This window comes from Bos indicus, chromosome 1 (assembly GCF_029378745.1).
Source record: "Bos indicus isolate NIAB-ARS_2022 breed Sahiwal x Tharparkar chromosome 1, NIAB-ARS_B.indTharparkar_mat_pri_1.0, whole genome shotgun sequence".
NCBI lineage: Eukaryota > Metazoa > Chordata > Mammalia > Artiodactyla > Bovidae > Bos > Bos indicus.
This window is the reverse complement of record NC_091760.1, coordinates 131,053,067-131,341,424: the sequence shown is the minus strand read 5'-3', so window position 1 is coordinate 131,341,424 and position 288,358 is coordinate 131,053,067. Positions and strand designations below refer to the sequence as shown.

Sequence of the window (288,358 nt, the reverse complement as noted above, 5' to 3'; positions counted from 1 at the left end):
TAAGTCACTTCAGTCGTGTCCGACTCTGTGCAACCCCATAGACGGCAGCCCACCAGGCTCCACCTTCCCTGGGATTCTCCAGGCAAGAACACCGGAGTGGGTTGCCATTTCCTTCTCCAATGCAGGAAAGTGAAAGGTGAAAGTGAAGTCGCTCAGTCGTGTCCGACTCTTAGCGACCCCATGGACTGCAGCCTACCAGGCTCCTCCGTCCATGGGATTTTCCAAGCAAGAGTACTGGAGTGGGGTGCCATGGCTTTATGGTATGTTTTAATAACTGATGTGGCCAGGATATGTCCATTACTCTTTGAGAGGTGGGATTTTCCTGTCTATTTTAACTTTTTTTATCCATATGCACTTTAAAATCAACTTGTCCAGCTCCAGAAAAGCAAACAGAAAAGCATGTATTGATTTCTAACTAATGCTAAATTTATGTATTGAGAATTGGCATCTTTATAGTATTGAGTGTATCTATCCAAGAATAAGAGATGGTTTTGTATTCAAGTCAACTTTTGCATTTTGTGGGTACGTTTTAAGGATTTCGTTGTAGACTTTGCACATTTCTCATTATTTCTTTTTACTGTTTTGCTTATACCATGCCACTCATTGGTAATTTCGTATGTGAAAACCATTGATTTGCATGTTAATTTTATATCTTATTACTTTGCTGTACTGCTTTATTTATATATTACTTTAGTGATATTGATATATTAGGTTTAGTTTTGATATTCTGATGTTTTGCTATCCCATGGAAACATTCAGGTCATCCATATAAAGATGTTTATGCCTTTGCAATTCTGATCCCCCTCATAGTTTTATCTGATTGTTTTGCTCTTTTCACCTGTATTAAAATGTAATGGGGATAGTAGGTATCTTATTCCTTGATTTTGTACTTTCCTTTGATGGGAATGCTTATAGTATTTCCCTGTTAAACAAGATGCTAGATTTTACTTTTCAAAAAATCAGAGTGTTCACCTTTGTCAAAGGCCTTTCCATCATCCATGATCATATTTGTCCTTAGATCTATTAATATTACTGTGTAAACTCTATGAACAGACTTCCTAATATTGAACCATCTTTGTATCAGTCATGCTGTATCTTAAAAACGTGTTATAGATTCTGTTTATTAATATTTTATTTAGGACTTTACTTAGGATTCGATATTCATATGTAAGATTGGATTGTAGTATTTTTGTGCAATCTTTGTCAGATTTAGGTATCAATATTATATTAGCTTCATGAAAAGAAACTGAATTTTCCTTCATTTTCTATATTTTGGAACACTTTACATAATGTTAGGGATTACCTGGCCTTTAAAAGATTTGGTAGTTTCTCCTGAAACCATGTAACAAGTAGTCCCTTGATAACTATTCCTTCCCCAGAAATTATTTTCACTTTCTGCCTCTACTAGGATTTCAGTAAATTCTATTTTCCTACAAAATTAATCATTTACTTATCAAATTCACTTGTACCAAGCTGTGTAGAGTAATCCTATTAGTTTGCTTGAATATCCTGTTTTAGTGGCCATTTCTCCCTTTTATTTTTTTCGTATTTGTGCTTACTCTTTCTTGACTGGGTAAGCTAGGGATTATCTTTTTTTTCCCTTGAGAAAGACCACTTATCAACTCTATTATTTATTTTATATCTAATTACTTTCTGCTTTAAACTTTATTAAAAATTTCTAAAGAAGAATAATTGTCAGAGTTTATGGAAATTCAATCAAATCAGTGATGGGGAAAATCCATAGTTTTTAAATATTTTATATGAGAATTAAAATCAGTGAATTATTCAACACAAAAAAGAAAGTAAACAAGAAGATGGAAAGCAATAAAGATAAAACCCCCGAAGTCAAAGACATTTTTCAAGTCAGATGTTGACAAGACAGAAGCCAAGTGCCAGCACATTCTCCTAGATTAGCTCCTGAACTTCAACTGCTGTGGGAGGATGGAATCCTGGAATGGTCTTTGGGTTCCATGAGTTCTGACCCAAGTGCTGGGTTACAATCTCCTCTGGTGGCCCAGGCATTCTAACCAGAGACAGAACAGAATGCGGCTTCTCCACATGGATCTTTATACACTCTTTAATATTAGTAACCTGTTATGTAGCATGAGAGGCAGCACCAATGCAACTTGACCCCTACTAATAACTTTTGTCTTTTTAAAGGTGGTGTTAGAGCATACATTTTTTTATTTTTTTAATTCAAGTACAGTTGATTTACAATGTCATGTTAGTCTCAGGTGTACAACACAGTGATTCAGTTTTGCATATATATGCTTCCCTTGTGGCTCAGCTGGTAAAGAATCCGTCTGCAATGCAGGAGACCTGGGTTCGATCCCTGGGTTGGGAAGATCCCCTGGAGAAGGGAAAGGCTACCAACTCTAGTATTCTGGCCTGGAGAACTCCACGGACTGTATAGTCCATGGGGTCGCAGAGTTGGACACGACTGATTTTCACTTCACTTCATGTATGTACATACATATATATATATTCTATTTAAAATTCCTTTATAGGTTATTACAAAAATTTTTTCTAAGTAATTTTATTTTTGGCTGTGAGATCTTTGTTGGGCAGGTTTTTTTCTCTAGTTGTGGAGAGTGGGAGCTACTCTATAGTTACAGTGCAAGGGTTTCTCACTGTGGTGGCTTCTCTTGTTGCAGAGCACGGGCTCTAGGACACACAGGCTTCAGTAGTTGTGGCTCCCAGGCTCTACAGCATAAGCTCAATAGTTGTAGCGCATGAGCTTAGTTACATTAAAATTAAAGCTAAAGTTAAATATAATATGTAAATGTCAACAGGTTTATATTAATCTCAAATAAGTATACGATTTTATGTTTGCCAATGTTGAGTACTTATTTCCTGAAATCTTATCTACCCTCTTCAGTTTCAATTATATTTGACAGACATTGATGGGGAAACAGTGGAAGACTTTATTTTTGGGGGGCTCCAAAATCACTGCAGATGGTGACTGCAGCCATGAAATTAAAAGATGCTTACTCCTTGGAAGAAAAGTTATGACCAACCTAGACAGCATATTAAAAAGCAGAGACATTACTTTGCCAACAAAAGTCTGTCTAGTCAAAGTTATGGTTTTCCCAGTGGTCGTGTATGGATGTGAGAGTTGGACTATAAAGAAAACTGGGTGCCAATGAATTGATGCTTTTGAACTGTGGTATTGGAGAAGACTCTTGAGAGTCCCTTGGACTGCAAGGAGATCCAACCAGTTCATCCTTAAGCAAATCGGTCCTGGGTGTTCATTGGAAGGACTGATGTTGAAGCTGAAACTCTAATACTTTGGCCACCTGATGTGAAGAACTGACTGATTTGAAAAGACCCTGATGCTGGGAAAGACTGAAGGCAGGAAGAGAAGGGGACGACAGAGGATGAGATGGTTGGATGGCATCATCGACTCAATGGACACGAGTTTGAGTAAACTCCGGGAGTTGGTGATGGACAGGGAAGCCTGGCGTACTGCAGTCTATGGGGTCACAAAGAGTCAGACACGACTGAGTGACTGAACTAAACTGAAGAGCTGACCAGAGAAAATATTTATAACAAATGAAAAGAGAGCACATATAAGTATAGATACAATAATGACTTAACTCTGTAAAAAATATATATAAATATGCCATATTTTATACACCAAAATACTTATAGTGGTAGTAACTCTCTGAAGGCAAGAATCCTTGTCTTACTCATCCTTGTAGTGCCATCTTATAGAAGAATGACTGGTACTAAGTATGTGTTCAGTAAGTGCTTGCTGAAAAAAAATTAAAGTGAATTAAGTTCTCAGAAAAAGGGGTACTCAATCAAGTAAATATATGAAATTTTAATATCTTTTTCATCTGAAATATACAAAGTTCTAAAGATAAAATATATACCGAACTAAAATCTTCTTATGTAACTTCATTATTACAAACTTAAGTCTTGAGTCAAAGATCCAATTCTAAAAATATAGTCTTAAAAATCATGTATCTACATATAATACTAAGACAAGTAAACTGTCTCAGGCTGTATCATTATCATCCACTGCGGCATAGATGGCTTGATTCCTTCTCTTGATTTTCTTTCTTTGTTCAGGTTCATGTTCATCACTCAGCCTCTTCAGTGGCACCGTGGTTAAGTCCTTTCCATCCCCCAAGTCCACAGGATCACCAGAATTCCCCTCCTTGCACACTGGGGAACCCGATGTATCGTCAGAAGATACAGTCATGGAACTTGGCAAGATCCTGATGTCAGAGAAGCTTGCAGAAAAGTCAGAAGCTTGATCACAAGACGGTTCTACAGACGGTGTATTCATGTCACTGTGTGCACTTACCATACTATCATCATACTCCTCTTCTTCATCTAACATGATCTCATCTGGATTAATAGAGGACAGGGCAGATGTGTCTGTGTTATATTCACTAGGGTCTTCTCCAGAGTCATTACCCTCCGTGTCATCCTGCCCTTCATAGTCACCACACAAGTGCTGGTCTTCCTTGGCCTTCTGAAGCCTGACGTTAATGTCTGTGATGCCAAGTTGGGCACAAAATTCAGTCGTCTGAGGACTGATCCTATGAACCAACTGCATCTGTGTCTGTGGCTTGCTAGGGTCATAACAAGCAGCTGTTATACTAAAGTTATTTGGAACTTTGAGGTCATGATTCAATTTCTCCAGTACTTCGTTAATAGCTTCTTTTGTTGCACTGTAATCCCATCTAAAAAGTCAAAAACAATAGCTTTTTACATTTTATCGACCTCAGCAATAAATAATGAAATCTAAGTATGGACTGCAGGTGAAAGAATTAAAAAATTAACCACATTTCAAAATTAATAAAATTATAGTTAACTTAGCAAAGGGCCATTTTTGAAATTAAAACAATTTTTAGAAAAAGCTGTCCTTAACTCACGCCCTAAAACAAGTACAAATTATTTTAATGTGCAAACCAAATCTCCACCATCGTACAGTTTGATGCACTTATACACTTTTTAGAGCTGGTGCTCAGCAGTCCATTTTCTTGGATTTCTTAGATGGAAAACGTGCAGTTTTCATATCAGTCGGTAAACTCTGACTTGTTCTGACAGTCGTTTAACAATAACTCCTTTGATTAAAAAAATTATAACAAGGTGGAGGGGACAAAAACTGTGCATACAATGGAGAAAGCAAATCCTAAATAAGGCCAGACTTACCTTGTATGTAGGCCATTATTCTCAGGCATATTCCACAGGCGCTCAGTCACATTAATAAGATCATCAGTAGCCCTGAGAACAGTGAGCCATTCAGCATCATATTCCAAGTAATCAGGAGCACTGGGGTCATGTTCTACTTCTATTACCTACAGGAAGAAATCGGTAATTTTAAGAAATACATACCTGTTCTTATATTCTAGGAATGTCAATATAACAATACAGTTTAGGAATTTAATTTAGTAGCTTAAAAACATTAAAGTAACTTAAACATTCCCCAAGAAAACTCAGAATATATAAATTACAAAGAACAACAATAAATTCTGAAAGAATAGTTAGTAATTTCTTTTTTAATCATTGGAAGAGCAAACTACATGGCAAAGTTATTTCATTTTCTCTTTACCTGAAGAAAGTCTCTGTGTGGTAAGCACTTGTCCAAGGCTAGAAATTTGGTTGCTTTGGTTGACTGTCCTTTATCCACGGTCTAGAAAATATGAACTATGATTTAATAAAGAATGTTAAAACATCCTCGGGTGGGTGGGGTGGGGAGGGAGAGGTCATATGTATACCTATGGCTGATTCATGTTCATTATGGCAGAAACCAACACAACATTGTAAAGCAATTATCCTCCAATTAAAAATTAAAAAAAAAAAATCATCTCAGGCAAGTCATACATTGAATAGGATAGAAATAATCTTTATTACCCATACCTCTAAGTTGTGTGTTAAAGGAACAACTGTTACTTTTCCAAAACAAGTTAGCTCTATTTCTACTTGTACAATGGCAAGCAAGGCACTTAAATTCTCTGCATTTCAATTTCCTTACAAGGGGACTTCCCTGGTGGTCCAGTGATTAAGAGTCTGCCTGCCAGTGCCGGGGACACAGGTTTGATTCCTGGTCCAGGAAGATCTCACATGCCACAGAGCAGCTAAGCTGGGGTGCTACAATTACTGAGCCCACACACTGCAGCCACTGAAGCCCACACACCACAACTAGAGCTGTGCACTGCAATTAGAGAAGTCCAGGCAAAGCAACGAAGACCCAGCACAGACAAAAGAAAAGAAAAGTCCTTATAGTAGTCACAGCAGAAAGTAATGGTGGTAATGATAATGTTAAAGCAAATAAAACACAAAAACCAAAGTGTATAACACAAAGGTTAAAGAACAGACAAGAGAAGAGCTTAAAAGCAAACTGGCAGAGCTAAAACCATGAAACTTGTAGAAGAATTAATAGGAGAAAACTTTTGTAACCCTGGGTTAGGCAAAGATTCTTAGATATAACACCAAAGTAGATATTCACCAATAAAAATGAAAGCAATAGTGACACTTGCTACAAAAATGATCCTCAAAGCAAGTAAAAGAAAGAAAGCAGAAACCAAAGACTATTTATTTTATGATTCCACTTATACGAAATGTTCAGAAAAGGTACGTCCACAGAGATAAAAAGCAGTAGTTGGCTGGGGCTGAGGGCAGGAACACAGACTGACATCAAAGAGGCACACAGGATCTTTTGGGGTGATGGAAATGTTCTAAAATTGGATTATATATGATGTTTGCACAACTCCAGAAATTTACTAAGAATCACTGAATTCTACACTTAAAACAGGTGAATTTTTTGATATGGAAATAAAAATCCAATAAAGCTCTTTTTAAAAAGTGAACTGGCAGAAAGCAACATGGGGGGATCACAAACATGAAAGTCACACTGGAAGAAGTAAAAAGTGACTCACTAAGAACAGCAAGGAAGCAAGCTCTTCAACACCCTGCTGAGAGTTTTGACTCCGTGGTGGGGAGGGAGTGGCCGGTGGGAGGCACAGAGACCACGAGCAGATTCGGGAAGCACGGTGGTTCTGAGGAAAGGTGATCTCTGGTGTTGGTAAAGAGCTCAAACAGAAGACTGGTGAAGTCAGAGGTGCCAAGAAAAAGGGGATCAAACATAGCCTTAATTCAGAGACACAAGCTTCTGAGGTTGATACCAGAAGACTGAGTTGGGCAGGTGGGGGTGGGGGTGGAGTATCAAGTCAGGTGCTTCAGTAACAGTCCAAGAAAGTCACAAGCCCAGAAGAGATTAACAAGGACGCGGGGCAGGTGACTGACAAAAACAGAAGACTTGGAGATGAGGATAATCACATTGGCAATAGCCCAAAGGAAGATGAAAGAGGTCACCTTGCTTCCTTCCCCCAGTGAAGCTGGGGAGTGAGAATAAGAGAGGGCCCACAGGCATGTTTTCAGACAGAACCTTCCAGACTGTGTTTGAGGAGCATCACTGAAGTACACCTCTACCATAGAAAAGGATTTGGTCCAGTAAGTTCAGGAAGCACTGCATACCCCATCCCCGATCCTGGAGTAAGGTGATGCCCATTAGGACATTAAAGACTCTCAGGTTGACTTCCCAGGCGGTCCAGTGGTTAAAAAATCCACCTTCCAATGCAGGGGACACAGGGATTAGGGTTAGGGAAAAAAGATCCCACATGCATGGGGCAACTAAGCCCACACTGCAACCACTGAGCCTGAGAGCACGCTCTGGGGCCCATGCACCACAACTAGGGAGAACCCAAGTGCCACGTGCGATCCCACGAGTTGCAACTAAGACCCAATGCAGCCGAATAAATAATAAAGACGCTCAGAAATTCTAGAGAAGCTTCTGAGAAGGTATCTCTGTTAACCCAGTGTGTTCTAAACATTTTCCCTAGGGAATACTTTATGGGAAAGTCAGAATTAAGTCAGAATTGGAGGTGAAAGGAAGAACCATGTATTTCCATAAAAGCCTAGCTCTAAAGTCTATATTATGTACCTGCTATCAAGCACAATCAGCTATGCAGTTACCCAAGGAGCACTCCAGAAGTTTTCCTCCCTCTGTCACTAAATTCTGATGATTCTGCTTCCAAAATCTCTCTGGAGCCTGCTTCGTTCTGTGTTCCCTCTTTGCCATAGGTTAGAACCTCATCTTTTACTTACATAGCCTGCTCTGTCTCCCACTTTACATTACTCCAACCCACACACAAAACTGTTGCCAAACTAATCCTTCTGAAATGGAACTCTGATGTCACTATCTCCCAACTTTCCCAAACTGCAGAGAAGGGCTGGGAGGCAGCTATGATCTTGCTCCAGCTTTCTCTCCCTGTGCCTCAGCCCCAGAGACCAATTGCACTTCCCCAAAGACAGAGTGCCAAAGAATTGATGCCTTTGAACTGCGGTGTTGGAGAAGACTCTTGAGAGTCCCTTGGACTGCAAGGAGATCCAACCAGTCCATTCTGAAGGAGATCAGCCCTGGGTGTTCTTTGGAAGGAATGATGCTAAAGCTGAAACTCCAGTACTTTGGCCACCTCATGCGAAGAATTGACTCATTGGAAAAGACTCTGATGCTGGGAGGGATTGGAGGCAGGAGGAGAAGGGGACGACAGAGGATGAGATGGCTGGATGGCGTCACTGACTCAATGGACTGAGTTTGAATGAACTCCAGGAGTTGGTGATGGACAGGGAAGCCTGGCGTGCTGCAATTCATGGGGTCGCAAAGAGTCGGACACGACTAAGCGACTGAACAGAACTGAAAGACGCCACACTCTCAGACTTACAGCCTGTGCACACGCTGGTCCCTTGGCCTAGATTACCCTGATAAGCTGCTTCTTCCTGGCAACATCAATTCCTTTAGAAGACCTCCTCTATCCCTTCATCTCTCTGTCCACACCCCCCACCTTACCGTGGCCTGGTTCAGGTGCTCCCACAGTATCCTAGCACTTTTGTCACAGACCTACTACACTATTCTATAACTGACTGCTTGTCCCTTCTCCCAATTGGATGCTGAGTTACTCACAAAAGGAAACTTATCTTTGATTTCTTTCGCTAACTTCCCAACTGTGCCCATGGTGCCCATAGATGTTCAGTAAGCGTTTATTAAATCAAAGAATAAACATTTTGGTTCCTACCTGGTGCTGCATCAAGGCTGCAAACTTTACATGTAGGTGGGCGGAAAACCAGTAAGTAGGTTTTAAGTGCTCTAAAAGCTCGGAGGCAGCGGGACTTCCTAGTGTGTTATTTTCCACTTCTTGTCGGAAAAAAGATTTAGTCTTAAGAAGTTGCTTCTTGTTTCCATAATGATAGATACTTCTTGGCCAATCATGAGATAAGAATATGTCCATAGGCTGCTTCAGCTTTAAAAGAAAAAGAAAAGAAAGCAAGCTCTTAAAAAGAGATTAAACAAAAGGAATCCTCTGCCTTCCTTCCACTATCACACAACCACTTACCCACAGAGTTCTCTAGATTTCAGTGAATTCATCCTAGGGACACTTTATTTAATGAAATTACAGAAATACTGAGCTACTCACTCATCAAGGCAAAGAGAAATAACTTTCTCTTTACCTCATAAATGATCCTTATTTTCTATGGCAAGGCAGCTCAGTAGAGACACACTTTGATTAGACTGCCAGGCTCAGTTCAGCCTGGCAGACTCTACCACTGAACAGTGTGGGAAGTCTCCGGCAGGTGACTTTACCTAACTGAGCCTTGGCCTCTCACCCTTAGTGTGACAAAGTTGAGCAATATCTATCTCACAGAATCTGAGTGACATTTATATGAACTATCACAGATGAAAACTGCTAGCCCAGTTAAGCACTGAAAACTGAAAGTCACTCAGTCATGTCCAACTCTGTGACCCCCTGGGCTACACCGTCCATGGATTTCTCCAGGCCAGAATACTGGAGTGGGTAGCCTTTCCCTTCTCCAGGGGATCCTCCCAACCCAGGTCTCATGAATTGCAGGCAGATTCTTTGCCAGCTGAGCCACAAGGGAAGCCCAGGCACTAAATGGGATCACAAACAAAAACCTAGTCTCACCCACTCTCCAATTAAGCCAGTGTTTCAATATGACCTTCACGATTTTCCTATATCCTCTATTATCACTATTATTTTCTATTTAATATCACTATTTAAAATAAAAAAGTAATACTTTCTGTAAACTATCACTTTTTTCCAATATGTATTCATCAGCTTTACCTTAAGGAATAGTAGCTGAAATCATGGATCAAACATTTTATTATTAATCACTAAAATAAATGTATAGCCATTAAAAATTTATAAATGTTCATCTGTGAACCTCCTAAAAACAACTCAAGATCCAAATTTTAGAAATATAGAATTAAGCTCTTCTTGGAAGTAGTAGACTAAACTGATCAAAATACATTCTGGTACACAATTTCTTTACATTTTTTCAAGTCTGCCATAGTATAGTTTTTACATACCTGTTTTAATTTGTAGACTTCAATATTTCTCACATGATATATACTCCTTACTGTAGCTGCATTATAAGGGGGGCACTCAAAATGACCTTAAAGAAGAGAAGTTGTATTCAACTCCTTTAAATACTGAAAATATAAATACATACATATACTGCTCCAAAACTGATGTTTGTCATCAATACTTTTGGTTTTTAAAAATTTTATTTGAAAAACCCTGCTCTCTAAATGCTGGTATTTTCTAATAACTAATTACAAAGTATAAATCTAAATGACTAGAGGGGCTTCTGATTTTTAAAATTAAATTATATTTAATTTTAGAATACACTGCTTATTCACATAGTTTAAGATTTAAAAGGTGTACCATCTGATAGGTATAGGGGAAGGCGAAAGAAGAGTGAGGGAAGGATGGATGGGGAATTTGGCATATGGCATGTGGGATCTCAGTTCCCTGACCAGGGATTAAACCTAAGCCCCCTGCAGTGGAAGTTTGGAGTCTTAACCACTGGATTGCCAAAGAAGTCCCTATATCGTGATATACTTAACTAGTTCCCATCTTTTGCTATTACAAAGAAGACTGAAATAAATAAATTTGTTTATATCATTTTGTACTTGTGGACTATATCTGTAGATAAATTCCTAGAAGTAGAATACCTTAGTCAAAATACTTGTATAATTTCCACAGATATTACCAATTATCCTCCAAAGAGTGGTTCCTATTTGCATCTACACCTGCTACATATGAGATGGCCTATTTTTGTAGACCTGTTCCAACAGTTTACAACAGGGAGCAGGGCAGCAAGGAACAGACTTGAATTTAATAGCTATACTGAGGATATAAAAATTTTAGCTGCCAATTTAATTCATGAAAGTTTAAAATCAATGGGAATCCAAGCTATTTCTTTAAAATCAAGTTACGATTCATTCAGATTCAGTGTGGTATACTTATACAATGGAATACTATTCACAAATTAAAATGAATACAGTTACATGTATCAACATGGATTTCAAAAACATATAAACAAATGTTGCATAAAAATATATGTAAAATGATACACTTATAATGAAGTTTAAAGCACTCTATATAATACAATGTTTAAAGCTATTAACTGATATGGTAATGACATAAAATAATCAAGTGAATGATAAACACCAAATTCAGACTAGTGACTGCCTGGTGAAGTAAGAGAGGAAAAAAGGGGAGAGATGGGACTGAGGACAGACAAACAATGAATTTTTATTGTATCTGCACTCCTTTTTTTTTTCTTAAAAATCAAAACTAAAAATGGCAAAATACCAAATAAAACTAAATGGTGGATACACAGATGATACATTCTAATGTTCTGTATGTTTTCATATGTATATAATATTTTATAAATTTAACAAACCTATTCATAAAAGAAATTCAATGAAAAAGTCAAACTATATATTACGTTTAAGTTACTCTGTGGCATACAAGTTCTAAAGTTTAAAAACAATTCTCAGGGGACGACCCTAGTGGTCTGGTGGTTAAGAATCCACCTTCCAAAGCAGGAGACATAGAGTTGATCCCTGGCTGGGGAACTAAGACCTCACAGCCATGAGGCAACTAAGCCCACAAGCCACAACCAGAGAAGCCCCCACAATGAAATTAGAGACATCCTCCCACCACAACAAAGACTAGCGCCGCCAAAAATAAAATAAAAACTTTAAAATAATAATAAAAATAAATAATAAGAAATTAAAACAATTTTCAGAATAACAATACCCACTTTGTTGTACACCTGAAATTAATGTAACAACGTAAGTCAAGTTTACTTCAATTTTTAAAAAAAGAATGTAACTTTTTTTTTTTTTAAAGGATAATAATACCTTTTCGATAGTCATGAGATTTAAAGATACCAGAGATTCCACCAATTCTTACTCCTCGGTATTTTACTACTCCTGCCAAACCTGAAAAATTACACAATTAAATAAAATTACTATAGGATAAAGCAATCTCTTTACTAACTTAACGGTTTGGAGGCCAAGAATACCATTCAGTCCTAAAATTATGTGAAAATTAAGTATCATGATGAGGTTACCCTTTTACATAGAAATATGCCAACAATATATAAGGTGGACGAGGGAGAGGGGACTAGAAGCAAATCAGGCAAGAGACTGAGCGGAGAGGGAGGAACAAATGAGACAGGGTGTGTGAAGAGGGAAATTGTGGTTTTGTTGTGTAGTCAGTCACTCCAGTACTCTTGCCTGGAAAATCCCAAGGATGGAAGAGCCTGGCAGACTACAGTCCATGGGGTCTCGAAGAGTCGAACATTACTGAGTGACTTCACTTTCATGCATTGGAGAAGGAAATGGCAATCCACTTCAGTATTCTTGTCTGGAGAATCCCAGGGACAGAGCAGCCTGCTGGGCTGCCGTCTGTGGGGTCGCACAGAGTCGGACACAACTGAAGCAACTTAGCAGCAGCAGCAGTCATTAAGTCCTGTTCGACTGTTTTGTGACCCCATGGACTGTAGCCTGCCAGGCTCCTCTGTCCATATGATTTTCCAGGCAAGAATACTGGAGTGGGTTGCCATTTCCTTCTCCAAGGGGTCTTTCCCACCCAGGGATCAAACTCGTGTCTCCTGCATTGGCAGGCAGATTCTTTACCACTGAGTCACCTGGGAGGTTGGTACCTAATAGAATATGGGGAGGGGGTGGGGGAAATAGGGGAAAATGTTCTATGATGGATTTATATGTTATAAACCTAAAAGTCAAAGGTGTAAAGTATAAAGAACCTGCAGTTTCTATATTTCATTTCTGATTGATCATCTTCAATTTCACACTTTCAGAATACTACAATTGTCAAAAGAAGATCAATCAGTAAAAAAGAAGAAGAATGAAGTTTCTAAAGTTCAGAAACATCTGTAAACATTTAAATAAAGACATGAAAGGACTGTATAGTTCAAAAGAATTAAAAATGAACCTGAACCTAATCAGGACTATAAACCTAAATGCAAATTACAGGCAACACACAGGATAAAAGGAGTGCTAAACAACACGAGGGAATCCAGTCAGCTAAACCTAGAAAGCAGGAAAGTCTGTTACTGCCACATAAATTCCCCATTTTCTTCAACATAAATAGCATGAGGGGTAGGGAGGAAAGTGAAAAGGGACAGTTAATAAGATTCCAGAATCATGACAATCAAATAAAATGTGCAGACCTTGTTTGGATCCTATGTGAATAAGTCAACTGTAAAACAGACTTCTTTGTGATAATCAGGGAAATATGAACATAAACTAGGTAACAGATAATAATAGATAATTGGTATAATCCTGGTACTGTAGTAGTGGTATTTTAAAAAATCTTCATCACTTAAAAATACATGCTAAAGTATTTACAGGTGAAATAATCTGATGGCTAAGATTTGCTTTAAAATACTACAATCACCTCCTTCCACAAAAGAATTTAGTGGGGAGTGGGTTAAAAGAAGGAACACAGAATGATAATCGTTGTTACAGCTGGTTAATAGGTACAGAGATTCATTATACTATTCTCTATTTTATCAATGTTTAACAATTTCCATTATTAAAAGTTTATTTCTTTAATTTAATAAGAGGAATAGGAAAAAAATAAAGAGAATGCAAACAGTGTGGAAGCTCTTTGCAGTTACATTAAGTATTGCTTAAAGCACTAAATGATGCATGGGCATATTCTCAAGATTGCCTACTTATGTGAATTATTTTAGTTAAATTTTCATAATTAACTATTTAAATCAAGACAGTCCACAAACACCACACATCTCAAGATGCTGATCAACTGATATACAAATCCTGGCAGGCTCTTCCATGCCATCAGACCAAGAAATTACCCATAAACACATACCTAAATAATAAATGTTTGGTGCTACCCAGCCACCGTAGGGTAACTCTTGCAAATGATTTGAGGCTTCATGGTTTCCCCCAATGAAAATCGTGAGAACTGGGGCCTTCTTCTCCCCAGAGTAATACCTAGAACATAAGGTTAAAAGTTGTCAATTGGTATTGCAGAAATGAGACACAGAGAAACGCAAGTGGGCACGCCTATACAATTAGTCACAGCAGAAAAGCAAAATGATCTCAAGGAAAAAAATCTGAGCTCATCATAAAAACTTTAAAAGCTCTTCCTAAACGAATTCCCCATCCTTTTCCTTAAGAATGAAGAGCTGCCACTTTGGGTTTCAAGCCAAAGTATGTTCAGTGAGCTCAAAAACTTTTGTCAGTTCACTGCTAAAGCCTTAGTTTCTAGAATGAGGACTGCTTTGTGTGTGCTGTGTTTAGTCCTCAGTAGTGTCCGACTCTTTGTGACCCCATGGACTGTAGCCCGCCAGGATCCTCTGTCCATGGAATTCTCCAGGCAAGAATAATGGAGTGAATTGCCATGCCCTCCTCCAGGAGATCTTCCCAACCCAGGGATCGAACCCACGTCTCTTGCATTACGGGCGGATTCTTCATCTTCTGAGCCATCGGGCAAGCCCTGAACGAGGACTAGCACACAGCAAGGATCCAATAAAAACTCTTGGATCATTAAATGAACAAGTCCCAGAGTTTTATCAAGCATTAAGGTAGAGGAACCTGTCACTTTCTTTCTCCAGGTGTCCCTCTCAGGCTGAGATCCCTTTCGAAACAAATAGATGAATGGAAAGAAGAAAAGTGACTGACATTTACTAAACGCCAGTTCCTAGATACACAGCATGAACAAAGACGAGAAACGAGAACTAAGAGAGACAGCTGGTCAGTGGTAGGCACACGGGATTGGAACCCAGCCCCCTCCGCTGGCTGCCCCACACCTCGTACCGCGGGCCGGGCCGCGTCCCTCACCTGTAGAAGGTTTGCATGTGGCGGTACTTGGGCGGCACGGCCATGCAACGCAGGTCGGCCTCGTTGCGCACTGCCTGGAAGTCGCCGCAGCAGAGCAGAAGGTCTATCCGCCCCGGGCCGCGCCGCTCCGCCAGCGCCAGCGTCTCATAGATCTTGTCCAGCTCGCCGTGGCAACAGCCGGCCACAGCCACGCGCATCCCTGCCGGTCCGAAGAGGGGAGCGCTGCCCGCAACCCCTTAAGCCAGAACCAGCCCAGGACAGATAGCGAAGACCAGACTGAGTTCAGCAGCCGCCCGCCTTTCCTGACATGCCGCCTCCTGCAACCAAGTCTCCAGTAGTATAATTCACTTCCGCTTTCCAAATCTCGCGAGAAAGGGATCGGAAGGGCAGCATCCACTCAGCGATTGCAGGGAAAGTTCAAAGACTCGGATTTTGCCTGTCTTGGCGGGTTTTTGAGTCCGAACAGATTGACAGATGCTAGAAATTAAAACCAGAATAGTAAAATAAACATTCCCGAAAATAGTGTAGTTTGATAATATGAAACCAAACTTAGGGTGTATACCCCTCACGGCAAAGATAGTTGCCTGAAATTGATTAGAAATTAAAAGGTTTCTAAAAGACACTCCAAAATAAAAACAAATTTAAAATAAAATTGAAAAACCCACTGACGATTTTGAAATTATCTCTTCGAGGAGTTTCTAAAATTATCAGGGGTTTTTTTTTTGTTTGTTTGTTTTTTAAGGGGGCCGGGGACTCTTCATTTTCCTACTAGTCGTTTGTATAACTAGACAGCAAACTCAATGAAAGCGGAAGAATGTCTCGAAAACATCCAGGAGGGAAAAGGACCAGACTGACAGTTGATGAATTTGTGGCCAAGGCAGAAACAAACAAACAAATAAAACCCTTATGGCAAATTTAATCAAGAAAAGAATCGAACTTCTGGAGATCAAACCCAGGTTTCTTGCATTGCAGGCGGATTCTTTACCGTCTGAGCCACCAGGGAAGCCCAGGAATACTGATTCTGTTAGAGTAAAGACAGTATCTAGATAGAGGCACTCATTTTGTTTAGTTGCTAAGTCATGTCCATTCTTTTGTGACTCAATGGACTGTAGCCTACCAGGCTTCTCTGTTCATGGAATTTCCCAGGCAAGAATACTGGAGTGTTGCCATTTCCTTCTCCAGGCAATCTTCCTGACCCAAGGATTGAACCTGTGTCTCCTGCTTGGCAGGCAGATTCTTTGCCTCTGAGCCACCAGGGAAGCCAATACTCAATGATGGGCAAGATGAAAAAAGAAACCACATGTGAACTATGGAAACAGGCTAAAAAAAGCCTAATCTAGGGTAAAGCTGAACAGATATTAATTAAAACTTTGTAGCTACAACAAGACCTTTCTCCTCGAAATCAAGTCTGCTTGTTGAAGTGGTTGATTCCAAGGCAGAGAAAGTACAACATGAGCCTGGATCTTCTTGTACCAAAAAAAAAAGGTGTGCTCCTTGAAAATACGTGAGTTATTTTCAAATATCTTTTGATATTAATTTCTAACATAATTCCACAGTGATAAGAGAACAGACTCTAGGATTTCAATACCTTTAGACTATGAAAATTTTGCACCTTGTTTTATGTCCCTGGATATGTCCCCTATTTTATAGTCTGTGGTAACTGGAATAGAATTTGTATCCTACTGTTGTATGAAAATTGTATTTTCACCTAATTGTGCCTTTTAGGCCTACTATATGCTTCTACTTTTCTGTATATTCATTCTATTAGTTTTTAAGAGTTTGATAGTGAAATTCCAACTAAAAGTCTTAATTAATCTACTTAAAAAATAATTGTAATATACAGTGGAACTGTATGTAACTCTGTTCTGTATTTTCCAAGTCTCCTATAAATGTGTTATCATATTTTCATAATTTAAAAAATAAAAAAGAAAGACAAAAAGAAAATGAAAACAGGAAGTACTCAAAGAATCTGGAACATCAAAATGACATTGACTGAAGGCTTTCTTACAGGCCAAATCTGAAACAATTTCAGCATCAAAATGCATAATTGTAGTAACAGACATTAGCCCATTGAATAAAGTAAGAATACACTATTTCATTCTGGCAGAAGTAAGTGAATAAACAAGTAAATAGGAAAAGAGAGCTCACATTTACATAAGAATGCTGATTGATAAGTATAGAAGGAAAGTTGGAGTTAAAAATTACCATTTACCATCATCATCATCACTGTTCCAAGTAAGAATTTTCAATGAATGTTAAAACAACTAGGAAAAACTTTGAAGAGTAATAGGATATTTATAGGGCTTCCATGGTAACTCAGCGGTAAAGAATCCATCTGCAATACAGGAGACACAGGAGACCTGGGTTCAATCCCTAGGTCGGGAAGATCCCCTGGAGGAGGGCATGGCAACCCACTCCAGTATTCTTGCCTGGAGGATTCCATGGACAGAGGAGCCTGGGGAGCTACCGTCCATGAGGTCACAAAGACTCAGACACGACTGAAGCGACTGAGCACACGCGCACACACACACACACAGGATACTTATATAGTCTCAACGTATCTATTATTTGAAGCTATTTATATGATCTCAATTATTGGAGAAGGAAATAGCAACCCACTCATTTATTCTTGCCTGGAGAATTCCATTGACAGAGGAGCCTGACTGGCTGCAATCCATGGGGTCACAAAGAGTCAGACAGGACTGAGCGACTTGCACTTCACTTGTATGATCTCAAAGTTTCTTTCCAAAAGATACTTTTCTTTTTTTTTAACAAAGAGACATATAGGGATTTTATACTAGAGAAACCTTACAGACACCACTTAATAGAGTGATCAAAGTTAATCTCACTAGGAATGGACAAATCCACATCATGTGTCTCCTGAGATGACTTACATTATTTCTGTGGTATTCCTACAAAAAATGCATAACCTGAATCTAATCTTGAAAGACAGGAGATAAATTGAAATTGACAAAAAATATTAAACTACCTGGCCTGTCTTTTATTTTTAATATGATTGTTGTGAAATACAAGGACAGACTGAGAAAGATTAAAAACCAAAGGATACTGAAGATTTGTGAGAACTGAATGCTATGTGCTGCTATAAAAATACATTATTAAGATAATTGCAAAATCTGAATAAAATCGGTAAATTAGATAGCACTGTATCAGTGTTAATTTCCTGATCTTGATCATTTTACTATGGCTACATAAAGGATTCCCTTGTTTTTAGAAAACACACACTGAAATATTTAGAAACATATATATCTGCCCATTCATGTGGTGCAGGGGCTAGAAGCTAAGAAACTACATTTCTTAGAGTTCCTTGCCAGCTGAAGTCTGGATTAGGTTTTGCAAATGAGAAACATTTGTGTAAAGTTAGGAGGTAGAAGAAAAGTAAAAACCATTTCTTTTCTCTTCTGGCTCTGGCAACAGTTGTGGCAGCTCAGCACCCCGAGCTCATTTAGTGATGGTAAACTTCTTGCTGTTCCTGATCCGGAGTAAACTATTCCCTCCCTGTTTACCCAATAATTTTATAATCTTTTTGCTTAAAATACCTAAAATGGGTTCTGTATTCTTGTGTGTTATACCAGCTTAGATATCATTCAAGCAAAAGGCAAGAAGCAAGATATTTTCAGCCATGAAAGGCCTCCAAGGAGACAATACCCATGAGCCCCTCTTGAAAAAATATGACTTGACAATGAAATCCAGCCAAGTAAGAGTTGAATAAAAATAAATAACACAGGAAAGAACTGCATTTAAAAGATGGATGATTTAGAACGGAGTGAGGGAATCGGAAGTGCTGTGGTAGGGGTAGGGCACTTAATGAATGTAGGGTGGTTCTGCAAGACTATGTTGATAGGGTGACACTGAGCTTCACGAAATAAGGGAATGAGCTATGGAGCTATCTGGGCAGTGAGTTTTCTAGTCAGTTTATAAATAAAATGTTATAAACATCAAAATAAAACATCCATCCCTGCTATCTGTATCTTGTAATTGAACTAAGTGGTTGTGGCACTACCACACCTGATGCTGCTGCTGCTGCTAAGTCACTTCAGTCGTGTCCGACTCTGTGCGACCCCGTAGACAGCAGCCCACCAGGCTCCTCTGTCCATGGGATTCTCCAGGCAAGAACACTGGAGTGGGTTGCCATTTCCTCCTCCAATGCATGAAAGTCAAAGTGAAGTCGCTCAGTCGTGTCCAGCTCCTAGCGACCCCATGGACTGCAGCCCACCAGGCTCCTCCGTCCATGGGATTTTCCAGGCAAGAGTACTGGAGTGGGGTGCCATTGCCTTCTCCAGGCAGTACACTAATTGCAAGAAACAAGTGAGCAAGTCTGCCGTGGGAAAACTAGAGAGGCAAACATCACAGAGATATATTAATAAAAAGAGTTCTGCGGCGACTCTAGGCTCTGCATTTTTAACTTGTCAGACCTTCCATCAGACTTCCTAATTTCATCAGACTTTTTTATTTAAAGCTAGCAATATCTCTTGTTTATAGGTTTGGTGTCTTTTCAGATTCCATTCCTGTCTTGTAAATGGTGAAGATTGAATTTACTTTGCCTAACGTGTCACCTTTACATCTCCATTTTCAAACTCATTTGCCTACTATGGTCATTATTGCTTGGAGTGGGGATGTGGGTGTCTTTTCAGTTCAGTTCAGTCACTTAGTCATGTCCGACTCTTTGCGACCCCATGAACCTCAGCATGCCAGGCCTCCCTGTCCATCAGCAACTCCCAGAGTCCACCCAAACCCATGTCCGTTATGTTGGTGATGCCATCCAACCATCTCATCCTTTCTCGTCCCCTTTTCCTCCTGCCCTCTACTTTCTCAGCATCAGGGTCTTTTCAAATGAGTCAGCTCTCTGCATCAAGTGGCCAAAGTATTGGAGTTTCAGCTTCAACATCAGTCCCTCCAATGAACACCCAGGACTGATCTCCTTTAGGATGGACTGTTTGAATCTCCTTGCAGTCCAAGGGACTCTCAAGCGTCTTCTCCAACACCACAATTCAAAAGTATCAATTCTTCTGGGCTCAGCATTCTTTATAATCCAACTCTCACATCCATACATGACTACTGGAAAAACCATAGCCTTGACTAGACAGTCCTTTGTTGGCAAAGTAATGTCTCTGCTTTTGAATATGCTGTTTAGGTTGGTCATAATTTTCCTTACAAGGAGTAAGCGTCTTTTAATTTCATGGCTGCAATCACCATCCGCAGTATTTTGGAGTCCAGAAAAATAAAGTCAGCCACTGTTTCCCCATCTATTTGCCATGAAGTGATGGGACCGGATGCCATGATCTCAGTTTTCTGAATGTTGAGCTTTAAGCCAACTTTTTCTCTCTCTTCTTTCACTTTCATCAAGAGGCTCTTTAGTTCTTCACTTTCTGCCATAAGGGTGGTGTCATCTGCGTATCTGAGGTTATGGATATTTCTCCTGGCAATTTTGATTTCAGCTTGTGCTTCCTCCAGCCCAGCGTTTCTCATGATGTACACTGCATATAAGTTAAATAAGCAGCGTGACAAAATACAGCCTTGATGTACTCCTTTTCCTATTTGGAACCAGTCTGTTGTTCCATATCCAGTTCTAACTGTTACTTCCTGACCTGTATACAGGTTTCTCAAGAGGCAGGTCAGGTGATCTGGTATTCCTATCTCTTTCAGAATTTTCCACGGTTTATTGTGATCCACACGGTCAAAGGCTTGGCATAGTCAATAAAGCAGAAATACATGTTTTTCTGGAACTCTCTTGCTTTTTCCATGATCCAGTGGATGTTGGCAATTTGGTCTCTGGTTCCTCTGCCTTTTCTAAAACCAGCTTGAACATCTGGAAGTTCACGGTTTATGTATTGCTGAAGCCTGGCTTGGAGAATTTTGAGCATTACTTTACTAGCATGTGAAATAAGTGCAATTGTGCGGTAGTTTGAGCATTCTTTGGCATTGCCTTTCTTTGGGATTGGAATGAAAACTGACCTTTTCCAGTCCTGTGGCCACTGCTGAGTTTTCCAAATTTGCTGACATATTGAGTGCAGCACAGCATCATCCTTTAGGACTTTAAATAGCTCAACTGGTATTCTGTCACCTCCACTAGCTTTGTTCGTAGTGATACTTCCTAAGGCCCACTTGACTTCACATTCCAGGATGTCTGGCTCTAGGTGAGTGATCACACCATCATGATTATCTGGGTCGTGAAGATCTTTTTGGTATAGTTCTTCTGTGCCTATCTAGTCTTTCTTATTCTATTGTTTTCCTTTATTTCTTTGCATTGATTGCTAAGGTAGGCTTTCTTATCTCTCCTTGGTATTCTTTGGAACTCTGCATTCAAATGGGTGTGTCTTTCTTTTTCTCCTTTGCTTTTTGCTTCTCTTCTTTTCACAGCTATTTGTAAGGCCTCCTCACACAGCCATTTTGCTGTTTTGCATTTCTTTTTCTTGTGGATGGTCTTGCTCCCTGTCTCCTGTACAATGTCACGAACCTCTGTCCATAGTTCATCAGGCACTCTATCAGATCTAGTCCCTTAAATCTATTTCTCACTTCCACTGTGTAGTCACAAGGGATTTGATTTAGGTCATACCTGAATGGTCCAGTAGTTTCCCCACTTTCTTAAATTTAAGTCTGAATTTGGAGTCCCCAGTAATCCAGAAGATGGTAAGCCATCTGAAGCCCTGCTGGTTTTATAGTGTCTCTTTTCCTATAAATAATTGAGGTCCTTGTCCTAGCATTGATCTTGGAAGATCTGTCAGTGTTTCCACATCTAAATGCAGTGAAGTGGTGTCTTAATTGTTTCATTAGACAAATATTTATGGAAAAGCCACGCTCTGTGTGGAGCAGCACACAGAGCTTTGCCTGGTCTGTTTCTGTTGACCCTTTAGGTCAGAGCTTGGGAGCCACCTCTACCAAAAGGACTTCTTATGACTTTAGTCCTGATGAGGTTTCCTCGTAGACCCTCTCTTAGCCCCACACCCTTTCACTAGTCATCCTACATTCTAATGACTTGTCTCTCTTCTTCCCCACCCTCCCCCAGTGTCACAGGTGTGATATTAGTTCCCTAAGATTGAACTCATGTCCCCTGCAGTGGAAAGTGGAAGCAGAGTCCTAACCACTGGACTGCCAGGGAAGTTCCTCTCTTTTCTTTTTTGAAAGCTCTGTGATAACAGGGAATGTGCCTTTCTTGTTAATTGTATTAGCACCCCTGACCACAGTTCCTGGCACATAGTAGGTACCTAGTAAATACATTTTGTTGAGTGAATTAATTTCCAGGATCCTTGGTCTTCTGATTATTATTCTCTAAAGGAGTTCTTTTCTCATTATTAAAGGAAAAACAGTTGCTTAACCCACAGTGACTCCATTTTTACACTTTAATTCTTCACTCTGTGTTTTCTAAGAACAAAGATATTTTCTTATAACAGTACAGTTATCAAAATCAGTACATTAACAATACCTCATCCACAGAATTTGTTCCCACCTAGCCAGTGTTCCCATTTATGTGCTATGTAGCAAGAGGGGAATTTTATTTTTTTCAGGATTCAATCCTAGAACACAAATTGCATTTAGTAAGTGTCATGTCACTTTAGTTTCCTTTAACCTCTAACAGTTGTTCAGCTTTTCTTGTCTTTCATGCCAGTTTTGAAGGATGTAGATGTGTTATTTTATTGTATGTCCCTCAAGGTTTGTCTGATGTTGGCAGGAATACCACAGAACTGATGTTATATCCCTTTCAGTGAATAATACCATGGGATGTCTATTTATCCCACTAGTGGTATTATTAATTATAATCACTATAATAAAGTGGCATCTATCAAGTTTGAAAGTGAAGTTGATCAGTCATGTCCGACTCTTTGCAACCCCATGGACTGTAGCCTACCAGGCTCCTCAGTACATGGAATTTTCCAGGCAAGAGTACTGGAGTGGGTTGCTATTTCCTTCGCCAGGGGATCTTCCCAACCCAGGGATCGAACCCAGGTTTCCTGCACTGCAGGCAGATGCTTTACCATCTGAGCCACCAGGGAAGCCCATCTATCGTTTATCTACTGTCATTAGTAACTTGTGGGGAGGTTCTGTTTCTCATCATATTTCTCCCAATTAGTTTGAGCATTCATTGTTGATTCTTGCCTCAATTAGAACTCCTATGGTTGTCAAAAGAGTGGTTTTCAAATTCATCATTTCTTCTAAATTTGTAAGTTGAAATCCAGCCATAGCAGTTACCTAGTTATAAAAAGTGCATTTTGTGGACTTCCCTGATTGTCCAGTGGCTAAGACTGTGCTCCCAGTGTAGGGGGCCTGGGTTTAATCTGTGGCTAGGGAACAAGATCCCATGGGCCACACCTAAAAGGTTCCACATGCCACAACTAAGACCCAGCACAACCAAATAAATACATAAAAAACAAAAAGTGCACTTTCTACTTTACTGCTGTTTCTATTAAGAGACTTTTTTATTCAATTCTGCTTTATGTGTATACATATTTTACATCCTCCAAACACCTGAATTATGGATGCAGTATTTCTCATTGCAAAGCTCTTGTCGATTTTCTTTAATTGGTTGCTTGCTTAAGTGCTCTGTAATCCCATGTGGGAGAGTCCTATTGGGTCACAGAGGACTATGTATTAGAGAGCAAAGTATTGAACCTCTCAGAGACTCACTCTTTTCCTGTCTGCTTGAAGGCAGGAGCCACATCTTTATTCACTTTGAATCCCTAGGACAATGTGTGCCAAGTAAACCCACAGTTAGTGTCTGTTGAACCAAACTATATCTCCTCTGTACCACTGTTAGTCCATTTTTTTCTTTTTAATTGATTTAAGAAATCGCTTCTATTTTCAAATCTTTTAAAGGGTCCTCTAAATTCCTTTTGGGATCATTCCTTTTTTGTTTAGTTGCTAAGTCATGTCCAACTCTTGCAGCCCCATGGACTGTAGCCTGCCAGGCTCCTCTGTCCACGGGATTCTCCAGGCAAGAATACCGGAGTGGGTTGCCATTTCCTTCTCCAGGGGACCTTCCCAACCCAGGAATTGAACCCAGGTCTCCTGGATTACAGGCAGATTCTTTACCAGCTGAGCTATGAGGAAAGTTCTTTCTACACCATAAGCTTTCCTTATTATTTTTTTTTCTTTCACATTTTTTTTCTTTTCACATGCTTCTACTTTCAAAAATATGGCTTTATTTCTCTACCCTGGCAATTCCCTTTAGACGTTTATAAATACTTTTCAGATTTCTTTCCTGCTGTGTTGTTCTTAGTTACTCAGTCATGTCCAACTCTTTCTGACCCCATGGACTGTAGCCCACCAAGTTTCTCTGTCCCTGGGGGATTCTCCAGGCAAGAATACTGGAGTGGGTTGCCATGCCCTCCTCCAGGGTATCTTCCCAACCCAAAGATCAAACCGCATTGCGAGAAGATTCTTTACCATCTGAGTCACCTGGGAAACCCAAGAATACTGGAGTGGGTAGCCTATCCCTTCTCCAGGGGAACTTCCTGACCCAGGAATCGAACCAGGGTCTCCTGCATTGCAGGAGGATGCTTTACCAGCTGAGCCACCCTTATTTTCTGTTGTGTGTTCCTACTTTTTATTTATTAAACTCACACTTTGTTGTGATTTTTTTCATAAATTAATACTGCTTTGAGAAAGGGAAGGATGGGCTGAAATTTCATTCCTGTGTGTTGAGGAGTCTGTGTGGCTGTTCCCAAAGTTAACTGTTTTGTTGTTGCTGTTCCATGGAGGCTGAAACAAATTTTTTAAATTACCCCTCAATTTCTACTCATTATTTAGGTTTGAAGGATGTACTTATGATTCACTTCAGCTCAGTTCAATTGCTTAGTCATGTCTGACTATGGCCCCGTGGACTGCAGCATGCCAGGCTTTCCTGTCCATCACCAACTCCCAGAGCTTACTCAAACTCATGTCCATTGAGTTGGTGATGCCATCCAACCATCTCATCCTCTGTCATCCCCTTCTCCTCTCACTTAAGATTATTTATTAGCAAAATTTGGACTAGAAATGGGATGCCTGATCTCAGAGCTTAGGGCTTTGCTAATCAATACTTCCTTCCTGTAAAACAGTCGTGTCATATTCTGGAAATAAAACAGAAAAGCCTGGATGCTTTGATTTTAGCCACAGTTGTAATGAGGGTTCTATTGCAAGTTTAGATGTATGCTATCTAAATGCATGCATGCAGCTTCAGTCATGTCCAACTCTTTGTGACCCCATGGACTGTAACCCACCAGCCTCCTCTGACCATGGGATTCTCCAAGCAAGAATACTGGAGTGGGTTGTCAGGCCCTCCTCCAGAGGAACTCCCCGACCCAGGGATCAAACCTATGACTCCTTCATCTCCTGCACTGCAGGTGGATTCTTTACAGCTGACCCATTAGGGAAATGTTCTCTGCATTCTACCCTAAATGTGAGCCTTCACATTCTGCTTTTCTACATCAGGTTAGGGAAGCCCTCTCTGTTCTATGCAGAAGTACAATCCAGGAGGGTAGAGAATTAAAAGCTGTGGGAAACTCTTAGTACAGGATGGGAGTGGTGAATTAATGCTCCAACCTCACGATGGCTATCCAGGATTGGAGGCATGCTATAAGTTTTTCAGGGGTCCTTAAGGAATAAGCAGTGACTTCAACAATGGACCCTTACACCGACTTTTTCTTCTTTCTTGTCCCACTCTTGCTGATCCATCAATTCTGTTCCATGGAAACCCTTTCTAAATAAACTAGCTGCACCCAAATCATTGTCCCCAAGATCTACCTTTGGGAGTGCCCAAACTAAGCCACCTGGAGGAGGGCATGGTTTTCTTGCCTGAAGAATCCTGTGGACAGAGGAGCCTGGCAGCCTACAGTCCATAAAGTCGCACAGTTGGACACGACTGAAGTAGCTTAGCAGGCACGCTCTGTACAAGGGCTATGATCTGCTCTTTTGTGGTTTGTAGTGGTATATGATATGGTCCTAGGTGATACATGATGGACATTTAAACATTTTTGTAGTTATTATGTTAATGTGTACTAGACTAAAAATATACTTGACTTTTCAGAGCCTTATGGTTTAGGATGAGGCTAAAATTAATGAGTTGAAATTGGTTTTAAAGAAAAACATTGAGGGAATAATACCTGGGTGCAGATTGGCAAACATTGTGTGGGTGGTATGCAGGGTAATGAAATTTGGGGAATAGTGTTGCGGCAGGAAGAAAACCTAAAATGAAATCCCTGCTTTCTAGAAGGTCAACAGTGAGGGAACACTGGCCCACAAGCAAGAATGATTAGTACCACAATAAATTTGGAAACCAAATACAGGGATAAGATAGGAAAACAGTGAGGAGCAAAGTGAAAGCTACGCTAGAGCTACAACCTCCATGGGAAGGCTATTATCCTAGTCCAGGGGAGAGGTAATACCAGCCTGCGTTAGGGAGTGTCTTCAGCAATGGCATAAGGACGAGTAATATAATAGGTTCATTGCAATCATGCTGTGAAAACCTCGCTGGTTGCGAACAGCATGAAGTTGAAACCTGTTCAGCCAAATCCAGAGCAGCTTTGTCCACATATATACACAACCACACAAATGGAATGAGAGAGCTGAACTCGTCAGTCAGAAAATAGAATTAGAAGCATATTTTTATTTGGCTTCAACGATCAGAGCGGTAGTGTGAATTAGTCAGATTCTTGCCCCCATTTTTTTTTTTTTCCTACTTGACTCAGAGGCTCGAGAAACGCTAACACATATACAGCGCTTTCTATGTCTCAGGCATGTTATAAGAGCTTTACATTTTCCATTCTTCTAACCCTTTATTTGACACAGGAGGAAACTGAAGCATGGGAGATGCCCAGGTAATGCAGCTCTGTGAAACAGCAAGGAATAAATTCAGGCGTTCTGGCTCTAGAGTATCTATTCTTTACACTAGAATAAAGAGTCGGAAAATGCTGAAACAGCTCACCCTTCAGCGTCGGATCGTGAAATACTCTTACTGGTGGCAGAACACTTGGCTCTGGGATCACAGTTTCTCCTTCTGTAAGATGGAGATAATAACGACGCTAGGAGTTTGGTGCAAAGAAGGAGTGAGATAATGAATGCGAAAGTGAACTTCAAATTATGTAGGTGGCTCCACACACCAGTCTTTTGGAATAATGAGAACGGGAACTCAAGAAATTGTAACGAATCAATCTATGAGGCTCCCGACTCCGCCCCTGACGCTCCTCCCTCCGCGAGCCGCAGGTGGGGCGGCAGGTCTTCTTTGCGCATGCGGGAACTGCTGCCCATCTCTAACCCAGGCTGAGAGTAGCTGCCGTTTCTGAGAGGACGATTCGTAAGGAGGCCCCTGGCGCGGTTTCCCATTGCTCGTCCCTCTGCGGGCTTTGGCCATAGTTCAGCGGTGTCTAGAGGGTGGTCTGTTCTCGTTTACCTGCCTGACTTTCTGCAGAGGTACCTGTGGTTGGCCCAGTAGTAGGCTGTCGAAAGTGCCGGCCCCCGCGCCGGCGCCGGCTGCAGCCGGGTGGGAAGGCTCAAGATGGCGTGCCTGTTGGAGACCCCAATCCGCATGAGCGTCCTCTCGGTGAGTGACCCGCCGCAGCCGCTCGCTTGCCCGCGCGGGAGCTCGGGCCCAGCCCGCGCCATTCACCACCAACGCCGTCTGCCTCTTGGGCACCACCCCTTGGGGTGGCCTCTGGCTCAGCTCTGGGCCGGGGAGTGAGAGAGGGTGGGCGGGCGGGATAGACTGGATCCCAGCCGAGCTCGAGACGTCTCCAACTCCCGGAGCGCTCACCGGTGCCGGTTCTCAGGACGGCGTCCGGCGGGCGGGGTGGTTGGGCATACGGGCAGCTGGCCCAGCGGCGCGGCTTGGGCTTTGCCAGTTGTTTCACCGAGCCCTCCTCTTAGCGATGCCGGTTCCCCGGGGCCGAGCACTCTGCTCCGTGAGGCGCCGGGCTTGCCGCTGACCTGGAGATGAGTGCCCACTTAGCCACCCCTCCCCCCGGCCGCTGTGGCAAAAAGAGATAGAGGGTTCTTGGCCCCCACAGGCTTGGAGCTACCACGCCAGATCTGTGTGGCTTCTATCTCTTCCCAGCACCTGGTCACGGGCTGGAGCTGCTTGCTTCTTGGCAACGGGGATTTCATATCAGTTGCAACGTCTCCTAGTGTGTGTAGTTCTTTAAGCTCCCTTTCTCCGCTCTGCTGTGGAGGTCTCAGCCCTGTGAGTCTGAAGGAACCTGTGCCTGGCATTCCTTTTTCCTTCAAGGGGAGTCAAATGTTTAAAAAAAGGAATGTATTGACATACCAGAAAGCAAACCTAGTTTGCTTGTTGAAGTTTAAAAATAAAACCAGAACGCGACTTTCATCGTGTACTGTGTTGCTCTTGAGAGAACCAGGACCAGGGTTGAAAGTTACTAGAAGGTACCTTAGAAGGGTTTTGCAACAAATGAGAGCTGTGCAACTGAGAAAAGTCAGTTTACCAGAGGCCCATTTGTTGTAGTTGGAAACCAGCCGGCAAAGATTGGTTGACCATCTTTTAGATTTGTCGTGGAAGTCAATCCGATGTTGAGAGGGTGGCTGGATTGTAGATGACTTGTCAGGTTCCGTGAGTCTGTGGCTTCAACTGGTTTCTTTTCTCTTCGGTGACTTCTCCCATAAACACACTCACCTATCTTAGCAGTTAGCACGTTTGCAACAATTCGCTTTAGAGCATTGTTGCAGTTAGAACATTGTTGCAGTTAGAGCATTGTTGCAGTTAGAGCATTGTTGCAGTTACAGAATTGTGGTATATTCTACCTTGATAATTTTTTTGTAAGGAGGGAAGCCGTACAGAAATATTTTCTCTGATCCATTTTAGTAATCCCTTTTTAAAAATTTTTAACTGTGACTGGGGAAATAATGTTCACCTAAGCATTGAATTTAAATTCAGTTACCACACCTCTGACTGACACCTAGGAACATTTTATGGGCGAACAGGCCAATGACTTTTCCATCATTATGCTGTTGTTTTTAAGTCGCTTTTCTCAATTCCCTTTAATTATTCTCATTTATCCTTAACTTCACTTGAAGCGTCTTTATTTTTGTACGTTTTCAACTCATGTAGCGTACAGTTGAATTTTTTGTTTTGTTTTGTTTTCACTCCCTTAGTAATATTTCCTATTAAACTTTGTGCAAAAACTTCTTGAAGAGTGTTCTGTACTTCTAGTTGGGATTTGCTTTAGCCCCAGTCTCACTGGGCCTCTCTTCCCCTCCACCTCCAACCACCTGTTATTTTTGTTGTTGTTGTTATTGTTGTTGTTTTAAGGTTTTCAGAGTCTCAGGGTCTGGTCTTTCAGTTCATCAGTTCTGGAGCCTTGGGAAATCAGAGCTTTGGATAAATGATTTAAGCTGTCTAGCCTTATTGATAATAATAATTTCAACTGAAGCCTGGATCTTTCAAAGTTCTACCTAGGGCACCACTTTTTGAAATACAAAATGCAGATGGAACAGGAATTAATAATCAAAAATTATCTTGAAAATAATTGACCCCTTTAATAGGCTACTTATTTTGCACAAGCTGTGTACAACACTGTTTAATGTATGCTTTAGGGAATGCACGATTGAGCTCAGCTATACCCTCAGGGAACTCACTGGTCTGAATGACTCCATAGCTTGAAAAACATAATTCACACCAGGGGCAGATCAAATGGTTTAGAGAATTTCCCTTCAAGGCCCTTTATATCTTCTCCTCTCTGGTGGCTCAGATGGTAAAGAAATCTACTTGCAATGCATGAGACCTGGGTTCGATCCCTGGGTTGGGAAGATCCCCTGGAGAAGGGAATGGCAACCCACTCCAATATTCTTGCCTGGAGAATTCCATAGACAGTGGAGCCTGGTGGGATACAGTCCATGGGGTCACAAAGAGTCAGACATAACTGAGCGACTAACCACAACCTCTCTGAGAGATCTCATTCATTCTAAACGTTACCTGTAGTCAACTCACACATCTACATTGTCAGCCTTGACTGTCCTCCATCTGATCTCATGTGTTCAGTTGTGTGGATGTTAGCCATCACTTCCAACAAAGCACATTCCTTCTCCTAAGAGAACTTAGTCCTGACTTCCCATTTCTGTTAATGGTACTGTCTTTCATGGATCACTCACCATTAAACCGCTTGAATCATCTTTGACTCTTCCCTCTTTCATGCCCCTGAAGCTAATCAGTCCTTAAGTTCTTTTGGCTCTTCATTCTCAGTGTTTTGCACATCTGTCTGTTCCTGTGACCGTCTTCTCTTTCAGGACCTCATCATTTTATGCCTGCATTACCACAGTTCCTTGCCGTTTATTTTACTGCCTCTAATAGTTTTTACTGCCTCTAGTAGTCCAGTTCTCCACATTAATTTTCCTAGCACACAGGACACACAGTTTCCTTGTTTCAATTCTTCAGTGGATTCCTGTTGATGAAAGGATGCTATTCCTATTCAGCTTTGGATATAAGATTCTTTATCCTCTGCATGAACCTCCTATCCCATATAAAATGGCTTTCTCAAGTTAGAGTGATCTCGGATTCTTACAAACCTCAGTAGCCCTTGTCTGCCTGCCCATTTGCACACATGAATTCTAGCTTTATATGTAACATATTTTGAGCTTTTGTCATTTGCCGAGCATGGCATTGGGTTTGAGAATACAGTGGTGAACTGCACAGACTGTCTCTGCCTTCTTGGAGATGAGTCTAATGGGGGAGAGATGTCATAGATCAAAATGTCACAGAGGTCTTTGTGAACGATGATTAGTGTTATGAATGAAAAATACAGGATGCTGTACCAGCATGTAATAGAGGAATGTGTTCAAATATAGAGGTCAGTGAGCTAGGAAAGGTTTCCCTGAAGGAGTGACAATGAGCTAATAGTTCAAGGACAAGTAAGAACTAACTAGAAAAACAAGAGCATTCCAGGCAAGCTGGAATCCAGCTGAAATTAAGATTGAAATCAAGCTGGAATCAAGATTGCCAGGAGAAATATCAATAACCTCAGATATGCAGATGACATCACCTCCCTGATAGCTCAGTTGGTAAAGAATCCACCTGCAATGCAGGAGACCCGGGTTCAATTCCCGGGTTGGGAAGATCCACTGGAGAAGAGATAGGCTACCCACCCAGTATTCTTGGGCTTCCCTTGTGGCTCAGCTGGTAAAGAATCCGCCTGCAATGCTGGAGACCTGGGTTCGATCTCTGGGTTGGGAAGATCCCCTGGAGAAAGGAAAGGCTACCCACTCCAGTATTCTGGCCTGGAGAATTCTATGTCATGGGGTCATAAAGTGTCAGACATGACTGAGTGACTTTCACTTTATGGCAGAAAGCAAAGAAGAGCTAAAGAGGCTCTTGATGAAAGTGAAAGAGAGTGAAAGAGTTGGCTTAAAACTCAACATTCAAAAAACTAAGATTACTTTATGATGAATAGATGGGAAAACAATGGAAACAGTGACAAATTTTATTTTCTTGGGCTCCAGAATCACTGCAGATGGTGACAGCCATGAAATTAAAAGACACTTGTTTCTTTGAAGAAAAGCTATGACCAACCGAGACAGCATATTAAAAAGCAGAGACATTACTTTGCCAACAAAGGTTGTCTAGTCAAAACTATGGTTTTTCCAGTAGTCATGTATGGATGTGAGAGTTGGACTATAAAGAAAGCTGAGTGTTGAATAATTGATGCTTTTAAACTGTGGTATTGGAGAAACTCTTGAGAGTCCCTTGGACAGCAAGGAGATCAAACCAGTCAATTCTAAAGGAAATGAGTCCTGAATATTCGTTGGCAGGACTGATGCTGAAGCTGAAACTCCAGTACTTTGGCCACCTGATGCAAAGAACTGATCCATTAGAAAAGACCCTGATGCTGGGAAAGAGTGAAGGGAAGGGGGTGACAGAGGATGCGATGGTTGGATGGCATCACCGACTCGACGGACATGAGTTTGAGTAAGCTCCGGGAATTGGTGATGGACAGGGAGGCCTGGTGTGCTGCAGTCCACGGGGTCATAAAGAGTTGGACATGACTAAGCAACTGAACTGAACTGATTCCAGGCAAAGGAAACTTGTGTTGCAGAGGCCCTGAGGCTTTTAGTAATTATTCTGTTTTATCTTCTTAGAGAGTAAAGTAATTCAGAGGTAAATGTTGGACCTTTCCTTCTTTTTAATCTAGCTACTCTTTATAGATCTTCCCTGGTGTCTCAGACAGTGAAGAATCTGACGGCAATGCTGGACACCCAGGTTCGATCCCTGGGTGGGGAAGATCCCCTGGAGGAGGGCATGGCACTCCAGTATTCTTGCCTGGAGAACCTGCACAAAGGAACCTGGCAGGCTACAGTCAATGTGGTGGCAAAGAGTTGGACACAACTGAGCCACTAACACACTTTCACTCTTTATAACACTATGTTTTTTGTATGCTAGATTCTCAATAAATATTTGATTGAACTGTGTATTTGGAGGAATTGGAGGAAATCTCCAGGTGTCTTTCTTGGTCATAGCCATGATCACCCTATCCCTCTTTCGTTTGCATTTAGCATTACAGTGTCACTGTTTTCAACACATTTATACATTTTCCCAAACTTTGGGTGATTTTACATTGATTGCATTTTTTAAAAGTTTTTATTTTGAGATAGCTACAGATCCACAGGAAGTTGCAAAGAAAGTACAAAGAGATCGTTATGTATACTATGCCCAGTTCCCCCTTTTGGTCACATTTTATTTAACTATTATATAATATCAAAACCACATAACCATTATTGGTATAAATATGTATGTACCTCTCTATCATGTTATCACATGTGTATATTTGTGTAACAACATGGTTAAGATCTCCCTCATGCTACTTTTTTACAGTCACACCTTCCTACTCCCCCACACCCGGTATCTCTAACTCTGGGCAACAATTAATCTCTTCTCCATCTCTATGGTTTTGTCATTTTTCTATAGTGTTACATAAGTGGAGTCATATGGCATGTGACCTTTTGAGATTGGGTTTTGTCGTTCAGCATAATGCCCTGGAGATCCATCTAAGCTGTTGTAGCTGTGTCAATAGTTTCTTCCTTTTAATTGCTGAGTAGTATCCCATGATATGGATTTATGATATGGATGTCTGAAAGATAGTTTGCTTAACTGTTCTCCTATTAGAAATTTCGGTTGTTGCAGTTTTTGGCTGTTAAAGCCTGCAATGAACAAACAGGTACAGGCTTTTCCGTGGACATAACTTTTTGTATCTCTGAGATAAATGCCCAGTAGTGCAATTTTAGGTTCTGTGGTCAATGTATGTTTAGTTCTTAAACTGACAAACTTTTCCAGAGTGACTGTACCATTTTACATTCCCACCAGTAACATAGGAAAGACCCAGTTTCTTTGTATGATCACTAGCATTTGGCATTAGTTTTTATTTTAGCTGTTCTAATAGATGTATAGTGATATCTCATCATGGTCTTAATATACATTTTTAGTAATATTTTCATTACTTGCCATTTGTATTTTATTGAAATATGAATAAAATATTTTAGTGAAGTATTTTTTCATGTCCTTTTGCACACTTTCTAATTGGACTATTTGGTTTTTGACCGTAGGGTTTTGAAAGTTCTTTGTATATTCTAGATATGAGTACTTGGTCAGATAGATACTTCAAGAATATTTTCTCCCAGCGTGTAGCTTATCTTTTCATCCTCTTAAACATAGTTTAGAAAATGAACTTTGATCTCAATTTCACACTAGAAATTAATTCAAAATGGATCATAGATTTAATTGTAAAATATAAAATAAAACTTCTAGAATAAACAGAAAATTTCCAGAACCTTGGGTTTGGTAACAAATTCTTAGATATAACATCAAAAGCATGATCCGTTTTTTTTTTAATTGATAACTGGACTTAAAATGAAATTTTATGCTTTTTGAAAGACCCCGTTAAGAGGATGATTACACTTTGGTCACTTTGTAATGGTTTGAGAAACAAAATGATAAAATACCTTTGAATCATACTGTAGGCTGCAGAGACAGCTAAGACCTTCCTTACATTCTTTTTCCAGTGCCATTATGCCTATTTGACAAGCAGCTATTTGAACTGTATAGGATGTTCCAAGTCTGGATATTCCTTGATTTTGTTCTGTTCTTGACGATTATAAACATTAGTTGGTCTTAAAGTGCATAGTGATTTACTTTTTTACATGGACAACTGACAAGAGTTTTAAAAAGTTGTTCTTTTCTGTGAAGTTAAGCCCAACCATCCTATAAGTATGAATTTGGTCTCTCTTGGTTTTTAGTAGCAAATGCAAAGTAAAATCTCGTAAGCTCATTTTAAAGTTTTCTCTTTGTTTACTCTACAAAACACCTGTGAAGACAGGGTATGTCAGGAGTTGGTGCTAAAAGAAAATCAGTATGAACTTCCTAATCTTTAATGGGAATGTGTGAAGAACAGAAGATGCTCATTGTATGTTTCTGGACATCTTGCTATCTTTTTAAGGAAAGATTGCCACCTGAATTCAGACATCAAATGGTCAAGAAGTCATTTATGCTTTATCAAGAATTAGGTAGGGTCTTCCAGTTTCACTTGGAGATCTGGTCTTATTTCCTCCCATTCTTACCAAGAATTTTTAAAGTAGTGCCAAGAGCCAGGAATTTCAGTTACTTTGATTTTTATCTTTTTGATTTCGACAGTTGTTTTGCAGTGCTGTGTATCGTGTTGGCTTCTAAGTAAAGGTATGGAATTATTGACAAAGGAGGATTTCTGTTATTATCTGGAAATTGGAGAACACCTACCCTCACTGAGCAGTAGTGCTGTGATCCTTAGGACTGTTTAGATAGGAATGAAAAGTATTCCAAATAAGAGCTGTTTTGCAGAAACAGCTCCCACTTGTCACTTCGGTAAAAGAAAACTGTTTTGATCTCATTTCATAAACTCAGAAGAATAAAGAATTAGCTGCATTCTCTGGTATAGTCATAAAAAAGTTATTGGGGGAGGGGAATGATGAGACAGAGTTGTGCTTTCTATTAAAAATGAAAAGTTCAGATTCCAGCCTGTAGAATCTATTAATATTTGGAAGTCTTTACCACCTGCAAAATGATTACAGACTACACAATTCTTTTGTTTCAGGAAGAATTTATTAGGCTTTCAATAAGTTGTAAGACATGACTGATTGAATAAGGGGAATGAAGAAAAGGAGAGTCATAATCATGGTCAAGTATGATTGGCAAGATTTTTAGCTTTATATCTAGGTGGTATCCTCTACTGATATGGTGAGGATTAGAAGCAGAACATGTTAGACGAAAGTGAAAGTGAAACTCTCTCAGTCTCATCCGACTCTTTGCAACCCCATGGACTATACAGTCCATGGAAGCCAGAATACTGCAGTGAGTAGCTGTTCCCTTCTCCAGGGAATCTTCCCAACCCAGGGATCAAACCCAGGTCTCCCACATTACAGATGAATTCTTTGCCAGCTGAGTCACCGGGGAAGCCCAAGAATACTGGAATGGGTAGCCTATCCCTTTTCCAGCAGATCGTCCCAACCTAGGAATCGAACCAGGGTCTCCTGCACTGTAGGCAGATTCTTTACCAGCTGAGCTACCAGGGAAGCCTGTGTTAGAGGAATAAGGAAGAAAAATGAGTTTCATTTTGGACATGCTGCGTTTTCTGGAAATTCATTTAGAGGTGTCCAATAGGCAGTTGGATATTCTGGAATGTTTTCCACAGCACCAGGCAGTTTTCTCTAGTCCTCTGTGGATATCAGCTGGGTGCCCTACAGTTTAGCTCAGTTCTGATACTGTTTACTTGAAAATAGTATTTGATTCCACAGGTTAAGTCCTGTAAGACTGACCCTGCTTCAGACAGCAGTTGCAAGTCCACATTGTTATCCTGTCCTCTGACTGACCAGATATAATCAAGGGATTGTACTACTCCCTTCTTGGATTCAGTTATTTGTCAGAATGGTTCACAAAACTCAGCAAAACATTTACTTATGTTTACCAGTTTATTTTAAAGGATAGATGAATAGCCAGGTGAAGAGGTACATAGGTCAAGATCTAGAAAGGTCCCAAGTTCAGGAACTTCTGTCCCTGTGGAACTGGGGTACAAAATCTTCCTGGCCTGTGGATCCATTCACCTACCTGGAAACTCATCACATTTTATTTAGGAATGTTTATAGAGCTTTAATCTCCAGCCTCCCTCTCTTCCATTTCCCAGAGGTTGGTGGCTGGGACTGAAAGTTCCAGCCCTCTAATCACTTGGTCTTTCTGGTAACCAGTCCCAACTTGAGGCTGTCTAGGGCCCCAGCCTGATTATTTATTAGCATAAGCTCTTGAAAGGGATGCCTTATGAATAAGTAAAGATACTCATATAACGCAGGAAACTTTTCAAGACTTTCAGGAGCTTTGTGCCAGGAACTGGAAGAAAGACTGAATATACTAGGCTGACCAAAAAGTTCATTCAGGAATGGAAAACCTGAATGAACTTTTTGGTTAACCCATTCTTTATTAAACTACAGATATAAAGGTTTATGATTACAGCCATGAAATTAAAGGATGCTTACTCCTTGGAAGGAAAGTTATGACCAACCTAGATAACATATTCAAAAGCAGAGACATTACTTTGCCAACAAAAGTCTGTCTAGTCAAGGCTATGGTTTTTCCAGTAGTCACGTATAGATGTGAGAGTTGGACTGTGAAGAAAGCTGAGCGCTGAAGAATTGATGCTTTTTAACTGTGGTGTTGAAGAAGACTCTTGAGAGTGCCTTGGACTGCCAGGAGATCCAACCGTTAGTCCATTCTGAAGGAGATCAGCCCTGGGATTTCTTTGGAAGGAATGATGCTAAAGCTGAAACTCCAGTACTTTGGCCACCTCATGTGAAGAGTTGACTCATTGGTAAAGACTCTGATGCTGGGAGGGATTGGGGGCAGGAGGAGAAGGGAACGACAGAGGATGAGATGGCTGGATGGCATCACCTACTCGATGGACGTGAGTTTGAGTGAACTCCGGGAGTTGGTGATGGACAGGGAGGCCTGGCATGCTGCAGTTCATGGAGTCGCAAAGAGTTGGACATGACTGAGCGACGGAACTGAACTGATAAAGGTCTAATGGGCTTTCCAGGTGGCACAGTGGTAAAGAATCTGCCTCCCAATGCAGGCCATGCAGGAGACATGGGTTTGATCCCTGGGTTGGAAAGATTCCCTGGAGAAGAAAATGGCAACCAAGTCCAATATTCTTGCTGGGAAAATTCTGTGGACAGATGAGCTTGGCAGGCTACAGTTCATGCGGTCATGAAGAGTTGGACATGATTGAGTGATTGAACATACGTAAAGGTCTAGTGCTTATACCTGGGGAGATGATTATTATTGGGAATCATCAGTACATTGATCTGTGGATCCTAGCCTTTTAGGTTTAAGAGGCTCAACACCATCTTCCCCAGAAAAACATGCATCTGCCTAAAGAATCACATAATTTCAAGAGGCTCATGAATTCCCTGAAACCCACACAAAAATCTTGAGTTAACAGTTCCTATTCTTTATTCATTCCAGTCAGTCAGAAAAACATATCACAAAATTTAAAACTCATCTAAAATAATTTTAGAATGGTAACAAATTATAATACAAGGTTTTAAAAGTCATGTAAGGTACCATGTGGGAGACTTGGCTCTGAAGAACTATAATCTTTTTCCCAGAATATACCAGTGATCTTCCCCAAGGTGTACTGTATCTACAGAAAGGACTTTGTTGTAGCAGATGATGTAGCAGACCTGGGAGACAGAGCTAAGTGAGAAATTTCAGTAGGACAAAGTAAGGTCTGTTGCTGCTGCTGCTAAGTCACTTCAGTCGTGTCCGACTCTGTGCGACCCCGTAGACAGCAGCCCACCAGGCTCCCCCGTCCCTGGGATTCTCTAGGCATGAACACTGGAGTGAGTTGCCATTTCCTTCTCCAATGCATAAAAGTGAAAGTGAAGTCGCTCAGTCGTGTCCGACTCTTCACGACCCCATGGACTGCAGCCTACTAGGCTTCTCCGTCCATGGGATTTTCCAGGCAAGAGTACTGGAGTGGGGTGCCATCGCCTTCTCCGTAAGTAAGGCCTGGACACAGGCAAAGTGGAATAGATTGAAATTACAAGTGGCCCATGATATTGGCATAATAGTCACAGACCTCAATGTGGATGATGGTCAGGTAGATCCTGAGTGGTACTATGATCCAAAAGTTAACACACCAATTGCTGGAAGAGACAGACTGAGTATGGGTCAAGCACCATGGATAGCTCCAAGGCAAAGGTATTTACTGCCTCTAAAACTGAAACAAAGAAAGCCCTTTTTCCCCCCTTTTTTAAATAAGGAGACAGGTAGCCTGTCTGGACTGTGTCACTTCTGAGGTGTACCATGAAAGATGGTACCCTGGATCTCTACGTCATTACATGACTGTAGTCTTGAAGAATAATTCAAACTATTTTTATGGTCTAGGACAATATCACACCCATGTCTGAGTAGCCTCATTCTGTTATGTCAGGATTGAGAAGTCAGCATTTCAGTGCACCCTAGTGGATTTCCTGGGCTATCTTAACATTTTAGAAGGCATCTAAATAAACCTTTGCCAACCTAGAGAATGTCTCAATCTCTGTAAAACTCCTCACAACCCTTGTCACTCCAATGAGAAGGTTCTTGCTCCCTTGAACTTCAGATTCTCCTGTTTGGCACCATAAATCCTCACATGATTCATTTATTCTATCCAGAGGGATCTCTTTTTGGCCCTCAGTCTTCAGACATTTTTGTCTACATTGAAGAGTAAATGAATATAATTTAATAGTGAGAAGGAATCTTAAAAATCATCTAGACTCAAATATGTAAAGAAAGCTGAGTGCTGAAGAATTGATACTTTTGAACTGTGGTGTTGAAGAAGACTCTTGAGAGTCCCTTGGACTGCATGGAGATCCAACCAGTTCATCCTGAGGAAATCAGTCCTGAATATTCATTGGAAGGACTGATGCTGAAGCTGAAACTCCAGTACTTTGGCCACCTGGTACAAAGAACTGACTCACTAGAAAAGACCCTGATGCTGGGAAAGATTGAAGGCGGGAGGAGAAGGGGACAACAGAGGATGAGATGGTTGGGTGGCATCACCGACTCAATGGACATGAGTTTGAGTAAGCTCTGGGAGTTGGTGATGGGTAGGGAAGCCTGGTGTACTGGAGTCCATGGGGTCACAGAGTTGGACACGACTGAGCGACTGAACTGAACTGAGCTGTTCAAATAGCTGTTTGTGATTTGTACCATACTTTAAAAAGATAAACATTGCAGTATGCATGTTAAATTGCTTCCAGTTCTTCAGACCACCTATTACAGCAAGAGCTGTAATAATATTTTATTACATTAGAAACTCACTACAGAAAAAGTGGGCTTTTTTGGTAGCTCAGACGGTAAAGCGTCTGCCTACAATGCAGGAGAGAAGGAAATGGCACCCCACTCCAGTACTCTTGCCTGGAAAATCCCATGGATGGAGGAGCCTGGTAGGCTACAGTCCATGGGGTCACAAAGAGTCGGACACGACTAAGTGACTTCACTTTCACAGAAAAAGTAGAGGCTGTTCTTCATATTTCTTTTAAACTGTCATCTGATTTTCCTGTTGTGAAAAAGAATCCTCTTTGTGTGAGTAAAATTATGGAGTCTTGGTGTGAAAGAAGCTTGCAGACAGTCTTTAGTTTGTCCTAGTCACTTTCTTATCGGGAAAAACTGAGAACCAGAGAGGTTGACCTGTCCACTGTCATATACTATCATCTATAAAGTGTCAGAGTCAGGTTTCCAAATATGTAATTAGAAAAATATTTTTTGTGTGCACGACCTTACATTTTAGTATTTTATTTGCAGACTTTCTGTGAGTACTGACTTATTTGCTAATTATTTTAAAATAAGTTCTTTTAACATGTAAAATCTGATTTTCAGTCTTAATCATTTACTAAGAGGGAGCCTGGTTGGTTTCCATCTATGGGATGGCACAGAGTCGGACACAGCTGAAGCAACATAGCAGCAGCAGCAGCAGCAGGCTGCCTCTTATCCAAGTAGGTTAAGTTAACAATTACATATTTAAGTATTTTCATGATTGTGTTTATGAGATTGAAACAGATTAAATTCTAGGAATTTTGGTTGTCATAAGTACGTTATATTCTATGCAGATGGGATCTGGCCAGACTCAAGTGCCATTTTATAAACTTTGAAAGTTGCTAGAGACTGCAGAAAAGAAGGGCTTTGGTGAATTTTGGGAGGGAGGATGCTTCAAACTTCTAGAATCACCAAAGAATGAATCCCATGATTTTTTAAAAAGTAAAGATAAAAGTAGTTTAAAAAATACTATGTGATAGGTCTGCAAAAATTGAATGAGAACCTGATTGAGTCTAATCAGGCTAAAAGTTTACTAGAATACAGAAAAGTAAAAGAAAAACCAAAATATGTACGAAATTTTGAGTTTACTTAGGCATTTTCTTCTAATTTTTCTTCCTTTTGGAGGCAGGTGGGAATTTTTTAATACACAGGAGGGTATGATAGCTGCAAGGAAAAGGTCAGTCTTTGTTGATTGGAGCTGAAACTCCAATACTTTGGCCACCTGATTCGAAGAACTGACTTATTTGAAAAGACCCTGATACTGGGACAGATTGAAGGCGGGAGGAGAAGGGGACGACAGAGGATGAGATGGTTGGATGGCATCACCTACTCGATGGACGTGAGTTTGAGTAAACTCTGGGAGTTGGTGAAAGACAGGGAGGCCTGGTGTGCTGCAGTTCATGCGGTCGCAAAGAGTCGGGCGCCACTGAGCAACTGAACTGAACTGAACTGTTGATATTATCCTTTTTTGTCCTGTTTCAGAGGGAGGTAAATTTTACCCCATCAATATTAGGGGAAAAAATTCTCCAGCAGTTAGTTTTCTTTAATGGTGAAATTATGGCAGAGAAATACAGTGTCACTAGAACTCTTCAAGCAGCAATGAGGCAGTATTTAGGATATTGTGACTTTATCTCACCAGAACACAGTCAAAACATGGGGAAGGGGTGACATATGATTTGATAGTAAAGCACAGTTGAGTAAAATTTCAAAGTACCAGATTTCTGATGTTCTGGATTGTGACAGCCCGGATCTCTTTAGTGATACTATACAAACACATCAGGGACTTCCCAGGTGGTGCTAATGGTAAAGAACTCACCTGCCAATGCAGGAGACCTAAGAGACACTGGTTCGATCCCTGGGGTCGGGAAGATCCCCTGGGGAAGGGCATGGCAACCCACTCCAGGATTCTTCCCTGGAGAATCCCATGGACAGACGAGCCTGGCCGGCTACAGTCCATAGGGTCGCAAAGAGTCGGACACGAGTGAAGGGGCTTAGCACACATGCGTGCACAAACACATCAAGTTTTCTTGGACTTTAAAATGAATAATTGTGAATCTGTGACTGATCTAAGCAGTACAGTTATTTGGGAGTTCAGAAAATTGGGAAGCATTTGTTTGGACTGAGAGTTTTGGAGGCATCAGAAAATCAAATCTTGGTTTTAAATTGGGATGGAGAAGAGGATCTGAAGCTCGCAGTTGACTGGAATTTTAAGAACTGTTTCATTTAGTGATTCTCAACTCTACCAGACTCCACACCCTCTTCTTAAAACATATTTAGAAGCACCTCTTTGGCTCTCCTGAAGTGAAATTCATTAGTAACTGTTCTCACATGTAAATTTTTAAGGGTTGGCATGATGCCCCAGCTGTGTTAAGGGAGAAAGAGTAGGAAACTATGCCATTTAAATGAGTAAATACTCAGGTAATGGGAAGAAGTAATAAAGTAGTGCTGTGCTGTGCTAAGTCATGTCCTACTCTTGAGACCCCATGGACTGTAGCCCACCAGGCTCTTCTGTCCATGGGGATTCTCCAAGCAAGAATACTAGAGTGGGTGGCCATGTCCTCCTTCGGGGGATCTTCCCAACCCAGGGATCGAATGCAGGTCTTCCGCATTGCAGTCAGATTCTTTACTGTCTGAAACACCAGGGAAGCCCAAGAATACTGGAGTGGGCAGCCTATCCCTTCTCCAGAAGAACTTCCTGACCCGGAAATCTAGCTGGGGTCTCCTGCATTGCAGGTGGATTCTTTATGAGCTGAGCTACCCAGGAAGCCAAATAAAGAGGTGATGTATTTGCAAGTAAGGTTAGTTTAGCTATAAATATGACTGTTGTATGACAGATTGATATAGGTATGATGTGATGGTTACCTAAATACAATAAATGATATTAATTTTAATGTGACTTTCTGAAACAAAAGGTACTTTTGGTAAAGTACCTAACAAGACAAAGTTCAAGTCCAACCTTTTCTATATTCTTTTGGGAATTGCATTTTTTGAAAATGTTATAATAAAAAGATGCTGAACATATATTGTGTTTGTATGTAAAATGGAGTTAGAGTCTAGGCTCAGGATATTAAAATAAAGTTTATTTTGCGACATGACTCTATAATGGAAAGTCTTTTGGAATGTGGGCCTGTTGTCCCTCTCACAGGACATGTAGCATCCTTGGTCCTTGCCCATTAGATATTAGTAGCATACACTGTCGTTCTGACAGTCGCAAATCACTTCCATAGATTTACAGAACGCATTTTAGGCAGTAGTGCTGTCCGTGTTGAGAACAGTTCTCTGGTGATGTGTGTGTATTAGTATGCCTTCCTCTTTCTCCTCTGCACTCCTCCCTTCCCCCAGCCTGTGAAGTGTATAGTATGAGATGGAAATAAAATGTGCTGTTAAATGTTTCCCCCCATAGCATGTATAGCCCTCTAATATCCGGCATCATTTATTTACTATGTTTATTGCTTTTTATCATACTCCCCTTGCTGAAATGTCAGTTCTGCAAAGGTGGGCTTTTTTTGGTCATTGCCTAGGCTGTGTAGTTGTTTAACTGTTGACTGAATTAAAGAGTACAACTTTAGCTTTCTTTTGTAGTCCCGAGTGTATGTTATAATCACAGTAGTACTAAACTGCATTTCTCAAACACACCACATTGCTTCAGAACTCTTGCGTGTGCTGTGGTCTCTACCTCAAGTCCTTGTCTTTTTTTCTTCCCTTTTCACCTAACAATAATATTAGTCTTTCAGATTAATCATCCTGCTGCTTAGATACCATCTCCCATTCCACCTCTAACTTCTGTACTTCAGTTAATTATATCTTCAACTTTCTTTTTATTTTGTGTTCATTTTTATGGTTATACTTATCCTCTGGTAGAAATAACAACTGTAACTTACTTACCTGTTTCCTTTCTGTGTTGAATGCCTTGAGGGTAAGGGACTGTAGCTTATCTCTGTTACCAGCACCTAGTAAATTAAAGATATTCACATGTTGAATTTCAGCATGAAATAGGTTTTAAATGAATCTTTGTAGAGCTCAGACATTCTGTTTTTGGGGTTGTATTCCTTTCATCTCTCCCCTAAACTAAGGTTTTCCTTGACAATGCTGAATGATCAACATTATGAATAATTTTATCTTGAAGTTCCTAGTAGTTTGTGGAATAATTGACATACTAAAGTTTGATTGGCAATAACCAGTTTAAAATTCATTTCTTAGGGGTCAGAATTCCCCATTGAGAATTAGAATATTTTAGTTTCTAAAGAACACATGAATTAAATGAGAAAATAGATATGAAAGTGCTTTGTAAACTATAACTTGCTAAACAAGTATCAGGTATTACAAAAATATTTATATTCTGTCTACCTTTTCTTTCTGGGTTGGTTGTATGGGAACGAGAACACTAGAGATGACTACTCCTTGGAACTTCCCCAGTGGTTAAGACTCTGCACTGCACTGCAGTGCGTGCGGGTTTGATTTCTCTTTGGAGAACTAAGATCCTGTGTGCTGTGCACTGTGGCCAAAAAAAAAAAGAAAGATTACTCCTTGACCTATGTATTGCTATTCTTAACTGTGATCAAATATTTTCTGAGTCTGTTGTTATACCTGCAGTTATAATGAAAGTTAGTAATAAAAAGTGCACTAATGATTGCTTTTAATGATTCTTTTCTACATTTTAAAGTTTTTTAAAAATCTCAAGTAATGAAAGGTTAGAGTTTTAAGTTCAGCACTCAAATGCATACTTACTTCTTGCTAAGTGCTTAGTTTGCTCTGAGAATAAGGCTGTTATCAGGTGAGGACAGGTATCTTTCTGAATGTGCTATGCTTGGTCACTCAGTCATGTCTCACTCTTTGAGACCCTAGGGATCTCAAAGAGATCCTGCTACGCTCCTCTGTCCATGGGGATTCTCCAGGCAAGAATACTGGAGTGGGTTACCATGCCCTCCTGCAGAGGATTTTCCCAACCCAGGAATTGAACCCAGGTCTCCCACTTTGCAGACAGATTCTTTACCATCTGAGCCACCAGGGAAGCCATCTGTCTGAATAATAAAGCTTTAACCATGAATATGAGTATCAATACCCAAGAAGAGCATTTGTTACACTTCAAAAAAATATTTTTTTTAATTCAAAAATAGAATTTTCCTGAAATCAGTATTTGTATGGATCATACATACAAAACAGGAGTTTCTCCTGTAATACATGCAAATGTATTATCTCATTTGCTCCATACTCTGAACTATGCGGTGACATCACCATTTTATACTTGAAGACAACAGTCTCAAAATTTTGTTTTTGCCCTGAGTCGTCAAGTAGTAGAACTAGGTTTCAAACCCATCTTCTAATGCCGGATCATGTTTTCTATTCTACCACTCAGTGCCTGAATATGGTAGAAATAAAGAACATACTATTTTAATGAATATACATAGAGCAAGATTTTAATGAAATGAAATTGATATTTTCTTATTAACATTTAAGAAATGTTAATGAAGACAATGAGTTCACTGTTCATTGTCTAATAAACCCATTGTTTCATTTCAGGTTTTAAAACTTCAGTTGAACACATTTACTTCTAATCTTTGAGTTAAATCCCATTCAAGTCTAGGACTTAGTAATTTAGTATTCAAGACCTTCCCCAAAGAATTTTTTTCCCCCCTAAAGTTAGGGTTTTATTCACCCCAGCCATGGGTAGTTTATTCAGAAGGGCAAGTAGATAATGTTCTAGTGTGCCTTTTCAGCATGTCTGACCAGTTTTCTGAGCTATCATTTTTTCCTCTTTTGTGCTACCAAAGAGGAATAAAAGGTAGGGTGAGCATATAGCCTGGTTTGTCTCCAACACTCTGCATTTATGCGTATTATCTGTGACAAGTATTAATAGTGCTGTCTTTCAGTCCTAAAAGTATCCTGGTTTGGATGGTAAATTTGAATGTCTGTTCATTGTCTGTTTATTGTTATGTAACAAATTACCCCAAAACTTATCTGCTTAAAACATTTGTTATCTCAGTTTCTGTAGGTCAGGATTCAGATGTGGCTTAGCTAGTGCCTCTGCCCCAGAGTTCCTTGTGAGGTTGCAGTCAGGGTATCAACAGGAGCACCTCTTCTCACCCGAAGACTGAATTGAGGGGCCCTACACTTCCAAGCTCACTCACAGGGTTTTTGGCAGGATTTAGTTCCACATGGGCTGTTGACCTGAGGGCCTCAGTTCCTTACTGGCTCTTGGCCAGGTGCTCCCCTTAGTTCCATGCCATGTGGACCTCTCCATGGGGCAGCTTGCAACAAGGCAGCTGGCTTTTGACAGAGGGAGGGACAGACAGACACAGACATGGACACACACAGAGGGAGAGCTCTGCAATGACATTATATCACTTCCGCTGCTTTCTTGCTAGAATCAAGTCACTATGACCAGTCTTCACTCAAGGGGAGACATCACACAGGACTTGAATTTGAGAAAGTGGGATCACTGGGGCTATCTCAGAGACTGCCTGTCACCTAATAAAAGGGAAATTGCTTCCACATAATAGTTCTCCACAGTGGAATACAACTTGTTTCTGTCTTCCTTCAAAAAGAAATTTGTTTCAAGCGTCTCATCTTTCTTTAATGTTTAATACCTGTTCATACATGTGTACATTCAGCTCTACTTAGAATTAACACTAGTTCACAGATTTGGCATATATAAACTTTCCGCTTGAAGGGATCTGTGTACATATTCCCATAATTTGGAGGGGTGCTATTAAGCACAGAAATGGAACAGGTTTTTAATACATTTGCGGTGGCTTCTGAAGCTTTGAATGGGTAAAAGGAGTTTAGAGCTAGGTTTTGAGGGCTTACTAGGCCTTTTGTTTGAAGCCTTGTGCCAAAAGGCAGAGGTCATAGTGTGACCCTGGCTAGCATTGCTCTCCTTCATGGGCACAGACTGTACCCTGAGCTTCAGCTGGCTCCCTGGCACATCTGCTCTCTTGGTGGGGAGGATGGAGCATCACTGTGTACAATCCCTTCCAGCTCCTGAAAGCTATAACTACAGTTGAAAGGGTATTGGTGTTTTGAAGTGAGGGTGAAGCCACTTCTTGAAAGGACAGATCATTGGAAACTCTAGCCTTTTGGCCTCTGTGGGAAGGAGGGAGGAAGGAACTCTAGTGCTTTTCATATTTCAGGAGTAAGTACGTGCCCAGATGAAACTGTCCCTCACCAAAATCCACACTGTTGCTGGCAAGAATGAAAGAGCCCCCAGGTTCTCTTCACCCCTGCCGACCCCAGTATCACAGCCACACTCATCCTTCCCTCCAGCTCATCAAGATTAAACTCTTATTCTCTGTTTACATTAACCTCCACAAGAAGCCCAGGACTCTAGGGTCCTTCCTCTTGCCCATGTATCTCCATTTACTTTTCTAGCCAGATTCCTTGCCTCTCTCCTTCTTTCACGGGATTTCCCTTGTCCTCAGCCTCTTCTCCAAACATTTCCCTCATCCTTCTGTTTCGACTGAAACTGAGCTTTTCACTTGTTGACATCCCTTTCCTCAGTTTTCTCCTGCAGTCTTCTCAGCTGGTGGCTCTTTTCCTTCCCATGTCCCTCATATCTCCAGGAGGTACAGGAGAGAATTGTTCTCATGGATCTTTTCAGACCCCTCTCTTCCCTTTTTCTGAATGTTCCAGCTCTGCATCTCACCAGACTCTACCTTGTTGTAGTCATCGATAGATCCTCTGGCTTCCCAGGTGGCACAGTGCTAAAGAATCCTCCTGCCCATGTAGGAGACACAGGAGATGTGGGTTTTATCCCTGGGTTGGGAAGATCCCCTGGAGAAGGGAATGGCTACCCCATCCAGTACTCTTGCCTGGAAAATTCCATGGACAGAGGAGCCTGGTGGGCTACAGGTCATGGGGTTGCAAAGAGTCAGACACAACTGAGTGACTGAGTATGAGCATAGATCTTCTGGATCAGTCCCCCTCATTTCTTTTAAGATTTGAGCTCCTAGCTCGTGATCACTTTTTCCCTAGCACTATTTCTGTGCTAATTTATGCAAATTTCACTAACTATATAGATAATTTTTCTAAAATTCTAGACTTCTCCAGTGATCATATCCTCTGTCCTACCTTGAGGTATTTGTCCTCATGGTTTTTTCCTAGACCTTGACGTTGATGTAATAACTAAATCCCTTCGCTAACTAAAATCCCTTCATAATCTCAATTTTTCACATCCTGGCCACCACCTTCTGTCCTCCCTAACCATTCCTCCTACTACCCGAACACCTGCAACCCTTCTCAGTTCCCTTGTTACCTGCATTGTATTAATTCTACCACTCTTTCACTGGTCTTCAGGAGGCCTGTCATAATCACAATCTTGCATATACTCTCAACTCAGCTGACCTCTTCCTCTGGCTTTGTCATCCTTGCCTGGTGAAATTCCAGCTCTGATTAAACCCAGCTCTCTTATTCATGCCTACTTCTGTATATTTAAATGTAGTTGGAGAAAAACACAGCCATGCTGACTGGTCTCACTTTAAATTCATAATCATGAGCTTCAGGAAGGTTAAGTGCTGCCTGGCAGCCCTGATATATTTTCTGGCCCATACAGTGTCTTATTCTCGTCTTTTTCTTCACCCACCCTCCCATCCATCCCCACCATTTTAACTTTAAAAAAATAGAAATAATCGGAGAGAATGTCCACAAGCTTTCACCACCATATCCACTTGATTAATTGCCTCTGGCTATTGTGGGGGCAGGAATCCTTCAGAAGAAATGGAGTAGCCATCATGGTCAACAAAAGAGTCCGAAATGCAGTACTTGGATGCAATCTCAAAAATGACAGAATGATCTCTGTTCGTTTCCAAGGCAAACCAATCAATATCACAGTGATCCAAGTCTATGCCCCAACCAGTAATGCTGAAGAAGCTGAAGTTGAACGGTTCTATGAAGACCTAGAAGACCTTTTAGAACTAACACCCAAAAAAGATGTCCTTTTCATTATAGGGGACTGGAATGCAAAAGTAGGAAGTCAAGAAACACCTGGAGTAACAGGCAAATTTGGCCTTGGAATACGGAATGAAGCAGGGCAAAGACTAATAGAGTTTTGCCAAGAAAATGCACTGGTCATAGCAAACACCTTGTTCCAACAACACAAGAGAAGACTCTATTCATGGACATCACCAGATGGTCAACACCGAAATCAGATTGATTATATTCTTTGCAGCCAAAGATGGAGAAGCTCTATACAGTCAGCAAAAACAAGACCGGGAGCTGACTGTGGCTCAGATCATGAACTCCTTATTGCCAAATTCAGACTTAAATTGAAGAAAGTAGGGAAAACCACTAGACCATTCAGGTATGACCTAAATCAAATCCCTTATGATTATACAGTGGAAGTGAGAAATAGATTTAAGGGCCTAGATCTGATAGATAGAGTGCCTGATGAACTATGGAATGAGGTTCGTGACATCGCACAGGAGACAGAGATCAAGACCATCCCCATGGTAAAGAAATGCAGAAAAGCAAAATGGCTGTCTGGGGAGGCCTTACAAATAGCTGTGAAAAGAAGAGAAGTGAAAAGCAAAGGAGAAAAGGAAAGATATAAGTATCTGAATGCAGAGTTCCAAAGAATAGTAAGAAGAGGTAAGAAAGCCTTCCTCAGCAATCAATGCAAAGAAATAGAGGAAAACAACAGAATGGGAAAGACTAGAGATCTCTTCAAGAAAATTAGAGATACCAAGGGAACATTTCATGCAAAGATGGGCTCAATAAAGGACAGAAATCCTATGGACTTAACAGAAGCAGAAGATATTAAGAAGAGGTGGCAAGAATACACAGAAGAACTGTACAAAAAAGATTTTCATGACTCAGATAATCACCATGGTGTGATCACTGACCTAGAGCCAGACATCCTGGAATGTGAAGTCAAGTGGGCCTTAGAAAGCATCACTATGAACAAAGCTAGTGGAGGTGATGGAATTCCAATTGAGCTATTTCAAATCCTAAAAGATGATGCTGTGAAAGTGTTGCACTCAGTATGCCAGCAAATTTGGAAAACTCAGCAGTGGCCACAGGACTGGAAAGGTCATTCCAATCTCAAAGAAAGGCAATGCCAAAGAATGCTCAAACTACTGCACAATTGCACTCATCTCACACGCTAGTAAAATAATGCTCAAAATTCTCCGAGCCAGGCTTCAGCAATACATGAACCGTGAACTTCCTGATGTTCAAGCTGGTTTTAAAAAAGGCAGAGGAACCAGAGATCAAATTGCCAACATCTGCTGGATCATGGAAAAAGCAAGAGAATTCCCGAAAAACATCTATTTCTGCTTGATTGACTATGCCAAAGCCTTTGACTGTGTGGATCACAATAAACTGTGGAAAATTCTGAAAGAGATGGGAATACCAGATTACCTGACCTGCCTCTTGAGAAATCTGTATGCAGGTCAGGAAGCAACAGTTAGAACTGGACATGGAACAATAGACTGGTTCCAAATAGGAAAAGGAGTACGTCAAGGCTGTATATTGTCACCCTGCTTATTTAACTTATATGCAGAGTACATCATGAGAAACGCTGGACTGGAAGAAACACAAGCTGGAATCAAGATTGCTGGGAGAAATATCAGTAACCTCAGATATGCAGATGACACCACCCTTATGGCAGAAAGTGAAGAGGAACTAAAGAGCCTCTTGATGAAAGTGAAAGAGGAGAGTGAAAAAGTTGGCTTAAAGCTCAACATTCAGAAAACTGAGATCATGGCATCTGGTCCCATCACTTCATGGGAAATAGATGGGGAAACAGTGTCAGACTTTATTTTTTGGGGCTCCAAAATCACTGCAGATGGTGACTTCAGCCATGAAATTAAAAGACGCTTACTCCTTGGAAGGAAAGTTATGACCAACCTAGATAGCATATTCAAAAGCAGAGACATTTCTTTGCCAACAAAGGTCCATCTAGTCAAGGCTATGGTTTTTCCTGTGGTCATGTATGGATGTGAGAGTTGGAGTGTGAAGAAGGCTGAGCGCTGAAGACTTGATGCTTTTGAACTGTGGTGTTGGAGAAGACTCTTGAGAGTCCCTTGGACTGCAAGGATATCCAACCAGTCCATTCTGAAAGTAATCAGCCCTGGGTTTTCTTTGGAGGGAATGATGCTGAAGCTGAAACTCCAGTACTTTGGCCACCTCATGCGAAGAGTTGACTCATTGGAAAAGACTCTGATGCTGGGAGGGATTGGGGGCAGAAGGAGAAGGGGACGACAGAGGATGAGATGGCTGGATGGCATCACTGACTCGATGGACGTGAGTCTGAGTGAACTCCGGGAGTTGGTGATAGACAGGGAGGCCTGGCGTGCTGCGATTCATGGAGTCGCAAAGAGTCGGACACGACTGAGTGACTGAACTGAAGTGAACTGATTGTACTTTCCATGCTTTTCTTCGTCAGTAAATCCACTTTCTTCTCAATTATTCATGAACATTGTTCCAGAAGTTCTTCCCCTACCCCAATGCAGCATGTTTTTCTTTATATAAAAAAAATTCCCTCAATGAATAAATATGCTTTAATGTATTCCTTCTTAAAAAAAAAAAAAGCTTCTCCTGACTTCACCTTTCTAACTACTTCTCTCTTCTCTCTCCTTTACAGTGAAACTCCTTGAAAGAGTTGTCTGTATTTACTTTCTCTAATTCCTCTTTACCCATTCTCTCTTAACCCTCCCCAAGCAAGCTTTGGCCCCACCACTCTGCACACACTGTTATTGTCAAGATCATTGATGATCTCCATGTTCCTGAATCCAACTTTTGTTATTGTTGTTCAGTTGCCCAGTCGTGTCTGACTCTTTGGTACCCCATGGACTGCAGCACGCCAGGTTTCCCTGTCTCTCACCATTTCCCGAAGTTTGCCCAAGTTCATGTCCATTGCATCATTGATGCCATCCAGGCATCTCATCCTCTGACGCCCTCTTCTTCTTCTCAACCTTTCCCAGCATCAGAGACTTTACCAGTGAGTCAGCTGTTTGCATCAGGTGACCAGAATACTGGAGCTTCAGCTCCAGCATCAGTCCTTCCAATGAATATTCAGGGTTGATTTCCCTTAAGATTGACTGGTTTGATCTCCTTCTTGTCCAGACTCTCAAGAGTCTTCTCCAGCACCAGAGTTTGAATTCATCGATTCTTTGGCGCTCTGGCCTTCTTCACAGTCCAGTTCTCAGAACCGTGTGTGACCACTGGGAAGACCATAGCCTTGATTATACGGACCTTTGTCGGCAGAATAATGTCTCTTTTTTCCAATACACTGTCTAGGTTTGTCATAACTTTCCTGCCGAGAAGCAATCATCTCTAATTTCATGGCTGCAGTCACCATCTGCAGTGATTTTAGAGCCCAAAAGAGGAAATCTTTCACCGCTTTCTACCTTTTCCCCTTCTATTTGCCATGAAGTAATGGGGCCAGGTGCCATGATCTTAGTTTTTTTAATGTTTAGTTTTAAGCAGACTCTTTCACTCTCCTCCTTCACCCTCACCAAGAGGCTCTTAAGTTCCTCTTCGCTTTCTGCCATTTAGAGTGGTATCATCTGCATATCTGAGGTTATTGATGTTTCTCCTACGTATCTCTATTCCCAGCTTGTAACTCATCCAGCCTGGCATGTCTCATGATGTATTCAGCATATAGGTTAAATAAACAGGGTGACAGCAGACAGCCTTGTTGTACTTCTTTTTCAGTCCTGAACCAATCAGTTGTTCTATTCAGAGTTCTAACTGGTGCTTCTTGACGCACTTACAGGTTTCTCAGGAGACAGGTAAGATGGTCTGGTAGTCCCATCTCTTTAAGAGATTTCTGAAGTTGTTATGATCCACACGGTCAAAGGCTTTAGCATCATTAATGAAACAGGTAGATGTTTTTCTGGAATTCCTTAGCTTTCTCTATGATCCAGTGAATGTTGGCAATTGATCTCTGCTTCCTCTTCCTTTTCTAAACCCAGTTTGGACATCTGGAAGTTCTTGGTTCACATAGTGCTGAAGCCTAGTATGCAGGATTTTCAGCATGGCCTTACTAGCATGGGAGATGAGTGCAATTGTTTGATGGTTAGCACATTCTTTAGTACTACTCTTCTTGGGAATTTGGACTTTTCCAGTCCTGTGACCACTGTTGGGTCTTCCAGATTTGCTGACATATTGAGTGCAATGCTTTGATAGCATCATCCTTTAGGATTTTGAATAGCTCTATTGGAATTCCATCACATCCACTAGCTTTATTAACAGCAGTGCTTCCTAAGGCCCATTTGACTTCACACTTCTGGATGTCTGGCTCTGGGTGACTAACCACACCATCATAGTTATCTGGTTCAGTAAGATTATTTTTTATACAGTTCTGTGTATTCTTACCATCTCTTCTTGATCTCCTCAGCATCTACTAGATCTCTACTGTTTCTGTCCTTCATCGTGCCCATCTCTGGGCAAAATGTTCCCTTGGTATCTCCAGTTTTCCTGAAGAGACCTCTAGTCTCTCCCCTTCTGTTGTTTTCCTCTGTTTTTGTGCACTGTTCGTTGAAGAAGCCCTTCTTGTCTCTCATTGCTGTTCTTTGGAACTCTGCGTTTAGTTGGGTGTACCTTTCCCTTTTTCCCTTGCTCTTTGCTTCTCCTCTTTCTTCAGCTATTTGTAAAGCCTCCTCAGATGACCACTTTGCCTTCTTGCTTTTCTTTTTCTTTGGGATGGTTTTGTTCACTGCCTCCTATACAATATTATGGACCTCCATCCATAGTTCTTCAGGCACACTGTGTACCAGATCTAATCCCTTGAATCTATTTGTCTCCTCCCCTGCATATGCATAGGGGATTTGATTTAAGTTGTATCTGACTGGCCTAGTGGTTTTCCCCACTCTCTTTAGTTTAAGCCTGAGTCTTGCTATGAGAAGCTGATGATCTGAGCCATAGTCAGCTCATCAACCCAACGTTTAGGTCTTAGTTATTATCTTATGCTACACATCCATAGCATTTGGCATAATTGATTACTCCCTTCTTAAAACATTACCTTTATCTGGCTTCTTAGACTTCTTCCCATCACACTGGCTGCTTGTTCAGGTGCTTCAGAGTTCAGTCTTCTGGCTCTGCTTTATCCTAAGTGAACTTATCCTGTTGATACTACTTCTGTTTATACTCATCTCCCTAAATTGTATCTCCCACTCAATAGGTCTCTCCTAACCTCTTGACATATATTCAACTGTAACTTGACATTCTCACTTGGAAGGCTAATAAAATTTTCAGTTCTAACAAAAACTGACCTTTTGATCTTCTCACTCAGAGTTGCATCTCCCACAGTCTTTCCCGTCTCAGTAACTGGCAGCTCAGTCTTTCTGGATGCTCAGGTAGAAACTTTAAGTATTATCCTTGGCTCCTCTATTCTTTGACGTCCCTCATCTATTCCACCAGCATATCCAATTTGATAGTCATTTCAACTTTAACATTTATCTGGAATCTGAGTGACTCTTACTACCTCCAAAACTCTTGCCCTAGTCCAGACTTCCTTTATCTCTCTGAAATAATAGCATTTCTGATTATTGAAACAGCCTCTTACCTAGTCTCTCTGCTTTGTTCCCTAGCCCAGCCCACATATTTGTCTGTTTCTATAGTTGCAACTAGAGCAGTCCTTTTAAAGCAAGTCAGTTCATGTCTAATGGCTTCCCAAATCACACCATAAAAATAAAAATTCTTAAAATGACCAACAAGACTCTATACCAATGTTGTCCAGTGGAAAAATAATGCAAGCCACGTACATAATTTAACATTTTCTAGCAACCATGCTGTAAAAATAAAAAGAAAACAGATGAAGTTAATTTTAATGTTAAATCTAATTTAAACCTATATACAGAATATTATTTGAACATACAGTTAATGTAGGAAATTGTTAATGAAATTGTTTTACTTTTTTATATCAAGTCTTCAAAAATCTGGTATGTATTTTACATAATTTTGATGCCAAATTTTGGTTGGAAATACTTGATTGGTATTTAGGTTTTGTGAAATTTAGTTGAAAGTAGATTTACATACCCAAGTAACAGTCTTAAAAGTTTTCTAATAATTGAATCCAGCATTGGTTTTTACATTTTTAATTTTAATTAATTAAAATTTAAAATTTTTAAATTCAACTTCTAGCCACATTTAAAATGTCCAATAGCCATATGAGGCTAGTGGCTATCATATTGGACACCGCAGCTCTTTACCATCTGGCCCCTCTTCTCTGAACTCATCTCCTACTGTTTTCTCCTTTGCTCATTCTGCTCCAGCTGTCACAGCCTCCTGTTCTTTGATCCCCTCAGACACTTCCCGTTTCAGAGCCTTTGCATTTGTTGTTCTCTTTGCTTAACAAGCTTTGCTCCCAGATAGCTGCATGACTTACTCCTTGACCTTTTTCAACTCTTTGCTCAAGTGTCACTTTTTCTCTGAGCACCTATTTAGTATCTGTACCAATTGCCTTCTCTCTCAAAGTCTTTTATTTTCAGGCTGCCTTTTTTTTTTAATATTTATTTTTATTTATTTATTTGGCTGTGCACGGTCTTAGTTGTGGCATGTGGGATCTAGTTCCCCAATCAGGGATCAAACTCAGGGTCCTAGCATTGAGAGAGCTTAAGAGTCTTAGCCACTGGACCACCAGGGGAGTCCCTCCAGGCTGCCTTTTGAAAGACAAGAGAAGAGGGCTGAAAGTGGAGAGATGGCTTGATCTACAAAGGAAAGCAGTGAAATATGAGAAATGTCCTGTACAAACAACTAAATGAATATGTTAAGCAGAAGCATAGAGTAAAGTCACTTTGAACAACGGACTATATCCTCTCAGCTTGCTACTATGTAGGCAGCTCAAAGGATCCATTTTTGTACATATGACCAACCCCTTTATAGGTGTAAGCTCTATACAATTCTGCCTTAGCTTCCTCTTGTATCTCTTTGGCACCTAGCATAGAACTTTGACCCAAAGGCAGTGTAACATTTCACTTATTGGCTACGTATTGATTGACCTTCTGTGCTTTATAGTCTGCAGTTACCTTTCTACCCTCTCCCCTTCTTTTTCAGTGCCGCCAACTGGTATCCTTGCTGATGGTATTTGGGTGTTGGCTTCACTCGCCTTATGGCTGTGGTTGTGACCCTGATTCTTTCCTTATCTATTCTTGTGCACTCTTACTCATCTTCTAAAACCAACTCCTCTAAGAAGTCTTCACTGATTCTCTCAGTTTATTAATACTCTCCTAAGTGCTACTACTGCACAATTACACTCATCTCACACGCTAGTAAAGTAATGCTCAAAATTCTCCAAGCCAGACTTCAGCAATATGTGAACCGTGAACTTCCTGATGTTCAAGCTGGTTTTAGAAAAGGCAGAGGAACCAGAGATCAAATTGCCAACATCCGCTGGATCATGGAAGAAGCAAGAGAGTTCCAGAAAAACATCTATTTCTGCTTGATTGACTATGCCAAAGCCTTTGACTGTGTGGATCACAATAAACTGTGGAAAATTCTGAAAGAGATGGGAATACCAGACCACCTGACCTGCCTCTTGAGAAATCTGTATGCAGGTCAGGAAGCAACAGTTAGAACTGGACATGGAACAATAGACTGGTTCCAAATAGGAAAAGGAGTACGTCAAGGCTGTATATTGTCACCCTGCTTATTTAACTTATATGCAGAGTACATCATGAGAAACGCTGGACTGGAAGAAACACAAGCTGGAATCAAGATTGCTGGGAGAAATATCAGTAACCTCAGATATGCAGATGACACCACCCTTATGGCAGAAAGGGAAGAGGAACTAAAAAGCCTCCTGATGAAAGTGAAGGAGGAGAGTGAAAAAGTTGGCTTAAAGCTCAACATTCAGAAAACGAAGATCATGGCATCCGGTCCCATTACTTCATGGAAGTGCAGTGGAAACAGTGTCAGACTTTATTTTTTGGGGCTCCAAAATCACTGCAGATGGTGACTTCAGCCATGAAATTAAAAGACGCTTACTCCTTGGAAGGAAAGTTATGACCAACCTAGATAGCATATTCAAAAGCAGAGACATTTCTTTGCCAACAAAGGTCCGTCTAGTCAAGGCTATGGTTTTTCCTGTGGTCATGTATGGATGTGAGAGTTGGACTGTGAAGAAGGCTGAGCGCCGAAGACTTGATGCTTTTGAAGTGTGGTGTTGGAGAAGACTCTTGAGAGTCCTTTGGACTGCAAGGAGATCCAGCCAGTCCATTCTGAAGGAGATCAGCTCTGGGATTTCTTTGGAAGGACTGATGCTGAAGCTGAAACTCCAGTACTTTGGCCACCTCATGCGAAGAGTTGACTCATTGGAAAAGACTCTGATGCTGGGAGGGATTGGGGACAGGAGGAGAAGGGGACAACAGAGGATGAGATGGCTGGATGGCACCACTGACTTGATGGACATGAATCTCAGTGAACTCCGGGAGTTGGTGATGGACAGGGAGGCCTGGCATGCTGCGATTCATGGGGTCGCAAAGAGTTAGACACGACTGAGCAACTGAACTGAACTAAGTGCTACCTTTATTTGTGTATACTTCTGTTTTATATTCTAATAGGGAATATAAACATGTAAACATAGTTACAATAGAATATGAATTTTTGAGGGGAGAGACCGTGCCTTTTTTTTTTTTTAACTTTAATGCTTTCCTCTGTACCTTGCATATCTTATTAATAGATAGGCAGTGCTTATTAAATGAATGTACAGAGAAGTAGACTTGTTGTTAATGGGAGAAATGTGTTATTTAAAATATAGGTTTAAACCCAAGTACCTTTTTAAAAACCACATTGAGAGGCAAGAGATATAGAGCTGTGGAGACAAACAGTAAAATCAAAGATCAGTCCTTACATAGCAGGGAATCTTGAGAGTCTGAAGTTCTCAGACGGACTTAGCATTGTTGGAAAGCCAGGAAAGCACATGTGCTCAGATGAAGTGAGAAGACATATCTGTATTATGGGAATGCTGTTTTCAGTTTTATCCTGGATTTTGCTCTTGGGTATATTATTTTGAGGAAACCAGACCCATTAGCAAGTACTTTATGTTACCTGTTAGGCATAGGAATTTTCATCAGTGTGTCTTTATTTGCTGCCAGTTTGTTCTTTATAAATGGAATATGTATTAAAAATAGGTATTTGTGTTGCCTACAAGGATATTTTTGTTGCAGACCCATAATATGAACATACACTTTGATTTTTAGCTTAACTATATTGTCTGAAATTTTTTCCAGAGTTATTTTCAGAGACTCAGAATTTTAAGCTGACACTGTGTCTTGGCAGTTAACTCTTTTCTGATCAGGGATTCTGGGTAAACTGGAAAAGTATTTCTTCCTCTCTATAAAAATTTATTGCTAATGGTTGATAGTATATGAGCAGCATATTCCAGCAGGCATCAGAAAGAAATAGCAAGGGATAAAAGTTCTTTCTTTCTGGTTCTTAAACATATGTTATTTGTTTTAAATAATGTTAAGCATTGAAAATTAAATATAAAAATAAGTATACCCCCCAAATAAGTATTACAGGAAATAACATAATAGAGCAAACCCCAAAATACAAATAAAAGGAGGTAAGTGTCTCCCTTGTTCTTCATATTCTAATTCCTCCCCCTTCTGGTCAGCTTTAGCCAATTCAGACTGGGTAACTCTTTTGGACCTGATAAATCACCCTAATTTTTAATTTTTTTTTTTCTCACAGAAAGTGTGACAACAACTCCTTTATATTAGTTTTTATTTTTTACATATGTCTGCTTCTTAGCAATAGAGCTCCTCTGTGTCACTCTGAGGGTCTTCCTCTTGCACCAAGACTACCCTTCATAAACTGTTCATGAAGTCCTTTCCCATTTTTCCTTGATGAGATCAGATTTTCCCTCCCTTTAGTAGATATAAACAGAAACAACATTCCTATCTTTTTTTCGTATGTAGGTGACATCCAGCACTTAATTAAGAAACTTAGCTTGCTTGCTTCTTAATACTTAGGCTCAGTTCTGTTGGCAAAGCTTGCAGTGCTCACTACAAAGGTTTCACTGTCTAGTTATGCTAGTAAGAACCGGGTATCTCTTTCTTGCTCATCTTATTTTTTATCTTGTCACAAGATTTTCTCAGATTGATTTAATATGATAAGTATATATAAAAATTTGAATGCTTCTGCTTTAAGTTAGATTATATAGCTATTTGATGTTATAGGTGATACTGTGAATTTGTGATTTGCGTGGCTTCAGATGTCATAATTTTTCCCCCCACTTTCTAGGAAGTAACAGCTAGCAGTCGCCACTATGTTGACAGGCTATTTGACCCTGATCCCCAGAAAGTTCTACAAGGTGTCATGTAAGTAGTATGTATTTAAGAGTCTATCAAAAAATCTTGTTTGTTTTATGTTTGAATCTGTTAAGTATTATAATTCTGAAAATGCAGGGTTATAACTTTTCTGTTTTGGAAAGACCCCTTGACATTCATGACTTTAATATGATACTGGAAAGAATTGTCTGTTGGGTAGTTAACTGACATGGTTAGCTTCATTTTTTTTTGTAGAATACTTGCTTTACATTTTTTAAAATGTTTAGTTTGGAGAAGGTTTTTGTTACTTTAATATTCAGCAAAAGCAAGAGAGTAAAATTGGTGATCTTTTATCATTTGAAAAGGCCTGGAGAATAGGTCATTGGGGTTAGAGGTGGTTTTGTTTTGTTTTTGGTTAACTCATTGATGGTCTCTATAAAGTTTGGATTTCCTAGTGATGTTTTAAATATCAGGATTTAGAAAGCAGTCATTAGAAAATTTAAATAAACTCTTGATAACCTTAATGTCCATCTTTTCTCCAGAATTGCCTCATGTTTAATGAGAGGAAATGTTTTTAAGCAACATATCTGAGGTGATTATACTTAAAAATAATTAGGTGGTACGAGTGCAGTAAGATTGCAAATGATTGAAAGAATTCTTTCTCCTAAGAGCAGGTTTTTATGCTCTTATCACACCACTTCTAAGAAAGAAAAAGGTGAAAATGAAAGTTGCTCAGTCGTGTCTGACTCTTTGCGACCCCATGGACTATATAGTCCATGGAATTCTCCAGGCCAGAATACTGAAGTGGGTAGCCTTTCCCTTCTCCAGAGATTCTTCCCAACCCAGGGATCAAACCCAGGTCTCTTGCATTGAAGGTCTAGCCTAAGACAACTCATTGGGTTGGGAAACACAGAGCACCCATAGCAGTGAGCTGTGTCCTGGGAAAGGAGGACCCCAGAAGTAACAGGATGAGATACATGTGGGATAGCAGTGAGGCACTCACTTGTCCTTTCTTCTTCTTACCCTGTTAGTGTTATCAGCAAGAGAGCATCTTTAGCTTAACTCTTGCTCAACCTTGGCACAGCTAGGATGCTTTGTTTATGGAAGTTTCTACTGACTGTTCATTCTTATTCGATGTTCACCCCCCACTTTCCAAAAAAAAAGGGGGGGGGCTATATATAAGGGATGTCTTGGAGGGAGTGGTTTATTTCTAAAGTAGAGGCAAGATAAACAAGCAAGGCTGCTTAACTATTCAAACTGAGCTAGAAGGAAAGGTGAGGAGGAGCTGAATGGAGACCCACGTGGGATACTTAACACCTTCTTTTCATCTCTTCTCAGTTTACAGAGACAGGAGATGGTATTTCTTGTTTTCTCATTATGTTAACTTTGCCTTTATCTTTTTAACTAGGCTAGACTTTATAATGATTTAATCAACCCCTGTAAGTCTAGTTTGATTAATACCAGGGTAAGTGGTATTAAATCCATCTGTTAAATCTGGAGAAGGAAATGGCAGCCCACTCCAGTATTCTGGCCTGGAAAATCCCATGAACAGCAGAGCCTGGTAGGCTACTGTCCATGGGGTCGCAAAGAGTAGGACACGACTGAGCGACTTCACTTCACTTTACTTCACACACACATATTAGTTGAAGGGATAGGTCAAATTGATATATGCTTTCTTAGACAAGCAGACACTCCCCCCATACAAAGCCAATTGACAATCCTGGATATCACTTAAGATTCCTCAATAAACAGTTCAGTTGGAAATGTCAAACTCATTAAGTGTTCAGTAAATGATAGAAGATGTTATTGTTGTTGTTGTTTTAATTATTTCTGCTACTGTGGTTGTTTAGGAGAAAAGCTAAATTTCTCAGTTAAGGATTCATCATGAAAGACTTGTATCTTGAGTTGTGTCTCATATATGTAGCTAATTCAAGTGTTAATTGTCACTGTTAGAAATTTCTTATTTACCCAAAGATATCATAGCTTCTTGAAAGGTGATAAAATATCAAATAAAGCATAAAAAACACTGGGAAGACTGTATTATTACAAACCAACTAACATATAGTTTGATAAACTTAATGCCTCTTAAGAAATTGTCAAGTCTCAGACACTTAGCTGTCAGCTAAGAAGATAAGAAAGGTTTTGGGGGAGGGAGGGGTAGTAGAGTGGAAAGAATATGGGCTTTCAAGCTGGACAACTGTAAGTTAAATACCTGCCTCTGATATTTCCTAGTACAGTCCTTTCCTAGTGTAATGCTTGGGCAAGTTATCTCATTTCCTTGAGCCTCAACTTTATCATCTGTAAAGGGAGAGTAATACTGCCCATCTTGCCAAGTTGTTAAGGATTAAGTCAGAAATATAAAATTTAGTACCTGGTATGTTGTGGATACCCACAAATTGGCACTTCAGTGGTTAGTAGTTATCAGCCCTAATTTAAAACAACTTCAAAAGTAAGATGATTCTTTTCAAAGAAGAGAAAGAGATATCATTATCTCTTGATATTAAATATCATATTAAATATCATATCTCATGATATTAAATATCAAAGAGATAAAACAATTCCCACCGAAAGAAGAGGGAGAGGAGCTAGAAATTTTTGATTCAGATAAGAAAATGTGAGTGATAACATTTTCCAGTAAATCTGATTGCTACCTATAGTTTTAAAATCTATTTTTAGCTTGAAATGGACCGATCAACCCAAGTCCTTTCACTTTATGGCCTTCTAGAGGTGTGTGTAGTATGATTTGATAAAGCTTTCTTTACCCCAGAGAGAAAAAATTATTTTTCTGACTTAATTCTTGCCTGAACTTTGTTACTGCCTGAAAATTAATTGTGCATAGTCAAGAGAATGAAAAGTGAATCACATTTTTAACATTGTATTCATTTTTAAGTAACCTTATCTAATATAAGAATAATACAGTATTGATAGACAAAAAGAGGGAACCAAAATGATGTTTAGGAATAGAGAGTTGACCAGTTCTTTTTTTTTAATACACATTACACAGCCACTGTTGAGTCATTCATACAGAGACCATTACTAGACCAAAATAAGCAGGTAGAAGGGAGGTGGCCACAGATCATAAACAACCAAAGGTAGATTTCTAATTTTAGAGAAGGAAAAGAACAGAGGCTGAAGTAATCTGCTTTGAATCTAAAATACCCAGTGAGAAAGGCATAAAAGAATTGACTAGCTTTAGCTATAAGAGTTCTATCATTTTTCTAGCAATATTTATCTGATTTTTCACTAGTGGGAAGAACAAAATTGAAGAGATTAAAGATGAATTATAACTTTTCATCATGACCAGTAGCTAATTTACTCAGTTGAGTTAGAGCCATAGCCCTACCTGTAAACAGAGGGAACTTTGTAGATAACCTGTGTTGTGAAGGACCATTTTACCTAGTTAGTGATGATTGAGGATTTATCGTAGAACAACTTTTTTTTGTTAATAATGCAGTATTTAGCATACATTTGAATGGTCCTATTATATTAAAGGTTGAGAGCACCGTATCTTAACCACTAGACCACCAACGAGGGTATATTAAAGCTTTGAAAACAGAATTAGGTCCTGAAAAGCGAGGTTTCAAATGCAGAACTGAGTAGTTTGGAGTCAGATAGGAGTCAGAGAGAACAGGGAGGTCAGCTGTGTAGGTCATAAATGTATAGCCTCTGCATCTACAACAGAGAGTAGGTACATCAGATAAGCTACATTGTATTGCAGATTTTGAGCTTCCTCTAGTGTGGTGATCTGTGTGTGACTTAAAACAGTTACAGATATTTTTGGTGCAGTTACTCTGGTGTTAGCTCAACCATGTTAAATCTCATAGCTGCAGAAGAATAGCTGTTGAAATATTTTTGTAGATCTTAGGTCAAAGCTGCTTAAACATTGTGCTTTTTGACATACCTAAGTTAGAGCACCTGAATCTAGTTTTTACTTTAGTGATTCTCCATGAAAAAAATAGGTATCCCTATGCGGCCTTATGTTGATGATATTCCCTATGTTGAAAGGCAAAAGATAGTATAAGCAAATGTGGCTAGCTTTATAGTTTCAAAGTTGAATCAAAGTAGAGAACTAGATAACTAGGTAATCAAACTCTTTCTGATAAACTAAGGCAGGCATTTGTGGATACTGTAGAATTGTGTGGTTTTCATCAAGTATCTGTTTTTAAAAAGTGTCTTCTGAAGTGTTTTAATGTACTGCTGAAATCATTTGGTAATGATTTTTCTGTACATCATTTTCTGGTTTCAGGGAAATATATACCTCTGGTTTCAGTAGAATATAGACACTTTCCATTTTCTTGCATGAGCTAAAAATATGAGCTGCCATAAAAATGAAGCCTCTGGTTTTTGGAAATTTCAAGTTAAAGGATAAGTTTTAGGATAATTCAAAAGAAATATCCTGTTAGTTAATTTTAACAGTTAAAAGTTAACTTTGAACTTTTAAAGGTGTTACAGGTAAACACGAGTGAAGATGACCTTAATACCAAATGCAACGGAGTGATTCCTGAGAGTTACTTGTTTAAAACTTTGTATCCTGAGACAGTTTAGTCTGGTTAAAAGAGTAGCAAGATTTTCAGACATTATGAGAACAAATTGACATAGTTTTGTGTCCAGATATTTAAGCTGTTTGTATATGTATGTTATATTAACTTTGAACATTAAAAAATAGTGGAATATTTGTACGCATATGTGTATATAAATCTTTTCATATTTATAAGCCACTTAACTGTATGCTTGCATATTCATAATGTTCTAACACATTTTTTATGTTCTTTGGCATGATTACATATATTAAAAATATTTATTAATGTACTATAAAAATATTTTGGCATTTATTAGTACAGTTATTACATTGCACTTTTCATTTTTGGAGAATGTAAGGTGATTTGTGACCATATATTGACAAGACAGAGTTAAATACAGCTCTTAATTTCTGAACTAGTGTTTATACAAATCAAAACTGTAGCTGATACTCCTTACATTCCAAAAATATACACCTCAGAGTAATTTGTTTATAAGAATGAATTAAATTACTGTCAGTTCTTAATTTTGTTCAGTTTATACATATAGTAGAGAGAAGGCAGTGGCAACCCACTCCAGTCATGGACCGAGGGGCCTGGTAGTCTGAAGTCCATGGGGTCGCTGGGAGTCGGACACAACTGAGCAACTTCACTTTCACTTTTCACTTTCCTGCATTGGAGAAGGAAATGGCAGCCCACTCCAGTATTCTTCCTTGGAGAACCCCAGGGACGGGGGAGCCTGGTGGGCTGCCGTCTCTGGAGTCGCACAGAGTCGGACATGACTGAAGCGACTTAGCAGCAGCAGCAGCAGCAGTTGCATAATAAATGCCTTGAGTTGAAGTTCACTATAAGTCTCAAGTGACTGCTGAATCAAAGCCTTATATTAAAAATAACTTTAGTTTGAATAATAGATCATCATTATCTAATCCTTTTAAAATTGACAGTTTACATGCGGTAATGGTTATTCTAATTGGAATATGAAGACTTTCATTCCTTAACCATGTTGGTTATTAGAATGCTTCTTGTACTTGGATATTTGGATGTTACATTCTCCAGAAAGAACATCATAGCAATTATTATTACAGGGTCAGAACAGTGAGTATGTTTGTAATTTTCCAAGTCCAAATAATTTTGTTAGGGTGTTTATCCTGTTACCTTATTGTAGCTACCCATAAATATGTATTTTTTTCCTTATGTCTTGTAAAAAGTTAGTTTTCATAAATTGGTCAGACTTTATACTGAGATTGTAGTTTTCCATATCTACTGTACTTTTTGGCTACTGCTGCTGCTAAGTGGCTTCAGTCATGTCCGACTCTGTGTGACCCACCAGGCTCCCCTGTCCCTGGGATTCTCCAGGCAAGAACACTGGAGTGGGTTGCCATTTCCTTCTCCAATGCATGAAAGTGAAAAGTGAAAGGGAAGTCGCTCAGTCGTGTCTGACTCTTAGAGACCCCATGGACTGCAGCCTACCAGGCTCCTCCGCCCATGGAATTTTCCAGGCAAGAGTACTGGAGTGGGGTGCCATTGCCTTCTCCCACTTTTTGGCTATTTCACACTGATTAGATCAAGAATGAATGTACATATTCCAAATAAGAGCTGCTTTCAGGTAAGTGAAAAGTCATACTGGTTCAGAATGAAAATGACATCATTGATCTTTAGTTTTTGGCTCTAGCCTTCAATGATTTTAAATATAATTTTCTATTTTTAGATGCTAATTAGGTTTTCAGTTAAAATTTATGCTATTTTGACTTTTTAGGAATAAATATGCTCGTACTTGATTGACTTAGACTTTGTTTTTCCAATGGGTCTAGATTCCAATTATTATTATTTTGCTTTTTCTACTATTTAAATGGCAACATGTGGTTTTATTTTCTCTCTTGGTTTTGATCACATATCATAATACTCTGGTTTACATGTATGCTATATTAAGTATTATATATGTTGCTTTCATATTCAAGATCTTTTTCTCTACCATGCTAAAAATTATTCACCGAAAGAGCAAAGAAAGGAATTTGAAAGATTAGCCTCCATGTAAAAGTGGCCACATTTTGAGTCTACTTATTAATGGTCAGGTTTAAGATTTAAGCTAGATGTTAGCTGAAAATGTTCCCTGACAAATGTATTTCTATAACATCTTAATATTGGCTCCTTTTCTCCCATCCTCAAAGAGTAAACTGTCCCCAAGGCTTACATTTTAGCTTTTCTATCTGGATATTCTTATCTTCAAAGATAATTCAGTATGTATAAAGTCAAGATAGATCCTTGTCTTGCTAAGGGAATTATTCTCCAAGCTTTCTGTGTTCCCTGCACCCAGGCACCCAGACTTGAAGTAGTCATTTAAGACATGTCATATGTCACTTTCTCTCTGCTTATAAAATCATCTTATTAACTGCTTCCTTAAGATGTCCTCTCTATTAATGATTCCTGTGGCTGCTACTTAGTCAGTCTCATATAACCAGATACCTGGGTGGAGTAATTTCTGTAACAAACCCTGAGTGCCAATCAGGTGCTAGGTAGGTGTTGTGCATTGTGCACGTGGTCACTGCTCTGGGGAATGTCTAATGCAGGAACCAGATAGCTAAAGAGCTAGTTCACTACAGTCTGATTAGTGAATGTTGTGATAATGATAAGCACAGGGGGTCTTGGGGCCACAAAGGAAGGGCATCAGCCATTTAATTGCTACTCTTGACTCTAGAATTATTGTATTCCAATCTGTTCCACATTCAGCTTATCCTCCTTTGTCATTGCTTCCTTCATGTCCTTTTTCTGATCAAGAACATGATTTCTCTTAAATTCATCTCCCTTTAGTTTGTCTCTTCCCCCTGTCACTTTTCTAACTTTGTTCCAGGCTTAATGTTCCCACCTTAAAAGGAATGTTCTTTTCAGTCCTGGCTCCTAGTACTGCCCCAGAAATATGCCATATTCCATTTCCAATATGATCCCCTTTGTCCTCCTTATCCACTTACCTAAATCCTAGCCATTTCCTAAGCTAGTTCATCTTAGTTCCTACCATTGCCTTGAAACCTGTTAAGCTTGTCCTATCTCCTTTTCTCAACCCTCTAAGCACACTGTTTATAAAATGTCACTGCCTTAGTGATTAGTTGTTAGTGTTACTTTTGTCTCCTCAAGAAGATTGTAAACTCTTCAGGTCAGGCATCTCTTTATGTGATGCTTTTGTATCCTTCATAGAGCCTTGCACAGTGCTGAGCCAAAAAAAAAATAAAAATCATTGAATTTCAGTAGTGTATAAGCAGGACATTCCCCTCCCACCATCAGTATTAAAGACTGGTGGACATGAGATTATATTTTTTTGATCTACTAGGAAAAGGATGTCTTTGACTAAAAGACAGGCTTTTATTTTATATAAATTGAAAGACAGGAGAAAAAAGAAATACATTTACTGAGTTCTTTTGTCTTTTCAGTCAGTTTGTTCTGAATGCCTGATATGCTGGAGATGATGGAAAAAAACACTTGGCATAAAAGACATGGGTTGAGAATGGCTCTATTATTTATTATGGGGCTCTGAGAAGTGCCCCAAACCTGAGTCTTAGCTTCCTCATCTGTAAAATGGGGTTAATATTACTTAAGGTTGTGATGAAGATTAAATAATAGGTATGGAATGCTTTGTAAACTTCAGAGCAATGTATAAATCTTGCATAGTTTTGTTGTGCTCCCATCTTTATAATTGTGAGTTTCTCATTTACAAAAATATGGATTTCTGTATGGTATGTTTTGTGATCCATTGATAGTAATTTCTCTGATATTTCCAGATCATACTGGTTTCTTGCCTCTGAAGAGGAAAAAAGTAATGAGTGTGCTATGATAAAGAGCACTAGGAAGGATACTTACCCAGACCTGGGAGTTGTCAGGGCATGCTTCCTGGAGGATGACACTGACATATAAGCTCAGACCTGAAAGATGAGTAAAGGTAGCCAAGGAATGATACAGGGAGGGGATGATAAGGAAATGAGAGAGAGAGTAGCTACACTCTGGAAACTGAAAGAAGCTTCATTTGGCTGGCTCTGAAATTGAATCTAACACTGTACTTAGGTCTGCTAAAAATGAATATATGTGTTGATTATTGTCTCTTGCAGTTTTTAACTCTTTCATAGAAATGATCTTCTGGTATCCTTTTATATTAATGACTAAATATAATTGATTTGCAGGGCATTAACATCTCTTCTTTAGTATAGATAATATTTACTTATTAGAGCTAGAGCAAGAATTGTTTTCTTTAGACATTGGTCCATTTAATTATTTTTAAATTTATTTATTTATTCATTTTTTGGCTATGCTGAGTCTTCACTGTTGCACTCGGGCTTTCCCTAGTTGTGGCGAGCGGGGACTACTCTTCGTCACAGTGCGTGGGCTGCTCATTGCAGTGGCCTCTGTTGCTGATCACAGGCTCTAGGTGCAGAGGCTTCCGTCGTGGTAGCACGCAGGCTCAGTAGTTGTGGCACATGGCCTTGGTTGCCCCATGGCATGCAGGATCTTCCCAAACCAGGGGTCGAACCCATGTCTGCGGTATTAGCTTACGGAGTCTCAACCACTGGACCGCCAGAAAAGGCCCATTGGTACATTTTAATTGTGTTCTCTTTAGTCTGCATTTACTCTATAACTACCAGCTGCCTCCTTCATGTCCATTTTTCAAACTAGTAAGGAAATTGGAAAATTGGTTTTGGAGGAGTTTTGTTTGCTTTTGTCTATAAAAACATTTACTCTGGCATGGTTTCAGATATTTGGGTTGTATTTATAAGGTTAGGGACACTCATTTCTGCTCAGTTTAGGAAGAATGGGGAGAAATCTGGGAAAATGTTAGAATTAGAAATTCCATAATAGAAAGCCTCTAGAATGGCACCTGGCAAAAATAAACTTTCAGTAAGCTACCGGATGCATGAATGTGCTGCGTTAGTATAGGCAGAACACATTAAGAGAAGAGAAGAAGAAAGAAAATGACAGACTGCTAGGTTAGCGTCTATAAGCTGACAACTGGGAAGTAAGTTTCTAAGAAAACGGCAGGCATCTATAAGGAGGCAGGAGCCTAGATGTGCAGTCTCTCATTAACTATATTTTGCTCAGTGAAGCTTCGATATCACATGAATTTTAAAATCATATATCAGAGCTTGGTTAAAACCATAGTAAGCTTCATTCAATTTAGTCCTCATGAGCAAACAAACTAACAAAATACTCCTGCTTATCTGCTATAAATCATATGGAAGATCTGAGGGATATTCTAGAGAGAGAGAGAGAGAGAGAGAGAGAAGGCCCTCAAGCACTGAGCTATAGGAAGAAGCCTAACAAGTACAGCGTTTGGCTCAAGACTTGTGAAAATGCTATTCAAAGCCTTACGGGGAGGATCAGCTTTCAGCAGACCACCACATCATAACAGCACTTTCCTGTAATAATAAAAAAAGATAATTAAGGAGAGGGGTATTATCGTTACCAGGGTTTTTAATGCTGATGAAATTGGTTGGTATTGGAAACACAAGCTGACAATAACATGAAGTCATTGATTTTAATAACTCCCTCTCCACCCCCACCCCCCAACCCTACCCCCTGGTTTTCTATCCTGTTTTTCTTTAAGATCATAGTTTGCCAATTACAGGACTTTTTTAGGAGTATAACTTTAATGGTTGACAAAAAGTTTCTATATGTTGTAGAGCTCTGCCACCTAAAAGAGAAGTTAGGAGAGATGCTCAGCAAGTATTTTGGCATACGAAAGAAAGATAACTTATAATGTTTCAATATGTTAGTGCTTAAGCATGATCATGTTAGAAAACTCAGTGAGGTATGAAAGCAAGAGCTGTAACTGTGGACTAATATTGGTATGGTATTGATGACCCCATCTACCATGAGTGCCACTTATTTGATTTTCAAAATGAAGTAACTTTTAATAAAAAGTTTAATCTCCCTTTTATTTACAAGGCAGGTACAATACTGAAAAGTACAGTTTTCTTGAAGATTTTGCAAAAACTGCTTTCTGTTTTAAAACTATGGCCAGAAATTTCCAGACACCTTCATAAACTTCTGAAGTGTCCCTGGGAGGCTCTGATGCCTTCTTCCACAAGAAGAAGAAGGTTTGAGAACCATAGTGTTTTTATATTAAGATAGCACTACTGACCAATTACCTTAAGTTTTTTTTTTTGTTTTTGTTAAACATTTTATTAGTATTGGGCTTGCTGCTGCTGCTAAGTCCTTCAGTCATGTCTGACTCTGTGCGACCCAATAGACGGCAGCCCACCAGGCTCCTCCGTCCCTGGGATTCTCCAGCAAGAATACTGGAGTGGGTTGCCATTTCCTTCTCCAATGAATGCATGCATGCTCAGTCGCTGCAGTCGTGTCCGACTGTGTGCGACCCTATGGACAGCAGCCCACCAGGCTCCTCCATCCACAGGATTCTCTAGGCAAGAATAGTGGAGTGGGTTGCCATTTCCTTCTCCAAGTACTGGGCTTATTTTGAGCTGTTTATTTTTTCTCTGCCTGTCCTTTGAGAAGAACCATGTGTTTGTGAACCAACTGATCATTGACAGAGATACTCTTATTGTGAAAAAGAGTTTCACTCCCAGAGAAATGGAGATCTGAGTGTAGCAAGAGTAAAAAATACTGGTGAATAAATGGGAAATATAAAAGATATTTTCTGGGACTTCCCTGGTGGTCCAGTGGCTAAGACTCTGTGCTCCCAATGCAGGGGGCTGCAGTTCAATACCTGTTCAGGGAACTTGATCTCACATGCCACAACTAAGACCTGGTGCAGCCAAACAAGTAAATATCTTTAAATAAAAGATGTTTTCGTATTTTTTAATCTCCTTAAAAGTGACTGTTTAAGCAAAAATTGTACAATATAGAAAATTCCCTGGCTGTCCAGTGGTTAGGACTCTGTACTTTCACTGCAGGGGTCCAATCCCTGGTGGGGAAACTAAAATCCCTCAAACCTCATGATGCAGCCAAAAAAAATAGTACAATATATCATGTTGTTTCTAACTAGTTTAAAGATGTATAACAGCAGGTCAAAGAATGAATGGGAAGATGGAAGTATGTTTGCAAGGCTCTTATAGTTCACATGAAGTAGGACACTATCCCTTGAAGACTGTGATAAGTTAAAAGGTACATATTGTAAACTGTAAATCTACCACTACAAAACAACAAAACAAAACCCAAAGAGGTACAGCTAGTCAGACAATAAAGGAGATAAAATGGAATCACGGAAATATTCAGTCCAAGGAAGTCAGAAAAAGAGGAAAGTAAAATCATGGTCCCTGAAACAAGGTCAGGTCCATTCCTTGGGCTGGCTGCTTTTACTGCCTACTGCCAGAGCTATACATGAGAAGATGGCCTGTGTTTCTTTTTATTCAAAAGATTGGTGGCCTTTTTTTTTTAAGAACTCGGCTTTCTTTGTATTGAAAGTCTTTTGCTGATTCGCAAGCTGTCTCTTACTCCCCCTCCACTGCCCTCCTGTTTCATAGCCCCAGGTTTGCACAGCCCTGTCTCTGTCCTGGTTAGCACTCCAAGTGGAGAAGCGTCAGGGTTTTACTTTGTCACTAACATCTGTACTTGACAATCCAAGATGCTGTAAAATAAAGATAAACTAGTACCTCAACACATCTTACCCTTTTCTCTTTTCCTTGAATTCAGAGACATGAAAAATGCTGTAATTGGAAACAACAAGCAGAAAGCCAACCTCATTGTTTTAGGAGCTGTTCCAAGGTAAGTTTGCTACCATCCCCTTTTCTGCTGTTCATATGAAGTTTCAGATGTGTTCTCATTCTCAATCATAAGACTCATCTTTTTTCTGTATTGTCTGTCCTACTTTTTTTTTTTTTTAAATAAATGCTTTGAAGTATATGAAGCATCTCTTAAAAAAAAAAAATAAGGTACCAGGGAATGGAATATATGAATACCTTTTAGAGGTTTGGGAAGATCATTGACCCTGCCATAAAAGGACACGTTGGGTAGATAAGCAGTGTACATCAACGTGATTCTTCCTTGTCTCCTCAGAGCTCTGGCAACTTTTATATGATTGGATAATAATTTCTTAGGATTCTCAAAACCCTTTTTAAAATTAAAAAAAAAATTTTTTTTTTGACCCTGCTTTTCTAGTTTTAGAATTTGCTGGCATTTAAATTTACATAGAAAGTTTCATGTCTTCTGATGAAGCTATTAAGCTTCTTTTTGGCAGACAGTGACAATTGTTTAACTGCTTCTTTGCCTTTGCTACCCAGAATTAAGTTTTATGTGCAGTTATAAATTTTTCATTCTGAATTTTTAAATGTTTTGGTTTTCTCTCTTCTCTTTTTTCTTTCCTGTCTTTTAATGTAGGATTATTTAATGGTTTTGTTGTTTATATTATAATCAACCATTGGTAACTGTAAAGCTGTCAGCAGCCTTTCTTAGGGGACTAGTGCTCAGTATATATGAATACGCTTTAGGGAGCATGAAGGATGTACCTTAGAACATAAAGGAGATAGTCATATGTTGTAGACAATTGGAATTTGGGGAGTAGTTTTTTGACAGGCTAGCCTAGAATATAAGAAGATCTTTTGATGCCCCAAATAGGAGAAGTAGAGAAAGAAGAGAACGTCCCTTGTTTGAAGAACTGCACAACAACTCTGAGTATTCCCTCTAGGCTAGACGTCTGTGATCTCTGAACTGTAGTAGTGGATATTCAGGGTCCTTAAGATCCACCAGCACTTGGCTTTGGGTGTCTTCATATCTTGGAGTGGCAGATAATGTAGACTGTCATGCTGGCTGTTTCCATAGACATCACTTGTGGACAACTCTCAGATTTGAAGTTCTGATACACTAAGATTATATGATAATTCTGTTGTTCAAAAAGAAGAAAATCTCTTTTGGTTCTCCGCCCTGCTGATATTCCTTTATTAAATTAACAGCTTATGTAAAGATATGACCATTTCCTAGCAGCCTGTAAACTCACCTACCATATTTTCAGTGTGTAGGATGTATTGGTAGCCTTTTTCTGTAACATTACTTTTAGCTAATGTTTACTTTTAAGTTTTTTAGTCTCTTCTGTTTATCAAGTTCTTTCTTTTTAGATTATTGTACTTGCTTCAGCAAGAAACCTCAAGCACAGAATTGAAAACTGAATGTGCAGTGGTATTGGGAAGTCTTGCTATGGGTACTGAAAACAATGTTAAGTCTCTACTAGATTGCCATATTATCCCTGCCTTACTGCAAGGTATGTAAGGAAGTCATTTTTATACAGGTAAAAAGTAGAATCAGTTTGCAGCGTTTTAAATATGAGTTGAAAGCATGAGTCTCAAATCTGTTTTCTCTTAACAGGACTACTGTCCCCAGACCTGAAGTTCATTGAAGCTTGCCTCAGATGCCTGCGCACCATCTTCACCAGTCCCGTCACTCCAGAGGAACTACTGTATACAGTGAGTTTTAGATGTTTTTCAATCATCAAGTTACATTTTTACTAACAGCATACTTTTGATTTACTTAGCATCTCATAACTGATCTCAGCTGTGATAATTATGTTATAGAAAAGTCTCAAGAAGTATTTGAATTGCTAATTTGCAAATATCAAATGTTCTAGGCTTTGTAAAGCAGTGAAAGATAGTCCCAGACCTTGAGAAATTTATAAGCTTGGGTTTTTTTGTTGTTTTTTGTTTTGTAAAGACCCTTCTTAATTTCTTAATATGTACACATAAAGGAAACACATTTAATGCACTCACTATAGGTTAAATCTGGTAGAAGAAGCTTTATGGAGAAGGTAGAATTTGACCTGGTCTTGAATAATGGATAAGATTTCAAAAAGTGTAGAGAAAAGAAGCTGTTCTAGGACATATCTTTGAAAAAGAGAATATGCAGGACAGTGGACAGAACAGTTTAATGCAGGAAGGGAATCATTGTTCATTTCAGCTGGAGAGGTGAACCAGAAGCACTTGTTAGAGGCTTACTTACCAGGCTAGGATCAGAGAATACATGTGAGAGAATCTAAAGATCTTCAGAGTCATTCATTGATTTTTAAAAACTTCAGGGATTATTAGGGTGTATTTTTATCTGTTGCTTATCTGGGGCTTTCTTAATAAAATTATCACGGCTAGTATTTTTTAAACTCCCTTATCCACAATTCACAGTAAGAATTATATTTTCCACTGCTACACTGTGTGTGGGGGGTGGGAGGTGGGGGCGCAGAGTGGTGGTGGGAGTATCTTGAGATAGTCTTCACAAAACAATTGCATAAATGTGGTGCCTTCTGACTTCTATTTTATTCTTTTTCATTTTAAAAAATGCTGGTTGTGATTCTCTGAGCTGAGATGTAGAATCATAGTTTCAAAGTGGACACATATGTATCAGAGATCTTGTCCAGGGTCATGTTTTACAAATACTTCAAGAATATAAGTAGTCAGGAGGCACAGGCAAAGCAAGCAGGGAGAGGGACATGTCACGTGCCTTCAGAGTTTGTTTTTCCTGCATTAGACACTTGCTCCTCTGGCCTGTAATGATGCCTAAGGTCTGTAAATGAGGCTTGTGGGTCATCTCACACAGCAGGAAGCTAAATTATGAAGCATCTCGAATTTGCACCTCAAGGATTTGTGTAACATTCTTTGGGGAGCCATGCCTCATAAATCCAGACCATTTACTACAGTGGTTCTCAAACTTGAGCAGGCACCAAAATTACCTGGAGAGCTTATTAAACACAGAATCCTGGACCCTACCTCCCGAGTTTCTGATTCAGTCAGTGTGGGATGGGGCCTGAGAATATGCATTTCCAATAAGTTGACTGAACTGGACTGAATAAGTTTACCAATAACTGGTAAACTTTAGTATCTGGTAAACCAGATGCTACTGGTCCGTGAACCTGTCTTTGAGAACCACTGGTTTACCGTAAGCACTTCTAAATTGAGGAAGCATTCTCACAGCATTCTATATAGAACTCTCCATCTGAATATGAGTCTGTTTACTTAAGGATTTCCGATTGTCATTTTTACAAAGAAATTAAGCCAATCATTCATCTTCTTTACCCTAGAAGTTTTTCCCCCAACCCTCAGCCCAGTAATGGGGAAGGAATTGACCCTGGTCAACTTACTCAGCTCCTTCCTTCTCTCTCTCTAAATTGATTTCATGATCTACTAATGGATTGTGGTGCATAATTTGGAGAATGCTGTTATATACCAACTTAGCTTCTTTTTGCAAGAAAAATTAAGACACAGGGACTTAAGGGACTTTCGTAGGATACCTAAATTATGAAACAATTTTATGCCTCAGAGACGGTGGAGACTGAAAAATGTTGGGTGGGATAATGACAGAGAGTAGTATTTCAGTGTAACTAACTGACATCTGTGGGTAGGATTGTATAGAGACCAGCTGCCATAGCAACTCAGGCACTAAACTAACGAGCACACAATCCTGTTGAAGAGGGCAGAATGTCTAGTTTTAAATTGTTTATAAGATGAGTGACTTTGGGGGAAATTATGTAACTGTTCTTTGCCTTGTTTAATCAACCAGAAACTGCAGATATGTAACCAGCAGCTTGCAGTATCTTAGTTCCCTGGCCAGGGATTGAACGTTGGGCCCACAGTAGTGAACACCCTGAGTCATAACTGCTGGACTGCCAGGAAGTTCCCTCATTTTGTGTTTAAACTGTTTATGACAACACAGGGTTATAACAAGCAAGGGGAAAAGATTCTATTTGTAGGCATCTTCTACAAAAATAGCCTACTGTTTTCCTACTTAGCTTTTATGTGTCTTGGGCATTCTTTTCGTACTGAGGGAAACCCCACAAACCCTGTTTATCCCAACAGTGGTATTCTTTTACGTTTCCTTCCTTGCTCTCTGTTGTCTTTTGTCAAAGTGTGGTCTGTGGACCAGCAACATCAACCATTAGTTGGGAGTTTGATAGAATGCGAAATCATAAGTAGTACTTCAGACCTACAGAATCAGTCTATACATACAAAATATCCCCTGAGAACATACATGCAATGTGCGTTCATATCTGAAAAGCATTGCTGCAGGACCTACAACAGCACTGACTAGGGCACTCGAGCTACGTCTCCTTTTCCATCTGTGGTTTGGGCCAAATATCCTCTCAATGTTTAAATCATGAAAGAGCAGATTTTTTGAGAGCCCTGAGGCAGATTGGGTGGATTCTTCTTTCTTCTGTACCATCATGTATGTTGTGAAGTGTCAGTAGTAGGCAGAGAGTGGGCTGTAAGTGAGAAGCTGCTATTATATAAACTGTCTTGTCTTGTGAAGACAGAAATTAGCTCACTACAGTTATTAGAAGTGTTAATCTGTTACTGATACTTACCATAACATCTCAGACTTCAAAATTGTGAACTTTTATTTTAATACAGTAATTCCTCCTTATAAGCTATGTAATAAGTATTTATCTTATTAATTATGTCACATTTTGGTTTTGGAATAGATTATGTCAAGTCTTATTGAAATGATTTTGTTTTATTGTGGGGATGTTTATGGGAGAGAGATTGAGAATTTCTTGTTCTTGTATTTTATTATCAAGCATGAAAATTGAAGCCCCTTTCCTTGTCCTTTGCCTAGACAGTTTTGATTACATGTTGCTTTTGTGTTGCTATGTTCCTTAAACAGACTTGATTTACTGTCATTAAGATAAGAGGCTTACATGTGTACCTGTCCTTGGAAATCAGTGTTAAAGACACTCACCGAGTCTGAGTTCCCTGTTGCTCTGCTCTGCTTCCCTTTCACTGCAGGATGCCACGGTGATACCGCACCTCATGGCGCTGCTTAGCAGGTCCCGCTACACCCAGGAGTACATCTGTCAGATCTTCTCACACTGCTGTAAAGTAAGAACCAGGATAACTGTTCTCTATAATGTAAACACTTGTATGCCCTCAGGAGATGTGCCTTCTTGGTATGTCCTCCTGGAGCTAATCTATACACATATAAGCAGACCTATGTATATAATTTCCCCTCTTTTTTTTTTTTTGACACAAATAGTAACAGACCATACATACTGTTCTGTACCTTGCATTTTTTACTTAACATTTTGAGGGATATTCCATATCAGTACATAAGGAGCTTCCTCTTTCTTTTTTAAAAAACAGATGAATAGTATTTTATTGTATAGATGTACAATAATTTATTCAACTTTTTTTCTACCATTGGGCATTTAGCTTGTTTCCAGTCTTGTGCAGTCAGTGCTGCAACAAATACCCTGTATGCAAGACATTTTTATAATTTACAAGCACCCTCATGCCACTAACAGAACTCAGCTTTCTTTTAGCCTGATAAGTAACATTTGCTAGCTCTGCTCAGGATTATCCATCAGTTTAAATAGTTAAATATAACTAGACTTCAGGAAACATTGTAGCATGTATAAACCCATGGAGCAGTGACAATAGTAATAGCCTAAAATGCAATATTGATTTCCCTACTGATACACTAACAACATGTGTCTTTGAAAACAACTGATCTGATGATCTCTGTATTGTCATTAATTATAAAAATTTTTTATTTTTGTATTGTTTACATACAAGCCTGAAGTTATAAGATTTGTAATAGCATTTTAAGACTGATCTACAAATTTGCATATACTAGTATCAATATGAAATAAATTTACATACTTTGGTCAGGGGAGATAAAGAGGTTTCTAAAACATTTGTTTTCTAAGCTAATCATCATTAAAGTTTTGAAATTCTCTCCTTGATTTATTAAGAAGCAAAAGAAGGCTAGTAAGAATATTGATTGAAACCCTAACTTCTAAGTTGTTGCCACTTCCTAAGCAGTTATTCAGATTTTGAGACCAATTATTTGGTGTTTAGTTTAGGAACATGAGGGCTTATGTACTTCCTACCTTGAGGAGACTGCTTCACTAACTCCAGGTTCATGCAGGTTGATTTGGAGAGATTCAAGAGAGACTTAATAAGAATAGAACAATAGTTCCTCCTCTTTAGTTGGCTCAGCTACTCATTCCTTCATTGTAATTGTTTTTACACAATCCTGTCTACAACCACAGAAGGAAGAGGTTCTTTTGTAACATATTTGCTGCAATTTGGACAAAGGATGTGAGGAATTAAAAGGTACAATGTCTTGTAAGCGATGGAGAACAGTATGTACAGAGAATTGCTTTGTGTTTCACCATAATTTCTAAACATAACTCCAAGACTGAAAACAATCTAAATGTCTAACTATCTGTGTATATATGTAGTATTTATATGGGGCCTCCCTGGTGGCTCAGTGGTAAAGAATCCACCTGCCAATGTAGACATCACGGGTTCAGTCTCTGGGTTGAGAAGGTCCCCTGGAGAAGGAAACTGGCAACCATTCCAGTTTTCTTGCCTGGGAAATCCCATGGACAGAGGAGTCTGGCAGGCTACAGTCCATGGGGTCACAAAAGAATCAGATACAACTTAGCAACTATACAACAAGTATTTATATATAGTATTTTTTATATATAAATATATAGTATTAGTTTACCATTTGTGTTAAAATGGGGGAAAGAATATACTTGGGTATTTGTTTGTATATATGTGAAATGTCTTGAAGAGTATAAAATAATCTATTAGTATTAGGTCACCTGAAAGTGGGGACAGATTGGCTGAATACAATGGGAGAGCAGTGAAGTACAGGGAGTAAAGGCAGCCCCCTGCCCACTTAGCTGTTCTGCTGAACATTACCTGTATATAAGTCAGCATGTTAAAATTTGTAAGCCAAGGCTAACTGAGGCTTATCTTCATAATTTATTCTAGTAATGTATTTATTAATAGGTAAGAAAAAAATGGATCAGATTCTTAGAAGACCCTTCTTTTCTTTGGCTTCCCCATCATAATCTCCACCACTACCCTTATAATGAATAAGCCAGAGACTCATGTTTCAAATGAGTCAATTCAAATAGAGCATTTAGAGCAGGCCCCACAGGTAGCAGATACCCAATAAGGAGTGCCTGTAATTGTAACTGCAGATGCATGGGTGAGAATAGGAAAAGAATACACTTCAAGCCTGTGCCCTGGGAATGTCAGTATTTTCAGTTATTATAAAAGCAAGTTTGTACTGTTCTGAGTGGATATATACTGATAAATAATATCAAGAAGTTGTAGCCCTGGGAATGTCAGTATTTTCAGTTATTATAAAAGTAAGTTTGTACTGTTCTGAGTGGATATATACTGATAAATAATATCAAGAAGTTGTACTCTGGGAATTTGTCCTCATACCCTAAGAATCTGCACTGAGATGCAGCTTTACTAATATTCAACAAAACATTGTTTATAATAGTGAGACATTAGAAACTACTTAAAATATGTAATGGGGGTTTGCATGAGTAAACTGTGGAATATTATGTGGTGATTAGAAGTTAGAAAATGTATAGGATCAATTAAACTTCAATTTTTTAAATGTGTGAAAATTAAGACAGAAATTGCTGTTTGTTTGTTTTTTTTAAGTACTCTTAATAATAGATACGGAGAAGGCAATGGCACCCCACTCAAGTACTCTTGCCTGGAAGATCCCATGGATGGAGGAGCCTGGAAGGCTGCAGTCCATGAGGTCGCTGAGGGTCGGACACGACTGAGCAATTTCCCTTTCACTTTTCACTTTCATGCATTGGAGAAGGAAATGGCAACCCACTCCAGTGTTCTTGCCTGGAGAATCCCAGGGATGGGGGAGCCTGGTGGGCTGCTGTCTATGGGGTCGCAGAGATTTGGACACGACTGAAGTGACTTAGCAGTAGCAGCAGCAGCAATAATAGATAAAATGTTTAGGAGCCTATAAAATAGAATATGGCTCTTTTACTACTCAGAGGTAATAAAATGCTAATCTTTCCACTTCAAATGATGGATATTTTGGTCTAAGAAAGAATGAGCATCTGTAAGATCGTTATTAGCTAAACAGTGAATTAGAGAAGCTAGTTTAAGAGCTCTTTTTCTACACTAGGAACTGGTTTCTTCTGTTGAATCCAGACAGATAGCCTACTTTTTGATGCTACACTTTTATGTCCTAAATAATGATAAACATGAAATACCATCCTTGTTTGGCTTTAATTGACTTTTCATTATTTGAGTGGATGGGTGGGATATAAAAGAAATGAATTAAGTACTGGGAAAATTGAAGCCTTGCATTAACCTTTAGTCACTTTGAAGATCTTCAATGAATTGATTAGTAGAAAACAGAGTCAGTAAAGAATAAAATACCTGAATTTTCCTATTTCTTCACCTACTAACTCTAAGAAGTAGTAATTTTAAAAGAAATGAGAGAGAAAGAGAACTAAAACATGTTTACTTCCCAGTTACAGAGTGTTGTTTCCCACCAGCCACTGCTCAGACCTCCCTGATGTGTGGAGGTAGCTTGGGCTCTGGTCCAGTTTCTCTTGCAGCTGATTAGTTTTAGACTTCCTCTGACTAAGTCATCAGTCTTAAGTTATAAGAATGACTACACTGTCTCCTTGGGCATAGGAGATAAGGGTGTGCAAGTGAAATGCAAAATTTGGAGTGCTTCTATTGCTGTAATGATGAGGGCCAACGTCAGAATATTCTGTGCCCCCTTCCTTATTCTGGGGAGGTAAGGGGCCAGCGAGCCGTTCTAGAGAACTGAGATGAGAGGTAAACTGTGACGGCCCTTTGCAGGACTAAAAACAGTGTCTACCCTGCTCTTTGGGAATGGGTTTATACAAATGTAGAACTGAAAATCCTACATTGCAATGAATGTGGTTTTCCCCTTTTAAGTAAATGTATTATTGGAATGAATTATTACTCTTCTTAATGTATTTTCTCTTTTCTTACAGGGTCCAGATCATCAAACAATTTTATTTAACCATGGTGCAGTTCAGAATATTGCTCACCTACTAACCTCAGTATCTTACAAAGTAAGATGTTAAAAATTATGGCCTGATTTTTATGTTTTATTTTTAGTTTTTAGAGTCTTGGTCTGGAAAGAGGCCCACATATTTTGTTGTTTCTTTGGTAGATATTGTGATCAAGAATCGTATTTTACCACTAAAATGTTGTGAGGCATTGTTTTTCCTACAGAATGCTTTTAAAAGCAATCTACCTTGCCTTTCCTTTTTTTTTTTTTCTTTTTTTAGGATATGGTTGTGGTATAAATTGCTACTGAGTTTTACTTGTGATCATTAGTAATCTCTTCTGGTATGGTGTCAGTGCCAAAGTTGCATGTACCTTGAAGTATGTAGGAGCACTGGCTCACTTGCTAGATTAGGAAAGACTTTGGATTGATTTCCTATTTGAAATCTTTATTTAACCACATTGACTCAAACTTCCAGCATGGTGGTGGTAGTTTAATTGCTAAGTCATGTCCAACTCTTGCAACCCCATGGACTGTGGCCTGCCAGGCTCCTCTATCTGTGGGATTTCCCAGGCAGGCATACCGAAGTGGGTTGCTGTTTCCTTCTCCAAAACTTATAGCATATACCCACATATACATTGACATTTAAAATGTGTTCTATTTTTTATTTTGAGTTAAAAAAAATCAAGGGTTTTCAGATGTGTTAATTTAATTTCTTTACTATCTTTTATATACAGGTAAGCAGTATCATGATACTCTGTCAGGCATTTAGTTAAAACTTTGATCGTTTCATTATTGTCCCATTGGTAAGTTGTAGCAAATATTGGGACATTGTCTTTCTTGTGTCACATTAGAACTAAGTATGGTAGGAATTTCTTTTAGAGCAGAGAAGCAGTCATTCTTGTTTTCTATCCATTTATGCTGATCCTAGTCTGCTGTTGTGGTCCTTAGCTTTATTGAAGGTATGGCCTGCTAATATGTATGTTTTCCCTACCCCAGACATCCAGAGTTATTAATAGATCTTGGTGAAGATCTCGGAAGGATAGGAATGGGGACTGGAGCCAGCTTGAAACTAGCTAGAGGCAAGGGGAAGAAGTATATGCTAGAACTGCTTCCTCTGCTCTACACAGAGCATTATAGGCTGAGACCAGTCAGCACTTATACATCAACAAACAGTTGCTGGGGTGGTGATCTACTGCTCTTCTTTTCCATCCTCTAGCTTCATTAATTCCCCTAGTTCTTCCTCCATTTCTTTCTTTTCTTTTCCACACTAGACTTCCTTATCTACTATGACAAGTTACAGGTTGTGGAAGGAAAAAGGTTTTGATAACTACTCTTGCCAAGGTTTGCTCCACTGACAAAGTGTCATGAACATATTCTAGGTTCCACCTGTGGGCTTGTGCTTGTGCTGCAGAGCATCACCCAAGTGAGGGACAGGGCTTCCTCACATCCCAGCTACCTATCCTGCCACTCTCAGGCTCCACAGAAGAACCTTAGTCAGACTTAGAAGTAAGGATTAGGTCATTTGGTGAAAACTGAACAGAAAAAAGGAAAACTAACAACTTAATAAACTGTGTCGTGTATGGTCAAAAATTTGAGCCTAGGTGTCATCCCAGACCAGTTACCTAGTTTTGAGGTATAGTAGCATAATTCATGGAGAAGGCAATGGCATCCCACTCCAGTACTCTTGCCTGGAAAATCCCATGGATGGAGGAGCCTGGTGGGCTGCAGTCCATGGGATCGCTAAGAGTCGGACACGACTGAGTGACTTCACTTTCACGCATTGGAGAAGGAAATGGCAACCCACTCCAGTGTTCTTGCCTGGAGAATCCCAGGGACGGGGAGCCTGGTGGGCTGCTGTCTCTGGGGTCGCACAGAGTCAGACATGACTGAAGCGACTTAGCAGCAGCAGCAGCAGCAGCATAATTCATACAGGCTTCCCTGATGGCTCAGTGGTAAAGAATCCACCTGCTAATGCAGAAGATACAGGTTTGATCCCTGAGTTGGGAAGATCCCCTGGAGAAGGAAATGGCAACCCATTCCAGTATTCTTATCTGGGAAATCCCATGGACAGAGGAGCCTGTCAGGCTACTGTCCATGGGGTCGCAAAGAGTCGAACATGACTTAGCAACCAAACAAAAACAACAAAACGCAATTCATAAGTATTTCGAAAGTTGAATTAGTCCTCTTTTGAACTTTTTTATAACTTTCTTTCCTGTTCTCTTCCCTCACTTCAAACTATAAGAGTACTTTTTTTGGTCTTCTCTTCAGTTCTCTGGTTTGCAATTTGGGAATAAGAAATGTCTCACTTGAAAAGCAATTAGTTATTATTGTTATTAAGTTCCTTTTGCCTTATCAACATTGTATTTTTTACAGCATTCTTTTTAAATTTGATTGGGATTTATCTAATTCAGTTTTAGTTGCTACTTCTTTCCTGTTCTTTCTTTTCCATTATTTCAAAATTAATTTTAACTTTTTATAATTAATTTTAATTTACTGTACTCTTCAGGTATACAAGTCTTATTTTTATTCCCTCAAACCCTTCCTTTAGTACTCCAAGCAGATTTAAATAGTTATTTCTTCAGAAGACTTTAGAATCTGAGAGATTAAAATTCGTATTTGCAAAATTAAAATAAATACTTTGTTTATTTTTATAGGTTCGAATGCAAGCACTGAAATGCTTCTCAGTTTTAGCTTTTGAAAACCCCCAGGTATCGATGACCCTGGTAAATGGTAGGCTGGAACTTTCAGTGGCACCTACATGATTTAATTTATGAACTTTGTAGATGTAAAAAATTCCTTACTCCTTGTTACTTGTTTTATTTCTAGTTTTGGTTGATGGAGAGTTGTTACCACAGATTTTTGTGAAGATGTTACAGAGGGATAAGCCCATTGAGATGCAGCTGACATCGGCAAAATGGTAAAAGTGAAGATGGTGTGGGAGAACGATCCAGCTTCACCTGTCTACTGTGGGGAGAGAGACAGCGCTTTTCCTGTCTACCGTGGACGGCCTAGTCAGCTCACTCTCAATCCCCATCTTGTTTGGGGATTTTGAAGTTTGACAGTCATGGGATTATGTCATCTTCTTAAATCGTTATGAGTTTTGTACTCAGTTTGCATGCAGAACAAGAACTCTCATAACATCTAAGACTGCCTACAGGAAATTACTTCAGTACATTCCCTTCTCCTTGTATTTCAGTTGAAATAAGACAGAATTAGATCAGATTTAACCAACACAGATTATGCTAAGTATTGTCAGGAGAATATAAAGAAACAGAATTAGTTGAAGTTGATAACCAAGGCATGATTTCAGAGAATGTGACTTCTTCCTCTTTAGAAAAACAAAACAAAGATTCTCATAGAGACCATTTATAAAATAGTTTTTTAAAGTTCTTATTAGCACAGTTCCTGGCTCATGTAAGCATTCAATACATGTTAATTCTGTAATTATCAATTCATTACCAGATAGAGTTAATACCTGTTGTGTAGGGTTCTGTGCTAAGTGAATGGTTTAGTTCCAATATTTAAGAAGCTATGGCTCTAATATTTTGGCCCAGATGAGGAATTTTCAGTGAATCATCCTTGCATCATGAATTTTCTGTTTTCTGTTTATTTATGTGGTTTGTGTTTTTTGTTCATCTGCTTTTTGTCTTCAAAGCAGCATTTGCCTTTTTGTTAGTAAGGTAATGGTCTCATGGAACTGGCTTCAAACAACAATGCAGTAACAAATCTTAAGATAATGATAACAGTAATAAAGAATTTAACTCCTACAATATAAGTAAGGAATTTTACTGATTTGTTTAAAGCTTTCCCTCAAAGCCATAACATGGGATATTTTATTTTATTTTTTTCCCTCCTGAAAAGGAATCTAATTCAAAATGGACATTCATTAATTTAAGTGCTTAATGTTCAGTACTTGCTTAGAGAGGAGAAAGTAATTTTATTCTTATTCAAAGTCAGATATAATTGTGAAGGTAAATTGTTTTTCAAAAGAAGCAAATCATTAACTAATTCTCAAAGCCACTACTGTTAACATCTGACTAGTTAGTTAGTATCTTAGGGATAGCTGTAAGTATTACAAGTTAAATGCTTCTTCTGTGATAATTCTACTGTTATTAAATTTGAAATATCCCAATTTAACCTCATTTAAACTTAGATACTTTGTTGACTTTATATTTTACTTAAAAATTTTTTCCTTATTGTTATGGAAAATTTCAAACATAAGAAGTATAGAGAAAGGTATAAAGGACTCAAGTGTGCCCAACACCTCGCTTTAATGTTTATCCACTCATTTGGCCATTTAGTTTTGAAACAATTTTGTAGGTATTTTAAAAATATCTGGCTTACTGTCTGCATATATCAGATAGTTTTGTTTAATTAACAGAATCTCAGGTAAGAAAGTGTCAAAACCTTCTCCCTCACAATAACTAAGAGTAGTTGTCTTTTTTCTCCTCTATAATATCTTAAAAGCAAGTAGAGTTTTTTTGTTTTTTTTTAAATTTTAAAATACTAGCAAAAACTTACTTTCTGCCATCTTATTCCAGTTTAACTTACATGTGTAGAGCTGGAGCAATTCGGACAGATGACAACTGTATTGTATTAAAGGTGAGCTAATTAATTCTTTCTAAAAACGTGAAAATTACCCAGCTATTTAAGCGTTGGCTGTAAATATTGATATTCCTTTTTCCTTTTACATATTTATCACTACGGCATTTGAACACAGCAAGAAATAATATTAAAACATAATGCTCTTCAACGGGATAACTTGTAGTTTTTAAAAATTGGTTTTAGATGTGTTTTGAAAGTCAAAGTAAATCTTTATGTGTCAAATTTTTCACTTTTATGGTAATTAGAAGGATGTAAATACTATAAAAATATGTAAGATTCAAGTTAAATAGAAAATATATTTTAATACTTGATTTTCATTGTTTTCAACACAGTTTTGTAGGTAAAGCAGTTTGCTAACTCTTCAGATGAAGACTTAATTTCACCCTCATGGCAGACAATAAAAAGGCATAATGAGAAAGAATAAGAAAATAACACTTGAAAGCAATCATCATTATTGTGGTGTGTCAGATGCAACTAGAACTCAGAAAAGCCCAGATGAAAGACTAGCCCTAAAAGTCCTAAGACCTGGATTCTGGTTTTAGCACTTCCACCAGTGACTGGGTTGGTAGCCTTGGGCACATCCCTTATTCTTTTGGTGCCTCTGAGTCCTAATTATGAAAATGGGAGCAATAATTCCTGCTTATCTATCCCATAGGGTTGAGAATAATAATAATACATTAAATGCAGTAAACTTCTTATTAACTCTAAAGAACAGAATAGCTGTAAATAGTGTGTCATTTTGTGAGTGTGAAATCTCTCATTATCTGTGTTCAAAATGAACCCAAGGATAAAAGACCATTAAGAAGATTAATGTTTCCTTTAGTCTTTGGTGAAGCAGACAGTTGATGTAATGAGATCTGAGGACCCCTAAGTAGGTAGCCCTGCATAGAGCACTGAGGGCTTCCACATCCTTACTTAACTGCTCTATCCCTACTTTTCTTTCTCATTGATAAACTTGTTTAATAGTATCTTCTTTGGATAGTAGTTGTGAGTATTAAATTCAATAATCCATGAATTTATGGTATTGAAAATGTTGGTAACTATTCAAAGGAAAATAAGAATAAGGCTTTCTTCTTGGAAGCCTAGGGTTATATCTTAAAGATGGAATCAACCTGATAAGAGATCAATAGTGAACAATGAAGTGCTGAACTCTGTGGTAAAGCTATGATAGGAACTTAGAACAAAACATAGTTGACTGTGGCTGTAGAGGAAAGCTTCATGTAATTCTAACGTTTCAGTTTCTATTTCCATATCAACCTTTAAAGTTAATTCTTCAGCCTTAGAAATATAAACATGGGATATTTTTAGTGAGAACCTAATGTAGGGCTTCCCACGTAGCTCAGTCAGTAAAGCATCTGCCTGCAATGTGGGAGACCTGGGTTCAATTCCTGCATCAGGAAGTTCCCATGGAGAAGGAAATGGCAACCTACTCCAGTATTCTTGCCTGGAGAATCCCATGGACAGAGGAGCCTGGCAGGCTACAGTTCCTGGGATTGCCAGAGTTGGACATGACTTAGCGCTATCTTTATCTTTATCTTAAGGTAGGTTAATTACCAAGCCAAGATTTTCAAAGGACCTCAGAAGTAAAACTGATATCACAGTCATTCCAGGGAGTTCTTTGGAGAACCAAGGAACTGTGATTGGTACAGTTCACTTGGATTAGAGGAGAACTGGTAGAATCTGAGCAATTGGGAAGATCACTGAATTTTTAAAGCTGTATTTTGTCTTTGTAATCTCTAAACAAAAAATTGAAAGTCATCCCAGCCATATCACACTCATTAAGGAAAAGATTCTGGAGTAGGAAATGGCAACCTATTCCAGTATTCTTGCCCAGAAAATTCCATGGAGAGAGGAGCCTGGCAGACTGCAGTCCATGGGGTCACAAAGAGTCGGACACGACTGAACACAAGGAAAAGATAGCATGCTTTTTCTATGGCAAAATTTTTCCTAATTAAACTGCTGAATTATTTTAGGTAAATAAATACATAGGGCAGAAGCATCAGCAGTGATATATTAGGGATTCTTGAATGTCTTTTGTAAGGTTGTATGATAAAGCTTCAGTCTCATCAATCACAAAAGCCTAAAATATATGTGAGTTTAGTGTGCCAGTGTAAATGATTAATGCACACTGAATTTTGTTTTTACATTCCAAAACAAATCCTTTTATTCTCTGAAAGTCTTTATTGAAATATTTGATTACCAACATGACTCCCAGTAAAAACCATTGGGTTGATTTAGTTACTGTATGATCTCCATCATGCTTTTTCCCTTTACCAAAAAAGCAAATAATTAATTTCACTCCTTCCAGACATTGCCTTGTTTGGTTCGAATGTGCAGTAAGGAGAGGTTACTAGAGGAGAGAGTTGAAGGAGCTGAGACACTCGCCTATCTGATTGAACCAGATGTTGAGCTGCAGAGAATTGCTAGCATTACTGATCACCTCATTGCCATGCTTGCTGATTACTTCAAGTATCCCAGCTCTGTGAGTGCCATCACTGATATTAAAAGGGTATGTTCTCTTTTCCTTTTCAGCAGCTCGAGAGAGGGATTTTTAAAAAGATTTTCTTACTGTTCACTACTTTGAACCACTTGATAAATTACAGTTCAAAGCCCTTATAAATAAAGAAATCTTTTACTTTTGGTAAGAAAGATGATGTTGCTTTATGAGTTTTTGAATTCATCTGTTAAGTTTTTTAGTAAGGAGGTAATCAAGAAATTTAATCCCTGATTCCCACCTAACCCCAAAATAGTAGGGTCTCTAAGCTAGGGTTATTGACATTATATCAACATCCTCATCCTTTTCAAGGTTCCAGAATCATCTCTGTTGCTATATTCTCGTTCTTTAGAACAAAGATAATCTTCTGTTCCAGAAGACTGAGTGGCTTTATTTTACTCTCTGCCACTGTTTTTTCCTATCTTTTCTAATTTTTGCCATCTCCTCTTTCTTTTCTGCAGTTTCATACTGTGTTTTGGGCCTGGTAGTTGACAGTAAAGCACCACCTAACCTGTAGTTTGACAGCATCAAGGACCAAATTGTGCTAACTTTTTCTCAAACTATCAGTGCCTTAGAATGGTAGATATTCTTTTTGGCTTTGTTTTTCTCAACCTGTTTGTCATATGCACTTCTCTAAGCATGAGAGATAAACATTCTGTTAGAGAAAGTTTATTTAAGGAGGTCATAGTAGAGAGAGCATTGCCTCTTAAATGGTAACCAGTACTGTTTCACATATGTGACTGTGTTTTTAATGCCACTGGTCCCAATGGTAAATTTTTAAAACTGTTCTTTTGACCTCTCCCCTGCCCTTGGGTTTCAAAAAACTTCATCTGGTAGGCAACTGTTCTTTTGGCATTTAACACTAAAAATAAAACAAAACTATTAAGGGTATACCTTTCTCTGTCTCAGAAAGAGCCTAGAATAACTTTCATTGATATTTGTATTTATGTACTCTGCCCTTTATACATTAAAGTTTTGTGCCTACCCTTCCTTCAGTATAGCTCAGTTGATAAAGAATTCACCTGGAATGCAGGCGACCCCAGTTCAATTCCTGGGTCAGGAAGATCCTCTGGAAAAGGGATAGGCTACCCACTCCAGTATTCTTGGGCTTCCCTCGTGGCTCAGCTGGTAAAGAATCCACCTGCAATATGGCAGACCTGGGTTCTATCCCTGGGTTGGGATGATCCCCTGGAGAAGGGAAAGGCTACCCACTTGAAGTATTCTGGCCTAGAGAATTCTATGGACTGTATAATCCATGGGGTCTCAAAGAATCGGACACGACTAAGCCGCTTTCACTTTCATTTCCCTCAATAGTATTGTTTTTCTGGCAGAAGTGGTAGATTATATTGAGCCATCTTGCCTTGTCTGTTTTCCCTCTGACCACTTGCTCAAACTGACACAGTACTTCTCAGTACAAACATATATGAGCAAGTCCTAACTATAGCCTCATGAACCCCTTTAGTTGACCATCCCAGCAAGGCAAATAGAACACTTTGATGGATACGAGAGTGAACAAACAGTTATAAGAACTTCTAGCCTACATATGTGCAAAACTAACTGGTATATAGATTATCCCTTCTCCTAGGGTTTTTCCATCACAATAAAACTGGAATAATAATGGCTTTTAAAAATCTCCTAAACCTAAGTATTAGTTTGTTTTGTCATCTTTATTTTTGATACAGTGGTTTCTGACATAGAAGTGTGGATACTAGACCGAAAAGGGACTTTTTGCATATTAATAAATGTGTGATTTTCACGATACTTTATTTAAGTCCAAGTCAGTATTCTAGTGAGTTATGACTGGAAAGTAGTTAAGACATAAGAACACATATTTTAGAACTTACACATCAAAATGAATATTGTATATTGGGAGATTCCTCCCATAAACCATCTGTGCCTGCTTTGATCAAGATATTTTTGGAGCTACGTTAAGAATTGCCTTTAGAACCACCCCATCTGAGTTTCAGTTTTTTTTTACTGTGGAGTTTTTGTTGTAGTTGCTACTCTAAATGACATTACCCAGCTGGGTTTCTCCAACTTCACACACAATGACAATTAAAACTCTCTTAGTTGATGAAAATATGTTATTGTCAAGATTTGCTTGCTTGTATGCCATTCAGTTCTTTAGGAATTTTCAAAAGAGGGTCTCAGAATATTATGAACAACACCTACATCTTTGCATAAGGCTGAAGTTTTCCAAGGCAACTTATTTGGGAAAAGTTGCCGTCATTTGGATGAATAAGTTATATCTCTTAGTTGTGAAATTATTTATTGATATGCCTTATAAATTTACTGGTTCGTATTTAGTCACTGAAAGTGTCCTAAGAACATACTTCTTTTTTATCTTTTTGGTAGTTTGGTGATAAATCAGGTATTTGGAAGAACTGATAACTGAGAAAGCCAGTTATGCATGTGAAAGACAGCATTAATTATTTCTTACCAGTAATTTTAATAAATGTATCCCAAAAAAGTCTCCTGAAAACAACTCTCAGATAGCTGTAATAGACAGATGGTAATGATTACCATTTTCTGTTGTTTATTAAGTATTTTTACAAAGATTTTCCTGCTTCTAAAAAGCTTTTTAAATGCTGACATTTGGCTAGCACTATTAATGTTTGGGAAAACCTTCTCAAAGATTGCAGCAGCACTCAAGTTATCAGCTGTATTCTAGGTCTGGAAAGGCCTAAGTATGCCATGTTGGTGAGAGCATTTCAAAGAGCTGGTGGGGAATTCTCTGGTTGTCCAGTGGTTAGAACTCCACGCTTCCATTGCTGGGGGCACAGAGTCAATCTCTGGTTGGGGAACTAAGATTCCACATGCCATGGCCAAAAAAAAAACCAACTGGTGCAAGCAAGCATCGGTGCCACTAAAGAAACTGAATTTTTAGGGCTCAAAGATCACAAAGGTTTTTCATATACTAGTGTTATCACATTTTAGACAGAAGCAAACTGCAAGAATTCCAGGTCTTCCTGACACAGACCCAGTAAGGTCTTAGTCATATGTGAGCCAAACGCCAAAATAACCAGCACTAATATGTTAGTAGCTGTTAAGCATTATTTTTTCTTCAACTCTATTAGTTTTATTGAAAATTTAATTTGTGGACTGGGTTGGAACACATCTTTTTTTCCTCCTGTAGCTTGATCATGACTTAAAGCATGCTCATGAACTTCGCCAGGCTGCATTCAAGCTCTATGCCTCTCTTGGAGCAAACGATGAAGACATCCGGAAGAAGGTGAGTCTGGGAGAGGGGCGTCCCCCAGTCCTGACAGCCAGCAGGCAGGGAGTGACGTCAACCTGAAAGTCGTGGTGAAGAGCACTAACAGTGACTGTTTGAATATAATAAAACAGAGTGACTAAAGGCATAATTGAAGAATGAATGGGACCCGGATTTGGGGGGTTGTTTGTTTTTTTAGAACATAGAGTGGCATGGCCGTGCTGGAATGACAAATAACCGGCGTGCTTTTTTGTGTCATTAATATGGATTATTATGTTGCACATTTTTGCATGTGTTCTGATAAAAACCAATTCTAGCACTGTGAAGCTTCAGATACCTTGAAAGACCTAACACTAGAATTGTAAATGTTATTTATGGAAATCCTTTCCAATGCCATTGAGAAATTCATATCTCTATTGTATATTGTTCTTTGATATGTGGCTTAGTTATGTTTTGATTTTTTTTGCTACTGTGCAAGTTTGATGTGAATAAAATCTTTGTGGAATAATGATTTTATGTTTAGTGAGTGGTCATCTGAATTTTCCAGCTCCCAAAAAATGTATCACTGGTATAGCACCTTATGTTATTGCAGTCTAGTCCAACACTGAGCTCATGTTCTTCATGAGAATAGTTCTAAGCAGGGAGTAAAGTATTGTAAGCTCTGATCTGGCTCCCTCTACAGACCAAAATGCTGGAGCTTACTACACACAAAAATGTATAATCTAATAAATTATACACAAGACTTTAGGAACATCAGTAAATTAATTCATATGTTCTGTCTTGATGAACCATAGCAGAAAGCAAAATGTGGCAGTTTACTAAATCTTCCCATCCTGTGTATTGGTATTTTAAGGAGCCCTGAGAGAGAAATCACAAGTGTTGGGACTTTAACATGATTTAGAGAGGTAATTTGGGCTTGTAGAGAGAGAAGTATGTAATTAACTATAGGTTTATTAAAATAAATTGGACCACTGTTGGAGATAATTGAAATTAATAGCAGTAAGATTAGATATGTAAGTAGCTTTGATTTAAAATCTGTGCAGAAAACACAACTAAGCTGAATGTTTTCCATGTACCTCAATTTAGTTCAGTTAACAAGATGTTTTTGACTTGATATATTTTAGTAAATATCTATGAAAATCCTTTTCAACACCTCTAAGCTTTAATTTGTAAACTGTTACTTCAAGGCAGACATACTAGTGGTATGATATTCCCTCTGTCTAAGCATGATTTATGGATATTGATGTTCATATGTTTCATTCAGTTTAGGAACATGGTATGTTGCCAAGGGGAGAGGCTTCTATGGCAATTCATATAGATAAAACATTTTAAAAATTGACGTGGACTATGTAACTTAAATACATAATGATTTGTTTGGGGATGGTTTAGTAGGGCCCAATGGAAAGAGAAGTATTTTACCCATTCTTTTAGCTCAAGAAGGCCATGCCATGGACTGAAAGGGAGATAGATAGATGGACCATAATGAGGGGAAATAGGATGTCCATTTGTACTTCTTTGTACTTTTTTGTTAATAAACTATTGTTTTGGAATTAATGACTTTAATTTGTGATATCGTGTTCTAGAAATACAACATAACAGTCTGGTGATTAGTAGTCTAAACTTGTATTTATAATGTGTATAATTTCCTGGTAAGGCTAAATCCTGATAATTGCTGTAGAAAGATGACAAATAAAGAATAAGTTATAATTATTATAGTTTTTTTTGTGTGTGCTGAAGAAAAGATACTGTGGTATGCTGATGTGATGGGGATTCTATAGAGTTTTTAGGAAGATATTTAACTTCTGGGGAATTAAGTGAATAATTTACAGTTCATAGCAACTACTGAAGAGAGAAATTGTAAACTGAAAAATATAAAATAATTTTGTGATAAAATCTGCATGAAAACAGTTCCTAGTGGAGAATTCTTATTTTCAGTGTATAAAAAATGATAAATGATAACTCTTCCTTTGAATGCATTTATTTCTATTCTATTTTTTGTTGAAATAATTATTTGGATAGATTTTTATTTACTTTCTCTATGAAATATTTATTTACTTTTTGCACTTATGCCTTAATGAACTTTGATTGTATTTCATTTTTTGGTGTAGATTCTTGAAGTACAATGTTTATTATTGTTTTATTTTTGATGCAATTTTCATACATGCCAAGATGGAATTTTAGTTTACTGAGTTAATGAGTGGGTAATCTCTGAAAGAGATTTCAAGGACTGTAGACCTATTTCCACCCCCTCCTTTTCCCTCACCCCAAATAAAAGCAACAAAAAGGCTTTATGTTTGCTCCAGGATACAAATAAGAGGTGTTCAATTGGTCTGCCCTTTAAATTGAAGATAGGAATGCGATTCAATAAATATAGGAAGTAACATATATCCCATTGCCTTTTTATGACCAGTTAAGGAAATGAGGCAGAATGAAGAAGAGAAAACTAGACCAGAGAACTAGAGACAGTGAGAGGTATACACAGAAGTAAAGGAGAAAGATACAGGCCTCCTCTCTTCATGGAATTATGGCTCTTTCTATCTTACTGCTTCTAAAGACCTCTTAAGGCCTGCTGTGATTTCATTTCTTGATACCTTCTCTCTGGGCCACACAGAATTAAGCTGAAGACTGAATATGACCTATAGGTCAGAGATGTACCAGTCCTGCTTTGAAGCAGTGTTGGTGTGTTCCCATTAAAAGTAACTGTGTAACAGTCCCAGAACCTCATAAGCACTCAATGAATATTGTTGAATGAATATATATAGAGAGAAATATAGAAATGAAAATGCAGAAATCATATGCAGAGTGACATTTCCTTTAATACCTCTGGATCTTTTGGTATCCTGTGCAGAACAAAGTCGGTATCCTTATTCCTAGCTTGGCATCCTTTATCACTCTGTGGCATACCTACAAATTTCCTGATTTCCTGTGGTGTCCTGTCAGTGAAAGAGGGTGGAAAGTGTCCTGCGGTGAAAGTCGAAACCATTACCATTAGCTGTGACATGAAGAGGGAGAAGAAGCCCAAGAAAAGATGAAGGACCGCTCAGCTTGACAGCAGATGTGGACTGGCCATATTAAACTTAGATAATTCATGATTTTGCTTAGAGAAAGCAAGGGCAGAGTAGGAATTGAGAGCTCGGTGAAAGAAGGGTCCAGAGCACAATAGCAGTGCCTGCACTGACAACTATGCCAGGTAAAAATTAAGTAAAATGCCAGGTAATCTTTGCCATGGGGAAAGTCTAGTTTCTAATGATAACCTTTACCACATGCTGCTGCTGCTAAGTCGCTTCAGTCATGTCCGACTCTGTGGGACCCCAGAGACGACAGCCCACCAGGCTCCCCCGTCCCTGGGATTCTCCAGGCAAGAACACTGGAGTGGGTTGTCATTTCCTTCTCCAATGCATGAAAGTGAAAAGTGAAAGTGAAGTCGCTCAGTCGTGTCCGACTCCCAGCGACCCCATGGACTGCAGCCTACCAGGCTCCTCCGTCCATGGGATTTTCCGGGCAAGAGTACTGGAGTGGGATGCCATTGCCTTCTCCTTTACCACATAGTAATGCTGACTAAGAAGTGTAAGTTCGGTTAATGGGATGGTAACAAACAAGTTAGAAAACTAACAAATTATTTCAAGTACTGGTATCCCAATCAAAACCCCAGTCAGTTGGTTAAGTCATGCAGAAGCAGCAGTGGCAAACAGTCCTGTAATTGTGAAGTCCATTGTTTTATAACAAAGAACTGCTTTTTTGAAGACCATCTCTTGATTGGTATCTATTGATCATCAATTAGGTTGGAAATTTAAAAGGATTGTCTCTCTTACTTTCTTCAAGGAGGTTATAGAATTTATCAGAAATAGCTAGGAAGTGTAAATTGAGGAAAATTAGGAGTATATTAAATATGAATAAATTAAAATTTAAGGAAATTAATAAACTTAACTAGATGTTATTTTTATTTTTGATAAAACACGTTACAAATGTTAATGTAGTACTTATTGTAGCCTTTGCTCCTTTGAGATATCAGACTAATGGAGCCTTTCAGAAAGCTTTCCTCTTGGATTTTGAGTACTTTTATTTTAGCTGGAGATCTCCTTTATGGAACTAGACTGTAAGCCCCACGAGGGCAGGGATTTTTTAAAATATTTTGTTCCTGACTGTAGTCCCAGCATCTACAATACTATTGAGTGCATAGTTGACACTTAACTAGTATTTGAAGAATAAATGGATGAATGGGAAAAAAAAAAAAACCAAGCAGATAATTGAACCATATTGCAAAATTGGATTGTTAAGCACTGTTAATTGTATTATAAATGGACCTCTCTGCATTAAGAACTTTCATAACTTTTGTAGCAATTCTACGGGTATGTGAAGAGAGGAGATTTAAAATAGAGAAAACCTACATCTGATCATACAGGCAAGGGGTTTCACTATACTTAGCATAGAGGGGGTATAGGAATTTTCTATTTTCAAGAGGCAAACAATTCCAAGGGCATGTCTTGTACTTACTTTGATACAGATCAAAGAGAACATGTTTTATGATATGGTACTTGTTTAATTTTGAAATAATTTTTTACCATTTCTTAGTTTTTTCCTTTCTAAATGTGTGATTTTTAAAGATATATAGCACTCACAAATGTGAATCTGCACAGTTTTTTCCCCTAGGGATAAAAGTATGATTTGATTTATAGAAATTAGCCCAACTCTTAGAAATCAGCCTATTCTGTAAAGTGATATACAACTGGATAAAATAATTCCCAATTAATGAATGTCAGATTTTTATGAAAATCATAATTAATGAAGGTCAGTAATTTAATTCTACATAGATTGATTGAACTGCCTACATTGTATAAATAATGTTAGATGGGTGGAGAGAGGGGGGAAAACAGAAGGTGTGATAAAGAGAAGTAAAGACATAGCCCTAATATTCAGAATTTATAATAAAACCTTAGTAAGTCAGAGAAAAGTAAGGAAATGCCAGTAAGAATTTGCAAGGGGCTCAAAGAATTATTTGGAACCAATTAAAGTGGATATGGTGATATCAGTGGACCTATCCTTGAATCAATTTGGAAATGAATAATTTAATATTTTGATGTTTTCTAAATGCCTGTTCTATCTTCAAGAATCAAAAACACGAAATCTTAAGTTTCTGTTCTTTGTAAGGGGAAAAAGACTAGTCACAGTGGTTTTTACATAACACATGTGAAGAAGGTAGCCAAGGGTGAGATATATTTTCTTTTTAAATAGCAATTTTTTTTCTTAGACAGTTTTTTTGAGAAGTATAGGCAGAGAAAAATGAGGAAAGCAAAAAGAAGATTGAGACTTTGTCTTATACCCTCTTTTTCCTAGCAGAGGAACTTTTATCTGCAGGGACATTTTAGTTTGAGATACAATGTATTTGAAATATCTAGCATGGTGCATGTAGGTGCTCAATAAATGGAAGCATTTGTTAGAATACCTTCCATGAATAATTTTATTGGAAGATTAAAGATAAATATATTTTTAAGTGTATTAGGGAAAAAAATTGAATGATATTGGGGCATAAATAAAAAGGTTTATAGTGAAGACTGCTTTTGTGCTATAAATTTCCAAGACTATTAGTTATTTGTTTTAGTAAAAAGAATATAATTCAGAAGCATAGGTCTTTCCTTAGTTTATCTTTTATTAATAAGTTGTCTTCCTACTCTTATATTTTAAAATATATTTAAAATACTCATTTTCAAAACCTTTTTGTTGCTATTCCGTGCCCTCTGAAGCACAAAAACACTTTTGTTTTTCTTGGAGTGAAATAGAATTTACAATATAAATCAATAATTGGTTAAAATCATAGGTAGTAGATGTCTTGAGCAAAGTAAAGAGACCAAATTCTATCTAACTTTATCTAAGTATTAATTATTACTGTCTATGATTACCATAGATGTCATTTCTCCAAAGAATCATCATTCTTCAGAAACCATATCCCAAATGCACATGTTCAAATTTTGAACAAATGTAAATCTTCTGTGTTTTTGAAGTTATATGATTTTAAAGTGTATTTGTAAATTTAGGCCAGTTTTTCTTACTATCTTTTTAATATCTCAAAAATTTAATAAGCACTTCACTTTGAACTTTTTTAATCATTTGTTGTAGCTTTATTTTATTTTATAATTGGTCTTCTGTGTAACAGTATAATTGTACCATGAGTTTATATTTTTAAATATTTTGTGAAGTTCAGTAATTCTAAATGGTTATCTAAAAGGTATACTGTCAAAATTCTGTATTTGTCTCTGCCATGAAATCAGGCAGATGCAGAGAATTCTTTCTAAGCATTAGTCTACATGTTGAAACAAATGCCTTGAACATTTTGAAGGTTTTCGACGGTATCACAGAAATAGCACCCTTCAGGACTTGGTTCTGCTACTGAATAACAACAATTCATTCAGAATTCAGAATTACTTGATTTAATCTGTGGTTAAATTGTTAGTTATCATCTGAAAGCTAATCTACTAAAGAATTTTAAATGAACTCTGCAACACTGATTCATGATGGTAAGTATTTTTTAAAGAGTTCACCATGACAGGACCAGGTTTTGCCACTTGTCCACAGTATTAAGACCCTTGGCCTTCAACATACTGAAAGAAGCAAACCTGGGAGCGATAATGCTATATACATAATAGAGGTATTTATACAATCAAGCAATGAGTTTAGACTTTCATTAAATGGAGACATAAAATTGAGAGTTATACTGTTTTTGTGGTATTGTAGTTACATAAATCATTGAATGACAGTTCTTGTTCTTTTTTTCCATAAGAAGTACAAACTGGTTGTTTCATTAGTTGTTTATAATATAATTAAGACAGATGTCTAATAAACCAAGAAATTGGCTAAAATATGGTATATATTAAAGACCATATTACATTATGGTCTATGTAGAGCTAAAATTAGTGACTTGGTTGGATTTTCAAGAATGTTCTATCTAGAAATGAATTAATTAATTGGGATGATAAAATATTTGTGCAGAAGTAGACCTTGAGAAGATTGAGTTTGTGATGAAGAACCAGAATCAGTGCTGCATACTTCGCTATATTGATACTAGCACAGGAGTTGGCAAACTATATCCTGTGGGTACTTATCACCTGTGTAATAATCACCTGTGTAGCCTGTGAGCTAAAAATGGTTTTTGCAGTTTTAAATGGTTGGAAGAAGAAAACCAAAAGAAGAGTAATATTTCCTGACATGAAAAGTAAATTAAATTCTAATTTGTGTCCATAAAGTTTTTCTTCCTCTGTATCTCTTTTCAGCTTTATTGAGGTATAATTGATGAAATATCTATCAAGTTTTATTGGAATATAGCCATGTTGACTTGTTTATGCATTACCTGTGGCTATTTTGCACAATCACATGGCCCAGAAAACCTTAAAGTTTACTATTTGGCCCTTTGCAGAAAAACTTTGCTCACCCTGTGCTAAAACTGCATAGCTAAATAGAAACACCCATAAACCAGTTTGATGAAAAACTGTATTTCTCATTCTCTTCTTCATACTGGACTGTAGAAAGAAATGGGGCCCTACCAAAACCAGAGGGGAGGCGGGGAGGTGGCGGGGGGTGACTTGGAGATCAGTTGTCTGACTTCCTGAAAGAGCGGCATTGTCAAGTGTTGACAGTATGACATTGCCACTGGATGCTGTCCTACGTGCTGTTTCCCTTGTTTGAATGATTTTGGCATGTGACAGATCCCAGACAAATTGGATGGTAATTACGGCTTTTGGTTATGATAGGAAACCTTAGATTCTGTATATTGATTAGCAGAATTGTCAGAATAAGATTTTTCACCTTGTCAAAGAGAAAAATTAAGATCCATCCAGTTCCATTATTAAGTAAATATCTATTTAGCCTTTACTACATATGAAACATTGTGTTAGGCGTTGTTGGTCAGTCACCTAGTCGTGTCTGACTCTGCGACACCATAGACTGCAGCACCGTGGTATGGGGCATGTAAAAATCATGTAATTCAGATATTTACATCAAGAGATCATCTGTTTGGGAAACCAAACTTAGCAGAACTACCATTTATTGAGCACTTAGTGTGTGCTGGGCACTGTGCTGATAAAGGTGCATTAGCACATTATCTCCCTTAAACCTTATACAACCTTGTAAGGTAAGCTGTTGCAGATCAGGAAACAAATGGTTTGACCAAGACCATCCACCAATAAGTGGTAGCCCCTAAATTGTGTTCCAGTCTCTCTCACTCCAAAGCCTGTGCTGTTAACCACTTCATTACTTTACTCATCTAAAATTAAATGCCCACTAGAGCCAAATTATGAAATGGCAAGAAATTCCACTGGGAGATATGTGATAGTCTGAAAAAAAAGTGCTCTGAATTCAGAAAACTTAATCATCTGTATTAAGTGGTTGCAAAGTATAAGATTCAGAAAATGTGTTTTTTCTCTCACATAGTTTTTGGTACAGAGTGAATAATGAGATGCATTAGTCACATCCATTTATTCATGTGGCATTTATGGTATACCTCCTCCTGTATTCCAAGAATAAAGTACTAGACTTGTATGTAGCTTGTGGGAGCCTACAACTTAAAGCAGTTAAGGAACGAGACACTAAATTGCTGTGTAGTAATTCTAGCGCCTCATGTGTGTGTAAAATGTCTCATCTACATTGAAAGCCAGTTTTGCTTTGATCTACCTAGATATGATTAAAATAAGGCTGTAGTTGAAGTCCATTTATATATTATAAAGAAGTTTACTTAAAAGCATTCTCATCCTTTCCTTCTAAGATATTAAGAAATAAAAGATCTCCATATCTGTTTTCCTTCTACATCCACTGAAGATTTAGTTTCTAAGGCCACTATCTTGATATGACTACACTATAAATTAATATTCTGGAAAGGAAGCATCCAGAGTTAATGATATCATCTCAGAATTTTATTTTATAGACGGCTTCCTTATGGAATAGATTTGAACTTGAGGCAGCATTTTGAAATCTTTTAGTAGTTATCTCTTATCAAGCTATAATGTTCATAACTAGAATGTAAGCTCCATAAATGCAGTACTTGATAGATAACTGTGCTTGTATTTATTGAGTAAATTGTGTATGTCTGGGCATCAGAAGTCAGCCAGCCAACCTGTAGGATATTTAAGACTGTTGCGTGCACAGCTTTGTGCTGAGGAACAGGGACTGAGCAAGCCATTGTGTTGCATGGTTCTTGGGGCAGCACGTCATTCAGACCCCTGAAAAACAGTAGGAGATGGAGGGGAAGTTTCTAGTTCTGTTGTTTGAATACTCACTTATAATGGTTTTGTCTATATGCTAAAATAAAAGTGTAATTCAGCAGCTGTTTAGGTTTTGTTCTGCCATAAAGCTAGTGGTTGAACTTTTAAAATTGAACTCTTATGTGTAGAGAAGTATGTTTTTGACTGAGGAAGTGTTGATCGATTTTTAGATGTTATAAGTATTTCTCACATGCTGTATTTATATTTTTAGTTTCAAGAGAAGGACAGTTTGGGCCAAGAGAGTTCTCCTATTTTTTTCTCTACATTGTAGAAAAGTTTAGAACTTTGGAGTGTTTCTCTTAAACACTTAACATAAATGAAGTTTCACAGCTGTTAAGAATCTGCCTGCAATGCAAGAGACCCTGGTTCAATTGCTGGGTCGGGAAGATTGCCCGGAGAAGGGATAGGCTATCCATTCCAGTATTCTTGGGTTTCACTGGTGGCTCAGACGATAAAGAATCTGCCTGCAGTATGGGAGATGTGGGTTCAGTCCCTGGGTTGGGAAGATTCCTTAGAGAAGGGAACAGCTACCCACTTCAGTATTCTTGCCTGGAGAATTCCATGGACACTGGAGCCTTGTGGGCTACAATCTATGGGGTCACAAAGAGTTGGACATGACTGAGCTACTTTCACTTTAAGAAGATAAAAAGGTCCAGAGGTAGAAATGACAAAATGCCACTTAAAGAGGCTTAAAAGCAAGAATGAAATACAGAAGGCCCACCCTAAGAACCCCTCCTCTTTGTCCTCCACTCCTAAAGCAGTGATACTGCTCCCAGGCTTGGACCTGCAGGAGAGCTTAGATGTTAATTTAGTTCAATGCCTTCAAGAGAAAGGACCAAAAGGAGGCCCTGCAGACCAACTCTTATGATGTTTGGTTTTTCAGTTTCTCTGGCTGAGAGGACGTATACTATTTCCCCCAACCCTGTCTCCCAAGACTGGGGTTAGAGAAGTTTGGTATGAATGTGGAAATGAAGAGCCATGGAAGACTGAGAGAAGGGAAGAAATGCCTTGTAAAATGTTTACTGAGACTCCAGGATATAGTTTTGATCAGTAATCTGTCTTTAGAGAAAGTGAAAGTAAAGTCGCTCAGTCGTGTCCGACTCTTTGCGACCCCATGGACTGTAGCCTACCAGGCTCCTCAGTCCGTGGGATTTTCCAGGCAAGAATACTGGAGTCAGTTGCCATTTCCTTCTCCAGGGGATCTTCCCGACCCAGGGATCGAACCCAGGTCTCCCACATTGTAGGCAGACGCTTTACCGTCTGAGCTGAAACTGTGTATATTTTAGAGAAAAAAAAAGTCTCTGGTAAAAAATTACCCTTTTTTCTTTAAATATTTGCTAGAGGAAAATGTCAGAAAATCTTGTATGGAGCAGTGGCAAAAATATGACAGAATAGGCTGTAGTTGGGGAAAACCTGCAGGTCTCATCCAGAGCACGTAGGGCTTGCAGCCTGAGAACAGTAGAATATTAGTCTGTTTAGTTGGTATCTGCTGAAGCTGGGTCCTGCTTCTAGAATGGAGAGCAGATTATAAGGGAATTGAATTTCACAGTCAGTACAACTCACTCTTGTGGTTTCTTCAGTGTTCTCTTAACTTTTCTTCATTGACTTGCAACCTCTCTGATCCTTGGCATTTATACTCCCAACCCAGGCTGAATGATTTGTCATTTTTCTTTCATGTAGGTGTTGTGAATTAGACCTTTTCTGTTATCTTTGTCTAGCTTATTAGCAATGCCCTTTCTTGCCTTGTGTAGTATATATTAATCTTTATTGGCCTAGGATGTCAATAGGTAATCTGTAGTTCCTACAACCCTGAAAACTTTTAAGTTCTCTTCATTCCTAATTTTCAAACTCAGGCCTCAGCCTCATAACTGAGGCTAAGCAAATATCTCATCCTTAAGCACAGTGAGCAGAAAGGCCCTCAAACTAGAAGCCAGAAAATCAGGTGGAATTGTCTTGCCCCAAATTTGCCTTTTGCCTAGAGAACCTGAATCAGTGACTTAATCTTTCTGAACTTCAAAGACCTCATTGTCAATAAAGAAGTTTATTTCTAAGACCTCTGTAGATTTTTAAACCTTTACAGAGTTTATTTCCAAAACCTGTGTAGATTTGAACATTATTCAAGTAAAAATTAACAGCCATAAGTTCATTTAGTTCTTTCAGAGAGTTATGTCTGCTGCCATTAATGCCACGAGAATTCAGTAAGAGGGTTGGGTTTCCAGTTGAACCTGTTTAAGAGCTAGCATTGCAGCTGTCCTTGCTTGATTCATGGAAGGCCATGTGCTTTGGGGGATTTAGTTTGTTTTGCTTTGTTTTAATAAAGGAGTAATGGCATGAGGATGTACTCAGGAGTTATAAATATTAAGTGCTCGAGCATTTCCATGATATGCATGGCAGCATATCCTTTAGTTAAAGTATTCTGTGGCAAAATCAGTATGCTCACATCCTAAAACCTAGGAAAAGTTTGATTTTCTACTTGTAGGAACAGATCCCTCCCCAGTCCGCTGCAAATGCTACTCAGTCTACCAGATCAGCTGGCTGTACTTACCTCACTCCAGTGTTTACTTCGTTATCTCTTAACCCCTCTTCATCCTCCTAGCCTTTACCTCATTTCCAAAGCCAGCCAACTCCACTGTCATCTGATCTTGTGTTCACAGGGCTCATCTTTTAAAAAGATAACTTAGATGAGGGGCTGGACCTTATGTAAATGGCTCCAAGTAGGAAGACCCAAGTGTGTGCCCTGAGACTGACACTTGTGACACTGAAGTGTTGACATAGCAGGTTCAGGGCTCTTGTAGATCCTTTTTCCTTGCCAGACCTACTTTTTCTCCCTGACCTCCTTGTGCTACAGTCTGCTTGACTGCTTGGTCCTTGCTGCTTTAACTAGACTTTCTGGATTTGATACTTTATCATCTTAGATGGCAGTGTCTTCTGACTTAAAAGTTTGATTCCAAGTCTTCACTCTTTCTGGACAGTTCTGTTTTGTTATCCTCTGTTGGAACTCTTTCTAGGAACCTTTCACGGAAGCCCATTTGGAATTGTGTTTATCTGGCCATTGTGCACATTAGCATAAATAACTGAGCCCACCTGCTTTGAATTGTCTAAGAAGTTTGGTGACGCCGCTAAGAATCTGCCAGGTTTCCATTTCCACATCTTCATCTAATTTCATCAAGTTCAAAGTCCACTCTGAAGTTTGCAGTACTTGGAAAATGTTTCATCCTGGATCGTGCTGGAAGAGTAGCTGTGTCTTGTTTTGTTTTTGTTTTGTTTTTAGCTCTCTGACCCTTCAGTTCTTCAGTTTTCTGAGAAAGAGGTGGTTTATGACTTGGCCACAACTAAGTCATAGATCCACTAGAGCTCATGGAGGGCTGGGGAATTCCCTTGTAAGCCAAGGCCACATAGGGTTGCAAAGAGTCTGACATGACTGAGCGACTTTTACTTTCACCTTTAACTTGGTAATATTCCCATGTATGCCATGCACTTCTGCCTTAGGATAACCTGGGTTCCACATTTTCCCCCTGACCCTCTAGGCTGACCCCTTCTCTCCCCCAGGCCATAGGGATCTCCTGTCCCAAAACAGGGGCCTCACATGCTATTCCAGTAGATCTTCATCTGCCCCTATGAGAGCTCCAATGTCAGAGACAAAAAGCTTATCAAAAGCATGTAGTGATGAAGACACCAGCAGAGGGTACATAGCACCTAGCCCACTGACCTCAAATGTGGTCAGTTTGGGGTACAGCATTTTTTATATGCTTTAATTCTGTAGTTAAAGGTACAAACCAGTCCCCTTGAAGAGCAGGGAAAGAGAGATGACTCCACTCTGAGAATTCAGTCCGTTACTAATATTCCTCCTGGCCAGACGCAATGTCTGTGTATCTTTCTCTCAGAGCAGATTCAACAAGCTATGCCACAGGGCATATTTGCTGAGCTATGGTGAGGAATCTCCAAGAACCATGAGGTAGAACAACTTCAGACCCCACTTGTCATTGCTCTTATACCTGGAAAGACGTAAAGATCCTTTGCAGGGACTAGGACTGGCTGTCCATCATTATTAACTCTACAGCACAGTACTAGGGTTGTTGAAAGACACCTTGGAGAATGTGTTTTATTGTATTTGGCTTTCCAGCCCCACATCTGAGAAGCTATCCAGTGCTTTGTTAGACTTCACGTGGGTCAGAGAGCTACTGTGGCAGTGGCCACTGCCAACTCCTTCCCAGGTGACCTGAAAATTGTTTCTCTGGATTTGATTCCAAACTTTTTCCTACCTCCAAGAAGCAACAGTTAGACCCAGACATGGAACAACAGACTGGCTCCAAACTGGAAAAGGAGTATGTCAAGGCTGTATATTGTCACCCTGCTTATTTAACTTATATGCAGAGTACATCATGAAAAATGCCAGGCTGGATGAAGCACAAGCTGGAATCAAGATTCCTGGGAGAAATATCAATAACCTCAAATACAGAGATGACACCACCCTTACGGCAGAAAGTGAATAAGAACTAAAGAGCCTCTTGATGAAAGTGAAAGAGGAGAGTGAAAAAGCTGGCTTAAAACTCAACATTCAGAAAACAAAGATCATGGCATCCGGTCCCATCACTTCATGGCAAATAGATGGGGAAGCAATGGAAACAGTGACAGACTTTATTTTCTTGGGCTCCAAAATCACTGCAGATCGTGACTGCAGCCATGAAATTAAAACACTTAACTCTTTGGAAGAAAAGCTATGACCAACCTAGACAGCGTATTAAAAAGCAGAGACTACTTTGCCAACAAAGGTCCGTCTAGTGAAAGCTATGGTTTTTCCAGTAGAGTTGGACTATAAAGAAAGCTGAGCACTAAAGAATTGTTGCTTTTGAACTGTGGTGTTGGAGAAGACTCTTGAGAGTCCCTTGGACAGCAAGGAGATCCAACCAGTCAATTCTGAAGGAAACGAATCCTGAATATTCATTGGAAGGACTGATGCTGAAGCTGAAACTCCAATACTTTGGCCACCTGATGCGAAGAACTGACTCACTGGAAAAGACCCTGATGCTGGGAAAGATTGAAGGTGGGAGGAGAAGGAGGTGACAGAGGTTGAGATGGTTGTATGGCATCACCGATTCAATGGACATGAGTTTGAGCAAGCTCCAGGAGTTGGTGATGGACAGGGAGGCCTGGTGTGCCACAGTCCATGGGGTTGCAGAGTCGGACACAACTGAGCAACTGAACTGAACAGAATCACATTTTAATCCTCATTTTGGTTAGTGTATTCACTACAGTGCTCCTTTTATCCCTGCATAGATGTCTCAGTATGCTCAAGGCTACAATTGCAGTTAGATTCTTTTGCTCATTCATGTAGCCTCTCAGGGCACTCTTTGGAGTTTGAAACCTAAATTCATTCACATTCTGACTTTGCATCATTTTTACCCACTTGCTCCCCGACTGATACCTTAATGGAAAAGGTAGATCAGACACTTAAGTAGTGTGCTCTCTGGAACCCTAGGAGGGTTCCGCTATGATGAATTTAGTTACAAATCTGGGCCTCCTACTGCAGACATGTTGATAGACTGTGACCAATAGTCTGAAGGGAATATACTTCCAGATAGTTCTACTACTTGATATCCTAAATCAGGAGCGAGGTTTTCCATCTACCTTAAAGCTCCCCTCTATCCCCGAAGTGTTAGCCATCACACCCCCCAGGAAACTTGAAAGAAAGTTCAAAGCTCCACTCTATGTCTCAGTGACTGACCACTAGCACAGTTCTCCAGTGTTCTCTGGTCTGAGCCAGAACATTTTCTGCTCGAATTAATGTCCACTTCCCAGTTGATAATAGAACTCCCACTCTTAAGAATGGGCGTTTTTCCTACTTACCTTTTGTACTTATTTCACTCTGTTTGCCTTAGACCTATGACTTGTGTCATTCCTAAAGTGCTCTTACTGACATAGATTCAAGTGCCATAGCACTCATTAAATAGTTGATTGCACTTGCTTATTCAACACTATAAGTTTATTGGGAACAAGGGCTCTCTCTCCTCCATCACTGTATCTTCAAGTTTTAAAACCATGCCTAGCACTCAGGGGGCACGCAGATATTTGCTGAATAGATAAATGCGGGCATGTAAATAGGAGCTGTGTCCTGTTTGCCCTTCCTTGCCTGCTCCCTGATTTTGTCCCCCTGTGCTGCACTATCTCCATTCTCTTCTAACCAACCTGGCTCCCCATGTCATTTCTGAACATCACTGCAGTTTTGCCCAGACAGACTTATACGATTTTTATTTCCCTAACTTCAAAGAATTGGAAGTAAAATAATTATTGTTGCATCCCCTCATTTTCCTGAAGGCCCAGAGAGGTCAAGCGAGTTGCTCAGACGCAGGAATGGATCTGTATGTCTACATGACTACTACACCTGTCCTGTGCCTTGGCAGATTTCCATCTTTGGTGGGATGTGGCCAATAAATATTGTCCAGGAGCCTCTAACACGTCTGTATTTACTGTGCCCAGGTTTCTTAAGCAGCAGAGCCAGTCTAATAGTATTTCTCGGGTCTTGGAGCGTAATCAGGTGTCCCTGCCCCTGCGCCTTTCCCAGCCCTCAACACTTTATTTTCTGGTAATGTGATTACACTCAATACAGGGAACTGTTTCTCCCAAGTTATCCCTTATTCTTAAGTAGGAATTACTTCCCAAGTCATGGAGGAGCTTTCGGACTTCTGCATCTAGCTGTTCAGTGCCCAGAGTTTTGCCCCAACTTCTAATTTCCTTCCCGTGCCAAAGGCCCGTGGTTTGGCCTTGCCTTTGTCAAGAACAGTGGCTAGTGCCTGATTGAAGGGACCTGTCAGTCAAGCAGTCTTTGACAGCTGCTGTAGCACAGAAGATGAGATAACTTGGGAAAGGCTGTAATCCCAAAGAAATACTAATAAGGTCCTAATAAGTTTTTTGGAGTGAGATCAGTAAGAGAATGAATAAAAGGTGTAGAGTGCAAAATCACTTGATTGGGTGTTCAGGAAGAGATGAAATCAGAATTAACAAATGTAGCGCCTGGGTGATGGGGAGAATAATAACACCTTTAACAGAGTGACAGAGACAGACATGAGGAACGAGCACATTTAGGAGGGAAGATAACTCAGTGTGGGACATAATGGGTTAGATTTCATGGAAACTAAGTTTGCATTGAGCAGGCAGTTAGGAATATGAAGCTAAAGTTCAGGAAAAGCAAGTATCCATATCAAGCTGATTTCAAAGTCACAGCCTTTTCATTTATGTAGAGTGAGGATGAACAGAGCTTTGGGATGCATGTCCATTTAAGGAAGGGAAGGGGTGAAAAGTCTAAAGTTTGGGCACTTACGTCTTTTAAATAGAAGTGGGAATGGGCAGTGGGGCAGACGTAGGAAGGGGACTCAGTGGGGTAGAGCAGAGTAAAGATAGAAGAAGAGGAGTGGAGAAGCGAGAAGGGCTTTGAGCTGGAAGTACCCAGCCTCAACAGGAGTGAAGAAAAGTATGGAGACATGTTAATGAGAAGAAGGAAGTTGAGGCAACTTGTGTCCCAGAAAGAAAGCAGTGTCCCTGGAGAATGAGGTGAGCACAGAAGGACTGAGGGTATGAGGGAGAATAGAAGCACTAGAAGGAGGAGATAAACATTGTGAGAAAAACGGTGTCTCCTGCATCGGAGTGCGAGGCTCGTGGGCCCACCGTGAGCCAGGGTGGCATGCCCTGGGACCAGGCAGGCAGGGTTGGTGGGTTTTTTATTCTAATATCAGCAGGGTTTTTTGTTTGTTTATTTTTAATTGGAGGAAAATTGCTTTACAATGTTCTTGGTTTCTGCCATACAACAACAAGAATCAGCCATTAAGTATACATAAGTTGCCTCCCTCCTGAGCCTCTCTCTCCTCCCCGCATTCCACCCCTCTCAGCCATCACAGAGTGCCAGGCTGGGGTCCCTGTGCTATACAGCAGCTTCCCACTAGTAATCTGTTTTACACATAATAGAATGTATATGTCATTGTTACTTTTTCCATTCGTCCCACCCACTCCTTTCCTTGCTGTGTCTGCAAGTCTGTTCTCTACATCTGCATCTCCACTGCTTCCCTGCAAATAGTTTTCATCAGTACCATTTTTCTAGATTCCATATTTATGTGTTAATATACAGTATTTGTTTTTGTCTTTCTGATTTCACTCTGTATAACAGGCTCTAGGCTCATCCACCTCACTACCACTGACTCAAATTTGTTCCTTTTTATGGCTGAGTAATATTCTCTTGTATATATGTACCATATCTTCTTTATCCATTCATCTTTCTGTGAATATCTAAGTTGCTTCCATGTCCTAGCTATTGTAAATAGTCAGCATTTTGGGATCTGCAACAGAACTGAGTGGTGGGAGGACAGTGGAAAGGAGTCTAATTAATATGTGGAGTATCTGAGCATGACATCCAGGTCAAAGAGAAGATATATGAGGGTCAGGTTGATAGACAGTGAGAAGGGTGGTGTTCAGGGGCTGGAGATGACAGGGAGGACACAAAGGTAAGGATGAGATGAGGTCTGATCTAGGCTGAGAAATAGATCAACATGTAAGTTTTCATCAGCCACTTTGGAACCTGCAAATCATTACCTTTTTTTTCTTTTTTAAAATGAGCATTCCTCCTGCCCTATGACTGCAGTGTGGTTGCCTGTTCTTAATAGTCGATGGTCTTTCTCCCAGGCACCGTTCATTTCAATTCTTCTCTTCCCGTTTGGCTTGAACATCCTGAGATTTCCCCCAGGCACCGTTCATTTCAATTCTTCTCGTCCCGTTTGGCTTGAACATCCTGAGATTTCCCATCCTGTCCTGTTCTGAGGGCAGGCTTCTAACGCCTCTCATTTTAGCCTAGGTCAGTGGCGCTCAACCTTGCTGCACACTGGACTCTGAGGAGCTTTCTAAAAACATACGGGTGCCTGGGCCCAGCACAGAGAATCCGATTTAATTGGCCTGGGAATTTGTTAAACTCCACAGGTGATCTTTGTACGTGTTTGCCCAACCGGGTGTTCTCCCGGGTGAAAATAATGACTCCAGTTGTGTTGCCCGCACTGGGAGCTACCTGATGAGCACAGACCCACCCCTTCTCTAACCATGGCAGTATTACAAGTGTGGCTGCGCATGAGGACTCCAGAGTCTGATGCCTGGATTCCTATCTCAGCTCTGTGATGCTAGGCAAACTCTCAGTTATCTAGAATCCTCAATTTCCTAATGTGCTGATGGGGAATAATAATGCCTACAAAAGGCTTAATTCTCAGAATGTAACATACTTACTAGCACAATGCCTGCCACATAGAAGTGCTCAACAAATAGTAGTTGTTTTTGTTAATATTTGTGTTGTGATTGCATTAGCTTTTTTTCTAATATGCTGTTTTTTCATAGGACCACACAAATTAATTTCTTCCACATACTATTTTGTGCCTCTACATTGGAAAATCATAGGCTTTCTTTTTCCTAAATTTAAAAAATAATAAAGCTTCATGACTGTAATGATTACAAGTAGCAGGACTTAGTGCTACAATGAAAGTTGGCAAAGATTACTTTTCTAAATATTTAGCTTAGTTTCAGTTTGCTTGGTAAGAGAGTGGCCACAGGATGGCTCTGTCAGAAACCCACAGATTTCTTAAGGACTGAGTGTGGACCATGATTTTTCGAGAAATTCACTCTGGCAGGAACCTGCCCAATGGTAGTTCAGTTATATCTTGCTTTTTCTCAAAACTATTTATGCAACACCACCACAATATTTATCACATGTAATTATTGTTTTAAGTGTCTTTAAAAATAAAGAAAACATAATCTGCCCTTTACGCCTACCATTCCGCCTGGCAGTTCCTTGGTGGGGTAGTCACACCTTTCTGATCAGCTGTCTGCCCCCACTGCAAAGTGATTGTTCCAGAGGCCAAAACTCTTGCTAAAAACAGCATTAAGCGTAAAATGGACATTAACATACTTGCATTTACAAGCAGTGAAGTTTGTCATCTTCGTGTTGTTATTTATGCAGCATTAACCTTTTTCTCCAGATCATTGACACTGAAAATATGATGGACCGAATTGTGACTGGCTTGTCTGAGTCTAGTGTCAAGGTGCGGTTAGCTGCCGTCAGGTATGAGCTTTAAATGGCCTGAATAAAAATCCTTTGCCATGTGTTTAACCTTTTTCCTTTCCGGACCTTCACCGAGTAAGCACAGAATCCAAATGTTACTTGACAGTATTCTCAGGTGAATTCATACAGTGTGTAACACTATTTAACAGAGAAACTAGCTTGAAAAGCCCATGAAGTCCTGAAGTAGTTGAATTAACGCTGTGTGTAGATAAACTTGAAATGTATATTAGTAATTGTGCAATGCCCAGCAGTGTGTTTTAAAAGGAAAAGTTTTGGCTTCTTGTGAAGCTAATTTTGATTATTCTTTGTAGATGTTTGCACAGTTTATCTAGATCTGTGCAGCAGCTTCGAACCAGTTTCCAGGATCATGCCGTGTGGAAACCTTTAATGAAGGTAAGAAGAAAACATCAAGTCCACACCTATTCCCGCAGAGCCATTAGTGGGCAAGGTAGCTGACAGCTCTCCCTGACCTAGGAGTGTGTCTGATTTTTATGTTAAAGCGTTGTGAACATTTACCTCCTCCGATCTATGTTCTAAGCCTCTTTAGAACAGGCGGACTGTGTTTCTGAGGTCAGCATCTCGTGTGACAAGGGAAGTCCACACCTGGCTTTCTTGCATTAAATAAAACTTCAGTTATTCATCGGATCTTCCTCCGTGACTAGTATTACACTTTAGACTTAGATCCAGAGTCGTCTTTGTGATTTTTAGTTGTTAAAAAAGAAAGGAATCAGCCATTTACAGATATAACCTGTTCTTAGTCTTTTGGCACTCCCTTAATATTTTTAAAAAGTTGTTACTTCCTGCCTCTCCATTCCAGAAAGACTTCTTTGTTAAGACCTAAAGGTCTTTCCTTTGAGGGTACACACACAAAAAAGGGTGGTTTAGGTGAAAGAATTATCTGAATTGAGACTTAGAATATGCATCAGGTTTCTGCTAATAATGTTATCCCTCATACATTACAGAACCACAGGTCACTGTGGTCTCACCATCTTTTTTCTTTTTTTTTAAGCAACTGTATACTTTGCGTTTGATCTGCAGATTTTTTTTGTCTAAGTTTTTTGCTTTTTGTTTTGCTTTTTAGTACCTACTGTGAAAGCCTCTGGGCACAGTAAGTCTACCAAAAATTTGTACTACAGAGCTCTTGCCCTCACCTTAAAGCCTCAGTTACAGTAGAGGCTTCTGTGTGGTAGACTTAGTCAGAATAGTCGGGGGAGGCTTCTGTCAGATTATAAAGTGACTTTGAAGGCAGAAGGAAGGCAGGAGGATTTCCTAGAGAGGAATAGCCTGAAGAGCAGAAACATTACGTGTGGTGTGTGAAGGAGGACTGAGCCGCCTTCAGGACTGTGGTGGAGGGTGCGCCGTGGGCACCGGGTGGAAGCTGGGCACCAGCTGGAAGGGTTGGGCCAGTGCCTTCCCCAGGAAAGGGAGTTTACTGTTGCCACTCTTTCTTGTTCTTAGATTTCACCTTTTTTGTAGCAGCTTCATCTTAGTTTATTGATTCTGTCCATTCAAGATTTTTTTTTAAGTGCTCTACTATTTCCCAAAATAGCTTCCAGATATTTTCTCTGGAGCCATTGCTCATTGCTCATTCTGATTGCTCAGCTTAGTACCCCTCTATCATATGAATCAGAAGTGGTTTCTGACTAGTTCTGCCTGGGCACAAGTTGGGTGAGCAGTCTAAAAGGATTTGTGCACTTGGGTACATGTGGGTATAATTACCATCAAACTATTACTGTTTTGCACATTTAAAGTATAGTATTAAATCCCTGAAAGTAAATGAGTGATTTATTTCAGGTACTTTTAGGTTTTTTTTAGTTCAGAGATTGCTTGCATGTCTATTGATTCTTTTCCCCCTTTTTCTTGTCTGTTGTTTTTAAATGTTGATTAGCAAACTATAGAAGAGTAGGCATTCAGTTTTAACTAAAACTTTCATTTATGGATTATTTTTTGTTCTTATTTTGGTGAAATTCTATTTGGTCAGTGTTGGATGTCAGCTTCTAAATTTCGTAAGTTATATCTGATACTGCTTTCAAGAATTTCTTGAATTTTTCTAGCATGTCTTCTGTTTTATCATTTAGTGTTATCTAATTTGAGAATAAAACTTGGTAAAAGCACATGAATCTCTGTAAAACAAATAATATTTTTTTAAATGAATCATAAAAGTAAAGCAACTTTGTGAAACAAGTAGTAACTATTTATTAATGGTTCTTTTTTACAAAATACACATTTTGAAAGTCATTTTTTTTTTCTTAACAAGACACAGAACGTCCCTTCCTCCCAAAATACACTACCCTGAATTCATATTATTGTAAATTCCTGAACACATAGACAAGAAACAAAGCAACTTTTTAAAGCCTTGTTTGGCATTCACTTATTTCAACCAATGATTCTAAGTAGTATAATTTTGGAAAATCATTATTTCTCTTAATTCATAAGCGTTCTTTGAGTGCCCACTTTGTGCAGTGCCACTTAGGCCTGGATAAATTAAACTATAGATATTATTATAGATTATTCTTTCAAAAAGCTTTAGTTTGTAAGTAGGAAAGGAGATTGGCAGGGCTGCACAAAGAATTTGAATAGTGGACAGTAATACGGGCCCTAAGAGAGGTCACAGACAATAGCAGTGGACTCAGGAAGATAGAATGACTTCTTTTTGGAAGGGCTTCTGGAAGAAGATGACTTTAAAGCATGGATAGAGATGTAGGAAGGACATGGCAAGGGAAGGGAAGGGTGAACAGAGTCTTAGAGTAGATTATGGCGAACACAGAGATTGGCCAGCATAGTATATGAGATTTGATCTTTATCACCCAGCTAACAATTCACAGGAGACTTAAAACACAGTATTTTAGGAGAATTGCTTCGATTTTGTAATTCTTGTTTATTCTTAACATGGGAACTTCAGACTTGATTTAGCTGAAGAAAGCAGATAATCATTTAACTCTCCAAATTTTTTCTTTTTTTTAATGATCCATTTTCATTTTGTGTAACTAGAACTCCTAGGATTCCTTTTGGGGTCATAAGCCTGATCCTGGTCTGATTCCAAGTGCAAAGGATTTCTTTGAAGTGGATATGGCATATAACTGGTGGTGCTTATGAAGCCTTCTCTCTTTGAATCTAGAAGGAAGGGGTTCTGATAATAGCTAACAGCAATTAACCTTTGTCATCATGCTGTGTTGTTTTCTCTAAGTTCAGCAAGAGTCCATGATAGTTTGCTGTATAACTTGTATGAGTCTGATATTGTGTCTGATAGCAATTATGGCAAGGAGTTACCTTCTTTAAAACCTTATTTTTATGTAGCCATTACTGTGTGATAGTTTCTGCTCTAAAATCTTTTTATGTATTAATTTTCATACAAATCCCTGAAGCAGACTCTGTTATTATCCTCATTTTACAGGCAAGGAATTCAGAAACTTATTACGTAATTGAACTGAAATTTGCATTCAGGCATTCTGCGTTCTTACGTCCATGCTATGCCACTTCCCTTATTCAGCAAATGACATTTAATCTTAAATATTCCCATCAAGGAAGTGTTGCGAAGTCTCAGACAGGTTAAGAAATGTGTTTATGTTCACGTGTCTAATAAGTGGAGGAGTGACGGTCAGGACCATGTGATTCCAGTCCTGAGAACCAATTCTTCACCTTGCTCTTCCTGTGTCATAGTTTGATCCATCCACATTCCTGTTCAGACAGGTCCTTCCAGAAGCAATGGAAAGGCTCAGGCCCTCGGGCAGTTCTGTGGTTTCCTAAGTGCCTGATGTGGTGGAATCAACTGGGTTAACTTGCCTCAGAGCAGTTCTCTGGTCTTCAAACCAGAGCACCCCATCCTAACTCGTGTCTGTCTCCTTTTCCATGTAGCAGTGAGCTGTAGTTCTCCAGCAAGACAGACCTGAGGGCCTTGGTCAGTCATCATGACAGCACTAGGTGAAGTCTCACTCAGTGTCAGGTGGATCTTTCCTCTCTCTCCAAGATGAGAAATCAGATTAAAAGATAAATTGTTTTTGTTCTCATTTATTCTGATGATCTCACCTGCACGATTGCAAACTATTAATAGTATCCTTTTTTTTTAAATTCCATAGGTTTTACAAAATGCACCAGATGAAATCCTAGTAGTAGCATCGTCCATGCTATGTAATCTCCTTCTTGAATTTTCTCCAAGCAAAGAGGTTAGTGTTGATTTTCTCTTCCTAGATGACTTCTGCCCAGTCTAGAGCTTAGTTAAATAATTTTCACAGTAGTTGACATTAAAATTTGAGGCTCGGGGTTTAACACTACTTCTGAATTGTTTGGATGTTTAGATGTTGGGGGGCATTAAATTAATTTTAAAATATAGCTGTCATTCCCTGTTAGCCCTTCTCTGCCTGGCATATGCAGCTTATTTCAAAGATATTATAGCTTATAGTCAATCTGAACTGTCTAAAATTGTAAATATAGAAAATAATTACACAAGTAATAGACTATTTTCAAATTATATTTACTAAAGAATAAATTAAGACCCAATTTTGTAAACCAAGATTACATGGCATTGCAAGGAGATAACTGCTGGCACTGAAAAGTAATCTTTTTTTTTTTTAAGCTTTATTTTGAAAAGTAATCTTTTTAATGTTAATGGTACTTATTTAGGGAGGGTTTACATTTGGGATTTTTTTTCCCCCTTATATGCATTTTATACATTGTTTGTGCATGCATTGTTTTTATGATAGAGAAAATGGAAATAAATTTTAATAAAGGGAAGAGGTTACCTGATAGAATTAGTTTTACAGTGTTGAAATGTCTCTGGTCTGCCTAGTCACGAGCTAGGTTTGGACACCATGCGTTACTAAGTGCATTTAGTGTCCCATTTTGGTGAATTTCTTTCCTGCACTGTAATACTTCAGACTTTTGACTGGTGTTTAGGAAGACATTAGTAATGAGGTGGTGGTTCAGAGACCGTCATTCAGCAAGCGGAAATCTTGGGACAAAGTGGGAGAGACTGGTAGTTGTTCTGAAAGAAGGGGAGGCAGGATAGGACACCAGAGCACCTATCTCTGCTGAGGATGATGTGGTTGCAGTCAGTGTGACACTTTTAATCATCCTGAACAGCTACCTTCAGAATATTTAGCTAGAAAGGAAGGTAGATGGGCTCTGGTGTAGAGTCATTAACATGATTGATTTTTTAGTATTAAAAGTAAACTGGATTCTTAACTGGAAGGGAAGGAAATGGTATAAGCATTTATTGGGCTAGTTGACACAACTGGAATATGGACTAGTTTTAATAAAAGTATTGTTTTACTATCAGTTTTTCTGAATTTGGTAACTGTTCTATGGTTATCTAAGAGAATATCCTTGATCTTAGGAAATACTCATTGAGGTATTCAGGGTAAAGTGGCATGATGTTTTCATTCTACTTTTAAATGGTTCATAAAAAGGGTAAATAATGTGGATATGGGTGTGTAGAATGCAAGATATGATGATAAGTATGGCAGCATGTTAAAAATTGGTGAGTCTGGAAAAAGAATATATGGAAGTTCCTTAAATTGGTCTTGCTACCTTGTAAGTTTAAACTTATTTTAAAATAAAAAGTTTTTTTTCAACTGTACAGTTTGTACTAGTAAAGTGTATTTTTCTTCAAATATGTCATCTTGAAAGGCACTGACCTTTGTCTTAGTATGCAAGTCTGAATTGCTTAAGACATTTCTAGAACCCACTTCAAAAATAGACCTTTCAAGCATTCGCTGGTGATGGTAAATCAGTCCTCTAAGGTTTGAATTTTTTAGAAACTATCAAAACCTATTTTCAGCCAAATACCATAAATAAAGCAAGTCGTCAGACTAACACATGCTATTTTAGGTATAAAATGTATCACATTTAATACCTAAAATATTTGACTAAATATTTATACCTATACTTGACTATAAAAGTACAAGACTATTTTGCTTGTATAATTGATAGGTAGTCCTGAAAGTAGTTCCAAAAGCTGAATTCTGCAGCACATTGATGAATAAGGTTAACAATTTGGAAGGAAGTTAGTTCTGTTCTAAACCAACCATGTCACTTCGTAGTCACAGTTTGTGAAGAACACTGGCACACATGCTGCCGCAGAGCAGGGAGTGGCTGTCTCAGAGGAGGGCAGGGAGCGTGTGGAACTAGGTAACAGATCACAAGGGCAAGAGTCAACGTACACAGAAGTGGGCTATCTCCTGAGTCTTTCAGGACTACAGGGAAAAAGGAGACAACAGGCTTTACTTTGGCTTTTGGATCTGTGACAGAGTCATTGTCCCTACACTTGCCCTTCTCAAGGTGATTTTTGTAGCCACCTCACTCCCTGCCTTGTGAAGGTTGCTTGGAATTGGTAACAGGAGGAAAGAAATCGTAGGCAGAGTGCCAGGCTGTGTATATTATATACACTTCATTTACAAACCTGTCTTTAAAACTGTTTTTTCTCCTTTCCAATCACAGCCAATTTTAGAATCAGGAGCTGTAGAGCTACTTTGTGGACTAACCCAAAGTGAAAATCCTGCTTTACGAGTGAATGGAATTTGGGCTTTAATGGTATGTTTCACAAAGAGGAGAAAGCAGTTACTGAAGTTAAAACTAAAGAATGTTTTATTTGGAGTGTCTGAAATTTTCTTTTTTAAAATCTTAACTCTTTTGGCTCAGTTTTATGAAGACCTAGGACCTAAAAGATTTCATTCACCTTTCAGATTTGAATATAAGCAAGTTTCATGGCCACTGTGTTCCTTGGTTCTCCTATTTATTAAGAAAAGTAGAATTTGGGGGAAAAAGTTTTCTTCATCATGAACTCATTGATATCTGTGTAGAGCTACGTACTTTGCAGGGTGGTTTTGTGTCTCCTTTAAAACGTCTTTGTGAAGTAAGCTAGAGTATACGTATTTTACAGATGAGAAAACTAAGCACAGAGTGGTTGAACAGCTTGCCCAAGGTAAGAGAGTTAGGTATACATGCTCAATAATTTCTTAGCAGTTTCTAGTGAATAACTTGTAATAATCTGAATTCTAAAACTGTGTAACTATGAAGTCAGAAAACCATTTTTCCTTAAAATTTTTTCAAATAAAATCTATTGAAATTGAAAATCATAATTCTACATGAGTTTTTTAAACATAATTATAGCAGTTAATAATTCAATCCAATATGCCAGAAACTAAGCTAAGAGTTTATATTTTCTATCTGTAATTTTTATTTTACATTATATTGGTATTGATTCACCTTGCAATTGAGAAAATGGAATTTAGAGGGTAAATGAATCATCTAAGGCCTCACAGCTAATATATGCTAGAAACGGGTTCTGGGCCTGTCCCCGGCCCATGTTCATCCTCTGGTACTGTGCTGTGTCTGCTGTCTTTTCACCCAAATTTTGGGATGGAAATAATCGTCTTTCAGGAAAGCACTGAGTGTATCAGATTCAGTTATTTTTCTTCTTAACTTAACAGCTTTTGGACTTCTCTTTCTTGAAACTCTTTCCCAGGAATTTTTTTCCCCCTCACTTTGTACTCAGCCTCCTTTTCAAGCTTTTTCTCGAGACACTCCCCCAAATTTCGTTTCCCAGTTTCCACTTCCCTTTACACTATAGTTTCAGGGACTTCATCTGCGCTCATGGTTTCAGCTCCCGTCACAGAAGAGGTTGCTTTGGAATATGCATATCCAGGTAGACTTGTTCCCTGTTTCCCAGATTGTCACTTCAGTGGCTAATGGGACTTCATTTGAGGGCTCTCTGACAAGTACAGTTTTAATGCTGAAAACTAAACTTAGCCCACTCTTCAAATTCATATTAACTGTCTTCTCATCAGTCTCCTTATTACCAGCTGTTATGTTCTGATTCACAGAGTATAAAACCTTGGAATTCTCTTTGGCCTGGGTTTCTTGACACCCAACCCAGTACTCTTTTTGCTCTGACATGTTGCCTATATTCGGAATTTCATCTTTCATATGTCTTGGATCCTTCATTTCAAAAAGTTCCTGGAGGGCAATAACCACATATTATATTAAGTCTCTAGTTTACAAGAGATTTTTAAACCAGAAGTTGATTTATGAATTATTTGGAATTTGCCTTTTTTTTTTCCCTTCAGACATGTTGTTATAGCTTCAGGTTAAGCTAGGGTAATCTATAATATGTCCAGAAAGGAGAAAAAGGAGCAAAATAGCTCCTGGCCATCTGGGGCTGCTGGTCTTGGGTACATCTCTCCCCTCCGCCCCCGAGAACCTCCTGCATGGTTTGGCCAGCCATATCAGCAGTACCAGAGAACTGTGAATGCAGTAGGTGGTTTGTGCCAGTAAAGTTAACAAAACCCGCTGTTTATTTCATGCATAATAGAGGAGTAGCTTTAAGTCTTTCTCAAAGTACTTGTCACAGTATAGTTGTTAGCAGTCATTTTGTTATTGAAGTACACGGAAAGCAACTTGATAGCCAGAAGGGTATTCTCGAAAATAATAACCAAGCTCATAGATACAGAGAACAGATTGGTGGTTCCAGAGGTGGGGGTGGGGGTGGGAGAAATGGGTGAACTGTTTTGTTTTTGTAGTTTAAATAAATTGAACTAAATAAATGAAAATTTAAAAATTATAATAGTAGGTTTTGTATTTATTTGAGAAGTCTTAAGACATGAAGATGCCATGTCAGAAAGTGGTCATATTTCTCATTGAGGAGTATGTATAGGAGTGACAGTTAACTTTTCTCTTGACAGACAGAATTATAGGTGATTAACAGGAATTATAAAAATAATGTGGCTTATCCTTAAGGATTTTCTGCAGATTCTGTTTATACTTGAAAATTATTAGAATTACTATTAAAATATAATTTAATAAAGCAAATGTAGATGTGATTCTTGAAACTTCTTTAATCCTTCCAGAATATGGCATTTCAGGCTGAACAAAAAATAAAAGCAGATATTTTGCGAAGCTTGAGTACTGAACAGCTCTTCCGGTTATTATCAGATTCAGATTTGAATGTGCTGATGAAGACATTGGGACTTCTTAGAAACCTACTCTCTACTCGCCCTGTAAGTAAAATCACCCGAGTTTCCAGATTAACTAGCCTGGCATATACATTACAGAGCACTGCCCTGCCTCTCTGCTCCCATCAACATCTGCCCAGAAGTTATGATCCAAGGCATGCCCCTTGCCAAAGAAGCCAGGAGTTGATATTTAGACCTGGCACCTTCCTAGATGTTCTGGAGCTGCTTCACCATGTGGCCTCCACTCCTGCATGCCTGTCCTGTCTCCCCCTCTTGGTCCTACATGCTAGATGGGAGCCTGCCTTTGTTGCTTTATTCTGACTTGGTTTGCCAGCCAGAATGGGTTTTCTCATCTGCCTAAATCTCTTATCTCTGGGGCCTGAGCTTCTGTCCCTTGGTAGACTCCTCAGTGCCATCTCCTTGCCCACATTGACTGGACTGACCTCTAGAGGTGTCAGCCTGGAGAGCAGTGGGCATATGTCAGAGCAGGAGAGGCTGAGCCTTGTTGTGGGGTCTTTCTTGCTGTTCTCTAATGTTCCCCAAACAGCAGGGTCAGTGGCCTTCAGGCAGATAAACATGGGTGGTTCCCTTCTGTGTGCATCACTTTTGTTCTGAGTCCTTTCTGTACATTTGTGCCCCAAAAGCGTATTAGTAAATCTACACCATATTTTCCAGGTCCCTGGCTTCTCCTCCTCCCCAATCCACTTTTTAGCTTCCTTACTATTTAGTATCTTTGGGCTCAAGAATCCTCAGTGATTGCAGTTCTATATTCTGTCAGGCCAAGTGTCTGCTATCTTCATCTTGAAGTCATCAACAGCAAAAAATTGAAGGCAAAATATAGCTTCACAACATAATACAGGCACACCTTGGAGATACTGCTGGTTTTGGTTTCCAGACCACTGCAGTAAAACAAGTCACAAGAATTTTTTTGATTTCCCAGTGCATGTAAAAGTTATATTTACACTGTGCTATAGTCTGTTAAGCATTATGTCTTAAGAAGAAAATGTATTGTTAACATGCCCTAATTAAAAAATAATGCTGTTGGAAAAATGGCACCAATAGACTTGCTCCACACGGTTACCACAAACCTTCAATTTTTTTTTTATTAAAAAAAAAAACAAAACAATATATCGTCAGCATGCAATAAATTGACTTGAATTTGAGCAAACTCTGGGAGATAACGGAGGACAGAGAAGCCTGGACTGCTGCCGTCCATGAGGTTGCAAAGAGTTGGACACAACGACTGAACAGCAACAACATACTTGTAAACAGGGTTCTGTGGCCTCTGGTCCTATACTCATGGTGTTCTCTATGAAGCAATTGTGTACTGCCCTGTAATGTTTAACTTTTGGAAGCCTTCTGTTCTTTCCTATTGTCTTTTTCTTTGTTCTCCAGATGATAATTGTGGATTTCCCATTGTTTTGCAGCACATAGATAAAATAATGAGCACTCACGGAAAGCAAATTATGCAAGCCGTCACTCTTATTTTGGAAGGGGAGCATAACATTGAAGTCAAAGAGCAGGTATGTGTTCCCCCTTGTTTTTTTGAGGAATATCTTTTGAGTGTGAGTACCAAGAGGAATAGTAGTTAGGAACCTCCTGAGTCACTCTGTTGCAAAAGACGGTGCTGAGTTCAGAAGTGCTGTAGACACAGGAAGGGTCTGAAGGAAAAGACCCTCCACCATCCCTGAAACTCTTTTCAAGAATTCTTCCTCCTGGAATGGAAGAAGACACGAGCAGAGTCTATAGTTTTACCCTGTGTCATGCACTATATACAGTGTCTGTCACTATGGGGATGGACGCCTCTGACCATCTTAGAGTGAATCCTTTTCCCAGGATTCACATTTCTAGCCCTCTGTATCACTATGCTCTGAACCAAATTCCTGCAACTTCCTAATGAAAACCCCCTTATGCTGAAGACATCTTTTATTTCTTTACTCTCATACATCCTTCTTCCTTATTTCTATCTCATACCCCTTCTTTCTGTTGTGTTTCAATAGGGCAAGTTTAGGATAGACATAAAAGTACAGAGGCTGTATGTTCATTAGGGAACAGTTTGGGAATTACTTTTCTCTAGTTCCTGGGGTTTATTACAAGAATTTTAACATAGTATATACGACATTTTGTCGTAAAAGAAAAAGTCACCTGCACACATATTTTTAACTCAAGATCTGAGATAATGGTAATGTTCAACTTGCCGACTTAAATGTTGGCTCTGTGGGTGTGTTCATTTCACAGTTCATTGAGCTGTACACTTACATGTATGGAAGAAACTTGCCCAAGATCATCTGTGGAGAGTTGGGCCCACTTCCTTACCCTCTGTGTTCCTGAGTTAAAGCAATTCATCAGGCTTCAGAAGAGCAGTCCAGGAGGCAAGAGTAGTAGGACTGGGGAGCTCTGTTGGAATTTGTGAGCAAAGAAGGTGATAGATTTGACAAAGTGATTTTAGACAGACATTTTAGGTGATTCTTATTGAAATTCAGTAACGAACAACTATGTTTTGTGATGAACAAAATTTGAACACAGAAAAACTATGAATTTGTAGGCATCACTGAAGTTAGGGTAAATGAGATTCATTTCTAGAACACAATAAAGACACAGTGGTCAAAATAAGCTATTCTACATGGAGAGCATAGAAATTTGTCTGTGAAGAAGCTCACCTAGATGGAATTCCACTAACTTGAAAAGTGAAGCAAGGTAGAAAGGTGAGGCAAGATTCGGATGGGGGCAAAAGAAAAGACCAACAACAATAAGGTGTTTTGGTAGAATCCAGTGATACCTACTCACACAGGTTTGGGTAATGGGAAGTGTGGGTGACTATGGGGAGGCTTAAACTGTCTGCTTTTTAGCTAGATGTTTAATTCTTCTCAAAAGAATCAAAGATACATTCTCTTTTTATATTTTATTGAGGTATATGAATATATAATAAGGTACATATATTTAAAGCATACAGTGTGATAAGTTGACATATGTATATGCCATGAAACAATCACTGTGATCAAGATAGTGAACATATCTGACCTTAAAACAGGAACACAAGAAGTGTTCCATTCTAACCTCTCCTATTGAGCATCATACTAAAACTGCATTATCCATTTCAGGGGTTTAGCACACTTGTTTCTACAAAGGGCAAGGTAAATATTTTAAGTTGGCAGGCTATACAGTCTCTGTAGCAACTTCTTAACTGCGATGTTGTAACCTGAATTCAGGTATAAACATTATGTAAGCAAGTAGATGTGGCTGTCTTCCAGTAAAACTTTATTTACCAAAACAGGTATTGGGTTGCTTTGGATTCAGCCTACAGGCCATAATTTGCCGATTACTACTCTGTATCATTGATTTCCAGTTGTTCACATGAAAGCTTGGATGTGTGTATGTGTTGCTTTTATCTCTGCTCCCTAGCTCATGTGTTAAATAGGCTTGGCCCAAGAACTAACTTAGTCTCTTTAAGATTTGGTTTCTTGTCTCCATCAGAATACTCACAGTAGGAGTGTGTGGGCTTGAGAGCAGAACTGTAGCTCACTCTGCCATGCTGGACAAGCCTGAGGATGCATGGGTGTATTCTTACCTGCAAGAAGGGGAATCACTTACCTATCTTGCTGGCCTAGTCTATTCTGAGGGCTGTTTCCTGAAATCCTCCCTTCTATCCCTTGTCCTAGTAGGTAAGAGAGAGGTAGTTCTTCCCTAGGTGAGTCTAAATTCTTGTCCATAGTTAAGAGTCCAATCCTGTTTTTCCTCTTTGCTGTCTCCTCAGTCCTGAAAAATTCAAGGGTGTTGTGCCTGTCAACACTTCTGACAGACACACCATGTACCAGATTTCAGGTCACTGAAATCTGACATCTTCCTCAGGTCATCTCTCTCCCACTTGTGGGGCATATCAGGGTCTCCTCATTATGATCTAAGCACCCTGGAATAATAGTCCCCCAATGCCTTGGATCATAAATGGTCTATTTTCTGTTTCCTGTATCCTAGGGACAACCTCAGTACTCACTCCTTAACAGTCTAATCACTGTGGTGTTGTTAACCCAGGAAAAATAAGACCATATACCCTTTAAGATATTTGAGGGTTTGGGCCATAGGAAGAAAACATCCTCTTCAATTAGCTATAACCTGTAAGCTTAACAAACTGAAGTCTAGCAAAGAAAAAGGTTAAAATTGGAGAAAATGTTTTTGAATTCAGATCCCATCCCCGCCTCTGGTCCCTTTTCTTTGAGAGATTCCTCACTGTGCTCGTGGACTTGGTGCCACTTCCTCCAAGAAACCTTCCCTGGCCCTTCCCTGCCCTTGTGTTGTCACACGGATGGACTTGGTGCTTTCTCAGTTCTGCTTTCACCTCAGTTGCACCACAGTGAAATGTAACTGTGTGTTTGCCTTTGGAGTTAGGGAGTTTGTCCTGTTCCTCTCTCAGCCTGTTGCCCAGTGGAGTGGGCGGAGTTCAGGCACATTACAGGTGCTCGGCCAGTGTTTGTGGAATTGCTGGGGCTGGCACTGGCTCAATATCCCTGCCACAGGCCCTTCACCTTTACCTTAATCCCTGCTACCTGCTGGTTTGGCTGTGAGGATGTAACAGCTGACAAGAGTAGGCTCTTCTTCCAGTACCAAGGTGGGCACCGTCCTCAAGAGTGCCAGCTGGCACAGGCTCCCTCCACCCTGCACATTAGGCCAACCTGGACCAGCTCCTGCACACATTTTTCTTCCCTTTCTGTTCCTCTGGTAGGGTTCCAAAAAGTCAAGAGGTCCTCATCTCATGAGGCTAATGGACAGGGTCAGGTCTCTATCTAGAAGGTCATGGGCTTGGAAACAAGTAGCATCTAGAAGGAGGAGTAGGAGGAGTTATAGCACCTACAAAGCTTCTACTCAAGAGACTACTGCTTTGAAGAAACCTTGTGGGTTAGTAGTAAGAGTGCCTTTTAAAAATGAGAATTTCAAGAAAATAATAATAAATTACATTTTCCCTTTGATTTATGTGATAACATGACCATGGCTGCCTTTGCCTAGCAGTGATGGTTTATGCCTAGAAAGAAGCCTCTGAAGCATTTGGGTTTTCGTCTACCTAAGGCAGACTTTTTTAGGTGTGGTTACTTTTCTGGGCAGTGACGTTAGGGGATAAGAAATCAGGGCATTCAGAGGGGAACATGTGAGAATCAGGAACATGTACTGCAGGTGGGAAATTGCCCAGGTTCTTGAAAGAGCTTGAGTCTGGGGACTTCAGAACTTTCCTGACCTCCTCCCGCCCTTTGTTCTTTTCCAGACACTGTGCATCTTAGCCAACATAGCAGATGGGACAACAGCAAAAGAACTTATTATGACCAATGATGACATCCTGCAGAAAATCAAGTATTATATGGTAGGCCTTTGTCCCTTGCATGACTCTACCCTAGCTGCACATTAGAAGGCGAGGACAGGTAGCGCTGCTAGCTTGAAATAAATTGTGCAGAAATTAAACAAAGGATACAGTCCTCTGTAACCAATCCCAGAAATCCTCTTCCATCCTGAAAACTGAAACACCACCAAGCCCTTGAGGCTTGTACCACTGGGCAGTGTTCCCACTCATCACCCCATTTTTCACCCTGTCACCTGATTGCAGCCTTCTTACACAGTGAAGAACTTGGGCCCTTGGCCTTCTCTCAGCGCCCCTAATCCTGTCTTCCCTCTCAAAGTTTCAATCCTGTGCAGATGAACCCTCTAGTCTCTGGTACCTCTGGCTCTTATTCTTTGACCAGTTTGTTTTCAATCATAATCTGCTACCTACCTGTAGACACCTCAGCTATGTACTGCCAAAGCCTTACTGGGATCTTGTCATCACCAGAAACTGCCCCTTGCCAAAATCTGGAAGTTAGACATGCTTCCTCTCTTCATTCTGTCAGTGTCTCCTGCTGCTGCTGCTGCTAAGTCGCTTCAGTCGTGTCTGACTCTGTGCGACCCCATAGACGGTAGCCCATCAGGCTCCCCCGTCCCTGGGATTCTCCAGGCAAGAACACTGGAGTGGGTTGCCATTTCCTTCTCCAATGCATGAAAGTGGAAAGTGAAAGTGAAGTCACTCAGTCGTGTCCGACTCTTAGCGACCCCGTGGACTGCAGCCTACCAGGCTCCTCTGTCCATGGGATTTTCCAGGCAAGAGTACTGGAATGGGGTGCTGTTGCCTTCTCCGCAGTGTCTCCTAGGGAAACCCTAACTGTGGATGAACCTGTCTTCTCTTTGTCTGCATGGTGGAGTTAACAACTATAGAGAAAGGCACAAAACCAGACGGACTGGTTTCTTGTTAAATGCACACCCACGTGTGCACTCAGCACTGCTTAGTGTCCCCTCTGCTTCTCCAGCATGCTGGCACCTCCATCCTCCACAAGAACAGGCTCTTACCTTCTCATTGTTTAGACCTCACCTTCTCTTTCCCTCATCACTCCTAGGGGCGACCTCACCTTTTTTTTTATGAGGGAAATAGAAGCCAAAGTCTTCAGTGGTTGCCTATTACACCTTGAATAAAATCCATCCTCCCCCCACCTTTTGCTGCCTGTGAAGTCCTGCATGACCTGGCTCATCTGTGCCCCCAGCTCCTTTCTTTCCCCTCATACCTTTGTTCACTAGTGTGGCCTCCTTTTGTTCTTCAGAGAGGCCGTGCAAGTTCTTTCCTGCCTCAGGACCATCACACATGCCCGCCCTTTTGCCTGGAGCACTCTGCTCTCCATTCCTTCATGGGGTTCCTTCTCGCCTGTTGGATCTTAGCTCAGCTGACACTTCCTTCTGGACTCTTGTCTGCGCAGGTTATTCTTTGTTACTGCATCCTATTCCCTTCTTCAGAGCACTTAGCTCAATTATCACCCCTTATAGTTGTTTGTTAGTGAACCTACTGAGCATAAGCTTCACGAGGGCAATGATTGTGTCAGTTCTGTGTATAATTGTATATCTATCACCTGTAGAGTGCCTAGCCTTTAAGTATATGCTTGGTGTTTGATGAATAGAAAAGTACAACTTCAACCAGGAACTCCACTACCTTTCCAATACCAGATCCATGTAGGATCGCCATAATCTTTTAAAGGTTTCTCTGGACTTCCCACGCCCATCGAGGACACCTGTCTCTCTGCTGCTGTTCAGAGCCAGACTTCTCCAGAGCATCTTCTGAATGTGCTCCCTCCTTCCTCACCTCTAAATTCACTCCCAAGCCCACTTCATCTGGCCTCTGCCCCCATTGCTCAACTCAAATTGTTCTGGTTAACGCCACCATTGATTCCATGATGCCAAGTCCAAGGGCTAGTTTTCTTTCCTCATCTTACCTCATTCACAGCAGATTTCAACTCAGCTGGCTGTTTCCTCCTCCTGGAAACATTTTTTTCCCCTGGCTTCCATGACATTATGCCTCCCTTCTTAGCCCTGGACCCTCTTCTCTTTTCTTCCTTGTATGGTCCTGAGATTGATGGTTCAGTGCCTCTGTTGCATAGCGGAGGGAGCTTGCAAAGACTGTTGTTTGGCCCCTTTTCTCACGAGATTCTGATTTAATAGTTCTGGGGTGTAGCCTGGGCATCAGTGTTTTTTTTAACCAACTCCCAGGTGGTTCTTACGTTTGACCAGAGTTGAGAACCATTGGTTTAGGGAACCTTATCCACTCCCATGGCTTTGACTGTCATCTCTGTTCTTTGTTTGGTTTCTGGGCTCCAGTTCAGTAGTCAGTTCTGATAGATTAGTCATTATAGTTTTTACACTGTCATTATAGTATTACAGTCATTATAGTATTTACATTGATACCAAGCAATGCAAAACACAACATGGCCTTCAAAAGCCTTGACAAGAAGCTACTCCGATGGTGTCTACAGTTTTACAAATGCCGGTTCTTTCTTCATGAGGGGAGCAAGATCCAAGGGCCACATGGAGGGTATACCTCCAGCCTAGACCTCTCGTCAGAGCTCAGGACTCACATATCCTCCTGCCTCCTCCGCATCTCCATGTGGCTGTCTGAAGCCTCTTGACATTGATGCTTAAAAATCAGTTCTTAAGTATCTCCCCTAAACCTGAATTTCCCTCTCCTGACCGTTTCTATCTCGGTACAGTGGCACTGCCATCTACCCTGTTGCTCACCTCTAGGAGTCAATTTTGATTTCTCCAGCTCCTTCACCTCATTAATCCGGTTTGTCAGTAGGTCCTGTTAGCCTTCCCCAAGACCGATCTGTATGCTGTTGACTTTTTTCTGTCACCACAACCCTCACCCTTCAGGCCACAGCTACTCGTGCCCTGTGGACCATGATAGCCTCCTAGACACCTCTGCACTGTCATTCCAATCCCTTCAGCCTGGATGATCTTCTAAAAATGTAAATCAGATGTTGTCCCTCCACTGCTTAAATCCTTCAGGGCTTCCTGTCAACTCAGTGAAATCCATCCTTACTCTGGCCTACAGGGGCCCACAGTTAGCCATGCCTGCTTCTCCACATTTTACTCTGCTTTTCCTTCTCAATATGCACAGCTTTACAATTTCTTCTTACCGCAAACCCTTTCAGGAACTTTTCCTTCTTCTTGGTGCCTCTTGATCTTTGTATACCTGGCACCTTCCTATTTTTTATTCTTCCTCTGCATAAGTATTGCCTCCTTTAAAGAGATCTTTTCTGTACGTTTCACTTAAAATTAGTGAAAACTTCACCCTTCAGTTTTCTCTATCAAGCAATTTGTTTTCTCAAAAAAAAATTCATTGAGTGAATGCTGGATGTAAATACTTAGTGTTGCAATATAAATAAGTTTGTTTATTCAACAAATACTCATTCATGGCCTGATGCTGGGAGTAGATGGTGCATTTTATTCTGTTTTGTCTTAGTGGAGCCCAAACTGGACAGCTCTGTAAAAGCCTTGGCAGGTAGGAGGGAAAAAGAATCACCAGCCGTAGAATTCTAATGAAGGAAACCATATCCTTTATCTCTGCTTAGTTCAGATACAGTTTTACGTGGCAAGAAGAGTCTGTCCCAGCCTTCAAGAAACTGTTGAGCATATATTATGTCATGGTATTTCCCAGATATGCATGAGTTATTTAAGTGTACTGAGAACTTTATTTTTTTAATTGACCAATTGAAAAATCACCTGTATGAATTTCCCTGGCGGTCCAGTGGTTACCAGTGGTTAGGACTCCATGTGTTCAATGCAGGTTGCAGATCTGACCTCCGGTCAGGGAACTAACATCCCACATACCACATGGTGCAGCCAAAAACATCATCTGTAAAGATGTTTAGGGTCCTCTTTCATTTAAGAAAAAGCACTCTATCTGGATAAATAATAACAAGCAAAAATGGTTGTACTTTCAGTACATTATTAAGAGAAATAAATGAGACTGCGTTTAGAAGAATAAGGAGACTCCTTAATAATAGTAGAGACTCAGTCAAGTTTTTTATGCTGTTCCTAAAGAAGCAAGCAATTTGAATCAGATAATCAGTAGCCAAAGGGATAAATATTAAGTGCACATCCATCCAGTTTATTGGCCCTGAACGCTTCCTTATGTAGACAGAGAATAGTCAAAAGCATAGACTTGTCCTAAGCCAGTGTTCCTGTGTGTATGGGTTGAGTTTTGCAGACTGCACCTGTGGCCCTTGAGGTGTTTTGCTTGGCCAGCCCGAGGGTCTCTAAAATTTGAGTATGGAGTCCTGGCAGCCTTCACTCCCCAGTGTACCAGATTTCCCACCACTCTCTGTTGTCTTTAGCCCAACCTGTTCACCCATTAGCACTAACTTTGTACCCCTTGAGACATTTGGATTTGAGGCCCCTGCTTCAGACTTTTAGGCTATTGGAATTGTCTGTGGTATGTTACAAAAAATTACCTCAAATGAGAGTACCTCCTTTTTTTTTTCTGTTTCTGCATCAAATAGGGTCATTCACATGTCAAATTGCAGCTTGCCGCAATGTTTTGTATATCAAACCTCGTATGGAATGAAGAGGAAGGTAAGAGATTGGTGAGATTTGTTCTAAAAAAAAATTATGGAGAAGAAGGTGTCAAACAGGAATGGCATCAACTGCCTCAAAATCCTGGGTAGAGGCACCACTCATTGGGCCCCAAGCACCCAACAAAGTCTCCTAGGTATGAATGAGAATCTGCTGGCCTAGCTAACATGGAGTCCCCACCTTGGAGTCAGCACTGTTCCGGAGTACTGAGCGTGGGGATTGGAGGAGACCCTAGAGAAGTGACAGCCCTTGCCCTTGAGAGCTGAGGAGGAGGATGGTGAGATGCACTTGAAGAAGATGAGAGGTGAGGGTGGGCGGGAGGGCTGACCTTTCACTGTGTGCAGGGGGAGCACACGGAAGGACCACAGGCAGGTAAGCTCGGGGGAGAAGAGGGTGGCTGGTGAGAAGGGAGAACTGCACCGTGCCTGGTGAGGCGGTGAGTGTGAGCAGGCCTCTATAGCGCTCCACCTTGACTGTGCATTCGCATCAGCCAGTTAAGTCAGAATCCCTGGGGTGGGCTCCAGGCATAAGTGGTTTTTTAAATTCCCCATGTGATTCCAGTAAACAGCCAAGGTAGTGAGGAGTGCAGTGGGCCTCAGTGTTGGATTGGCTGCATGAGCACCACCTGAGGGACTTTGTAAAATGTAAAATGCAGATTTCTGCGCACCACCCCTGGAGATTCTGGTTCACTGAGTCTCAAGGAGGTCAGTGCATGAGTGAGTCACTGTGGGCGCCTCAGTGAGGAGAGAATCTGGAGGAATTACACTTTGCAGTGGGTCCAGAACAAAGCAGAAAGAGGAGGAGCTGGGTTCAATGCATGGGCCAAGAGACCACTTGCCGGCCTAGGTGCCAGGGAAACAAGCTGCCCTCAAGGAGGTCCTAATCTAGTTGGAAGATGGGACAAAGCAATGTGGAGTTGGAGGTGCCATGGTCTGAGAGGCAGCAGGAAGTGCTGGGAAATCAGAGGAGAGTGGGTGGGAATAGAGGGGGTGGGAAACGAGACTGGTTTGGAGTAGGAAGAACCTGGCTAAGTCTGTCCAGAAAAAAAATGATGAAAATGAGGCCTGATGGCAGGACCTTGTGCCCAGCTGAAGACTCTGGCCTTGACCCTGTGGTCTGTGGAGAAACTGATCCAGCAGCAGAACCCAGGGAGCAGGGTCCAAGAGGCCAAGAGACCAGTTAGAACACTGTTAGAGAATCCCAGCACAAGGAGATTGGGTTACACTGGGGGAGCTGGTTTGGGGGGGATGGAGGGGGCAAGAACACTGGTAAGGCTCCAGACTGTTGGCTGTACATTAAAGAGAGCAATGGCCTGGGTAATATTCCCAGTAACCTGCTAGCTTTCATCTCTCAGGCTCACAAGAACGCCAGGATAAATTACGAGACATGGGCATCGTAGATATTCTACACAAACTGAGTCAGTCACCAGATTCAAATCTTTGTGACAAGTGAGTATCAAAGTTAAAGGTCCTTGCTTTGGGGTGTTGAATTCTTTGTTAAAAGAGTTTAAATTGCTTAGTAAGCCACAGGGTCAAACTCAAAAGTCTTTTAGATTCTTGGCTTCCCTTTTTAGTAATCTGTGAGCCAACTGTGTGACATCTGAGTCAGAGATAAACCAATAATTGGCAGATTATTACAGATTTTCATCTCACTGTGAATGAATGTGAGCCTGGACCACCATCATGGGAATCTAGAAAGGATCCTGAGGCCATTCCCTTTCAGTCTCTTGATCTTTAGAATAGAAAAGCATGTGGCCTTTTGGAGAGCAGAAATGAGGGCCAATTATAAAAGCATTCATTAGCTCAGAACCTCACTAAGTGCCTGCCTTGTGCCAGCCCAGCCTGGCTGCTGGGGCTGCAGCTGTGACCAGGAGGGAGTCCCTGTCCTTAGTGAGCTCACCATTTACTAGAGGAGGCGAGAGTACAGTCTGAGACCCCTCTAACCTCTGGATAGCCAAGAATGTTTTTTCTGGCTGTGAACACTTATAATACAGCCTCCACGTTCCAGCTCACTTTCATCCTGCAGACTCTTGGGCAGGTCTCAGAGTGCTCCGTGGTCTGGCCCTGCCTTCCTCATGCCCCCCTGCCCCCATGCCTCCTCTGTGCTGCAGCCACACCTGCCCTCTTATAGGATCACACCTTCGTGTGTTTACACATTCTGTTCCACCAGATTTGCCATCCCAGGCCTCTCTCCTCTGACTTCCCATTCATTCAACAAGTACTTTTTTTTTTTTAATACTGACCTCTTCCAAGCATTGCTTCAGGCATCAAAGATATAAGGGTGAATAAAATTGATGAAGTCCTTGCCCTCGTGGAACTAACGTTCTAGTACAGAAGACAGACGATAAGCAAGTGAATATGTAATGTGATCACAGATAGTGAGAGGTACTGAAGGTATAACCAAGATGAAGGGATGGAAAGTAAGAAAGTTTCTTGTCATATAGATTAGTCAGTAAAAGCTTCTCTGAAGATGTGACATTATTTGATCTAAGACCTCGGTGAAATGAGAGGGTCTGCCTAGCAGATGTTTAGAAGAATAGTATTCCAGACAGAGGGGACAGGAGGTTCAAGGTCCTGAGGCAGGAGTGAGCTCGAGCATTCAAGAAACAGCAAGAAGACCAGTGGAATGCGGAAAAATAAATGGGCGGGAGAGTGAGAAGAAGTAGACGCAGGGAGGCAGTAAGAGCCTTGTAGCCTGTAGCATGAACTTTGGCTTTTATGCAGTTTAATAGGAGGTCATTGGAGGGTTTTGAATGGAAGAGATAGTATCTGATGTGAATTTTTAGAAGCTGGTTCTGGTGGCTCCGTGGAGAATGGTTCGCAGTAGGGCAGGAATGGAAGCGGGGAGACCAGTCAAGGCTGTTGCAGTTGTGTTAGGTGAGAAGGGAGGGAGGTAGTGGTGGGAGTATTGAGAAGTGGTTGGATTCAAGATTTAATATAAAGGCAGAGCCAACAGATTTGCTCATGGATTCGATGTAGGATATTAAAGAGAGGAAAGGAAAATGCCTAGAGTTTTAGCCTGAGCAACTGAAGAGAGGTCTACCAAGATGGTCATTTGCCAAGATGCCAAGAAAAAGAGAAGAGAAGGATAATCAAGTCTTGGAGAATCAAGAGTTGTCATTTGGTGTGCCAGCTTTTGGATGCTATTAGCCGTCCAAGGGACTCAGAGGAGAGGGGCTGAAGATATGAATTGGGATAGTATATCAACCATGGAGCTGCCTGGAGTCACCTAGGGAGAATAAACAAGAGGAGAGAAGACAGAAGGGCTAAGGACTATGGACTGGGATACCCCACCTCCACCCCAGCATTTAGAAGAGAATGAAAAATGTCCAGCAAAAGGTCAGAAAGAACAACCACTGGGAGACGCAGAGACCTGGGCAATAGGTGTCCTAAAAGCAAAGGCAGAGAACGCTTGGACAGTGACCATCCGTCCTTCAAATCAGGTTATCACCTCTGTGGAAGTCTTGTCAGATCCATTCTCCACCCTGGCCCCCAGACTTTGCTATGGACCCCTCTGTGCTCCCATAGCACCCAGAGGACACACCACACTGTGTCATGGCTGTCAGATTGCTTATCTGCTCCAGGGAAGGAACTTGTTTAACAGCTCCTCGAGTAAATGGCTGGGCCAGATAGAGCACACAGAGCTGGGCTCCTGCCTTCCTGAAGCTTGCTATCCAGTGGGTTAAAGAAAACAGATCCCCAAGCTGCTGCTCAGATGAGTGTGCCATCGAAGGCACATTGAAGTCAGGGCGGCGCATGCTGAAGGCGGGATTTGAGCTCCACCTTGAGAGCAGGAACCTCCGCCTCCACAGCAGCAGTAACAGACTCTGTCAGCCCATCTCTTCTGGCCAAGAGCCAGGCTGTTCCCAGGGTTTTTTCTTGTGTTTGTTCAGAAATTAAAATAGTTCTGCTTAAAACCCTCTCTGGAACGACCTGAAGAGACCTCACCAGCATGAAGTGAGGTAGGTTTAAGTTCTGGCCTAACATTACTTGGAGAAGGAAATGGCAACCCACTCCAGTATTCTTGCCTGGAGAATCCCAGGGACGGGGGAGTCTGGTGGGCTGCCATCTCTGGGGTCACACAGAATCGGACAAGACTGAAGTGACTTAGCAGTAGCAGCAGCAGCAGTATTGTTTCCCAAAACCTGCATGGCACATATGTTTTCAGCATTTCTTAAACCCCATGAAAAGAATCAAGGTCCAAGCTACTCTACCTCAGTCCATTTAAGGAAAGGTGACCTTGCCTTAAAGCCATCCATTGGAAAGACTCCTGAGATAGTAATAGGTAGCAGAAAGATCACGGGGGCACAGTCTCTGAGGTCCAATATAGCCAAACCCTTAGAAAGATCCGCAAGGAGTCTGACTTGGCAGTTTTAAAGAGTAATGCAGAATTTTGATCAAGACCCTCAGGTAGACATTCCCACCATGGCACAGTCTGTGACCTAACAGCAACATCTCTAAGTTTCTTTCTGTATTCAAGGCTGTGTGACCTTTTGACTTTCAGACACTTAACAGATGTGGAGTTATTGCCAACTAGACCTCTCCACCCCAGGCTCAGAGGGCCTCGGGTTTGTGAAGTTATGGCCAATGAGAGGTAGCCTATGGCATTATTCAGAAACTGTTTCCTAGGAAAACGACCTCATAGAACCCAACTCGCTCATAACTTGGAACGGTTTTTATGGAGCTTTCTGTTCTAATGGATTGGACTGCTTGCAACGATCATCTTTATAGAGTCTTAAATAATTGCAGGAGTATCCCTGAGCTGATTCCTTTTAAGACTATAGATTGTATCCATTACACCACCAAAGAAACTGTGCTTGAGTCCAGCTTTTTGCATGCCCTGTCTGCTTTGGTATATAGCTAATAGTAACAGAAAATTTTAGCCTTTTCTTCCCATAACTTAGAAGGGGAAAGAGACCATTGCTAAAACTTGACTTCCACAGTTGCAGCTTTCACCAAGCGCATGATGGGAGAGTAAAGGAGGCCTTCTCAGTCCCAGGTCAAAGGAAGGCACTTCTTTGGGACAGGTTAAGGCATGGCCTACATTGCACACACAGTTTCCTCTTCAACTAGCTACCTTCCCCAGTCACCATAACAACCCACATCAGTCAGTGTCATCAGGCATGATGTGAAGGACAGGATAAAATCATAACCTACCTCCCACAGTTTTGAGCCATGCAACAGACTCATCCCATGAGCTCTTGGCCCCTCCCATGCACTTTCTAATCAGCACCTACTCACCCCTGCCTAGGTCAGGTTTGACAGAGGAGAACTATAGAATGTCCGTGAGTTGCAGCAGCTGTAAGGACAAGAGCAGGACTACAGGAAGGGGATGTAGCCAGCATGAGTTTGCAGTGTGTGCTGACCACAGATCTTTGTCCCTTATATAGTAGGCACTCCGCTGGGCTCACCCCAGTTCCCTTGGGGGAACCTATTTTTTTACTTTCCCAGCTGCCATCTTTGAGCCTTGATTACACTTCTGAGATGATGGCTAACAGGAACTCTGTGATTCCAGGGCAAAGACGGCGCTGCAGCAGTACCTGGCGTGATGAGAACACCCCGGGCACCTGCGGGCATCCCACATCCTTGATAAAGGAAGTACAGGAACTAGCCTCATTTGATTCCTTCTATTTGCACAAGTCACCTTGGACTGCAGGGAGCTGTTTTGCAAAAGCAATTTGGTAGGCTTAGATCTCAAATTCATCTTGAGAACATTTTTTTGAGGTAGTAATTTCCTCAGAGGACTATTGTGTTTTGTTTTGTTTCTTTCTGAGCTACCTGGACTCTTTATTAGAACAATCAATTATTTTCCTTTGGACCTACAGTTTTTTGCATATGCTGCAGCCACTTTGTGAGTGAGAATGGATGTATGTCTGCACACACACGGATGTGTGTGTGTTTGTGTATGTGTGTGGATGAAGGTCAGAATGAATGAATATGTGTGTGTGAGGGATACCTCAGAGTTTTCTTTTCTTATTTTGTGTGAAAATCTCTTTTCTACAGATTTTCCAGGGTTTAAGCATTGCTTGCTGTATTAAAAAAAAAAAAAATTTACTGAATTATATACAGTTTGAATGAAATGTTATTTTAAAAACAAAACAATTGTTAAGTGTTCCATAAAGGTTATGTTGAACTTTGGTCAGATGAATATTTGTAAGTAAAAAAATATATGCATTTCTGAACCTCAACTTACATAGATTTTCTTTATAAAAAAAAACAAAAAACAAAAAAAAGAAAAAAAAAAGAAAAGGTTGGCTATAGTTGGCCTGAGTAACAGGCATGATATATGGTGCTGTGCAAAATAGTAAGCTAGCATCTTACTGCCGTCAATATCAGCAGGTACAGAGCCTCTTTTCAGACTAATTCAATAAGCTCTCAGGCTTCCAAGTCAGATGGACAGGTTGGAGTGGAGTGAGGCGACAAATACAGACATCAAAGGGAAATGTAACTACTGATAGTGGAAACCCAGCCACGACTGGTGGACTCCGCTCGGCAGGAACTGGGCACCAGGAGCCTCCCAGCTGCCCTAAACCCTGTCACTGGTGTAGCAATAGATGGCAGGATTTAGATCCAGTCATGGAAACTTGTGCTCCAGCGAAAGTAGGTCACCACTTCCTGGAAACGAAGTCCAATCACCTTGTGCTTCCTGAAACAGCATATATCACTGTGAAACTAAAGAATGTCCTACAGATGCATCTGTAGGAAGAAGCAGAGAACAGAATAGTTTAGAAAGCTGTTTTTCTCTTGGCTGTACTCAGCAAATTCTATATACTTGTCACTCAGGACTGCTATTCAGTGTGCTTTCGTAAAGTGAGATGGAAATTTTAGTAAATGATGTGGCTAAGATCTTTTCTTGCATGAAGCCCAAAGCACTGAAGTTTGAGAGAAGGGAAGGGGGTCCCCTTGGGAGGACCGAAGATGACAGCTTTTTCCAGTCAGGACTGCTTTGCCCTTTGGCAGCCCTTAGCTTGGTACCTGCTCCAACTTCTGGGTCAGCTTCAAGGTGAACTCAACATGATTACTCCTGACTGTTTGAAGGTACAACCAACCTTCCTTTTCCCTTGGCTATAAGAAGTTCAGAGGCATCGTGGCCAGGAAGCAGGGTCTATGCTCAGAAGCTTGCCCTGAGTTTGTGCACCCGATGGGCTCCCAAACCTGCCTGCCATTCCTGACGGAGCTGCCGGTGGTGCAGCCACTCCATCACCAACCTGCTCCTTCCTTGGAAGATTTAAATATGTTTGATTGCAAATGAATGTTTTTAAAATGTATTTAATGCCATTTTTTTTTTTCTGTTCTCAACATGACCACCCAAGATTCAAACACAGAGATTTCCAAGTTGTATTTTTTCTTTCAGAACATTAATGATTTTAAAATCTGTCCCAACAGGGACTTGGGTTTTGTGCAACCATCAGAGTGCTAATGTGCAGAAGCCAGTTTAAAGAAAATGGAGTGTTCTGGGGGTAAAAGCCTTATTTAGGCCCACTCACTGACATTTCTAGTACTGAGAAAATATCCTTGGTTGGCATTTGTAACACAAAACACTATAGAGTTGGTATTTTTAAGTACCAGGTAAATATAAATAAACCAGTAACGAATTGCTGAGACAATCTTGAACCCAGATAGCATTAGAAAGCTGAAAGCCCAATGAAATGACACTTTGACACTTAAACTCTGTGGATAAATCTTGCCTGTGGCTATAAACAGATGGTCAGAGGAAAAGTGCTTTATGATAATTAACTTTTCTGATTTGAATGAAGGAAAATGTATTTATTAAAACAAAGCTGTTTGCTGCTTTATGCAGATGCAGTGTTCTGTCTGCAAGGAAGTGGGGGGAATGGAACGTGGGCTTGTGTCTCCACCCAAGTTCTTAACTAAGCTTCTCGCTCTCTCTAATACTGCATTCTGTTTCTCCTTTTGTGCCCTGATTGTAACCCAAAATTTATGAACTAGAAAAGAATGTCCGATTTAATAAGTTGCATTTTTTTTCCTTAAGCACTTTATGCAGAACAATACATGTTCTTCTGGTAGTGTTTGGATAATGATTTTTAACACATGCTAATAAAAGCCAAGAAAAAAGCATGCAACTTCTAAAAAGGAGTCTGTTTTCCAAATATCTAGAACAGTAGGAAACATTAGAAGATGATGTGGACTGACTTTCAAAACCCGGGATTCTTGATGATTTAGAGGCTGGGAAGTGACTGCATTTCAGAGACAGAGCTAGTACCCTAGGATAACTGTGGCTTCCAGGAGCCTCTGCAGCTGTCTGCAGCCCCCTTTCCCACTGACAGGTGCACACTCCCAGGGCTCCCCCTCCGTCCTCTCCTCTTCTCTTTCTGTGTGCCACTCCCCCGCCAGCACCCGCTGGACTCAAGCCCGGAGCTTAGCAGATGACCTGTATTTCCAGCGCGCCACCTTCTTCCCCTCCTCCCCCATGTCTGAAACGTAGGGACACGCCACCTGTCTCTTGGCCTCACTAGAAATCTGAGGGAAAGCCAAGGATGCCTGCCCTAGAGCGTGAGGGGAAGATGGTGAGGTGGTTGGTGGGGGAGGCGATTCCCCTGCCACAGGAGGAGCTTGGAGGCGAGGCTTGGAAAAGCAGGGACTGACCACTGATCCTGCTGGAGAGCTGACAGAGAAGTCCCAGGACCTTGCCACCTGTGGTGGGGCTAGTGCTGCCCTGGACCTGCCCCTGGCACTGACCTCCCTGGGTGCTGGGCAGGAGGCATGTGTCCATTCCCAGCCTGAGGAGGGTTTTGGTCCTGACCTGGCTTCAGGGCAAGCTGAGGGAGCCATGCTATGGCCCCCCAAGTGCCTTCCTCCCTCTATCCCTTCAGCTCCCAGCCTTGGCCTTGGCTCTGCTGGACGGTCAACCCCCTGGCTGAGTGGAGGGCCTGAGACAGTCAGGCCACCTTGTTGACTTAGTGGGACTAGGCCTGCCCTCCACCCTCTCGGGTGCTCACACCTGGGAGAAGCCGTAAGGCCTAAAACGGTGCCCATCCCGCAGGCCCAGGGTGTCTACCAAGGAGTTCCCTCCTCTGTTGGTGAGCAGACATTTCCATCCCTTTCAGGAGCTTCTCTTCCTCTCTCTTCACCCCACCCTCATTCCTTCTGCCAGGAACCTTCTGGACTCTGAGAAAAGAAGCACCCTTGCAATAGAAGGAAGGGGTGTGTCACCACACCTCCTACCCCAGCCATGTCACCTATGTCCTCCTGCTTTCCCCTTCCCAGCCCTGCCATCCCAGCCACATCCTGGGAAAGCTGAAAGGTCATCACAAACACCTACACACACAGGCCAGTCCCTCCACCTGCTCTTCTCTCCCCTGCTTTCAGAGGCCTTGGTCACTCCATTTCTCACCTAACCTCTCTCCAGGAATGGAAGCTTGGCATCCCAGCTTCTGGGAAGACCAGATAGCTGTGAACTAGATGTACCCCCAAGCAATTCATTCAAAGCCAAACAACACCCATGGTGTGGAAGACCAAGTGTGGGGCTCTGGAGCCAGCTCAGAGGTGAGCCCAGACTGACAGAGCCGCCCCATCTTGAGACCACTCACAAAGGTCAGAACACAGCCCCTTGGTGGGCTCTGTATCTGGGGGGGAGGGGGGGTTGTCCTGCCTTGGTGGAGTCAACTTTCCTGACAAGAGTCTGTCAGGGAGGGCTCCACTGAGTGTTCTCACGGGGCCTGTGCTGATGGTGCTGAGTACAACGGGCAGGCAACTTTCCATCCAGAGGTGACCCAAGGTCGTGGGAAATACCAAGACTATGCGTGTACATCACCAGATGGTCAATATCAAAATCAGATTGATTATATTCTTTGCAGCCAAAGATGGAGAAGCTCTATATAGTCAGCAAAAACAAGACTGGGAGCTGACTGTGCCTCAGATCATGAACTCCTTATTGCCAAATGCAGACTTAAGTTGAAGAAAGTAGGGAAAACTACCAGACCATTCAGGTATGACCTAAATCAAATCCCTTACGATTGTACAGTGGAAGTGATAAATAGATTCAAGGCATTAGATCTGATAGAGTGCCTAAAGAACTATGGATGGAGGTTTGTGACATTGTACAGGAGGCAGTGATCAAGACCATCCCCAAGAAAAAGAAATGTAAAAAGGCAAAATGGTTGTCTGAGGAGGCCTTACATATAGCTGAGAAAAGAAGAGAAGCTAAAGGCAAAGGAGAAAAGGAAAGATATTCCCATCTGAATGCAGAGTTCCAAAGAATAGCAAGGAGAGATAAGAAAGCCTTCCTCAGCAATCAATGCAAAGAAATAGAGGAAAACAATAGAATAGGAAAGACTAGAGAGCTTTTCAAGAAAATTAGAGATACCAAGGGAACATTTCATGTAAAGATGTGCACAATAAAGGACAGAAATGATATGGACCTAACAGAAGCAGAAGATATTAAGAAGAGGTGGCAAGAATACACAGAACTATACAAAAAAGATCTTCATGACCCAGATAACTATGATGGTGTGCTCACCTAGAGCCAGACATCCTGAAATGTGAAGTCAAGTGGGCCTTATGAAACATCACTATGAACAAAGCTAGTGGAGGTGATGGAGTTCCAGTTGAGCTGTTTCAAATCCTGAAAGATGATGCTGTGAAAGTGCTGCACTCAATATGCCAGCAAATTTGGGAAACTCAGCAGTGGCCACAGGACTGGAAAAGGTCAGTTTTCATTCCAGTCCCAAAGAAAGGCAAGGCCAAAGAATGTTCAAACTACTGCAAAATTGCACTCATCTCACACGCTAGTAAAGTAATGCTCAAAATTCTCCAAGCCAGGCTTCAACAGTATGTGAACCAAGAACTTCCAGAAGTTCAAGCTGGATTTAGAAAATGCAGAGAAACCAGAGATCAAATTGCCAACATCCATTGGATCATCGAAAAAGCAAGAGAGTTCCAGAAAAACATCTGCTTTACTGATTATGCCAAAATCTTTCACTGTGTGAATCACAACAAACTGTGGAAAATTCTTCAAGAGATGGGAATACCAGACCACCTTACCTGCCTCCTGAGAAATCTGTATGCAGGTCAAGAAGCAACAGTCAGAACTGGACATGGAACAGCAGACTGGTTCCAAATTGGGAAAGAAGTACATCAAGGCTGTATATTATCACCCATGCAAAATGCTGGGCTGGATGAAGCACAAGCTGGAATCAAGATTGCTGGGAGAAATAGATACTCAGATGACACCACCTTTATGGAAGAAAGCAAAGAAAACTAAAGAGCCTCTTGATGAAAGTGAAAGAGGAGAGTGAAAAAGTTGGTTTAAAGCTCAACATTCAGAAAACAAAGATCATGGCATCGGGTCCCATCACTTCATGGCAAATAGATGGAGAAACAGGAAACAATGGCAGACTTTATTTTGGGGGGGCTCCAAAATCACTGCAGATGGTAACTGCAGCCATGAAATTAAAAGACACTTGCTCATTGGAAGAAAAGCTATGATCAACCTAGACAGCATATTATAAAGCAGAGATGTTACTTTGCCGACAAAGGTCCATCTTGTCAAAGCTATGGTTTTTCCAGTAGTCATGTATGGATGTGAGAGTTGGACTATAAAGAAAGCTGAGTACTGAAGAATTGATGCTTTTGAACTCTGATGTTGGAGAAAACTCTGGAGAGTCTCTCGAACTGCAGTGAGATCCAACCAGTCTATCCTAAAGGAAATCAGTCCTGAATATTCATTGGAAGAACTGATGTTGAAGTTGAAACTCCAATACTTTGGCCACCTGATGCGAAGAACTGACTCACTAGAAGAGACCCTGATGCTAGGAAAGATTGAAGGTGGGAGGAGGAGATGACAGAGGATGAGATGGTTGGATGGCATCACTGACTCAATGGACATGAGTTTGACTAAACTCTGGGAGTTGGTGATGGACAATGAAGCCTGGCATGCTGCAGTCCACGGGGTCACAAAGAGTCAGACACGACTGAGCAGCTGAACTGAATTCAACCCAGTGTCACAGGCCTTGATCCCAGCCTTCTACAGCCTGACTCTTCCTTGTGTCCCTGGCCCCAGCCCCGAAGGGCTCATGTTACAGACTGGAGGACAGAGTAGTGTGCCCAAAAAAGACAGTTTGTGGACACAAACTGTCCATTTAGAGAGTTTCTTCAGGTCATAAGCACAGAGTCACCTCATGAGAAAACCAGCCATCTGCCTCATGGTGTAGAAGAACACAGCCTTTTCCCAAGTCAGAGAGGAAAGAGTACGCCCAGGCTCAGTGCATTTACAATAAAGCAAAGAACAAACCGGTAAGAAGGGGTAGCTGGCGTGTTACTACTCACAGGAGTAGTGACAGTTACTGAACAGCTCCTGCGACCCATGAAGGAACAACTAAACCAGGCAATTGAGTGAAAGCTGGTGCCACCATGAGGAGCTCTCAGGTTTTAAAATTAGGCTTGGTGATTCCCTGGTGGCCCTATGGATTTGGAGCTTTCACTGCTGGGGTTTGATCCCTTGTTGGGAGCCAAGATCCTACAAGCCCATGGTACGGCCAAACAAAATTTTTTTTAAATACAATTCAGCTTTAGCCAAAATCAGAAACCCAAGAAATGAGGAGAGAGGGGCATTAAGAAAATTAGTTGAACCCTGGTTCCAAATGTAACCCCCACGCACTGTTTTCTGAATGTGTTCTGATTCATGGAGAACCACAGATGGTGAATCAGCTTATTCCAGGACTGCCCGTTGTAGCCAGGGCGCATGGCCTGAATTAAAGCTGATTTATATCTGCCCCCATAAGCCCTGAAGTGTCACGTCCAGTCCTGTTGCACTGATTTCAAGTTCACTGTTACCAAGTTAAGCTCTAACATTGTTTCATCCATGGGACTTCCCTGGTGGTCCAGGCTAAGACTTCACTCCCAATGCAGGGCGCCTGGATTCAATCCCTGCTTAGGGAACTAGATCCTGTGTGCTGCAACTAAGAACTGCAGTTAAAGATGCTGCGTGGCACAGTGAAGACTGAAGCTCCCAGGTGCTGCAAAGAAGACCCGGCGCAGCAAATAAGTATTTTTAAAAAATTTTGTCTAAAAAATAAAATCATTTCATCCATAATGTAGATTTATTCCTGGGGAAACACTGTCCTCTAGCTCAGTAAGTATCCCCTGAGATGACATCGTGTCACAGCAGAGTTCAATAAACTGATGTCCATTTATTTTCTAAAAATGTCAAAGATGGCCCCCCAAAAGTACATATTCCACATTCATACTGTTTAGTAAGGCAGGAAAGTGGATACCATTATTTTTATTCATGAAGGCTAGCTAAATCAAGATAGTATCGGTGCTCAAGAGAGGAAGTTCCAGTTCTGGAAGTTTCCTTATGTGCAGCAGATATAAACGTTCCGACTTCAGCTTGTGGCCTCACCCTGGTCACGGGCTGCCTCATCCACATCCTCCGGGGAGCACAGCATTTTGTTGGGGCCCTCCGCTCCTTCAGCCTCATGGCCTGTGGGATGACAGGCATTTTGTAGGATTCTTACAGCAGGCCAGTCCTGTTCCCCCACCCACAGACTGTCCACCACAGAACAGCAGAAAGATAGACAGTGAAGCTAGGGGTCAGGGTGAACAAAGCAGCAAAGAGGTCTTAGTATGTGGGTCAGGGACTAGGGGAGAATTAGGAAAGGAAGTGACTCTGGCTGAGCATTTGTGTCAGGGCCCCAGGCTATGAGTGTCACAAGAACCCTCTGAGAAAGATGATGATTATGGGGCTATAACGGGTCTCATCATCTCTCACAGATGAGACAACCGAGGTCCAAAAGAGTAACTTTCCTGAGGTTATTCTGCTAATAAATAGCAGAGGCAGGATTCAGACCCAGGACTCTGTCTCCAGGGCCCAGAAAAAGTGCTGAGTACACAGAAAGCACACTCTGCTCCTGATGGCTGAGAAGGTGCAGCACATACATCAGAAAAGGGCAGAACACTCGCACCCCAACCAGGCTACTTCCGGGTCATCCCCACGGGAAGCTGTGCACTTACACCCAGGTGTGATCCAGGCCCAGACCCTTCAGCTCCTCATCACGGGAGGTCAGGCTCACACTCTCCCAGCTCTCCCCAGTGAGTGTTCCCCAGCCAGTTCCCTCTCCTCCTTCCCCAGAGTCATACCTACCTGTTCCAGTCACTACCCCAAACGGATGAGGAGGTCCCCTGACACACATGGTGGGCTGTCTGTGAGGGCAGGTCCCTAGAGGCAAGCTGGTCTTCCCAGTACTGCCCGCACCAGGGCGAGAGTTCCTCCCTAAACTCCATCTCACTCCCAGTTGTCCCTCAGCCAGCAGTAGGCCGCACCAGGATTAAACAAGGGCCAGCAGGGGTCAGATCTCACCCTTCCCTTCCTTGCCTTCGGACCACTTATTCTTACTTGGCTGGTTGTGGATCTTGAGGAGACCATGATGAACATAAACATTTAGGGAAGTATTTGGGTGAAAACCCCTAACATGGAGGCATACAGAGGTTATTACCGTTTCAGATCTGCAGGCAGCCCTCTCCAAAAAAGGCCACCTTCACATCCTTTGCTTTTCCCAGGATGTTCACTCCTGGCCCCTTCCACCTCACCTGAGGCTCAAACAGAGATGTGCAACTCGGCAGGGGCAGCACAGGCCTTGTTCTCCCACTCATGGAGTGGGGCGGGTCACATGTGCTCTGAGCCCCATGGGTTTCTCACCCAGATTTGGAAGGGGTACCTCCAAAAAAGCCCAGCACACTTTTCCCAAATGGGGCTGAGGGATACGAGCGGAGAAGGCAATGGCAACCCACTCCAGTACTCTTGCCTGGAAAATCCCATGGACGGAGGGGCCTGGTGGGCTGGGCAGTCCATGGGGTCGCTAGGAGTCGGACATGACTGAGCGACTTCACTTTCACTTTTCACTTTCATGCATTGGAGAAGGAAATGGCAACCCACTCCAGTGTTCTTGCCTGGAGAATCCCAGGGATGGGGGACCCTGGTGGGCTGCCGTCTATGGGGTTGCACAGAGTCAGACACAACTGAAGCGACTTAGCAGCAGCAGAGGGATACGAGAGCCACAGCAGCTCCAGGCAGAGGGTACTTCTGTATAACCCTCTATTTCTCGGCAACACCATCAAAGGCTTGGTGGGGCCTGCGGAGCTCAGAGGAAGTGACCAAGCGACTGTCTGGCCTCTGCCTTGGAAATTGGCTTCTGGAAAGTTAGTTACATTTTCCTGTGGTTTCCAGGGGCCAATGCAAAGTAACTTTGCAACAAGAGTTTGGCTTCAAAGTGAAATATGCAGCAAAAAATGTAATGAGATATTAAAAAGCAACACTGTTACTCTGAAAATAAAACAGCAGGACAGTTGCTAAAGTTTCCTAAGGGGCCCAGTTTTTCCTAAAGGTGGTTACCACATAGTTACTATCAGTAACCAACGCCCCCTCCCCAAACCACACACACACACAGACACACACCATCCCCACTGGGGATTAAATACAGACCAGATCTGCCTGGATGACTTACCCAGAGGGGCGGATTCTGGAATCTGGTCTGAAAACTGAAAACCGGGGAAGAGCAGGGCCAGTTCCCGACGGGCGTCTTCTGAGTCCCAGCTTCCATGGACTGCATTAAAGGGCATTTCTGTGCCATACTGAGCCCGGAGACTAGCAGTGTCCAAAATGTACAAGAAAGAACGGTCTCATTTGAAAAGAAATGTTTTGATCTCTGGCAACACAGCTACCCATCAACAGGCAGCATTTCTGTGACGTGGCTTTCTCTGCTGGAAATGCCAGGAACGGCATCAAGGGTTATGGTAACCAGCGGTGTTCTGACCTTGTTTCATTTGTGCAGCAACCCTGTGAGGGAGACTAGGGAGACCGTCATGTCCCCAAGTTTAAATATGCATGAGTCAGGACTTCCCTGGTGGTCCACTGGTGAAGAACCCGCCTTGCAATGCAGGGAGTGCGGGTTTGACCCCTGATTTTGGAACTAAGATCCCACACACCATGGAGCAACTAATCCCGTGTGCCACAACTACTGAAGCCCTTGTGCTCCGGAGCCTACCTGTGGCAACTAAGACCTGATGCAGCCAAATAAATATTTTTAAAAGGGAGTAAATATGCATGAGTCATGGTGTGAGCCCAGGAGCTGTCATTCTGTAGCTGTTACTACTGGGGGCTAGGCAAGCACCCTGCTGAGGGCTTGCTACAAATTGGCATAGTTAATCCCTCAAGGTTCCCTAAAATAATACTAATACTGATAAGATTTCCTTTATCTCAAACAGTGTTCCAAGTTCCCTCTTTCTCTCTCTTAATCTGAGGCAGGTCCTTTCCCGTTGTAGTTCCCATTTTCCAGATGAGGACATTAAGACAGAGGGATTAAAGCACAGATGACCCAAGACCACAAAGTTAGCAAGAGGAAGAAGAGAGATTCTAACCACAGCGCTCTAACAGCCTCCCAAGATAGGTGCTCACAACCCCATTTTATAGATGAGAGAACCGAGGCTCAGAAAACCTAAGATCTGAACTCTGGGCTCTTTCATCAGCCCCGGCTGCCCCAAACATGAATGCTCCCAGCTCCCTACAACTATAAAGTACAACTGCAGTTAGTCTCTTGCTAATGTCTTTCTTGTTGGCAGGGCCTCCCTCAGCTTCTTCAAAGGCAAGACAGTGGATTTGGCAGTGGTGGTGTCAGGCTAAACAATCACATGGAGCCAGGGAGCCGACCAAGGCAGCCTAGCGCTGTGTGCAGAACAGGGTGCTCAGACTCTAAGGGACCTCAGGACACCTTGGGTATGGAGTAGGGGGTAAGAGATCAGGGGGCTGAGTCTACACAGCCGACTCCTAGGCCCCACTCAGTCTCTGACTCAGCAGGCCTGGGTGTAGCCCTGGAATCTGTACTTCTGGGTCAGGGTTTCAGATGGCTCTGGGACCACAAACCCTCTGCTACAGAGAGAACAGTGAGGACTGGACCCACAGCAGCCTTCAGAAGAGGGCAAGAGGCAGCAAGGAGGCATCCTCTGAAGGGCTGGGGTGGGATCAGAGGGGGAGGATGTCAGGGTCTCCTCAAATACATAACAAAGGGCAGGGACTCCCCAGCATATAACAAACAGGGAGCTTCATGGCCATCAGAGTGCCTTCTGTGTTACCCACAATTGGCTGAGCCCCTAGCAGGGCTCTCAGCTTCCTCGGATGCAGGTGTTGAGATGCATGAAAGGACCATTGCTGCTGACATTACCTGTCAGGCTGCTCCCTCCTTGCCACATGAGGGTCACAGGGCCCCATGAGGGTTCGCCAGGCAGTGACCACGTCCTCGGTGCCCTCAGTCCTGGCAAGGATCAGGAGGTGGCTTGGTCCACTGCACATGTGATGTACCAGCTTCTCAAATGTGTCCTAGCACAGGGAGGGAAGGGAGTGAATCAGGCCAGGGGCCCCAGAGGCCCATCCCACCCACAGGATGGGAGAGGGTCCTTGAGCTGCCTCACCACCAGCCAGCATGCCCTGGAAGAGCCCAGGGAGGGGAAGTGGTACCCAAAGACACAGAGAACCCAGATATGAGGCTCTGAAATGACATGTTTGGGGTTGAGCATGAAATTATAAGAAGTTGGATAGCATTTAGAAGACCACACACATGGAAACCAGGGGATACAGCTGAGACTTCTTTGCAGCATCTTGCAACCTTTCCCCCTTCTTCAAGTAGCAGCACTCAAGCTTCCTTTGGGGAACGGCCCTTCCCTGTTTCACTCAGTCCTAGTCTGGCCGACAACCACAATGCCTATCCACCCCTCCCCACACACCCTCCTCACCTGAGAGGTGGGGCCCAGGCTAGGAGACCCTGTCTCCCAGGTGGGTGGGTCAGAAGCAGAAACAGATGAAAAGTGGTTGAATCTGTCACCCAACAGGAGCACCTGAAGTGACTGCCCGTGAGGTTTTGTTTCAGAAATCCACACCCCTGCCTTGGTTCTTCTTATCCCCACACCTTCTCATGCAACTCCTTCAGCCTTCTTTCTTCAGTTCTGGGAGTCACAGAGAGTCCCCCCAGTAATTCCTATTTCATTACTTAAGTTAGAGTCGAACTCTAATCTTTGGGAGCATGCCAAGCAACGTCTCCCTGACGCAGCCTGTAATCATTATGCTGAGAGTAATTTCATGGCCCACTTGCTGTTCATAATCTTGTTCTTCATAATAGTCTAGTTTCTCCCAAACTAATATCAATTTACAAACATAATGTTGGAGAAAGAGAAAGAAATGCAAGCATGTTGGATACATGGAAACTGAAAAACTGACCTCTCCAGCTCTGTGTTGGTAGAAAAGTCGCATTTCTGCTTCTGTCATGGTTCTCTCTTCATTCGTTAAAATGTCAAACCCAGCTTCCTGGATCTGTAGGAGATATACACACATATATATGGTAAAGAGCCAGACATCCTGGAATGTGAAGTCCTATGGGCCTTAGAAAGTATCACTATGAACAAAGCTAGTGGAGGTGATGAAATTTCAGTTGAGCTATTTCAAATCCTAAAAGATGATTCTGTGAAAGTGCTGCATTCAATATGCCAGCAAATTTGGAAAACTCAGCAGTGGCCACAGGACTGGAAAAGGTCAGTTTTCATTCCAATCCCAAAGAAAGGCAATGCCAAAGAATGCTCAAACTACTGCACAATTGTACTCATTTCACATGCTAGCAAAGTAATGCTCAAAATTCTCCAAGTCAGGCTTCAATAGTACATGAACCATGAACTTCCAGATGTTCAAGCTGGAAAACACAGAGGAACCAGAGATCAAATTGACAACATCCACTGGATCATCGAAAAAGCAAGAGAGTTCCCAAAAAACATCTGCTTTACTGACTATGCCAAAGCCTTTGACTGTGTGGATCACAATAAACTGTGGAAAATTCCTCAAGAGATGGGAATACCAGACCACCTTACCTGCCTCCTGAGAAATCTGTATGCAGGTCAAGAAGCAACAGTCAGAACTGGACATGGAACAACAGACTGGTCCCAAATAGGAAAAGGAGTACATCAAGCTTGTATATGGTCACCCTGCTTATTTAGCTTATATGCAGAGTACATCATGTGAAATGCCAGGCTGGATGAAGCACAAGCTGGAGTCAAGATTGCCGGGAGAAATATCAATAACCTCAGATATGCAGATGACACCACCCTTATGGCAGAAAGCGAAGAAGAACTAAAGAACCTCTTGATGAAAGTGAAAGAGGAGAGTGGAAAAGTTGGCTTAAAACTCAACATTCAGAAAACTAAGATCATGGCATCCAATCCCATTACTTCATGGCAAATAGATGGGGAAACAATGGAAACAGTGACAGACTTTATTTTGGGGGGCTCCAAAATCACTGCAGATGGTGACTGCAGCCATGAAATTAAACAATGCTTGCTCCTTGGAAGAAAAGCTATGACCAACCTAGACAGCATATTAAAAAGCAGAGACATTACTTTGCCAACAAAGGTGCATCTAGTCAAAGCTATTGTTTTCCCAGTGGTCATGTATGGATGTGAGAGTTGGACTATAAAGAAAGCTGAGCGCCAAAGAATTGATGCTTTTGAACTGTGGTGTTGGAGAAGACTCTTGAGAATAACTTGGACTGCAAGGAGATCAAACCAGTCAATCCTAAAGAAAATCAGTCCTGAATATTCATTGGAAGGTCTGATGCTGAAGTTGAAACTCCAATACTTTGGCCACCTGATGTGAAGAACTGACTCATTTGAAAAGACCCTGATAGTGGGAAAGATTGAAGGCAAGAGGAGAAGGGGACGACAGAGGATGAGATGGTTGTATGGCATCACTGACTCAATGGACATGAGTTTGAACAAGCTTTGGGAGTTGGTAATGGACAGGGAAGCCTGGCATGCTACAGTCCATGGGGTCAAAAAGAGTTGGACATGACTGAGCAACTGAACTGAACTGAAAGCAAGCACAAATTCACATTTCAATGTGTTGAAAGTAAAAGATGATGGAAAAACAATATTAAAAGCAGCAGAGACCTTCATTCTCATCATATCCGACCTTATTTAATTTAAAAATTGTAATTTAGGACTTTCCTGGTGGTCCAGTGTTTAAGAAATCCACCTGCCAATGCATGGATACAAGTTCGATCCCTGGTCTGGGAGGGTCCCACATGGCACAGGGCAACCAAATGCATGCACCACAAGTACTGAGCCTGTGCTCCACAACAAGAGAAGCCACCCCAATGAGAAACCCGTGCACGGCAACAAAGAATAGCCCCCACGTGCCACAACGAGAGAAAAGCCCTCACACAGAAACAGAGACCCAGCACAGCCAAAAATAAATATTGTGATTTACCTCATTGGAATTTTAATTAAACTCCTTAAATGCCTCTTCCCCCTAGGACATTGCTACACTATGCCCCAGCCCTGTTTTCCACCAGAGAAGACACAAGTATAGTCTGTAAGGAATATGTTGTCTCTCTTGCTGCTGGGCTAGGTCTTTCCGTCATGTCCAACTCTGTGCGACCCCATGAACTGTAGCCCACCAGGCTCCTCTGTCCATGGGGATTCTCCAGGCAAGAATAATGGAGTGGGTTGCCATGCCCTCCTCCAGGGATCTTCCCAACTCAGAAGTCTCCCGTTGTCTCTCTTACCTTCATGATAATCTCATCTGTCTTCCCATGGACCACCGCGTCTGGTTTAATGATGGCCAAGGTGCAGGCCTTCTCTGATGACACTGCAACAAGCCAGGGATGGTGCTGTCAGACCCTGGACTCACAGGAGGCTCTCAGGATGCTCTCCACAGGGACTGTGCAGCTCCACACAGCCCCCGCCTCCCTCCCCCAGCCTCTTGGCTGAGCTTCTGCTGACCTGGACTCTAGTGGATGCAGGGGTCTGGCTCCAGACCCCAACCCCAGCCTGGCTGCAAGGGACACGAACTGGGAGGGAGAGTGTGGGGAGGGAGGAGAGGATGGGAGGTGGAGAAGGAAATCAAAGATGACTCAGGAGCAAAACCCAGAAACAACCAAGTCAGCCTGGAGAGGGGACAGAGCTGGAACAGAGGCGAAGCAGGCCAGGACACTCTGGTCCCTTCCTGTCCCCACCTCATGATTCTTGGCCTCTAACTGCAATCTACTGTGTTCTTGTCTCGGGGCATCTTTCTGACTTTCTAGCATGTGGTCAGTGGTGGCTGCCCCAGGCTCCAAGTCCACTCAGGGCTGACACGTACTACCAAACTCCTCTGTCTCTGTCCCGTTCTCCTGAGAATCAGCCTCTTTGTTGTTTGGAGCCCAGGCACCAGACAGAGCTCACTGGCCAGGCTACTGGGTGGCTGTGTCCACAGGTCAAGTAGCTGTGGTGATGAGGGAGATGCCACACGGCTGCCGTCCACTGCTCAGGCCCACAGACGCCTCGGGGGAACCCACATCTGTGCACAAACCCATCCCTGTCGGATTCCGGTTTGTATGGACTTGGCCTTGGTGAGCTCTGCACGCTGTCCACAGACTATATCCCCCACGGCCTATTTTCTCTTTTCAACTTTCACATCAGTTGTGTTGACTCTGAAAATCTAAAAAATGTGGGCTAAAAAAGTGTGGATCATGTTAAGCAGCCAATCGGTTCATTCTTCCCTGAGCACTATTTCTAACATCCTATGAATCCTTGGAGTTTAAATCCCCTCAGAAAGTGACCAGTTAAAGAGACCACACAGAGGTATAAGGTGAGAAGAGGAGATGCCAGAGCAGGAGCCCAAGAACTCCAGTCTGAAGAGAGAGCAAAAGAAAAGAAGCCAAGGAAGGGGAGGCTGTGGACAGGCCAGAGAAAATGAGAAGGAAAATGAGAAAGGTTGAGATGCATCAGACATCAGACAAGAAGAGGAATACTTTGGTTTTTGTGGGGTTTTTATGTGGACCATTTTTAAAGTCTTTGTTGAATTTGTTACAATATTGCTTCTGTTTTGGGCCACAAGGAATGTGGGATCTTAGGGCTTCCCAGGTGACGCTGGTGGTAAAGAACACGCCTGCCAGCACAGGAGACATAAGAGATGCGGGTTCAACCCCTGGGTTTGGAAGATTCCCTGGAGGAGGCAGCCCACTCCACTCTTCTTGCCTGAAGAGTCTCATGGACAGAGGAGCCCGGCGAGCTACAGTCCATAAGGTCACAAAGATTTGGACATGACAGAAGTGACTTAGCACATGTGGGATCTTAGTTCCCCAACCAGGGACTGAACTCATCCCCCTTGCATTAGAAGGTGAAACCTTCACCACTGGACCACCAGGGAAGTCTCAAGAAGAGGGTTTTGAGTAGGAAGACACTGTGGACGGCAGCCAAGCCTGCAGCAGGATACCATAAGCTCTGACTGGTAACTGCCTGCTGGATTTGGCCCCAGGAAGGTCACTGGAGCCCTGGGAGCAGCAGAGGGGCAGTGACAGAGGAGAGGGCGGCCCAAGGAGTGTGGACCAGGAAGCTGAGCTGGGAGGAGTGGAAGGCTAAGGGCAAGGGCAGGCGTTGTGTAGTTTCCTAAGTGGAGAGACTGGATTTAGGAGAAAATACTGGGAAAGAGAAGAAGAGATAATCCATAAACGAGACAACGAATGTTTCCTGTGGAAGCCAAATCGCTGACTTCTCTTTCACACTTGAAGTTTCTTGCTCTCCTAAACTGCACCACATCGCTTATTAGAATCCATTTCAGACAGTCCTTGTTATCGACACATAAATAGCAGTTTTTCTCGTTCAGGCAGTAATCAGAACTTCCTCCTCTCTCCTATTTGGCTCCTGAGCCACATCCTGGTTTCCTCTGGTGGCTCAGGGACCATCAGGAGCCACCTTGCCAGGAACAACTTCTCTAACTTCTAGCTTCTCTTCCCACTGCCAGGTCAAGATGTTCGCACAGTAAAGGCTCAGGAAGAACAGTGATGCTCAGGAGTGTAAAATCCATGAGTTGATACTTGGGGACTAAGAGGAAGAAGGTACAAGGCTGTGGGGAGGGGAGGGGTTCAGTACAGCTGACTTTCTCACATTTGAGAAAAATGGTTAAAGAAACTCAAGTTCTTAACTCAAATAAGGACTAAGGAAACCCTAGCACCTCATTTACCTTATTAGTATCATTCCCCTCCACTTTATTAAGAAAGCCTTTCCTGATGCTCAGTAATTGTCATGAAAGTCACACTTGTTATAGTTGAACATGATCAGAAAGACACTCAAGATGCCATTAAAGCAGAGGGAGATTAACACAGTATGTTTGAAGTCAGGTGATTGGAGATTAAATGTTTTATGGGTTATTTCCCCAGAGTTCAGATTATTCAGTAAACTTACTACTCATTTATTTTTTTTAAAAACACATCAAGTCCGAGTCTGCACTGCCTTTTGCTTGCTTGTTGGTTCTGTACTCACCCAGGTCCTCATCATCACCATTGTTCTTTTCATGAGAAAAGCATTCATCTTCATCAGAAAGAGCTTCATCTTTAATCTAGTACAAATTGGTCATGGACAGAAAGTAGATAGCTGATTAAAATTCCACAAAGACCTTCAACAACCAACAGAAGCCAAGTAAAGGTTCCAAATGCAGAGCAAAAGAAGAGGGTCAAGATTATCAGTCTTGGAAACTTTTCAAGGTCCTTTTGAGTAACTGGACGGTAGTAGAGGGTGAGAGCAACTGAACACAAGGAAATCCACGCTGATCTTCAGGTTTAGAGCCTGCCTGTTTCCATGAGCATCAAGTAGAAACTAAGGAAGAAGAAAGATGAAATAGAGAGTTGACAAGCAGACAAAGAACTGAAATACAAATAGATAGAAAGCAACTGGCTACACTATGTGGGGAAGTAGTAAAGACAGATCATTTATCTGTGGAGGAGGCACAAGTGTTTTCTTTCTTGGGGAAAATTTGCCAGTTTTCTGGGGGGAAATGTATGATTTGATTCCAATCCATTCTATGAGAACAGTGCTTTGCTCTTTGGAATTGAGTGTGAAAACTTGAACACTGGACACTGCACAGCATTAAGGCTCCTGTGGCAGCTGCTCAGAGCACCAGGAAATACTTCTTTCTAACTAAGGGGTGTCAGTTTTCAAAGGCTGCTGATTCTTTATGAAAAACTCACAGCCCGTGTTATCCTGAAAATGTTGTACCTAAATCACAAGTAGTGCTTTCTGATCCTATTTCTCAAAGTAATGACCCCTTTCTAGTTACAGAAATGAACCCCCTGGGGTCACAAATAAAACCCAGGAATGAAAGGGGAGGGCAGGTCACCAGGAGAGATGTCCCCCTGAGGCTGACTCCTCCAACCCACTCCTGGATCCATAACTTCATTTTCATTTCTGAATTCACTGTCAGGGTTACAGAAGCCCCTGTTGGGAGATGAAGTGGGGATGAGCGAGAAATAGGTGAGACACTGAAGTGTTCTGGATGAAGAGGATGACTTCCTCAAAGACTTCCCAGTGGGCCTTGCACCTCCCCTGAGGTGGGCATTTACTGAAGCTTTTCAGGAACAGGGAGGACACTGGCGGGGCAGGGGAGGGACCTGCTGGCCTGGCCACTTACCACCCTCCGTTCTCTGCCTTCAGCCAGCACCCTCTTTTCTGCCTCCAGCTGCTCGCGGATGGTTTTCTCCAGCAGTGGGGCATTCGCTCCTCTCACCACCGCCACCAGCTCTCCTCCCTGGAACACAGCACAGAGGTCCTACTCAGATCACATGACAGCAACCTCTTTCAAGAGCTAGCAAGTGTCCAAGGGCTTTGGGAGTGTGCCCAAGGTCAAGGTCCATGGACCCCACGCCCACGGCTTCCAGTCACTTCTCTGCCCCCTACCCCATGCCCCCCTCCCTTCAAAACTTCCTTCAGGGCAGCGGGGAGTTAGGTGGGGGAGGACCAGGGCCATAGGTTGTGAGTCACTAAGTGTGGCCTCTCTGTGGCTCCTTCATCCAACAAGTATCAACTGAGCACTTACTATGCCCAACACCAAGACAGAGGCACAGAACATAAACCCAAAACATGGAAAGACACAGACACCGCCCTCAGTGAGTGGGTGTGGAGTGGGGAGGGAGATGGTGGTGTCAGAGAAACAACTACAACAGGATAAGGCCATTGCATTAATAGGGGTGCTTGGGATCTGGGGCAAGAATCAATTCCCAACCCATATGGGGTGATGAGGGAGAACCTCACAGTGGAGGTGCTGTTTGCAGTGAACTGGAGGTTCCCATCTTTGATTCTTCAGAAGTCTCCATGCCCGTCACTCACAGACCATCATATACACTGGGTCCTCCTTCTGTGTCCATCCCACCCTCAGGGGACCTCCACTGCGTGACGACAGTGACCAGCTGCCACATGTCCCCACATGGCCATTATAACTGACGCTTTAATCCACGTGTTCCAGGCTCAGGCAAGCAAACCACTGCGGTAATGATGCCTTTTCTGCCACTGAGCTCTGATGCCATGTGGCTGGGGGCATGTCCATCTCAGCATCTCCCACTCCCCCTCCCTCCCCCACCAGGTTCCATCAAATAACTTCAATCTCCCTCCTGAAGGCCAAAGCTCAAATGATGTTTCACCAGAAGCTTCCAACTTGTGAGACTTGCTGCCGAGGGCAGGAGCCCGAAGGTTTCCAAGCTAAACAACCCCAGCCCTGGTGAGCAGACCCCAGTTTCCCTGACTGTGTGACAGAGCACTGTACTGAGTCAGGAGGAGAAAATCAACCCGTTGTCTTCAGGGCCTGGCAGGTGACCTAAAGCCAAGAGCCAGATGTGAGATGACGGGCCCTCGGGGGCTGGGAGCCCCGCGTGATGTCACAGCTGAAGACAACCAGGTAGTCTTGCAAATGCTGAACCACTGGTTGTCATCCATCGACCTTCTCATTTCCAACTTTATGTCAGCATATCTTCATATTTAATGATGAAGCAAAGGTAAATACAGGAGCGTTCATGTTGTGGAGCATTCATGTTCCCTCTATGGAGCACAGTGGGATTCGCCAAACTCTGTGCTGGGAGTGAGACTTCAGTCAAGAGTGCTCATGAGCTAGAAGGTGCACAGGTGTCTGAGGGGATCGTCCTCTGTCCCGAGTCCAGCGCTCAGGAGGCCTGCAGCCCAGAGTGATTCCTCAGGGTTCTGCCCGCGAGCAGTGCCGTGATTGAGGGCATTGGTCCTTGGCCAAACAATAAAGTCAGGAGAAGCCAGCACCTCTTGCTGGGAATAGTGTGGGCTCTTGGTGAGAGGCGTCCTTCTGAACACTCAGGGGTGCAGCCGTGGGACCACCCCCGACTGAAAAGGTACTCACGGCATAAAACAGAAAGGTTGGCTCGCACTTCCCTCGGTATCTTTCGAGCACATCAAGACAGTCTGCCTCTGCCTAAAGGAGAGACAGATGGTCAGCAGGCTGATGGGAGAGCCGCATGGGACACACATTTCACATACGCATCTCACACACACACACCCTTCATCCCCCACGTCACATACCACATACGCACACACAGACACCACAAATACACATACCCCTCATCACACACAACACACACACACCACACCCCCTCACACACCACACACACCACACACACACCTCATCCCCATACCACATACACACACACAGACACCACAAACACACATACCCCTCATCACACACAACACACACACACCACACCCCCTCACACACCACACACACACACCACACCCCTTCACACACCACACACACATACACACCACACCCCCTCACATACCACACACACACATATACCCCTTATCCCCATACAACATACACAGACACACAACTATACCTCATCCCCACACCACATACCACATACACACACAACACACTCACCACACACAGACATCACATACACACATACCCCTCATCCCACACAACACACACACACCACACACCCTCACATACCACACACACACACACACACACACACCACACAGACATCACATACATACATACTCCTCAACCTGCAAAACACACACACACCACATCCCCCCTACATATGACACACATACACTTCATCCCCATCCCACGCACACACACACACACACACACTACACCACACCACAGCCCCCAATACTAAACACCATATACCACATACACACACAGCATACACATCCATTACACGTAACACACACCACACAACGTGCACACACACGTTATACACCCGCACACACCATACCCCACACATACATTACACACCACACCACACACAGTACACATAACACACAGATCACATCACACACATTGCACATAAGTCACATACTATACTACACACATAGATTACACATAACACACACCATACACACATCACACATATATATTACACAGAACACACACACTACATAACACACATATGTTACACACCACACACACCACATACATACATGACACATCTCACACACACACATGAGTGATGCCCTCCCCAGGTGGAGCCCTGGCTTTTCTCTCTCATGCTGCTCCTTCTAATGTCTTTTCATCAGAACCTTAACAAGTGTCCTGTCAACATATGGGTAAAAAGTTTTTTGTAGTTTTTTGAGGAATAAAATAAGGAGGAAATGACAGCTTCTCCTGCTCCGGATCAAGGGAGCTCCTCCGCTACCATCCCACGTCTGCTCCTAGTGGCTGGGACACGGGAGGGTCCTTGAGCTCTGCCTCCAGGTCGGATAAAGCCCGCCATTCAGGCCCCTCCTGCTCTCCTCCAGTGAAGCCTCACAACCGGCTCCCCGGAGGAGGGCAAGCCCCGGAAGCCCCGCTTCTCCAGAGTTATCGCGAGCGAGCGTCGCTCCCGTGTGTACTGGCTGAGCCTCACCCCTGGCAGCTCATCCCGCGTCTCCTACGCGCGTCTCCGGAAGTGATTCCCATCTCCATCCACTGACCCAAGGAAACTTTTGCTGAAAGTCCCCTTTAAGGAGTAAGGATAGAGATCTTAAACCCTGTGCTCTGGAAGTGAGACTCCAGGCTTCACGGTGTCCAGGAGACAAGAAGGAGGAGCACTGGCCTCAGAGTGGCCAAGCAGTCCCTGTTCCAGAGCCAGGGGTGGCCGAGGCCACCGGGACTGCGGGAGGCGGGGAAGGCAGGAAACCTCCTCCCCCGAGAAACTGGCATCAGCAGAAACTCCACAATGAATACTCTCTCCATGATCTGCAAAAGGCCCCTCAGGCTTCCTGTTCCTGTTTTTCAGTGTTTAAGTTTTTTTTGCAACCGTTGTTCGACATTCTGCTGAGAGAGGATCTTACTGATGCAAAATGCAGAAGGTCCGGGCCAACCTCCACCCTCATCTTCTGGAAGAGGCTCACCACGGGCTTGCAGGGGCCACACCAGCCTTGGTAGACGTCAACAACTGCGGGGAACCAAGAAACCGGAGCGCCCGGCCACGTCAGGCAAAATCGATACCAGCACATTCCCACCCGCTCCGATGGCCATCTTTATTTGCTATGGTGGTTTAGTGGTTTAGTGGTTAAGTCATGTCCAACTCTTGCGACCTCATGGACCGTAGCCCTCCAGGCTCCTCTGTCTATGGGATTTCCCAGGCAAGAATAATGGAGTGGGTTGCCATTTCCTTCTCCTGGGTATATTCCCAACCTAGGGATTGAACACAGGTCTCTTATATTGCAGACAGATTCTTTACCAACTGAGCTACAAGGGAAGCCCCATTTGCTGGTTAAGAGGATTTATTCTCCCAGCAGAGCATGAGCGAGAGTGGAAACACAGCATTCCCTTATGAACTCAGTGTTCCAAATTCTAAACTCAATGAAGTGAGTAGAGTGAAAACCACTTACTTAACATGCATCCTTTACCACAAGGAATTTTCAGGCCTAGCACAGAGAGGCCCTCTGTAACTATTTGAATTGGACTGAAAGTATCTTTTTTGAAAGGAATAGTAGGTGACCTGTCAGCATACAATCAACTCTTAGCTAATAAACACAGCATTACCCTTTCCTCCTGACAAGTTAAAAGCCACCTGCTTTGGGTAAAGGGGAATTTTACCTACTCTATCAAATCAACATTGTTCTCCCAGAAAGTGAACCTAAGAGAGACCTAGGTGGAAACTGGGGAGCCTGTTTCTGCCTTGGTCCTGGTCTCTGGAGTGTGGCAGGAACTGGATACGAGGGACCCTCTTGTCTGATGGCACTAGACCTCGAGGCCTGCAAGAAGCTAAGCAACAAAGCCAACACGTGTGCAGCAGACACACACAGGACCCACTCAGCCCAATCAGACACCACGAGTAAGTGCTAGATGGTGACGTCCTGATGGTCACATTGTGGAGAAAGGATGTCTTCATGAAGACCTCAGCAGTCAGAGTTCATGCCTGATCCACACAGCAGGGCATTTCTGTTCAGCAGCAGGAGTGCATAGTCATGGGGAGGGAGTGTGGACACTGCTTATAAACTCTCAGCTCTGCCAGTTTTAATAGCATGCGATTTGTGATTTTACTTTTTGAAGGTTCACATTTCAATTTTTCACATCGTATGAGAACATTTATTAATAAAACATGGTATAAATTATCTTTTTTTCCTTTTTTTTTGGGCTGTGCCATATGGCTTATGGGATCTTAATTCCCTGACCAGAGGTTGAACCCAGGTCCTTGGCAGTGAAAGCACCGAGTTCTAGCCACTGGACTGCCAAGGAATTACCTAAATTATCATGACTGAAGTTAGCATAGACTGGCAGCACTAACACTGTACCGTAAGAATTAGGAAGAGGATACCCAGTGGAGGGGTGACTTGCATTGGACACTGTGGAAATGCCAGGCTTGGATGGGCAGAGAGGGAGCCCATGGTGGGAAGCATGGGGTGTACAGGGGCCACTGGGGTTGGGCTGTGGGAAGTGGTGACAGAGACCACTGGACAAGCAAGGAATGCGGGTTTGAGGAGCTCCATCCTGATTTACTAGGCAATGAGGACTCACAGTAGGTTTTTAGAAAGGAGAGTTAATATTTACTAAGCTATCTGCACTTGGCTTTTCTCTCCAAAAAATCCAGCAACATTGGTATTTTTATTCTACCATAGAAATAGAAAAGAGATAACCAACCCAAGGTAAAACAAAATAAAAATTCTCAAGGAGTAGAACCAAGTTTTAGACTGAGGTTTGTCTGATGCCATAGTTCATGCTTTTTCAAGGACTCTAGGAATGAAGATGCACAATTTCAAGAGTATGAGTCAGTTCAGCCAAGCTACATAGTTTTGCAGAGATAGAATCAGACTGGGTTTGGGAGGGATCGGGAAGCCAGACACAGGGGTGGCAGTGTCAAGGGAGGGATGGAAGGAATGGAAGAATCCCTGAGACTTTGAAAAGGAAGTGGGAAGACTAGGGGGGTGACAGTCCTGCAGGTGTGAAGAAGACCCACCATTGAGCCCAGCAGAGAAAAAGAACCGAGTGAAGACAGGGAGAGAGTGTTTGGGGAGGGAGGAAAGTGCACTAGATTCTAGATGTGCTGCGTTTCCAGTACCAACCAGAGAGTCTAAGCCAAATGGTCCCAAAGGCAGTTAAGACACCAGCAGTGGCAAGAGAGAGGGATTTGGTCCTTAGCATCCAGGCAGAGGTGGATGAAGCTCTGGGCTTCCTTAAGGACAACAGCTTCACAGTTGAGCAATTTCAGTAGACCCCAGTAATGGGAGAGAAAGGCATTTGGGTCATACTGGGGAAAAGTCCTGGAAGACTCAGACGACCCTGTATCCAAGCCTACCAAGGAGAACAGGTTCAAGCTCTGGCAGGTAAAAAACAACAACAACTGGGACACAGTTAGCTACCAATCTCTATGCAGGGTTTCCACTGATAAGTCAGCCCAGTCATTTGTACCAACTTCCCATCTCCTCTTGCACTCCCTGGCTCTCCGAGGAGTGGTGGGGACAAAGGCACACTTGCCATGGTTAAGGGGGAGAAGGGACTGGGGACTGGGGAGAAACTATATGAAGAGATTGAATGGCAGGAAGCAAACAGAGAAGGAAGGGAAGAAATGGCAGAGAAATGAAAAGGGAGGTGTGTGTGTGTGTGTGTGCAAACCTGAAAAGACTTTTGCATGTTTGAAGGCAGATGCAAGTGAGCCAACCAGAGTTCCAAGATGGTGGTTGACTTTGGGCACAAATCTCTGCTAGCTCTAGAAAGATTCATGTCTTCCTGAGACTGCCTGATGAACGAGGCAGATGAGCCCCTGCTGCCTCCAGTCTGCACAATTCCCTGTGTTGCGCTTAGTGCTGGGCTCAACAATTCCACACTCCGTAGATGGCAGCTATGATCACATAGGGTGCCTGGAACATGGCAGATCCTCACAACACGATGAGTTTGTGGTTTTCTTACTTATGAGTAGTAAGAAACTCACTTTCTTATGAGTTTGTTATTAAAGATACAGAAGTTTTACCCAGGAGCTGTGTTCTGATTGCATAGACAAACCATATGGACAAAATAGTTAAGACCTGGCACCATCAACAAAGCTTTGTAGCCCCTCAAGTAATAGGGTATGGCCAGACTCACACCCCATCCTGGATCAATGCGACCGCATTTATTAAGTACCCACTCAGCCCAGGCCTGGACACGTGTGCTCCAGATAGAGATGAAAAGACATTGGCCCTGTGTCTAGAGGCTGGGTGCAGGCACGGAATGCCCAACCACACAGGGGCCACACAAGGCTGGCCGTGTGCTGGAAGGTTGAGACAGAGTCCCACCCCAGATGCCCTAGAGACACCAGGTAGAAGTGACCACACAGAAGTTCAGGAAAGATTTCATTCAAGGAGGCTGCTTTAGAGCTGCCTGAGAAGGAGAAAGATTTCTACAGTCTGTTGGGGTCCATGATACTCCAGGTAGTAGGAACAACACGGATACGAGTGAGGAAGTGGGGAAACTAGTGGCATGTGCTGGAAGGCTAGAGGCCAGGACACACCCCAGAGTACAGTGGGTGACAGGGCTGCAGAGACAAATTGAGTCTTGAGAGAGGCCTGGAGGAGGGGGATTTGAGTGCTAAAGTCATGGTGTGGGGGGCAGTGAAGGAGAGAGATGAGAGCAGATACAAGTTGACAGAGCAGGTGCATTGATAGAGAGAACTGACCAGACACAAAAATAGAGCCCTTCTAGAAGAAAAGAAGTAGAGAAAGGAAGAGTGGGGAGCAGCTGTGATGGGCATCCTCTAAGATGCTGTCAGTGGGCCCTGTCTCCCAGGATTCACACCTTTGTGTGGGCCTCTGCCCTTGAGTGCAGGCTGGACCCAGAGCTTCTAACAAATAAAGAGGACAAACGCGATGGGATGTTACTTTTGAGATTAGGTTACACGAAGACTGTGACTTTCATCTACCTCTCTTGTGTACTTGCTCACTCGCTCTTTTCCTCTCTCCCTGAACCCGCTTTGGGTGGAAGGGCTGGGGGGAAGAAGCTACCATGTTGTGAGTAGCCTTATGGAGAAACTGATGGCAAGAAATGGATGTCTCTGGCCAACAGCCAGTAAGGACCTATATCGTGCCAATGGTCACAGGAATGGACTTGGAAATGACCTTTGAAGATCTGCCAAAGCCACATGACCAAGTTTGGAAATAAGTTAAACTCTAAGTTGAGCCTTGACATTCTTGGTCTGACTCCTTAGCTGCAGCCTGGTGAGAGACCCCAAGCCAAAGGCACCCACTTAAGCAACCCCTGGATTCTGGGTCCACAGAAACTGTGGGATAATAAATGTTGAGTGCTGTAGACTGCTAAGTTTTAGGGTAAATTGTTACTCAGCAATAGATATTGATACAAGGAGGGTAGGGGACCAGGAGGCTGTGCTGTTTCCTAGTGACTATGCAGCCCCTGGTTCCACTCTCTTGGGCTACCTGGCTCTCATTCCAGCCCTCGAGTTCCCTATTCCTTTCAATACCTTCCCCTTTTGTGCCTCAAGTAATTTTAACACTAAATATGCCCTGAGCATGACAATCAGCTCTAAAACAAGGGAACCCTGCTATCCAGCAGTACTGACTAGTTTCCTGAATTGGACTAACAGATGTTGAAATCATATATGTACATATTCACAAAAGAATTACCTTCTTTTTTATTTATGAAGCTCAAGGTTATAGGGAAATGATACTGTTTGCAGGTTTTCTCTCCATGGTTCAATATGTCATTTAGGAATTTTGAAAAGAATGGGTCTAAAAAATCATCTTAAATTACCAGTTAGTCCTTTGGAACTGAGCATCTCCTCCCAAAGTTCTTGGGTGCTGACGTTGACCTAGCATCAGAGGGGAACAGACGCTGTATTACTGCGAGTGCCCATGGGGAGGCAATTTGGTGCGTTTGCTCTAGGTTATCTACTAATATCTATCAGTCAGGTCTCTCTCTTCCCTCTCCGTCTCTTTCTCAATGAAATACTTACAAATACAGCTCAAGCTGCCCTCTTTGCCCAGTCTTCTTTTCTCCTCTCTCTCCTTCTGCCTCCAACCCCAAGAATAACCACTATCCTAAGAAAAATCTCATTTTAAAAATTGTTGGGACTTCCTTGGTGGTCCAATAGTTAAGAATTCGCCTTCCACTGCAGGAGACATGGCTTTGATCCCTGGTCAGGAAACTAAGATCCCACATGCCTCAGAGCAATTAAGCCCAGGCAGCACAACTAGAGAAGCCCATGTGAGGCAACCGCTGAGACCGTGAGCTCTAGAGGCCATGCTCTGTAATTGGAGAGGCCTCCCATGGGCAGCAACTAGAGAAACCCTGCATGCCACAACGAAGACCCAGCGCAGCCAAAAATTAAAAAAAATTTTTTTTAATTAAAAAATCATTTTTACTTTTTACTTTGCCAAAACTATTATAAAATTGTTTTATGTACATAAATAGGCATAAACAGTATTATATTGAAGATCTCCTTTTGCAATTTGTGTTTTTACTCAACATTAAATTTTGACATTTATCTGAACTCATGTACAGGGAGGTACTAATTTGTTTTTGCTTTTTTGTCTTTTTATACATTGTATGGAGGTATGAATTATACATGGTGAGACATACAGAACTAAACTGTTACACAGGAGTGAGTTTTAACAAATGCACGTACCCAGGTAACCACACTTCTATCACAATGCAGAACATTCCTCTCCCCAGAAAGTTCCCTCTGGTCTCCTCCCGCTCACTCCCTACTCCTCTCCCCAGGTAAACACTAACCTGATTTCTGCCATAACAAATTAATTTTACTGATTCTAAAACTTCATATAAGTGAAATAGTACAGCATGTCTTTTTTTGTGCTGGTCTCTTTTGCTCAGCGTATTTGGGGTGTTCATCTGTGTAATTGTATCTCAGTAGTTTGTTCACTTTTATTCCTGAGCACGTTCCATTGTATGACAACATCACATTCTGCGTGATGGATGATTTGGGGCTCTTATAAATAAAGACTTAGGAACATTGTTGTTAAATCTTTTGCATTCACCCTTTCATTTGTCTTCAGTAAGTAAATACCTGGGAGTTATATTGCTGGGATATTGGGTCAACTGAGGAACCCTAAATAGTCTTACCTAAGGAGAGGACAGGGTTCCTGGTTGGCAGACCCTAGAACACTGTTTTCAAGGAGTTGACCTGGTAGAGAAGCAATGCTTACACAGAGGCCTCCGTGCATAGGGACCCCCCCACTCCCTGCCTCAGCAAAAGGGAGCACTTCCTTTGAGCACCACAATGAACTCAGAGCTCTGGGGAATATGCATGAAAAAAATTGATAACAAATGTTATTACTCTCCAAGGGAATATCAGACATAGACACATGAAGAGACAATCATATGGAGCAAAACGCTTAGAGCCGCAAGCCTGGACATATCTAAAGGAGTCTCATCACCACAGTGCTGCCAGGTATGTATCATCCCTCCTGTTTACACAAAGAACAAGGAGGCTCAGAGAGGTTGAGGACATTGTTCACAGCAATAATTGATAGGACCAGGTGCTTAGAATTGATTTACAGACACAGAAAAAGTCTCATAACTCTAGAGTACTAAAATCTCCGTGTTGGAAGGCCCTTAGGGATAATTCACCCAACATGCTCCTTCCACAGATGGGTAAGCTCCAGCCCAGAGCAGTTATGTGATTTATCCGAAGTCCCAAAACAGTCAAGAACTGCATCAAATCTTTGACTTCCAGACCAAAACTCTTCCCTTCCCTGCCCATCCAGCCCCCTGCACACTATCCTTAGCCTGATACTGCTTTCTTCTTTTTTTAAAAATCACATGCAAATTCACATGTAAAGTGCTGATGCCACAGAGAACAATAAAGGAGAAATCAGATGCCTGGAGACCACTGCCCATCTACTGAGAGGTGCCTAGAGCCTGACCATGAAAAAATTTTAAAGTTTACTTTAAAAGGCACCCACGTTACATTATGATATTAAAGCCTTCCATCCCACATCCATCCGCTTCCATGCCTGCTTTTTTTTTTTTTAACCATCACTTTAGAATCAACCACTACTTATTGTCCAGGGCCAGGACAATAAGTAGTTATTGTCTTATTAATTCACTTGTCACAGGTGCAAACAAAGTAAAACACTCTATAAGGAAAGCATAGTGCATAAAATATCAAAACATTCTTTGAATAAGCAAATGATTTCAAGAAGGCAGTGATGGGAGAAGTGGGTCTTCAGAAAGGGCACAGTTACAGACATATGCCCAGACTCTAAGAACTTATATTCTCTCAGCAAGTCATAATTATACCTCAACAAAATATATGTCAGATCGAATTATACTGATTCATATTTTCTTGCTATTTTTTGTTTTAATTCATGTTTCAGTTTCATGGTTGCATAAGCATTATAAACATAAGCAGCTTTTATCCAAGTTTGTGATTATATGTTTATATTTGCATGCATGCTAAGTTGCTTCAGTAGTGTCCGACTCTGTGCAATCCTAGGGACTGTAGCCCGCCAAGCTCCTGTGTCCATGGGATTCTCCAGGCAAGAATACTGGAGTGGGTTGCCATGCCCTCCTCATGTTTATATTTAAGTGCACACACAAAAAATTGTCATCATTAGAGGTCAAGATAAGCTTTTATTCCTTTAAGGCAGAAGGGTACAATATTCAAATTTGTGAACATTGTTATATGCCACATTTTAATAGTACATTTTAATTTTAATTTTTTGCTCACACTGTGCGGCTTATGAGATCTTAGTTTCCACACCAGGGATAGAACCTGTACCCCCTGCAATGGAAGCACAGAGTCTTGACCACTGGACCACCAGGGAAGTCATTTTTATACTGCACTTTCCATTGCAGACCATCCTCCCGGCCCCCTATTCCACCCCAATCAAATGCTGGAAGCCAACTTCGCCTTGAGACTTACCTGCAGGGCAATTTCCTTTTTCTTGCTGCCCATGGCTCTACAAAGAAGACAGAAGCTCTGTTATTGAAGGTTCCGGCCATTCTGGCCGCAACCTCACGACAAAACATTGAGTAGATCTGCAAGCCTAGAGCCTCCTTCAGATAAAGCGCCCACCTCCCCAACTCCGCTCCTTCAAGTTAATTATGAATGGCAGCAAATAAACGCAGTGATCCAAAGTGAACACCCGACGGAGAAAGCTGAGCTTAAGCCCGAGGGCTCTTCGCTCGCCAGAAGGTTTTCTGTGGACATGCGGAGTCCCTTCCCCACCGGGAGCTGGAGGAGGGGCGCGCGCGGGGGCCCGAGTAGGGGCGCCGGGCCACGCAGCCCATGAGGCCCCGAAATGCCTGCCAAGGAATTTGGACGGAAAAAGCCTACAGAACCCTGCCATCCCTTCTGTTCCCATTTATTCCTGGGAAACTGAGCCCCTGCAAACAGGTACCCGGTCCTCAACCTGCAGCGAGAGTTTCCCACACAGTTTGCTGCGACCCAGCCACGGTCGTCATGGCAACACTGCGCGGGCGGGGTGGGGGGAGTACTAAGACGGCCAAGAAATGAATCCGAGTACACATAAGCCACGCCCACTCTGGGCTAGCGCAAAGGCAGGAGGGTGTCCCGCCTCTTGCTGTCAGGACTGGACTGTAGAAACACTCATTGGCTGAAGAGTTTGTCCTCTTGGGGTCTTTTGCACCCACCAAGCACAGATCTGGTGCATCACGTACTGTAGAGCTACATCCTCCATTCCTGCATCCCTTCTGTCCCACCAGGACTGGCATGCAGCTTTTCTATTGCTACTGAATACATACTGGGCAGGGGTGGCTCCCAGGTTTTGACAGATCTGAAGAGGTTTCCTTCAAGATAAAGAATACAAAATTACAAATTCAAAATGAAGTATGAAAGTCAAGTGGAGAAAATAGAAGCAGTTATAAACATGGTGTGAATGATCTACACCAATTAAAAGAAATTGCCAGGAGATTAAAAAGCAAGGCCCAATATATGTTATCTTCAAGAAATCAACTTTAAATATAAAGCACAGGTTTAAAAGGCTTTTTTTTTTTTTTTTTTGCTTGTTTGTTTTTAAAGACAGAAGTAAAAGGGTGGAGAAACTATGGCATGCTAGAGTAATCAATAGAAAGCTGGAGTCACTATACTAATTTCAGGCAAAGCAGATTTCAGAGCAAGGAAATTTATCGGGGATAAAGAGAAGGTATTACATAATGCTAAAGGGATCAATTCTCCAGGAAGACATAACAATACTTGTGTATGCACCTAACAGCAAAGCATTCAAACACCTGAGGCAAAAACTGACTAAACTGCAAAGAAAAAATAGACAAACCCAAATTGAATGCTTCCCTTGTAACTCAGTTGGTAAAGAATCCGCCTTCAATGCAGGAGACCTGGGTTTAATTCCTGGGTTGGGAAGATCCCCTGGAGAAGGAAATGGCAACCCATTCTAGCATTCTTACCTGGAGAATCCCATGGACTGTGGCCTTCCAGGTTCCTCTCTCCATGGGGTCGCAAGAGTTGGACATGACTTAGCAACTAAACCACCACCACTATTATAATTGAAGACTTTAACACCACATCTTTAGGAATGAACAGATCCAGCAGGCAGTTGAGAATGAATATAGTAACAGCATGTCAGTTCAATTCAGTTACTCAATCGTGTCCAACTCTTTGCAACCCCATGGACTGCAGTATGCCAGGCTTCCCTGTCCATCACCTCCTGGAGTTTACTCAAACTCATGTCCATTGAGTCAGTGATGGCATCCAACCATCTCATCCTCTGTCGTCCCCTTCTCCTCCTGCCTTCAATCTTTCCCAGGATCAGGGTCTTTTCCAGTGAGTCAGCTTTTCACGTCAGGTGGCCAAAGTTTTGGAGTTTCAACTTCAGCCTCAGTCCTTCCAATGAATATTCAGGACTCATTTCCTTTAGGATGGACTTGTTGGATCTCCTTGCAGTCCAAGTTACTCTCAAGAGTCTTCTCCAACACCACAGTTCAAAAGCATCAGTTCTTCAGTGCTCAGCTTTCTTTATAGTCCAACTCTCACATCCATACATGACTACTGGAAAAACCATAGCTTTGACTAGAGGAACCTTTGTTGGCAAAGTAATGTCTCTGTTTTTTAATATGCTGTCTGGATAGGATGTTTGTGGATAGGAAGAATCAATATTGTTGAGATCTGACCTATGGATTAAACACAATTCCAATCAAAACATCAGCAAGCTATTTTGTGGATATCAACAAACTGGTTCTAGAGTTTATATGAAAAGATAAGAGATCCAAATAGTCAACACAACAATGAAGATTAACAAAGTTGGAGAACTGATACAACAAGACTACAAGACTTACCATTAAGTCACAATAAGTAAGACAATATTTTAGTGAAAGGATAGATACATACATCAATGGAATAAAATAAAAAGTGTAGAAATAGACCTATACAAATGTAGTCAACCAATCTTGGACAAGGGAGCAAAGGAAAGTCAATGTAGAAAGATAAGTCTTTTAAAAAACTGGTGCTGGAATAATCGGACATCCATTTGCAAAAAAAAAAAAAAATTGGACATAGACTTTACATTTTTCACAAAAAATGACTCAAAATTAATCATAGACATAAAATGGAAAATCATAAAATTTCTAGAAGAACACATAGGCAAAATCTAGGTGGTCTTGGTCAGGCAATAACTTTAGACACAACATGAAAAGAATGAGCCACAAAAGAAAAAATAGACTCACGTCCATCGAGTCAGTGATGCCATCCAGCCATCTCATCCTCTGTCGTCCCCCTCTCTTCCTGCCCCCAATCCCTCCCAGCATCAGAGTCTTTTCCAATGAGTCGACTCTTCGCGTGAGGTGGCCAAAGTACTGGAGTTTCAGCTTTAGCATCATTCCCTCCAAAGAAATCCCAGGGCTGATCTCCTTCAGAATGGACTGGTTGGATCTCCTTGCAGTCCAAGGGACTCTCAAGAGTCTTCTCCAACACCACAGTTCAAAAGCATCAATTCTTCGGTGCTCAGCTTTCTTCAGAGTCCAACTCTCACATCCATACATGACCACAGGAAAAACCATAGCCTTGACTAGATGAACCTTTGTTGGCAAAGTAATGTCTCTGCTTTTGAATATGCTATCTAGGTTAGTCATAACTTTCCTTCCAAGGAGTAAGCATCTTTTAATTTCATGGCTGCAGTCACCATCTGTAGTGATTTTGGAGCCCAGAAAAATAAAGTCTGACACTGTTTCCTTTGTTTCCCCATCTATTTGTCATGAAGTGATGGGACCGGATGCCATGATCTTCGTTTTCTGAATGTTGAGCTTTAAGCCAACTTTTTCACTCTCCTCTTTCACTTTCATCAAGAGGCTTTTGAGTTCCTCTTCACTTTCTGCCATAAGGGTGGCATCATCTGCATATCTGAGGATATTGATATTTCTCCCGGCAATCTTGATTCCAGCTTGTGTGTCTTCCCGTCCAGCGTTTCTCATGATGTACTCTGCATATAAGTTAAATAAACAGGGTGACAATATACAGCCTTGACGACCTCCTTTTCCTATTTGGAACCAGTCTGTTGTTCCATGTCCAGTTCTAACTGTTGCTTCCTGACCTGCATACAAATTTCTCAAGAGGCAGATCAGGTGGTCTGGTATTCCCATCTCTTTCAGAATTTTCCACAGTTTATTGTGATCCACACAGTCAAAGGCTTTGGCATAGTCAATAAAGCAATGGTATCTGTAAAACACAACATTACAAACTGGGTTTACTAGGTGCAAGTAAGTGATGACTTGTGTGCTGTGGGGTTTTTTTTTTGGCTACATGGTGGTGGTTACTCAAACTCTCTACTAGTTTGAAATCTCCCTTAGATCTTAGTTCCAAAAATAAAATTCAGATCAGTTATGAAACTCCTCCTGCCAGCACACTGAGAGAGAAAGACTTTTTATTCACTTTAAAAGGGTTAGATTTCTTACCACATAGCCTCTATAAAATGTAGTCACAACTTTGCCAGGCTAAACCACACAAACAATTTAGGGGAGCCACATGTCTTCACACCCTGACCTTATACCTGCTGTCCTCTGTAATTATTAATAGCAGCCCCTTTCACTTTCAAAAGTGTACAGTTCAGACAATATGGAACCTCTTCAGTTTTTTCTCCGAATGGATCACCCCAACTTTTAGTATCTTGTTTTAAAGAAATTTCCATCTTTGTCATATTTTATAACATGGGTCAGTGATTTGATTGCTTTGCTCAAAAGCTATCTTTTTCACTGATATCTATTTTATTTAAGCCTCTCCTAAGGAAGGTACTTTTCTGGCTTGTTTGTTTTGTTTAATGCAAACATTACCAACTTCAGGGGTTACCACTGCGTTTGGGAGTATGAAAGATAGGAAACAAGCAACAGAAACCTTTCTTGGTCCTGTAAGTTAAACTCATTGCCACAAGGTGGTGGTTTCCTCAAGGGAAACCCTTTCTGTGATCCCAATTGAATACCAGGAGTGCTTTCTCTATTAAAACATTTCAGAACTGTGATGTGACTGTGTAAAAGAAGAATGAACCTACTTGCTTTAAGAGCAAATCACAAACCACAGCAAAATTTTTCCCCAGACAACTTCCAGTTTTCCATGTTAGACAAGAACGTACATTTTTTTGTCTAGGCTGACAAATATCTCTGCTCCCAGATATCGTTTTCTTTCTCCATGAGTACCAGCATGTCCTTACTGTAAGTTGCTCTGAGGAAGGCAGCCAGACGTCTTCGAACTGGGAACTTTCGAGTCTCATAGGCTTTTGGGCCCTGAACCTGACACCTACTGCCCGCATGATCTTGGGTAAGTCACTTCAACTTTCTCAGCCTTGGTTTCCTTGTCTTTATTTTTTTTTTTTTTAATTTAATATATTCCTTACAAATTTAAGAACCCCTCCTGAACCCTCCTCCCTCCTCCCTCCCCAAAAAGAAAGAGTATAACACCTCCCATTCGGGGATGTTGTGAAGAGAGACAATGTCCTTTAAAATTTCTTGACAGCAGAGCCATTTTTGGTACTGTTGTTAAAGTATCACCTTCTAAAGGCAGTTTCCCAGTCAAGGATCACAGTGGCTACTCCCTCCCCTAGCCCTAGATGCAGCTCTCTGATTAATTTTCCTCAATCAGCCTGGTAACTTTGCAACCTAAGTGATGAAGTATCGGGTGTAGAATTCTCCAGACTCTGACCCTAGCTACCAGATTGATGCTGTTACCAGGTTGGATTTAATGACCATAAATTTTAAATTTTTGAGGAGATTTAAGACTTTTTAATTGTTTATTGTTTTCTTTGCCCTAAGAGTCTAGGAGGACTAGGAATCTGCCTAGTCCCATGAAGTTATTTTTTAATTATAATAAAAGGAGTTATTTAAAATTTACATGTAGGCTTATGAGCCATCTCAAACTCACTTTTTCACTGAAATTTTTGTTGAGATAACTGTAGATTCATACAGTTGTAAAAACCACCCTGAGAAAATCTTTGTATATTGTGACAAGTTTACCCCGATGGTAATATTTTGTATAATTATAATATCACAACCAGGATATTGACATCAATACAATCCACGCATCTTACTCAGGTTTCCCTAGTTTTAGTTGTACTCATTTATGTGTGTATGTGTGTATTAGGTTCTTTGTGTGTGTGTGTGTGTGTGTGTATTAGGTTCGCTAAAATGTTTTCATATTTAGGTTCATGTATCTACCACCAAGGGCACTTTTCAGGTGGCACTAATGGTAAAACAAACAAACAAAAAAACCCGCCTGCCAGTGCAGATAGACATAAGAGACGTGAGTTCAATCCCTGGGTCAGGAAGATCCCCTGAGGGAGGGCACAGCAACCCACTCCAGTATTCTCCCATGGACAGAGAAGTCTGGCAGGTTGCAGTCCATGGGGTAGCAAAAAATCAGACACAACTGAAGCAACTTAGCATGCACTCACACCCACTGCCATAGTCAAGATTCTGAATGCAAGGATCCTTTGTGTTACCCTTTATAACCACACCCACCTCCCTTCTGGATCTCTCCTCCTAGTCCCTAACCTTTGGCAATCAGTATTCTGCCTTCCATTTCTAAAATTTTGTCATTTAAAAATTATCTGGGAACCCCGCTCAGTACTCTGTAATAATCTAAATGGCAAAATAATCTGAAAAAGAATGGATTACATGCATAACTGAATCACTTTGCTGTGCACCTGAAATGAACACAATATTGTTCATCAACGATATCCCAATAAAAAATAAAAGTTTTTATGCTATCTAAGTCATATCGCATGGTATGTAGCTTTTGAGATTGGCCTTTTGTCACTCAGCATAGTTTCCTACAGCTGTTGCATGTGTCAATATTTTGTTCCTTTTTAATTGCTCCATTCCACAGTACGGTTGTACCACTGTGTGAAGTACATTTTTGTGGGGGATGTGAGGTACAGGTCATGTCCTTTTTCCCATACAGACCTCTGATTGTGTGAGCACCATTTGTTGAAAAACTTTACTCCATTTGGTACCTTTGTCAAATATCAATTGGTGGTTAAGTGTGAGTTTCAGGCTCTCTAGTCTATTCCACTATATATTTGTGTCTCCTGATGTTAATAGGATCATAGACAAAACAAAGGAATTCCAGAAAAGCATTTACTTCTGCTTCATTGACTATGTTAAAGCCTTTGACTGTGTGGATCACAACAAATTGTGAAAAATTCTCAAAGAAATGGGAATACCAGACCACCTTACCTGTCTCCTGAGAAACCTGTATGCAGGTCAAAAAGCAACAGTTAGAACCAGACATGGAACAACAGACTGGTTCAAAATTGGGGAAAGGAGTACGTCAAGACTGTATATTGTAACCCCGCTCATTTAACTTATATGTGGAGTACATCATGTGAAATGACAGGCTGGATGAATCATAAGCTGGGATCAAGATTGCCGGGAGAGACATCAACAGCCTCAGATATGCAGATGTCACCACTCTAATGGCAAAAAATGAAAAGGAACTAAAGAGTCCCTTGATAAGGGTAAAAGAGGAGAGTGAAAAAGCTGGCTTAAAACTCAACATTCATGGCATCCAGTCCCATCACTTCATGGCAAATAGAAGGAGAAAAAGTGAAAGTAATGCCAGATTTTATTTTCTAGTACTTCAAAATCACTGCAGATGGTGACTGCAGCCATGAAATTAAAAGATGCTTTTGGAAGAAAAACTATGACCAACCTAGACAGCATATTAAAAAGCAGAAATATCACTTTGCCAACAAATGGCCATATAGTCAAAGCTATGGATTTTCCAGTAGTCATGTATGGATGTGAAAGTTGGACCATAAAGAAAGCTAAGCGCCGAAGAATTGATGCTTTTGAACTGTGGTGTTGGAGAAGTCTCTTGAGAGTCCCTTGGACTGCAAAGAGATCAAACCAATCAATGCTAAAGGTAATCAACTTTGAATATTCACTGAAGGACTGATGCTGGAGCTAAAGCTCCAATATTTTGGCTACCTGATGTGAAAAGCCAACTCATTGGAAAAGACCCTGATGCTGGGAAAGATTGAAGGGCAGAAGGAGAAGGGAGCCACAGAGAATGAGATGATTAGATATAATCACCAACTCAATGGATATGAATTTGAGCAAACTCCAGGAGATAGTGAAGGGCAGGGAAGCTTGGTGTGCTTGGGGTCACAAAGAGTCAGACATGACTTACTGACTCAATAACAAGAACAACACCAGTACTTCTCTGACTTGATTGTTATATTTGTATAGTATTATGGACTGAATTTTTGTGTCCCCTCAAAAGAAGAGAAGCAAAAAGCAAAGAAAAAAAGGAAAGATATACCCATCTGTATGCAGAGTTCCAAAGAATAGCAAGGAGAGATAAGAAAGCCTTCCTCAGCAATCAATGCAAAGAAATAGAGGAAAACAATAGAATGGGAAAGACTAGAGAGCTTTTCAAGAGAATTAGAGATACCAAGGGAACATTTCATGTAAAGATGGGCACAATAAAGGACAGAAATGGTAGGGATCTAACAGAAGCAGAAGATAATTAAGAAGAGGTGGCAAGAATACACAGAACTGTACAAAAAAGATCTTCACGACCCAGATAATCACGATGGTGTGATCACTTACCTAGAGCCAGACATCCTGGAATGTGAAGTCAAGTGGGCCTTAGAAAGCATCACTACGAACAAAGCTAGTGGAGGTGATGGAATTCCAGTTGAGCTATTTCAAATCCTGAAAGATGATGTGAACGTGCTGCACTCAATATGCCAGCATATTTGGAAAACTCAGCAGTGGCCACAGGACTGGAAAAGGTCAGTTTTCATTTCAATCCCAAAGAAAGGCAATGCCAAAGAATGCTCAAACTACCGCACAATTGCACTCATCTCACGTGCTAGTAAAGTGATGCTTAAAATTCTCCAAGTCAGGCTTCAGCAATACATGAACTGTGAACTTCCAGATGTTCAAGCTGGTTTTAGAAAAGGCAGAGGAACCAGAGACCAAATTGCCAACATCTGCTGGATCATCAAAAAAGCAAGAGAGTTCCAGAAAAAACATCTATTTCTGCTTTATTGACTATGTCAAAGCCTTTGTGTGGATCACAATAAACTGTGGAAAATTCTTCAAGAGATGGGAATATCAGACCACCTGACCTGCCTCTTGAGAAATCTGTATGCAGGTCAGGAAGCAACAGTTAGAACTGGACATGGAACAACAGACTGGTTCCAAATATATTGTCACCCTGCTTATTTAACTTATATGCATTGTACATCATGAGAAACGCTGGGCTGGAGGAAGCACAAGCTGGAATTAAGATTGCCAGGAGAAATATCAATAACCTTAGATACGCAGATGACACCACCCGTATGGCAGAAAGTGAAGAAGAACTAAAGAGCCTCTTGATGAAAGTGAAAGAGGAGAGTGAAAAAGTTGGCTTAAAGCTCAACATTCAGAAAACTAAGATCATGGTATCCGGTCCCATCACTTAATGGCAAATAGATGGGGAAACAATGGAAACAGTGGCTGACTTTATTTTTCTGGGCTCCAAAATCACTGCAGATGGTTATTGCAGCCATGAAATTAAAAGACACTTACTCCTTGGAAGGAAAGTTATGATCAACCTAGATAGCATATTAAAAAGCAGAGACATTACTTTGTCAACAAAGGTCCGTTTAGTCAAGGCTTGGTTTTTCCAGTAGTCATGTATAGATGTGAGAGTTGGACTGTGAAGAAAGCTGAGTGCCAAAGAATTGATGCTTTTGAACCGTGGTGTTGGAGAAGACTCTTGAGAGTCCCTTGGTCTCCAAGGAGATCCAACCAGTCCATCCTAAAGGAGATCAGTCCTGGGTGTTCATTGGAAGGACTGATGTTGAAGCTGAAACTCCAATACTTTGGCCACCTGATGCGAAGAGCTGACTCATTGGAAAAGACCCTGATGCTGGGAAAGATTGAGGGCAGGAGGAGAAGGAAACGACAGAGGATGAGGTGGTTGGATGGCATCACCAACTCAATGAACATGGGTTTGGGTGCACTCCGGGAGTTGGTGATGGACAGGGAGGCCTGGCGTGCTTCGATTCATGGGATCACAAAGAGTTGGACACGACTGAGTGACTGAACTGACTGACTGACTGACTGACTGACAAAATGCATATGTTGAAATCCTAATCCTAATGGGATGGTATTTGAAGGTGAGGCTTTAGGAGGTAATTAGGTTATGAGGGTGATGCCTTCCTGAATGGGATTACTCCCCTTATAAGTAGAGGCCAGAGAGCTAGCTAGCTCTCTTTCTGCTGTGTGCCATTCTAAAATATGTGTGTTGGACTTCCCAGTGGTTGGGACTCTGCGCTTCCAAAGGAGGGGACATGGGTTCAATCCCTGGTTGGGGAGTTAAGATCCCACATGCCTCAGGGCCGAAAAATAATGATAAAAATTGTGTGAACATCTGAAGTCCTAATTCTAAATGGCCTCTGAATTCTCTAAACTTTGCAAATATTTATCTCAAAGATTGTGTATTTGGGGATGCTATCATATCCATATTTATTTTAATATAAAAGTGTTTCAAAATCTTAACCATCAGAGATCTAAAATTCTTCTTTGTTGACAGGGGGTGATGCTATTGGATTTCAGAAAATTTGGCTAAATTGAAATAAGCCAATCTTGTATTTTCAGTTTCAAAATCAGGGCAATTTCCCCTTTTCTGACTTGGTGTACTTCAAATCCTAAGGATACTTCAAATCCTAAGACATGAGAACATGCAGCTACAAATTATGATCATTTACCTACCATTTTACAAGCTGGGGCTGGGAATTATTTAGAAGTGGTGCTCGGGATGCTGGTCCTAGGCTCTGAACTGCAGAATGACATCGGGGTTGACACCTGTTGAGAAGCTGGTGACATTGTTCACATGGCAGAGAATGGCTTTCACTCAAGCTCAGCTTCTAATCAGCTGCCAGGAAATGTTCATCAAAGGCTTTTTTCAATCTCTGATGCTTAAAATTTTATTTTTTACTCTTCTGTCAGCAATGCAACTATGATGAGCCTACCTGTAGTTTTCTTTGCACTTAACTACATGAATTCCTTTTGGGAATTACATAAGTAATTCCTACATAAGTACATAAGTACGTTTTTACTAAAAGAAAGAAATCCATAGAGGGGTTTTCACTTTTAAGGAAAAAGGCAAAAAATTGAAAATAGCGTTCAGCATTTGTTTTCAGGGAGCTGTTACATAGGCAAAAATGGCAATGCCAAGCTCCTTTCCCAGGAACTACACCCAACATCCCAGCATCAAGACACCATAGCTTTGAACAGTGTCTATGAGCATCTCTGCTTTATCTCAGTTTATTTGGGCATCCATTAGCACCAAAGTAACTGATATTTCGCTTCATAGCATTTCAGCTTATGAAAGGGTTCATAGGAATGCTCTACTTTCAGATAGTGGGGAAACCCATATTGCTTCTGTTCCATTTTCTCTCTCTCATCTGGAAACTCGGGTGATAGGAATGTTAGACATGTGAATATGCCCCACATATCTTTCTGATGCTAGTTTCTCTTTTTCTCTCCATTTTCCCCCCTGTGCTTTAGCGTCAATGTATTCTTTTGACTTGTCTTCAAGTTCATTCATTTTGTGCTCAACAGTGTTCAATCTACTGTTAAACTTATCCAATGAGTTCTTGGTTTCAGTTCTTATACTTTTTAAGTTCTAGAGAGTTCATTTGATTTTTATTACTTTGGATTCTTTTTTTTTTTTTTTTTGGTAGATTCCACTTATCTGGTGGCATTTTTATCCATCTATTTTATTAATAACTTTTCCTCCACATTACTCAATATATTAATCTAAGGGCAATATTATGAGTTTTTTAAAGTATAGTTTACACTTGAAAGGCATGGATTTGAACTATACTGGTCTACTTATACATGAATTATTTTCAATAAATATACAGTTGGCCCTCGGTAGCTGTGGGTTCTGCATCTACAGGTTCAACCTACTGTGAATTTCAGACTTAACACATACGCAGAAGTTCGTTAAATCCACGGATGTGGAACCAACAGATGTTAGAGGGCCGACCATGGAGCTTGGATTATCCATGGATTTGCGTATCTGTATCAAGTCCTAGAACCAATCCCCTGTGTATACTGGGGGATGACTGTGTAACACACATACAGTGAAATGTGAAAAGTGTTGTTATTGTTCAGTCACAAGTTGTGCCTGACTCTTCACGATCCCCGTGGACTGAAGCACACAAGGCCCCTCTATCCTTCACTATCTCCCAGAGTTTGTGAAAAGTGTACTAATCATTAATGCTCAGCTTGTTGAACTTTCACGTTAGTGTATATCCTTGTAACCACCACCCAGATCGAGATACATAACATTTCCAGCTCTTCTTTCCCACCCACGCAGTTCTCATTCCTCTCCCCCAAGAGAAAACCACTATTCTGATTCCAATCACCATTGATTAGTTTTACTTTTTACTGGACTTAGTATATGTTATCTTTTGCATCTGACTTCTTTCACTTAATAAAATGTCTGTGAGATTCATTTCTGTTTGTGTATCATTCTTAGTTATTGCAGTAGAATATTCCATTATATGAATAAACTATGATTTATTTATTCATCCTGTAGTTAATAAACATTTGGATTGTCTCCACTTTGGGGGCTATTATGACTAAAACTGCTATAAATATTCTTAAATGTGTCTTTTGGTGAATATACTAATTTGTCTTTAGATATATACCTAGGAGTATTAATAAAAAATTTGAGTCCAAAGGTAGCTGTATGTTTAGTTTTAGGAGAGTCTACTAAATAGTTTTGCAAAGCCAATTTTGTCAGTTATCAGTTTATTACCTCCAGGCCCGTTCTCAGTTACCTGCCCTGTTCTAACGGAGCTGGGCCCTGCCAGCATTTCTCCCTTGCCATCCAGTACAGTGTCAAGGTTTGTCAGTAGGGAGCAATGGCAGCCACCGTAGGAGAAAGAGGCTTCTCTTCTGGTTCTGATGTCTTCCTCGGCAGGTTCCTGCAGCATGTGGCAGTCAGAAACACAAAGCATATCTCCATGTGCAGCTTCCTCCAAAACCTCAGAGGTTGACTTTCCAATGTATTATTCCTGTGGGAAAATTTCCAGCTGTTTCCACAGTGTGACTCCCTTCCATGGATGACTTCCCTCAGCACCAAGAGGAAAATGCTTTCCAGTAAATTCCATCTGCATGGACCTTGAACAAAGGGCCTGCCTTGTCTTTGAGACTGGCCGTTCTTCATCATCCCGTGGGTCATGGCTACATAATCTCCAACAATGGAGATTCTCAGCCCTGGGGTAGAAGGTGAGGACTGGGACTCATTCAGCTTTGTTCCTCCTTTGGGTTCTCTGCCTCAGCCCTAGAGTCTACTCCTGACATCTGCTATAACTATATTCTTTAGGGTTATCTTTTCTCCTTACTAGGCAGTCTCCTCTTATCCTTAATAATTCTTTATATTAAAATGTATTATTTATTTTGGGGGCTGTGCTGGGTCTTCGTTGCTGTGAAGGCTTTTTCTAGATGTGGAGAGCGGGAGCTGCTCTCTCTCTAGTTGCAGTTCATGGGCTTCTCAGTGCAGTGGCTTATCTTGTTGCGGAACACAGGCTCAAGGCACACAGGCATCAGTAGATGTAGCACGTGGCCTCATAGTTGCAGCTTCTGGGCTCTAGAGCACAGGCTCAAAAGTCGTGGTGCAGGGGCTTAGTTGCACTGCAGCATGTGGGATCTTCCCCCATCAGGGATCGAACCTGTGTCTCCTGCATTGGCAGGCAGATTCTTCACTGCTGAGCCACCAAGGAAGCCCCTTAATAATTCTTCACAGTAAAATTTCCTGTCCAAAGTACTGTGTAGTTTTTGTATCCTTAGTGTGCTCTGGCAGATACATGGATTTTACACTTCCACCAGCAGTGCATGAGAGTTCCAGTTCTTCCACTCATTATTATAAAGTTCCGTCTACTGATTCCAATAGCTGAATGATTTGTGTGTCTGTTGTCTATTTTTTTTTCTGTTGTTTATCAATTATATATTCATGCTTCTTCACAGGACTAGTTATGTTTTCCTATGGAAAAAAAAAGTGAAAGTTGATCGCTCAGTCATGTCCAACTCTTTGCAATCCCACAGACTGTAGCCTACCCGGCTCCTCTGTCCATGGAATTCTCTGTGCAAGAATACTGGAGTGGGTTGCCATTTCCTTCTCCAGGGGATCTTCCCTACCAGGGATCGAACCTGGGTCTCCAGCACTGCAGGCAGATTCTTTTTTTTACCAACTGAGGAAGCCCCCAGTTTTCCTATACACAGACTCTTATTGCACGTAAGAGGTAAAGAGACCCCAGATTAGGTCATTGGTCCCACAGAGCCTACCCTCTTTCCTCTCTTAAGCAGGTGAGGTTGAGGCGTGATCATCTCAATCCACTGAAGGATCGAGCTAGGTTGCAACTGGGTTTTAGTTTTTGCAAGACTCACCCTATCTCTGGTTTACCCCTATTTCCCATGTGTGGTTTTTGATTGAGAGCCTTGAAGATCTGTCTCCTAAGACGGAAGGCTGTAAAGAGTCAGCTCCGCCCTTCAGAAGTTCCCAACCCTGGAACTTGCCTGGTGGTCCCATGGTGAAGCATCTGTCTTGCAGTGCAGGAGGTACGGGTTTGATTCCTGGTTGGGTAACTGGGATCCCACATGCTCTGGGACAACTAAGCCTGTGCCACAACCACAGAGCCTGTGCACCCGGCAAAAGCCCCTCGTGCCACAACTAAGACCTGATGCAGCCAAACAAATAAATAAATACATTTTTTAAAAAAGACATTCTCTTAAGGAAAAAAAAAATTCCCAACCCAGCTGTCTGGATGCTGTCCCCATGGAGTTTCAAAATCTGGCAAATCTCAGGAGGAGGCAGGAACTGGGCTTGGTTTTGAGGCAGGCCGTTCCTTCTTGGGAAAGCTTTATTTTCTAAGCCCTGCGGTACTTTGGAAGATTTCAGTCTTTTAGATGCATTTTCAGGCCCAGAACTCAGCCAACGTCATGTGGAGAAAATTGGTCACTTTTTTAAGGCCCCCTGTTTCCAGTTTCTCATTCTAATACCAAGTAGCCCCTAAAAACTTTACTGGTTTCTCTTTATTCCATTAGAAGTCTTCCTTCTGGGCAAAGACTGATCATCAGCCGGTGCCCCCAATTAGCAAATGTCCTTCGGGAGGGGAGAGGGCACAGCTGGAGAGCCTCATCTCATTTTGTTGCTGAAGAACTGGCCTGCCACAACCTACACATCCTACCTAGAAGAGGAAATCACCTGAGGGCGATACCTTCCTCCATGGGGTTATCCCTCTTACAAGTAGAGGCCGGAGAGCTAGCTAGCTCTCTTTCTGCCACGTGCCATTCTAAAATTTGTGTGTTGGACTTCTCTGGTGGTCCAGTGGTTGGGACCCTGTGCTTCCAAAGCAGAAACTCAGAACCCTTTTCAGATTATTTTCCCCAGCATGTGTTTCAAAATCTTGGTGTAGAATTTTCTTTTTTGACTAACTTTTATCATGTTACTACCCTGAGGCTCCAGGAGTCAAAATATGGTTCAATGGTTTTCAAACCGTAGGTCACAACCCATTTGTGGAGCATGAAATCAATTCAGTAGCTCTTGCTAGCATTTGCTCACCAAACAGAATGGAATAGATCAGAGTGCATGGCACATAGTAATAGTAAGTACTGTTTCACAAAATTTTTGTTTCATGTGTGTGTGTCTGTTCTGGTTTGCAATGTCAAACCTCTTTGTTCCTATGGGTTGCAGGCCAAAATGTTTAAAAATCGCTAGACTTTAAGTAGAGGAAGCACCAAGGGAAGAAAAATAAATGATCAGAGTGTGGACAACTTTGGGGAGAAGTTTGGCCTTGAGTGGGAAGTTGACTGATCACAAGCTGCTCTTCTGGCTCCAGAAAACAAGAGGGACCCCATGTGAAGGATGGACAACAAGCATCAGTAAGCATAAGCATCAAAGAAGAAAGTCTTGGGAGGCCTCCCCAAATGCGGCTGAGGCAGGTGTGGTCGGTGCAGAGCAGGTAGCAGAGAGAGGTAAAGATGAGAGATGGCTGAACCTGGGCTGGGAAAGACCGTGGCAACCCTGAGAGAAGACTCTGTGTAGCTCTTGGCGTCAGATCATGGGCGGCCCAGGGGAAGAAAGGCCTTGTACTTGGCAGAGAAGAAAGGTCAGCTAAGGGGAAGAACAGGCCTGGGGGTGGGGTGAAGCCCTTCTACTAAGCCATGATTGGCACTCCAGGGTCAGCAAGAGATTAATTTGGGCCACAGGCCTGAAGGGACTAGGGCTGGGATGAGTGCTAGTGTTTTCTTCACCTCTGCCCTGCTTTCCAAACACACATACACACACGCACGCACACACACACACACACACACACACCTGACCAATTGACCTGCCACCAAGGCCACCAGACACCAGAGAAAGAGTGGAGGCTCTGTGGGCGGAAGGCCCTGACACTTGGTCCACTGACTGGGTGGGATTGGGCTTGTGGTCTTCTTATGTCTAAAGCAGGGCAGGTAAGGCCTTCTGCCCTGGGCCCTGGGAGGCGTGAAAGTCATCTCTGTGCCTGTGTGAGGCACTCTGTGTGCTCCAGAGCCCGGTGCTGCTGGAACCCCCAGGGGCTGCTCTGGGCAGAGTTCTGGAGGAAGGTTGTGCCACAGTGACTTACTTGGCTGGTTCCAGGTCCTGAAGTCTGCAGCCCTCCTCCTCCAGGTTTGCTTTCTGAACCCCAAGACACCAGCTTGGGTCTGCTGTGAGACCTGGCGCTCAGCAAGGCTCAGGCAGAGGCAGACACAGGACGCGCTGTGGCCCATCAGGCATGTTTGCTCTTGTCGCTGAGCAGGGAAGTTCTACTCTGGGTCACAGCTCTGATCTCTGTCCTATTTCAGGAACTATCTCCTGGCCCCATGGCTGGCCTTAGACCTCAGTGCCTGAAACTTGGGCTTGAGCCCTGCCTGGGTTCTTGGACAGGAGCCTAGCCTTCTATCATGCCCCAACCACACTTGATTGGCCATAAGGTTCTGCTGGAGTTTGGGCAAAGACTTCAACTCAGACATACCTCAGTCTATAAGGTTTTCTCCCTCCCTTCTCAGCCTAGCTGATTGGTCTTTGTCCATCAAGCCCGGGTTTCGTCATCACCTCTCACAGAAAATCTGCCCTGGGTGCTTGCCCCTCCTCTGGGCTCCGTCAGCCGCAACGCCTCTCAATTCCATAACATCTCCCCCTCTGCTGGCAATTGGAGGTAGGATTATGCATTGCATTGGCACATAGTAGGTGCTATGCTGTGCAGTGCTTAGTCGCTCAGTCATGTCTGACTCTTTGTGACCCCATGGACTGTAGCCTGTAGGGCTCCTCTGTCCATAGGGATTCTCTAGGCAAGAATACTGAAGTGGATTGCCATGCCCTCCCCCAGAGGATCTTCCCAAGCCAGGGATCAAACCCAGGTCTCCCACATTGCAGGAGACATGCCTGAGCCACCAGGGAAGCCCACATAGTAGGTATACTGACAGTATTTACTGAATGAATGAACCGTCAACCCCAGGCCTCACTTTTCTGCTCAGTGACCTTATTCTTTAAAGCTCCTATTTGCTAGCAGCTGTTTGCTTTATTTCAGGGCTCAAAAAGCAGAGGAGGCAGCCCAAGAGGGACAAGTGCCCTGTTGTAAGACTCCAGTGTCAACCTGTAGTGTCTAATCTCACGCTTACAGAAACCCAGGTACTTGTGTGTTAGTACTAACTGGTTAGGTTCCATTTTAAAGGGAAACAGGTTATTAAATATTTGTGTATGAAAGTGGTACAAAGACAAACCTTTGAGGGACTTTCCTGGTGGTCCAGTGGCTAAGACTCCACATTCCCATTGCAGGGGCCCCAGGTTTGATCCCTGGTCAGGGAACTAGATCCCACACGCTGCAACTAGAAGTTCTCCTGCCTCAACTAGGAATTCTCCTGCCTCAACTAGGAATTCTCCTGCCTCAACAAAGATCAAAGATCCCACGTGCTGTGACTAAGACCTGGTGCAACCAAATAAAGAAATACAAATAAAATAAATATTTAAATATAAAAAATTTTTAAAAAGACAAACCTTTGACTCCTTTGCAAACCAGGACACACAGACCCTTGCCTTCTCCCCCAAGGCCTGTGGTATATGGAAGGGGCAGGGGAAGAGGCAGGTCCCAGAGCAAGACTAGACTGTCAAGACGAACAGCTGTCCCTCAAGCCCCCTCCTCAATCGGGTCTTTCATTCCCTCCCAAGACGCAATAGTCTGGATGGGATTCAAACCCTCCCCCACTGCCATGGAGAGTCAGGGGATCCGCAGGGCCTTCAGGACAGCAGGTGGGGGTGGGTGCAGGGGACACAACAGCTCTCACCAAATGATGGCTTGGGTACCTGGGTGCCAACTGAAACCTGTGTCAGACCCTGTGCCACAGTACCGCATGAAGGACTCAGGGTAGCGAAGGCCTGGGGTGGTGAGTGAAGCTTTGAAAATAATAAGAGGATGGGTTCCAGATGGGTTTATCAGATGTGTAAAGCTGGTTCCAAATTATCATTAAGGTCTGTCTACAAAAAGAACATCCTCAAAAATGATATTGATAGGAGACTTCACTGGTGGTCCAGGGGTTAAGACTTCACCTTCCAATGCAGATGGTGTGGGTTCGATCCCTGGTTGGGGAGCTAAGATCTCACATGCCTCAAGAACAAAAATAGAATAAAAACATAAAACAGAAGCAGTATGGTAACAAATTCAATAAAGACTTTAAAAACGGTCCACATTAAAAAAAATCTTTTAATAAAGGACACTGGTAATCGAAACTACAGTGAGATACCACTCCCCCATCCCCACTACTAGGATGACTATAATCAAAAAGACAGATGATAACAATTGCTGGTGAGGCTGTGAAGATGTGGAACACTCATACATGGTTGGTCGAATGTAAAATAGCAGCTGCTTTGGAAACCAGTTTGGGGGTTCCTCAAAATGTCAAATGTAGCATATGATCCACAATTCTACTCCTAGGTATATACTCAAGAGAAATGAAAACATAAGTTCATACAAAGACTTGTACATGAATGTTCATAGCAGTTTTATTCATAATAGCCCCAAAGTACAAACCGTCTAACTGTCCATCAGCTGATCAAAGATAAAATGTAGTGTGTCCACACAACCCAATGCTATTCAATCACAAAAGGGAATGAAGCATTGCTACATGCTGCAACGTTGATGAACCTTGAAAAAATCCTGTGAAGTGAAGGAAGCTGGGTCACAAAAGACCACATGTATGATTCCACTTTCATGAAATGTCCTGAGTAGGCAAATCCATAGAGACAGAAAGTAGATTAGTGGTTTCCAGCGGCCGGTAGGAGGAGGGAATGGGGAGTAACTGTAAATGGGTTCTTTTCTTCTTCTACTTTTTTTTTTTTTTTAAAGGGGAGGTGGTGTTATGAAAATGATCTGGAACTAGGTAATGGTGATGGTTGCACAACTTTGTGAATAAATTAAAAACTACTGTATTGACCACTTTAAAAGCTGGGATTTTTTGGTGTGTGAATTATATCTCAGTTTTTAAAATCAGGGGAAAATGACGCCGATGGAGAGGAGTCAGCGGAACTGAAAAAATGAAATGGATCGCGAGTGTCGCCTGTCCCCGTCCGTCGCCTCCGTCTGAACGAACTTTAGGCTCAAGAACCGGCACCGAGAGGGCCTTCGGGAAACGACGCTGGAGACTGGATCTAGGAAGAAACATGGCCCAGGATTCGAAGGGCATGCAGTTAAGGTGGCGGCCTGGGATCGCCTAGGACAGGGGAGGGGTCTGTAGGCTCCGAAGTTGGCCGGGCGGGAGCGGAGATTTAAAGGCTGGAGCGCGGAGGCTCTTAAAGAGGCCCGGGCGAATTCCCACTCGGCGTCCACCTTAAAGCCAGCTCCCAGGAGCCAGTGGTCGGACCCCGGTAAGTGCGCGGGGCCGCGGGGGAGGCCCGGTACGCGCGCCCTGCTGGGTCCCGGGAGCTCGGGGCAGGTGGCACAAACCTCGTGAGCCGTGCTTCCTGGGAGTCTGGGGCCCGCGGGGGTGGCAGGGTCGCGGCGCCGGGCCCGGCCCCCCCAGCGCCCACTGAGGCGGCGCTCTATTTTTAGCAGGCGCTGTTGCAATATAAGGAATGCGCGGCTCGCCAGGCGGTAGGCTGGGGCGCGCGCGGGCTGCGCGGTCGCTTTAAGGAGGCGCCGGGGCGGGGACCGGCCGAAGCGGCCGGCAGGCCGCGGGCCCAAAGCCGTCAGTCCGGCCGCCGCGGGGCCCGGAGGGCGCGGCGCTGTCTTCTGGTTGGCGCGGGCATGGAGGAGGTGGCCTGAGGCAGGAGCCAAGCTGGGCTGGAGTGCGCGGTGAGAGGTCGGGGCTGGCTGGGAGGGAGGGGACCGGCCGGGCGCTTTGTTCCGGGCGGGAGGTGTGGCCGCCCCGGGCCGGGCCGGAGGACGGCGCTTGGGGACTGGCCTTTTTCCCCCATCGCAGGCTCCAGCGTAACGGTGTGCGATCGAGAAGTCGGCGAAGATCGGGACCCCAGTGAGATGGGCCTGCTCACCACCTAAAAAGCCCCTTTCATGGTAACCGGCCTTGGGTTGCTTTTTCCTCTGGCGAGAACCCGCGGGGAGTGGGCGGCGGGTCTCGAGTGGGATGGGGAAGGGTTGGTGGTGGCTCTTTATATTTTTAGAAGGGCGTTAACGAGGGCAGGGATCTGCCGAAAGAGTTGTCAAATTAGTCTGAATGATAAAAAGCAGGCTGCTGCATTAACAGTCTTTTGCGGCGCCACGGGGCTTGGGGCTCTGGTCACTACCAGGGGCCCCGGCTCATTCATTGAATGGGACCTGCAGGGGCGCCCACTGAGTGTGGGGCACAGTGCCAGATCCTGTGCCGCGGGGAAGGTAGGGGTGCAAAGTGAACCCTGTGTGTCGGTTCTGGGATCAGGGGAGCACAGGGGCTGTGGGAACAGACAGCGTGGAGGGTCAGGGAAGGCCTCCTAAAGGAGGTGATGCATGGCGGAGCATGGGCACTGGACACCCAGATAGACTCTGTGGCTGGAGCTGAGGTCTGTGCTGGCTGGGGCCAGAGGCCAGTCTGGAGAGGCAGACAAGGGCCACTTCATGCGGGCCCTGATCCCTGAGCTCTAGGATTGTCCCTCCTTACCGCCCCGACCCCCACCCTCACCCCCACCCCAAGCCCCTACTCCTAGTAAACCTCTTTGGGCTAGAATGGTTCTTGCCCCTCCAAGACTCACACTGTGTGCTGGACCTGACCAGAGAGTGTAACTGACAAGGCTCAGAACTGTAGCCTCAAAAGAGTGATCTTCCTCACAGCAGGAATGATGAAGAAATCTGACCAAAAAGCCCTGAAGCTCCACTGTAATAATAGCTGCCAGCAGGGCTTTCACAGACCAGGCACTTGACGTGTATATGCTTGCTCATCATTTGACGAGACTCCAGAAGGGTCTTCTTATTACCCCCATGCAGATGGGGAACAGGGGCTAGAAAGAGTCAGTAACTTGCCCAAGATCCTATCTAGGGTCCATGTTGACCCTCAGCTCTCCAGCTCCTCTGGGGAGGGTCTGGCTGCCCTGGCTTCATGGCTCCAGGTGCAGCCTGTGTTAGGCTTTGACTCGGTTGCCTTTCACTGCTTGGTTCAAGTGTGGGGTGGTGAGCTGCTGGTATTAATAACTGACATGTGTCAGGGGCTTTGCAGCAAACAAAGCATTTTCACCATGACAATTCTTAGAGTTGCTCCTACTTCTCTTCCCGGGAAAGAAACTTGAGCTGGCCAACATTTTTGAAAATCTCCCAATTTCCTATAAATCTCATTTCCCTGCTGACTAGGGGACTGAAAATGTTTTGGGTCATGATTTTGACCCTCAGTCTCTTCTCATTCCTAGCAGCTAGTTAGCTTCTCTGTCTGTGGATTAGGGTGTAGTTTGTCCTTTCTCTGCTAGGTCAGGAGGTTTGAAGCTTTGATGCTCTGGAGTTTTGCAAGCTACAGGGTCTGCCAGCCTCTATGGGGGTGGGGTGGGTGTTGTGTAAGCCAGGAGCTCTAGCAGAAACCGCCCCTTACCCCTCTACTTCAGTGTTTCCTTATGGGAGGGGGGCGGTCAAGGCCCTCTGCTGAACACTGGTGAGGCAAGTGACAGTTGTTGGGCTGCCAGCTCCGTGTGTATTTGCCACTACTTATGTTTTCACTTGCCTAAGATATCTTTGTGACAGGTATAACTTTCATTAGCTCTAACCACAGGTATTTCACACTTTCGGTTGATCTGAGTTGTTTAGAGAGAGACAAGTCCATTATCCCTGGGGTTGGCTCCTGAGCTTGAGTGATCACGTGGAACCAGGGAAGACTTCTGGGCTCTGATGGACTGAACCAGTTCCTGGAGTGTCTGGGTTTAATATCAGCGCGATTCACAAGTTGACCAGCCTGCTGGATCAAGTAACTTCTTGGGGAAATATGACCTCCATTTTATATTTCACATCTGGTGTCATCACTGTCTCCCAATGAAATGCCCCAAAAGGAGCATGCCTCCCTGGAAGCACTTGGAAACATACCTGCTCATGAATATCATGTAGTTTTCACAAAACACACGCGTGTGAACTATATGGGAACACATTCTTGTGCAAAGTTGGGATGTTCTTAAGTGTCCAAAAAAGTGTGCATTGAGTTCCAGAGGCTCCACACCTGCCAGGCCTGGGGCAGGTATCTAACTGGCTAGAAGGTATAGTTACCTTTGTATGGGGATGGGAGAAAAGAAGGATGCTTCTGCCTGCAAAGAGCAAAACCCAAGTAATACTGGATTAAGCAGAGTTTAGATCTCCCAAAGATGCTCTCAACCCTGGTGTTGTCTCTGTACAGGGATGGGATATTAGTGCCATTTCCAGCAAGTTCTTGCATAGCACAGGCAGCCAAGAAGGCTGAGTGTTCAGAGCAATGGTTTTTACCTTCTTGGGCCACTACCTCTTTAATATGCCAGTGAGACACCCAGAGAAACGTTGCTTGGATGTATGAAGTTAGGCATACAGTTTGGGAGATTTGTGGATCTCTGAAAATGAGCCCTGGATCCCAGGCTAGATCCCCTGCTTCACTACTGTTCACTGAGGACCTGCTCTGAGGCTCTGACCTCCCAGCCAGGCCAGCAGGCTGTCGTGGCGGAGCCGGACGGGCATAATTCTCAGCCATGAGAGGAAGTCCATGCCCTCAGCCAGCAGATCTGTCTTGTGGAACTCTGAGAGCGTAGTGCTGCCATCCCCTCTTCAGACAACAGAGGACGTTGTTAAGGCCAGGGGGACATCCACACTGCACTCCTTGGCGTCTGCTGTGCATCCCTTGGTGCCCATCTCTAGTCTTCCAGGTAGCATTCTTGCTGCCATAATGAGGCTGGTGCTGCATGTTCCACCTCCCCACCCCGGCCATCTACTGAGCCTCACCACTGAGCCCAGGGTCTGTTGCCTGCTGGCATGACAGTTTTCTGCAGCCATCCGCATTGTAAGGGCCATGAAGTAGCAGTGTGTATTTAGCTTTTAAATGTCCCTATCATTGTCCTTTCGTGTTTTTTAAAATATTTATTTATTTGGCCATTTTGGGTCTTCGCTGTGGCATGCAGGATCTTTAGTTGCGGTGTATGAACTCAGTTGCGGCATGTGAGATCTAGTTCCCTGACCAGGGAATGAACTTGGGTCCCCTGCGTTGGAAGGGCGGAGTCTCAGCCACTGGACCACCTCCTTTAGTATTTTTGATAGCTTTAGTCAGTGGAAACTGCTGATGGCCAGGTGGCCAAATGACAATGTGGGTTACCATTGGTTATGAGGTGACTTGCTCAGAGGGGCACATTTTCATCTACAGAGCTGGCATCTGGCCACCTAGATGGATAAAACATCGTGGTTTGGATGTGGGTTATGTTGCTAATAAGATTTTGGAGAATACAGGAAGGGATTTGGCTGTTCAGCATGTGGTAATAGAAGGAGGTGGCAGGGGATGGGAGTCCTGAGCTCTGATTCGGGCCCTCTCTGACCCTATCCACAGGGCCTTGGGAGCGTCCTGTGCTGCAGGGGCTCAGGCTCCATCTGTGACTTCTCTAGCCCGCCCTCAGGGTTGTCATGGGGATTAGATGAAATACACAGATGAGAACATGCTTGGGAGACCAGAAAGGGCGATAAGAACTAAGAGCATTATCAGTATTCAGGCAGCCTTTAGATAACAGAATCACAGACCAGGAAGGGGCCCCTGGAGCATATTTAGTCTCAATTCAGATCTAGGAGAGCATATTTCTCATAGTGGTGAGGTAAATGGTTTTTAGGCAGGACATATTTTAATAGTTACATATATACTTATTTATGTGTATTTTAAAAATAAAGGTATGACATCAAACCTATTTTTTTTAATGGCTATTTTGCTCAGATTAAGGCTAAATAAGGATTTTAAGTTAAAAACTATGCTAATTTTTAAGGTAAAGATTAAGCCAGTAATAGTTCAGTAGTAGACATTTTGGCCCAAATGGGCCCTTGAGTAGAGGCTGGGAAAATTTGTGTAGCCTTTGAGGAGCAGATCTTAGCTGGGCCCTTCTAGAGACAGGGAGGTTGCTGCCCCTCAAATCAGTTTACCCACTGGGGATTCACTCGTCCTTGCAAAGTTCTTTCCTTTCTCACCTTAACCTGTCCCACTGGATCTGTGCCATATGAACCTTGACAGTCATGCTTTTCTCCAGCACGAGCAGCCCTGCATTCTCCAACTGCTCCTCAGATGACGTGGCTTGAAGATAGTCTCTCTGGATGTCCACCCCCACTCCGGGCTGCACTGGACTAGAGGCTCTGCACTGGCCATCTCTAAGCCTCACAACAGTTTTGCTGTTTGCCCTTTACAGATGTGGAAACAGGGACTCAGAGTGGTAATCACCCCCATGGTCATGGCCTGAGAGGAGCAGAGCTTGGAAGGAGTCTCACCAAGGTCTGTTTGGTCCCGGAGGGCATGCTCCACCTCTTACACAGTGCTGCTCCCAGGACTGATAGATAACTTTGGTCATTCTGATGACACCTCCCTTCTCTCTCAGCGCTCATGGGGCATGGCTCATGGGGGTCTGGCCAGATATAGTCAGTGCTGTAGTGGAGTGGAGGCCTCATGGGGAGAGGGGACAGAGCAGTTCACACACAGGGATGCTGTGAAGCGACAGCAACCATGGAGGTGCAGGTACGGCTGGTTGACAAGAGAGGCAGAGGGACCCTAGATGGTGGCAGTTTTCCCCTAATTTCCATTAATCCTCTGGTCAACCAGGAAGCCCTCCATCATTTGCACACTTGACATATTATGTAATTTTCAAAGATATAAAAATACAAAGGATGATATATAACAAACACCATGTATCCAAAACCCAATTGAGCAGATGGGACCCTTCTGTCTGCCCTTGATCCCTTCCATGCTAGAGGGCTTCAGCACGTCCCTGCTCAGGAGACCTGGCTGGCTGGGCCTGCCCTCAGCCTCCGACTGACTTTCAGAGCCCCTCTCCCAAGTTTCCACGTCTTGGCTCTCTTAGCTCCATGTCCCCAACAAATTCAATGAATAACCACCTGGGTCTCCATCGAGGTTGTCAGTAGATATTTTTGCTGCCTGAACTCACACTGGGGAGAGATAAGTGTACGTCTTGGGATTTAACCTCTTTCAAAAAGTTCCTCCACCCACATACACACCTGCCTTGACCATCGTGGTTTCAGGCCAGACTGTGGCACATCATGTAGTCATAGCTGCCCAAACCAAACTGTGATTCAGATAGTAAATGTAAATATTTGGAAAAGAGAGGAAAAAAACAATTTTCTTATTCTAATTAGATGAAACAAACTTAACAGTTTGTTAAGCTGCTCATCTTCAAAACCTTGAGCAAAATGCATTTTATGTTCTAAAGTGCAGGACTGCTTTGAAGGAAGGAAGGTGGAGTCTGATATGGTACCTTTCTAACCCCTGACATGGCCTTGGGAAAAGAGCCTGATGCTGGGAAAGATTGAAGGCAGGAGGAGAAGGGGGCAACAGAGAATGAGATAGTTGGATGGTATCACAGACTCAGCGGACATGAGTTTGAGCAAACTCAGGGAGGTAGTGAAGGACAGGAAGCCTGGCGTGTTGCAGTTCATGGGGTCACGAAGAGTCAGACGTGAATAAGCGACTGAACAACATCACCGCCGCCTTGCCGCTCTCCCTTTCCTGGAAACAAGGCTCCCGTGTGCCTGGTCCTGGGTCCTCCTCTCTGCCAAGCGTCCCAGCTGCAGAGGGGGCAGCTCTCCATGACGACAGGAGATGGTTTCTCACCCAGCTCTGCAGGCTCCTTCTTCCATCCCAGCTGACTGAGCTGGAACCTGTAGCTTAGGCTTGAGTGACTTCCCTGATGGCTCAGATGGTAAAGCGTCTGTCTACAATGCGGGAGACCTGGGCTCAATCCCTGTGTCGGGAAGATGCCCTGGAGAAGGAAATGGCAACCCACTCCAGTACCCTTGCCTAGAAAATCCCATGGACAGAGGAGCCTGGTGTCCATGGGGTCGCAAAGAGTTGGACACGACTGAGCGACTTCACTTTCACTTAGGCTTGAGTTAAGAGAGTTAGCAAAGCACCACTTGTAAAGCTGTGCAGAAAAGATTTTAAAACCTTCTGGAAAAGCCCTGCATTCCCCAAGCAGATTGGCTTTTCAAGGAGTCACCACTGGGGACAGATTTCAATTAGTTTTGTGATAGAACACAGGGACCTGAGGTGGTCCCCAGGTTTTCTTTACTAAGTGGTGAGAATGAGTTGAAATGTTTTCTGTCCCTGAGTTGCCAACAATGGATAACACTGTCTGCATCCTTTCCCTTGACTTGATGGAGATGCTGCAGAAGCTGGCAAAGGCTAGGACCCCAAAGACCTCAGAAGGATCTGCTTTGTTGGGGTTTCTCTTGCAATAGAAATGGTCAGAAGCTGTGCCAATGAAGGCAGTTAAGTATATTCTAAAGCTGATAACTATTTGTTTATGCAAGAATACACATACATATGTTGATGGCCTACTTTTTAAAGAAAAGTTTTGGTTTAAAAAGAATCTGCTAAGTAATATTGCATTATATATATGTACCACAGCTTCTTTATCCATTCATCTGTTGATGGCCCTCTGGGTTGCTTCCGTGTTCTAGCTATTGTAAAAAGTGCTGCAATGAACATTGGGATACATGCATCTTTTTCAGTTATGGTCTTCTCATGGTATGTTACTCAGCCATAAAAAGGAATGCATTTGAGTCAGTTCTAATGAATGAGGTAGATGAAGTTAGAGCCTAAGAAGTAAGTCAGAAAGAGAAAAACAAATATGATGTTAATGCATGTATGTGGAATCTAAGAAGACGGTACTGATGAACCTATTTGCAGGGCAGCAATGGAGACTCAGACATAGAAAACAGACTTGTAGACCCAGTGGGGGGAAGAGAGAGTGGGACGAAGGGAAAGAGTAGCATGGAAACATATACATTACCATATGTTAATAGATAGGCACTGGGAATGTGCTGTATGATGCAGGTAACTTACACTAGTGCTCTGAGACAACGTAGAGGGATGGGATGGGGTGGGAGGTGGGAGGGAGGTTCTCGAGGGAGGGTCATATGTATACCTATGGCTGATTCATGTTGATGTATGGCAGAAACTGTAAGTTAAAAAAAAAATTCTTTTTTTAAGAATCTGCTATACATACTCTATGTTAGGATGTCCCTTGAATCCTAAGTACCCAGATTAAAAGTAAAAGTATTTGTAAGCACGTGGTGCTGTGTGGAGATAGCCGAAGATGTGCTGGAGCTGGGGAGACCCATCTTCCCCTTACAGCTGACCATTCTGGGGGGACCTGGGGACAGGTTCTTGCCTCCCCAAAGCATTATATTTTCATTTCAAGGGCAAAATGTGTTTTAATTCAGTTCTGTTTGTTTTTTCTTCTTTTTTAGCCTTTAGAACTTTTAACACACCTTGAAAATTCCCCCTTTTAGATGACCCCAAGCTCACTCCTTTGTATTTTAATTCCACTGGGAATGCAGTTCCCAAGGGAGAGGCAGAGGCAAAGGCATCTTTTTTGGGGAGTACCATTCTCTCACAAGGAGGCTCAGCAGCCCAAAATAGCGTCCATCATGTTCTTCCTTCAATGCCTGCTTTATTGTAACCGGAGATGATGGAAAAGGGTGGAACCACAGTCCCAAAGCCTTGGGGGCATATGTTTAAAAAAAAGTAACTTCTATGAGATATGTCTTCTGCATGGTCCCTCCCCACCCACATTCCTCAGGTTGAGATTCCCCTGGCGTCAGAGTCAGGAAGGCCTAGGCTCCGCACACAGGCTCACTCACACCCATTCTCTTCTGGAAGAGGAAGTCAGCCCCCGCCACCCCCTTGCCCTGCTGGTGCTCCTGGGGTGCTAAGACTTGGTGACCCGCGCCCCGCCCGCCCACGGGGCTCCTTTCCGCTTATCTGGGGCTGGGTGGGTGTTTCCTGCATGTTTGAGATTTTAAAGAGGAAATCAAAATAAAGAAACAAAGCCTTTGTTTTACTTCTGGGCTCAAACTGAGGGCGGCTGGAGGGATGGAAAGGGGGGAGCGGGAGCAGGTCACTTGGCGCTTCCACAAAATAACCATTCTCATAAGCACTTAACGGGGGCTTTTTTTCTATCTGGGGCTGGTATGTGTGGATAGGAGAGCAGGGTGGAGGGTGAGAGAGCCCCTGTGTGGAAGGAAGGAGGAGAGGGCCCAGGCAGGGTCTGGGGCCACCAGCAACTGGCCTCAGGCGGGGCTCAAGGCTCCTCAGTCCCTACTCCCTTCCTCAGAGGAGCCACAGGAGAGTGGGGAGGATCCTGGGCCACAGCCCCCCCTGCTGACTCTCTGTCCCCTCCCTGTCCTCTGTGTGACCTTGGGCAAGTCCCCACCTGCTTGGCCCTCCTTTGCCGTATCTGTAACAGGGACAGGGCTGCTGCAACTTACATGTCCTGGTCACACCGCCCTCCTTTCTTGTTTAATCCAGTTAGGCTGGGCAAGCTCTCATCCCACAGATGTGGAAGTGGGGAGATGCTCTCCCCAATAGTTCTTCGTTTTCCACAAAGCTTTTCTCCCTGTGGAAGCTCTCTGAGAGTATCATTTATTTTTCTTTGAAGATTACCTGTTCATCTGCAGTATTTCTGGGGATTGCAGGGTGGGGACCAGGCCCGCTGGCCATCTGGGCTCCAGAGTCAGCCGCCACGCTTTGCGTGGGTGCCCTAGGTGTGGCTTCCTCATTCCCTGAGCCCCACTGCGCCAAGGCTGTTGTGTGTAACAGGCGGTCGCTGAGGGCTTATGAGAAAGGGCCCCTCGCTCAGAATGGAGCAGAAGTTAAAACAGCGCCAGACCTCTTCCCCTGCCTGCTCACCTCCTTGGCTCTCTGTCTCCTCAAGCCTAGTTGACTGCCATTTTCCAGGGACCACTTTTCCTGGACACTTTCCTCCAGAACTTCTGAAAACTCCCAACTTCCATTATTTTTTTTATATATAAATGTATTTATTTTTAATTGTAGGATACTTGCTTTGCAATGTTGTGTTGGTTTCTGCCATTCATGAACATGAATCAGCCATAGGTATACACATGTCCTCTCCATCTTGAACCTCCCTCCCACCTCTCACTCCATCCCACCCCTCTAGGTTGTCACAGAGCACCAGGCTGAGTTCCCTGCACTATATAGCAACTTCGCATTAGCTATTTATTTTACACATCAGCCAGTTCAGTTCAGTCACTCAGTTGTGTCTTACTCTTTGTGACCCCATGGACTACAGCACGCCAGGCTTACTGTCCTTCACCAACTCCCACAGCCTGCTCAAACTCATGTCCATCAAGTCAGTGATGCCATCTAACCATCTCATCCTCTGTTATCCCCTTCTCCTCCTGCCTTCCATCTTTCCCAGCATCAAGCTCTTTTCCAATGAGTCAGTTTTTCACATCAGGTGGTCAAAGTATTGGAGCTTCAGCTTCAGCATCAGTCCTTCCAATGAATATTCAGGGTTGATTTCCTTTAGGATTGACTGGTTTCATCTCCTTGCAGTCCAAGGGACTCTCAAGAGTCTTCTCCAGCACCACAGTTTAAAAGCATCAATTTTACACATGGTAATGTATATGTTTCAATGCTACTCTCTCAATTCTTCCCACTCTCTCCTTGCCCTGTTGTATCCATAAGTCTGTTCTCTATGTTTGAGAAATAGATTCATCAGTACCATTTTTCTAGATTCCATGAAAAGTGAAAGTAAAGTCACTCAGTCATGTCTGACTCTTTGCGACCCCATGGACTGTAGTCTCCCTGGCTCCTCCCTCCATGGGATTCTCCAGGCAAGAGTACTGGAGTGGGGTGCCATTGCCTTCTCCAGGGGATCTTCCCGACCCAGGGATTGAACCCGGGTCTCCTGTATTCCAGGCAGACGCTTTAACCTCTGAGCCCCCAGGGAAGCCCCTGAGAAGTAGGTTCATCAGTACCATTTTTCTAGATTCCATATAGATGCATTAATATATGGTATTTGTTTTTCTCCTTCTGACTTACTTCACTCTGTATAACAGGTTCTAGGTTCATCCACCTCACTAGAACTAACTCAAATTTGTTCCTTTAAAAAAATTTTTTGTTCCTTTTTATGGCTGCATAATATTCCATTGTATATATAGACCACAACTTCTTTATCCATTCATCTGTCAATGGACATCTAGGTTGCTTCCATATTCTAGCTATTGTAAATAGTGCTGCAGTGAACACTGGGATACATGTATCTTTTTCAATTATGGGTATATGCCCAGTAGTGGGATTGCTAGGTCATATGGTAGTTTTATTTCTAAGAGTAAAACTCCTAAGAAGTCTCCATACTGTTCTCCATGGTGGCTGTATCAATTTACATTCCCACCAACAGTGCTGGAGGGTTCCCTTTTCTCCACATCCTCTCAAGCATTTATTGTTTGTACATTTTTTTTGATGATCGCCGTTGTGACAGGTATGAGGTGATACCTAGTTATAGTTTTGATTTACATTTGTCTAACGATGAGTGATGTGTATTTTTTCACATGTTTACTAGCCATCTGGATGTCTTCTTTAGAGAAATGTCTGTTTAGGTCTTCTGCCCATTTTTTTGATTGGGTTGTTTGTTTTTCTGATGTTGAGCTGCATGAACTGCTTGTATATTTTAGAGATTAATCCTTTGCCAGTTGCTTCATTTGAAATTGTTTTCTCCCATTCTAAGAGTTGTCTTTTCATCTTGTTTATAGTTTCCTTTGCTGTGCAAAAGCTTTTAAGTTTAATTAGGTCCCATTTGTTTGTTTTTATTTTTATTTCCATTACTCTAGGAAGTGGATCATAGAGGATCTTTCTGTGATTTATGTCAAAAGGTTTCTGTCTATGTTTTCCTCTAAGAGTTTTATAGTTTCTGGGTTTAGCATTTAGGTTTTTAATCCATTTTGAGTTTATCTTTGTGTATGGTGTTAGGAAGTTCTAATTTCATTCTTTTACACATGGCTGTTCAGTTTTCCCAGGTATCTTTTCTCCATTGTATAGTCTTACCTCCTCTGTCAAAGATAAGGTGCCCATAGGTGTGTGGGTTTATCTTTGGGCTTTCTGTTATATTCCATTGGTCTATATTTCTGTTTTTGTGCCAATATCATACTGTCTTGATGACTGTAGCTTTGTAGTATGGACTGAAATCAGGACTGTTGATTCCTCCAGCTCCATTCTTCTTTCTCAAGATTGCTGTGGCTTATCGGGGTCTTTTGCATTTCCGTACCATTATTCTTAACTACAGAGAAATGATGACATGGAGACTAGGCTGGGAGCCTACCCTTTTACTTGTGAAAAGAGCCATTAAAGAGCTTGTTCGAGCAAGAGGTATGCACCTGCACCCCAGACCAACACCGCGACCTTCTGCAGAACCACAGCAGGAGCTGTGGGATTGTTGTCGTCACTGTTCTGAACCTGGTCAAAGTCTACAGCCAGGCTTTCTTTCCCAATGACCAGAGCAAACACAAATGTTAATCTTTTTTCTTTGTGTTAGAACAGTGTGCACTGTTTAACTGTTCTATTAGTAGCTGTGAGGATTAGAACTGAGGTAGGTCAATGTATTTATTGAGCATCTTCTCAGTGTAACATATGTGCTGGGCTCCAGAGATACAATGGAGGATAAAACGGAGCATGGGCCCTGTCCTCCTGGAGCTGACAGTCTAGTGGGGAATATACACTGCATCATAAACAATTAAGCCACGAGTGCAGCATGCAGAGTGCTGTCAAGACAGACAACTGGGTGTCTTGGGAGGCAGAGCAGTGACCTCACCTAGTCTGAGGTGCTGGTCAGGGAAGGTAGGTGAGTGCTTAGCACTTGGTCAGGACGTGATGAACAGCCCTGGCCACAGGACTCAGCCTGATTCTGCTCCCTCTGGTTACTGCTACCCATCCAACAGTGATAGTTTTGCACAGAGAGGTTTATACATTAATTTGTCAAGGGTCACACAGCTAGAGGGTGGCACAACCAGAATTCCAAACTGGGCCTGTTGGACTCATTCCCGTGTTTCTAACATCTGCTCTGCCTCCAGTTTTACCTCCTGGGCTCATCCTTGTCAGATGGGATGAGGCTCTGCAGTTTCTGCCTTTCTCTGCACCCCAAAATAAGCCACCTACGGGTTGTGGGTGGTGCTCATTCCTTGGGTCATCAGGAATAAAATGTGCTTCCTTGTTGAGCCCTGGCATGCCTTCACAGCAGGAGTGGTGGTCTTGCATCCCACTGGGTGGCCGGGGTCTCGCTATAGTCTCCCTACTGATCACCTCGCAGGCCAATGGAGGTGATCCAAAGGCAGCCCCTTCGTTCCCTTCCAGCCCCATCCTGAGTGCTTCAGGGCAGCCTGGAGAGCAGCCCTGAATGGCCCCAGGCACCCTTCTCCGCAATTCGGTGGAGGGGACCCTGGCAAGAGTTCCCACAACATAGTGATGACAACGATGATGATGACAGTAATAAACACCTCACGTGCCAGGCGCTGTTCTAAGCACTCGTGTATATTGGCTCATTCCATCCTCAGAACAACCCTGTGAGGTGGATACTGTTGTTAACAGGTGAGAAAGCTGAGGCGCACGTGGGTGGAGCGATTTGCCTACGGTCACACACGAAGCGGGGCTTCCTAGTGGTAAAGAACCACCTGCCAGTGCAGGAGGCATAAGAGATGTGGGTTTGGTCCCTGAGCTGGGAAAATCCCCTGGAGAAGGAAATGGTAGCGCACTCCAGTATTCTTGCCCGGAGAATCCCATGGACAGAGGAGCCTGGCAGGCTCCAGTCCATAGGGTCGCAAAGAGTCAGACACAACTGAAGTGAGTTCGCACCAGCCAAATTCGCACATGTAGCCAAGGGGGCAGATGCTTTGACTCACAGCTTTTTATAAACGTGCCATATGTAGAAGAAAGAGAGGTAGGCAGCCAGCCCCCCCGACCCCCCAGCCAATGGAAGCTTCTAGGTGGCTCCTGCTGCTTGGGAACTGAGTGGGCCTGCCCACTCTGCCCTTTGCTCTCTGTCCATCCCGGGCTTGAGGTCCAGCCTGGCCAGGAGGACAGGGAAGATGCAGCTGCTCTTTAGGTCTGGGGAAAGAGATTGAAAAGTGGTCTCCTGCCCTTTCAGAGTTTGGCAGGGTCCTTGAGAAGTCCGCCTTCCTCACCTCCAGCCAAGTTCAGGCCTTCAGACCCAGGGAGCTGGACCCTCCCCCGGTCCTGCCTCCCTGGCCTTTCCCTTTGCCCAGGAACACCACCCCCCGCCGCCTCCCCAGGGCGCTCATTGCCATGCCCGCCTCGCGTTCAGGAAGTCTCCCCTTTGTTTTGCTCCAGCCCTTCTCTCTACAGTCTGCTCACTCGTCTAGAATGGGGGTTGGATCACCTCTCCTCACCTCAGGGATGTGCCTCAGTCCTGTTTCTTTCTCATTTTTGGTTGAACATAAAATTTTTCACGTTTTTCATTTATGGTGTTTAACATTTTGTATATACATGATGGAAAGAAATCAAAGCAATAGTCAATTTTGAATGTGCCTCTCTGCCCTCCTCCACCTCAGGCTCTGCCAAGCTTTGGGGTGGTTGCATGTGCCACCCCTCTGCCCTTCCCAGCTAAAGATGGCCAGACTGGAGAGTCTCCGAGCTGAGCACTCCCTACTGCTGCTCCTTGGTGTGATGGTCACTTCCTTTAATCTGTGCTTAGTCACTCAGTCCTATCCAACTCTTTGCAACCCCATGACCTGTAGCCCCCACCAGGCTCCTCTGTCTGTGGGAATTCTGCAGCCAAGAATACTGGAGTGGGTTGCCATGTACTCCTTCAGGGGATCTTCACAACCCAGGGGTTGAACCCAGGTCTCTCTCATTGAAGGCGTATTCTTTACCATCTGAGCCACAAGGGAAGCCCAAGAATACTGGTGTGGGTACCCTGTCCCTTCTCCAGGGAATCTTCCCCATCCAGGAATAGAACCGGAATCTCCTGCATTGAGGGCGGATTCTTAACCAGCTGAACTACCAGGGAAGCCCTTCCTTTAACCTCACACCAAAGTCAAGACCAAAAGCCAGGCCAGGCCAAGGCAGTGCAAAAGGTTATCTGCCTTGGAGCGGCCACACCACTCAGTGCTGGCCTGCTCAGGGTGGCCAGGGTAGCAGCAGGTGCCCTTATGGGCTGGGGTCCCCCAGGAGGGTGATTTGTTTGTCTTGTACAGTGTATACAACTTTTTAATTGGTGCATGTGTGCTAAGTCACTTCAGTCATTGTCCAGCTCTTTGCAACCCTTTGGACTGTAGCCTGCCAGTCTCCTCTGTCCATGAGATTCTCCAGGCCAGATACTGGAGTGGGTTGCTATTTCCTCCGCCTGGGGATCTTCCTGAAGTAAGTGAGTAAGTAAAGTCGCTCAGTTGTGTCCGGCTCTTTGTGACCCCATGGACTGTAGCCTACAAGGCTCCTCTGTCCATGGGATTTTCCAGGCAATAGTACTGGAGTGGATAGTAATCAAATCCTCATCACTCTCTTACGTCTCCTGCATTAGGAGGTGGGTTCTTTACCACTAGCACCACCTGGGAAGCCAACATTTAAAAAAAATGAGTTTACATAAAAATTCAGATATCTGGCTACTCTTAAAAAATTTGGACTCTCTGGTAACCCTGTTGCAGACATGCTCCTGTCATGACAGTCAGCTGGTGGAGGCTGCCAGAGGTCTCCTGTTTACCCCGGGCCCCACTGCTCCCCATTGCCTGTCTCTGCCCCCTTCTCCCATTTATCCACCTTGCCTCTGCCTACATGTGAGTTTGGGGTATCCATTTGTCTCCCGAGCTCCTCTTTCTGCTACTGCGGGATAAAGCAGTTCAGATGGTGGGTCAGCCAGGATGTGGGAGGGTGGGGTTTAACAACTCAGCCCTGACAAGGAGCATCCATCTCAGAGGCAAGGGGCTGCTGACACAAAGGGAGGCCTGCTCCCCGCACCCAGGCCTTCCCTTTGCTGTCACTGTGCCTGCCCTTCTCCTGGGCCACTCGCCTCCTGGGCTGGTGGGAGGCCCTGGGTTCTGTGAGGCAGCAGCTCTAGGCTGGGTCATCCCTGAGGGATGGCCTGTGAAGTTGTGCCCCAGTTAGCACACACTCCACTCAAGAGAAAGATAGTGACCTTGAGATAAGGAATATGAGGTCCAGCCTATAGCTCCCCAGCCCCGCTCTAGTGGGGAAAATATGATAATAAAACAACTCCTGGCTTGTTGATTTGAAGGGAGAAGAGTGAGTGTGGCCGTGTAGCTGAGAAGGGAGCTCTTGGTCACTTGCAGATGGAGATGCATGGCCTAGACAACCTCGGGGACCTCAGGGGCTAAACAGAGCCCTGTCAGTGAGGTGGCCATGATGAGTCAAATGGAATAGTGGCCGCAAAGCCCTCTGGCTGCCACCTGGCCAGCACTCCAGGTTGTCACAGGCAAGGTGGCTCAGTGGAAGGTGACCTGGGGAGTAAGAGAGGCCAGGGAGGAAGGGGTGGCTTTGGGAGGCTGGGAGACAGGGTGGCTGTTCCTCAGAGGGAATGTTTTCACAGGCAGGGAAAGTAAAAAGGCAGTACAGGCAGATAGCATTCATTTGCAGACTCCCTGACAGGTTAGCACTGCCTCTGTCCCTAAGGACGCAGATACTGGGGCAGTTCAGGTGGGCCTGTGGGAAGAGCTTCCAGCTCCCATGGCGGGTTTTCTAGGAGCACCGTGCCCGGGATTGGGTGAGGGATGACAGCACTGGAGTCGGCGGGTGACAGCGCTGGAGTTGGGGAGGCCAGCACTGGTGGAGGGCAGGCGACAAGGCAGAGCCAGCCACTGAGGGGGACGTGCCACCAGGCCTTGGCCTGAGATTCAAGCAAGGTAAAGGGATGTTGGAGCGGATGGGGGAGGCAGAGGACAGAGGGCCAGGGCAGAGGGCGGGAGAAGGGGCCTGTGGGGGTTGAGCCGGACCAGCCCAGGAGGAGATGTGAAGATGCGGGGGGCTCACAGGAGCCCTTGCTCCAGACGTGGCCTGAGAGGGCAGCTGAATCAGAATGGGGAGCAACCTGCCAGGCTTTGGGGAGTCTGAGGGCCTCGCTTTGGGAGCCCAGAAGTTAGCTCTCTGCAGTGGGGTGATAGCCAGCCTGACTTTCCCAGTGCCCACACAGATGCCTCTCTAAGGTTGAGAAACTCGCCTCCTCAGCTGTCAGTGGAACTGCCCTGCACTAGCGAAATGGAGAGAACTCCGGGACTGAGAATAAGAACAACAACAACAACAAGTATTTCTTCCTTTCTTTGGCTGCATCGGGTCTTAGTTCTAGCATGCAGGATCTTTCATCGCAGAACACGGACTCGCTAGTTGTAGTCTGTGGGCTTAGTTGTTCCATGGCATGAGATCTGTTACCTGACCAAGGATCGAACCCATGTCCCCTGCATTGCAAGTTGGATTCTTAACCACTGGGCCACCAAGGAAGTCCCTGAGAATAAGAATTTAAATTCCTCTCTGCCTCTTGCGGTAGGGCAGCAGCCCTGGCCCTCACCCCTGGACTGGGTTCAGTCCACCCTCCCTGTGGTGGTAGGATGTGGGGACAGAAGGGACGGGGATTTGGTGGGACCCCAACCCATGAGGACGTGGGTCTGTGAGGGCCAAGTGGCTGGTGACAGCACCCCGTGACCCAGGGGTGCTAACGGAGCATGTGGTTCTGAAGGGCAGTGTGGACCTGAGACCCTGAAGCCCTCGTTAATCCCTCGGTCCTGAGAGTCTCTTAGACCACCCACCCCTGGAGTAGCTGGGTGGGGAGTGGGGCAGAATTTTAGTTTTTAGTTGTCAGTCTCAGTGCCAAATCCCAGCGTGGCCCTCTTCCAGCTGTGCCCAAGGGCACATGCCTTGGTATCCCTGATGCTGCTCCTGGCTGCTAACCGGGAAGACCAAATGCCACCCCTTGCAGCTCTGCCTTGGGACCTTTGTGGCCATGCCAGCTCTTCCTATGTGACCTTCCTGCTCCCACCTGACCCTGCAGCCCCTTCCATCTATTGCCCTGCTCCTCTGAGCCTCTGGAGCCCTTAGTTCTCACACAACTTATCCAGTCTCCACTGGGCTTTTCTGCTGGGTGAACATCACTGTGGTCATCAGAAAGGGCTGTGGGCCCACCAGACTGGGCAGCCTTCCAGAGACCCTACGTGGCACCCTGTGGGGAGGGGAGAGTCCCAGGGCCTCCGGGCGCCCTGTGCTCCTCCCACCTCGCCCCACAGCCCCGCACTTGTTCCTTCATCATTCAGTGCTGATGGGCAGCCACCACATGCCAGATTCTGTGCTTAGTGCTCAGGATACAAAGACCGACATCCCTGGTTGTCAGGGAGTAGCAAGTGGTCCTCACCGCCTGCTTCCCACCTCACCCCCACCCCACCCCCACCCTACCGCCATGGCACACGGGACGCATCCTGCAGTCCAGTCACAGCGTGTTGTTTGCAGAGCTTGGCACCTGTTTGGTTTTTCACACCTCTGTGCTTTACTCCTTTGCACCTTCTGGTCCTCACCTAGCATATGCTTGTCTCCATCACTCAGCTTAGCTGATACCTACTTGGCCTACAAGACCCCATTTTTGGCATTGCTTCTACCAGGAAGCCTTCTGCAGTGCCCACAGGCTGGGCATGATACCCTCCTGCTCTCCCTGTGTGCTTACTTATTAGCCTCTTGTATTGTAACCCTCTGTCTGCCCCTCCCCTCCACACCCCTTGAACCCTGAGGCCAGGGGTGGGGGCTCATTCATCTCAGGCTCCCCAGTTCCCAGGACCAGGCACACTGGTGGTGCTCTGGGAGCACTGACTGGACATGCATGCCTCCCAGATCCAAGCCTCTGTGCGCTGGTGGTCTGTCCACTTTACTCCTCCTGGCTCATTCTCCTCTGGGCCCTTTCTCATGTCATGTGTCCCTAATAGGCTTTTCTTTCCAAGGATAAACCCGCCAAGCCAGTAGTAACCCAGAGCAGGACTAGGTTTTATGATGGAGAGCACCTCTGGATTTAAAGAAGGAGAAACTGTGTCTCATGCTGAGTTCCCAGTAATTTGATATTTGCTGCAGTCTCTTCAGTGAACAAGCATCTCCTGAATATTTGGGAAATGTCTTTGAGGAGCTTAAATCTCCAATGTTGGGTCAGCAGCATGTGGGGGCTTGATGTCTTACAGCATCACTACAGGAGACTGCCCCCTCCCCCTCACAAGGAGAATGGGGTGTTGAGACCAGCTGGCAGATGGGTGTGAGAGTGCCCCAAGGAGCGACTGGTGAGAGGCTGAGTTCTGACAAGTTGTCATCTGTGGAACCAGCTGGTTGGCAGGGCATGAGCTCAGGAAGGACTCTGGGGAGGCAGGAGGGCTTCCTGCAGGAAGAGGGACTTGGGATGAACTTTGAAGGATGCTAAAGACGCTTACTACTTGGAAGGAAAGTTATGACCAACCTAGACAGCATATTGAAAAGCAGAGACATTACTTTGCCAACAAAGGTCCATCTAGTCAAGGCTATGGTTTTTCCAGTGGTCATGTATGGATGTGAGAGTTGGACTATGAAGAAAGCTGAGTGCCAAAGAATTTATGCTTTTGAACTGTGGTGTTGGACAAGACTCTTGAGAGTCCCTTGGACTGCAAGGAGATCCAACCAGTCCATTCTGAAGGAGATCAGCCCTGGGATTTCTTTGGAAGGAATGATGCTAAAGCTGAAACTCCAGTACTTTGGCCACCTCATGCGAAGAGTCGACTCAATGGAAAAGACTCTGATGCTGGGAGGGATTGGGGGCAGGCGGAGGAGGGGACGACAGAGGATGAGATGGCTGGATAGCATCACTAACTTGATGGACGTGAGTCTGAGTGAACTCTGGGAGTTGGTAATGGACAGGGAGGCCTAGCGTGCTGCGATTCATGGGGTTGCAAAGAGTCGGACATGACTGAGCGACTGAACTGAACTGAATGATGGTAACTTTGTTGTTGCTGTTCAATAGCCCAGCCATGTGTGACTCATTGCAACCTCGTGGACTGTAGCACGCCAGGCCTCCCTCTCCCTCACCATCTCCTGGACTTTGCCCAAGTTCACATTCATTGCATCATCCAGCCATCTCATCCTCTGATGCCCCCTTCTCCTTCTGCCCTCAATCTTCCCCAAATCCCAGCATCAGGGACTTTTCCAATGAGTCGTCTATTCTCATCAGACCAGAATACTGGAGCTGCAGCTTCAGTCCTTCCAGTGAATATTCAGGGTTGATCTCCCTTAAGATTGCTTGGTTTGATCTCCTTGCTGTCCAAGGGACTTTCAGGAGTCTTCTCCAGCAGCACAGTTTGAAGGCATCAGTTCTTTGGTATTCTGGTAGAGAAATGATGGTAACTACCTGATGTTTATTGAACACTGTCTGTGAGCCAGACCCCCACAAGTCCAACGCTGCCGTCTCCACTTTTACAGAAGAGAAAACCGAGGTACAGAATGTAACTTGTCGAAGTTTGCAAATGTGTGATTCCTAGCTCAGGCTCCTTGGTGAGGGGTTTTAAGTGAGGCACAGCCCCAAGCTGGGCAAGGAGCTACCGGTGTGTAAGACCACAAGGGGATGGACTGAGGCAGGGACAAGCACAGTGGAGAGGGTCCCAACCAGGGTGCCAGAAAATGAGGTCTCAGGGCCCTGGTGCTCCCATGACGCTGAGCAGCCACCTGATCCCTCAGCTTCCTGTCTGATCCTCAAAACAGGAATACCTGTCAGTCCCAGCCCTGTGTCCTGCTTGGTCACAGTCAGGATAGGGAACAGGGGGGATGGCGTGTCTGTTCCCAGAGACTAGCATTTGCCCTGATGACTCGGGTGCTGACCTGCTCAGCTGCTCCTCTGGGGGCAGCCGTCTGGTCATGGAGGTCGCCCAGACTCTTAACACCACCTCCCCGGCTCACTGCTGACCTCTTCCCAGCACTTCTGGATCTTCTCTCTCTGGCCTGGCCTGACTCTGCCCCTGCAATATCCTGCCTATCACGAGAGGATGCCTAGCCTGATGGGCTGGCTTCAGGCTCTGGAGCCATGATGCGTGGTTTCAGATCCTGTCACTGTTGCTTTCTAGCTGATGACCTGAAAGAAGTTTGGGAATTTCCTGACAGTCCAGTGGTTAGGACTCCGCATTCTCACTGCTGAGGGCCCCGGGTTCAATCCCCAGTCAGGGAACTAAGATCCCACAAGCCACGGGGCATGGCAAAAAAAGAGAGAGAGAGAGATGTTATTTCACTTCTTTGTGTCTCAGTTTCTTCAACTGTAAAACGGGGACAATTCAGTTATACCTCATAGGGTTGTTAGGAGAATTAAATAAGTTAATTTAGTAGAATCTTCCAATAGTGTCAGACATATTGCTTACGTTAATTAAGGGTTCCTATTATTTTTAACAGGGCCACTGTTGTAATTATTACAGCAGGTCGTTTCCGCACACCTACTCTGGGACTCATAGTGCTGGTTGTAAATGGCTAAGCTCTCAGGCTCAGTCAGGAGGCACCCACAGACTAGCAAGTAAGGACCAAGTGTTAATGCTGTGCTGTAAGGAAGCACATCGTACTTGGGGTTCATGAGGAAGGTCAAGGGCATTGTTTTCCTCAGCTGACTTACTTCAAGCAGTGGCCTTGCCTGGATCTCTGGACTTCCGTCTGGTATTTCTGCTCTGCTGCTGCAGTCCAGGTGTGATCCTGGCAGAGGAACTCGGATTTGATGGGGTAGAAAAGCAGGGGCTGATCCATTAGCGGAGTTCTCCAGAGGTAGCCAGGCAGGTTCCCCCTAAAGGTCCTGAGCCCCTCCCATGGAACAGGATGGCCAGTACGTGGGATGTTTTGGAGGGAACCTGAAGAGTAGTGGGGCTTCCCTGGTGGCTCAGACAGTAAAGAATCTGCCTGCAATGTGAGAACCTGGGTTTGATCCCTGGGTTGGGAAGATCCCCTGAAGAAGGAAAAATCTACCCACTTGAGTATTCTGGCCTGGAGAATTCCATGGGTAGAGTAGCCTGGCAGGCTACAGTCCATGGGGTCGCAGAGTTGGACACGACTGGGTTCCATCTGGGATGGCAAACAAGTTTCATCTCTGGACCAATCGTCTGGTTCTGGCTGCCAAGGGTGCTGCACTGAAAAGGGCTGTAAGACTGAGCAGGAAAGAGGAGCACAATGGACTTCGATATCTGCCTTGGCTCTGGGAAGGAGGGGCACCCATGCCATACACTCGCCATCTAGACCTGATGATATTTAAGGTCCTGTCCAGCATAAAATAACACACACAGTTGGGTTGGTGGTCATCTTTTTTTTTTTTCCCTAAACTTGTTTATTTTTAATTGGAGGATACTTTCTGTACAATATTATAGTGTTGGTTTCTGCCATATATCAACATAAATCAGCCATAGGCGGTTAAGTCTTAATGATTAAGTGGACTGAATGCACCAGTAGCTTCCTGGAGGGCCTGAGTGATGCAGTGACAGTGCTGGCCTGGGAATAGCCAAGGTGGGAGACAAAGGGTGAAGCAAAGTCTCCTCGAGGTGAGAATGGAGCCTTAGGGATGCCAAGTGGCCCAGACCCCTGGCAGGTCTGCACATCAGTTATGCACTGCCTGCAAATCAGCAGCCCCCGGGGAGGCTGCCCGTTTCTGGGAATTGTGCAGAAGGGAAGGGCAGCTCCTGGAATGCAGAGCCGTTTCCTCCACATGGGTTGGGTCCTCCCCCCGCAGTGTGTGCTCATCCCCCTGCACTGGGCACACCCAGACATCACAGAGATGAGATTAACTTCCCCGGGCTGATTCCACTCAATGTGAATGAGAGTCCGTTCACTCTCCCAAGAGCTGCATTAATAATGAATGTGTCCCCCTCTTCCAGCTTTATTTACCAGACAACTTGCAGTTCAACTGATCAGTTTAGGAAGGAATCTTTAAAATGATTCGTCTAGAAACAGAGAAGCAAAAAGCAGTGAAACTAAACCTTCAATTAAGTTGGTAGCGTCTTTGGGGGAGGCTCTGGGATGACCACTACCACGGTTTCTGTGGTCAGGGAGGATGAACAGTGCCCTTTGGGTTATGAATCACAAAGACAGTCCAAGAAAGGTACTGTGATGCTGCAAAAATAACCAGAATTCTAGGCAGTGTGGCATGGTGGCGCCAAGCCTGACCTTTGGTGTCTGATCCATACACAGCCGATGCCTTCTAAATGGTGGGGGGTGTTACTGCTTGGCGCTTCTCCTGGGCACCTCTTCTTCTGGCCAGGACTACATGACACTGCTTTGGAGGTGGTGCTGGTGGGGTGGGGTGCATGGAGAGGCTAGGAAGCCCAATGAGCCCCTTGACGGTGTCTGCGGCCAAAGTCTTCTTTTACCATGTGACCACTTGTAAAAATGGGCAGTGTTCTGGACTATTCTTTTGGGAAATAAGCTCTGTAGAAGCCCTAGAAACTGGGAACTTAGGGAGAAGGGGGCAGATTTGGTGAGGGATAGTAACCAGTGGGCACTGCTGTTTTGAGGGGCTGCTGGGGCCCACCGCTGTCCTAGGCATTCATTACTGTGTTGGGTCCTCCAGCAGCCCTCTGCGGTACGGGCGCCTTCAGGACGGGGTGGGCAAGGTCCAGATCACTGGGGCCTACCACACTGGAGGGAGCCCAGGGGCCCAGGTACTTGCCACATCAGTGCAAATATGCCCTTACTCAGGGACCTCCACCGTCAGTTTTCTTCCACTGGGACTGTAATTATGCATTCTCGAGGGTTCTGTTCTATTTTATAGATGGGGAAACTGAGGCTCCTGGAAATTAAGAAACTTGTTCCCGGTCACACAGGCAGTCCATATCAGAGACACTGAGTGAAACTCAGGCTGCCTGGCTGAACAGTCCAAGGCTATGACTGAGACCCCCTCCAATTCCCCCTTCTCCCAAGAACAGAGTCTTGGCCCAAGACTTCCCAGGAGGTGTCAGGAACCACCCCCCACTTCCAAGCACACTTTGAAAATTGCTGGGTGAAAAGGTTATTCAGGGGTCCTGTGTCCACCTAAGCCCACGCCACCCACCCACACACACACGTCCTAGGGCCACGAGGCTGCCCCTATCAGAAGACCGGGTATCTTGCCCTGCTTCTTGATCCAGGGGAGGGCAGACTGGGTGGAAGGCTGGACTGGGCAGTACTGAGTAGTCAAATACACTCTAAGGGCTATACATGTGTTGGGCCCTGCCTGGCCGCTTGAGTAGCAAACGATTGAGGAGACGTGGCTGTTGTCCACATGGAGCTCCCCAGTTGCTGGGGAGGTGAATCTGCCATTCAGGAAATAACTTCAACCCATGCAGGATGGTGCTAATTCTGGGGAGAGAAAAGGAGCAAAAGACAGCCAGCAGAAAAGCTTATTTCTCAGCTGACAGATGCCTGAAGTTTTCATATACACGTCACTAAAATCGTCTAGGCAGTGATACTGCCTTTTAGGAAGAAGTTTCCAATATGAGGTGGAATTTGGGTTGCCCGTGCACTGGGAGGGGCTCTGGGAGCGGTGGTTGCCATGGCAGCCAGCATTCAGCCACCTCCTCTGCCCTGTGGCTGCTGTTCCAAAAGTTGGTTTCTGAGTGGAGCGGGCTGCCTGGAACCTCAGAGCCATTTCCCATGGAAACAATGTTCTAAATGACGGGTGACGTTGCCACACAAGCCTATTTAATCCGACTGCAAGGGAGCTGAGGTGGCACTGGGGCCTCTGATGGGGCGGGGGAGGAGGCTGGGAATTGCCGAGCCCCAAGAGTGGAGGGAGGGAGTCTGTGGGACTGTCTTCTGGGAACAAAGTAAACAAGGCAAGAGAACAGACATTTGAGCACCTCCTCTAAGCTGGGCTCCTCTCATACATTTTAATTTCATGCTTAGAGCGATCCTGCAAAAGATGGTTCTCTAGCCAACCCCATCTTACAAGTATTAAAAACTGAGGCTGCGAAAGGTTAACTCGCCCAAGGTCACTCAGCTGGTGGGTTGGGAGAGTATAAGCCATGGAAAATCGGTGGGGAGACTTTAAAGGCAGCCCCAGACCCACCTTATTTCACACTCCCACCTCCAAGGGGCCATCTATGACCCCCAAATGGTGAAGAACCAGTGTTCTAGAAGAATGTCCAAGACACTGTCTAGTTGGACAGGCCGGAGAGGAGAGGGATGTTGTAAATGGAAGCAGTTTGCTACTTAACCACCAACCAACCTTTTACCCTGTGGTGACTTTCAAAAATCTTTCTCCACACCACGTGAGATCAGCCGACTTTGTAGGAGGGTGATACACACCCCTTGGCATTTTGACTGCCTTCCCTGTTTACAAAGACATCCTTTGAGTCAGGGATTATTTCAGGGGACGTTCTGCCCAAGAGACCTTATGGACTAGGGAGTTTTCTGGACTCCAGTCCCACCCTTGCAAACCTTCTTTTCCTCCCAGGCTCACACTTGGTTCCAGGAGGGTCTTATCTGTGTGACCAGTTGTGCTTGGGAGGGGAGGGAGACAGTCCCAACCTGTGGCTGAGTGAGCCACCGCTGAGCCCTCTGTGTGGAGAGGCTGGCACCGTGTGGTAGGTCGTCTAATGGTTGTTCGGACTTCCCTGGTGGCCCAGTGGCTAAGACTCCTTGCTCCCAAAGCAGGGGACCCAAGTTCAGTCCCTGGTCAAGGCACTAAGATCCCACATGCCACAACTAAGACCTGGTGCAGCCAGATAAATTAAAAAAAAAAAAAAAAGCCATCGATGGGCCCTGGTACCTCTAGGTAACATCTGTCCTTGATGCTGTGCCAGGCCAGGTGATGGAGGGATGAGATGCAGCCCTCCCCTGTTACGTGCAGTAAGTGTAGAGGACTTCCAGTCCTCTATAAGTAGTGGGGGCCCTGCACCAGGAGCTGCAGGGCATGGGTCAGAGGGGGCACCACCCACGGGAGGTGATTCCTGGGCCTGGGCTCTTTCCCCAGGGCCCCAGTGTGGGTGGGGTGGGCAAAGGGCACCGCATGACCTCAGGGTTCACTGGAAAACACAGTTGCTTGGGAGAGAGCAGTGTGAGAGGTCAGCCATGAATGTCCAGTGAATCCCCATCTGCTATGGGAAGCGCTGAAGGGTTTTCCCCTACGAGGGACCAGTCCAGTGTTTGTGTTAACCATGCATTCTAACCCTGTTCCACTGAGTCTGGGTTTGGAGGGAGCTCTGAATTGCCCCCCGCCCTGTGATCTCTTGGGCCAACTCCTAAGCGCGGGGCACCGCGAAAGGAAATCGGCTTCATCCGCTTTCTGCCAGCTGCCTCGCTTGCAGGCAGAGGGCAATTTTGTCAGGTCCCCAGGTGATTCTGCTGTGGGTGGTTTGAGCGCCGCCTCAAAGGTTGGATTCATGTCCTCTATCATATTTATGATGTATTTCTTGTTTTATTTTGAGAAGAAAATCAGGAGAAACTATTTTCCTTCCTGATAACTTTCCACCCGCTTAGTATTTTTTATTCACGTTGCTGCCAGCGAGAAGGGAAGATAGCTTTCATTTTTATCTATTTTATTTTTTTAACTGAGGTATAGTTGATTTATAATATCAGTTCTAAGTGTACAACATAGTAATTCAAAATTTTTACTGATTATATTCCATTTAAAGTTATTGTGAAATATTGACTATATTCCCTGTGCTATACATTATATCCTGGGAGCTTATTTATTTTATGCATAGTCGTTTATATCTCCTTGGAAGGGAGCTTTAAAAACAGCCTCTCAAAAAAAAAAATAATAATAATAAAAAAATAAAAACAGCCTCTCACAGGCAGACACATTCACTCTGGCCCATGTGTCACCGCCCTCCTCAGGCTAGGTCAGCAGTTAAGGAGAGGCAGTGAGGAGCTGACATCAAACTCCCCTGACCCCCAAGAGGCAGAGAAGACAGAGAGTGGCCCATATCCTCCCCTGCCCCCCATTTCTGTCTCCCTCAACACCCCTCTGGCCCTTTGGGACCACCCGCTTTGTCATGTGGGAGAGCTCAGTGCGTTGAAGCCACCGCTTATCCCCACCATTATCCTCACCTGTTGGGGGGATGAGGGAGCCAGATGCTGGGGCTTAGCTGGTACCTGGTCCTTTTATCCTGCACCAGGGGAGCTTAAATTCCCACTCAAAAGGAGAGGGAATCGCACATTTCCCTCTCCTTTTCATAATATTGTGGCCTGAACATTCATAATATTGTCCGGCTTTTCTAATACACAAATAGAATACACGCTTATTGTAGAAAATTGAAAAAGGACCCCCAAATCTGCCTTAGAGACAGCTACCTGCCTATCCTCTCTGTGCCTGGAAGCACACTAGACATGTAGATTCACAGGTGGGTAACTTCGTGGACATGTAGTCAAATGTACTTGCTGTTTTGCAGCTTATTTTTTAAGATATATATTGTAAACCTTCTCTAGGCTGGTCAGTAGCATCCTTTTTTAATGGCTATCTAGTATTTCATTGTATGGATAAACTTTTAACTCTTCTCCCATCTACCCAGTATTTAAGTTATTTCCATTTTTATCCCTGTTCTTAACATCTTTGTACACTTGTCTGATTACCTCCTTGGACTACATTCTCACATGTGGTATAGCCTTAAAAGAGGATATGTCCATTTTAAATTTTGACATATTTATGCAAACATACTCTCAGCCCAGTTTGGACAGATTTATACTCTCACCCGCAATGTATAAAAGTGCCTACTTCCCCGCCACTGCAGGGAAATCCTAAATGTCAACATCAAGCTTCAGTAACTGCACAATCGCCTATAGCCCCATGCAAATCAGGGTGGCCTCATAATCCACATTTGTGTCTAACACCCTTTCTGTTGAAATCTAGAATGGAGGACTCTTGGAGCTAAGAACAACTGTGAAAACTCAGCCCTTTAATCTATTAGGTAAGGAAACTGTGGCTCAATTGGTGGCATTCCCAAGCAGCAGAGATGCAAACAGGACAGCGGTGCATTGTCTCCTGGCATGCCCCACCCCCGCCTTCTACCGGCCCTGAAGCTACCCGGGAATGGCCCACCCCGGGTGGTTGTGCTTCCCTCCAGCAGCTTCTGCAGTGAGCAGCTTAGGTCTCTGACAACACCCTCAAATTCTTGCTTAGATGACTCTGCTCCTGTTTCCCCCACCAGTGTTCGGCCTTGACGCTGTCACCCTCCTCCTTCGGGAAACTCTGGGCTTCCTTTGCTGTCACAGGTCCTAGTTTCCCTCCTGTTCTTCTGAGTGCTCCTTCCATGCTCCCTGCCCGCCTCTCCTCCTTGTCACTTTGTGATACAGTTTCCAAAGACCACTCTTCATGTCTCTGCTGTCTCCTCTGCACAGCCAGTCCTGAGCTATTCAGGCTCAGTTGTTTTTTGGAATCTTAGTCCCATGTTTCTAGCCCCTGGCTGGTCACCTTGACACTCTGGACATTTTAGGATGGATAATTATGTGCTGGGAGGGGGAATTTCCTGGGCATTATAGGATGTTTAGCAGCATCCCTGACCTCTGCTGATGGGATGCTGGTAGCACTCACTTGGTTTTGGCATCTAAATACATCTCCAGGCATTGCATTTTGCCCCTGGTTAAGAACCACTGCCTTCTCTGGATTCAACACCATCAACTTAAAACTTGTCTCTCATCCTCCCCTTCTTCCTCACCAACTAAAAGATGGGTTGACCAGATGTCATGAGATTCTCACATGACTTTCTGCATGATTAAAGGCAAGTCGACCAGCGGCTGGAACCAGGATCACCGAATTCTGAGAGTCAGAAGGGACTCAGGACTCTGAGCTCAGGTGTGCTAAGCTCTTGTGCTCCTCTTTCCATTGAGCTCAGAAAACCTCCCATCCTTCTCAGCACTTCAATCCAATGACCAGACTCGATGTGAAAGGTGAACTTCTATGCCCTCCCTGCCCAGACCAATGCCCATGTGTTTAGCTGGCAGGAATATAGTGCAGAATTCACTGGTGGTATGGCTTGTTTGACATGACCTTTGGCTGGTTAAAGACTCCATGGCATCTACCAGTATTATGTCCCCAAGGCCAGGCCTGGCACATGGTTGGTTTCCAATAAATGATTGAATAAATCATTTTAACAGTTATAGTCTCTGGGTGAGGAATCAGGGTTGGTACTTTTCTTTTGCAGGTCTTCATTTGTACAATTGGGAGTATTTGTTACTCTAGAAGAAAAAAGGAAACCCTGTGAATATTTTCCCCTAAGTCAAAGAGGAGGAAGCCCCCCTGCCTCATTCCACATGTCTTGCCTCCCCAGGTCTGACCAACCAGCAACATGGCAACGAGTGCAGTCCCCAGCGACAACCTCCCCACGTACAAGCTGGTGGTGGTGGGAGATGGGGGTGTGGGCAAGAGCGCCCTCACCATCCAGTTTTTCCAGAAGATCTTTGTGCCTGACTATGACCCCACCATCGAAGACTCCTACCTGAAACATACAGAGATTGACAATCAATGGGCCATCTTGGACGGTGAGACTTGATGACAGCCCGGCATGGGGTTGGGGCGTTAATACAGGTTTAGGGAAAGTTGACAGTCTTCAGCTGGGTATGCTGGTTTCTTCCATGTTGCTGTTATGGGGTGATTGGTGTAAGGCCGTGTGTGTTTTCCAGGGTGAATTCTGAACAGCTTTGTAGAAACCAAAATGTGTATTCAACAAAGAGTCAAGGCTTAGAATCATGCCGACTCAGTGATGTCATGGTTGTTATGTCTCTCTGATCAGAAGCTCTGATTAACTTTTATAGATATCTCTAGCTGATTAAGAAGTTTCCAGGTGGCGCTAATGGTAAAGAATCCATCTACCAATGCAGGAGATGCAAGAGACCCGGGTTCGATCCCTGGGTCAGGAAGGTCCCCTGAAGTAGGAAATGGCAACCCACTCCAGTATTCTTGCCTGGAAAATCCCATGGACAGAGGAGTCTGGAAGGCTACAGTATATGGGGCTGCAAAGAGTTGGACACAACTGATCACTAACTAATTAAAAAGTAGGAAATCAACTTTTTTCTTAATAAGCATAGTTTATTTGGTAACTGCCCCTAGGACAGGCTGGGAAATCTTGCATTTGACATTGTGTTTCTAGTTTAGTCTATGTTGGTCTGGAGTAGCAGTTCACCAGCAGGGAATTTAGCAGAAATGAAAACCCTCAGGCCCAACTGGTTCAGAAATTCTGAGGTTGGGGCCCAGCAACCTGTGTTTTAACAAGCCCTTCAGGTGATGGTGAAATGAGAGAACCACTGTTCTAGATTCTTACTGATCCTTACTTTGTACTGTTTTGAATCTTGAAACAAAGAGCCATTAATCATAGAGTGTTATACTACGAGGCGAGCTTTGAAAACCACCGGGATACAAGTTCTCTATCAGATATGTGAATTGCAAATATTTTTCTAGTCTTTGGTTTGTTTTTTGTTCTCTTAACAGTGTCTTTCAAAGACAAGAGTTATATCTTTTCCTAACCCAAGGTCACAAAGGTTTTCTCCTATGTTTTCTTTTAGAAATTTAATGGTTTTAGGTATTACCTTTACATCTATGATCTGAATTAGTTTTTGTATGTGGTGTGATATGGGACAAAGGTAATCTTTGGGTATGTGGACATGCACTTACTTGTCCAAGCACTATTTATTGAAAAGACTGTCCTTTCCCCAATGAATTGTCTTTTTTGTACCTTTGATGAAAATTGATTGTCCATGTATTTTATTTGTTTGATCTATTGTCTGTCTTAACACCAGTAGCATACCATCGTGGTAACTGTAGCTTTATAATAAGTCCTAGAATCAGGTATAGTTAAATCTCCAACTTTATATACTTTTTCAAGCTGTTTTGATAGCCTAGTTTCTCTCATTTCTGTGTGAATTTTGGAATCAGTTAAATTCTAAAATTCTGGATTTTGATTGAGATTATATTGAATTTATGGATCAGTTTGAGGAGAACTGACATCCTAACAATGCTGAGCCTTCCAATCTATGAAGACAGTATCTCTCTCCATTTATTTAAGTCTTCCTTAATTTTCTCATCAGTTATTTTGTAGTTTGGAGTGCATAGGTCTTTTACATATTTTGTCAGATTTATACCTACCTTTGTATTACAAACGATACTAGTTTTTATTTGTTTTTAATGTTTGTTGCTAGTATATAGAGATACAATAGAATTTTATATATTGTAACCTGCGGCCTTGCTAATTACTTATTAGTGCTAGTGGATTTGGGGAGATTCTATTAGATTTTCTGCAGAGATGATCATGTCTGTGAAAAAAGATAGTTTTACCTCTTCCTTTCCCATCTGGATGGCTTCTATTTCTTTTTCTTGCCTTATTTCATTGACTTAATGTTGTACTTGTCTTGTTTTTGATATTAAGGAGAAAGCTTTTAGTCTTTGAGCATTAAGTATGATGTTGGCTGTAGAGTTTTTATAGATATCCTTGATCGAATTGAGGATGTTCCTTTGTATTCCTAGTTTGATGAGAGTTTTTATCAGGACTACATGTTATATTTGTCCATGTGCACATGTCAAATGCTTTTTCTGTGTCTCTTGAGATAATTATATGGGGTTCTTCTTTTTAGTCTGTGATATAGTAAATTACATTGATTAATTTTTCTAATGTTAAAACATTGTATTGTAGATAAACCTCATTTTTTTTTTTTAGAATTATTGCATCTATATTCTTGAGAGATATTGGTTTGTAATTTTCTTGTAATGTTTGAGTAATGCTGGCTTTTAGAATGATCTCAGAAGTACACTCTCTTCTTCAATTTTCTGTAAGACTTTGAACAATATTGGTATTATTTCTTCCTTAAATGTTTAGTAGTGTTCACCTATGAAGACATCTGAGCTTGGGGTTTTCTTTATGGGAGGTTTTAAACTAAAAATTCAATTTTTAAAATAGATATAGAGCTACTCAGGTTATCTATTTCTTCTCCAGTGAATTTTTGTAGTTTGTGTCTTTTAAAAACTTGATCAATTCATCAAATTTATCAACTTTATTGGCATCAAGTTGTTCATAATATTGTCTTATTATCCTTTTATAATCTGTATAATCCGCAGTGCTGTTGCCTCTCTCATTTCTGATATAGGTAATTTGTGTTTTGTCTTTTTTCCTGATCAGGCTGGCTAGAGATTTATCAGTATCATTGATTTTCAGAAAGAACCAATTTTTGAGTCAATTGATTTTTCCCATGTGGTTTTATTGATTTCCACTCTTATGTTTTTTATTTCCTTTTGCCTACTTTGGGTTTAAGTTTCTATACTGTTTCTAACTTCTTAAAGTAGAATCTGTTATCATTGATTTGAACATTTCTTCCTTAATAAGATATTCATTTTTGTGTTATAAATTTGCCGAAACTACTACTCATTTAGCTGTGTCCCACAAATTTTAATATGTTATGTTTTCATTTTCATTAGGTTAAAAATACCATTTAATTTCCATTTTTATATCTTCTTTGACCCATAAGTGATTTAGAGGTATATTATTTAGTTTCAACTATTGAGGAATTTTCCAAAGATCTTTCTGTCATCGATTTCTACTTTAGTTTCACTGTGTCAGAGAATGTACGGTATATCATTTGAATTCTTTAAAGCTTATTGAGGCTTGTTTTCTGACTCAGGATATGGTCTATCTTGGTAAATGTTCCACATGCACATGAAAAGAATCCTGCTGTTGTTGGGTGTGGTGTTCTGGAAATGTCAACTATATCAAGTTTGTAAGTAGTGTTCTCTAGGTTTTCTGTATCCTTATTGATCTTCTTTCTACCTGTCCTCTCAATTATCGAGAGAGGGGTGTTGAATTTCAGAGTTTAATTGTGGATTTGTCTATTTTTTTTCTTTTAGTTTGATCAGTTCTTGATGCATGTATTTTGACACTCTGCTGTTAATTGCTAAGTGTTTAGGATGGGCACATTCGCTTGATGAATTGACTCTTTTATATTATAAAATGACGTTCTTTATCCCTGGGTTTCCCCTCTCAGCACTGCAGCCTGGCAGTGCTCAGGGCAGTGAACTGGGCACTCATAGGTGCCCTCTTTCATATCCCATCCCTCAGGAGTCACTGTCCGTTGTTGCCTGTTGTCTCATGTCTTGAAATCCAGTTTCATATATTTTGTCTGTTTTTTGGTTATTACAGGTGAGAACGTAAATCTGGTTGCCCATACTCCATCTTGGCCAGAACCAAAACCAAATCATCACTTTAAAAAAATAGAACGACTTTGTGTATATACTAAAAAGCACTGACTTGTATACTTTCAAAGGGCAAATACTGTGGAATATGAATTTAATTAATTTTAAAAAGCATCCTTCAGAGCTTGTCTGTAGTCCTGGAGCATGGAACAGTTCCTTCAGGCACCAGGTGCGTTCCCACCTTGGGGATTTGTGTTTGCTGTTCTCTCTGCTGAGCACGTTCTTCCTGCAGAGACACAGTCTCCTTCATGTAGATCTCCGTTCAAATGTCCCTCTGTCTGAGAGGTTTTCTCTACACTCGTATCCAGTCCACCCCTGTCTCTTCTGTCCCCCTGCCCAGCTCTTTTTCTTTAGTCTACCTTTTGCTGTTGAACATGTGTTTATAAAAGTTCAATATATTTATTTGTTTATTTGAGTTTTTGTTGCTCCCCACTAAAATATAAATTTATGAGAGCAGGGACTTTATTTACTGCTATATCCTCAGCATCTAGAGTATTGAGTAGGTCCACAGTGAATGTCTGTGAAATAAATGAATGAGTCCTGAACAATATATGTGCAATCACAGGTTTGATGTGCTAACGATATACATTTGCTAACTGACATCAAAATAAATATGTGTAACCAGTAAAGTTTGCAACTTACGTTTACACGCTTTCTAAAATCATCTCTTGCATCACCCATTTGAATATATACCACACTTTGGAATATACTGAGTTAAAGAAATATAAACAGTTTCGATACTACATGGTTTGAAAGAACCTTCAATATACAAACATGTTAGAAGTATATTGGAAGAATATATTGCCCTTTTAGGGTTTCCCAAGGGACCATTTTTTGCACATCATTCTTGGTCTATTTCCACAGAAAACATTCTGAAAAACATTGCATAATGCCTGTAAGAGAGTAACATCATGCCTGGTATGTAGATGGAGCTCAATAAATATTATTTCTCTTCAGAGACATATTATCTTCTCCAGCTTTTTAAAAATCCATTAATTAACTGTGTTGTTGCTGTTGGGCTGGGTCTTCGTTGCTGCTTGCTGGCGTTTCTCTACTTGCGGTGAGAGGGGGCTACTCTTCATTGTGGTGCATGGGTTTCTCGTTGCAGGGGCTTCTCTCGTTGCGGAACATAGGCTCTACGCACAGACTTCAGTGGTTGCAGCTCACAGGCTCTAGAGCACAGGCTCAGTAGCTGTGGTGCATGGCGTTTAGTTGCCTTGCGGCATAGGGGATCTTCTCAGACCAGGAATCAAACCCATGTTCCCTGCATTGGCAGGCAGATTCCTATCCACTGAACTACCAGGAAAGTCCCTCTCTAACTTTTTAGAAAGTAACTTTGGGTATTAGACTACCCAAAATTGTTTCTTAATTTTTTTTTCCTTAAAAGTGATTTTAGGAAGGTTTGGGGATAACATTTATAGCAATGGAGCCAGGGCGGGGGAAGCATGACCATGGCATTACTTTGTAAGTGTGAATCTGCAGGGCTTGTGTCTGAAGCTTCTGGGCTCCCCTAGGGTCTGCACCTCTGATCCTGACGAAGAGGAGGAGACAGTAATGATATCTGTGGGCGATTACTTACTGTGTGGAAGGTCCATGCCGCATGCGTTTTGTCCTTACAGACATAATTGTGGTAGCTATTGTTGTTATAAGGAGAAGGCAATGGCACCCCACTCCAGTACTCTTGTCTGGAAAATCCCATGGATGGAGGAGCCTGGTAGGCTGCAGTCCATGGGGTCGCGAAGAGTCAGACACGACTGAGCGACTTCACTTTCACTTTTCACTTTCATGCATTGGAGAAGGAAATGGCAACCCACTCCAGTGTTCTTGCCTGGAGAGTCCCAGGGACGGGGGAGCCTGGTGGGCTGCCGTCTGTGGGGTCGCATAGAGTCCAACACGACTGAAGCGACTTAGCAGCAGCAGCAGCAGCAGCATTGTTGTTATAAAAATAAAGCGCAAAGAGAGTCACACAGCCAGCAACGGTCTTGACCTCCCTTTGTCTCCTCTGCTCTCTGTCAGTCTGGCTGGGTGGGAAAACCTCTCCAGCCTCACACAGCTGGTCCCTGCGCCTCTGGGAATAGAGTTGAAATCTCGAGAGCACGGGGTGTGGCCTGGATTATCAGGGTCGAAAGACAGCTGCACCTGCCCTTGCAGCTCCTTGTCCCAAGGTCTCCAGAGGGCCAGGGGCCCTGGTTCTGATCTGAATCTCAGAGCAGAGATGCTCACGATGCTCAAGGGGCCTTCTCTGTGGTTTCCACACTGAAGAGTCTCACAGGCTCCCTACCTACTTACAAACAAACCTATTTCTTATTTTCCATATTTCTTTTTTTTTTTGGGGGGGGGGGCCTCTCCACAGAGCATGTGGGATCTTAGTTCCGTTACCAGGAATTGAACCTGGGTCCGCTACAGTAGAGGTAAAGAGTCCTAACCACTGGACCCCCTAGGGAATTCCCTATTTCTTGTTTTCTTTCAAGGAGTCTCATTGCCCGAGTCCTCCCAGAATCTAAAAGACAGGAGATGGAAGACCTCAGGGGCCAGCAGCCAGGTTCCCCAGTGTCTGCAGCAGGCCCCCAACTTTGGAGCAAGCCTGGTCTGTGTTCTTTCCTACAAGGGTTCGGGACCTTTGTCTCACCTTCCGCTGTTAAGGGCCCAACTCTGGGAGCATCTCCTGTCATTACTGGGCCCACCCCTCGCTGTGGGGTTGCTTCTCCTCCCCATCTCCCAGGTCTCTGGCCCCCTCTTTGGGGGTCTGTGACTTGGAGCTGTGTGACTCCCCATACCCCAGTCAGAAAGACTCAAGCCTTAGGCAGAGTCCTGGAGTTTTGTGGGGTTTGTGTGTGCATGTTGTAAAATAGATATAACACGAGACTGACAGTCTTCATCATATTTCAGGGGACAGCTCTGTGACATTAAGTACATTCATACTGTTCTGCAGCATCACTACCATCTATCTTCAGAACATTTTCATTTCTTCCGGCTGAAGCCCTGTTACAACAACTCCTATTCCCCATTCCTAGCTCTTGGCAAGCCCCATTCTCCTTTCTGTACTCGGGGTACCGCATAGGAGTGCAATCGTACAGTATTGTCTGTTGGTGACTGGCTTGTTTCACTTGCCACAGTGGCTCACCTCTGTTATGACATGTGTCAGAATTCCCTTCCTTTCTAAGACCGAACAATCTTCTGTCTGCGCCTGCCACGCTGTGCTGAGCCATGCATCCGGCAGTGGGCGTTTGTGTTGTTTCCACCTGGCCATTGTGACCATTGCTGCCGTGGATGTGGGTCTACAAATATCTGCTCCAGTCCATGCTCTCCCTCACTTTGTTGTGGAGATCTTGCCTGCCTCTTTTTCTTGTTAGCTTGGAGCTGGGAGGCTCCTGAGCTGTGTGGTATCAGCCCCTTTACTTTACACCAGAGGAAAGTGCAGTGGCGACGGAGAAGTGACTCGCCAGGGTCAGACCTCACTGGAGGCAGAGCCAGGCCCAGGGCCTCCTCACTCTGCCCAGCATGTCCCGTCCTGTCAGCCTGCCTCCTCCTCTGGCCCAAGCCTCAGGCCTGCAGGGGAGGATGTTGAGCAAATCCTCTGCCCACCCACAGGGCCGCCAGCCCTGCCCTTGGCCCCACCAGCCTCTGGAGGCTGGCATCTGTCTCCCCTCGACAGAGGACAGTGGTCTCTGGACACCCCTTCCCACCTGGGGGCTCTCGGGCCCCCGCTTTGCAGCCACTCTGTCCTCAACGAGGGCTCAGTCTCTGCCAAGAGCAAGAGCGTCGGCTCCCCTCCTGCACCCTCAGAAGCTGGGACGTTTCCACCCTGGCTTCTGCCCAGACCACAGACACAAGTGCTGTTGTCTTCACGGAGGGGCCTGGATCTGGCCTTTCCCCGAACACTCGAATCCACATTCTTTCTGGGGAGGTCGGGGAGGAGGGCGTGGGTAGGGCAGCGAGAGGACAAGAACACTTACTGAGAGTTTGTTCTGAGCCGGGGGCTTTGCATGGTGGGCTCTGTGCTCAGCAGTCCTTAGGTCAACTGCAGAGCAGGCTCTTCTCCATGGCCCCCACTAAGAGGGGGCTCAGGCAGAGCTGGCTGTCCTTCCTCCACTCCCACCCCATCCCCCGCCTTTCCCTGTGGGCAGTAATGGGGGAGGAATTCCCCTCTTTCTTCTCCTTTCTGAGGGAGCAAGGCCACAGGCCTGAGATTATGCAATTCAGCCCTGCAGACCTCTGCCTGACCCTTTATCTTGCCTCCATCAGCCACCACTGCTTGAATGCTCCCAGTAACGTGGAGCTCACTGGTCTCCAAGGTGCTGGGGGCAGTGCTTGCTGGTAGAAAGTCCTTCCTTCCACTGAGGCCAGGCCACTGTCACTCCTTCTGCCCTCCGCACTGTTAGCAGCTACTGCTGGACAGAGAGGAGGGCAGGAAGTCTGGGTTCCCAAGGGGAGGGCTCTTGGGAACACAGGGTGGCCCCTGGGGCGGCAGTTTTCCAAGGGCACTAAAGTATTGGGTTGGCCAAAAAGTTCGTTTGGGTTTTTCCTTAGTATCGTATGGAAAAACCCCAGTGAACTTTCTGGCCACCCCACATTTCACCATTTTCCCCACAGGGAGAGTAGCACTGGCGCTTCCTAGCCAGACCCTGTGCTGAGCGCTTTACGGGGATTGCTTTGTTTCATCCTTGTAGCAATTCTGTTACACTGAGATTAGTGTCTCCACTTTACCAGTGAGCACAAGTGCTCTTTATCCAGTATACACCAGTACTACTGTACCAGTGGGTAGGTGGTAAAATCCTTCGGTACCACTGGAAACCTGCTGCTGCTGCCACCGAGCACTCCTCCTAGGAACCCAGACCTCCTGCTCCCACACCTGTCCAGCAGCCCTCTGATTGGTCAGGCCTCGGCAGGGGCGGGAACTAAGACTCGGAGAGTGAAAGAAATAGTCCAAGATCACACAGCTAATCAGTGCCCCATTCCCTCTGACCCCAAAGCCAAGTATATCTTGCTCTGTGCTCACCTTAGCCCTACTGGCCAGCCTGGGAGCTGAGGGACCGGCCATTGGCCAGTGACCTAGAGTCTGCTCGGCAGGCCTGAGTGAAGAAGGTCTGAGTGCAGTGTGGGGGTCATTCCCTGCTTGTCAGCAACCCAAACCCCAGGGGGTGGTTTCCTTTTACTCACAGTCAGGCCCTAGTCTCCTGCAGTTAATTTTGGCTTTTGCCCTGATTTCAGAACTTCTTGTTGATCACTGTTAAAAGTCACATGACTAGCCTGGGTTGAGCACTCCAGCCCACTTTGAGATTTCTCCTGTCCGCCCTTGTGTTGGCTGATGCTCCTGGCTCCGGGCCCCAGTGCAGCCACTGTCAGCCTGTTATCACCAGGGCCCAGGTCCAGTGACTGGGGTCTTCTCTTTCCCTTGGGCACAAACACCCTCTGGACCAAGACCACATGCCCTTGTTGGTGGAGCCTCTGTCCGAACTATAGAGCCTCATAGTTGTTGCCAAGAGTAAATGAAACATTACAGACTGTAACTCCTGGAGGAGAGAGACTTTGCCCACCATGTGTGCCTGCTGCCAGCAGCACCTTTTGTGCTGTGCTGTGCTTAGTCACCCAGGCGTGTCCGACTCTTTGAGACCCTATGAACGGACTGTAGCCCGCCAAGCTCCTCTGTCCATATGATTCTCCAGACAAGAATATTGGAGTGGGTTGCCATGCCCTCCTCCAGGGGATCTTCCCAACCCAGGGATCGGATGCAGGTCTCCAGCATTTCTGGTGGAATTTTTATCATCTGAGCCACCAGGGAAGCCCAAGAATACTGGAGTGGGTAGCCTATCCCTTCTCCAGGGGAACTTCCCGACCCAGGAATTAAACCGGAGTCTCCTACATTGCAGGCAGATACCAGGGAAGCCCAGCGTGGCCTATCAGGTGCTTTGTTATTGTTTGTTGAGTGAGTGAGGGAAGGTGACATCTTGTGAAGCACAGCGCAGAGTAAGTCTCGTGATGCTTTCATTGTTAAAATTGTTCTAATGTGACATTTGAAAAGGGTGGCCTGATGTTTTCAAGAATAGGTCTTGTTGGGGAAGAGGAGGGTGGGACAAACAGAGAGTAGCATTGACACGTATGTACCCTGGGAAAAAAGAAATGTGACAGTGTTAATTACTCAGTTGTGTCTGACTCTTTGCGACCACATGGACTGTAGCTCACCAGGCTGCTCTGTCCATGGGGATTCTCCAGGCAAGAATACTGGAGTGGGTTGCCATTCCTTCTCCAGGGGATCTTCCCGATTTATGGATCCAACTCGAGTCTCCTGCATTGCAGGCAGATTCTTTACTGTCTGAGCCACCAGGGAAGCGTATGCTCAGCTCTATGCTCTGTGTTGACCTAGAGGGGTGGGGTGGGAGGGAGGCTCAAGAGGGAGGGAGGGAAGTAGCTGATCTACTTTGCTGTATAGCAGAAACTGACACAACATTGTAAAGCAATTATACTCCAATTTAAACAAAAAGAAGCAAGCAATAAAATGCACCATCCAACCAGGTGAAAGAAGGAAAAAGAATAGGTCCCATCACACACGCAGATGAGGGGTTGCTGACCTGGCTGCCTGCATCTGGGGAGGTCCGGAGTGAGGCTTGTGCCCCTGACTTGAACCTGCCACCACTCCCCTCCAGTGATGTGTGGATCAGCCCCTGAGATGTATGTAGGTGGGAGTGTTCACTAGTTCATTCTATGAACAATTCTGGGTACCTGCTGTGTACCTGGCTCTCTTTGGGGCTCTCTTTGGCAGCAGTTGGCAAGGTCAAGTCCCTGGTCTCATGAAGTTTCTGGTAGAATGGGGGAAATGGAGTGTAAACAAATGTGTAATGTGCCAAATGGTATGGATGCTGTGATGGAGAGTGAGGCAAGGTAGAAGAAACAGGCAGGGCGGAAGAAGTTGCTGCCTTATCCACACAGAGCAGGGAAGGCCTTCCTGAAGAGGTGATATTGGAACAAAGACCTGAAGGAAAAAGCTGGGAGGAAAAGATCTTGGATAGAGAATCAGGGGCAAAGGCCCTGAGGCAGGGATGTGTTTGGGGAATAGATAGGAGGCCAGGGTGCAGAGGAGGTGAGCGAGAGGCTAAGAGGAGAGGTCAGGGAGATAGCTGGGGGCAGTGACTTCCAGAATCTAGAAGGGGTATAAACCGTGGGAGGTTTTGAGCAGAGGACAGGCATGGTCTGACTGATGTTTAAAATGTTCATCTGGCCGTGGGGTGGACAATAGACCAGAGGGGAACCAGGACCGAACTAGGGAGCCCAGTTAAGAAGCTCTTGATGGTAGAATAGGATATCAGTAAAGGAGGTGGTGAGAAGGAGTTAGAGTCTGGATGTATTTTATGGAGGAAATAACAGAATTTGTTGATGGAGTATGTGGGATGGGTGGGAGGAGAACAAGAAGAGTTTTCAGACTGGACAGTTGGTAGAATAGAGTGATGTTTGTCAAAAGTAGGAAGACCAATAAATCAACTATACTTGAATAAAATAAAATTTAAAGGAGATTAGAAAGACTGGGAAAAGTAAGTTTGATGGAAAAATCAAGAGTCTAGTTTTGGGTGTGTTAAATCTGAGATGCCTTTCACACATACAAATAGAAGTCAAGCCAGTGGCAGAGGTCTACGTCTGGAGTAAGGGGAGGTGTGCAGGCTGGAGACGGAAACTTGGGAACTTCCGTGTGAAGTCATGAGACAGGAGACCTCCGAGAAAAGGTGAACATGGTTAGAGACGGGGTCCCAGGACCGAGTGCAGGCATCCACCAATGTTCAGAGAGTGATTAGAATCAGAGAAGCAGCAGGACAGAGTGACTCACCAAGGCCAAGTGCAGAGGCTCTTCGAAAAGGACGGAACCATCAAGTGTGTCAGATGCTGGCTAGTGACCCCGTGGGATGAAGGCTGCAAAGTGTCTGCTGGATTTAGTGATCTGGTGGTGACTTGACAGCATCATCTTTGATAGAGTGGTTTACAGCGAGTTCAAGAGATGGTGGAGGAGAGGAAGGGCAGGCAGTGAGGACAGGCCAGTCAAGGAATGTGGCTGTAAAGGGACTAGAGAAATGGATGATCATTCGAAGGTGTGAGGTTAAGGGGAGGGTTGTTTTTCACTTTTAATTTTTTGGTTTTATTTTTGTTTTATTAAGGGAAAAGAAACTGTGCCATGTTTACATACTGATAGAAATGGACCAACAGAGAAGTGGATGATGCAGGAGGGGGAGGGGTCAAAATAGTGCTCATGTCCTTGCATAGGGGATGGGAGATAGGATCCAGCATGTGGCTGGAGGAGAGGGGATGGTCTTGGGCAGGAGTGGGCTGAGTCATCCACCGCAGAGAGAGGCAGGTGGAGAAAGCGCTGCAGAGAAGGGAAATGGGTTTTTCCCCCCATACAATTGTTTTTTGACTGAGATGTAATTCTCATGTAAAATCCACCCCACCCCCCCTTTTAAAGTGCACAGTTGAGTGGCTGATAGTATATACACAAAAGTGTGCAGTCAAAATTTCTGGTGGATTAAAAAATCACCCATCACTGGGATCACTATCTCATCCACATTTTCATCACCCTCCAAAAACCTCACCCCCATTAGCCATCCTCCCCACCTCCCAGTTTCCAAACCTCTCGTCTCCTTTCTGCGTTTATGGATTTGCCTATTCTGGACATTTCACGTAAATGGAATCATACAATATGTGACCTTTGTGTCTGGCTCCTGTCCCTTAGCACTTCAAGTTTCATCCATGTTGTAGCATGCTCTCAGAATTTCATTCCTTTTTCTGTGTGAATCTCTTGCTTTGTCAGCACATGTGTCTCCTCGGACAATTCATTTCCGAGTGTCAGACAAGAGCCCAGTTTCGGGCCCTGGAAGGGGTCCGCCTTCCTGCAACAAATGGCGACTCTGGCGGGGACTCTTCTTTGCTGAGACTGACATCCTGACCATTCAGGGTACTCAGGGGCCAGCTTGCCTGCCAATGGACCAGACCCAGCGGCCGCAACTGGGACCCTTTTGTCCCTGGTCTCCTCCTGACGTGGACAACTGGCCAGAGTGCCCCGACCGGGTAAGGAACAAGAGACTTTATTGACTTCTCTCCCCTTCCCTCTCTCTTTGCTCTCCTTAACCCTTCCTATCCTTCCCCATTTTTCTAGTCCCCTGGTCCTGGCTATTATAAACAGTGCTGCAGTGAACATTGGGGTACCTATGTCTCAGTTCTGGTTTCCTTGGTGTGTATGCCCAGCAGTGGGATTGCTGGGTCATATGGCAGTTCTATTTCCAGTTTTTAAAGGAATATCCACACTGTTCTCCATAGTGGCTGTACTAGTTTGCATTCCCACCAACAGTGTAAGTGAAAGTCGCTCGGTCGTGTTCAACTCTTTTCAACGCCATGGACTGTAGTCCATGTAATTCTCCAGGCCAGAATACTGGAGTGGGTGGCCTTTCCGTTCTCCAGGGGCTCTTCCCAACCCAGGGATCAAACCCAGGTCTCACGCATTGCAGATGGATTCTTTACCAGCTGAGCCACAAGGGAAGCCCAAGAATACTGGAGTGGGTAGCCTATCCCATCTCCAGGGGATCTTCCTGACCCAGGAATCAAACCAGGGTCTTCTGCATTGCAGGCAGATTCTTTACCAACTGAGCTATCAGGGAAGCCCAACAATGTAAGAGGGTTCCCTTTTTCCCACATCCTCTCCAGCATTTATTTTTTGTAGACTTTGATGGCAACCATTCTGACCAGCGTGAGATGGTACTTCATTGTGGTTTGATTTGGATTTCTCTGGTAATGAGTGATGTTGAGCATCTTTATTTCTTTTAAGATTTATTTATTTGTTTTTTTTTTGGCTGTGGTGGGTCTTCGTTGCTGCATGCAGGCTTTCTCTAGTTGTGGCAAGCAGGGGCTACTCTTCCTGGCGATATGCAGGCTTCTCTTTGCTGTAGAGCATAGGCTGTATAGCACTCAGGCTTCAGTAACTGTAGTGTATGGGCTCAGTAGTTGCGGCTCTTGAGCTCTAGAGCACAGACTCAATAGTGTTGTGTGTGTGTGCTCCATGGTATATAGGATCTTCCCAGACCAGGGATTGAACCAGTATCCCTTGCATTGCAAGGGAGATTCTTAACCACTGATCCAGCAGGGAAGCCCAACACATTATTGATTTTAAATATCACTCACCGTATGCCTAATGTAAGGACAGACTATCCACTTCAATACAAGTCTTGCACACAATGTTCTGTACATATAATTTTGTATATTTATTGGAAAAAGTCCCAATATAGATGGACCTGCTTAGTTCACAACTGTGCTGTTCAAGGGTCAGCTGTATATGGAGGGATGACATTTTGTTTATCCATTCATCAGTCAGTGGACGCTTGGGTTGTTTCCATTTTGGGGCTGTGATGGAGAATGCTTCTGTGGACAGTCATGTGCAAGTTTTTGTGTGGACACATGATTTCAGTTCTCTCAGATGCACCTTAGGAGTGGAATTGCTGGGTCGAGTGGTAACTCTGTGTTTAACATTGTGTTGTTGTTGTTCAGTCGCTGAGTTGTGTCTGACTCTTTGCAACCCCATGGACTGCAGCAGGCCAGACTTCCCTGTCCGTCACCATCTCCCAGAGCGTGCTTAATCTCAGGTGCATTGGGTCAGTGATGCCATCCAACCTTCTCCTCCTGCTGTTAATCTTTCCCAACATCAAGATCTTTTCCAATGAGTGGGCTCTTTGTATCAGGTGACCAACGTACTGGAGCTTCAGCTTCAGCATTAGTCTTTCCAATGAATATTTAGGGTTGATTTCCTTTAGGATTGACTGGTTTGATCTCCTTGCTGTCCAAGGGACTCTCTCCAACACCACGGTTCAAAAGCATCAATTCTTTGGCATTTAGCCTCCTTTATGGTCCAACTTTCACATCTGTACATGACTACTGGAAAAACCATAGCTTTGATTATATGGACCTTTGTAAGCAAAGTAATGTCTCTGCTTGTTAATATGCTGTCTAGGTTGGTCATAGCTTTCTTTCTAGTGAGTAAGTGTCTTTTAATTTAATGGCTGTAATCACCATATAAAGTGATTTTGGAGCCCAAGAAAATAAAGTGTCTCACTGTTTCCCCATCTACTTGCCATGAAGTGATGGGACTGGATCCCATGATCTTTGTTTTTTGAATGTTGAGTTTTCAGCCAGCTTTTTCACTATCCTCTTTCACTTTCATCAAGAGGCTCTTTAGTTCCCCTTCACTTTCTGCCATAAGGGTGGTGTCATCTGCGTATCTGAGGTTGTTGATATTTCTCCCTGGAATCTTGATTCCAGCTTGTTCTCCATCCACCCCAGCATTTCACATGATGCACTCTGCATATACCATTGTGAGAAGCTGCCACACTGTTTTCTGAAGTGGCTGCACCCCTTTACCTTCCTCACCCACAGTAGGTGAGTCTTGCTCTGTCCCTGAGGCGGGTTGGTTTGGAAGCTTGTGGACTCTAGTTCCTGCTGATCTGTTCTAGACCTTCAGCTGCAGTGGAAGCTGGAGGATTGAGGACATAGTGGAAAACAGCAGCTGGAGAATGGACGGACTGGTAGGGCTCTTGTAGATTTCTTGGGTGCTCTAAGGATGCCCTGGGAACTGCTTTTGGGGGAACTAGGCCAGTGTACCCGGGCTCTCTCCTCCTGGCTCTGCGGGGCTGCCCAGGGGCAGGTGTGGAACAGGTAGAGGTTTGGGGTAACCAGGTGGGGGTGGGGGAGGAGGCATAGCCCTCAGGCTTTTGTCTTCCATCCCCACAAACCTCAGGGGTTCTGTCCTCACCCCTCCTATGGGGCCTGCCCGTCCTCACAGGCCATGGAGACAGGCAGAGCCAGGAGCAGAGCCAGGCCAGGCCCAGACACACTTGTGTTCAGATCTTGCCTCTGCTGCTCATTACAGCAGGAACCTGGGCAAGTCCCAACCCTGCCTGCTTCAGTTTCTTCCCCTGTAAACCCCCCACATCCCTGTGGTTGTGAGATGGAAACGGGATCCCAGGACAGTGCTTCGCCTCCTTGTTTCTCTCCCTTCCTGGGCCCTGTCTGTCTCTGGGATACTCCTGGGTCCCTGGTTACACTGGTGAGTCCCCTGCTGCTCCCTGCCCTCTATCTTCTCTTCCCTCCCTGAGAGTGACATTGAGGCGGGATTGGGGGGAGGTCCAGGCTCCTCTTAGAATCCCACAAAGTCATGGACCCCTCACATGCAACATGCCCACCAAGTCAGGGGTCTCATGGGCCTCATGAAAGCGTCTCCCAAGACCTACCCCCATCCCTCCATCCCCCAGCTGCAGTAGTGTGGTCATGAAGACAACTGTTCCCTGGGGCCGGTGGCCAGCAGTCTCCCCTGATGTCAGCCAGTCAAGGCTGGGGCCACTGCCAGAGGGAATCTTCCCCCATTGCCAAGGAGCCAGCCGGCGCCTGCCACAGGATTTTAGCTCCCTCCCGCTTAGAGCTGCCTGGCTCAACATGCTGGGCCAGTGCTTCGGAGAAGGAAAGAGCAGCCCTTTTCCTGGACATGGTGGCTGGTTGATGCATCAAGCCCTTTGCCAGGCACCCAGCCTACCCCAAAGGGGAACCCTCATCACTATTGATCCTCAACGAACTGGCATTTTTTAATGGGAGTCTTTTCCCAGGCAGAGCCCAGGCTTCCCTGCCTGACTGCCCTGTGAAATTGGACACAGTCCCTCCTGCCTCCCAAGGTGGACCTTGGGATGAGAGACGTCGGTCCTTGGAGGCATGGTATCTCTAGAAATTATCATCTGTATTGTTTCATATTCCGGAACACTGACTTCACTCTGAAGGGTGAGTTATAGGGCTTTAAAAGTCTGTTTTAGTGGTTTCCCTTGCAGCTGGCGTGGGTTGTTTGAACACAATAACTGCATTTCCTGTAGCGTGCGTGTGATCTGTCCAGTCATTCTGCAAATATTTTTTGAGCCTTCATTGGGTGCTGAAGCTTTTGGGGGACCCAGGGAAATGAAAGCCAGACTTGCACCCTCTGGGGCTGTACCTAGTGGGGAACTGAGCAGAGGCTTGGAGGAACCAGAGCCACGTGCAACAGGAAGGGTTCAAAGAAGGAGATCAGAGGCCAGGGCCCTCAGGAAAGGAGAGGGGCTGCAGCCCTTCTGGGGGAGCCCTGTGTGGGCATTCTGGCGGAGGTCATGGCTAGGCAAGGGCCTGGATCTGAGGCACAGCTGGTCAGATCCACACCCTCTGGTTGAAGCAGACAGCCTGAACGAGCTGAGGCAGTTGGGTCTTGGGGAGCCAGGGTGACCTTCTCCCCAGCATGTGGCCTTGAACAGATCCTTTAACTTCCTGGGCCTCAATTTTCTTATCTGTACTAGGGGGACAGTAATACCTCCTTTCCAGGGCCATGAAGAGGACTGCGAGGACAGATGAGTTGTATAAAGTCTCAGCTCAGTGCTTGACATCAGTCGGAATACACTGGACAGGACTACTTTTAGCCAAAGAGCTTGGACTGTACCCTGGCTGTGGGCCAGTGTCAGAGCCCCAGACCCCTCTCCAAGTGTTTGTCTCCCTCTAGGAGCCCTGGAGGAGAAGGGGGAGGGATAAGGAGGGAGCAGGGAGGGGTTAGGAAGGGAGGGCTTAGCAGGGACCCAGGCTGGTGCTGCCTGCATGCTGGGACCCCATCCCTGCCAGCATGTGGGCTTGGCTTCTAGAATCCACCAGACCCAAGAACAACTCCAGGGTATCCACTTAAATCTTCTTCAGCAACACTGCAGGGTCATCCACCCCCGGGTGGGAAGCCTGGAGCAGGGCAGATGGAGTGCACAGCCCTGACCCGCTCTATTGCCAGAATCTCTTTCTCTCTTCGCTCCTTCTCCAGGCTGGCTGCCTCTGTCTGTCTCTGCCTTTGTCTGTCTCTCACACGCACACATTGGCAGGACCCCTCTCACAGTGACTAATACTTTCTGTCTCAGGAGTCCTCCTACCTTCATGACATCAAGCATGAGGGATACAGGCAAAATCATGATTTTTTTTTTAAAGCACAGCTGCCCATTTTCTTCTTGGAGGCAGGGCCCCTTACAAGGGGCCTGTGACCAGGCATTTGCAGGATGTGTGTGGTGGGGAAAGGTGGGTGAGGGGTGGACCCCAAACCAGACAAGGCTCAGCTCAGCCCCCACATCCTCCCTGGTTGTACCTGCCCTCCCCTCCTAGGGCCCAAGTCAGTCTGCAGTCTCCATGGGCTCCCATCCCTGTGTTCCGTGTCCTTGGGGCGCCCCGTTCGTTCCTTTCCCTCTATCTGAAGCACACACCCTCTATCTCTTCCACCCTGGTTGCCTCTGTCCAGGCCCCTCCTCCACCTCTTCACCAGCGCTTCCTTCACTCACTCTCCTCTGACTATATCTCTTCCCTCAGAATCTTCAATAGCTCCCCAGTACCACCAAGTTCTGACATCTTAGTTTAGAATCCGAGGGCCCATCCGTTGACCTCCCCGTCTCCTCTTTCTCCCACCTCTTCCAGCACAGGCCTTTTCCCCAGCGTGCCAGCCTCGTTACTGCTCTTTCCCTTCCAGCCCCTGGGCCCTTGCTTCTGCTGTTCCCCTGCCTAGGAGGACTTTCCCCAGGCTCTGTCTTTTTATGTCCGTTTCTGTTCTTCCAATAAATGCCCTCTCCTCACTAAAACCTTCCATTATCCCTCTAAGTTGAAGGGACCCACCCCTCCTCTAGGTCTCCAATAACATGTATCATTTTCTGTCCAGTTCAGTTCAGTCGTGTCCGACTCTGTGACTCCATGGACAGCAGCATGCCAGGCTTCCCTGTCCATCACCAACTCTGGGAGCTTGTTCAAACTCATGTCCATCAACTTGGTGATGTCATCCAACTATCTCATCTTCTGTTGTCCTCTTCTCCTCCTGCCTTCAATCTTTCCCAGCATCAGGGTCTTTTCCAATTCAGTTCTTCGCATCAGCTGGCTAAAGTACTGGAGCTTCAACATCAGTCTTTCCAATGAATATTCAGGACTGATTTCCTTTAGGATGGACTGGTTGGCTCTCCTTGCACTCCAAGTTACTCTCAAGAGTCTTCTCCAATACCGCAGTTCAAAAGCATCAATTTTTCAGTGCTCAGCTTTCTTTATGACCCAACTCTCTCACATCCATACATGACTACTGGAAAAACCATAGCTTTAACTTTAACTTAACAGGCGTTTGTTGGCAAAGTAATGTCTCTGCTTTTTAATATGCTGTCTAGGCTGGTCATAGCTTATCTCCCAAGGAGCAGGTGTCTTTAATTTCATGGCTGCACTCACCATCTGCAGTGAAAATACAGTCTCTCAGTGTTTCCATTGTTTCCCATCAATTTCCCATGAAGTGATGGGACCTGATGCCATGATCTTTGTTTTTTGAATGTTGAGTTTTAAGCCAGTTTTTTCACTCTCCTTTTTCACTTTTATCAAGAGGTTCTTTAGTTCCTCTTCACTTTCTGCCATAAGGGTGGTGTCATCTACATATCTGAGATTATTGATATTTCTCCCAGCAATCTTGATTCCAGCTTGTGCTTCATCCAGTCTGGCATTTCACATGATGTACTCTGTATATAAGTTAAATAAGCAGGGTGACAATATGCAGCCTTGACGTACTCCTTTCCCAATTTGGAACCAGTCCGTTGTTCTGTCCTGTATTATTTTTTAAGTATCAGCCCAACTGGCCTCTTAAGTACCCGGAAAAGGAGATGCATCTTATTCTTTAACCACCCAAAGTACCAAGCAGCACAGTGGTTTAGCACCAAATAAGTGCTCAGAAAGTAATTGGCAAGTGAATGGCTGTACCTCATAGATAGGGTCACAATGCAGGCTACTTCTGTCCCCCAAAGGTGGTCCGGGCCTGGCAGTCACTACATGCCCATGTGCTATTTCTGTCCAGGTTGTTATTAGGATTATGCTAAGTTGTTATAATGAGCTAGAAAGTTCTGTATTGTTCTTGTTGTTGTTTGGTTGTTGTGTCTGACTCTTTGTGACCACATGGACTGTTGCCAGCCAGACTCATCTGTCCGTGGGATTTTCCAGGCAAGAATACTGGAGTGGGTTGCCATTTCCTTCGCCAAGGGATCTTCCTGAACCAGGAACCAAACCCACATCTCTTGCACTGGCAGACAGCTTCTTTACCACTGAGCCACGTTGATTATAAAACTAGCTTTGTGCTCCTCACAGAATAGTTTTGTCTCTTCAATTTCACTGATAAGTATTGGCCTATTTGGGTTTTACATATTTTCTGAGCCAGTTTTGTTCATTTATATTTTAAGTTAAATAAAGAGTTGAAAATGTTATTGCTATAAAACTGTAGATAGTTTTCTCTCATAATTAAATATTTATCTATATCCATAGACAGGGGCCTTTTCTCATTCCAAATATCTTCTTTTTCCTCTGATAAGAATTCCTAAAGGTTTTTTTTAAATTAGTTTTCAAAGAATCAGCTTTTGATTTTTAGATATCAGCTACTTTTTCCTTCTTCCCATTTTCTTAATTTCTACTTTTATTGACAATTTCTTCTTTCTTTGGTTTTATTTTATTTTTTCTTTTTAGCCTTTTGGTTTAAATGCTTAGTTACTTTTCAGTCTTTCTTGTTTTTAAAAGTACATGTAAAGCTGTAATTTTCCTCTGAGTACCACTCTGGTCTCAAAGTATAGGGGTTTATAATTGTTTATGATACAATTCTAAATTGTCTGTAATCTCTGCTTCACTTTTCTCTTTTACTGAAGAGTTACAGAGCACTATGGGCTTCCCTGTTGGCTCAGTTGGTAAAGAATCTGCCTGCAATGGGGGAGACTCAGGGTTCATCCTTGGGTTGTGAAGATCCCTTGGAGAAGGAAATGGCAACCCCTGCAGTATTCTTGCCTGGAAAATCCCATGGACAGGGGAGTCTGGAGGGCTACAGTCCATGGGGTTGCAAGAGTCGAACACCGCTGAGTGACTAAACCACCACCACACCATAGAGCACTATAGCTTCTTAGATTTTTCAAGTGGATAGTTTCTTTTAGAATCATGTTACTGTTCATTTCTGATCTTATAGTGCAAAAGATGTTCCATATGACTTCTGCCTTCTGGAATTTGTTGACATTTTTATTTATGACCTAATATATAGCCAATTTTTATGACTGTTTCACATGTGTTTGAAAATATTTATTTATGGTTTGGATGTAAAGTTTGTTCTTTCAGTCTCTCGGTTTACATTTTTGAATTGTGTTATTTAATGATAGATCATTATTTGGGGAGTGACTTGTTCTATCTCTAAGGAAAGACTGTTCAATTCTCCCACAATGATTGTGGGATCTGTCTGTTCCTACGGTTTTAAAAAATCAGTTTTTTATACATATACATATAATTTAGGCAATATTCTTATATATTTATGACTCATGACTTTGACACTTTTTGATGCTGTACTTTTTCCCATTATAAATACTCTGGTTTGTTCTATTTAATGCCTTAGTCTTGAATTCTGTTTTGTGGGTGCCTGTGACTGGCATATCCTTTTTTTTTTAATATAAATTTATTTATTTTAATTGGAGGCTAATTACTTTACAATATTGCATTGGTTTTGCCATACATCAACATGAATCCACCACAGGTGTACACATGCTGAACCCCCCTCCCACCTCCCTCCCCATACCATCCCTCTGGGTCATCCCAGTGCACCAGCCCTGAGCATCCTGTATCATGCATCAAACCTGGACTGGCGATTCATTTCACATATGACATTATACATGTTTTAATGCCATTTGGCATATCCTTTTTTATCCTTTCATTTTTAATTTCTTCTGTGTCATTTTGTTTTACACATGTCTTTTATAGTAGCAGACAAGTGGATTTTGTACTGAGTATCTGCTTTTAATAGGTGAATTTAACCCATTTGCTGTCATTCATTGTAGATTTATTTCTGCCATCTTATTTCATGTCTACGTTTTAAACTTTCTTATTTGTGTATAGTTTTTTGTTTCTGGGTTTTTTTTTTTTGCCATACTGTGTGGCTTACAGGCTCTCAGTTCCCCAACCAGGGCTTGAACCTAGGCCATGGCAGTGAAAATCTGGAATTCTAACTACTAAGCCACCAGGGAACTCTGTGTATAGTTTATTTTTGCCTTTCATTGAACTGGTCTCATTTACTTTATCCTGTTTTTCTTTCCTCTAATGATTAGGAAGTTTTGAGTCTTATCTTGGGTGATTATTCTAATATTGTATATATATGTGTGTATACTTACATTTTTATATCAACATCTGGATGTAATCAGTATCTTTAGACTCTTCCCAAATGAGGCAAGAACTTTAGTATTTATTAATGATAACTTATTTTTCCCAGCCCCTACCCTCACATATGGATCATCATAGATTTTAGTTCTAAATTGTCCTTCATTGTCTTCAAATTGTTTTATAATATGTATTATAATATGTGTTGAAACTTAACTCAGGTTTTTCTGTTTCCTTTGCATACCACTGTTGACATCATTTATAATACCACTCATCTTTCTTTTTCATGGATCTATTTTTCACTTTGCTGGAGTATATCCTCCAGGAATTCTTTTAGAAAGCGTGGAGAATGTAATTTATAAGGCAATTGATGTCTGGAATGACTGTGTTTCCTTTCTAGAGGGGTCCATTTTGATTTTCAACTCCCTGTTGAATTTTTTTTTTTTTATTCCGAATGATGGTATTTGTAGATATCCCAGATCTCTATTTTTGTTTCAGGTAATATATACCCTCAAAATCTGTGCATACATGAGTTACAATATTACCTGAATGTCTTCTGCTGTTCAGTTCAGGCCTTGCCATTCCCACTTTAGTCAAATCCACGCCATTTGCATCTGTTTTGTTGACTGCAGTTCTGAGTGGGATTCACTCCCTCTGGGTGAAGGTCAGTCTTCATCCCTCCTCCCAAGGAAATTGGGGAAACTGCCTCGGTCTCCCCGCTGGTCCTCAGCTGTAGATCTTATTTTCTTAACCCCTTCATTTATCATTAATATCCAAACCAAAGAATTCTAGGATGTCAGAACTTAAAGGACCTGAAGACCCAGGAGCCCCGCCCTGCTTTCATACATGAGGAGACCCAGGCTCTTATGTGTGGGGTACAGCTTGTGTCCGTGTGTCCACCAAGCCTTGCCCCTCTGCCTTGCTGAGTGACTCAGGGGGATGTGCAGGGTGACAGGCTGTGGGGACAAGGTCACTTTCTCAGGCTTGATCTCACAGTGTCTGCCTAAGATGTGGATTCCTGGGGGTCCTGACTAGCTTGTGCTATGGCTTTCCTGGCCGTCCACACACTGGCAACTCCTACGTCTGTATCTCTTGCCCCTCTTCTAGTTTTCTGACTTAAGTCTCCAAATGCCTGTTTGAAGTCCTACATACATGTCTGAGAGGTTCTGAAGTGTGTCAGAAACTGAGGCCCCCCCCACAACCCTGTTATTCACCATCTTCCCCCATTTAGGATATGATACCACCATTCATTTGGCTCAGCCCCCAAACAGCCACAAGCCTCAATGCTCTTCTCTCTCACCACCCCCATCCCCATGTTTCCCTCCAGAACACCCTGCTCCTGTTGGCTCTGTCCTAGATAGTGGCCTGAATCGGGCCTGAATCGGGCCACTTCTCACAGCAGCCCCCTCACCCCACCTTCAGTCCTGCTCTCTGTCTTGTCTTGCTGGATTACTGCATAACCGCCTACCTAGTACCCTGCTTCTACTCTTGGTCTGGATTTCCCCAACCGCCAGGGTAAACTTTTCAAATGTCCTATAGATCATCTCTCTCTTTTGCCCAGTCTCTGCAGTGAATGAAGTCAGCCTTACCCAGATGCAGCAGTCCCACCCACCCTTGACCTGCCCCACCTCCCCCCATCTTCCACTCAGCAGTCCCTCCACTTCCCCAGTTCAGCCAGCCTGCCTTTGCCCACCTCCACCCACCACGTTCCCTCAGCCCGGAATGCTCTTGCCATTGGCCACATGGCTCCCCTACCCCCATCATTTAGTCACTGCTCAAAAGCTTCTCCTAAAGGAGAAGGAGAGATGCCATCCTTCCCTATCCAAAATGACACCAACTTCTACCAGATACCTCCAACTGGCGCTACTGTTCCTAGTATATACCCATCTTTACTAGAAATTACAGTATCAATTCATTCGTTTATCTGTCTTCCTATTAGATTGTAAGTCACATGAGAGCAAGGATTTTGCCCCATTCCCCTGTATGCATAGTGCCTAGAGCACTGCCAGACACACAGTAGATGCTCAAATATTTCTTGAATAAATGAACGAAGGAAAGTGAATAGACTTCACATTCATTAATTCACTCAGCCACTGTTGAGTGCTGTTTATGCCAGGCTCCGAGTAGATGGGTGACACACAAATCAGGTCCCTGCCTCTGGGAACGGACAGCCCAGCTAGGGGCCTTTTAAATGGACAGTGAGAACAGAGCCATGAAGGGCCTCTATGGGGGTGGAGAGTCGGGGCTGAGGCAGCAGTATTCTGTGAATCAGTATCAGCTCACCAAGGCAAGAGGAGCAGGGAGGAGGAAGGGCTGAGGAAAGGAGCCCCAGGAGAGAATAGATACTCATAGCAGACGCTCCTAAGGGACTTCTTTGTGTCAGCGCTGCTCTAATGGCCTTAGTATATTAACTCAGGACAGCCCTGACCAGCCCCATTTTAGGAACAGGAGGCAGAAGTGAATTTGCACAGGGTCATACTCTGGGAATGAGGAGCCAGACTCAGCCCAGAATCGGCTTCAGAATCTGTAACCAACTGCTCCACAGCCTCCAGGAGAGGCGAGGTGTGTGGTCAGAGGTAGAGAGCTGGGGGAATGGGGAGGGGTGGCAGGCAGCAGAAGTTTGCAAGCCGCTGAAGGGTTTAAATTTCACAACCCCCATGGGCCTGGAGCCTGTCAGGCTTGCAGGTCTAAAAAGAGCCTCCCCCCAGTTGTGGCTGTGACCTCTGAAACAATCAGGGAGAACCTTTATCTCTGGAGAATAGGCTTATGGGGTGGGGGGCTGGGGAAGGTGAGGGGAAGAGCCTTTGGGGAGATGGTCTCTCCAGCCTCTGTCTCCCCAGCTGCCTCAGTTCCCAGATCTCAGGAGGCCTGCAGCAGCCTCATCCTTGGCGACAAAGGCCCTGGCTCTCAGGGGGCTGCCCCGTCCCCTGGTCCCTTGCACACAGGGCTGGGGACCCTTTCTGACCCGGGAAGGCCTCTTCGGGCTTCCCGCAAGCTGGTCCAGGGCCTCTCCTTCCAAGGGGCTGCCAAGTAGAGGCACTGTGTCCATTTTACAAATGAAGAAACAAGGACTCAGAGAGTCAGTGACCTCCCCAAGACTCAGCTTGTAAAGGCTGCTGAGGGCTCCAGGCCCAGGTCTGGGGACTCCTGAGGAGTTCTGCCACAGAAGTGATCACTGACTTCATGAGGCTTTTTCTTCAGACAGAGAATTAAGGCCCAGGGAGCCTTAATGGGGCAGAATCAGTGGGTCCACAGATAAGTCAGTCAGAGCCTCACACTGAGGTGCCTGAGGCCCTGCTGGTTCCTGACAGCACAGCCCGGGCCTCGTGGAGATAGCTCCATGAAGCCACCCCGAGGGGACGCAGCTGTAGCCTGGGGGTCTGCAGGCCCCAGGGGCTCCCAGATGGATGGTGCCAGCCCCTGAATGGCCTCCTCCCACCGCAGTTCTGGACACAGCCGGACAGGAGGAGTTCAGCGCCATGCGGGAGCAGTACATGCGCACAGGGGACGGCTTCCTCATCGTCTTCTCGGTCACAGACAAGGCCAGCTTCGAGCACGTGGACCGCTTCCACCAGCTCATCCTGCGCGTCAAGGACAGGTGAGGGCTGGGACACCCCATGCCTGGCTCAGGGTAGGCTCTGTCTGTCTGTCTCTCTCAGATCTTCAGGTGAAAGCTGAGGTTCAAGGAGCAGAGCTGAATTCAGCCCTTGGTTCCTCCAACTCCCACCAGCTCCCACCCCAGTCCTTTCTACATGGCAGAGGGGTCGACATGCATCCACGGCCTCGAGGGGTTGGCTCCCTCCCATCTTGCCTTAACTGTCCCTACTGATGACTCAAGGAACCATAAATAACATCTGTTTTTCAGCTCCAATTTAACCAAATTTTATTACAGCCAAAGAAAAAGTGAATTTTCTCTCCAGTGTACATTGTAATTGGTTAAATCACATTTGACTGTGAGATTTATAAGCCTCTAATTAAAGGCTTGGGCTTAACAGATGGCTCAATGGTAAAGAATCCGCCTGCCAATGCAGGAGATGCAGGTTCAATTCTTGCCTGGGAAGTCTCATGGACAGGGGAGCCTAGCAGGCTACAGTCCATGGGTTACAAAGAGTCAGTCAGACACGACTTAGCAACTAAACAATAGCAACAGTTAATGGCTCAAGTTTTCCTTAGCATAATGTGGAGTAATTAAATAATTTGAAATTTTTGTAAGTCCAACTGGTCTTTTCAGTTAACCGGCTCTTAAAGAGTTTAGTATAAAAACAAAAGGACAAACTAATAGGAGATTTGACCAAATCTCAGTGAATTTGAAAAGTCCAGTTAACACCTATCTTAAAGGCAAAGTGATAGTAACTTTTCGAGATAAAGATGCTTACATACATGTACACGTACATACACACAAAGTTCTAAGAGATAAATGTGCGTTAAACCCTTGACTATAGGAATCTCTAAAGAGAAAACATAAATGACACAGATGTGGGAAGATATTCAACTTTCTTGCTCATCAAAGAAGTGTAAGAAAACAGGATAAAGTACCATTTTTCACCCATCAAATTGCAACTTCTTAATGAAAATACTCACTGCTGACAAAGATGCTGTGAGATGGGCATTTCATTGACTTTGGGACAAGAGTGTGGCCACACGTGTCCTTCAGAAACTTTCAGGCAGACATGACTCCAGATCCCTTCCTGACTCTCCTGGGAGCCATCCTGATTTTGTAGCCGCCATTGTTGAGGGGCAGCTGTGTGCCCACCCCTGGCCCTGGTGCTCTTCGAGAGTCCTTGCTGATGGCCACAGCATGATGGCCTGCAGGGGCGTGTGTCACGGTGACTGGGAGATGGGAGGAAGTGGGCCCAGGAACCCAGCCACTGGCCCAGGGAGTGTAAAGCCACAGGGTTCCCAGGAGGGTCCCCACTCACCTTGCAACAGGCATGAGGCTTCAAACCAAGGCAGCCAGCACCCGCAGGCCCCTCTTCCATCCCTGGAGATGTGGAAGGAAAGGCTCTGAAGTCAGCCTCAGGCCCAAAGGGAGGTGCTGTGGGCTCTGTCAGGCCTGAGGCAAGGGTGCCCCGCCTTCACCAGGGGAAGCTCACGAGGTGCTGTTCCTTTTTTCCCCAGGGAGTCATTCCCGATGATCCTCGTGGCCAACAAGGTCGATCTGATGCATTTGAGGAAAATCACCAGGGAACAAGGAAAAGAAATGGCGACCAAACACAATGTAGGTGGTGTGTGTGTGCGCGCGCGCGTTGGAGTGGGGGGCTCAGGGGATGTCAGTGTCACCTCACTCCTGCAGTCCCGGTCTGTGGGATGGCACGTAGACATCCTGGGTCATGGGCTGGATTCCATAGCAGTGGAGCATGTGCAGTGTGGGATATTTTGTGAAAGACGATGCCAACCTAGAGAGAAAGCACGTCCTTGTCAGTCAGTAGAGGCCCTGCTCTGGGGAGGGCCCTGGCCCTGGCCCTGACGCGGCAGGTTCATCACTGGGCCATGCAAAGAGCTGGCTTCTGTCTCCGAGCCAGCACCTGACTGTGCTCAGAACCGTCGGATCAGCCACCTTCACTGAGCCCTGCTCGTGCCAGGCGTTGTGTTGGGGGAGCATCTACTCCCGGCTACCACACGTGGAGGTAGGCACTACTGTCTTCATCTTGGAAGTGATCAAACCCAGGTTGGCCCAGCCCACAGCGCATGTCAGCAGACATCTTTAAGTTTTTTGAGTTTTTTTCTCTATTCCTTGTGATGTCCCTTTACCCACTGGATGGTGGGGTCACTGGGCTTTTTCCCACCCCTCCCCTGCATTGGCCCAGCCATGCCCTGGCCTCACTAGTCAGGTATGTAGACATCCACCTAGCCTCCCGGGAAGTCTACACGATTATCGCTTCCCTCTGCCCAGTGGGCCTAGCTCTGCGAGTAGAGGAAAGGGGTCACTGTGGGTTAGTTTTGCTTATCTCTGCCTTCTGTGTTCATTCACATATTCATTCAACCGTCCTGTGTCCTGGGATACAAAACTCCATGCTTCAGGTGTTGACTTCTAGTGACAGAAGACAGTCAATAAACAAAGCAGGGAATTCCCTGGTGGTCCAGTGGCTAAGACTCCAAGCTCCCAATGCGGGGGGCCTGGGTTCCATCCCTGGTTAGGGAACTAGATCCCACATGCTGCAACCAAGATTCAGACAATGCAGCCAAATAAATAAATAATTTTAAAAAAATCCAGCTTTTTAAAAAATAAGTAAACAAAGTAAATTAGAGTGTCCAAAGGTAACATGCTCTGGGTGAAGGTAAATTAGGGAGAGAGGGAGGGAACGTGGAGTGGGAGGGGCACACTTCTACAAATAGGTGATCAGGGAGAGCCTTGCTAGACGGTGCATGTCAGCCAGGACTGACTGGAGATGAGGGAGTAGGTCCTCTGGATATCTGGGGAAAGAATGTTCCAGCAGAGGGATAATCCAGCAATCCAAAGACCTGCTGTGGGAGTTCGAGGAACAGCAGGGAAGTTAAAGGAGGCCAGAGCAGAAGGAACGGGAGGGGTGAATAACAGGAGGTGAGGTCAGAGCAAGGGGGGTGCAGTGGGTTAAGGCCTTAAGGGCTTTTACTCAGAGTGAGGGGGAGACCACTGGCAGGTTCTGAGTGAGGAGAGACATGGCCTGACTTCTGGCTGAACAAGGGAATTCCAAAAAACCATCTACTTCTGTTTCACTGACTACACTAAAACCTTTGACTGCGTGATTCACAACAAACTGTGGAAAATTCTTAGAGAGATGGGAAATCCAGACCACCTTACCTGGCTCCTGAGAAACCTGTATGCAGGTCAAGAAGCAACAGTTAGAACCAGACATGGAACTCTAGATTTCCAGGTGAAATATCAATAACCTCAGATATGCAGATGACACAACCCTAATGACAGAAAGTGAAGAGGAACTAAAGAGCCTCTTGATGAGGATAAAAGAGGAGAGTGAAAAGCTGGCTTAAAACTCAACATTCAAAAACAAAGATCATGGCATCTGGTCCCTTCACTTCATGGCAAATAGATGGGGAAACAGTGTAAACAGCTACAGATTTTCTTTTTTTGGGCTCCAAAGTCACTGTGGACAGTGACTGCAGCCACGAAATTAAAAGACGCTCCTTGGAAGAAAAGCTATGACAAACCTAGACAGTGTGTTAAAAAGCAGAGATCACTTTGCCAACAAAGTTCTGTCTAGTCAAAGCTATGGCTTTTCCAGTAGTCATGTATGGATGTGAGAGTTGCACCATAAAGAAGACTGAGTGCCAAAGAATTGTTGCTTTTGAATTGTGGTGCTGGAGAAGACTCTTGAGAGTCCCTTGGACAGCAAGATCAAACCAACCAATCCTAAAGGAAATCAACCTTGGATATTCATTGGAAGGACGGATGCCAAAGCTGAACTTCCAATACTCTGGCCACCTGATGCGAAGAGCCAACTCATTTGAAAAGACCCTGATGCTGGGAAAGATTGAAGGCAGAAGTCGATGAGGGTGATAGAGGACAAGATGGTTGGATGGCATCACTGACCCAATGGACATGAGCTTGAGCAAACTGTAGGAGATAGTGAAGGACAGGGAAGCCAGGTGTGCTGAAGCTCATGGGAGTGGCAAAGAGTTGGACACGACTTAGCGGCTGAACAACAACAACAAATACCAAATCATTATGTTGTACACCTGAAATTAGTGTTGTGTGTCAATCATACCTCAATTTTATGTGTACATATATAATTATATGTTTATATACATGGAAAAAGAAAAAAATGCCTTGAAACCCAAGAGGAAAAAAGTCATGAAACCCCTGTAGGTACGGCAAGAGTCCTGGAATTGAGGTTGGGGACAGTTCAGTGCCATGCATGTGGGGAGATGAGCTGAAACAGGAAAAGCAACAGAGTGGTCAGTGATATGTAAGGACCAGAGTGAGGTCTTGAGAGCCAAGAAAAGGACATGCCTCAAAGAAGAGGGGGGGAATCGACCAAGACAGGTGTGCTCAGAAGTTTCCAGGTGAGCACTGAACTGACCGCTGGGTTTAGAATTAGATTGAGGCCTCAGAAAGCACCCACCTGTCTACCAGCCAACATCCTGAACAGAGAGAGGCCAGGAGCTATCCCATCCCATAGACTCAGGCTCCACACAGTGAGCTGATGCTGACGGCTTTCACAGACCCCTTCTGGGTGGGTGGGTAAGGATGGGGGGAGGGTGGCAGTGCGGGGGTAGCAGCAGCCCCATTCTTCAGGTAACAGAGAATGAGACACAGGGGGCTGGTGAGGCGTACCCCACCTACCCCCACTGGAACCCAGGTCTCCAGTGTCTCAGCTAATGTTGCTTTTACAGCAAATGCTGTAACCCCATTTATCATTAGACCACATGACCTTGTTAGCGCCTGTCCTAATTTTCGAGCTCATAAGGCAAGTTCCTCTTGAGCTGACCAAGGCAGGTCACCCCCACTCAATGTAAGAAGGTGGCATTTCCTGGCCCTTCAGTGGAGCCAAACAGTATTACTTACCATTTGTTGCATGATTTCCCTTAGTTTAAGTGTTGTTACTACGAAATCTTAGAATTCTAAGAACCCAGATAATGCACCTCAGTGTTTCTGCAGACCCCCCCAGAAAAAAGGTGGCAGTGTCTGGAGACCAGAGATATTACAGCTGGTGTGCTTGTGAGGGGGTAGGCAGGAAGCAGAGGTCTGGCCCTAGGAACCTGGGGCATGCGAGCTGGCAGGATTACAGGATGCAAAGAGGCTCCGTGCAGGTCCCTGCCCCCTGGATATCCACAGGGGAGAACACTGCTCTGCCCTCAAAAGATCGACTAGGACTCCAGCTCCCGGGACCTACTGGGGTGCCCACCATGCTTAGAAGAGGCTCTGTAGTGCACCTCAGCACCCCTACCTGTCTGCGTCAGGCCAGGCAGGAAGTGGAAGGTGTTCCCGGTCCAGATCTTGAGTCTCCCCTGGCTGCTGTGTGGCCTTGGGCAAATACATCACCACTATGAGCTCAGTCTCCCCAGCTGCAAAACGGGGATAGCTGACTTGCTTACCTCAGCGGGTTAACGTGAGGATTAGCAAGGTCGGGGACATTGGGACCTCGGAGGCCAAACAGCCCACAGTCACCTCAGTGAGGAGCCTACAATCTAATAGCCTTCAGTGGCAGGCAGTTTCCTCTCAGGGTTATCAGAGGCTCAAATATTTGTTGAATGGAAGTTTGGAAATTCTGAAGGTCTGAGCCCTGGCCTTTGTGCTCTGCTCTTTGTGTCTGGGTCAGTAGAGCAAGGCCCCTGCTCCAAGCCACAGCAATGTGTGAACATCTGATCTGTGATGGTCGTTGGTGGGAAGGTACTTTTTGATGTGTTCTGGGCAATCCTTTACAGCCTGCTCCTCCCCTAAGATGACAACTTACCCTATCCCTGCCTTTAACCTGTCGGTCATTTTTATTTTCTTCGCTGTGTTTTTTCCAATGTGTTAATAGTGAAATGTCTTAATTTTGTAATCAGGAAAAAGTTGCAAAAAATACCAGAGTTCTTCAGTCTAATCACGATTGGCTTGCCTGCATCTCATCTAGGGAGGCCAGTGCGTGCTGTCTGGAGCCCACACTCTCTCTACTTGGTAGGAAAGTGGGGGTGTGCCTCCCGCTTTTATGGGGTCCCTGTGAAAGGAGGAGTCTCTGTCCTGACTTCATGGAAGCTTTGTTTTCCTCGCTGTGCCAGCCCAAGGCTTGGGGTAGACATGGCCCTACGAGGTCCCTTCAACCACGTCTCCTACTTACTGCTACCCTCCAGCCGGCTGGTGACTCCTCAGTCCTAAACATGCAGACATGAGCCTTCTGTAAACATACTGAGCTCTGGGCTCAAAGATGCACACAAGAGAGAGCTGGGCCAGGCAGGCTGCTGGAGACCAGAAGGGATGCACAGACCACCAGAATCACTAGGGTGCAGAGTCCTGCGCAGGGCCATCCCCTTTCCCACCCACATCCCCTCAGGAGGACCCAGGAAGGGGGGCAGGATCCCCCAGGGCACAGAAAGAGACCTCGGGGAGGAAAGTGAATAGAATCAGAACATACGTCAGTTTGATAAATGAAACAGTCTTTAGTCTTCAAGTGTATAAAAAGGTCTTTTTCATTCTATTTTTAGGGGACCCCAAAATATCTCTGTGAACCAAGAACAAAAGAGAGAGTCAGAAAAGCCGTCAGGAAAACTTTTCAACTTTAAAGAGTGAGAAACCATAGATAACTAATGAGAACCTACTGTACCGCACAGGGAACTCTACTCAATGCCCTGTCATGACCTAAATGGGAAGGAAATCCAAAAAAAAGAGGGGCTGTATGTAAACATATAGCCGATCCACTGTGCTGTACAGCAGAAACTAACATTGTAAAGTGACTATACTCTAATAAAAATTAATTAAAAAATAAAATCCGCACAGCTTCTAAGTAAAGCAGTAATAAGTAAATAAAGAGTGAGAAGCCACCCAAGGCTTGAGATTGTAGGTGCCAGGGGGCCTGCAGGGTTCCTTGGGGACTCTGAGAATTTTGCATTTTTTAGGGAAAAGGGCTTTGTGTATCTCAGTGACTCCCGTTTTGCCTTCCAGATTCCGTACATAGAAACCAGTGCCAAGGACCCACCTCTCAACGTCGACAAAGCCTTCCACGACCTGGTTAGAGTAATTAGGTGAGTGAGGCTCGCCACCTGGAAGCAGGGCCTCTGCGGCAGGATGGGCACAGGGAGGGCTGGAGGAGCACGAGGGCACCTTGTCCAGGCCCAGGCTGGGCTCTTCTGGGCCTTGTTCTGGGTTTCTTAAGCCTCTGTCCATCTCTCTCTGTCCTCCCCACCCACCTGTGCCTTCCCCTACTCCCTGTGGATGGAGCCACAAGCAAACAAAGTGCTCTCCTGCCCGAGGTACCACGCAACCTCCTCCCTGGATCTCCTTCATCCTGCAGCTCAGACTCCCCTTGGGCAGTGCCTCCGTCCTGCCCTCCCCCCATCCAATCCCAGGCTCTCCCGACACCAAAGCTGCCAGCTCAGTAAAAAGTAGGCCCTCCCCTCTTCCCTGATGTCAGAACACCCCTTGACATTCTAGCTGAACAACCAGCATCCGATTCCCAGGCTGCAGTCACAGAGGCTTTGCACATCTGTCTCCTCACCAGTCCCCACACACTGGCAGTCTGCGAGGATTGTCAGAAACCCCAGCCATGGTCTCTTGTACATTCTTTTGTGTAGTTAGGTGTAAAGCTTCATCATCTCATGCTTAGATGACGGAGACAGCCTCCTGGCTGGTCTCATCATCCTCTATCTTTCCTGTTCCCCAAATCCTCAACCTACAGAGACACCTAATCAGTGGTTTGCAGACGACATGCATTTAGCCTATTATCTTATGCTGGGGACCTCTAGGGCTGTCACAGAGTTGTGGAATCACATGCAGGCTGTAACCATGTGCTTCCTGACCTGCCATCTCTCAGCCCCCCACCCCCAGTGCGTGCACACACTCACACTCATGCACACACACCCAAAAACCTCCTTTTCTGATTATTCCCCAGCATGGACTGTGGTTGGCAGCCTTCACCTTATGCTTTAGCTGGGAGTCCTGCACTCATGAAATGATTTTCTCATGGGTGTTTGCCTGCTGTTAGGAGATGCTACCACACCCGGAGCGGGTGATGTCTTAGTTATGGACCTCCTAGTTCCAAGGACAGGTTTTAGACATGGGAAAAAATGAACAGGACTTCCCTGGTGGTCCAGTGGTTAATACTTAACCTTCCAATGCAGGGAGCAAGGGTTTGATTCCTGGTCAGGGAGCTAAGATTCCTACATGTCTCTTGGTCAAAAAACCAAAACATAAGCCAGAAACAATATTGTAAAAATTCAATAAAGAATTTTTAAATGGTCCACATTAAAAAAAATCTTTAAAAAATAAAATAAAATATGAAACACATACGTAGAAGCCAACATTGTATGACATATAACATAGCTTGATGTTACATGTGATGGAAATAAATGCAGCCATAGCATGGTATCAGGAAATCTCACCAGTAGGATGGCAGGTTTTGCTCTGCCCTCTCTCCCTTCCCACTTTCCCTGCCTTAGAGATGCTTTCCAGGCCAGGCCTTCCTCCTCCAGCGTCCAGGACCAGGATGTCCCCTCCCTACCCCCCTTCCCCCACCCCTCCCCATCCAGAACCAGAGCTGACCTCCCAGTCACAGGCCCAGGAGCAAGGGAGGAGAAGGCAGGGAGAAGCAAAGGCCCTTTGTAACATTGCTATTCTGTCCTTCCTTCTCTCAAAAGGCAGCAGATTCCGGAAAAAAGCCAGAAGAAGAAGAAGAAAACCAAATGGCGGGGAGACCGGGCCACGGGCACCCACAAACTGCAGTGCGTGATATTGTGATGGCCCGAGGCCCTGGGCACAGTGACCAGGAACTGGCCAGCCCTCGGGACCCTCCACTGCCTAACTGCATTGAAGACCATTCTAACCATGACCCTTGGCCCGAGGACTTGGCACAGGAAGGGAGAGAGGGAGGGAGGGCAGGGAGGAGGTAGGGTCTGGCTTTCCTGGAGGGGCACAGGTGGCCCGGTGTCTCACCAGAGACGAGGAGGCAGCAGTGAGCAAAGTAGCATCCGAGCCCCTGTGCTGACGCAGTCCGGTCCCTCCCTCTCTCCGTGGCTGTGTTGTTTCTCTGAACTCCATAGTGTGGGTTTGATGTGGGAGTGTTTCTCCATGTACGAAAACAAGCCATGATCAAGCTCCCCCCAACCCCACCCCCCAGTCCACAGTGTCTGAGCCTGGGTGTCTTTTGTAGATTTTTAAATTATTTTAGGGATTATTATTTTATTAAAGGGGTCTGTACCCACTGCCTGGTGAAGTTTCAAGTCTTCAGCAGACCTCTCCGATATCATGTCTGGAATATTGTGGTTTTTTTTTTAACTGAATTTTCCCAGCCATGCCAAAACTCAACTCATTATGAAAGTAGAGTGACCGAGAGACTGGGAAGTTCACAGCGACCGTGGCTGGAGGTTCAAGAGAAACAGACCCCACTCACAGCCTGTAAACTGGAGAGAAGAGAGATGTGTTTACCCAGAAGGCTTTACTGTGGTTCAGGATACAGATATTATGAAACAAAATTTTATTTTGCTGAGGAGAGGGGCTGGCACATCAGTTTTTAAAGGGCTTCGCCTTAACCTGGAGATGTATACATGAAGCAAGCTGACTGGCATTGTGAAAGTGTTCGTTTCTTTTTCACATGTTGTGGGTGGAGTTCTGTGTTCTTCGCAGCAGCTGTGAGAGAGCATTCTCCCGTCACCTGCGTGTCTGGTGCCTCTGATACAAACTCACTGAGCAGGTGTGAATGGTCTCCACGTTGAAGTCGGCTAACATGGACACCATCTGGAAAATTCTAGTTTGTGCTAAGTCTTCACCAAAAATGATCCAATACTGTTCTTACTAAAATAGCACCAAGACCTGAAGCCATTTTCCCTTTGAGTCAACTGACTCACTTCTTCAGTCCAATAAATGAGCAAAAACCCCTTGAAGTATTTGCAAGCTTAGTATTATAGGTTGCCTTTCTGGCACAAACTTTTATTAACCTCTTGGATCTTTACTATAATTGGAAGAGAAAGAAAGGTTGGGGTGAGGACATGGCTCCCCTACACCTGTTTCTACAAGGGGCCAGCCCCCAGCTCCTTGACAATGCCCACCTGCCTCTCAGGTGCTGCTGGTATGAGCCAGATGGGGTGGGGTGGGGTGGAGCAGGGCGGATGGGCAGCAGGAGCCACAGCACACCCCGGAGAGAGAGTCAGAAGACGAGGCAGTCGGCTAGTGACCTTATTTTCTATCTGTTACAAATCAGGCCACCAAGCAAACTAGAACATCCCTAGCAGGTGGCCTGGTCACCACTTGGAGAAAGAAACTCTGGAGAAAGTGAACACCCAGCTGGACATGGAGACACCTGGATTCTTCTTTAGTTTTGAAAATATGCTATGGTCCTAACTCAATGAGGTCACCAGCAACGTGGGGGAAGGGGTGGGGGCATAGCCAAAGAGTGACTCTGCTGCTGAACAAAATAATTTGTTGGAAAATTAGCTTTCATGATTTGTCTAAATGGCCCTTTTTTTCTGAGTCGAAAAGGAAGGATAACAACATTCAGCTCAGGCATTCAGATCTTCCCACGACCCGGTAATGTTAGTGGACCTTCTAAACATTGACAGGACAAGGCCCTTTCCAACTGCCATGCTCCTCTGGGCCACATCCCAGCAGCCCAGGTACAGTTGGGTGGCAGCTGTTAACTGAAGATGAGGAAGAGGCAAGACAGAGGGAAGAAGGAAGGATGGAGATGCGGTGATGGAGAGAGTGGTGGAGCGGGCCAGGAAGCCTTGCCCACGGGGCAATATCCGCTGTGAAATGTTCCCAGGCATGGACCACCATCAGCACCCTTAACCACTGTGGAGCCTGCGGTTCCCCAGTGGCACTGGGGAGTCTTGTTGGAAGCAGAGCAATTGACTTAGAATGAAGCCCTTAGCTGTGAATGTAACCAGACAAGGGGATTCCAGCTGCTTCTGGGCCCTCCCCCAACTAGGGCCGTGCCATCTACCCCAGCCCCCAGTCCCATCTTCCAGGGCATCTCTCCTGCACTCAGCACGTAGCCCACGATGCTGAAGGCAGAAACTGGGTAAACGATGGCCTTCGGCAGTGTCCCTGTTGAGTTAATAGTCCACCTTCATTTCCCATGACCTCATTTCCCCTACAGCTGCGATGGGTAAATAACACTTTTGAAAGAGGTTCTCTACATTTTGGAGAACTGTGGGCTCTTGGGGCAGTGACGGCTTCCACCTAGGCCTGAGTTACAGTGTACCCAGTGGTACCCCCAGCACATGGGCTCCTGGCAGGGTCGGTTTGGAAAACCAGTAGCCATGCTCCTCCCTGAGTGCAGAGCCCAATGAGACTTGTGTCTTTGGTGACACTCTGGTGTTCCTACTGGCTTTTAATTTGAATTGTGCTACCTTCATGCCCCCTGGAGCACACCATTCCTGAAATCCCTTCACCCCCTGCCTTTGTCACTGTGCGCTCACAGATTTCCTTCTGACATCCTGCCCCTCCCCTCACTTAGTAGGGCTCCTGTTCTCCCCTTAGAGGGCAAGCGATCCGAGCCATCCTCCCCACCCCCACGCCTGGAGCAATGGCCACTGACCTCCCCTCACAGGGGACACTGGATGGCTTCAGTTAGGACTTTGTGCGCCCCACCCCATGCCCCATCTCCTTGTGGAGAGTGCCTGTGAGCCTAGTGTGGCCTGTCTCCCGTTCCCAGGAGACAAGACCCACTAACACACGGCAGCTCTGACCCCTCAGTGGCCCCTCAGATGTGTTACAGTCAATCCAGAGCCAGAGCCAGGTCCCCTCCCTTTGCAGCCCCCATTGGAGTAGGGATTCCATGTTGGGTTTACTTAGAATGAAAGACACTTGAATTGCTGAGCACCTGTGAGTGCCCAGCTTCTATGACACAGTGTTAGCCATTGTCTACACTAGTGGCCGTGGTCGTGAAACGAGTGATGCCTGAAGATCTCGATGAAGCTTGAGCCTTTTGTGTAACTTTTATTAAGTCTTTGTGTATCCCAACTCATTAATAAAGAAAAGCGGAGGAGCTCTTGTCTGTCTGATTTCCTCTTACTCAAATATTCCTAAAGTTATGACAAGAACATTGTATGTGGTCAGTGTCCAGCCCAAAATGACACCCACTTGCAGAGCAAATCTAACTCAAGGAGGAAACCACAGATGGCTATGAGTGATGTCCCCGTCCTGCGCGGAGCCAGAAGATGAAGGCAGGTGAGCACTCGTTTAGAGACACAGCCTCCTGATGTCCAACAGCCCTGCCTTCGGGCTCTGCCGCTGACTTTTATATGCCTTTAAGTTACCTACTTCAGTCTTTAGCTTCCTTGCCTATGAATGGGACAATGATGTGTGCTCCCTAAGTAGACAAAAGCTAAAGCTAAGTGTGGCATCCATAGTACAGATCTTAGAAATGATGCACTTTGCAAAGGACACCAAGTGGATTGTCTGACATTGCTTTTCATGGAAACTGCCCCCTGCCCCCGTCTGTAAGATTACAGTCTTTTGTATAAAGTGATTTCTTTTATCTTTTGATCGAAACTGTTGGGTACTTGGCAAAAAACTTTGGGTCTTTTTCCCCAGGGAGTAGAGACCAACTCCCTTCCTGGGTACTCTTTGGGTGATGACAGCTGAAGTAGGTTAACTTGGGGGCTAGAGGAAACTTCTCATCCCCTCTGGGCTGGGGGCAGAGAAGACTGTCGACTAGAATGGGGAGGGGTGGTGTGGCTGCCTGCCTATTCATTCCTTCCACACAGATTTATTGGACTCCACCCATGCCAGGCGTTGGGCTGGGTAGTGGGTATATGGCGCTGAGCAGGGCAAAGGATGTTCTGATAGTTCTCCTTTAGTCCTGTCCTACTCAATCAAAATCAGGACAAAATTCTTAACTCTGGTTGTTCAGTGATTAAGATTAGCCTTGCAATGCAGGGCACATGGGATTGATCCCTGGTCACAGAACTAAAACCCCGCATGACTTGGAACAACTGTACCTGCGCACCACAACTACAGAGCCTGAATGCCCCAAACTAGAGAGTCCATGTGCCACAGCAAAAGATCCTGTGTCCCTCAACTAAGACCTGACACAGCCAAATAAATAAATATTTTAAAATAAGCAAATCCAGGCTTTAAAAAAAATCTGCATTTCAACAAGATCCCCAGGTAATTCGTATGTGCAGTAAAATCTGAGTATCACTGCCCTACAAAGGATATCAACTCAGCATCAGAATGAAATCCAGCCTGGATACACTTGTACCTTGGCACTTGGACTGCCAGCTCAGCCAGTCCAACCAGGAAAAGTCTCATCTGCTTTCAACTCAACAATTAGAGTTTGCTCCTTTGCCTGTAACAGCCACAAGATTCTGCCTGGCCAGGCAGCAAACTCAGAAGTGTTCCCACAGCCAGCAAGTGGTTTCCTTAATTGTGGGAAGTTTTTACACAAAGGCAAGTTCGATCCCAGTTTGCTTCTCAAACACTCAAACATTCTTCTGAAAATGTAGACAGCCACATTCAATGTACAGAGCTCTGAATCCAAGCTGAGAACACACAAAAGCTCAGTGTTCTTGGAGCTTTCTCTAAAGGTGGGTGTTCTGTACCAGCTGGAGATACTCTCATCCCCCAGGCCTCTGACTTTGCAGAGTTCCACCATCGTGCTTGGGGCTTCCCTGGTGGCTTAGCTGGTAAAGAGCCCAGGAGACACAAGAGGCAAAGGTTTGATCCTTGGGTGGGGAAGATCCCCTGGAGAAAGAAATGGCAACCCATTCCAGTATTCTTGCCTGAAAAATTCCATGGACAGAGGAGCCTAGCAGGGTCCATGGAGTCCTAGCCTAGCCTAGCAGTCCATGGGGTCACAAAGAGTTGGTATGACTGAGCACGCGCGCGCACGCTCGCGCACACACACTGTGGCAAACAGTGCATTGTCATGCTAATGTGAAATTTTAAACTGAAGAAAGCTGAGTTCTACCAGCCAAGAACTGATGGATGCTTTCAGTAGAACATACATCCTGGCAGTGATAAGGGAAAGTATTAACTCTGACTCAAACCAGCTTCCTGCTCAATCATGGGACACGTACCTGGACTGATGGACAGAGGTAAAAGAATCGGGTAAGTGGCTCTCAAAGTTTGGTCCCCAGACCAGCGGCTTCAGCATCACCTGGAAACTTGTTAGAAATGCAAGTCACCCAGGCCTGTATCAGACCTACTGAGTCAGAAATTGTGACTGGAGGCCCAGCCTTGCGTGCTTTCCTACCATGTGGACGTGAGGGCAGCTTGTTTGGTTCTAATCTGCAGGACAGCAGCCCGCTTTCTGGGGAAAGTTGCCCAGGTCCTCCTCTCCTTCCTGTGTCTGATGAACAAGGGTCCCTTGGGCCCTCGGGACCACCAGGAACCCTAGTATGGGGGTTATTCATCTTGGCTCTGTGGGGTGACGGGTGGGGTGGCTGACCCCCTCTCGACCCCCTCTCAAAATCATATGCAGGGGTTGCTCGGGTGGCTCAGCGGTAAAGAATCCTCCTGCCAATGCAGGGACACGGGTTCAATCCCTGATCTGGAAAGATCCCACATACTGCCGGGCAACTAAGCCCAGCACCACCACTACTGAAGCCCGCACCCTCTGGAGCTGGTGCTCCACAAGAGAAGCCCACACACCACAGCTAGGGAGTAGCCCCTATTCGCTGCAACTAGAGAAAAGCCCAAGCAGCAGTGAAGACTCAGCATGGCCAAAAATAAATAAACAAACATTTTTCAAAAATAGTATGCAAAATTGTGTGTACATATGCATTCTTCTGGGGAGATGGTCATGGATCTCCCCCTCAGTGAAAACGTGAACTGGCCCCTTGAACCTCCTTTTCTGACTGCAGGGCCTTCTGCTAGTTTCAAGGCCACCGAGAGTAGGGAGAGGAAATGAAAGCAGTGAAGGTCCGTCTTTAACATTCTTCACACACCCCCACATTGCCCCCACAACATCCTGAGATAGGGGTGGCCTCCCCTCTTCTCCCCATCCCCCAAGTGACTAAGTGCGTGACCCACACGTGACTCATCCAGCTCCTCCCCTGGGGTTAACACCACCTGCCACTCAGGCCCCAGCCTCCTGGGCAGAATTGGCCAAGTGGAGAGGAAACTTAGCATGCCATGATGGCATGAGACCACTTGGCAAGCCTCCCCGGGTGGAAGCCAGGTTCGGAGAAGGGAGGTAAGGCATATAGCAAAGGTTCCTGACATGTCATCATCTCGAATTCATAACCGGTGGTTTGCAAAGGATTGTATATTAGTATTAGAATCACTTCCAGAGTTTGGGGAAAAAAACCTTGCTGCCCAGGCCACAGCCCCAGAGAATCAGGTGCAGTTGGCCTGGGTCAGAGCCCAAGTATAAAGAGTTTTTAAAGCTCCCCAGAGGATTCGGCTGATGGCCAGGCTGAGACCACGAGATGGGTTCCATTTTTATGCTAATTATATATATATATTTTAATTTGGAGGCAAACCTTTCTCTTTTTTTTTGGCCGTGTGCAGGCTTTCTCTAGCTGTGGCCAGTGAGGGCTACTCTGTAGTTGCAGTGTGTGGGCTTCTCTTTGCAGTGGCTTCTCCAGTGGCAGAGCACAGGCTCTAAATCACAGGCTCAGGAGTTGTTGCCCACGGGCTTAGTTGCCCCATGGCATGTGGAATCTTCTCGGACCAGGGATGGAACTCATGTCCTCTGCATTGGCAGGTGGATTCTTAACCACTGCACCACCAGGGAGCATTAGGCTGATTCCTTGAACCATATAGTTTCTCAGTGAAAATTGGTTAATAAAAGAAGGAAGTGGGTTGAGGAGCCCAGCCCTTTGTAAACCAACACTTGCCTATGAGGATTCTCTCTTCACCCAAGCAGGTCCTTTCAGAGCCTGGCTTAACTTGTTGACCAGTCTGTCCAATCCAATGTACATGTATGACCCCAGATCCAGGGGCAGGCCTGGTGCTACAATGCTAATGCTGAATGTCTATTAAATGGATTAATAATGATTACAGATATCACCAGGGGCTTCCATGCCTTCAAACCTAAGTCAGACAGACCTGTGCTGCCCTCCTGTGTCCCTGGTCCCCAGCCTACAGCAGCCCCAGGGCAGCTGCAGACTTGGTTTCTGAGGCTCCACAGCCTCCTTCCTCTGAAGGTCAGCCTCTGCCTCAGTTTCTACAAAGGAAGTCCACACTCAGTAGCCACCCCTGAGCTGTGCTGAGGACTTGGGGTCCCCAGGATCGCCCCTCGGTTGTCAGGGCCTCTCAGTTGGCCTTCACCCCACACCTTGCCCAGTTGCCATCCCACCCACGCCTCCTCTGACAGCAACCTCTCCCTGTAACTAGTCAGCTAAGCACCTGCCCCTCAGATCCCCTCCCCCTTGCCTGGTTGGCTTTCTTTTGCCACAATCCCATAATCCCTTCCTAGGGTACAGTATAGTTCCAACTCTCTGGTTTTTGGAGGGGCAGGTGTGCTATGCTGGGTCTTCACTGTGTGGCCTGGTCTTTCTCTAGCTGTGGCGTGCAGGCTTAGTTGCCTGCTGGCATGTGGAATCATCATAGTTCCCAGACAGGGATCAAACCTGCATCTCCTGCATTGGAAAGTGGATTCTTAACCACTGGAACCAGGGAAGTCCCTGGTTCCAACTGTTAATAGAGGGGGGTAGCCAAGCTTCCAGTTTGCCTGTGACCAAGGAGTTTCTTGGGATGTGAGATTTTGAGTGCTAAACCCAGGACAATCCCTGGTAAACCAGGACAGTGGCTCCCCCTATTAGTAAGAATAAAAATTTTCACCTTGTTCTATAACAGCAATACTAATATTATCAGATAGGTGGCAGTTCTCAAACATTAGCAACCATTATAATCCCCCGGGAGACTCAGCAGGTCTGGGAAGGAGCACTTGAGCTTCTCCCAAGTTCCTGGCACGTAATACTGAGAACCCTGAATCAACCAACCCACATTACTCGGTCCGCACAGGGTACATGCGCCACACACACTGGTTATCAGCGAATGTTTCATGATACTAGCTTACAGCAAGCTAGGCACAGTGCTATTTGTGCATACTATCTCGTTTACTCTCCTTGGGCACCCATGAGGCAGGTGGTATGGCCCTTGTTTTACACGAAGAGAAGACGAGGCCCAGGGACAGCCGGGGCTGATGGGGCCTGGCCTTGCCTGCGGGTCCATCTGGCTCCCAACCCAAGACCGTGCTGCGTACCGCCAACCCCTCCACGCCAAGGATGAGTTGGTCCCGCCAGCCACCCCACCCTCTTTTAATTTTAACTTGTTTGAGGCAAATCTTTCACTGCATCTCCCACATCCCCGCCTTCTTCCAAGTGAGCTGAATGCAGATCAACTTCCCCTGAGTGACTCAGCAGAGGCATTTTGAACCTAGATCACTGTCATTTTCCGGAGCTTCTGCGCTGGGCCTCCTTCCAGGGACACCACCTGGCCTGTCTGCTGCCTTTTTCCAGACTTTCTTCCTGAGCAAGGCTGGCCAGCCAGCAGTTAGCACAACGGGTGAGACCCAGGGGCCCCAGGTGCAGTCTGGGGCCTCTGGCCTCCAGCCTGTGGGAAGCAGCCTGCAGCCAGGGGCCGCTTGGGACCCCGCCTGGATCCTACATGAAGGTGACCTGGAGGAGCCCTTGATGCAGGCACCATAACCATTTTCTGAGTCAATATGACAACTTCCCCGACCCCCAAATGAATTCAGACTTCTGTTTCTTCTCTGCGGTTGGCGTTGCTGAGATTCTGATACTACTGATGTGCAAGGTGGCATGGGGAGGGGCCATGAGCATGGGTGCCCAAGTCTGGCCCAGCTGAGCTGCTGGCTGATGACTTTGGCAAGGTGCCCAACTGCTCTGTGCCTAGATTTCCTCATTTATCAGATTGTTTGGGTTTGAATTAGATATATATGCTTTAAGAATAATGGCTGGCACGTGTGTGCGTGCTCAGTCATATCCAACTCTTTGGAACCCAGAGGCTGTAGCCTGCCAGGCTCCTCTGTCAACGAGATTTCCCAGGAGTTATTACTAGAGAATTACTGGAGTGGGTTGCCATTTTCTACTCCAGGGGATCTTCCCAACCCAGGAATCAAAGCTGTGTCTCCTGCGTCTCCTGCATTGGCAGGTGGATTCTTTACCACTGTGCCACCTGGGAAGCCAATGGCTGGTATAGGGAATGTTTTATTTAAGTGTTAGCCGAAATTCCAGAATCAAATCAGTAAATGCTTCGGAGTGCCGACTAGTAACTACAGCCACCATTTATTGACCATAGGTGACCGCAACTGATCACCTACCAGTTATTGTGCTTTGCCTGGTTCACTTAAGACTTGGAGGAGCTGGGTGACTGCCCCAGTAAGTGAAGTGCTAGAATCCAGGCCAACCTGCCCCATGGGGTCCTCTTGCCTCCCTTGTGGGGCAGGCCTGGGCATCAACTGTCCTCCCTGGGATGGCCAGCCTGGAAGGCTCCACCTTATACCCCATCCTCTGACTTCTGCCCTCCCACCTCTCCCCGCCTGCCTCTCTCCCCCAAGTCCCTCCCTCCCACCCCCCAGCCCAACTCTTCATCTGCAAGGCAGCCTCCAGGCTCTACTCACTCTACCTGTTACCCTCATTTCTCCAGGTCCAGGGCTACTCTGAGCTCTGCTCATACCCAGCTCCCCTTGTCAAGCCAAACATACTCTACCTTCATGAGAAGCCATTTGGATCCAACATCAAGAAGTTTCAAATCCTCTACCCTAAAAGTTCCATTCCTGGGGCCCTTTCCTAAAGAAATTGTCAAAGTTGCAAAGAATGGATGAACAAAGATGGTCTTTGCATTCATAAGACAAAAAAAAATTGAAAATGATCTAAGTGAACAGTAATTGGGCAAAATTAAATAAATAATGCAATACCTGTGATCAGCTAGTAAAGAGAAAATGTGTGAACCAGCATAAGAAATGTACATTTCCTATACTTTGACCACCCCTGGTTGTTATCATCTTTTTTGAAATGTCTGCTTAATGGACACGTGAAGAAAATGGCATCAAATTTCTATTTTATTTTTATTTCTTTGAGCACCAGTAGAATTGAGGACATTTTAAGTTTTTTATTTGTCAATTTTTATTCCTCAGAAATTCCTTATTCATGCTTATTTTCCTAGCATCTAACTAATCTTCTAATTTTATTTATGGTTTGTATCAGTCAGTTGAGTTGCTCAGTCGTGTCTGACTCTTTGTGACCCCATGAATCGCAGCACGCCAGGCCTTCCTGTCCATCACCAATTCCTGGAGTTTACCCAGACTCATGTCGATCGAGTCCGTGATGCCATCCAGCCATCTCATCCTCTGCCATCCCCTTCTCCTCCTGCCCTCAATCTTTCCCAGCATCAGGGTTTTTCCAATGAGTCAACTCTTCGCATGAGGTGGCCAAAGTATTGGAGTTTCAGCTTCAACATCAGTCCTTCCAATGAACACCCAGGACTGGTCTCCTTTAGGAGGGACTGGTTGGACCTCCTTGCAGTCCAAGGGACTCTTCCTTGGACTCTTATACCATTGTGGTGAAGATTAAATGAGCTAATTCATAGAAAGCTCTAGAAACAATTCTGGCACCTAGTAGGTGTTCTGTCATCAATTTTACTTCATTGAAAATGTATTCTGGAGTTAAGAGTGAAATAAGTTTTAGCTTTCATGTTAAGCCAGCTGTCCCAATAAAAAGCCTGTGTCCAGTAGGCAATCTTTTTGTTGACCCCAGAATTCCAGGGGGAATTCCCTTCACAGAGCAGTAATCTGGGGGAAAGTTTGCTCCAAAGCACCCTGTGAACCCTCTCACCCAGAACTTTTCCCCCGGGCCAAGTTCAAGACCTCTGTCACAACAGGTTTCCTGATGGTAGGGGGCAGAGCCAAGTCACACTCAGTCGGACGCCATCTCCCTCTCTAGTCCAGCTTCAGGGCCTCCTGAATTCAGGGCCTCAGTCTTTGCATAACCCCCCACTTCACTTGGGCCTCAGGGGCCAATGAGATCCATATTTCTCTAACCACACCCCTCCCACAGCCAACTAAGTCTGTTTTAACATGGTCACTAGCTGCCCCCAGCTTGGCCAGCATACGCCCCAGCAGGAGCCAGGGGAAGAACTTGCCCTGTGCTGGGGCATAGTGAGGGGGTGAGGGGTGCTCTAACCCTGGAGTGGGGGTACCCAGCCAGGCTTCCTGGCCACTGCTGGTTCCTGGATTCAGTCAGGGCCAGATTGCCTCTGTCTAATGCTCAGTGTTAATTTCTCTTCCTTGTCATTCACTTCTGCAAGGAAGTTCTTCAGAAGTGACGAGCGTTTTCACTGGGCCAGGGGTATAGTATCGAAGGCGGGGGAAGGAGATGGATTTATTGACACAGATATTTTCTTTTAGGTCAGCAGTCCCTAAACTTTTCAGCACCAGGGACCGATTTCGTAGAAGACAATTTTCCCACAGACTGGGGGAGACTTGATGGTTTCCAGATGATTCTCTTAAGGAACATGCAATCTAGATCCCTCGCATGTGCAGTTCACAGTCGGGTTCGTGCTTCGGTGAGAATCTAATGCTGTTGCTGACCTGACAGGAGGCAGTGCTCAGGCAGTACCAGGAGCGACGGGGAGCAGCTAGAAACACAGGTGAAGCTTTACTTGCTGGCCCACCGGTCACGGCCTGCTGTTTGGCCTGGTTCCTAACAGGCCATGGACTGGTACCAGTCTGTGGCCCCGGGGGTTGGGGCCCCTGTTTTAGGCCAAGAGCTGAAATGCTACTTGTTGAGGGCTTGCTCTGCGCTGGGCAGGGCTGGGTCTGTTGCATGGGATGGGGAACCACTGCCAGACATTTGTGGGAATGAAGCCCTGGGGCTGCACAGCAGCCAAGCCCAGAGCTGAGGGCTTCTGTCACCAAGCCTCCCCTCACTTGGCCCCCAGGAGGAGGACACTAAACTCCTCTCAGGAGAGGAACCTGAGCTTCAGAGATGTTAAACAGCTCTCTCCAGTTCTCAGAGGCCAGAGTGGCAAAGCCTGGGCCACAAGGGTGCCCTCCAAGCCAGGCCCAAACAGGGGTCTGAGGACACTGCCTCACTAACGATGGGGCCTTGGCAAGTTATTCCAGCTCTGTGGGTCGGGGTTCCCTCATGTGAAAACCAAACCCATATGACTACAGTCCTCTAATGTCATGAAGATTAAATGTTGATGAATCCACAGAGCTTATATGGTATGTGTCTGGCATATACAGAGTACATTCTCGATATTTCCTAGCTGTTGTTCTTGGCACTACCAACATGATGTTTGTAGTAGTAGCAGCACTAAGAGGTATGCGTTATCCCCATTTGAATGTCCCCTTGCCACAAGGCCAGTGTTCCTCTTGTCCACCAGGTGGCGCCATCGCAGAGCAGATGGGTCCCTTGCCAGCCTCACGTGGTGGGGTTGGTCCCAAAGGCCTCTGACTGGGCTCCCAGGGTAAGAGTCCTGGGATATCAAGGGTCAGACCCCTCTACCTTGCTCTCACTCCACCCTCTGGGTCTTTCTGCCTTCTAGAAGAGCAGCTTGTGCAGATTCAGGTACACCGTCGGACCCAGGGTCTGGAGCATAGCAAGTTCACCATACATTTCACAAATGGTTCACACATGCCCAGGCTGGAGAACCCTCTTAGGAACCATGAGATGAACCCCAATACATACCCCGCTCTGGGTCTAAACACCCACACACCTAAGTCCCTGGCCTTTGACCAGGGCTGATCACCCTGTAACCAGCACTTAACAAAATGTTGAAAGGCTCTGCCTCAATCACAGATGGAGCTTATTAACAGGACAGATTCCAAAGCCCCACCTGGGCCAGTGGTTCACAAGTCCCTGGGAACTTGTGAGAAATGCAAATTTTCCCCACCCTGCTGCTTCTGCTAAGTCACTTCAGTCGTGTCCGACTCTGTGAGACCCCATAGACGGCAGCCCACCAGGCTCCCCCATCCCTGGGATTCTCCAGGCAAGAACACTGGAGTGGGTTGCCATTTCCTTCTCCAATGCATGAAAGTGAAAAGTGAAAGTGAAGTTGCTCAGTCGTGTCCGACCCTTAGCGACCCCATGGACTGCAGCCTTCCAGGCTCCTCCGTCCATGGCACTTTCCAGGCAAGAGTACTGGAGTGGGGTGCCATTGCCTTCTCCGTCTCCCCACCCTAGACCCACTGAATCGGAGACTTGGGTGGGGTCAGTGACCTGTGGTTCACAAGCCCTCCAGGTGATTCAGATGCATTGGGAAGATTGAGATATACTGGCCAGCACTCTCTCCTCTTCTATGGCTGCAGGACTCCCTCTCTCCAGAGCTCCAGTGGGTCTACTTCCTTTAAAAAAAAAATTTTTTTTTTTCTTGTGACGAGAACTTTAAAATTTTGTTTTAATTTATTTGGCAGTGCCTGGTCTTAGTTGTGGCATTTGGGATCTTTCATGGCACGTGGGATCTAGTTTCCCAACTAGGGATTGAACCCAGGCGACCTGCATTGGGAGCACAGAGTCTTAGCCACTGGACCACGAGGGAAGTCCCATCATTCATAACTTCCAAGAGGCTGAACTGCTTTGTCAGGGGTGGTGGTGGTGGTTTGTGTGGTGTGCCACCTGACAGGGTTGTGACAGGTATTTTCACTTATGATGGTGCTCAGAGTTACTGTGGTTTTAGTTTTTAATCTTGATGGAAATGTGTAATGTTTTCATGACAGTTGTTTAGCAAATAGAACCCTGACTTGTGACAGCCAGTCTCATCAGATTTCACGATCTCTCTTGTTTCCAGCAGCTACACTATTTTTTTTCCTCAAAGGGAGGTTGCACTGAGGTGGCCCTGTGACAGAATAAAGCGGGAGGAGATGCGGGCGGAGATGCAGGTCCTGCCCTCCTCCACCCCCTCCCACCATGATGTTATGAGAGCCCCTGCCCTCAAGAAGTGCCAGGCCTGGGAAGGCAGCGGCATGGTACCCGAAGGAATGGTTCTGTGCCTCTGATTCCCCCACTGTTTAGAAAGCTCAAATTCTCAAATAGATGAATAAACTTTTTGCAGAAAGTGTGAACTATTTGTTCCTTTCTCTCCAGGTCACCTCTAAGGGAGGAATTTCACAGAACTCAGCGTTGCCATCCAAATCCCCCGCACATGTGGTGAAAAGGAAGCAATAGACTTATTTCCTGTGAAAATGGACCTGGTGGCATCTTGTAAACAAGGTTCTCTTCCTGATACTGGAAGGTCCCAGAAAACAAAAGATTTTTAAAATTTTAATTTCAGATAAATGTGTATGTTTCTCAGAAATGTGCAATCCAATTCTCATGATTCTGTAAGTAAAAGAGTAGTGATTTGAATGGGTGTCCTGGGTGGCTAAGTGGTAAGGAATCTACCTGAAGTTCAGGAGACATGAGTTTGATCCCTGGATCAGGAAGATCCCCTGGAGAATGAAATGTCAACCCACTCGGGTATTCTTGCATGGGAAATCTCATGGGCAGAGGAGACTGGCAGGCTACAGTCCATGGGGTCGCAAAAGAGTTGGACACAACTTAACAGCTAAACAACAACAAACTGAATTTGAGAGGGTAACAGGCAGGAAGGCCAGGGGTCTCCAAATAGAGGAAATAGCCTGCAAGTGTCAGACATTTTTATCTCTCTTAAGCGGCAGGAGGAAACAAACTAGCAATATTTTTTCCTTCTCTATACAAATTTAAAGAGAGGTTTCTCTTAAAATATTGTGTTGCCATAATGACACCCGGTTTCGCCTGAAGTTAGCTATTCTCGAGTCTACAGATAACCAATGCCTTTTTCTTATGGAAATGTTTGTCTTAAGCTATGCTAATGTACTATGCCTTTACCCCAAACTCTGTCTCCAAGTCGGTTCCGCCTCTTGGCCCAGAACCTACTTGACAAACCAGTATGGATATTGTTCCCCTAATCTATGTAAATGAAACTATTTGTATGGTGGTCTGCCCTTCTTCAAGATTCAAGTTAATCATTTTATGGCCCAGAATAAACCATTTATCCCAAAATGCATCTTATGGGTGAGGAGCCTGGTGCCATTCTGAATTTTAAGACATTCCTTTCTTTCATTAACAGACTGCTAGTGACTATATAACATCCAGCTAAAGACTAGCAGGGGGGTACTCTTTCTGCCCCCTTCTGATGCCTATGTCAGAAGCTTTCTCTATCTCCTTTATACTTCAATAAAACTTTATTACACAAAAGCTCTGAGCGATCAAGCCTCGTCTCTGGCCCCGGATTGAATTCTTCTCCTCCGGGGGCCAAGAATCCTGGTGTATTCGCATGATTCAACAACAACCTTTCAAATTGAATAGTGGCCCAAAAAGAGATATGTCCAAATCCTGAACTCCAGTACCTGTGAAGGTGACTTTATTCGGAATGAGGGTCTTTGCAGATGTAATTAAAGATCTAGTGATGAGATTATCCTGGATTTAGGGTGACCCCCAAACTTGATTCCCAGGTGGCTCAGTGGTAAAGAACCCACCTGCCAAGGAGAAGACTCAGGTTTGATCTCTGGGTTGGAAAGATCCCTGAAGAAGGAAATGGCAACCCACTCCAGTATTCTTGCCTGGGAAATCCCATGGACGGAGGAGCCTGGACGGCTACAGTCCATGAGGGCATAAAGAGTTGGACACGGCTGAGCGACTAAATGGCAGCAGCAGCTAAGTTTACTATCCAGTGTCTCACAAGAAAAAGGAGACAAGATCAAAGACACACAGAAGAAGCCAAGTGAGGACGAAGGCAGAGACTGGAGGATGAAGCTCCAGCTCAAGGAGCACCAAGTTTTGCTGAGAGCGTCCAGGACAAACTGTCCCGTCAACACCTTAGTTTCAGACTCCTGGCCTCCAGAACTAGGAGAGGGTGGGCTTCTGTTACTTTCAGACGCCCAGTTTATAGTAATTTGTTCCATCAGCCCTAGGAAACCAACACATGTGCTACTTTATGGCAATAAATGGCAAAGCCTATGAAGAAAGTGATTTTCTGACAAAGTGTGTATTGCCGAATATGAACCATAGAGAGGTAGAAAACTTGAGGAATTCAGTGACAATAGAAGAACTTGGAAACACTGTTACGGATTTATCACTTTAAAAGGTACCATGCCAGGGCTTCCCTGGTGACTCAGTGGTAAAGAATCTGCCCGAGACATAGGTTCAGTCCCTGATCTAGGAAGATCCCTCATGCTGTGGAGCGACCAAGCCCATGCACCACAACTACTGAGCCTACCCCCTAGTGCCCGTGCTCCACAAGAGAAGCCATTTCAATGAGAAGCCTGCACACCACAATGAAGAGTAGCCCCCACTTGCTGCAACAAAAACCCACTGCAACCAAAAAAAAAAAAAGGCACCATGCCAGGACTTTGCTGGTGGTCCAGGGGTTAAGAATCTGCATTGTGATGCAGGGGACTCGGTTTTGATCCCTAGTAGGGCAACCCACTCCAGTACTCTTGCCTGGGAAATCCCATGGACAAAGGAGCCTGGCAGGCTACAGTCCATGACGTCACAAAAGAGTTAGTCGGACATGACTTAGCGACTCAACAGCAACAAGGGCTCAGATGGTAGCTGAGATGGTGCCCAGTAGCTCAGATGGTAAAGAATCTGCTTGCTAATACAGGAGACCAGGGTTCAATCCCTGGGTCAGAAAGACTCCCCTGGAGAAGGACATGGCAGCCCACTCTAGTACTCTTGCCTGGAGAATTCCATGGACAGAGGATCCTGGCGAGCTACAGTCCATAGGGTCACAAAGAGTCAGACACAACTGAGCGACTAACACACACAGGGGAACTGAGATACTACAAACCATGGGTCAGCTAATCCCATGCACCGCAACTGCTGAGCCCGTGTACTCCAGAGCCTGCGAGCCACAGCTATAGAGAGCCCGTGTGCCTCACCGAACAATCCCACCTGACACAACAAAAACTTTATGTGCTGCAACTAAGACCCGAGGCAACCAGATAAATTAATAATAATAATAAAAAGGCACCATGCCAAGACTGTTTTACAGCTAACTTTTACTTAACTTCCCCCAAAGAAGCAATTTCCTCGTTATTCCAACTTTACAAAACTATAGAGAAAAGCCCCTGAGTAATTTCATGAAGCTAGAAATACCCTAGTATCAAAGTCTGGTGAAACAAGTAGAAAAAAATAAACAAGAAATTTCATGTGTGAAAATAGGGGCAAACATTAAAAGACACTCATAAACCCAGCTGAGTATAAAGAGAATACTTATGCCACACAAGGGATATTAAAAAGAGAGTTTTGGCAGAACCCCACAGGCCAAGGACAAGGGCAGAGTTGTCTAGCACCTGCTGTCCTTAAGGTGCCAGTCACCCGACCTCTGCCCACCCAAGAGGACCCCCCAGACCATGAGGTTACTTGAGGGGTTGAGGAGGAAGAATGCAGAGGCGTTTGGAAAGCGAGTGTTATCAGTGAGCGTAATCCCCATCATCACCACCACCTGGCCTTGCACTTCAAGTCAAAGGAGGGGCTCCTGACACCTGAGGGACACAGGACCTGATAAAGACTCAAGGTCAGCAACTGGCTGGAGTTGCCCTTGTCTGACAGCAGATTATTGGTGAGGATTGTCTTTAAAAAAGGCCTGCACTTCAGATCTTCAGACCTTCAGCATTGGCCTGTGCCTATTTCCTGTGGGCCAGCAGTGGACCCCATGGAAAGAGTGGTATTTAGTAGAGATTCCCCACACTGGGAAAAAGGAGAGCCGGGGACCAAGAGGAGGGGTCAACACTTGCCAACACGAGGAGGCACAGCCTGGGTTAAAATCTCCTCACAAGAGAGCCTCAGTGTTGGGGGAGAAGCCCCCTCAGTAACTGTGAATGCAACACACCCCAGGGTACCAACACCAGGTAACAAAGTACCAGATTAATAGGACCCCCACTCCTTATCTCTGCTCTCCCCTAGACAGTCCCTACGATGGTTAATTTTACGTGTTAACTTGACTGGAGCATGCAGTGCCCAGATACTTGGTTCAGTATGATTCTAGGTGTATCTGTGAGCATGTTTCTGGATGAGATTAACACTTGAGTCCGTGTACTGAGAAAAGAGGATGGCCCTCCCCAGTGTGGGTGGACATCGTCCACTCCACTGAGGACCTGAATAGAATAAAAAGATGGAGGATGGGAGAATTCACTCTCTCTGCCTGACTGCTGAGCTGAGATAATCAGTCTTCTCCTGCCCTTGGCTTAGGAATTACACCATCTGTTCTGCTCCTCGGGCCTTTAGACCAGGCTGAGTCACAACCCCAGCTCTCCTGGGTTTCCCGCTTATAGACCCAGATGCAGGGACTTCTCAGCTTCCATGTGAGCTGTGAGCCACATGTGAGCCAATTCCTCATAAAAATTTATTTCAATATAAATATAGATATCCTACTGATTCTGTTTCTTTGAAGATTCCTGAGGAATACAGCCCCCAAAACAGCACTTAGGAAAGAAGTAAAACCCCTGTCCCCTTCTCAGATTTCCTAGTCAGAGGCAGAGCTAAAGGGAAGGAGACATTTGAATTAGATAAAACACTGTAGTTTTAAATATTGGATTGAATAGAGCTTTTTAGTTACTAAAATGAAACTCTCCTTAGACCAAAAATAATTATGAAAGCTGAAAGCTTTCCAAGATTTCATCCAGAGTGAAGGGGAGCACACCCAGCAAGTGGGCTTGAAGGACAGTGGAAAAAATTTGCTTTCTGCTTGTACCTTACTAAGTAGACATTTGAGCAATAAATTGCTTCCCCCAGGAATGCCAGTGTGGCTCAGTAGGAGGAGAAGTTAAAAATCATGTGGTCATATCTGTACATGTCATTTGATAGAATTCAGTACACTTTCCCAATAGGAAACACTGAATAAAATAGGACTAGTAAGAAACTCGGAGAAGGCAATGGCACCCCACTCCAGTACTCTTGCCTGGAAAATCCAGAGGAGCCTGGTAGGCTGCAGTCCATGGGGTCGCTAAGGGTCGGGCACGACTGGGCGACTTCACTTTCACTTTTCCCTTTCATGCATTGGAGAAGGAAATGGCAACCCACTCCAGTGTTCTTGCCTGGAGAATCCCAGGGACGGGGGAGCCTGGTGGGCTGCCGTCTATGGGGTCGCACAGAGTCGGACATGACCGAAGCGACTTAGCAGCAGCAGCAGCAGCAAGAAACTATCTAACATTTTAAAGACTGGGTGGGTACTAAAAACAAAACAAAAAATAGTACCTATTCTTATTTTAAAAATACAAAGAAAAACACAAATCATTCATATTCCCATAACCTAGAACTAATAAAACATTTGCTCATTGTTTTTTTTAAAGAACAGTTATTCTACTGCATAATCATACTTGTTAAGATTCAAATAATGTAGAAAAGCACAACTACACAACTGTGTAGTTGTAGAAATGTAGAAAAATGTAGAAAAATCATCATTAATGCTAGGTAAACATGTACCAACCTAGATAGTATATTGAAAAGCAGAGATATTACTTTGCCAACAAAGGTCCATCTAGTCAAGGCTACAGTTTTTCCAGTGGTCATGTGTGGATGTGAGAGTTGGACTCTGAAGAAAGCTGAATGCCGAAGAATTGATGCTTTTGAACTGTGGTGTTGGAGAAGACTCTTGAGAGTCCCTTGGACTGCAAGGAGATCCAACCAGTCCATACTAAAGGAGATCAGTCCTGGGTGTTCATTGGAAGGACGGATGCTGAAGCTGAAACTCCAATACTTTGGCCACCTCGTGCAAAGAGTTGACTCATTGGAAAAGACCCTGATGCTGGGAGGGATTGGGGGCAGGAGGAGAAGGGGACAACAGAGGATGAGATGGCTGGATGGCATCACTGACTCGATGGACGTGAGTCTGAGTGAACTCCGGGAGCTGGTGATGGACAGGGAGGCCTGGCGTGCTGCGATTCATGGGGTCGCAAAGAGTTGGACACAACTGAGTGACTGAACTGAAACATGTTCCCAAGTACCTTTCAATACAGTCTTCCACGGTGGCTCAGATGGTAAGGCATCTGCCTACAATGTGGGAGACCCAGGTTCAATCCCTGGGTAGGGAAGATCCCCTGGAGAAGGAAATGGCAACTCACTCCAGTACTCTTGCCTAAAAAATTCCATGGACAGAGGAGCCTGGTGGGCTACAGTCCAAAGAGTCGGACATGACTGAGTGACTTCACACTCACTCACCTTTCAATACATATTTACAGTAGACATACTTACATAAGTGAGAATTTAATTTTACTTAAATTTACACCTATTGAATGAGGAATATAGGCTTTTCCTTGTAATGTCTGCATCTGGTTTTGGTATTAAGGTAATACTGGCTTTGTAAAATGAATTGGAAAGTGTTTTCTACTTCCTCGTTTTCTAAAGGAGTTTGTATGGCATTGGTTTTTACTTGTAAAATGTTTTATAGAATTCATCAGTGACGCCTCTTGGGCCTGGGGTTTTCGACACGTTTTTGTGTGTGTGTGTTTTTAAACAGGCACGCAGTGTTATTGTTACAGAACCGTTGAATACAACTTATAAACAAGCCAAGACGGCGTTAAGGGGAGATGCAGTAGGAGGTCACGGAGGCCGGAGAGGATCAAGGCGTCGCCTTCCGGGCTCGGTCCTGGAGGGGCTCAGGCTGCCGCCGCCGAAGGAGCTGGGCTGGCAGAAAGTTGGCTGCTTGTGGAGGCCTCGGGGCTTCACCAGCAGTTCCTGGATGAAGCCCTCTGTGGGGTTTGTGCAGGACTTGAGAAGATCCCTGGCTGTTCTGGCTTCTCTCCTCTTCGCTCTCTAGTTTCAACAATTCACGATGTTGACCTCATTGTCTGCCTCCCTGCGCTGAACAACTCCTCCAAGCGCCCGTCGATCCACTTCTCCACCTCCAGGCTTAGCTGCAGCTCCAGCCGGTCATACTTGCCGGTGACGCGCACGCGTCACTTTTGCAGCGACCGCCTCCCCCCCGCCCCCAACCCCGGCCCGCGATGGAGACTGCAGCTTGCTCAGCGTCCGCTCGCCCAGCCGCTGAACTCCTAGAAGGTCCTGGCCCGGCCCCTGCGCCGCGCTGTGCGCTTTCGCCTAGCTCCCGGGGCACCTCTTACGGGTCGTGGCCTTTTTTGGCAAGTTTTAAATTACAAATTCAATTTTTGACGTTAATAAAGGGCTATCCAAACTTCCTGTTTCTTTTTGTGCCAGTTTCAGTAGTTTTTGTCTTTAAGAGAACTGGTCCTTTTCATCTAGATTGCCCAATTTTTTGGCATAAGGTTAATTATAATACTTGATTCCCTTACTATCCTTTTAGTATTTGTCGAGACTATTGTGATGTTCCCACTTTCATTCCTAATATTAATATTTTATGTCTTCTTTCTTTTTTTTCCCCCTTTGTCAGTTTAGCCAAAAGCTTATCAATTTTGCTGACATTTTAAAAGAACCAGTTTTTGGCTTCATTGATTTTTCACTATTGTTGGCCTATGTGCTGTTTCATTAATTACTGCGCTTGTCTTTATGATTTCCTTCCTCGCTTACTTTATGTTTCAAATTGTACTTTGTTATATAATTTCTTGAGGTAGGGTCACAGGTCATTGGCTTTAGATTTTTCTTCTTTCTAATATAAGCATTTAAAGATGTGAATTTTCCTCTTATTTAGCTGCATCTCACAAAATATTAGGTCTTCCCAGGTGGCGCTAGTGGTATCAAACCCATTTCCCAACGCAGGAGACATAAGAGACGTGGATTCAGTCCCTGGATGGGGAAGATCCCTGGAGCGGGAAACAGCAACCCACTCCAGTATTCTTGCCTGGAAAATTCCATGGACAGAGGAGCCTGGCAGGCTACAATCCATGGGGTCTCAAAGAATCAGACAGGACCAAGCAACTTAGCACAAAATATTGTAATTTTAATGTTATTTTATAAAAGATTTAAATATTTTTCAATTTCCCATGTGATTTTTTTTTTTGGCTCATGGATTATATAGAAGTGTTTTTTCATTTCTAAATATTCAGTTCTTTCTAGTTACTGTTGTTGAGCTCTGATTTAATTCCACTGTGACAGAGAATATAGTCTGTATAATTTCAATCCTTTTAATTTTACTGCTTAGCACCTGGTGTAAGTAAGTAGTCAGCCGTTTTGTGATGCAACGTCCTGCAAATATCAATTAAGTCAAAGTGTAATAGTGTGGCTCACATCCTCTATATCTGTTGATTTTATGCCTGGTTCTATCAATTGGTGAGGGAAGGGTGTTAAAACCTCCAATTATGTATGAAGCACTGTCAGTTCGCTCTTTGCTTAATTTTTTTTAATGGTAGAAAAGGCAGAAAAGGGAAAGAATACCAGATGGAACACATTGAAAGCAAAGGGTGATACAGTAGACTTAAAGCCAAACATGTCAGTTATCACTTAAATACAAAAGGATCAAATTCTATGATTAAAGATAGAGATTTCTAATTAGTTTATTTAAACGACCCAACTTTATATATATGAGACACATTTTAAATATAAGAACACAGATAAGTTGAAAGTAAAAGGATAGAAAAAGATATATCACACAAACAGAAACAGTAAGCACAGAAAGCTGGAGTGGTTATATTCATATTCAAGACAAGGTGAACTCTCAGAGATACAGGGACATTTTATAATAATGGTGAATTCAAGAGACAGGCCTTCCCAGGTGGAGCTAGTGGTAAAGAATATGCCTGCCAAAGCAGGAGACATAAGAGACAAAGGTTCGACCCCTGGGTCAAGAAGATCGCCTGGAGGAGTAAATGGTACCCTACTCCAGTATTCTTGCCTGAAAAATCCCATGGACAGAGAGGCCTGGTGGGCTACAGTCCAAGGAGTCGCAAAGAGTTAGACCCAACTCAAGAGTCTGAGCATACAACACAAACATCAAGAGACAATTATAAATGTGTATGTGCCCAATATCACAGCTTTAAAATCCATGAAACAATATTTGACAGAATTAAAAGAAGGAAGAGACAAACCAATAGTCACAAAACATTTTAACTTTCCTCACAATACCTTAAGAAGAGTGAGACAAAAAATTAGTAAGGATATGGAGTTCTAATCTATAGTATTAATCTTTTTGATCTAAGTGTCATATATAGAATATGATACCTACCAACTGCAGAATGAAATTTATATGCAAGCCCCCATGAAACTAAGAGTATATTTGTTGTTGTTCAGTCAGAATCCGTGTCCGACTCTTTGTGACCCCATGGACTGCAGCATGCCAGGCTCCCCTGTCCTTCACTGTCACTCAAGAGTTTGCTCAAACTCATGTCCATTGAGTCAGTGATCCTATCTGACCATCTCATCCTCTGTCGCCCCCTTCTCCTCCTACCCTCAATCTTTCCCAGCATCAGGGTCTTTTCCAATGAGTAAGCTCTTCAGATCAGGTTGCCAAAGTATTGGAGCTTCAGCTTCAGCATCAGTCCTTCCAATGAGTATTCAGGGCTGATTTTCTTTAGGATTGACTAGTTTGATCTGCTTGCAGGCAAGAAACTCTCAAGAGTTTTCTCCAGCACCACAGCTCAAAAGCATCAATTCTTCAGTGCTCAGCTTTCTTTATGGTTCAGCTTTCACATCTGTACATGACTACTGGAAAACCATAGCTTTGATTAGGTGGACCTTTATTGGCAAAGTGATGTCTCTGCTTTTTAATATGCTGTCTAGGCTTGTCATAGCTTTCCTTCCAAGGAGCAAATGTCTTTTAATTTCGTGGCTGCAGTTAGTGTTCACAGTGGTTTTGGAGCCCAAGAAAATAAAGTCTGTTAAAGCTTCCACTTTTCCCCTTCTAATTGCCATGAAGTGATGGAACTGGACGTCATGATCTTAGTTTTTTGAATGTTGAGTTTTAAGCCAGCTTTTTCACTCTCCTCTTTCACCCTTATCAAGAGACTCTTTAGTTCCTCTTGTCTTTCTGCTGTTAGAATAGTATCATCTAAATATCTAAGGTTGCTGAAATTTCTCCTGGCAATCAGCTTATCATTCATCCAGGCTGGCATTTCATATGATGTACTCTGCATGTAAGTTAAATACGCAGGCTGCCAATATACACCCTTGTCTTACTCCTTTCCCAATTTTGAGCCAGTCAGTTGTTCCATGCCCAGTTCTAACTGTTGCTTCTTGACCTGCATACAGGTTTCTGAGGAGGCAGTAAAGGTGGTCTAGTATTCTCATCTCTTTAAGAATTTTCCACAGTGTGTTGTCAATTAAGCAAAAGTAGATGTTTTTCTGGAATTCCCTTGCTTTCTCTATGATCCAATGAAGGTTGGCAATTTGATTTCTGGTTCCTCTGCCTTTTCTAAACCCAGCTAGTACATCTTGAAGTTCTCAGTTCACATACTGCTGAAGCCTAACTTGAAGGCTTTTGGGTGTAACCTTACATATGAAATGAGCACAGTATGGCAGTTTAACATTCTTTGGCATTGCCTTTCTTTAAGATTGAAATGAAAGACAGAGTGTGTGCTGGATCATAAAACAAAACAGCATATATCTGAGGATTGAAATTATACAAAAATTTTTCTCTAACCACAATGGAATCAAATGAAAAAAAATCAATAATGAACATACTGAAAATTTCCAACTATTTAAAAATTAAATAGAAAATTCTAAATAATCAATGGATCAAAGAGAAAACCATAATGGAAAATAGAACAGTTTTTAACTGACAAATAAAGAAACCATAACATATTGAACATAAACCTGACATTGTTGTTGTTCAGTCACTCAGTCACGTCCAACTCTTTGCGACCCCATGGACTATAGTACGCCAGGCTTCCCTGACCTTCACTATGTCCTGGAGTTTACTCAAACTCATGTCCACTGAGTTGATGATGCCATCCAACCATTCATCAGCTGTCACCCCATTTTCCTCCTGCCCTCAATCTTTCCCAGCTGACATAAAAATAAATAAAATACAGGAATAGTCATAGGTGTTAGTGAAGTTAAATTAATAATTAATAACTTTTCCACAAAGAAAACCCTAAACCCAAATGACTTGATTTCTACCAAACACCAAAGGAAGATACATTACAAACCAAACAAAAACTTTTTCAAAGACAGAGGAAAATGAAACTTCTCCCTCATTTAAGAGGACAGGATAATCCTGATATCACAAATCAACAAGGGAAGAAAATTACAAGAATGGAATATTTCAGACCTATGTTGCTCATGAATACAGATGCCAACATTCTATTAGCAAAACATTAGCAAATCAAATAATTCTAATAAGGTAGAACGATAATATCTAATGATAAACAAGTTTTATCCTAGGCCTGCAGGGTCAAATATATACATCCATTTAATTAATATCCACAAATCAATCACCATAGTTTGCGGCATTTACTGAAAAAAAAAAGGGGAGGACTGCATAATCATCCCCATAGATTCAGAAAAAGCACTTACTCAAATTTAACATCAAATTCAGCCAACTAATATAAAAGAAGTTTCTTAATCTGATGAAGCACATCCTTAAAGAATTACAGTTAAATCACACACAATGATAAAATATTGAATGCTTTAACATCAGGAACAAAACAAGAATTTTACTCTTGTTCTATTCAGCATTGTAGTGGAAGCCCTAGCCATTCCAAAAAGGCAATGAAAAGAAACTAGAGACATAAAGATTGGAAAGGAAGACATAAAAATGTGCTAATTGGCAGACAACATGATTATATTTGTGTAGTATCTAAAAGAATATACAAACTAATAAGTTGACTTGGTGAATACAAGTTCAAAATTAAAAAAAAAAAATCTATTGTATTTCTATCTACTGGTCACAAAGTACTAGAAAATAAAATTTAAAAATCAACACACTGACCACAGCAACAAAAATATTTAAAACCTAGGAAAAGCTCTTTAAAAATTATGCAAGTCCTCTATTCTGAAAGTTACAGACATTGTCCTAAACAAATAAATTAACAAAACCAACCCACAAACTACAGAAGACCTTACCAAATGAATAGATGTAACATGGTCATATGTTCATGATTAGAAAACTCAGTCATAAACTGTGAACTTCCAGATGTTCAAGCTGGCTTTAGAAAAGGCAGAGGAACCAGAGATCAAATTGCCAACTTCCGCTGGATCATCAAAAAAATAAGACAGTTCCACAAAAACATCTATTTCTGTTTTCTTGACTATGCCAAAGCCTTTGACTGTGTGGATCACAACAAACTGTGGAAAATTCTAAAAGAGATGGGAATACCAGACCACCTGACCTGCCTCTTGAGAAATCTGTATGCAGGTCAGGAAGCAACAGTTAGAACTGGACATGGAAAAACAGACTGGTTCCAAATAGGAAAAGGAGTACATCAAGGCTGTATATTGTCACCCTGCGTATTTAACTTATATGCAGAGTACATCATGAGAAACTCTGGGCTGGAAGAAACACAAGCTGGAATCAAGATTGCCGGGACAAATATCAATAACTTCAGATATGCAGATGATACCACCCTTATGGCAGAAAGTGAAGAACTTAAGAGCCACTTGATGAAAGTGAAAGAGGAGGGTGAAAAAGTTGGCTTAAAGCTAAACATTCAGAAAACGAAGATCATGTCATCCGGTCCCATCACTTCATGGCAAATAGATGGGGAAACAGTGGAAACAGTGACAGATTTTATTTTGGGGGGCTTTAAAATCACTGCAGATGGTGGCTGCACCCATGAAATTAAAAGACACTTACTCCTTGGCAGGAAAGTTATGACCAGCCTAGACAGCATGGTAAAAAGCAGAGACATTACTTTGCCAACAAAGGTCCGTCTAGTCAAGGCTATAGTTTTTCCAATAGTCATGTATGGATGTGAGAGTTGGACTATAAAAAAAGCTGACCACCGAAGAATTGATGCTTTTGAATGTGGTGTTGGAGAAGACTCTTGAGAGTCCCTTGGACTACAAGGAGATCCAACCAGTCCATCCTAAAGGAGATCAGTCCTGAGTGTTCATTGGAAGGACTGATGTTGAAGCTGAAACTCCAATACTTTGGCCACCTGATGCGAAGAACTGACTCATTTGAAAAGACTCTGATGCTGGGGAAGATTGAAGGCAGGAGGAGAAGGGAATGACAGAGGGTAAGATGGTTGGATGGCATCACTGACTCAATGGACGTGAGTTTGAGTAAACTCTGGGAGTTGGTGATGGACAGGGAGGCCGGGTGTGCTGCAGTCCATGGGGTCACAAAGAGTCAGACATGACTGAGCGACAACTAAACTGACCTGAGGCAAAGTTTGAAAACAGGTCATGATCTCCCCCCTCTAGCATTAAGCCCTGTATAATCTGATCTGCCCCATTTGAGTGAGAATAAGTGACGTGCTTTTAGCCAACAGAACATGGAAAAGGTGACAGGCTATCACTCTTGTGATTATGTTGTGATAAATATAGGCAGTCCTCACTTTGCACAGTAGTGTAGGACAAGTTGAAACTGTTCACAGCGACTTTAATAACCTTAGCCTTAATAATAATCTTAATCTTAATAACCTTAATAATCTTAATCTTAAGGAGAAAAATTGTGATTATTTCGTGACCTTTAAAAATGTTTGAGAGGGGACTTCCCTGGTGGCTCAATGGTAAAGAATCTACCTGCCAAGGTAGGAGACACAGGTTCAATACTCGGTCCAGGAAGATCCCACATGTTGCAGAGCACCTAAGCCGGTACACCACAGCTATTGCACCCACCGAAATTATTGAAGCCCACAAGCCTAAAGCCTGTGCTCCACAACAAGAGAGCCCACTGCAATAAGCCTGTGTACCATAACAAGTGTTGACCCTGCTCACTGCAACTAGAGAAAGCCTGCACACAGCAACGAGGAGCCAGCGCAGGCAACAGTAAATAACTAAATCTGGAAAAGACATAACAGCATAGACATATTATTTTAAAAAGAAGTTTGACAAAGCATTAAAATCTTCCTTGAAAGTGAAAGTGTTAGTTGCTCCGTTGTGTCCGACTCTGCGACCCCATGGATTGCAGCCCTCCAGGCACCTCTGACCATGGATTTCTCCAGGCAAGAGTACTAGAGTGGATAGCCATTCCCTTCTCCAGGGGATCTTCCCAATCCAGGGATTGAACCCAGGTGTCTTGCTCTGCAAGTGGATTCTTCACTGTCTGAGCCACCAGGGAAGCCCCAACTCTTCCATACTGTTAATTATAAATATGTCAGGAAATGAGAAAAATAATAAAATTAATATGGATTCAGAACATTGCTATTTAAAATAGCAGAGACATTAGCAGTATCTACTAAGACTAAAAAGCCTCATATCCTATTACCAAGCAATTCCACACAAGACCAAGAGAATATATGTCTACCTAAAATATTTAGGTTGGTGCAAAAGTAATTTTGATTTTTGCATTATTAAACTTTGCTGTTTGACATTGGAATACATTCTTAAATAAATGTTATGTTATACATCATTTTAACGTGCATTTCTCACTTTTGCTAATTTATTTTTTGCTAATGATTTATTATTTGATGTTTAATTTATATTTATTTTAGACTAGGGAAATGTTAGACAAAAAAGCAAATTTGAGCACTTTTCTTATATTCGAGTTCAAAATGGGTCATAAAGCAACAGAGACAACTCACAACATCAACAACATGTTTGGCCCAGGAACTGCTAACAAACGAACAGTGCCGTGGTGGTTCAAGAAGTTTTGCAAAGCAGACCAGAGCCTTGAAGATGAGGAGTGCAGTGGCCGGCCATTGGACGTTGACAGTGACCAGTTGAGAGGATCATCGAAGCTGATTCTCTTACAACTACATGAGAATTTGCCAAAGAACTCAACGTCGACCATTCTATGGTTGTTCAGCATTTGAAGAAAATTAGAAAGGTGAAGGCAATGGCACCCCACTCCAGTACTCTTGCCTGGAAAATCTCATGGATGGAGGAGCCTGGTAGGCTGCAGTTCCTGGAGTCGCTAAGAGTCGGACACGACTGAGCGACTTTACTTTCACTTTTCACTTTCATGCATTGGAGAAGGAAATGGCAACCCACTCCAGTGTTCTTGCCTGGAGAATTCCAGGGATAGGGGAGCCAGGTGGGCTGCCGTCTCTGGGGTCACACAGAGTCAGACACGACTGAAGCGACTTAGTAGTAGCAGTAGTAGCAGTAGAAAGGTGAAAAACCTCAATAAGTGGGAGCCTCATGTACTGACTACAAATCAAAAAATATCATCATTCTGAAGTGTCATCTTCTCTTATTCTACACAGCAACAATGAACCATTTCTCCATTGGATAGTGATGTGCGATGAAAAGTGGATTGTATTCAACAACCGGCAATGACCAGCTCAGTGGTTGGGCTGAGAAGAAGCTCCAAAACACTTCCCAAAGACAAGCTTGCACCAAAAAAGGTCATGGTCGTTATTTGGTGGCATGCTGCCTGTCTGATCCGCTACAGCTTTCTGAATCTTGGCAAAACCATTACATCTAAGAAGTATGCTGAATTGCTAATCCTGCTTGTGATGCCAGCTGTCTTGCTATTCACACTGTCTGCACTGTTTGCTGAACCCAGGGTAGATAAGAGGCTGGAAGAAGACACGAGGAGCCGCAGGAACTGCAGATGTGTTTATTCTCTCCTGGCTGGCACAGCAACCGTAACACAGCCTCTCTCCTGGCTGATGCAGCAGCTGTAGCAGCAGCTACAACATAACCATAACATAGCCATAACACAGCCATAACATAACCACGATGCCACCCCAATGTAGCCCCAATGCAACAGCAAAGCCTTACCAGATGGTGCCCATACAGGCGTACTGCACAAAGTAGCCCAACCAAGCAAGCGCATGCACAGTGCCATAAGCGATCTCAGCTGTTACACAACCATGCAAAGTAATTTTTCACAGAACATGGGCCAAGAGGGCATGAGAGCATGGGGCAAGAGTGCCTGGCTGGCACCATCTTGTTAACTTCCCCACATATGCTCAGCAAGTTGATGAGATGCACTGAAAACTGCAATGCCTGCAGCCAGCATCGTCAACAGAAACGGCCCAGTTCTTCTCCACAACAGCACCCAACCAAATGTCACCCAACCAATGCTTCAAAAGTTGAACCAATTGGGCTACAAAGTTTTGCCTTAAGGGCCATATTCACCTGACCTCTTACCAGTCGACCAGAATTCCTTCATCTCAACAACTTTTTACAGGGAAACTGCTTCCACAACCAGTGGGAGGAAGAAAATGCTTTCCAAGATTCATCAAATCCCGAAACACGGATTTTTATGCTACAGGAATGACCAAATTTATTTATTTTTGACAACATTGTGTTGATTGTTATATTTTCTATTTTGATTAATAAAGATGTGTTTGGGCCTAGTTATAATGATTCAAAATTCACAGTCAAAAACCACAATTACTTTGTCACCAACCTAATACAAGTGTAATAATTTTCATAGCAGTTTTATTTATAATAGCAAAAAACTCTTTAAAAATCTACTAAATTTCTGCCTTCAGAAAAATGGATCAATAAATTTTAGCATCTGTTCAATTGTGTCTGACTGTTTGGAATCCAGTGGACTGTAACCCACCAGGCTCCTCTGTCTATAGAATTTTCCAGGCAAGAATACTGGAGTGGGTTGCTATTTCCGTCTCCAGGGGATCTTCCCCACCCAGGGATCAAATCCTCATCTCTTGCAATGGCAGGTGGATTGTTTACCACCAGCGCCACCTGGGAAGCCCAAATTGTACTACATCCATACAATGGACTGTTACAAGGCATTTAAAAATCACACATGCAATAACACAGATTAATATTTAATAACTAAAACATTAAGTTGAGCAAAAAAGCTGTATACACAAAAGTATATATACTATTGGGATACTGTTGGATTTGATTTATATGAAATTTTATATGAATTTTATATGAAATTTATATTTTATTGGCACATCTACCAATGGTAATAGAAATCAGAAGAGTAGTTACCTCTGGACATGAGTGTTAACTGGAAAGAAGCAGGTGGAAAATTTCTGGAGTGATAAAGATGTTCCATATCTAAATCTGGTGATAACACTGATGTATAATTGGTTCAGTTCAATTCAGTTCAGTCGCTCAGTCATGTCCAACTCTTTGTGACCCCATGAATCGCAGCACGCCAGGCTTCCCTGTCCATCACCAGCTCCCGGAGTTCACTCAGACTCACATCCATCGAGTCAGTGATGCCATCCAGCCATCTCATCCTCTGTCGTCCCCTTCTCCTCCTGCCCCCAATCCCTCCCAGCATCAGAGTCTTTTCCAATGAGTCAGCTCTTCGCATGAGGTGGCCAAAGTACTGGAGTTTCAGCTTTAGCATCATTCCTTCCAAAGAACACCCAGGACTGATCTCCTTCAGAATGGACTGGTTGGATCTCCTTGCAGTCCAAGGGACTCTCAAGAGTCTTCTCCAACACCACACTTCAAAAACATCAATTCTTCGGCGCTCAGCCTTCTTCACAGTCCAACTCTCACATCCATGCATGACCACAGGAAAAACCATAGCCTTGACTAGATGGACCTTTGTTGGCAAAGTAATGTCTCTGCTTTTGAATATGCTATCTAGGTTGGACATAACTTTCCTTCCAAGGAGTAAGCGTCTTTTAATTTCATGGCTGCAGTCACCATCTGCAGTGATTTTGGAGCCCAAAAAAATAAAGTCTGACACTGTTTCCACTGTTTCCCCATCTATTTCCCATGAAGTGATGGGACCAGATGCCATGATCTTCGTTTTCTGAATGTTGAGCTTTAAGCCAACTTTTTCACTCTCCTCTTTCACTTTCATCAAGAGGCTTTTTAGTTCCTCTTCACTGTCTGCCATAAGGGTGGTGTCATCTGCATATCTGAGGTTATTGATATTTCTCCCGGCAATCTTGATTCCAGCTTGTGCTTCTCCAGTCCAGCGTTCCTCATGATGTACTCTGCATATAAGTTAAATAAGCAAGGTGAAAATATACAGCCTTGACGTACACCTTTTCATATTTATTTGGAACCAGTCCGTTGTTCCATGTCCAGTTCTAACTGTTGTTTCCTGACCTGCATATAGGTTTCTCAAGAGGCAGGTCAGGTGGTCTGGTATTCCCATCTCTTTCAGAATTTTCCACAGTTTGTTGTGATCCACACAGTCAAAGGCTTTGGCATAGTCAATAAAGCAGAAATAGATGTTTTTCTGGAACTCTCTTACTTTTTCCATGATCCAGCGGATGTTGGCAATTTGATCTCTGGTTCCTCTGCCTTTTCTAAAACCAGCTTGAACATCAGGAAGTTCACGTTTCACGTATTTCTGGAAACCTGGCTTGGAGAATTTTGAGCATTACTTTACTAGCATGTGAGATGAGTGCAATTGTGTGGTAGTTTGAGCATTCTTTGGCATTGCCTTTCTTTGGAATTGGAATGAAAACTGACCTTTTCCAAATGTTAGCAATTTGTTATTTTAAAAACTTGTTGAATGCAGTTGTAGCTGTGCCTTGAGGGAAACCTATAGCTCTAAATGCATATAAGAGAAAAGAGGCTGAAATTAAATTATCTTAACTTCTATCTCAAGAAGTTAGCTAAAAGGAAAAAAACTGAGCAGAGTAAACCCAAAGAAAGTAGAATAATGGAAATAATTAAGATAGAAGCAGGATGATTAGGAAGCAGAAAGACATCCAATAAAGAAAATAATTGAAGTCAAAAATTGATTATTAAAAAGATTAATAAATTTGATAAATCCCTAACAAGACTGATTAAGGGAACAACAAAAAAAACAAAAAGTAGCTAACAAGAATTTAAATGGAACATTATTATAGATCCTACAGCCATTTAAAAACAACATTATAAGCACTTCTATGCTAATACATTTGAAAATTTAGGTTAAGTTGAAAAATTCCTTGAAAACCATATCACAATTAGTTTTGAAAATGCAACTAATTAAGAAAAGAGGTGGCAAAGAATCCACCTGCAATGCGGGAGACCCTGGTTCGATTCCTGGGTCAGGAAGATCATCTGGGAAAGGGATAGGCTACCCATTCCAGTATTCTTGGACTTGCCTGGTGGCTCAGATGGTAAAGAATCTGCCTGAAATGTGGGAGATCTGAATTTGATCCCTGGGTTGGGAAGATCTCCTGGTGGAGGGCATGGCAACCCACTCCAGTATTCTTGTCTGGAAAATCCCATGGACAGAGGAGCCTGGCAGGCTGCTGGGATCGCAAAGAGTTGGACACGACTGAGTGACTAATCACACAGCACATAATTATTAAGGCAGTTTATGTGAAAAATTGAAACTGAAGGACTTGAGATAGAACTGCAGCCAATGTAGAGGTGTGCAGTTAGACAGCCTGCTAGTTTTCCAGAAGGGTGGTGATGACAGAGGGGACTGCCATCTCTCACTTGGTCCCTGTTTCTGCAGAGGCAGGTTTGCCCCTGGGTCAGCACTGGCGTGCATTACATGGAGGTGATTGCAGCAGCAGTCACAGACCTCCAAGCGGGGTTGAGCTGCAGTGTCAGCATGGATTACTGAGAGACTGGTGCCTTTCCATGGCAGGCACTTCTGCTACTTCTGCATCTGCCAATCCTGGGAGAGTCTGTGTCACCCCAGGCAGGAACCTGAGGAGCAATCTCCAGCTGAGTAACAGGACTGGAACTGACAGAAGATTCCAGATCAAAAAAACACAAACAGCATGTGAAACAGAATAATTGGTTTCCAACAACATCATGTATCAGAAGATGCTCCTTAGAGATTCTCTGCTGAAAACTGTGACTGCTGTCTGAGGTCAGGGGAGTGATTTTGACTGATCTGGTCAAAGGTAGAAGAAGCTCAAAATTATATTAGGCCCTTAAAGAGTAGGGTGGAATACATTAGGAAAAAATATATGATAGCTAGCCTACCAAGCAAGAAAAAAAAAATTAGAACCTAAACTTCCCAAGGTAGGAGTTTTGTCTGCTTCATTCACTGCTGCATCTCCTGCGTTCTATATATTGCCTGGTATGAAGACTCTCAGTGAATACTTATTGAATGAATGAACAAAGGAGTCAAATACAAAGGTGGGATTAAACATCAGATTGTAGGAGCTAGGCCTGTTTTTGGAAAATGAGAGGAATCAATTTTTCACAGGTTACAAGATAAAGGAAGGGATACTGGGCAAAAATAAAATTAAAATAGTACCAAAACTTCCAGATCATGTTTCCACACTAAAAAATCCACTAGAGAAGTGGAAATTAAAAAAAAAATAAACAAATGGGGCCTAATTAAACTTAAAAGCTTTTGCACACCAAAGGAAACTATAAACACTGTGAAAAGACAACCCTCTGAATGGGAAAAAACAATAGCAAATGAAGCAACTGACGAAGGATTAATCTCCAAAATATACAAGCAGCTCATGTAGCTCAATACCAGAAAAACAAATAACCCAATCAAAAAATGGGCAGAAGACCTAAAAAGACATTTCTCCAAAGAAGACATCAGTTCAGTTCAGTCACTCAGTCGTGTCCGACTCTATGCGACCCCATGAATCTCAGCACGCCAGGCCTCCCTGTCCATCACCAACTCCAGGAGTTCACTCAGACCCACATCCATCGAGTCAGTGACGCCATGCAGCCATCTCATCCTTTGTCGTCCCCTTCTCCTCCTGCCCCCAATCCCTCCCAGCATCAGGGTCTTTTCCAATGAGTCAACTCTTCACATGAGGTGGCCAAAGTACTGGAGTTTCAGCTTTAGCATCATTCCTTCCAAAGAACTCCCAGGGCTGATCTCCTTCAGAATGGACTGGTTGGATCTCCTTGCAGTCCAAGGGACTCTCAAGAGTCTTCTCCAACACCACAGTTCAAAAGCATCAATTCTTCGGTGCTCAGCTTTCTTCACAGTCCAACTCTCACATCCATACATGACCACTGGAAAAACCATAGCCTTGACTAGATGGACCTTTGTTGGCGAAGTAATGTCTCTTCTTTTGAATATGCTATCTAGGTTGGTCATAACTTTCCTTCCAAGGAGTAAGTGTCTTTTAATTTCATGGCTACAGTCACCATCTGCAGTGATTTTGGAGCCCAAATAAATAAAGTCTGACACTGTTTCCACATAGAGATGCCTAATAAACACATGAAAAGATGCTCAATTAGGGAAATGCAAATCAAAACTGCAATGAGGTTTCACCTCACAACAGTCAGAATCGCCATCAACAAAAAATCTACCAACAATAAATTCTGGAGAGGGTGTGGACAAAAGGGAACCCTCTTGCACTGTTGGTGGGAATGTAAATTGACACAGCCACTATGGATAATAGTATGGAGATTCCTAAAAACAACTAGGAATAAAGCTACCATATGACCCAACAACCCCATTACTTGGCATATAGCCTGAGAAAACCATAACTGAAAAAGCCACATGTACCCCAGTGTTCATTGCAGCACTATTTACCATAGCCAGGACATAGAAGAAACCTAGATGTCCATCAACAGATGAATGGATAAAGAAGCTGTGGCACATATATACAATAGAATATTACTCAGCCAAAAAAGAAACGCATTTGAGTCAGTTCTAATGAGATGGATGAACCTAGAGCTTGTTATACAGAGTGAAGCAAGTCAGAAAGAGAAAAACAAACATTGTATAGTAATGCATATCTATGGAATCTAGAAAGATGGCACTGATGAACCTATGTGCAGGGCAGCAGTGGGGACAGAGAGGAAGACTTGTGGACACAGGGGGGAAGGGAAGGGTGGGACGAATGAAGAGAGTAGCATGGAAATATACATTACCGTATGTAAAATAGACAGCCTGTGGGAACTGGCTGTATGACGTGGGGAGTTCAAACTCAGTGCTCTGTGACAACCTAGAGGAATAGGAGGGGGTTCAAGGAGGTTCAAGAAAGAGGGGACATATGCATACCTATGGCTGATTCATGTTGATGTATGGCAGAAACCAACACAATATTGTAGAGCAATTATCCTCCAATTAAAAATAAATTATTAATAAAAATAAGTACAGTCAGAATTTGAATTACTAACAGGTATTAAGTGATTATCTACCACAGCAGGTATAAACATTTAATACATCCCAGGAACCTACTCTTCACAATTAAGGAATGAGAGTTGCAGTTTTCCTTCATAATTGTATGGGCCAAAGGAACATTAAGTTCAGTTCAGTTCAGTCACTCAGTTGTGTCCGACTCTTTGCCACCCCATGAATCACAGCACGCCAGGCCTCCCTGCCTGTCCATCACCAACTCCCGGAGTTCACTCAAACTCACGTCCATCGAGTCAGTGATGCCATCCAGCCATCTCATCCTCTGTCGTCCCCTTCTCCTCCTGCCCCCAATCCCTCCCAGCATCAGAGTCTTTTCCAGTGAGTCAACTCTTTGCATGAGGTGGCCAAAGTACTGGAGTTTCAGCTTTAGCATCATTCCTTCCAAAGAACACCCAGGACTGATCTCCTTCAGAATGGACTGGTTGGATCTCCTTGCAGTCCAAGGGACTCTCAAGAGTCTTCTCCAACACCACAGTTCAAAAGCATCAATTCTTTGGCACTCAGCCTTCTTCAGAGTCCAACTCTTACATCCATACATGACCACTGGAAAAACCATAGCCTTGACTAGATGGACCTTTGTTGGCAAAGTAATGTCTCTGCTTTTGATTATGCTATCTAGGTTGGTCATAACTTTCCTTCCAAGGAGTAAGCATCTTTTAATTTCATGGCTGCAGTCACCATCTGCAGTGATTTTGGAGCCCCAAAAAATAAAGTCTGACTCTGTTTCCACTGTTTCCCCATCTATTTCCCATGAAGTGATGGGACCGGATGCCATGATCTTCGTTTTCTGAATGTTGAGCTTTAAGCCAACTTTTCACTCTCCACTTTCACTTTCATCAAGAGGCTTTTTAGTTCCTCTTCACTGTCTGCCATAAGGGTGGTGTCATCTGCATATCTGAGGTTATTGATATTTCTCCCGGCAATCTTGATTCCAGCTTGTGTTTCTTCCAGTCCAGTGTTTCTCAGGATGTACTCTGCATAGAAGTTAAATAAGCAGGGTGACAATATACAGCCTTGACGTACTCCTTTTCCTATTTGGAACCAGTCTGTTGTTCCATGTCCAGTTCTAACTGTTGCTTCCTGACCTGCATACAGATTTCTCAAGAGGCAGGTCAGGTAGTCTGGTATTCCCATCGCTTTCAGAATTTTCCACAGTTTGTTGTGATCCACACAATCAAAGACTTTGGCATAGTCAATAAAGCAGAAATAGATGTTTTTCTGGAACTCTCTTGCTTTTTCCATGATCCAGAGGATGTTGGCAATTTGATCTCTGGTTCCTCTGCCTTTTCTAAAACCAGCTTGAACATCAGGAAGTTCACGGCTCACGTATTGCTGAAGCCTGGCTTGGAGAATTTTGAGCATGACTTTACTAGCGTGTGAGATGAGTGCAATTGTGCAGTAGTTTGAGCATTCTTTGGCATTGCCTTTCTTTGGGACATTACCAACACATTTAAGGCAGATCTAACAATTCTAAAATAAGTCTATTGTCTTTGAGGACATATATGTATTTATACATTTGGAAAGATAAAAATTTTTTTTAATAATCAAAAAGACTTATTTGGGGACTTCCCCTGTGATCCAGTGGCTAAGACTCTCCACTCCCAATGCACTTGGCCTGTGTTCAATCCCTGGTCAGGGAACTAGGTCTCACACGACACAACAAAGATTGAAGATCCCACAGGCTGCAACTAAGACCCAGCACAGCCCAATAAGCAAATACACAATAAATATTAAAAACAAAACAGAAAGACTTATTCCACAAGTGGCAACCTCCATGGATTTATTTCAGGCAGGTGCTGTTAGTGGGAGGTAGAAGTGGGAGACAAGTATAAATAGAATATGGGGCTGGGGGCCTTGGACACTCTTCCTGGAGACCGGGAGAGGCCAGCCACACAAGAGGCTGGATGCTGGTGAATCCAAACAAGAGATCAAGAAAGTCTCACTGCAGTGGTCACCATGACATCCTTCTCTTGCTAAAAGTAAGTCCTATTCTCACTTTTCCTGGCATTTCTCTTTTCATAATTTGAGTGACAGGTCTCATGTCTACTTCTACTTTTGCAGAAAAAACCCTGAGAACTTTGTTCTCTGTGGGCCTCATTTTAAATGCATTTACCCTCTGCAGAGTGACATACTATAGGTGATCAGCTACTTGGAAAACTATAACTTTTTTCCTGATTTTTCTTTTTTTTGCCTGTCTGGTTCCAACAATTCTAGTGGTTGCTTCCTCCTGTATATACTTCTACCACTTTAATGAGCATTTGGATGTTATTTTGATCTCTCTGTCTTAATAACAAACTATAAAATAATTTCAATATTTAAAACATACCTCATGGAGATTTTGTGGGAGTGATAATGGGGAGCTTTAGTGTTTATATTATCCCCATTTGGGCGGGGGAGGAAAGAAAGAAAAAAGGGCCAGAACTAAAACTAGCTCTGTTTAGATGTCTTTGTACAAATAGAGAAAGAGAAGTGAGGTAAGAAACCCAACAGATAGTACTGATTGTACATGGAGTGCATGAATTTAAACTTCTTCTTCATATACCTCTGTATTATTTGTTAAAGCAAGCATGAATTATTTTTGTAATTTCCTGAAGCTGAATGAACTAAATGTAACAAATGAGAAACATTATGGTGTTTCCTTAAAAAATTAAACATGGAATTACCCCATAATCCAGCAATTCCACTTCTGGGTATATACCCCCAAAGAATTGAATCAGGGCCTCAAATAGATATTTGTACCCAAAGTTCATAGCAGCATTATCCATAATAAACAAAAGGTGGAAACAACCCAAGTCATCAATGGAAAAGATTATACAGAAAAAAATATTATACATTCTTGCTGTAATAAGTTAAACAATACAGACAAAACTAAAGTCTTCCTTGATGACTTTCCTATCTGGACACACAACTTTAAATACACTGAGTCTTACTTAATCCTCATCACCAGCCCATGATTATTATTATTTTTTTTTTAATTTTCTTGGCTGAGCCACTCGGCATGTAGAATCTTAGTTCCCTGGACAGGGATGGAACCCACACCCCTTGCATTGAAGCGCAGAGTCTTAGCCACTGGATTGCTAGGGAAATCCCACCAGCCCTTGATTTAAGTATTACTGCAATCTCCATTTTACAGATGAGGAAACTGCCCTGCAGAAAAGGGAATGACTTCCTGGGAGTCAGAAAGCTCTCCCTTCTAGATTTCAACTCGGGCAAACAAATTACTGACTATGCTCTTGCCTCTCCTGCCGAGGTCCAGCCCCAGCTGATCCAGGGTATTCGAAGGGGAGATGGCGTCGGCGACTATTTATTTATTTATCAAATATATAAAGAGTAATAGAATTTCTCCTCTCCTATTCCGGAGATCCTTTAACTGTTTGGTGACTAAATCTTAGGGACTGTCTGATTGGGGATGTTTCCCTCAAGCTCCTAGGAGCGGATGGTCTGATTAGGGATGTTTTTCTTAAACTTTTAGGAGCATCTTTAGCTAAAAAAGACCAATCTTCATCAGAATGGCATCGAATTGCTGTTTCCTCTAAATCTTTTTCATCCTGAGGGGAGAGCTGATCTTTTTTCTCATTCCTAATTTTTACATGCTCATTGGCAGTCATAGCGGCTAGCCATTCATTTAGTTGCCAATAGCTAGGTATAACCTCTTCAGTTTCACTTTTGTTTATAACAGGTACCTTTTCAGATTCGCTTTTCTGTTTAACAGGTGTTTTTGCAACTTCACTTTCCTCTTTAACAGGTACCTTTTCAAATTCTTGAGCTGGATCTAAAGCATCTCTAGTCATGTTCCATAGAGGAAAGGTGTAAGTAGGGATTTTCTCCAAGCTATGATGAGCACAATAAGCTCTTAGCTGTTTCCCCACTTTTTCCCAGATATCTAGGTTAACAGTGCCCTGTTGTAGAAACCAAGGGCAGTGCTCTTGTACAAATGTAAAAAATGATTGGATGGTAGATTTTTTGACTTTGATTTCTCTTTTGCTTAATAACTGTAAAATTATTCCTATAAAGAGCTGTATTTCATTTGATTCAGTGTTACCCATGTCAGAAAATTAAGTATAGTAAAAGATTTTGCTTTTAGCTATCAAAAGATTAGGCCTTTTTTGTCAGCCTTTTTAGAAACCGTTTTTTCTCTCTAACTCTTCAACACTTTCAACACTTCCCACTCCTCTCGCCCTGTCTATTCTACAGGGGGGTCTGCAGCACCCTAAGTGGGGTCCTATCCGTCCCCAAAACTCAACACTGGGGGAATGGGGTTGGGGACTTACCTTCGAAAAGCCTGTCTCGGGCACCACCTTCCGAAGATAAAATTGCATTCCTATAGGATGGATTTTAATGGGTTTACAACAAAGGAAAGAATTTATTACCTTAAGGGTCTAAAGTTACTAACACCAAGGCCACTACTTATTTTTTATACATACCAACTATATTAATTAATACACATTCAAGGATACAATTCAGGGGATGTGGAAACTTGGCAACAAGCATTGGCTCATCAATGAAATCCTTTACTAGTTTATTCTGACAGTTTCTAACTCTCTGAGAGGTTCTAAACTATTTGAATATCTTAAGCTTCCCGTGCCTCTCAAGGCTGGGAGACTGTAAACAATCGTATGCATAGCTGTAGGAGTCCAGGTAAACTTGTCAGGCGAGTTAGAGAGCCATCTGAGGGATTTGGATTTAAACACTCCTAATTGCCCAGGAACTTTATTAATTGGAGCTGTAAGTTAACTCTTTGACAGAGAGAGCGAGATGGTGGTGGGGGACAGCCCCCAGTAAAGTCAGAGGTGAGAGCACAAAGCAATAAAGTAGGCAGACTCTGGTTTTTGGCGGGTAGATGCTCCAGAATATCCGGGGGAACTCCTGAGGCTTGATCCCGCCTTTGCATATGCCG

The 288,358-nt window shown here is 43.5% G+C and overlaps 4 protein-coding genes, 1 long non-coding RNA gene and 1 pseudogene across 21 annotated transcripts; 2 read left to right on the top strand and 4 right to left on the bottom strand.

Moving 5' to 3' along the window:
* Nucleotides 1–3,803: 3,803 nt before the first annotated feature.
* Nucleotides 3,804–27,333, bottom strand: DBR1 (debranching RNA lariats 1). Of its 2 annotated transcripts, XM_019962003.2 has the most exons (9): nucleotides 27,132–27,333; nucleotides 15,215–15,691; nucleotides 14,241–14,365; nucleotides 12,245–12,325; nucleotides 10,400–10,485; nucleotides 9,090–9,314; nucleotides 5,567–5,647; nucleotides 5,167–5,312; nucleotides 3,804–4,694 (listed from the first exon to the last, which is right to left on the bottom strand). In XM_019962003.2, the coding sequence occupies exons 2-9, from the start codon at nucleotides 15,409–15,411 to the stop codon at nucleotides 4,001–4,003; spliced, it is 1,635 nt and encodes a 544-aa protein (XP_019817562.1). In that variant the 5' UTR covers nucleotides 15,412–15,691; nucleotides 27,132–27,333; the 3' UTR covers nucleotides 3,804–4,000. The 2 variants fall into 2 exon arrangements, with proteins under 2 accessions (XP_019817562.1, XP_070650406.1); XM_070794305.1 differs by lacking the exon at nucleotides 12,245–12,325.
* A 152-nt stretch (nucleotides 27,334–27,485) lies between these two features.
* On the top strand, nucleotides 27,486–136,566 carry ARMC8 (armadillo repeat containing 8). Of its 7 annotated transcripts, XM_019961978.2 has the most exons (23): nucleotides 27,491–27,746; nucleotides 58,701–58,777; nucleotides 70,876–70,947; nucleotides 72,294–72,436; nucleotides 72,541–72,638; nucleotides 75,939–76,031; nucleotides 79,964–80,044; nucleotides 82,638–82,713; nucleotides 82,810–82,900; nucleotides 84,525–84,585; nucleotides 86,897–87,097; nucleotides 90,219–90,314; nucleotides 109,549–109,631; nucleotides 109,943–110,024; nucleotides 113,708–113,794; nucleotides 116,067–116,159; nucleotides 116,509–116,550; nucleotides 118,475–118,624; nucleotides 120,007–120,102; nucleotides 123,831–123,926; nucleotides 128,416–128,488; nucleotides 129,843–129,936; nucleotides 134,003–136,566. In XM_019961978.2, exons 1-23 carry the CDS (start codon nucleotides 27,702–27,704, stop codon nucleotides 134,034–134,036), a joined length of 2,064 nt encoding a protein of 687 aa, XP_019817537.1. In that variant the 5' UTR covers nucleotides 27,491–27,701; the 3' UTR covers nucleotides 134,037–136,566. The 7 variants fall into 7 exon arrangements, with proteins under 7 accessions (XP_070650383.1, XP_019817555.1, XP_019817558.1 ...); XM_070794282.1 differs by lacking the exon at nucleotides 86,897–87,097 and having other exon boundaries at nucleotides 27,486–27,746; XM_019961996.2 differs by lacking the exon at nucleotides 75,939–76,031 and having other exon boundaries at nucleotides 27,488–27,746.
* Nucleotides 136,567–141,618: 5,052 nt separating this feature from the next.
* Nucleotides 141,619–165,180, bottom strand: NME9 (NME/NM23 family member 9). 5 transcript variants are annotated; one of them, XM_019961964.2, is made up of 12 exons: nucleotides 165,100–165,180; nucleotides 164,622–164,658; nucleotides 161,489–161,546; nucleotides 156,655–156,698; nucleotides 154,655–154,726; nucleotides 152,927–153,043; nucleotides 151,783–151,858; nucleotides 149,046–149,128; nucleotides 146,714–146,806; nucleotides 145,665–145,819; nucleotides 143,952–144,091; nucleotides 141,619–141,931 (listed from the first exon to the last, which is right to left on the bottom strand). In XM_019961964.2, the coding sequence occupies exons 2-12, from the start codon at nucleotides 164,652–164,654 to the stop codon at nucleotides 141,834–141,836; spliced, it is 969 nt and encodes a 322-aa protein (XP_019817523.2). In that variant the 5' UTR covers nucleotides 164,655–164,658; nucleotides 165,100–165,180; the 3' UTR covers nucleotides 141,619–141,833. The 5 variants fall into 5 exon arrangements, with proteins under 5 accessions (XP_019817523.2, XP_019817505.2, XP_019817514.2 ...); XM_019961946.2 differs by having other exon boundaries at nucleotides 156,595–156,698; nucleotides 165,100–165,179; XM_019961955.2 differs by having other exon boundaries at nucleotides 156,595–156,698; nucleotides 165,112–165,168.
* Nucleotides 165,181–175,330: 10,150 nt separating this feature from the next.
* LOC109559889 (uncharacterized) lies at nucleotides 175,331–181,059 on the bottom strand. Its single transcript, XR_002180856.2, has 2 exons — nucleotides 180,832–181,059; nucleotides 175,331–178,208 (listed from the first exon to the last, which is right to left on the bottom strand). It is a non-coding gene; the product is annotated as an uncharacterized lncRNA (long non-coding RNA).
* Nucleotides 181,060–183,970: 2,911 nt separating this feature from the next.
* On the top strand, nucleotides 183,971–250,591 carry MRAS (muscle RAS oncogene homolog). 6 transcript variants are annotated; one of them, XM_019961918.2, is made up of 7 exons: nucleotides 184,662–184,752; nucleotides 211,464–211,521; nucleotides 212,881–213,091; nucleotides 238,419–238,572; nucleotides 240,093–240,192; nucleotides 245,554–245,633; nucleotides 247,245–250,591. In XM_019961918.2, the coding sequence occupies exons 3-7, from the start codon at nucleotides 212,899–212,901 to the stop codon at nucleotides 247,342–247,344; spliced, it is 627 nt and encodes a 208-aa protein (XP_019817477.1). In that variant the 5' UTR covers nucleotides 184,662–184,752; nucleotides 211,464–211,521; nucleotides 212,881–212,898; the 3' UTR covers nucleotides 247,345–250,591. The 6 variants fall into 6 exon arrangements, with proteins under 6 accessions (XP_019817486.1, XP_019817468.1, XP_070650333.1 ...); XM_019961927.2 differs by lacking the exons at nucleotides 184,662–184,752; nucleotides 211,464–211,521 and adding an exon at nucleotides 183,971–184,106; XM_019961909.2 differs by lacking the exons at nucleotides 184,662–184,752; nucleotides 211,464–211,521 and adding an exon at nucleotides 184,396–184,533.
* A 17,510-nt stretch (nucleotides 250,592–268,101) lies between these two features.
* On the bottom strand, nucleotides 268,102–287,780 carry LOC109563227 (protein phosphatase 1 regulatory subunit 14A pseudogene; annotated as a pseudogene).
* Nucleotides 287,781–288,358: the final 578 nt, after the last annotated feature.

What these genes read in the sequence shown, in the direction of transcription:
- DBR1 (XM_019962003.2), bottom strand. Translation starts at nt 15,411, where the DNA reads ATGCGCGTGGCTGTGGCCGGCTGTTGCCACGGCGAGCTGGACAAGATC. An exon ending in CACATGCAAACCTTCTACAG is followed by an intron (nt 14,366 to 15,214) that starts GTGAGGGACGCG and finishes CTTATGTTCTAG; the next exon opens with GTATTACTCTGGGGAGAAGA. An exon ending in AAGTCTACAAATTAAAACAG is followed by an intron (nt 9,315 to 10,399) that starts GTATGTAAAAAC and finishes TTTCTTTTAAAG; the next exon opens with CTGAAGCAGCCTATGGACAT.
- ARMC8 (XM_019961978.2), top strand. Translation starts at nt 27,702, where the DNA reads ATGGCGTGCCTGTTGGAGACCCCAATCCGCATGAGCGTCCTCTCG. An exon ending in TATCCCTGCCTTACTGCAAG is followed by an intron (nt 72,437 to 72,540) that starts GTATGTAAGGAA and finishes TTCTCTTAACAG; the next exon opens with GACTACTGTCCCCAGACCTG. An exon ending in TAACCTCAGTATCTTACAAA is followed by an intron (nt 80,045 to 82,637) that starts GTAAGATGTTAA and finishes TTATTTTTATAG; the next exon opens with GTTCGAATGCAAGCACTGAA.
- NME9 (XM_019961946.2), bottom strand. Translation starts at nt 164,654, where the DNA reads ATGGGCAGCAAGAAAAAGGAAATTGCCCTGCAG. An exon ending in AAGGCAGAGAACGGAGGGTG is followed by an intron (nt 151,859 to 152,926) that starts GTAAGTGGCCAG and finishes AATTTGTACTAG; the next exon opens with ATTAAAGATGAAGCTCTTTC. An exon ending in AGGAGGGAGCAGCCTGACAG is followed by an intron (nt 144,092 to 145,664) that starts GTAATGTCAGCA and finishes GGACACTGCTAG; the next exon opens with TCTCCGGGCTCAGTATGGCA.
- MRAS (XM_019961927.2), top strand. Translation starts at nt 212,899, where the DNA reads ATGGCAACGAGTGCAGTCCCCAGCGACAACCTCCCCACGTACAAGCTG. An exon ending in TCAATGGGCCATCTTGGACG is followed by an intron (nt 213,092 to 238,418) that starts GTGAGACTTGAT and finishes CTCCCACCGCAG; the next exon opens with TTCTGGACACAGCCGGACAG. An exon ending in GACCTGGTTAGAGTAATTAG is followed by an intron (nt 245,634 to 247,244) that starts GTGAGTGAGGCT and finishes TTCTCTCAAAAG; the next exon opens with GCAGCAGATTCCGGAAAAAA.